Source organism: Asterias amurensis, chromosome 18, assembly GCF_032118995.1.
Source record: "Asterias amurensis chromosome 18, ASM3211899v1".
Classification (NCBI taxonomy): Eukaryota; Metazoa; Echinodermata; class Asteroidea; order Forcipulatida; family Asteriidae; genus Asterias; species Asterias amurensis.
The window spans coordinates 6558662-6764207 of NC_092665.1; the positions used below are offsets into that span (position 1 = coordinate 6558662).

The 205546-nt window shown below is 39.3% G+C and overlaps 11 protein-coding genes, 2 long non-coding RNA genes and 1 pseudogene across 13 annotated transcripts; 7 read left to right on the forward strand and 7 right to left on the reverse strand.

The window, feature by feature from the left end:
* The first annotated feature begins 22016 nt into the window (after positions 1 to 22016).
* LOC139951099 (uncharacterized) lies at positions 22017 to 22829 on the forward strand. The gene has a single exon (XM_071949926.1). It carries the CDS (start codon positions 22017 to 22019, stop codon positions 22827 to 22829), a length of 813 nt encoding a protein of 270 aa, XP_071806027.1.
* A 9011-nt stretch (positions 22830 to 31840) lies between these two features.
* On the reverse strand, positions 31841 to 70307 carry LOC139950971 (alkaline phosphatase-like). Its single transcript, XM_071949800.1, has 15 exons — positions 70272 to 70307; positions 68923 to 69097; positions 68194 to 68369; positions 67644 to 67755; positions 65251 to 65373; positions 60171 to 60464; positions 45758 to 45984; positions 44024 to 44198; positions 43286 to 43461; positions 42780 to 42891; positions 41358 to 41456; positions 40200 to 40340; positions 38885 to 39085; positions 32397 to 32519; positions 31841 to 32129 (listed from the first exon to the last, which is right to left on the reverse strand). The coding sequence occupies exons 1-15, from the start codon at positions 70305 to 70307 to the stop codon at positions 31882 to 31884; spliced, it is 2418 nt and encodes an 805-aa protein (XP_071805901.1). The 3' UTR covers positions 31841 to 31881.
* Positions 70308 to 77933: 7626 nt separating this feature from the next.
* On the forward strand, positions 77934 to 78932 carry LOC139950975 (uncharacterized; annotated as a pseudogene).
* A 5388-nt stretch (positions 78933 to 84320) lies between these two features.
* Positions 84321 to 98872, reverse strand: LOC139950976 (alkaline phosphatase, tissue-nonspecific isozyme-like). The gene is made up of 9 exons (XM_071949803.1): positions 98855 to 98872; positions 97901 to 98075; positions 97139 to 97314; positions 96632 to 96743; positions 88884 to 88982; positions 87699 to 87839; positions 86439 to 86639; positions 84844 to 84966; positions 84321 to 84568 (listed from the first exon to the last, which is right to left on the reverse strand). Exons 1-9 carry the CDS (start codon positions 98870 to 98872, stop codon positions 84321 to 84323), a joined length of 1293 nt encoding a protein of 430 aa, XP_071805904.1.
* LOC139950231 (putative nuclease HARBI1) lies at positions 89948 to 91951 on the forward strand. The gene is made up of 2 exons (XM_071948850.1): positions 89948 to 90600; positions 91103 to 91951. The coding sequence occupies exons 1-2, from the start codon at positions 89948 to 89950 to the stop codon at positions 91395 to 91397; spliced, it is 948 nt and encodes a 315-aa protein (XP_071804951.1). The 3' UTR covers positions 91398 to 91951.
* LOC139950232 (uncharacterized) lies at positions 92279 to 96290 on the reverse strand. Its single transcript, XM_071948851.1, has 6 exons — positions 96271 to 96290; positions 95282 to 95309; positions 94785 to 94910; positions 94429 to 94582; positions 93566 to 93693; positions 92279 to 93431 (listed from the first exon to the last, which is right to left on the reverse strand). The coding sequence occupies exons 2-6, from the start codon at positions 95282 to 95284 to the stop codon at positions 92961 to 92963; spliced, it is 882 nt and encodes a 293-aa protein (XP_071804952.1). The 5' UTR covers positions 95285 to 95309; positions 96271 to 96290; the 3' UTR covers positions 92279 to 92960.
* Positions 98873 to 103448: 4576 nt separating the features above from the next.
* LOC139950977 (uncharacterized) lies at positions 103449 to 104831 on the forward strand. Its single transcript, XM_071949804.1, has 2 exons — positions 103449 to 103802; positions 104190 to 104831. Exons 1-2 carry the CDS (start codon positions 103449 to 103451, stop codon positions 104829 to 104831), a joined length of 996 nt encoding a protein of 331 aa, XP_071805905.1.
* Positions 104832 to 111400: 6569 nt separating this feature from the next.
* Positions 111401 to 133453, reverse strand: LOC139950978 (alkaline phosphatase-like). Its single transcript, XM_071949806.1, has 10 exons — positions 133355 to 133453; positions 124638 to 124812; positions 123992 to 124077; positions 121803 to 121914; positions 120765 to 120863; positions 119207 to 119347; positions 117888 to 118088; positions 116321 to 116443; positions 115832 to 116058; positions 111401 to 111883 (listed from the first exon to the last, which is right to left on the reverse strand). Exons 1-10 carry the CDS (start codon positions 133451 to 133453, stop codon positions 111401 to 111403), a joined length of 1746 nt encoding a protein of 581 aa, XP_071805907.1.
* LOC139950239 (uncharacterized) lies at positions 128251 to 135317 on the forward strand. The gene is made up of 2 exons (XM_071948856.1): positions 128251 to 128308; positions 133815 to 135317. Exon 2 carries the CDS (start codon positions 133815 to 133817, stop codon positions 134610 to 134612), a length of 798 nt encoding a protein of 265 aa, XP_071804957.1. The 5' UTR covers positions 128251 to 128308; the 3' UTR covers positions 134613 to 135317.
* Positions 135318 to 147976: 12659 nt separating this feature from the next.
* Positions 147977 to 149603, forward strand: LOC139950979 (monocarboxylate transporter 12-like). Its single transcript, XM_071949807.1, has 3 exons — positions 147977 to 148262; positions 148458 to 148769; positions 149482 to 149603. Exons 1-3 carry the CDS (start codon positions 147977 to 147979, stop codon positions 149601 to 149603), a joined length of 720 nt encoding a protein of 239 aa, XP_071805908.1.
* Positions 149604 to 161316: 11713 nt separating this feature from the next.
* LOC139950229 (tripartite motif-containing protein 2-like) lies at positions 161317 to 165654 on the forward strand. The gene is made up of 2 exons (XM_071948847.1): positions 161317 to 161444; positions 163631 to 165654. The coding sequence occupies exon 2, from the start codon at positions 163794 to 163796 to the stop codon at positions 165120 to 165122; it is 1329 nt and encodes a 442-aa protein (XP_071804948.1). The 5' UTR covers positions 161317 to 161444; positions 163631 to 163793; the 3' UTR covers positions 165123 to 165654.
* A 2348-nt stretch (positions 165655 to 168002) lies between these two features.
* LOC139950241 (uncharacterized) lies at positions 168003 to 170819 on the reverse strand. Its single transcript, XR_011787627.1, has 3 exons — positions 170187 to 170819; positions 169665 to 169807; positions 168003 to 168744 (listed from the first exon to the last, which is right to left on the reverse strand). It is a non-coding gene; the product is annotated as an uncharacterized lncRNA (long non-coding RNA).
* Positions 170820 to 175882: 5063 nt separating this feature from the next.
* LOC139950242 (uncharacterized) lies at positions 175883 to 178699 on the reverse strand. The gene is made up of 3 exons (XR_011787628.1): positions 178067 to 178699; positions 177545 to 177687; positions 175883 to 176624 (listed from the first exon to the last, which is right to left on the reverse strand). It is a non-coding gene; the product is annotated as an uncharacterized lncRNA (long non-coding RNA).
* Positions 178700 to 189409: 10710 nt separating this feature from the next.
* Positions 189410 to 196190, reverse strand: LOC139950980 (intestinal-type alkaline phosphatase 1-like). Its single transcript, XM_071949808.1, has 3 exons — positions 196092 to 196190; positions 190128 to 190302; positions 189410 to 189567 (listed from the first exon to the last, which is right to left on the reverse strand). Exons 1-3 carry the CDS (start codon positions 196188 to 196190, stop codon positions 189410 to 189412), a joined length of 432 nt encoding a protein of 143 aa, XP_071805909.1.
* Between the last annotated feature and the right edge of the window lie 9356 nt (positions 196191 to 205546).

The window sequence follows — 205546 nt, forward strand, 5'->3', positions numbered from 1 at the left end:
TCAGATTCCTTGATACAGACTCAGACTTATAATTCACTGTGGCCTCCGATTGTGCCGGCAATTTTATTTCAAACATTTTAAATTGGTTGAAAAAGCTGTACCCTTTTAAGGCAACAAAATACAAATAATTCACCTAACAACTGGTACCAGTTGTCTTCTGCTGATATATTCGTTAATGTACAATACTTATGATATTAAACTAACGACAACTTGTGATCAAAAAGAACTTGCGTTGTAAAGTTACCAGAAAACATTTGATTTGTGTCGCTTTTTTGAACACGTTTCGATATGGAGAAATATTTAATTTTTCGTCGTGGTTTGAGCGTTTCTTTGTTTTCACATGAGAAAGCACTTTTGTTTAATGCAGATGAAACATTGGGTATTCGTTTTGAATCACTTTTGTAAAAAACGATTCATTAAACCGTCACATCGGTATGAAACCAATACACCAGCCTAGTGTGAATTTGGAAAATTAAAATTTCCTCACTTCGACCGTGACTTAATTATTCGGAATATTAGCTGCTTACACAATGTCGCATTTTACCTTACACAGAAAGGTTTCGTTGACAGTAATATTGTGACCCACTCTGTGATTTTTGTTAGAACTATATTTGCATGGTATAGCCTGTTGGGGGTAAAAAATATTCTTATAAAATAGCACTATATGTAAGCTTTAATATGATGCATAATGTTAACATGTTTCCAAGAAGTATAAATAACCTGAGCACATGCAAATTTATTAAAAATGGGGTCGAGTTTAAAGGGTTAAAGTAACCTGGAAATAGAATATATTTTTCTTCAAACATTAGAGTATATTTATGTTAATGAACAATAACATAATTTGTTGGGTTATTGTTTGTAACGATTTACATGTTTAAAAATTAGATAAAGTTGTTGGGGGTGACTCCGCCTACCCCTTTTGTGACGTCAATCGAGGCAGACTTTGCCTCGATCGTACATTGAACACACGTACGTGCAATTACATGCAAGTTCTAGTTTTTACGTTTCGAAAAAAGGTTTATTTCTTGCATTTTTTCGGCAATGTCGACCACGTGTGTTGCTGCTGGAGGCAGCAAAATAACAAAAAATTGGGTCAGTTTGCAAAGTGGTTCGGTCCGACGTCTTTTCCAGCACTGTGCAGCAAACACTTTGAGCCGTCCTGCTTCAAATATCGCGCCTCGATTGACGTCACGAACAGCGCCCTCTCGGGTCGGGCCTACTTTTAAATGTGTTAATTATGGAAACTAAATTTATAGAACCTTAGTTAAATGTTTATTCATATTCTACTCATCAAAACACATACTTTAGTGAGTGACCAAAGCTTTATTTTGACAAAATACCACTTCCAGGTGACTTTAAACACACTGGTATTTAGCAATAACGCTCTGAAAACAACAGTTTTGTGATCAAATTTTAGTCTTATTTGTATACTTTTGCGCGAAAACATCACTTTACTTGTAACTCGTTTTTAACAAAAAAGTATACACTGGCTTATTTCAAACGGGAGTAACTTAGCAACGCGATACACCCAAAGCTTGGACATTAAACCAAATAACTGCTGCTGGTGTGTTCTTTCTAGCCCCTGCATTTGAATCAAATCTTCAAATTGTCAACATCTGATTCATTTCACAATTAAACAATTATTACGTTAAAGGTCGTCAAAACACAGTGTTAATGTTTGCATTAACGCTAGAATACAAAGCATTAGTATATAACTAGATACTTGTATTTCTACAAAGAATGTTTTGTTAAATTTAACTATAATCCATTCAGTGTACTAGACGTTATGATATATTGCATAGTTTAAGAAATAGTGGTGTCTCTTGAATGTTTTAAATACATTGAAGGAATGAACATTAACGCCGTATCAATTGATTGTTTTGGTTTTTTGTGTTTTGCGTATTTAATTGATATTGAACTAAAATTATTGGTAAATACAATTTGCAAGCTGAACTAATTTTCCTAACACTGTTTTACTCATTTTTATCAAAACCTACAACACCTCAGAAAATAAAATTTAAGGGAAACTTTTTACCGTTTTACCTTCAAACAGTGCAAGTTTACCGTAAATCAGTGAACATTGATTTTGCGTCCTTCTACAAAAAGTACACAAACCCTAAAAACTTGTCAATGGGAAGTGAACAGGGAATGGGTTTAAATAACGTAGGAATGGGTAGCCCAAGCATTTTGGCCGGGATTGTAGCCCCCGTTGTCGGAGGAACAAAACTCGGCTTATTTGACTGGCGACAGAACATGTTGTTTTCTTTTTGCTTCCCAAAAACTGCAAACAAACGAAGTGACCTGGCCCCTCCTGTTAGCGAATAGCCGGAGTGCTATGGATTTTTCCTCGGAGTATCTGATATCAATACGGTCTAAAGCAGATGGAATCAAAACAGGGTGCTTTTAGAATTAAGAAACGACCATGGTCACCGCTCACTGTACAAGGATGAAACTATCTCCAAGGGACAGAAATCTCATGCCACTACAAGGGCCACGCGCAATTCTCCAGGACTAGGCGCCCGGATGGATTGCCGGTGTCTCAGTGAAATCAGTGCTGCCGGAGATTCTTTCCCCTGTTTGAGACACTAACGTGGGCTGAGTGAGGGTGATTTAACAGAGGGCGCTATCACAAGTAGTTTGTAACAAGTTTGCCGTATAAGGGGGAGGGAATTTTGGGAGAACATAATCTCCTGACACACCTGCCTATAATTGGGAAAGAATCTCCGGGGACAGACTTCCATTAAAAACACCGGCCCAAGGCGGAATCCTGCCTTACGTGTTAAACAATCAAGATGACCTCAATCTCATCCAAAAGTTGTAAATAGTAAATACATTTTGTTCGCAATGTGTTCATTTAATTTGTTTTGCTCCATTGAATATTCTTGTTTCCCAAAAGCATTTGTGCAGAAGTAGACTCTGAGAAAAAAAAGGATACAATTGAAAATCAGTTTAAAATTACCCTTTAAGGGCAAAGGCAGGACACATTAGGAAACTTTCAAGCACCAGTCACGTCTTTCCACTTGGTGTATCTCAACATATTCTTAAATTAACAAACCCGTGAACATTAATTTGAGCTCAATTGGCCGTCGAAGTTGCGAGAGAATAATTGGAAGACACCCCTTGTCGCACAAGTTGTGTGCTTTCAGATGCCTTGAATTTGAGACCTCAACAATTCGAGAAAGTACTTCTTCTCAAAAACTAGTTTTCTTCAGAGAGAGCCGTTACTCATAATTTGTTTTTATACTATTAACATCTCTCCATTGCTCATTACCTAGCCTTGCTCAAGGCAGTCGCATTATTCGCTCCGAAAAGACGCCGCTGTAAACCCACCCGTATACCCTGTTCGTGGTGTGAGCGATCACACCGCATGACCCACCCGTATACACACTGTCACATCGTACGAATACTGTTCACACAAGTCATCGCACCCGTACCACTAACCGCATGCGGAGGCTTTCAGGCCGACAGCCTTGCCGGGTCTGTATCTTCCGGGTTTAATGTGTTGTATTGAAACAATTCCATTAGTGGAAAAAATTGGGGGGGGGGGGCTCTCGGATATGCTAGTATGCAGCCATGAATATGTATATCTTTCGTCAGACCTATCAGACAACACAGGATGTGAGGCAAATGAATTATTCATTTTGACGTCCAATCACGCACTTCCCTTATCACGAATTGGACCCTATCATGCTCGTGTGTGATGTAAACATGTCTCGTCTTTCGCGGGCATTATGGTAATGAGCTGACCGTGGGAACTGTTCGCTTATTATAGTAATGAGGTCAGTGGCTTCAACACAAACCCTACAAGGCTGTCGGCCTGACGGCCTGTTCATGCGGATAGTGTACGGGGGCATCGTGTCGTGCGATGTTACGCACAGTGAATACGGGTTGGTTTTTATACAGCGGCGGTCTTTTTTCGGAGTGAATAGTTCGACTGCCTTGAGCAAGGCTACTCATTACCAAGTAAGGTTTTTATGCTTGTTTAGGTTCTTAGGTTTTTTATGAAGCATATCTGACCACGTGGGCAATGTAGTGCTGTTCATGGACCCCGTGAAAAAGATGCGACATTGGTCCATTGGCGTAAATAGTGACGTCTTCTGCACCATGAGTCTCTGAATCAATTGGGACAAGCACTTGATGGTGAAAATCGGCAGCCTCTGCACAAACAAATAATAAAACAATGTTTATCACAATACAAGTAAAATAATTGTTTACACAAGTTGATGATTAACTCTATGAAATGGCAAAGGGGCACTTTCCCTTGGCAAAATCGTGGTTGCAAAAACTTCCCTGTAACTTTGCCAAGTTATATGTTTAAGATTTAAACTATTTCAAAAAGTCTGCACATACTCGGATTTAATTTTACTGAGTGGTGTACCTGAGTGATACAAACCAATACTCAAAGTAATCAATTGAAGCTTTACCTGTGTTGGTATCCGTCAGATTCCGTCTCGAACCAGTACTTTTGAAGCTGCTTAACTCCTCAATTCCACCAGGGCCGTTTGCATATGAGAGTGTTGTAAATGGCAAACCGTCATTCATCAGACCTTGACATTAATATGCAAAACCATTTTGTTGTAATTAGAATTTAAATATGAAAGGTTTGACGATGAATCACCATTCACTTATAGAAAACTGAGAAGCTTGCACAACTTGTTAACATTACTTACAGGTCAGAATTCAGTCTGCATTCGGGTAACTTAACGGAGTTTACTTTTTGTTTCAAAACATAATAAAGCTGCAGTCTGTACAAACAGTTGGATTTATCGAGAGATATCGCCCTTTGAAAAAAGGGGAAGTAAATAAATAATAATAGTTAGAAACAGTCTCTCTTTAAATTCATTGTATACTATTTTGCATACAAATGATATTTTGAAAGATATAGCTTTTAATTGTTCAAAGACACTGGCACTATTGGTAATTGCCAAAGACATAAAAATATCAAACGTCGAAGTTGCGAGATAATAATGAAAGAAAAACACCCTTGTCACACGAAGTTGTGTGCTTTTAGATGCTTGGTTTATATACATCAAACTCTAAGTCTGAGGTCTAGAAATCAAATTCAGGAAAAATTATTTCTTTCTCGAAAACTACGTTACTTCAGAGGGAGCCGTTTCTCACAATGTTTTACACTAACAACAGCTCTCCATTACTGGCTACCAAGTAAGGTTTTATGCTATAATTATTTTGAGTAATTACCAATAACAATAGCATAACATAACAATTAATATTTATAAGGCGCTATTCCATCAAGATCATAGCGCACTAGAAAGAAACTAACTTGGAAAAAGGTGAGTCTTAAGGACTTTACGAAAAGCAGACAGAGTATTAGATTCCCTAATGGCAGTTGGGAGATTGTTCCAAATCATGGGCCCAGCCACACTGAAAGCCTTCTGACCTAAAACTTTGTTTGCTCGGGGAACATTCAAGCGATTGATCGAAGAAATCGTGGAGGAGTGTAATGTGACAGTTAAGTGATAATAATGAGGTGTAGTTTTGTTAAAGCATAAAAACGAGAAGAGCAATCTTAAAATGGATTCGTTCTGTAATTGGTAGCCAATGAAGTTCCCTAAGTGATGGGGTAATAATATGTTCTCTCAAGGGTGTGGAACATACTAAACGAGCTGCACTATTTTGTAGTCTTTCAACTCTGTCCAATTCATATGACGTTGCACCAAATAAAAGGAGATTGCCATAGTCAATACGAGAGAGGACTAAAGCTCTGACAACATGATGGAGAGTATCCTTATCCAGGTACCGTTTGATTCTCCTTAAGTTACGTAATTGAAAATTTATTGATTGGCAGAGGCTAGAAACTTACTTGCTCATTGTAATATTATGAGAATCAAATTTTATTTATAAGTTGCTGACAGAATCAGTAGGGTATGGTGGCCCTGAAGGGACATCGCACATCGCAAATATCTTTGCAAATATTTGCGATGTCGCAAATATCTTTGCAAATATCTTTGCAAATATTTGCGATGTCGCAAATATCTTTGCAAATGTCTTTGCAAATATTTGCGATGTCGCAAATATCATTGCAAATATCTTTGCAAATATTTGCGATGTCGCACATTTTATCGCATACCTTGTCGCATACCTTTGGATATTTGTGGCGAGAAATTTGTCAAGAGCCTAAAGGGCTTCATGACGTCAGATTTGTGATGATAAAACTTTTTCTTGCGGCAGCCATTAAAATCCTTGGTTACCGTTCTATAAAATTGACAAATCTGTCTCTTTTGAGGGCGTTTTACTATCAATAACAACAGTCTTTACCTGATATACCACCCATGAGAACGCGAACAATTTGCATCAATGATATTAAGGTAAGCTTTGATATAAAATGTAATTTTTTATGGTAATTTACTTCGCGTTAAAAATGACGGATACAAGTACGTGTGGCCGGTAACTTAGTGCTGCATCTAATTCGTGAAAATTGTCTTTTGGTTTTATTCTCAACATTTACTGATGAAGCCAAGCTACATTCGGGAATTTTTTGACAGGATAATATTTGTGAAAGTAGGGCTTGTCTTCTTAACTTGTTTATGGTTTTATTTTTCGTTGGCAGACATCAAATTCCTTGTCTGCTGATTAAAAACGAAAGTTGTTTATAAATATTTAAATATAATCCCCAGGCCGAGAACTGGATAGTGATACATGTATTAGTTATAAATATTGCGGTTTCGTTTAAGCTGAACCGATTTTTTTTAAATAAACATTACATTGAACCCTGTTGTTACTTATGAATAATATTTCACTTTGTTCCCTTTTTTCAAGAAATGTTTTGTTGTAATGTAGGTCTACTTTATAAATAATAATATTTCATATTGTTTACTTCTGACTGATGTACCAGGTATTTAGTAATTAATTTGAGTTTTCTGAAGGGAAACACATTTCTTGGCAACTTAAAAAAGGTTACATGATTAAATAAATTTGCATATTAGCCATGAATGAATGAATGATGATACATGCACACCTGCACCACCTTATCAAGCAGGGGCTATATGGGTTGGGTGTTGGGGTGGGGGGGGGGGGACTTTGCTAGATAGAAAAACACCCTTTGCTTGTGGAATAAGGATTCTAACATTTTTCTGTAGAAGAGGACTGGCATTCATCAACATTCTTACTTGTATCAACTTTCATTGTTTTATTTTATCATGTAGGCCTACAAGTACAATGTAGAGTTGGAAGAGTGACTTTGGTGTGAGGAAAACCACCAGGCCGAGGTTCAAGTCTAATACTAATAGGGGCAAAAGGATACTTGAACACCGCCCATATCTGTCAGGTACGTACGGTATGAATCACATAATAGGGTTTAATGCGTAACGCAGTAAACCGATTTAACACCAGGAAATATGCATAATTATAGTCAGGTTGCACAGTCGGGGCTATAAGCGATTGGGATTGTCAGGGCGCATTCAGACGTGGTTCCATTGTTCTTTTCAACCAACCAAAGCAATGCATTTGGGGAAAGGGTGCTTGTCTTTCTGGGAACCGTCATTGAATATTCTGCCACCGAGGAGTTAAGATAGATTGTATAGTTTCGCAAAATTCGGTACCTTCTTGGCAACTCGCTGGAAGTGGGAACCGCATTGAAGAAATCCAAGTGATACCTGATGAGGAGGGCGAAGATGGGCGGCTACAGAGAGTGGTGAAGCCGATGGCTTACTAGCCGGGCAAATCGGGTGAGTCGCTACATTTTCAGACCTAATGCTGGGGCAAGTACAGCCCCAACAGTAACGCTAGTAGGTAACACGAGTACCATGAATACGGAAAGGTTTCAAACATCTAGTATGTATAAAGGGCCAATAATTGCGAACATCCCACAGATTAATAGTCAGGATATTTCATGGCCTTTACACGTAACTCGGGGTATAACGGACCAACATTCTCAAAGCATGAGTACAGGTACACAAGGACAAGAAAGGGCGGACAATCATAATTTTTCTGGCAGCTTGCCGTTTAATATGAAAGTTAGTCAGAGCTTGTGTCAGTCAGGCCAATCAGGAATAAGTAAGCCTAGTAGTTTAGTGTACAACTTGGCAAACTCTAGTCAATATTCAGGGTATTCCATACATAACAGGGATGGGGCATGTAGTAGGTTAGGAGGGACATCATCTTCAATAGAACTGGGTGGTGCCCAACTTTCAAATGCAGGGTGCAAAATAAGTACAGTAGGGAGCAGTTGCATGTGGGGGTCCATTGATTGCACAGCGGGCTCTTGAAGCATACCGATGGCGGATAACATGCAGCATATGAATTAACCATCAACTCCCTTTAATCCATTGATATCGGTTTGTAGCGAATTGGGCGAGGGCCTACCGCTAACCTTAAAATTTTTAAGATTATTCATAGCGAGTTTGTGGATTTTGCTGTGATCTTACAAAGAAGAGTGACCCTATAGTAGTACAAATAGCCTACCGCTAACCTTAACATTTTTAAGATTATTCATAGCGAGTTTGTGGATTTCGCTGTGATCTTATAAAGCAGAGTGACCCTATATTAGTACAAATAGCGGTCAAGACACAATAATTCTTGCTGGCTGTAAACGAGGGGGGTTTTATAATATGGAAAGATAATAAACACAGGCGTCCAATTACTTCTATACATTACATGGACCTCTGCATTTTTGACTTATGTAGCAGTGTATTTGCGAGCTCATCTCCATAGAACACATAGAATTATTGAAATAGTGTCAGATCGTACGCACAGAGAGCAGCAGCTCGTCCAATAAGGGGGGATGGCGCACTTTAGAATGAGGCAGCAATTAACACCAGTTAGATCATGGGCATAATTGACAATGAATTATGGGCATTGCACGTCACAGCACCATGTGTTAATCAAGCTCTAGAACAAAGTGTACATAAAGAATAGAAGGGCAATACCAAGTTTCATTATGACCTTTCGGAATGATTTATCATTATTAGGCACTAAATGGCCAGCTTCCATAAATCAAGGGGTAGCCTATTGCATAATATTAAAATTAAAGACTTTTGCATCTTCTTCCATTTGTACATACGTATCTGGTATTTCATATGTTTAATGAATAGGGTGGTATAGATGGCCTTAGCTTTCGATCCAAACCGGACCTAGTTCAGAGGCATAAAACAAGTACAAACAAATACATATCCATTCATTGAAAAAGAGAGGGGAAATGGATTAAAGGAAGAAAGAAGCGGGAAAGAAAGAAGCGGGAAAATAACAGCCAATCAAAGTTTCTATTTCAGAAACAATTGGTGGCTATGAACCAATACGAGTAGAGTGGCGAGGACAAAGGAGGTTTCATATGGAAGGATGGATTACTGGACCGTAAAAGTGGTAAATGCATTGTTCGTTAACAATGCAGGGAAACATGAAAGGGTAGAATTAGAGAACAAGTTGCATCATGATGCAATTAACAATGGTCAATTAATAGAGAAAAGCAAGATCAAAAGTACGATGGTATTAAAAATAGGTATGAGGGACCTGTGGAAAAAAAAGGGGGGTTACTTACATGAGATAGTTATAGTAACAAATATATAGGAACAACTTTAAAAAATTAATTTATACTTGAGTTACAGAATATAAACAACATTATAGTTCTCAAGCAGAAGTGAAGTGGGGGTAACGGGAATTTATTTAACACCAGTGTTTATGTTTAGTCCAAAGGACTTGACTGTCTTGAGTTGGTGAATCCAGTGCGATTCTCTATGCTTGCAGTTATATTTCATATGTTCATAAATTGCACAAATGGGAGGATCCCAAGGGTAGTTTCATTGTTTCTAAGATGAAAGAGGATTGTAGACGCTTGGACCCTCGGCAAGATTCAAGATGTTCCATTACATTTCCAGTGCTGAGCAGTCTGGTTAGTTTTTACCGCCAGTCTGCAAAATATTGAATTATTCGGTTGGGTCCTGAGGCAAATTAGAATAAATCTGCTTTATACTTGTTAAGTATAAAGAGTTACACGGTTCAATGGTTTGGCGGGAACATTGAATAGGACTGGGTGCGGTACCCAGGGTAAGGTTTATCTGGCTATGCTATCAATATACACATTAAAGCTTTATTAATTGAGTCTTTTTTTAGTCGTTATATAGTTTAAGTATCATCGGTAACAGTAGCAGCTACCATAGCTTAGCAGGGAGGTCAGTACTAGCTTGAACCTGAAAGCGTTGATTTGCATAGATCAGGTGTACGTTTCCAATATCGGTTGGTTTTTCGTATCTGGCGGTCAACACAGCACTGATGTTCCATGGCAATGACACGTTGTGTCGTAAAAATGTCGGTACAAAATGTAACGAACAATGGAGGCGGGCTAAACCGTAAAGCTTACGTATTTGAACAACAAAGGCGCATGATTAAAAATTATCAGTTGATCCGGTTATTCAAGTTACAGGGTGTAATTATTGTCAGTGAAGACGAAAATTCGGTCGTTACAAAAAGTAACAAACATTATAATGTGGGACTAAACGTACAGAGTATGTACATGAGATGAGAAGACGCATGATTAAAAATGATCGAGTGATCCGGTTATTCAAGTTACAGGGTGTAATTATTGGCAGTGAAGATAACAATTCGTAAAGTGGTTACAAAAAGTAACCCATTATAATGTTTGATTAAAATGTAACAGAGCATACACATGAAATGACAAGATGCATGATTAAAAATAGGTTCAATTACAGGGTGTAATTTTTACAGTGAAGACAAAAATGTTCGATGCAAACGTAGAAGAGTGTGAAGATGAAAAGAGAAGATGAATGATTAAAATGGAATCAGTTGCTCCGGTTGCAGCATAGCTTGCAGACATCTTCATCCGGTTGCAGCATAGCTTGCAGACATACCATATTTGACTTATATGACCTTTATTAAAGTAGCATAGTTAATGTTTAAAGTATAATCAGCATATGAAGCTCTGCTGTTAAAAGCAGCATTCTTGGTTGCCCTTTTCGGTTATTCTGAGGGTGAGTGAGTTTACAACTCACGATGGCAAATTCCCGGGCGTTGCGTATTGGTGATATTTCCTTTAATCAGGAAGGGAATTTGCAAGTAGTTCTAAGATATTCAAAAACGGATCAAGTGGGTAAAGTTCAATCATTTCTATTGACAGGAATGCCAATACTTCACCGTTTGTACATTGAGGGGGGACCCTATGTCAGCCAGACAAGTTAATCACATCTTAAAGTAGGGATTAAGGCCTTCAGGTAAACCCCACACCCTTTTCATTTCATAGTTGCAGGATATGTTTGGGGTTCGGGAGGAACAAATCAAAAGTATGGGGAGATGGAAGTCTGGAGCACTTGAATCCTACATTAGGCCAGACTTAATGTTTTCAATTGTCTAAAAGGGGGTAGCTTGTAGCAAGGTCATAAATAAGCAGTGTAGACAACCGCTTCTTTAATTAGCATATTGCCGTTTAAGATAAGTAATCATTTACAAGATTGGTGAATGTTGAGTTGGTTGTTAACAAATTGTGTACAACATTTTCAACTACATACAAGACTTTGACAAGATAAAATATTGGTCAGAACAGATTACCCAGGCTGTTTTTCTTTGAATTTGTTTTTATACAGATGTTTATCGGGGACAGTATCATTCGCCACAGCAGCGGCACAGTGGTGGTACAGTGAAATGGAAAGGCGTGTCTGGGGCACGCCTGGACGGCTGGGACTAGGCTCAGGAGACTCCTGGCAAAAGGCGAGGTCCCGACGACAATAGTGTTACATATAAGGACCAAAGATATCGTGAAGGAAAATTCGGGACAGATAAGACATAGGGTAACAGGGAGCCTAAAGATGTTCATCAATCCGAAGCAAGAACGTGGATACCGGGACAGTATAATTTGCCACAGCAGCTACACAGTGGTGGTACAAGTGACATGGAAAGACGTGTCTGGGGCACGCCTGGACGGCTGGTACTAGGCTCAGGAGATACCTGGCAAAAGGCGAGGTCCCGACGACAATAGTGTTATATCAAAGGACCAAAGATATCTTGAAGGAAAGTTCGGGACAGAGTAGACATAGGGTAAAGAGAGCCTAAAGGTAATTAGGAACATCCTACCCAACACACGGTTAATTTGGTCAGACATTTTGTTAAGGGTGAAGTATCAAGGTAAAGTTAAAGGAGGGCAGAAAAACGCTGCACTTGGGATTTAAATATGTATGCAAAGAAGATACTTCGGGAGATGCAAAACGCACCTGTTATAAAACACCCCCATCTCATTAACCCTTCCCGGAATGTGCGTACTGGCAAGACATGATTCATTTGGTTCCATCAAAATTTATCAGACGGGTTGACACTCGGAGAAAGTTTTGTAAAATAAAAAAAAATAAAAATAAAAATAAAAAAAATAATAATAATAAAAAAAAAAAAGGGGGGGGGGGGGTGTTTGGGCAAATTTTTATATCAGAATTTGCTTTGGCGGTAAGTTTAGGTTGTTCCTATAAACAAGAAGCTAATAGGCATTGTAGCCTGTGAGGAAGTGGTAAATTCATTTATGTGAATTGATATGGATAAATATGGTGGTAATAAAATGATGTGATTGTATAAAAAGAAGTAGATTAATTTGGTACCTTCTTGGCAACTCGCGGGAAGTGGGAACCTCATTGACCCGGAGTTTTCTCCAGTCAATGAGTGCATTTATAATTATAATAATTGTAATTAGTCTGGTACCTTCTTTGGCAAATCGCCGAGAAGTGGGAACCTTTGCGGATTGGAAATTTACCGTTCGCAAAGTGAGGGATTGGGACCCTTTGCGAATTGGTCGCAAAGTGTATCATAATGGGAACTGGTATACTTCTTTATGAGTGTGGATATCACTGGATGGAATTAAATAAAGGGAAATCCCTTATATTATTATGAATGGGCGTTTTACCACCGAATTCAGAGTACGGAATAAATTAACTCTTGGCAGAGTTCACTACAACAACAAATCCTTGTGTCTGTGTATATTTATCAGGTGGTAATAGGGTTTAATGCGTAACGCAGTAAACCGATTTAACACCAGGAAATATGCATAATTATAGTCAGGTTGCACAGTCGGGGCTATAAGCGATTGGGATTGTCAGGGCGCATTCAGACGTGGTTCCATTGTTCTTTTCAACCAACCAAAGCAATGCATTTGGGGAAAGGGTGCTTGTCTTTCTGGGAACCGTCATTGAATATTCTGCCACCGAGGAGTTAAGATAGATTGTATAGTTTCGCAAAATTCCCTCCCTCCCTCCCTGGGGTTAATGGAAGGGTCAGGGTATTACGGAATACGTGGTACAGATTGATATGACTGATAATCTTACAACTTACACTTAAAGCGGTAAGTTTAGGTTGTTCCTATAAACAAGAAGCTAATAGGCATTGTAGCCTGTGAGGAAATGGTAAATTCATTTATGTGAATTGATATGGATAAATATGGTGGTAATAAAATGATGTGATTGTATATAAAGAAGTAGATTAATTTGGTACCTTCTTGGCAACTCGCGGGAAGTGGGAACCTCATTGACCCGGAGTTTTCTCCAGTCAATGAGTGCATTTATAATTATAATAATTGTAATTAGTCTGGTACCTTCTTTGGCAAATCGCCGAGAAGTGGGAACCTTTGCGGATTGGAAATTTACCGTTCACAAAGTGAGGGATTGGGACCCTTTGCGAATTGGTCGCAAAGTGTATCATAATGGGAACTGGTATACTTCTTTATGAGTGTGGATATCACTGGATGGAATTAAATAAAGGGAAATCCCTTATATTATTATGAATGGGCGTTTTACCACCGAATTCAGAGTACGGAATAAATTAACTCTTGGCAGAGTTCACTACAACAACAAATCCTTGTGTCTGTGTATATTTATCAGGTGGTAAACATAGTTTGGGCGATAAACATAGTTTTTCGATAAACAGTGTTTATCAGTTGATAAACAGAGTTTTTCGATAAACAGTGTTTATCACTTGATACACACTGTTTATCGAATTATTGGGCATCTGGCGTCGGCGTGAAACTATGTTTATCGCCCAAACTGTGTTTATCACTTGATAAACAAGGTTTATCACTTGATAAACACTGTTTATCGAATTGTTGGGCATCTGGCGTCGGCGTAAAACTGTGTTTATCAGTCGATAAACATAGTTTTTCGATAAACAGTGTTTATCAGTCGATAAACATAGTTTTTCGATAAACAGTGTTTATCACTTGATAAACAGTGTTTATCACTTGATAAACACTGTTTATCACTTGATAAACACTGTTTATCACTTGATAAACACTGTTTATCATTTGATAAACAGTGTTTATCACTTGATAAACACTGTTTATCACTTGATAAACACTGTTTATCACTTGATAAACACTGTTTATCACTTGATAAACACTGTTTATCACTTATTAAACACTGTTTATCACTTGATAAACACTGTTTATCGAATTATTGGGCATCTGGCGTCGGCGTAAAACTGTGCTTATCGGTCGATAAACATAGTTTTTCGATAAACAGTGTTTATCAGTCGATAAACATAGTTTTTCGATAAACACTGTTTATCAATTGATAAACACTGTTTATCACTTGATAAACACTGTTTATCGAATTATTGGGCATCTGGCGTCGGCGATAAACATAGTTTTTCGATAAACAGTGTTTATCAGTCGATAAACAGAGTTTTTCGATAAACAGTGTTTATCACTTGATAAACACTGTTTATCAAATTATTGGGCATCTGGCGTCGGCGTGAAACTATGTTTATCGCCCAAACTGTGTTTATCACTTGATAAACAAGGTTTATCACTTGATAAACAAGGTTTATCACTTGATAAACACTGTTTATCGAATTGTTGGGCATCTGGCGTCGGCGTAAAACTGTGTTTATCAGTCGATAAACATAGTTTTTCGATAAACAGTGTTTATCAGTCGATAAACATAGTTTTTCGATAAACAGTGTTTATCACTTGATAAACAGTGTTTATCACTTGATAAACACTGTTTATCACTTGATAAACATTGTTTATCACTTGATAAACACTGTTTATCGAATTATTGGGCATCTGGCGTCGGCGATAAACATAGTTTTTCGATAAACAGTGTTTATCAGTCGATAAACAGAGTTTTTCGATAAACAGTGTTTATCACTTGATAAACACTGTTTATCAAATTATTGGGCATCTGCCGTCGGCGTGAAACTGTGTTTATCAGTCGATAGACATAGTTTTTCGATAAACAGTGTTTATCACTTGATAAACACTGTTTATCGAATTATTGGGCATCTGGCGTCGGCGTAAAACTGTGTTTGTCAGTCGATAAACAGAGTTTTTCTCGATAAACAGTGTTTATCAACCGATAAACACTGTTTATGGATAAACAATGCTGATCACTTGATAAACAGTGTTTATCGAAAAACTCTGTTTATCACCTCAATAAACTATGTTTATCACCTCGAAAAACTGTGTTTATCGCTTGATAATAAGGTTTTTCGATAAACAGTGTTTATCATTTGATAAACGATGTTTATCTCGAAAAATAGTGTTTATCGGTCGAAAAACAGTGTTTATCGGTCGTAAAACAGTGTTTATCGGTCGACAAACAGTGTTTATCGGCGATAAACCTAGTTTATCGGTGATAAACCTAGTTTATCGGTGATAAACAGTGTTTATCGAATTATTGGGCATATGGCTTGCCATACACGTCTAATTGTGGCAAAGTGTGTGGCCAAAGGATGTCTGACATGTACAGTACATGTACCTTCATGTACACATGAACACAACCGAATGACAACGTGGTGTTGTGGCTGGGCTTCTTATCTTCGCAAAGACGTGTCAAATTACTCATAAGCTTAGATATTTAATGGTGGTCGACCACTGGTTGATTTTGACCAAGCTGTGTGAGTATTATACGGAAGTTTCGTATGTACATTGTGTTAGTTGTTTCTGCATAATAAATACTTTCAGGCACTTTGACCCTATAATTATTTGTACCTACAAAGTTACCCTTTGGACTAAGACTAAAGATGCCAGAAAATCCCATGTTCGTGTACATCGATCTACAAGCCCTACACACCAGTCTATAACATACGAGGAAGCCTGGCTGTTTCTTGTTGCGTTGCACCGAATACGTACAGATACCAGACTGTGGGAAATCATGCTGATACTGTTACGTCAGACTTATGCAGGCCTAGCGCAGCACGGCATGATTGGAATGTGCTCGGAATTTCCCGAGCGATCAGCAAACGGACCAAGACGTTTCTCCGGGGCGGTGAGTGGGGAGTCGGTGTGCGCGCGCTGTCGGTGAATTGGCCGCGGTGTGTGTGAAAGGGAAACGAGAAACGTCTTGCACCAAGACTAATCCAAAACGTTGGTTGTAAGTGTGCGCGCAAACACCATTTTTTTTGGAAACCAGGGGGATAAGAATTACAAAGCCCCTTTTGGCTTCTGTTTACTACAAACGCACAGTGTGCGGTGTTGTATCCGAGACTACAATCCCGGCCATATCTCTATTTTGTTGGTTCCGATTGCCGGTCCTCTGGGTTACATTCAACATTGAGATGGGGACGGACGAGGGCAGGGGAGACAATGTTTATTGTCGGTGGGAAGTGGACAGGGAATGGTTTTATATAACGTGGTAATGGGCATTTTGGGCGGGATTGTAGGCCCGTTGTCGGAGGAACAATACTCGTCTTATTTGACTGGCGACCGAGCATGTCGCTTCCGAAAAACTGTAAACAAAAGAAATAACCTGGCCCCTTCTGGGTTCCCCAGGCTGGTAGGGGCCGCGGTTAACGAAGAGTGCTATTGATTTGTCGTCGGAGATTCTGATATCAATACGGTCTGAAGCAGATTGAATCAAGAGAGTGTGCTTTCAGAATTAAGAAACGACCACGGTCACCGCTCACTGTGTAGAAGTAACTATCTCAAAGGGACAAAATCTCATGACACTCGCAATTCAAGGGCCGCGCACAGTTCTTCAGGAATTAGGCGCCCGGATGGGTTGCCGGTGTCGCATGCAATTATGATCTCTGTGCAAAATTATCCGCAGTAATGTCCGCCGGACGGTTTTGAAAATGCAATCGTGTCCGCCCGGACGCTGCTGCATATTGCAATTTTGTCCGGCTGGACACGTTTGCATATGCAGTTGTGTCCGCCCCCGCGCAAAACCGTCCTTGCAGTAAATTAAACGCCCTTGGTCGACGGAACATGTTCGCCATTGTTTTACAAGCTAAGTGCCTGTCATGAATGACATGGGAAATGTTTGGCCGTTTGGGTATTCGCTGCAATCATAAAATACGTGAATATTCATGCTGCATGTACGTAGGTTCAGTGCGTGCACGCTCGCTTACGCGCAAACATTCATGTTCATGTACAGTCATGTACATGTCCGCCGGACGGTTTTTGCATAGCCCCGGACACGAAAGCAAATGCAAAAGTGTCCGGAGCGGACAGTATAAGCCTTGTTGAGGCCCAAGGCGGAATCCTGCCTTACGTATTTTTTTAAAACAATCAACATGACTTCAATCTCATCCAAAAGTTGTTAATAGTAAATACGTTTTGTTCGCAATGTGTTCATTTGATTGTGTTCATTAGATTGTTTTTTTATTTTTGTGGTTTGTATTGAATGTTTTTTCTCCATCGAATATTCTTGTTTCCCTGAAGCATTTGTGCGTTTCGTTGGCAGTAGACTCTGATAAAACAAATAATACAATTGAAAATCAGTTTTAAAATACCCTTTAAGGGCAAAGGCAGGACACACTAGTAAGTCTGTCCATTTGGTGTATCTCAACATATTCTTAAATTAAAAAACCCGTTAACATTAATTTGAGTTTAACTGGTCGTCGAAATTGCGAGAGAATAATGGGAAAATCACCCCCGTCGCACAAGTTGTGTGCTTTCAGATGCCTTCAGTTTGAGACCTTTAACAACTCGAGAAAATACTTCTTTCTCAAAAACTAGGTTTCTTCAGAGAGAGCCGTTTCTAACAATGTTTTATACTATTAACATCTCTCCATTGCTCATTACCAAGTAAGTCTTTATGCTAGCAATTCTGTTGAGTAATTACCTATGGTGTCCAGTGCTTTTAATGTTGCTCTGTTGGTGGCGCACTCTACTATAAATACATTGTCATTGCATTTCGATTTCGGAAAAAAACACACTGAGTTAGTGTTAGTAAACATATACTTCAAAAGAGTGGAAGAACGAAAGAGATCCATCTGAACAGTATATATATATTGCGTGCGCAGTTCTTTCTTTGATAATAAACTTGCACTTTAACTCACAATCATCAGAGAAATACATCAATTGAGCGGAAATAGAAGGAAACTGGCCAGGAACTTCAGGAAGCAATCACACAGTGCAACCCAGTAGGGCGGATATACATGTAAAAATACCATACCATTGAAGCATGTACAAATTGAGCTCCATTGGTAACATACAGCCTCATCCAAACCAATGATAGAGTAAGTCACTGCTTTCAATCAGTGACTTTACCACATACACAATGTAGTGTAGAGTTTTACACCATTGGTATCCATTCAACATACAGTCTCATTCGAACCAATGATAGAGTAAGTTACTGCCATAAATCAGTGACTTTAACACGGTGTTCACCCACAATTGTAACATACAGCCTCGTCCAAACCAATGGTAGAGTAAGTCACTGCATTCAATCAGTGACTTTAACACGTATCTTTGATTGGCTACTCATCGATTGTCAATCAAACCCCGAAGTAGACTGATGAGCACTTCAATGAAAATACAGCAGTATTTAAACGCGCTCCCAGCAGCAGGGTTCATAACAACTTCGTATCTTATCGGAAGAGAGGAACTGAGAAAGCTTGTACTACAAGAACACATCGTCATCAAAGTAAGTTTTTCTCGTTAAACTGTCAGACCCGGACTTTGGCTTTTAGATGCATGCGGTGTGTTTTAGGGTACCCCAATGGAACGCGGTTGCAGGTTTTGGCCAAAAGGACCACCACTCGATACAGCTGATATTCTCTATGCAGTGGTTGTTATGTCCCTCTTCTCTCCTAAAGCACTGCTATCTTAGTGAACTGTGGTGGTACTGTGATTGTACACAGCCATATGAACCCAGTTGCATCTCCCTTTGAAACCTTGCCGTAAAGCATTGCCTCAAAGGGGTTTCCCCCTCACTACTTGCAGGTGGTTTTGGACGAGGCATTTTTATTTTACACTTATCAGTGCAATGTCTTGTTCAAAATTTGACTTCAAATTCTTTTCCACTGGATTGACATAAACCGCGCTTGACGTTCTGCTCGTTTAAAAACATATTGTAGAACGGTAACCAATATATGAGATTGCATCGTTTGACGTGACCATTGCATTATTTTATAAATAGTAGTTAAATAAAACATTTCAGATTGAACATTTTACAAGAAGTGTTACCTAAATAAAAATACTGATAGTCTTTAGGGAATCCGAGGGGGCAAAGGACAACCGAGGCAAGGCGAAGGTGTCGCTTGCGGCAAAGGTTCACAAATTCTTTAATCGCCACGATTCATGCGACAGTTGTTCTTTATTACCATAGTGATAGGTTACTCTTGTTTTGAGGCATTCTGTAGTCATATTGCAAGAATGTTACAACACTATATGCAAAATTTACACTCAGTTAAAACATTTAAAAAGATGTCAAAAATATAAACTAAAATGATGGTACGTTTTTAGCAGGACTGTTGTTGTGCGTTTTACACGAGTCATTTACATTTTAGGAAATGTGCTAAGTGTTTGTAACCATTTCGTTTTAAACGGTTTTGTAGTTGTGATTGAGTCGGTAGGCTAATACATCGCCAGAAGTTTGTTAGAAGCACCGTAATTGCCATGATTTAAGGGCAATTACATTAAATGCTCCATGCTTTCTGTGAGATTTCGGAGCTGCTTTTTGCATTAGTTCTTTACCTTGTTCAAAACTTAGAATTTGCTATACTTTGTTTTCGAAACCATTGTATTTTCGCTGGGTTTCGCATTCGTTTTCAATTGCGTGAAACGGCATTTCAAAAACATTAAAATTTTTGTTTTACTTTACGGGAGTTGTAAAATTGCTCACAAATGCCAATAATTTATTGCCTGCATAGCTGCGCTGAAACCACAACTTTTTAAAACGAGTTCAGCTCAAAATTAAAGTCTTGTCAACGAATTATTCATAAGTATTATCTCGACAACATTATTCCAGTTTGTTAGGGTCTAAACAATCATCGGCTTTGTGCTAACTGGCTCACACTATGACGAATATAATAGGAGTACGGCAAGCAACATTGAGCTGCGAATTGCAATTTTTGAACTTGCCGCCAATCGTCGTGTGTTGCCGTCACTTATTTCTGACGAACCCGCTAGCGACCGCAGACGGCCGAAATTATCAGACGCGACCGTCAGCAAATTTGTGACGGCAAAGAAATTCATTGTGATTTCGTTAATATTTCGTTGGAGAACGCAACCCTCATTTCCTTGACGAAGACGATCGCATTTATCAGTCGCATGACGTTTCCATGCCGCGCAATTCCGCGTCTAGTCGTTTTGAGTTTGTCACAATTTCGATCGTAGTCTGTCTGATGAGAGGATGACCAGAATATTGAACTTAGTGATCACGCCAAACTTGACTATTTATACGACCCACACACAGAGGTTTGATTTCGGCAAATGAGTCGGCTGGCTTACATAGTAGCGAGAGACGCGACTATTTTTTGCAGCCGTCTGCGGTCGCTAGCGAATTCGTCAGCGACAACTGACGGCAACACACGATGAATGGCGGCAAACTGAAAATTACGATTCGCACCTTTTTAGCTTGCGTACCCTTTTCGTTTTCCAGTTCAATTTTATTCTAAACATTTTTTTTTTTTTTTTTTTCTAAAAAAATATTTGAAAATTGCTGACAATAAGGTAAATCGCAAACATTATTGAATGGTAACTCACTTGGAGAGTGGCTAAAAATTAGGGGTCCCAGGTTCACATTCCACTTTTGACAACATGCTTTTGCTCAAATCAAATCACTGTATTTAAGAATAAGATTCGGAATATATTTAGTAGAAACTACGTTAAGTCGATCAACTCAATAAGTGACCACGTAGAGCTTTGAGTTGAGTCATTAGAGTATGAGTAATACTGACGTTGATGACCCCAATCGGCCGGAAACTCAAGAGTGCTGTTTTAGCTGCAGCCGCACATTTGTTTTTTTAAGTCAGTTCTGTTGTCTGAGTGGCTCCAAGTGACACCACATGATCGCCGGCAACGTTTTGTGTATCATTATGTGTGGGTCCAAACTGTGATGTCTCAAATTAGCCTTTCAATACTACAAACTTGTTATTCGTTTGTAAAGTCAACCTCCATGTTTTTTTTTTTCAGGCAGCAAAACCTAGCAAATAAAATGGTTTGTATTGCCAAATGTTGTGTGAAATGGCGAGCGCTTTTTAAACTATTCTTTTTAAAGTTTATCTTTAAGTAGAATAAGTATTAATCAACCAATTTCCAGGTCCTGAGATGGACTGTTTCACAAACGGACCATTTCGCTGCTCAAACTACAACATACCTGTTATCATTCGCACACATAGAGGAGCAATCCGATTATTGAGGTGATGAACTCTGAGAACCAATTATGAAGCACCTTATCAGGGTTTGCAAGGTGCTACGGCGCATACAGCAGCCACAGCCAATAACACCGGGGCGAACCCCTTCTCTGTTAGATAAGTGCACTGTGATCGTTAACATGCGTTACACAACATATGAGACCAACGGTTTTACGTTCTATCCGAAGAACGAAGCAAAAAGACCACAACAAATTGGACAACTACTCAAAGCTAAACTTCTTAAAAGTCTAATTATATTGGAAAAGGTGATTTCAAAATACAACTAACAACCACTTCAATAACCGATTTAGTTCAACAAACTTACAATGATTCAGTTAATCAATTAATGTACAGTTTGATCCAATCTGATACCTTACAGGCGAATACATAATAAAAAGGGAGGATCAACTGACAAATGATCAACCCTACCAGCTAAGAAAACAAAATTGCTATAAATGTTGTAATTGGTTGTTTTCCGTCTGTCTTTCAACTTACAGATGAAGATTACTATAGCAGTGGCCATTGTTTTGGCTTTTATGCAAGTTCAGTTCCTGGTGGCTACAGCAGCAGTTTCACCTGATCCGGGACTGACATGTAACTCCTGCTGCCAGGGCCCAGCCGGTATACCGGGAATCCCTGGATCTAATGGGAACCATGGTCAAGGGCTTGTAGGTCAGAGAGGTGATGCTGGCTCTCCTGGTGAGGTAGGTCAACCCGGGGTTAAAGGAGACAAGGGGTCAGATGGACTGGGTGGTGAGCCAGGCGCTAAAGGGGATTATGGACTGAAGGGAGATCAAGGACTCGGTCAACCAGGGAAACAAGGACCTCAAGGTCTGCATGGGATGGATGGTCTGAAGGGGGAGAGAGGTGAACCTGGACCAGCTGGACAGACTGGTGAAGCAGGTGAATGTAGTACGCGACGGTCCGCCTTCAATGCAGTGAGGAATACCAACTTCAACCCTCCATCCAACTATGATCCTCTGCCCTTTGAAGAGTTATTGTTTTCAGAGGAAGGGACTGATTTCAAGTTGAATAACGGCACGTTTACGTGTAATGTGCCTGGGGTATACGTATTGATGTTCTCAGTCCAGAAACCATCAAGTGGGTCTTACCTATGGGTCAAGCTGATGAAGAACGGTAACACCATTGTAATAGGGGGTGTAAACGATGCAGATTATCATCAAGTGAGCAACATTGCAGTGATTCCCCTGCACTTCGGAGATCAAGTTCACTTAGCTGTTTACGGTCAAGTATATAGTGACTCTGATCATTACACGTCTTTTACTGGATTCATGTTGTACGAAATCTAAATCAAACATAAAAACACACGGAAACGTTTTAATGTTTTAGACAACGATTTAAATAAACTAATATGCAACTATATAGTTTGTAAACATATATTAATAATAATAATGACTTAATTGTGGAAAATCGAACGTGTGTTTAGATGAATCGATTAAAATTACTTTATTATTAATTGTTGTTTTATTTGCAGGACAATAAGTATGGAAAAGGCGTTTCATTTGAACACTTGATTTTGCAAACGTGTATTGTGACAAAAACTTTCAACGTGTTTTTGTCACGTAAACAGTGCTATAAATATTCGTTCATCCCTTTTTTGAGTTTTTTGGGAAAGTTTGAAATTTCTGCAGCCTGTAATTCCGTCTGAGGGTGCAATGATGAGTCCTTGAAACGACTCTACAGCTTTCATTTTCCATAAAATACAAAATGAAACTACGCAACAAAAAGCTTACAGTTTATTAAACAGTACATAAAAACAACTGTAACTTCAGATTCCTTGATACAGACTTAGACCAATAATTCATTGTGGCTGCCGATTGTGCCGACAATTTTAATTCAAACATTTTAAATTGGTGGAAAAAGCTTTACCCTGTTGAAGCAATAAAGAACAAATAATTCACAAAACAACTGGTAACGATTATCTTCTGTTGATATCTTTGTTAATAACCAATACTTATTATGGAAAACTAATGATAACTTGTGATCGAAAGTACACAGCGTTGTAAAGTTACCGGAAGACGTTTCCTTTGTGTCTTCTTTTCCCGAACACGTCTCGATATGGTGAAATATATAACACTTCCTCGTAGTTTTGCGTTTGTTTGTTTTAACATGAGAGAGCACTTTCTGTTTAATGCAGATGAAATATTGGGTTTCATTTTGAACCACCTTTGTATAAAACATGTGATGATGTCACAATATTATGTCAAAGAGGGGATGTACATGTCGGTACAGTGATTGCTTTAACCGTCAAAATGAAAATGAAACCAATCTTGCTATTAAAAAGGTATACTAACAAAATACACCATCTTAGTGTGAACTTGGAAAATATAATTTTCCTCACTTTCGGAATACGAGCTAGTTACACAATATTGCATTTTATCTTGATCTCCCTTACTACCGAAAAGTGTCGTTGGCAGTAAAAGTTTAAGACAGTGGACACTCGGTAATTTTCAAAGACTAGTCTTCTCACTTGGTGAATCTCAACATAAATATGCATAAAATAACAAACCTGTGAAAATTTGAGCTCAATCGGTCGTCGAAGTGGCGAGATAATAATGAAAGAAAAAACACCCTTGTCACTCGAAGTTGTGTGCTTCCAGATGCTTGATTTCGAGGCCTCAGATTTTGAACTTGAGGTCTCGATATCAAATTCGTGGAAAATTACTTCTTTCTCGACAACTACGTCACTTCAGAGGGAGCCGTTTCTCACAATGTTTTATATAGGTTTTCTCGGTAAATTTCGGAAAATGAGCAGCCAATTTAACCACCAGCCTATTCTATTTCGCACGAAATCGAATGCTTCTAAAAAAGGGTCATTCGATTTCATTTTAAACTAGTCAAATCTACTTTTTACGGCATTCGATTTAACAAAACAATCATTCAATTTAACAATTCATCGAAGCTGCATTCAAATTCGCAGGAGTGTTTTTGAGGCGTGTGTTTAGTCATTCAATTTCATTTTGAGGCAGTCAATTCTGATATTTGTGCAGTCTTAAAAACGCTTGGTTAACTTGTTGTTTCCTTATACTAACGTTAAAGGCATGCGGTTAATTTGTTGGCACTTTTGGACATAATATGCCAAGATGTCTGGCACGCCAACAGATGGTTGGTGAATATTTACAAAAAACAACAACTGGAAAAATATTTAAGAAAAAAAAGAGAAAACAAAACATTCAAACACATTCAAATGACAGGTCTTGGACAGTTAACCATTGAAGGTCACCCGAAAAAATAAAGAAGAAAACAACCCTTATGGGGCCCAAGATAAAGTCTATACTGGAAACATAAAATAAAGAAAAGGTTCGCTCGATTTAAAAGTGAAGGTACGAAACGGTTTGCCTTATACAGTTTATCTGTTTATTTGTATTTCTTTAGTCGTACTTATTTTAATCCTCGGTGAGCGAAATTGATTGCCTTTTTACGAAATTGAAAATGATTAAATCAGCAAAATCTCTAGTCAAACCAGCTTTGCTAAATTGAATGATGATTGTGTGTCATGAAAAAGAATGGGCGTGCTAGGAACTTGAATGCCCCACAACGAAATTAAATGACCGGATTCTGAATTTGAAACGCATTAAAAACCGGAGAGGCAAAGTAGCTTTAATTCGAACGCATGAAAATTAAATTGGCTGCTCATTTGCTGAATATGACAGAGAAAACCTATACTATCGACCTTCCCCATTACTCGTTACGAATTGAGGTCTTATGCTAATAATTATTTGGAGTAATTACCAATAGTGTCCACTGCCTTTAAACATTAACGTAACACGTCGTCAATAAAACACATTATTGATGTTTGAATTAACATTAGAATACATAACTTATTAATTGATACATATATTTCTACAAAAATTGTTTTCCTAAATAAACTAGTATCCATTGTATAAGAAGTTAAGATCGATGTCATAGTTTTAGAAATAGTCAGGTACCACTTGAATGTTTTAATTACACTGAAAAAATGAAAATTTACGCCGTATCAGTCGATCGTTTTGGTTTTTGTGTTTGGAGTTTTTACTGGATATTCATAAAAACCTTTGACAGTTTCGCTACTCCTATTGGTGGAGAGCGCGTCACGTGGGTGTGTATAAACCTTTGTTTATGACCGGTAAAAAGTGTTAATTTATGGGCGTGACACGCGACCTTGCACTTGTTCTTATAACACAGTTTCTTCATTCCTATTGGTCGAGAGCAAAAGCTGAAAAGTTGTGCTACATCACGCGATACGCGCGATGCGCACAGCATTCCCATATAAGGAGTTGTTTACCCGAGGGCGGCGAAGGGCTTTACCATTTCATAGCTGGAGGGGTGTTGTGTTGAAAGAAATCATTTAACAATTATAATGTTGGCATTTATTTATTTTTTTTTATCAAAAAATGATGATGTTTTTGACCGAAAAGGTATTTATGAATGGGAACCAAAGTGTGTTGAATCGGTTTCTTTATAATTTACCTCTTCACAACACATTGATTCCCTTATAAAACTACAGTTATTGGTAAATACAATTTACTATCTGAAATAATTTTCCTGACACTGTTTTAACGCATTTTGTCGAAAGCTACAGCACCTCTGCAAGTAATAATTTTAGGGAAACTTTCTACCATTATTTCTTCAGACAGTGCAAATTTAATGTAAATCAGTGAACAGTGTGTTTGTGTCCTACAAAAAAAGTATCCGAACCCTTAAATTTGAAATCATCAGACTCAAGTTGTTATGTCAAATAGTTCAGAGCACGTTTTTTGAAATGGCACAATGGTATAATAATAATTGCTATACAACAGCTTGCCCCGCACAATTAAGCAATGTTAAGCATTATTTTCTTATAGTCATGAATGATATGGGTTGTACAAGTTCATCAGCCCTTCCCAGTGATGCTAGATGAGACCGGTTGGGTCGAGCAAATCGGTCCAAGTGCCTCATTCAAAAGCACATGGATTGACTGACTTTCGAATTGGACATAAATCCTGAACAATTAAACCCTTGTCACCTCTCCATGTACACAACCAACAATCTATAGGTGCGTTCGTTTGGCTTCCCTGGGTCGACCACGGTCTACCCCCGGTACGTTCGAATAGCTTTGACGCCATTCATTTGGATCACCCGGGTCAGCCCCCAGTGCCCTGCTTGTGGAGTGGGTCACTTGGGGGTGACCCGATTAGCATGACTTCACCACGAGAGGGCGAGTGTGCTCGTTCTATTAGCTCTCGTCAGGGGCTCACCCGAGTGAGCACCGCGGGTAGACCCAGGGCAGCTAATCGAACGTACCTTATGTAGCCTGAATACCTGCATCACACTTCGAGGCACGTGAACAACAACCATAGACCAGCCTCCAAACCGGCGTGTTTTTCACTTTTTAGCTAAAGGTACGCGGTCAAATTATACACCAACATTACATGCAAGTTCATGCACATTGTATGTATAGTATACATACACCACACACGTGGACACACAGCATGCGGGCGGCCGAAAGTAAGCTTTCCATATCTGTCTTTTGATTGGTCGACCGAGATTATCTCAGACAAATCAAAACAAGCCCGAAGATGGTTGCATCCAATTTAAGACGTCTCTCCTTGGTAGACACCCTGAAACGAGACACCGGCTTGGCCGGCGCCGAGGAACTACGCTAATGCATGTTGGATCGGAACATCTGGAGAGAAACCACTGGGCATGCTCGGGCATGCTCGAGCTTCCACATGGCGCTCGACTTGATGCTGATGTATCCAAAGGAATCACTGGATCTGAATAGCAGGTACCTGTCTTTAAAGACAGGATCCCAGTCTTCAATCTTAGGCTGCGTTTGTTTAGCTTCCCTGGGTCGACCCCGATCTGCCCCTGGTACGTTCGAACAGCTTTCATTCCAGGGGTTCATCCGGGTCAAGTTCAATTTGAACGGCGCGTTTACGTGTAATGTGCCTGCTTGGGGTATACGTATTGATGTTTTCAGTCTTAAAACACCAAGTGGGCCTTACCTATACCGTGTGTCTCAAAAAAATCTATACACTTTTGAAATGGCTGCCGAATGAAAAGTATATGATTCTTGGGGAAAAGGTTTAGGTGTATGGATAGCATATGGTCTCAACTTTCACATGACACCATAAATTCTGAAAATAATTCATGATTGTGTGAGCAATGCTCACGTTTGTGAAGGGTTGAAAATAAGGCTGCGCAGGAATTAGCCTTTCCTTTGTGAGAGAAGTCCTTTGTAGCTTACACAATTCAATCAAAGATTTCGGCTACTTCAGGTCAATGGGTAATCTGAAGAATGAGTAGCCAACATCTTTGACATTCCTGTTTTCAAAAAAACGTACCATTGAACAATCTTTGTACATAATCCCCATCTGATTATTAAGAAAAACCAATGAAATGTTCAACTCATCTTACAATAACTGAAATGCGGGATGAAGGTTTTTATTCAAAGTCACAGATGTTAAAAAAACAAACACAGTTTGTAACATGGAAATTGCTACATATACTATCACACCATCGCGACTCACATGAAGACACCACCGAGACTACCGGGGAAAGTTACAATGCCACAAGAACAAAAATGCATTTCCTGTTCACTTATGAACCCAATAAAAAATGGTTTAACAAACCATAAACTTCACTCAGCAAACCAAAACTGATCGTATTTGAGCATGAATTTATTACATCACCCTCAATTTTGTAAGCTCTCAAATTGGAAGGCTAATTCCCGCGCAGTCTTATTTTAAACACTTTACAAAAGTGAGCAGTGCTCACCCAGCCATGAATTATTTTAGGAACTTTTGGTGTCATATGAAAGTTGAGACCACAAGCTATCCATAAACAAAAGCCCTTTTTCCCCAGAATCGTTTATTTTTTTATTCGGCAGCCATTTCAAAAGTGTATAGTTTTTTTTTGAGACACCCGGTATGTCCTGCTTAAAGCCATTATACACTTTCGGTAAACAGTATTGTCCAAGTCCCACACTTCGTGTATCACAACTTATATATAAAATAACAATCCTGTGGAAATTTAGCCTCAATCGGACATCGGAGTCGGGAGAAAATAACGGGAAAACCCACTCCTGTTTTCGCGCGTTTCGCCGTGTCATGACATGTGTTTATAACAACTCCGTAATTCTCGTTAACGAGAATTTATATTGTTTTACCGTTTTCTCAAAAAGTAAAGCATTTCATGGACTAATATTTCCAGAGAAGTCTTTCACCATTACCTTCTGTAAACCCTGTAAATTATTTGTAAATCTGTGAACTTTTTTTTTTTTTTTTTGCTGTACCGAAAGGGTCCAATGGCTTTAAGAAGAACGGTAACATCATTGTTTCAAGGGGTATACAGGCTGCAGGTAATCATCAAGTGAGCAACAGTGCAGTGATTCCCCTGCACTATGGAGATCAAGTTCACTTAGCTGTAGACGGTCAAGTATATAGTAACTCTGACCATTACAGTCTTTTACAGGAGTCCTGTTGTACCAAATCTAAATCAAGCATAACTCGCACGGAAACGTTTTAATGTCTTAGACAACGTTTAATGTGTTTCAATATAGAATAACCAATAGTTAGTTGTGTTTAGATGGGGCAGTTTGTTTAGATGAATATAATAAATTAACAGTTATTATGCATGTATAATGACAATTAGTTTGATAGCAGACGTTATATTTTAAAGCGTGATTTTATAAACGTGTTTATTGTGACGAAAACTTGTTTAAAAACTGTAATGTTACGTTAGCAGTGCTGTAAGTATCAGTTTTCCTTCTTTTTGAGTTGATCACATTTTCGGGAAAATTTAATACGTCTTCCTTCCAAGGTTGATTTCCAAGGGCGCATTATTAAGTACTTGATGACGACTCTAAATCTTTTTGTTTTTCCCCCCAAAAAGTAAAAAAAAAATGAATTACAAGAAAAAATATCAGGACAGTTTAACAAAATACTAAAGAAAAACAACAGCAGGTCACCTTCCTTGATACAGACTGAGACTGCAAAGACATAATTCATGATGGCCGCCTGTTTCGCCGGCCATTTTGAATTCCCACAATGTTAAATTGGTGAACAGAGCTGTACCCTGTTTAAGCCACAAAAACAAAACAAAAACTGGTAACAGTATTCTTCTGTTGATATATTTGTGTATGAACAATGCTTATTATGTTAAACTTTTGATAACTTGTGATCAAAAGGATACAGCGTTGTCAAGTAACCGGAAGACATTTCTTTTGTGCCGTATTTTTCCCGAACACGTGTCGATATGGTGAAGTGTACAACTCTTCCTCGTAGTTTTGCGTTTGTTTGTTTTTACAGGAGAGAGCTTTTTTTTAATGCAGATGAAACATTGGGTATTCGTTTTGAACTATCTCTGTATAAAACATTTGATGATGTCACAATAACATGTCAAAGAGGGGAAGGTACATTTCTGTACAGCGATTGGTTTACCTGTCAAAACGGCATGAAACCAATCTTGCTGTAAGAAGGTTACCAACAAAAATACACCATTTTATTGTGAACTTGGACAATATAATGTTCCTCTTTGAATGTAACTTAATCTTTCGGAATACGAGCTGTTTAGTATACATACACCACACACGTGGACACATAGCATGCGGGTGGCCGAAAGTAAGCTTTCCATATCTGTGTTTTGATTGGTCGACTGAGGTTACCTCAGACAATTCAAAACAAACCCAGATACGGTAGCATTTGGTCACTGCATTTATCCAATGATACCATTGTATCCAATGCCGGTCTTCTGCGTTACTTTCAACATTGAGAGGGGTAGGGACGAGGGAGACAATGTTTATTGTCAGTGGGAAATGGACAGAGAATGATTTTATATAACTTAAGAATGGGTGGCCCGAGCATTTCGGCCGGGGTTGTAGGGCCCGTTGTCGGAGGAACACAACTCGCCTTATTTGACTGGCGACCGAACATATTGTTTTATTTTTGCTTCAAAAAAAACTGCAAACAAACGAAATGACCTGGCCCCTCTTGCCTTTCCCAGGCTGGTAATGGCCGCAGTTAACGAAGAGCCGGAGTGCTATTGGTTTTCCTCGGAGATTCTAATATCAATACGGTCTGAAGCAGATTGAATCAAGAGAGGGTGCTTTCAGAATTAAGAAACGACCATGGTCACCGCTCACTGTAAAAGGATGAAACTATCTCCAAGGGACAGAAATCTCATGCCACTACAAGGGCCACGCGCAATTCTCCAGGACTAGGCGCCCGGATGGGTTGCCGGTGTCTCAGTGAAATCAGTACTGCCGGAGATTCTTTCCCCTGTTTGAGACACTAACATGGGCTGAGAGAGGGTGATTTAACAGAGGGCGCTATCACAAGTAGTTTGTAACAAGTTTGCCGTGTAAGGCGGGCAGGGAATTTTGGGAGAACAGAATCTCCTGACACACTTGCCCAAAATGGGGACAGAATCACCGGAGACAGATTTCCATTAAAAACACCGGCCCAAGGCGGAATCCTGCCTTACGTGTTAAACAATCAAAATGACTTCAATCTCATCCAAAAGTTGTAAATAGTAAATACATTTTGTTCGCAATGTGTTCATTTGATTTTTTTTTTTTTTTTTTTTTTTGCTCCATTAACCATTCTTGTTTCCCAAAAAGCATTTGTGCGTTTCGGTGGTAGTAGACTCTGAGAATCAAAGGATACAATTGAAAATCAGTTTAAAATTACCCTTTAAGGGCAAAGGCAGGACACATTGGGATACTTTCAAGCACTAGTGAGTCTTTCCACTTTGTGTTTCTCAACATATTCTTAAATTAACAAACCCGTGAACATTAATTTGAGCTCAATTGGTCGTCGAAGTTGCGAGAGATTAATGGGAAGACACCCCTTGTCGCACAAGTTGTGTGCTTTCAGATGCCTTGAATTTGAGACCTCAACAATTCCAGAAAGTACTTCTTCTCAAAAACTAGTTTTCTTCAGAGAGAGCCGTTACTCACAATGTTTTATACTATTAACATCTCTCCATTGCTCATTACCAAGTAAGGTTTTTATGCTTTCAATTATTTGTTGAATTTTGAAAGGTATTAGAAAATGCTTCAAAACAACAGAATTTAGCCATTAACTTATGGTTTGGTGTAACGTACCCCAGAAAAGGTGTCTTCAAATTAAAATCCTCAGTTTGTTGAAAAAAAGTTGTTAAAGCTTGACTTGAGTAGTATAATAAAACGTTCGTGTAAAAAGCAATACACAACTGGCCTTGTGTTGTTTGATGTGCTTGCAAATTAGTCTGTTCTGACAAAAGCGGTTGTAAAAAAAAAGTTAAAAGATGTTTTGGGTTGTTTGTTTTACTGTTTGCAAACACTATAATCTTGGCTGTCTTTGCTACAACTGGACAAAATACATTCATTAAATTTCTTTTTCAATCTATAAACTTCCGTACGAAAGTAAACAACATTAAAGCTAAAATGGAATTTGGTCCAGAAGAGGGCGCCCCATTGTGGCAGTTTAACCCGGAAGCATATCTGACCACGTGGGCAATGTAGTGCTGTTCATGGACCCCGTGAAAAAGATGCGACATTGGTCCATTGGCGTAAATAGTGACGTCTTCTCCACCATGAGTCTCTGAGTCAATTGGGACAAGCGCTGGATGGTGAAAATCGGCAGCCTCTGCACAAACAAATAATAAAACAATGTTTATCACAATACAAGTAAAATAATTGTTTACACAAGTTAATGATTAACTCTATGAAATGGCAAAGGGGCACTTTCCCTTGGCAAAATCGTGGTTGCAAAAACTTCCCTGTAACTTTGCCAAGTTATATGTTTAAGATTTAAAATATTTCAAAAAGTCTGCATATACTCGGATTTAATTTTACTGAGTGGTGTACCTGAGTGGTATAAACCAATACTCAAAGTAATCAATTGAAGCTTTACCTGTGTTGGTATCCGTCAGATTCCGTCTCGAACCAGTACTTTTGAAGCTGTCTAACTCCTCAATTCCTCCAGGGCCGTTTGCATATGAGAGTGTTGTAAATGGCAAACCGTCATTCATCAGACCTTGACATTAATATGCAAAACCATTTTGTTGTAATTAGAATTTAAATATGAAAGGTTTGACGATGAATCACCATTCACTTATAGAAAACTGAGAAGCTTGCACAACTTGTTAACATTACTTACTGGTCAGAATTCAGTCTGCATTCGGGTAACTTAACGGAGTTTACTTTTTGTTTCAAAACATAATAAAGCTGCAGTCTGTACAAACAGTTGGATTTATCGAGAGATATCGCCCTTTGAAAAAAAGGGAAAGTAAATAAATAATAATAGTTAGAAACAGTCTCTCTTTAAATTCATTGTATACTATTTTGCATACAAATGATATTTTGAAAGATATAGCTTTTAATTGTTCAAAGACACTGGCACTATTGGTAATTGCCAAAGACATAAAAATATCAAACGTCGAAGTTGCGAGATAATAATGAAAGAAAAACACCCTTGTCACACGAAGTTGTGTGCTTTTAGATGCTTGGTTTATATACATCAAACTCTAAGTCTGAGGTCTAGAAATCAAATTCAGGAAAAATTATTTCTTTCTCGAAAACTACGTTACTTCAGAGGGAGCCGTTTCTCACAATGTTTTACACTATCAACAGCTCTCCATTACTGGCTACCAAGTAAGGTTTTATGCTAATAATTATTTTGAGTAATTACCAATAACAATAGCATAACATAACAATTAATATTTATAAAGCGCTATTCCATCAAGATCATAGCGCACTAGAAAGAAACTAACTTGGAAAAAGGTGAGTCTTAAGGACTTTACGAAAAGCAGACAGAGTATTAGATTCCCTAATGGCAGTTGGGAGATTGTTCCAAATCATGGGCCCAGCCACACTGAAAGCCTTCTGACCTAAAACTTTGTTTGCTCGGGGAACATTCAAGCGATTGATCGAAGAAATCGTGGAGGAGTGTAATGTGACAGTTAAGTGATAATAATGAGGTGTAGTTTTGTTAAAGCATAAAAACGAGAAGAGCAATCTTAAAATGGATTCGTTCTCTAATTGGTAGCCAATGAAGTTCCCTAAGTGATGGGGTAATAATATGTTCTCTCAAGGGTGTGGAACATACTAAACGAGCTGCACTAGTTTGTAGTCTTTGAACTCTGTCCAATTCATATGACGTTGCACCAAATAAAAGGAGATTGCCATAGTCAATACGAGAGAGGACTAAAGCTCTGACAACATGATGGAGAGTATCCTTATCCAGGTACCGTTTGATTCTCCTTAAGTTACTTAATTGAAAATTTATTGATTGGCAGAGGCTAGAAACTTACTTGCTCATTGTATTATTATGAGAATCAAATTTTATTTATAAGTTGCTGACAGAATCAGTAGGGTATGGTGGCCCTGAAGGGACATCGCACATCGCAAATATCTTTGCAAATATTTGCGATGTCGCAAATATCTTTGCAAATATCTTTGCAAATATTTGCGATGTCGCAAATATCTTTGCAAATATTTGCGATGTCGCAAATATCTTTGCAAATGTCTTTGCAAATATTTGCGATGTCGCAAATATCATTGCAAATATCTTTGCAAATATTTGCGATGTCGCACATTTTATCGCATACCTTGTCGCATACTTTGTCGCATAGTTTGGATATTTGTGGCGAGAAATTTGTCAAGAGCCTAAAGGGCTTCATGACGTCAGATTTGTGATGATAAAACTTTTTCTTGCGGCAGCCATTAAAATCCTTGGTTACCGTTCTATAAAATTGACAAATCTGTCTCTTTTGAGGGCGTTTTACTATCAATAACAACAGTCTTCACCTGATATACCACCCATGAGAACGCGAACAATTTGCATCAATGATATTAAGGTAAGCTTTGATATAAAATGTAATTTTTTATGGTAATTTACTTCGCGTTAAAAATGACGGATACAAGTACGTGTGGCCGGTAACTTAGTGCTGCATCTAATTCGTGAAAATTGTCTTTTGGTTTTATTCTCAACATTTACTGATGAAGCCAAGCTACATTCGGGAATTTTTTGACAGGATAATATTTGTGAAAGTATGGCTTGTCTTCTTAACTTGTTTATGGTTTTATTTTTCGTTGGCAGACATCAAATTCCTTGTCTGCTGATTAAAAACGAAAGTTTCTTTATAAATATTTAAATATAATCCCCAGGCCGAGAGCTGGATAGTGATACATGTATTAGTTATAAATATTGCGGTTTCGTTTAAGCTGAACCGATTTTTTTTAAATAAACATTACATTGAACCCTATTGTTACTTATGAATAATATTTCACTTTGTTCCCTTTTTTCAAGAAATGTTTTGTTGTAATGTAGGTCTACTTTATAAATAATAATATTTCATATTGTTTACTTCTGACTGATGTACCAGGTATTTAGTAATTAATTTGAGTTTTCTGAAGGGAAACACATTTCTTGGCAACTTAGGTTACATGATTACATAAATTTGCATATTAGCCATGAATGAATGAATGATGATACATGCACACCTGCACCAACTTATCAAGCAGGGGCTATATGGGTTGGGTGTTGGGGTGGGGGGGGGGGGACTTTGCTAGATAGAAGAACACCCTTTGCTTGTGGAATAAGGATTCTAACATTTTTCTGTAGAAGAGGACTGGCATTCATCAACATTCTTACTTGTATCAACTTTCATTGTTTTAATTTATCATGTAGGCCTACAAGTACAATGTAGAGTTGGAAGAGTGACTTTGGTGTGAGGAAAACCACCAGGCCGAGGTTCAAGTCTAATACTAATAGGGGCAAAAGGATACTTGAACACCGCCCATATCTGTCAGGTACGTACGGTATGAATCCCATAATTGGTTTTTACCCATATTATACACCGATGTGTGTTAAATAAGCACTGTAAACTCAGTACTTACCCGAGTTCTGTGAAAACAAAAATCACAGGCAAATTACTCGGGTGGGATTCAAATCCACAACCTTTGCAATTCTAGAGCAATTTCATGCTAAACTAGACCACCGAGTTTGCCCAGTAGCTGAGGCAGTTTGAATCCTAAATTTTAGCAGCTGGAACTGCAAATGATATTAAAATTGCACTGGGTTACGAATATTCAGTTTGGTTTTTACTCTGGTAAGTGTTGAGTATATAGTGCTAACACCACATCGGTGTATATGGGTAAAAACCAAAATGAATACTATAAATATCAAGGCTGTGGCATTATTTACTCCGAAAAAGACGACGGTCTAAACCCACCCGTATACACTGTGCGTAGTGTGTAATCACACCGCACGACCCACCCGTATACACCGTCACATTGCTGAACACTCGTCGTACGACTACTGTGCACAAGTCATCCGCACTCTTACCACTATTACCGCATGCAGAGGCCGTGTACGGGGGCGTCATGTCGTGCGATGTGGTTAAGTTTACGCAGTGTACAATGTATACGGGTGGGTTTTTACAGTGGCGTTTTTTCTGAGTGACAATTTGACTGCCGTAGCAAGGCATAGCAAGGCTAACCCAACATCCTTTTGAGATGTTCCCGATAATCAGTGGTGATCTGGAGTTCGAGAGACTTCCAAGTCAATCCCCCCTTGAGTGTTAACCTTTGTTTTTTATACATAGGGGGGGGGGGGGGTAAGAAAGAAAACTCTCTAAACCAACATTAAATCCCAAGAGCTAAAAAACAATTTTGTTTAAATACATTGTACAATGATCACCCGAATGGTTTGATTAATGCTATAATTTTGCAATTTAAAATGTTGAGGGCTGCATTGATTATTTGATCATACATGTACTCAAGCATTGATTCATTGATCATACTCGAGCATTGATTCATTGATCATACTCAAGCATTGATTCATTGATCATACTCAAGCATTGATTCATTGATCATACTCAAGCATTGATTATTTGATCATACTCAAGCATTGACTATTTGATCATACTCAAGCATTGATTATTTGATCATACTCAAGCATTGATTATTTGATCATACTCAAACATTGATTATTTGATCATACTCAAGTATTTATTATTTGATCCTACTCAAGCATTGACTATTTGATCATACTCATACGGTTGTATCTTCTTCTAAATTCAGTTACAAGGATCTGCAGAAAAGCGTCAATGTGAGAAGCGTAACATGTGCTAACCAGTTCCGCATCAAAGCGAAAGACCTGTTAGTTCATTTCAGAACAATATAAGATGTCATCAGTAGGCCTGCTGGGCAACAAGTGAAGTTTACTACTCATCAAAAACATTGTAGTCACGACTTTGAAACTCGTTGCGACTATTTTAAACTCCTAAGATACATTGCGGCAAGTTGTTTGCCGCAGGCCCAATCAAGTAAAATTAATGTGCTAAAAGGATTGAAGTTGTTGGGAATAGTCAAGAGCGACACAATTGGAGACTTCCCAACGCTAGGTGGCAGCAGACTTACCGGGCAAACTTCTATTGTTTATGTAGTTATGAGCTTGCGCATAATTCTGAGAACAATGGCTTTGCCCGATAAGTCTGCTGCCACCTATCGTCCTAGAAAGTCTCCTGTTGGTTCACCAAGCAGTAGTCGTGACTGTTTTTGTAGTAGTCATGGTAGCACGTCGACTATCTGAGTAGTTGAAAAATGGTATTTGTAACTCGACAAGGCAATCAATAGTCTCCACTTCGACACTTGTCACACTAGTCGCTTAGACTTAGTCATCGGTAGAGGAAATATCACCTGTGATTCAGCAGAAGAAACTTCACCAGTGTCGACAAAGATATAAAGCTCAATTCTAAATGTAAAGTAACATAAAGCAAACTGACCTGTCCTTATTTGCTAATTTTTGCTAGCAACTATTCTACAGCTGAAAAATACAGTAAGAAAAAGCTTGACAATTCCGAAATACTAACCTAACAGTTGACGAAATAATCATGTTTCTTTACTTTAAAGTGGAGATCATCATAGTTGCAATGAACTTCAAAATTGTTAAGTAACCTAACATTTTCCCAGCCTAATGGGAGAACACAAACAATTATTTATTAGCACCGTCTTTGTAATCTTAAAAAAAGTTATTTAAAAAATCAATTGCTGTAAATTGATACTTCTTTTGTTTAAAGGTAACTCAATTTATGATAAAATAAAGTTGTCATTGTAGTGCAGTATAGCTTGTATGCAGTTTTTACTTGATAGTCAGAGTATGTTGTTTTTATTCTAAAAAAATGTTCTAGTTTTTAACAACTTACCTTTCGAAATTTCCCTGCTTTCAGTTTCAATGCAATTTCAATTCCAGTTTCATAAAGCGACGTTTTCAGAACATTTTTGGTCCGTTTTGTTGTTGATGAAAACAACCATCATTTGTTGTCTTTCACTAAAATAAGTCATTTTTCAATCAAGTGAAGCTAAGAAGTGGGCTGCTTTAATTATTACAAGTTATTGAGGTACTGTTACAATAATTAAACCATCAGAAAGCGAATATGCGTTTGTTACAATACAAAAGGTATGATTATGTGTTTTGTGGTGGTGTTATTTTTTATTTTTTTATTTTACAATCAATAAATAAATGCCTCACACACAAAAAGCAGACGACGCACGTTTGTCCTCGTGCATTATTATTTCCCCCATGATCCACCACGCCTGAAAATCCCAAGCCTGAAGCGTCAAGCCTGAGCCTTCGATTCGTAAACGCTCTATGTACACAGCAAGTTGTACTATGGTAAAGGCGCTTCGCCGCTCGCGGTTATGTTCTTTTTTTCGAGTGTTAAATTTTTGGGGCTGTGCGTGCTATCCGGTGTGCCGCGTGCGCCTTGACTAAAGGCTAGTGCAAGTTGTAATGGCATAACAAAAAAAACATGCGCGGACTGTATCCGACTATCCACCCGTGTGTACATGTTAATGGAATGAAGGCTGGAACCCAAACAACCCTTTAGGCTCTTGAAAAATTTCTCGCCACAAATATGCAAACTATGCGACAAAGTATGCGACAAGGTATGCGATAAAATGTGCGACATCGCAAATATCTGCAAAGATATTTGCAATGATATTTGCGACATCGCAAATATCTGCAAAGATATTTACAATGATATTTGCGACATCGCAAATATTTGCAAAGATATTTGCAATGACATTTGCGACATCGCAAATATTCGCAAAGATATTTGCAAAGATATTTGCGACATCGCAATTATCTGCAAAGATATTTGCGACATCGCAAATATTTGCAAAGATATTTGCGACATCGCAAATATTTGCAAAGATATTTGCAAAGATATTTGCGACATCGCAAATATTTGCAAAGATATTTGCGATGTGCGATGTCCCTTCAGGGCCACCATAGTAGGGTCAATCGATGTATCAGTTTTATTTTCATTGAGCTTAAGCTTGTTAGAAGTCATAGTGTCCACTGCCTTTAAAGTTATATTTGTGGAAGAAACTTACCTCCTCTGCCGAGTATTGGACTACCACGATCAGCTGCTCCTCCTATAGAGAGTACATGGCTATGGTCGGCAGTTACAATAAATAAAGTCTCCATTTCATTGGTCATTGACATCGCCTTGGCTACAGCCTTATCCATTGCAATGGTATCATGCAGGGCGTGGTAGGCTAACCCGTCATGATGCGCATGGTCAATTCGGCCACCTTGGTGTATCAATTCAAGATAGTATGATTTATTTGTGTTTAAATTATTGACATTTTATGATAAATCTGGTAGTGTGTCTTGTTCGTGAAGAATGTTCACGCTGTCACCATCTTGGTCATGTTCCCTGTTTCCATAATAGTAATGAATGCTAACATTCATTGCGCAAACATGGCACCAGCCTCAGTTTGGTTACAATGGAGTATAAAGTCAAGATGGCCACACCGTGATAAAGGTTTATAATCACGCTGTCACCATCTCGGTCATGTTCCCTGTTTCCATAACAGTAATGAATGCTAACATTAATTGCGCAAACATGGCACCAGACTATTATTTTGTCCAGCCTCAGTTTTGTTACAATGAGTTTGAATGGAGTAAAATCAAGATGGCCACACCGTGATAAAGCAACATCATAGACGGAGTTTTTGTCAACCAAGATTCGAAAACTAGGAATACATAGATAACAAACGATGGCCCTAGTTTTTAAAAATGTTTGTTTACAACCAAATTACAAGTTTGCAGAAAAGTCTACTTTGGTGACAAAATCTAGTAGGTTGGTTGCATGTTATTTGGCCGTCCATGCCAACCTGCGTGGTCTTGTTATCAACAATGAAAATACATACAATCTGTGACTGGACAATGGCATCAAAGATGCCGGACAATGTAAATACTCCATATAACGAGGTTTCAGATTGTCAATGATTTTCTAAGCCTAAAAAAAAAGAGGTAGGGCCTATAACGATAACCTCTTGTGAAACAGCAGCAATGACACAAAGGGCTCATGTAGTCTTGTTCAAGGTCTTTTACGCAAGCACCGGCTCGCTACTATGAATTCAAGAACTGAATAGTTACTATACTGCACGGTATATAACATTACTTAATACCGTGGGGTCGAAGCATGGTTTTTCGAGGTTGTTGTACCTCATACAACGAGGCTGCAACTAGACTCGGTATCAAGTACTGTTATGCACCGTGCGGTATAGTATATATGCAGTTAGTGAATTCAGAGCGGGTCGGTGCTTGCGTATAGAGGCTTGGACAAGGCTAGGGCTCATGAAACCAATTAACCAACACTCTACAAAAACCAGAGACCTGTATGTTGTAATAATAACTTACCCTCAACCATAAGGAAGAACCCGTTTTTGTCCTTCTGAAGTATCTCGATGGCCTTTTCTACCATCTCAGACAATGAGGGCTCACCCCCTACGTCATTCATTCGGTTACCTTCAAATTGCATGTGACTGGGCTCAAACAAACCTGAAAGGTAAGCAAAGTTAATACCACTGTCAAATAAAAGTTTCTATATTAAATCGTCCTGGTTAGTTATAAAGTTCAAACTTAAGACGGACACGTAATATTATTGTGATATAATAATAATAAAAACTGAGTGCAAACAAAGTAATGTAATGCTGTACAACCAATAATTTTGGTTTGCTTGAATATAAAACGTGTTAAAGACACTGGGGACATTTGGTAACTGTCAAAGACCAGTCTTTACTTGGTATATCTCAACATATGCATAAAATATTACAAACCTGGAGCGCGTTTTGGCGACCCTAACCAGAAACATATTTGAGCTTTGGCTATTGGTCGAGCGTGTTCGGTTGAACCGCTGTTCCGACCAAACCGTAACCGACTTGTTGGCTCGATTAGGCTTGGTTTTAAGATGGCGGACTCTAAAAACTAACGGAAAACGTACTGAAATTCTTTTAAAAATGAAATACTTTGAAGCATAACAATTAAATAATGTTGATAAAATTACAAAGACTAAGTTCCATTCCTCGATAATAAAATGACGGCAATATATTTTGAGAGCATAAATTTTCAAGAGATGTACCTACGTCATGAACTTTTTCTGGTTACCGACCCGTTTTCGCGTAGCTCTCTGCATTTTTTTCTTCGGTCAGTGAATTTGACGTCAGCAACTTGTTTCTGGTCATGGTCGCCAAAACACTCCGCCCCTGTTAAAATTTGAGCTCATCAATTGGTCGTCGAACTTGCGAGATAATAATGAAAGAAAAAATACCCTTGTCACACGAAGTTGTGTGCTTGAATTCGAGATCAACGGCACCTAGCCTAAAGCCCAAGCCAAATAAGTGACACAACCTTCGATACCAAAATGAAACCCTCTACCAAACCAACATCCTAGACCTATTAACATGAACATTTAGCCCAAGATTTATGCGGCGCATAAAGGTTGTAGGCACAATCATGTTCCGAACGACAGACGATTTTTCGTACTTGTTCAAATTGGTACATAAAACAACAACTCACCTAAAAGGTTGTCAGTTTCAAGTGGATTGACGTCTTTAAATTGTTCCAAATTCCACACGTACTTGCTGTTTGTCTTGTCTTTACCTGCTTGCCATTCGTCTTAAACAAAACATAATATTGTAAAACAACTAGTGAAACAAATCCTTGCTTGATTGTTTCAATTCGTAGTATATAGCAAGAGCTTCATGTGACCGAAAGAAAATTAAATGCTGTGGAACTATAACAAACATCTATAAAGTCAAGGTTTGATCAAGTGAAACTGTTTTGATGAGAGATGCTTCTACAAAACACAACATTTTAAAAGAACATAAACATACAAGAATAATTATAAGATTAATAGATTCATTACCATTAAAGACACTGGACTATATTGGTAATTGTCAAAGACCAGTCTTCTCACTTGGTGTATATCAACATTATGCATTTATGCATAAAATAACAAACCTATGAAAATTTGAGCTCAATTGGTCGGCGAAGTTGCGAGATAATAATGACAGAAAAAAACTCCCTTGTCACACGAAATTGTGCGCTTTCAGATGCTTAATTTGGGGCCTTCAAAATCTAATTATGAGGTCTCGAAATCAAATTCGTGGAAAACTACTTCTTTCTCGAAAACTACGTTACTTCATAGGGAGCCGTTTCTCACAATGTTGTATACTATCAACCTCTCCCCATTACTCGTTACCAAGTAAGGTATGCTAATAATTATTTTGAGTAATAACCAATAGTGTCCACTGCATATAAATAAGTTCGTCTGGATTGTTGATGATCATGAAAAAAAAAGATTCGTTTTTACAAATCCAAAATTATGTATGATGTTACTATAATTGACAAAGCTCCTAGCTTAGGAGTAAAACGTAACTACTAGTACTAAATTATATGTAAAGTATACATCATACATAATTTTGGATTTGTAAAAACGAATCTTTTATTTCAGATTCATTACCACTTTATATTCAAGTACATTCCTCCTATCTTCTATAACTACGCACCATGCTGTCTTTATGGTAATGTCAGCGCCTTGCGGCTCATGGACAGTTATCGATTCACCATTATCGACTTACCAATATTGATTTACCATTGTCGTTTCAATATTATCTTTTCCCATTATCGATTCTCCATTACTGATTCACAGTTATCTTTTTACGACTATCGGTTCACCAATTATTGATCCACAAATATTATCGAATCACCATTATCGATTCACCAACATCGAATAGTGGTTATTGATTTACAAATATCGACTCACCAATATCGACTAATAATTATCGATCAACCAATTTTGATTCACCATTATCAATTCAGCATTATTGATTTCAGTAGCTCGGTTTCTATGGAATCTGGATGGGATCAGAAGCTGTTAAAGCAAAATGGTGCAATAGTCATCAATAATTGGGTTTAAGTTTGGTCGGGTTTACATACCGATGAGATTTCGTCCATCATTTCTAGATCCAGCTTTAGAAGAGTCTTCAGGATACTCTGGGTCGGCAGCTTCTCTCGGTAACATTTTCATCCTTCCCCCACCCATTATAACCTGGCATAGATTAATGAAGAATTAGTATAAAAATTACCGTACCATGAAGTTGGTGGTCGGCATGCAGCAATGACTAGCAGGTAGGGTATTCTAGGAAGCTGCTTCGGAAGTGCTGCTAGGAAGTTTGAAATAATGACATTTGCCAGCCTTTCATTATGTGAGCACGCTTTAAAAAAATGCTAAAAAATGATTAACTGTTTAAATTGATTAACTGTTTAAATTGATTAACTATCGAATGCTTCCAGCTACCTGTTTCATTGCCGGTCAGTTTGTGAGATACTCTGATTCAAAAACCAAAATAACCCATGATATTGGTAAAGGTATCGAATAATCAAAAGGTACATTCAGAATAGTGAACGCAAACACTGGTTTGTGTCAATGTTGCAGATTGTACCTGTGTATCCTGTCCGAGTGTTATGAGTTGCTGAGCGATGTCAATGCAACCAATGTCAGTTTCCATCTGCGGTATATCAGAGTCACACTCCCAGTCTCGATGGGGCGAATGTGCGTAAAGTGCGGCAGGGGTAGCGTGTGTCACACGGGCAGTGCTGACGAATCCCGTTGCCTTGCCTTTAGAAAGCACACAAAGCAACGAAAACCTAATTTATTAGCTATTATATTCGATCGATACAATTTCAAGAACACAAGATTAAAATTAATACAAAACACTTGACAACAAATCAATGAAGGTAAATCATACTTATTATACACACATTGACTGGCAATGAGGTAATTGTACGTCTACCCACGAGGGACTTTGAGTGACCAGAAGAGGGACCTATTTCCCGAGGCTGAAGGCCAAGGGAAATAGGTCCCTCTTCTGGTCACTAACAGGCCCGAGGGGGAATAGACGTACACTAGTTACCGACTTGTGTCGGTCTTAAAATGTGAAATAAGAACAACACGTGGAAAAGAAAGGAAGTTTTGTAGTTGCTGTTCACGGTTCAAGTCAAGAGAGGGCGCTGTAACAGGGCACTATTTTCAAAGAGCTAGTTCCCGCAAAACACATGCGCCCGATCACTAGACTAAGCTTATCCCACGAGACCGTGTTTCAGCCAACCAGAATACAGAAAAAGGCAAGAGGTGTGTTATAAAACATTATATGAATATGTTGACGTTCTTTTAAACTTACCAGACTTTTGAGCAGATATCATAACAGACTCCACATTAGCATTGAGACTAGATTTACAATCTCCTTTAATAGCAGAATCGTCTAGCCCTATCACTGCTGTCTTGGTTTTAACACCACTAAAATAAGCAGTAGCCGTACCAGCCGAGTCCGGTACTTGCCTGTCGGTATTGTACGTCTAGAGGATGAAAGAGTGCAGGAAATATTCTCAGACTAAATGCTCCGTATGCTTGACCACGTGGGGCGCACTCAATATAGTGGGTGCGTTCGTTTAGCTTCCCTGGGTCGACCCCGATCTGCCCCGGTACTTTAGAATAGCTTTGACGGGGCTCACCCGTGTCAGCGCCCCCCCCCCCCCCCTGCTTGTGGAGTGGGTCACTTGGGGTGACCTGAGGTGCATGCCATCACCACGAGAGGGCGAGTGTGTTCGTTCGATTAGCTCTTGTCAGGGGTTCACCCGAGTGAGCACCGCGGGATCGACCCAGGGAAGCTTATCGGGCACACCCACTATTTGTATCATATTTGGACACCGATTTCATTGGATAAACGTGCAGTGACGTAAGCATTCTGTTTCCGTGTTTTGATTGGTCCGAGGTGATTTTTGGCATTTGTACTAGCGGTCATCTGCATATGAATCTAGGTGAAAGGTGAAGATGGACAAGGATTGACCTACGCTAGAGGCCACTCTCTAGCGTTATCATTCACGAGCCTCGAAGTGTGACGTCAGATGTTCAGGCTATAGGGATATACTAGCCTGAACATCTGACGTCACACTTCGAGGCTCGTGAATAACGCAAAAGAGTAACCTCTCGCCTCTAAGGTCAATCCCCGTCACCAATCCCCGTCAATCCCGTCCCACGATTCGTCCACTTGTTGCGCCGTTAATGTTGCTTTAGAGACGGGTTGTAATGGCTCCTTTAAAGGTTTTATTGTCCTTGGTTTATATGATTGTAATGTGGTGGCTATGTTTTCCAGTCTTTAATAACTGTTTGGGGATGAATGAATAAACCCCGTGATACAAATATGTTTGATAGCGCCCTCATTCGGTCAAAAGTACGGCGCATTTCTGTTTGAATGTCCAAATCAAAGTACAGGGCTGCGTATTGGCGGTCGTACCAATAGATGTTTCAGTCATTGTCCAGTGATTATCCAATGTCCAATTCAACCGCCAAAAACTCACCCATGGCTGGCTTAAAGTCAGCGCGAAAATAATCTGCAGTAATTATGCAAAATGACATTCCCACAATAAACCTGCATTGGTGCAAAATAATTCTCTTAAAAACCCACAACCGGCAACTTTCCGCACAATAGTTAAACAATACTATTGTAATCATAAATAACATTTGTTATTACTTTACCGTGACATGACTTGGCTTGTTTCGATGCGGTACCATTATGAGAGTGTGGGCTTCGACGAGTGCAATTTGTTTGCATGATCACTGCACGATTACTAGTGAGTTACTCCTGCATTGCAGTTTAAAAAGTAGTAGTAAGGGCGTTTCATGTATATAAACCAGTGGGTGGATTAGTCTAGGACTAGTCTTATCTCGACTTAGGACGAGTTACTCGTCCTAACTTTGGACTACCCATACGTTTTTAATATCTCCTAGGACTAGTCCTAACTCTTTGTGAAATCGACCCCAGACCTGCTTTAAGTGGGGAGGTTTTTTAAACGGTGAAGATCTCCTGCAGTAGTTGTTTCAGTGTGTAGGTTCGAGACGTAATAATTATTGTTACCTTTGACAAAGCTACACTAGGGAACTTATCCCATTCGAGGTCTGTTTCTTCCCCGTGATCTCCTTCCAGCTGCCCCTTGAGAATCCTCGCAGCCGTCACGGTTGTTATACCCATCCCATCTCCGACGAAAAACACCACGTTCTTAGCTTTATTCGTGCTGAGTGTTTGCTCTCTGGTAATAGCTTTCTGCAAACTGTCACTAGCCAGGTCATTCCAGTACTTCGCACCTACAACGATTAATTTATACAAACACTACAAACACTACTCGAAGACAATCAGATAGTGTCGTCTGCTCAGAACTGAAAGATCATTGGTGGAATTTTATGGGTTTCGTGATTTAGCTTTTGCAGATGTTGAAGCTCCTTGTAAATAGGATAAATTGATCAAGAGTGCACCTTCCATGTGTTTTGCATACATGCAATGTGTTTTGCACATCGTCAACTTTTTTTTAAATCAAAGTTGGCCAAAAACAAGTTCACTTGAAGCCATTTTGTCAGTTGACTACATCTGAACGTCCAAATTGCAGCCCCATGGAAAGCAAGGGGGAAATTAGTGGCCATTGCAGAATTTGTTTCTCCAACCAGCACATCATCATCTGGACAGAAGTTCTCATCATCTGTCGAGTTAGGATCCCATTGGAACAAGCGCCGACAACTCTTGGCACCACCAAAAAAAAAACACTTTCATTTACGTAATAAAACATCCATTTGTTGATTATGGGGGTATTTATTTTCATTTAATTAATCACTATACAGATATCTAATTGGCATATAGTTCTTAACATTATTGTTATATTAATTGCAACACCGAAACACATATACCGGGTATTTTGTTACGAGATTATGGTGTGTTCTTTCTCGACCCTCATCTTCTGTGTTTTTCGATAAAAAAATAATCGGCTGTAATATTTGTTGTGTTCGTACGTCGTTAAACTATCAATAAAAGACAATGGAACAGGGCACATTGCGTCAAAAACTCGGGTTCTATTCACGTGATAACAACAAGCAAAACAACAGAGCTCTCGTACAACCAGATCTCGCATGAAACAATGGCATCATATTCTATAAATAGATCACTAAGTATGCATACACTACAATATTCAAATTTTATCTGTTGAAAAGTCAAATGGAGCTCTACTCTATGGTTCAAGCGAGAACCACTGGGCCTACTTACTTTGTGAAAGCACATTGCCTCCTGCAGTCAGCATACAGATCCAAATTAACCATCTTAAATCCAACATGTTGAAATCAAAGTAACAAAATCAGAGAGGGAAACAGTGTATACCGATCGTCACTGTTGTTACCAGACTGAGGTCATAGTCAGTTTGTATTACAGACTTCATAACTATAGATTAGCAATAACTTATCATGTCATTCATTCTTTGGCTTTTGAACCTTGGAAATAAATTATCGGTTCTTGAACTTTAATTTCATATTTCAAATGGCCATTATCTATATCGGTACTTGTACTATATCATCAACTTCACATCAGTATTTTTTAACACCAACTAATCTACTGTGAAGTTTTACAAAAAATGGGACTCTTTCAAAGTATTGTGCCGAGGTTAACTGTGCATTTTACTAAAGTGGTAAACTATGTCGGTAAATTTTACACTTTGTTTTGCTGTTACGGTTTTACACTTTGTTTTCTTGTTACGGTTTTATGAGGAGTTGTAATAAGATTTGTTAAAAAAAAAAAAATCACCTCGAAAAACTAATAGTTACGAAAGCCCTCCAGAAAAAAACAACGATGTTTAAATCTGTGATAACGGCTTGATTCGTCATAATGGATTCACCAACGCCTCCCCTCCCATCCCTACCCCCCGCTCTCCCCGCGTAAATAGCGGATGGCGTATCAGCGTTACAAATCCTTAACGATTGAATGTGCATACAATCTAATTACATACACGTTTTGATGATTCCGTAATGATGGACTGTAAATTGTGATAACCGAATCAAAATATCTCTCATTGACATGCATGGAGTATTTACTAAATTACTGGGCCCTCGACTTCTTCAATGCTATTTATTTATTCAACAATCTTCTCCTGCATTTACAGATATTTTTTTGTTCATAACAATAAGTAAAACAATGGAAAAGGGGAGTGGTACGAGGTCTTAAGCGTTTGTCTAAAATCAACAGTATCTTAGGCCCCGTTCCCACTGGACCCCGCGTTAATTTGCCCGTAAACAAAAGACTAAGCCGAAGGCGGGCCGGGTCCTTCATCTACGACCACGACCCCGCCAGTTTGAAACGAATGTTCAAGACTATGACTTAGCACAATTTATTCTTACTAATATAGCAAAGCCATTTTTGGTTTACATGAATAGGCCCAAAACAATTGGAATGGACTTGTAAGTTCAAACTTGTGTTAAATAAATCCTTATCAAAGTTTGTATAAATCTCTCATAATATGCATTTGCAACTTGTCTGTACTCTGAATGTAGCTGGGGGCAAATGTGTGTAAACACCTTTTGTAATATTGTCAATGACCAGTGTTCACTCTTGCTGTATCTCAACTATGCATAAAATAACAAACCTGTGAAAATTAGAGCTCAACAGGTCGTCGAAGTTGCGAGATAATAATGAAAGAAAAAACACCCTTCTCACACGAAGTTGTGTGCTTTCAGATGCTTGATTTCGAGACCTCAAAATCTAATTCTGAGGTCTCCAAATCAAATTCGTGGAAAATTACTTCTTTCTCGAAAACTACGTGTCTTCAGAGAAAGTCGTTTCTCACAGTCTTTCATACTGCCAACAGCTCCCCATTACTTGTTACCAAGTAAGGTTTTATGCTAATTTTGAGTAATTAACCGAAAGTGTACACTGCCTTTAAGCACATTTTTGACGATTTTGAGATTTTCAATATATGAACTAATCCTTTATGTCAAAGAAACTGCCCAAAATGGGGACAGAATCTCCGGGGACAGATTTCCATGAAACACCGGCCCAAGGCGGAATCCTGCCATAATTATTTTTTTTAAACAAATAAAATGAATTCAATCTCATCCAAAAGTTCATTTGATTGTTTTTGATTTTTGTGGTTTGTCTTGACTGTTTTTGCTCCATTGAATATTCTTGTTTCCCAAAAGCATTTGTGCGTTTCGGTGGCAGTATACTCTGAGAAAACAAAGAAAACATTTGAAAATCAGTTTAAAAATACCCTTTAAGGGCAAAGACACATTAATAGGTAACTTTCAACCACTAGTGAGTCTTTCCACTTGGTGTATAACAAACCCGTGAACATTAATTTGAGCTCAATTGGTCGTCGAAATTGCGAGAGAATAATGGGAAAATCACTCCCGTCGCACAAGTTGTGTGCTTTCAGATGCCTTCAGTTTGAGACCTTAACAACTCGAGAAAATACTTCTTTCTAAAAAAAATAGGTTTCTTCAGAGAGAGCCGTTTCTAACAATGTTTTATACAATTAACATCTCTCCATTGCGCATTACCAAGTAAGTCTTTATGCTAGCAATTCTGTTGAGTAATTACCAATGGTGTCCAGTGCCTTTAATGTTGCTCTGTTGGTGGCGCACTCTACTATAAGTACATTGTCATTGCATTTCGATTTCGGAAAAAAAAAACACTGAGTTAGTGTTAGTAAACATATACTTCAAAAGAGTGGAAGCACGAAAGAGATCCATCTGAACAGTATATATATTGCGAACACAGTTCTTTCTTTGATAATAAACTGGCACTTTAACTCACAATCATCAGGGAAATACATCAATTGAGCGGAAATAGAAGGAAAACGGCCAGGAACTTCAGGAAGCAATCACACAGTGCAACTCAGTAGGGCGGATATACATGTAAAAATATCATACCATTAAAGCGTGTACAAATTGATCTCCATTGGTAACATACAGCCTCATCCAAACCAGTGATAGAGTAAGTCACTGCTTTCAATCAGTGACTTTACCACATACACAATGTAGTGTAGAGTTTTACACCATTGGTATCCATTCAACATACAGTATCATTCAAACCAATGCTAGAGTGAGTCACTGCCATAAATCAGTGACTTTAACACGGTATTGACGCACAATTGTAACATAGAGCCTCATCCAAACCAATGATAGAGTAAGTCACTGCTTTCAATCAGCGACTTTACCACATACACAATGTAGTGTAGAGTTTTACACCATTGTTATCCATTCAACATACAGTATCATTCAAACCAATGGTAGAGTAAGTCACTGTCATAAATCAGTGACTTTAACACGGTATTGATCCACAATTGTAACATACAGCCTCGTCCAAACCAATGGTAGAGTAAGTCACTGCTTTCAATCAGTGACTTTAACACGTATCTATGATTGGCTGCTCATCGATTGTCAATCAAACCCGAAGTAGACTACTGGCCACTTCAATGGAAATACAGCAGTATTTAAACAAGCTGCACCAGCAGCATTGTTCATAACAACTTTGCATCTTATCAGAAGAGAGAAACTGAGAAAGTTTGTACTACAATAACACAACATCAAGGTAAGTGTTTCTCGTTATACTGTCGGACCCGGACTTAGGCTTCTAGATGCATGCAGTGTATTTTAGGGTAGCCTATTATTTCAAGAAGGTTGCAGTTTTGGTCCAAGAAGGGGCACCACTCTACCCAATAAAGCAGTACAATTTACGGTGCTTTACCTGGCAGCTGGTGCCAGGTAAAATGCAGTAAATTTCACAGTAGCAGTTTTGTAAATTGTGCCTTGAAGGGGTAGTTTGCTAAACTCCAATTTACTGCACTTTTAATACCTAGCACCCTGGCTGCCAGGTATACAAAGCACCGTAATTTTGACGGATTATTTTTAACAGCGTATTCAGCTGAAGTTCTCATGTAGTGTTTGGGTCACTTGCTCTCTGCCAACATTAGTGTACTGTGGTACTGTTTGGTGGTACAGATTGTTGTGCCGTTGCATTTCCCTTTGAAACCACGACATAATAGCGTTGTGTCGTTGGGGCCTTTATCACCATACTTGCAAGTGGTTTCCGTTTTGGAGCAGCAAGTTCCGCTGGTATTCTGTACATTGTCTTGTTCAAATAGTGGGCAATAAAAGTTTATCTAGACAGTTTCAGTTGAAAGTGCTTGATACTCTGCTCGTTTTAATGTGTGTGTACTCTTCATTCAAAAGCTGTCAACAAAATTAACAAGTACTGATGAAATGGCATTGTGTGACATGACCACTTTGTTTGTTTTATGTTGTGGGTAAAACAAAACAAGATTGAACATAATGCAACACTTTCACAATTATTATGGTGATCGGTGTTTTGTACAGCCGACGTGGGGAGGGGCAACCGAGGTGAAGCCGAGTTTGCCTGTTTGCCCCAAAAGTTTACACAAAACATGGACCCCGTCTCGGAGCATGCAACATTAATTGTTTTATTTTACCATGATAACCGATTCATCTTGTTTGGGGACAAATTGTTATCCTCCATTATTGTTACGACAATAATGGAGATACGCTGATATACACGACGACGTAAGGCGTGTGGCTCATAAAGGCACTGTCACACATTGACGTTTTAGTCAACGTATGCCGACGTATGCAAATTTCTCTAAAACGTTGGCATACGCTGAACTATCGATGGATTTTTCAATTTTGAGCGTATACGAAGCGTAATAATAAGGAGGTGGACGGATGCATACCGTAGAAGTAACTTACACAGAGCGTTTCAAACGAATGCTTAGCGTGTTGACTGCGTTCACAACTTATGTTCTACGACGGTCCAACTACTGCATAGAGCGCGGGGGCAGCGTATTGCCGACGATCACATATAGTAGCCTATAAAGAGGGTGCCTCTCGACGATTGAAATAATAACTGCACTTGACATCGTATTAATCCTCATGCGAACACAAATTTTATGTACCCATTCACATTGCTCTGTCAATGGTAGCTGTAAGTTTAGAAACAAGTTTAGTAAGTTCTGTGGTCATCCGGAACACGCCAAATACGTTCGACGTAAGTTCAAAGCACATTACTCATATAGGTTATAAGAAATACGTTTTTGGTACGCTAGACATTATATCGACGTATGTCGACTTCTGATAACCTTACAAGTAACGTGTGTGAACGTGCGTCATTGATTGTATAACGCACCTACAACTTATGCGGAACTTTTGAACCACACGCTGGCACACTTAGATTTTGTTGTGCATGCACACAATTTCTCGACGACCTCGCCTTACTACGACGTACACGGCGTGTTTCAGCGTGCTCATAACTTATACAAAACTTACCCATAACTTATTCGACGTACGCCAGCGTATTCGCCCCAATTTTGTATACGTCGGCATACGCTTGCTAAAACGTTTAGGTGTGACAGGGCCTTAACATTCAATAGTAGTAACGTGCTTTGAACCTACCTCGAACGTATTTGACGTGCTCCGGACGACCACATACCTTAATGAACGTGATTCTAACTTACAGCTACCGTATAATGGCGTATTGGCAGCGTTTATGTGAATCAGATACAAATTGGGTTCGCGGGAGGATACTACAATGTCAAGTGCAGTTATTATTTCAATCGTCGAGAGACACCCTCTTTGTAGGCAACTGGATGTGATCGCCGGCAATACGCTGCCGCGCGTTATGCAGTAGTTAGATTACCGTAGGACATAAGTTGTGAACGCTGAGCAGGCTAAGCATTCGTTATTGAAACGTTCTAAGTAAGTTACTAATACGGTCTGCATACGTCCAACTCGTTATGAACAGGCTTTGTATACGCTCAAAATTGAAAAGTTCATCGAAAGTTCAGCGGATGCCAACGTTTAAAGTCACCTGGAAATAGAATTGTTTTCTTTCAAACATAGGAGTATATGCTTACGAACAATAAAACAACTTTTTTAGTAATTGTTTGTCACGATTTATATGTTTAAAAAATATATAAAGTTGTTTGGGGCTGACTCCGCCTACCCCTTTCGTGAAGTCAATCGAGGCAAACTTTGCCTGCAATGCGTATAGTAAACACACGTGCAAAGTACATGTACGTCGAAGTCGTGAGTTGGTACATTTCAAAAAGTGTTTTTCTGCATTCAGCAGCAATACACCTGGTCGGCGTTGCCGGAAAATAACATTTTTATTTTTTGTTGAAACGTTCAAACTCACGACTTGGTCCGAACATGTACTTTGCAGTTGTGTTTACTCTACGCATTACAGGCAAAGTCTGCCTCGATTTACGTCACGAACAGCGCCCTCTCGGGTCGGGGTCTACTCTTAAATTTGGGTCATTCCATGTCAGACTAACGCACTTTTTTACCTCATGTCTTCCGATTTTGATAAAAATTGCTGTGCTTGTAGGTCCTAATGAGCAATGAATGCACACCTTCTTTCAGCCCTATCGGACTTTCCATGTGGTCAGGGCAGAAACCACTAAAATCTGACATTTTTAGGGTAAAATACCACCTTTTTGGTAAAAATATGTTATAACCATGTCAATTTTTATCACATATATGCAAATTTAGTATCAAATTGATGAGAATTGCATGCTCAAATCAATTCTTTCATCAAAAATAAATTTTCTGAACTGTAGGTCACTGTAATCTTTGATATGTTATTGTGACCTTTGACCCCGTTTTTGAAATAATGTATTATTCCAAAAATCAACGAAATAAAAATCATTTGATAGAGCATGTCTTCCTCTATCAGAATCCACTAAGAAACAGTTGGGCTCTTCAAAATTTACAAGTTTATGACTATTTTTGTACAAGTCACTATGATCTTTAATATGTTATCGTGACCTTTGACCCAATTTTTGAAATAACGCATCATTCCAAAAGTCAATGAAATGAAAATCACTTGATAGAGCATGTCATCCTCTATCAGAATCCACTAAGAAACAACTGGGCTCTTCAAAATTTACAACTTTAAGACTATTTTTGTACAGTTGGTAGGTTACAAATTAGTCAATTTATTTTACTTTACTTTATAAATAAATAAAAATAAAAAACTAAAATTGTTATTGGTTTGGGATTTTTTCATGTTGAGGGCTGATGTGGTCTAACCAGAATCATATTTTAAAATACCAGCAGTGACGCAGCCAGGATTTAATTTGGGTTGTGGGTGGAGGGGGGTGGGTGGGGGAGGGCATTTTTCCGAAACAAAATTCTTTCCAAGATGGTAAACAAAAAATGTCACCATGCTGCAACTCTGACTTCATCGGAAGGTTAGCATGCCTTTTCGTGTGCTATACGGTTAAATTGAAAACGCACAGTTAGCACAAAATCTGCTGCTGAGCAGCTCTATTAAAATGGGCACTGAAGTCAGAGTTGCAGCATGGTGAACAAATTGTTCTTGATGATTTCTCAGAAAGTTACTATGCATTAATTTGTTGTTCAAGATTCATCACAGGGGGTTAAAGTAAGACTGCATAAGTTTGTGATCTACTGAAGAAAGGCAGACAGCTTCTCCATCTCAACCTTGATGTAATCTCTAACTGGGATCACTAATAATTACAGTGGTGCACCCGAAAGGGGGGGGGGGGGTGGGGGACGATGGGTCTGGGTGATTGATCCCAGCCCCTCCAAGGTATTCAATTTGTTTGTTTGATTTGTTTTGATTTTTTGATATTGGGAAAATATAGCCCACCCCCCAAAAAGTTTAAATTCTGATTCTGGTTAAACCACATCAGCCCTCAACAAGAAACAAATCGCAAACTATGAACACTTTAAGTAACTTAAGAAACAGAAGAGTGAGGTTTGTTGGTGGATTTATTATGTAAAGTATATAAATTGACTAGTTTGTGACCTAACAACTGTACAAAAATGGTAATAAAATTAGATTTTGAAGAGCCCAGTTGTTTCTTGGTTGATTGTGATAGAGGAAAACATGTTCTATCAAGTGATTTTTATTTTGTGTTGATTTTTGGAATGATGCATTGTTTCACAAATTGGGTCAAAGGTCACGATAACATATTAAAGATCACGGTACTTGTACAAAAATAGTCATAAAGTTGTAAATTTTGAAGAGCCCAACTGTTGCTTAGTGGATTCTGACAGAGGAAGACATGCTCTATCAAGAGATTTTTATTTCATTGATTTTTGGAATGATACATTATTTCAAAAACTAGGTCAAAGGTCACGATAACATATTAAAGATTACAGTGACCTACATTTCAGAAAATTTATTTTTGAGAAAAGAACTGATTTGAGCATGCAATTCTCATCATTTTGATACCAAATTTGCATATGATGAGAATTAACATGGTTATGACATATTTTTACCAAAAAGGTGGTATTTTACCCTAAAAATGTCAGATTTTAGTGGTTTCTGCCCTGACCACATGGTAAGTCCGATCGGGCTAAAAATTACTGTGCATTCATTGCTCATAAGGACCTGCAATCACAGCAATTTTTATCAAAATCGGAAGACATGAGGTAAAAAAGTGCGTTGGTCTGACATGGAATGACCCATTTGTAAATAACATAAGAACTGATTTTTTAAAACCTTAGTTAACTGTTTATTCACATTCCACTCATCAAAACACATATATTAGTGACAAATTTTGAAAAACCACCACTTCCAGGTGACTTTAAGAGAAATTGTCATACGTCGGCATACGCCGACTAAAACGTTAAGGTGTGACAGGGCCGTAAGTTAAGATCACGCCTAAATACGCCGATATACGTTTTTGTATTATGCTTTGAACCTATGTCGAAATTATTTTACGTGTTTCGGACGACCACTTTTACTGAAATGGCGTAATGGCAGCGTATTGGGAAATCGGTATACATAATTAATTGGGTTCGCAGGAGAATACTGTGATGCCAAGTGCAGTTATTATTTCAAACGTCGAGGTACCCTGCAATACGCTGCCGCGCTATGCAGTAGTTAGACTATTCGTAGATATCGTGCATTTTTACACGAGGAGAAATCCTCACAATGTAGACAAGTTGACGAATCTTTCTTGGATTATAAAATGAGCGAAGTGATTCGGACAGGAGCTCAATGTATAGGGTGTTGGTTTTATCTCAAACAATCACTGTGTTGCACCATCTCTTGTTGATATAGAGGCATACGCGCCCCACCCTGTCTCTTCCCTGTAATTTTGTAATCTCTGTCAAGTCGAATCCGAGATTCAAAGCCGTCTGTATGGAGATCATTACTCTGGGTTGTATTGTCTAACCATGTCTCAGTGAAGGATACCAGAGTCTCTGTGTTTACGCATGTGATTAAACGAGCTCATCCATTTTGGGGCATAGGGAACGGCAATGGACAATACAATTGTTGGGAGAAAGATTCTACCGGTCTGATTAAACTTCTTTCTCCTCAACACCCATATTTCCTCTTTTTCTCCTTTTACAGTTGTTTATAATTGTCTGACAGTTGTTTGGGTGTCATTGGGGAGCATTTCAACACGATATTCAGTATGTTGAAGATCAAACGAGCCAACGGCACCCTGCAGTAAGCTAAGTAGGTACTCAAGTGTGTAGCGGTAGCCACTTTGTTGTGTGGAGCGATTATTTAGCTCAACACAAGGGAACACTTACGATCAATACGGCCAGGTACACACACATGCTAGAGAAGCGCCTGCTATGTTTTTATCGTTTGTTTTATGTATTCTATTAAATTACAGATGAAGATTACCATAGCAACAGTAACCTTTCTTCTTTGTAATTGGCAAGTTCCGTTCATGGTGGCTAAAACAGCAGTTTCACCTAATCCGGAGATAACGTGTAACTCCTGCTGCCGGGGCCCAGCCGGTATACCGGTATACCTGGAATTCCCGGGTCAAATGGGAACCATGGTCAAGGGCTTGTAGGGTCCCCTGGTGAGGTAGGTCAACCCGGGGCTAAAGGAGACATGGGGTCAGATGGACTAGTTGGTGAGCGAGGCGCTAAAGGGGATACTGGACTTAAGGGAGATCAAGGAGTCGGACAACCAGGGAAACAAGGACCTCAAGGTCTGCCTGGGATGAATGGTCTGAATGGGGAGAGAGGTGAACCTGGACCAGCTGGACAGACTGTTGAAGCAGGTGAGCCCGGGGGAAATGGAGACATCGGGTCAGATGGACTGGTTGGTGCGCCAGGCGCTAAAGGGGATCATGGACTGAAGGGAGAGCAAGGAGTCGGTCAACAGGGCAGAAGGGGACTTCGAGGTCTGTCTGGGATGAATGGTCTGAAGGGGGAGAGAGGTGAACCTGGACCAGCTGGACAGACTGGTGAAGCGGGTGAGCCCGGGGGAAATGGAGACATCGGGTCAGATGGACTAGTTGGTGAGCCAGGCGCTAAAGGGGATCATGGACTGAAGGGAGAGCAAGGAGTCGGTCAACAGGGCAGAAAGGGACTTCGAGGTCTGTCTGGGATGAATGGTCTGAAGGGGGAGAAAGGTGAACCTGGACCAGCTGGACAGACTGGTGAAGCAGGTGAACGTAGTTCGCGACGGTCCGCCTTCACTGCAGTGAGAAATACCGCCTTCAGCCCTCCGTTCTCCTTGGATCCTCTGCCCTTTGAAGAGTTATTGTTTTCAGAGGAAGGGACTGATTTCAACTTGAATAGCGGCACGTTTACGTGTAATGTGCCTGGGGTATACGTATTGATGTTCTCAGTCTTAAAAACATCAAGTGGGCCTGAACTATTTGTCCACCTTAGGAAGAACGGTAACACCATTGTTGCAGGGCATGTAAACGCTGCAGGTAGTCATCAAGTGAGCAGCAGTACAGTGATTCCCCTGCACTATGGAGATCAAGTTCACTTAGCTGTACACGGTCCAGTATATAGTAGCTCTAACCATTACGTGTCTTTCACTGGATTTCTGCTGTAAGAAATCTAAATCAAACATACAAACACACGGAAACGTTTTAATGTTTTAGACAACGCTTTAAAAAAGGGCGAATATATAGTGTTCCAAAATATAATAATCACTAGTTAATTGTCTTAAAATGGGGCAGTTTGTTTAGATAATGTTTTAAAGCATAGGACAATTAATTTGATAAAAGACGTTTATTTTAAAGCGTGATTTTGCAAACGTGTTTATTGTGACGAAAACATGTTTTGTTTTGTCACGTTAACAGTGCTTTAAATATTAGTGTATCCCTTTTTTTATAGAACTTTTGGGGAAATTGGTTATGTCTACTTTTCAATGTCAATTTCCAAGGGTGCTTTAATAAGTACTTGATGACGACTTTTAATTATTTGTTCCCGAAAAAAAAAAAAAAAGAAAATTGAAATTACTAAAAATAAAACACACAAAACTGGATAGTTTAGTAAGTAGTAAAGAAAAGCAAAGCAATTCACCTTCCTTGATACAGACCGAGACAGCAAAAAAACATAATTCATGATGGCCACCTGTTTCGCCGGTCATTTTGTATTTCCAAATATTAAACTGGTGACTACAGCTGCACCCTGTTGAAGCAACAACATAATAAAAACCGGTTACAGTTGTCTTCTGTTGATACATTTGTTAATACTTATGAATTTAAACTAATGATAACTTGTGATCAAAAGGATACCGCGTTGTCAAGTTACCGGAAGATATTTGTATTGTGCCGTATTTTCCCGAACACGTCTCGATATAGTGAAGTATATAACTCTTCCTCGTAGTGTTGCGTTTGTTTGTTTTTACATGAGAAAGCACTTGTTTTTTTTATAATGCAGATGAAATGTTTCGGTATTCGTTTTGACCAAACCAATCTTGCTATAAAAAGGTATACCAACAAAACACACCATCATTTTGATTGTAACTTAATCTTTCGGAATACGAGCTAGTTACACAAAATTGCATTTCATCTTGATCCCCCTTACTACAGAAAAGTGTCGCTGACAGTAAAATTAAAGACAGTGGACACTATTGGTAATTTTCAAAGACTAGTCTTCTTACTTGGTGAATCTCCACATATCTGCATAAAATAACAAACCTGTGAAAATTTGAGCTCAACCGGGCGTCGAAGTTGCGAGATAATAACAGAAAAGACACCCTTTTCACTCGAGGTTGTGTACTTTCACATGCTTGATTTCGAAACCTGAAATTCTAGACTTGAGGTCTCGAAATCTAATTCGTGGAAAATTGCTTCTTTCTCGACAACTACGTCACTTCAGAGGGAGCCGTTTCTCACAATGTTTTATACTATCGACCTCTCCCCATTACTCGTTACCAATTGAGGTTTTATGCTGATAATTATTTTGAGTAATTACCAATAGTGTCCACTGCCTTAAACATTAACGTTACAGGCCGTCAAAAACACAATATTGATTTTTGAATTAACATTAGCATACATAACATATTAATTGATACATATATTCATACAAAGGATTGTTATCTAAATAAACTAGTATCCATTGTACCAAAAGTTAAGATCTATGTCATAGTTTTAGAAACGGTCAGATGTCACTTGAATGTTTTAAAAACATTGAAGGAATGAACATTGACGCCGTATCAGTTGATTGTTATGGTTTTTGTGTTTTGATTATTTTAATGGATATTAAACTACAATTATTGGTTAATACAATTTACAATCTGATTTTTTTTCCTGACACTGTTTTACTCTTTTTGTCAAAAGCTACAGCACCTCTGCAAGTAATAAAGTAAGGGAAACTTCACGTTATATCTTCAACTAGTGCAAGTTTAATGAAAAACAGTGAACATTGTGTTTGTGTCATTCTACAAAAAATATCCGAACCCTTAAGTTTGAAACCATCAGACTTAAGTTGCTATGTCAAATAGTTCAGAGCACGTTTTTTTAAATGGCACAATAGTATAAACAACCGTTTGCCCCGCACAATTAAGTAAAGTTCAGCATAATTTTCTTATTGTCTAATAATCTCGAATTCAACTTGCTCTCTTTTTATAGACCAGTAGTGACCCTCATGAATGATATAAGTTGTACAAGCTCATCAGCCCTTCCCAGTGATGCTAGATGACCATAATAGACCCTTCCCATGAAATATGTAAATTGCACATAGCGCGTGCGCACTAACGTTTTGGTTGGCAAAATGAGGGAACATCGCGCTATTTTGTACACGGCTAATGGGTGCGTGACGCAGACGCGATTGCGCGTCTGCTTAGTGCACAATGTTATGGCGCTTGCCAACCAACAGGGTCTGTACGCATGCGTGAAAGTAATTAGCATATTTCATGGGAAGGGTACATTGTCGTGTTGGGGTCGACACAATATACCCTTCCCATGGAATATGTAAATTGCACATAGCGCGTACGCACTAACGTTTTGGTTGGCAACAATTAATGAGGGAACATCGCGCTGTTTTGGTACACGGCTGATGGGTGCGTGACGCAGACGCGATTGCGCGTCTGCTTAGTGCACAACTGTATGGTGTTTGCCAACGAACAGGGCCTGGACGCATGCGTGAATGTAATTAGAATATTTCATGACAATGGTCCATTTCGTTGGTAGTCATTGTCTGATGAGTAGATGACCAGATTATTGCGAAGAGTGGGAACGCCAAACTCGACTATTTTATACTACCCGTACGCAGAGGTCTTGATTTCGGCAAATGAGTCACGTCATCGTCGCCGCAACCTACCGTCAGCCACCGTTCCTTGCTGCATCCCAATCCGCTACCAGCCGCCTGACCTCTTTCCTGTTGTCGCTGAAGGTCGTTCCCAACCGTCAGCCAATTTTGGTAATCCCCTTTTGCCGCCAACGTCTTGGGATTTTCACGTTCGTCACTTTCCGTTTGGTCTTTGCCGCTACTATATGAGCCAGCCAAAGAAGGACTTGAAGCCAGACTTAAAGCCAGACTTAAAGCCAGACTTAAAACTTACAGAAAACAAAACAAAGGCTCACAGATTTACAAATAACTTACAAGGTTTACAGAAAGTAATGATGAAAGACTTTTCTTGAAATATTATGTCACGAAATGCTTTACTTTTTGAGAAAACATTTAACCAATATCAATTATCGATATAAGAATTACGGATGCATTTTAAAAACATTTCATGACACGGCGAAACGTGCGGAAACAAGGGTGGGTTTTCCCGTTATTTTCTCCCGACTCCGATGACCGATTGGACCTAAATTTTCACATGTTTGTTATTTTATATAGCAGTTGTGATTCACGAAGTGTGGGCTTTGGACAATACTGTTTACCGAAAGTGTCCAATGGCTTTAAACACCTTCGCATTGCACCTAAACCCTGATCAAATAAACCCCAGTCACCAACAATCTATGGATGCGTTCGATTAGTTTCCCTGGGTCGACCCCGGTTTGCTCATCTAAGATTCGTATTTTTTGTCCTGGACGAACGTTGGCAGATAATTACCCTACGTTCGTCCTGGAAAAGCGGGACACTTGGGGCTGACCCGATATGCACTGACGTCAGGGTGACGTGATGATGCGTATTTATTTTCGAGGACGAACGTGTGGTAAGTATCTGCCCACGTTCGTCCTGGAAAAAAATACGCCACCTGGATGAGCACATCGGGGTCGACCCGGGGAAGCTAGTTGAACGCACCCACGGTAGCCTGAACATCTGACGTCATTCTTCGAGGCTCGTGAATAACGCCAGAGACCGGTACCAAAAACCGGCGTGTAGTTTCACCTTTGACCTCCCTCATTTCACATAGAGCTACTTGAAGACAGGCGGCAGTGTTGCATGTACTGTAGGGGCATGGAAAGCTCATGTCACTGCACGTATCCATTGATTGTATCCAATTGAATCGCAAGATCGAGCGGCCGGGACCTGTCTTTATCCTTGCGGATAACAGACAGGGGCCCAGTCTAATCCCTATGTAGACGGCAAACTGTAAGAAAATATACGTAGAGGGCGCTGTGGCTCTGTGGTGTTGTTTAATAGACCTTATCGCAAATACCAATGCGCAAGCGCAGACTGTTGAATGAGGTGCATTGTGGGATATATATGAATCAAATTTGTAATCAGCTAGACCACAATGCACCTAATTCCAAGCTTTACGCGCGCGCCCCAGTATTTGCGAAAAGGTCTATTGGGAATACATTTACAAAGCGCCCTCTATTGTACAAACTTATCAAATTGTACAAAGTGAGGTGTATGTACAAAGTGAGGTGTGTACAGATCCGAACGTTGGTTGTGTGTGTGCTCGCGAACACCGTTTTCTTGGAAACCAGGGGACGAGAATTACAAAGCGCCCTCTTTTGCTTTATTTACTACAAACGTACAGTGTGCGGTGTTGATACCCAGACTACAATCCCGGCCATATCTCTTTGGAGATAGCAGGGGCAGGGGAGAAAATGTTTATTGTCAGTGGGAAGTGGACAGGGAAAAGTTTTATTTAAAGGAACACGTTGCCTTGGATCGGTCGAGTTGGTCTTTGAAAAGCGTTTGTAACCGTTTTTTATAAAATGCATATGGGTAGAAAGATGTTGTAAAAGTAGAATACAATGATTCACACAAACATGCCTCGAAATTGCGTGGTTTTCCATTTACCTCGTCGACTAGCACGTCGGCCATTTATGGGGGTCAAAATTTTGACCCCCATAAATGACCGACCGTGTTAGTTCGCACAGTAGAAGGAAAACCACGCAATTTCGAAGCAAACTTGTGTGGATCATTGTATTCTACTTTTAAAACATCTTTCCAACCATATGCATTATATAAAAAACGGTTACAAACGCTTTTGTTTTGACCAACTCGTCCGATCCAAGGCAACGTGTTCCTTTAAAGTAAGAATGGGTGGCCCAAGCATTTCGGCCGGGATTGTAGGCCCCGTTGACGGAGGAACACAACTCGTCTTATTTGACTGGCGACCGAACATGTTGTTTTATTTTTGCTTCCGAAAAACTGCAAACAAACGAAGTGACCTGGCAACGCGCAATTCTCCAGTACTAGACGCCCGGATGGGTTGCCGGTGTCTCAGTGAAATCAGTGCTGCCGGAGATTATTTCCCCTGTTTGGGAAACTAACATGGGCTGAGTGAGTGTGATTCAACAAAGGGCGCTATCACAAGTAGTTTGTAACAAGTTTGCCGTATAAGGGGAGGGAATTTTGGGAGAACAGAATCTCCTGACACACCTGCCAGAATCTCAGGGAACAGATTTCCATGAAACACCGGCCCAAGGCGGAATCCTGCCTTACGTGTTAAACAATCAAAATGACTTCAATCTCATCCAAAAGTTGTAAATAGTAAATACATTTTGTTCGCAATGTGTTCATTTAATTTGTTTTGATCCATTGAATATTCTTGTTTCCCAAAAGCATTTGTGCGGAAGTAGACTCTGAGAAAACAAAGGATACAATTGAAAATCAGTTTAAAATTACCCTTTAAGGGCAAAGGCAGGACACATTAGGAAACTTTCAAGCACTAGTCACGTCTTTCCACTTGGTGTATCTCAACATATTCTTAAATTAACAAACCCGTGAACATTAATTTGAGCTCAATTGGCCGTCGAAGTTGCGGGAGAATAATGGGAAGACACCCCTTGTCGCACAAGTTGTGTGCTTTCAGATGCCTTGAAATTGAGACCTCAACAATTCGAGAAAGTACTTCTTCTCAAAAACTAGTTTTCTTCAGAGAGAGCCGTTACTTACAATGTTTTATACTATTAACATCTCTCCATTGCTCATTACCAAGTAAGGTTTTTATGCTTACAATTATTTGTTGAATTTTGAAAGGTATTAGAAAATGTTTCAAAACAACAAAATTTATCCATTAACTTATGGTTTGGTGTAACGTACCCCAGAAAAGGTGTCTTCAAATTAAATTCCTCAGTTTGTTGAAGAAAAGTTGTTAAAGCTTGACTTGAGTAGTAAAACGTTCGTGTAAAAAGCAATACACAACTGGACTTATGTTGCTGTATATGTGCTTGCAAATTAGTCTGTTCTGACAAAATACATTAATATTGACAATGCATTTTCTTTTTATTTGACTTCGTTTGAGGTAACAATTTAATTTAAAATTTAATCATAGTCTGTTCAATGATTAAAAGCGAAACTGCCGTGGGAGTTTGGGTCCAAGGGGGCAATGATGTGTCATAGAAGCAATTAGGTGATTTTTTTGCTCGAATAAGATGAAAATTGTATGCTTATTTAAACAAAACTAACTTCGGTGTGCTAGTGTAGTCAACACATTTACTTTGCTTACCAATCGGGCACTTCGAGCCGGATGGTGGCGCATTACTTATCCCTTTTAATTTGTTTAAGTTTACAGATTTTAGTGATTGGTAACTGTAAATGTAATCATTCGATAAATATGTTTTGGGGATTGATAAAAAGTGATCAGACAGAAACAAAATCACACTACAATTGCACGCACGGTAATCTCCCCCAGCTGATGGCTCTGTGGTGCCCGGAAGCTCAGTGGTGACCTTATCATCGTGAGACTTACACGGTCTTTTGGAGGGAAATGGTTGATCACCCTGGGGAGCCCCATGTGATCTTGACGTCACATTTGAAATAATATTTACAAACTGGGGGGGGGGGGTCGAACAGACACACTAAGCCCACAATAACATCCGAGTATTATAAATAACGCCCTCTGTTGGTATAACAATTGTGCAGCCTTAGTTTTAACCATGGCTTTAATTTCCTCTAATATTAGGAAAGGCGAGGGTGAAAGGTTTCCGATTATACCATAATGTACGTAGGGGTGTACCGAACGACAAAACAGCGAGGAATACAAATCAGCGATACTTCGCGCTATGTAGAAATAAAAAGGGACACAAATGACGTTTAAAAAGTACGTTTACTTAACAAAATCATGGTTTTGTATAGCTTCATGACTAAAATTAAGTTATCTGAATATTGACCATGAAAATATAGATCCTGAAGAAGTAGAACAAAAAAAAATTGTTACAAAAAAGGGATTTGTTTTCATCAAACATTAAACTAAAATGTATCCAGTCAGTTTCTCATTTAGGCCTGGCGTTCTTTTCTTTTTTTGTATGATTCAAAAGTGATATTACTGGAAAAAGTCGGTCCGATTTAAGCGGCTGTAAAAAAGGTTAACAGATGCCATGTTTGTGGTTGTTTGTTTTACTGTTTGCAAACACGATTAAACTATAATATTGGCTGTCTTTGCTATAAACTGGACAAAATACATTCATTGAATTTCTTTTTCAATCTATAAACTTCCGTACGAAAGAAAACAACAGTAAAGCCAAAATGGAATTTGGTCCAGTAGAGGGCGCCCCATTGTGACAGTTTAACCCGGAAGCATATCTGATCACGTGGGCAATGTAGTGCTGTTCATGTACCCCGTGAAAAAGATGCGACATTGGTCCATTGGCGTAAATAGTGACGTCTTCTCCACCATGAGTCTTTGAATCAATTGGGACAAGCGCTGGATGGTGAAATTCGGCAGCCTCTGCACAAAAAAATAATAAAACAATGTTTATCACAATACAACTAAAATAATTGTTTACACAAGTTAATGAATAACTTTATGAAATGGCAAAGGGGCACTTTACCTTGGCAATATCGTGTTTGCAAAAACTTCCCTGTAACTTTGCCAAGTTATATGTTCAATATTTAAAATATTTCAAAAATCTGCATATACTCGGATTTAATTTTACTGAGTGGTGTACTTGAGTGGTACAAACCAATACTCAAAGTAATCAATTGAAGCTTTACCTGTGTTGGTATCCGTCAGATTCCGTCTCGAACCAGTACTTTTGAAGCTGTCTAACTCCTCAATTCCTCCAGGGCCGTTTGCATATGAGAGTGTTGTAAATGGCAAACCGTCATTCATCAGACCTTGACGTTTATGCAAAACCATTTTGTTGTAATTAGAATTTAAATATGAATGGTTTGACGATGAATCACCATTCACTTATAGAAAACTGAGAAGCTTGCACAACTTGTTAACATGCATTACTTACTGGTCAGAATTCAGTCTGCATTCGGGTAACTTAACGGAGTTTACTTTTTGTTTCAAAACATAATCAAGCTGCAGTCTACAAACAATTGGATTTATCGAGAGATATCGCCCTTTTAAAAAAAAGGAAGTAAATAAATAATAATAGTTAGAAACAGTCTCTCTTTAAACACATCGTATACTATTTTGCATACAAATGATATTTTGAAAGATATAGCTTTTAATTGTTCAAAGACACTGGCACTATTGGTAATTGTCAAAGACAATAAAATATCAAACGTCGAACTTGCGAGATAATAATAAAAGAAAAAACACCCTTGTCACACGAAGTTGTGTGCTTTTAGATGCTTGATTTCGATACATCAAACTCTAAGTCTGAGGTCTCGAAATCAAATTCGTGAAAAATTATTTCTTTCTCGAAAACTACGTTACTTCAGAGGGAGCCGTTTCTCACAATGTTTTACACTACCAACAGCTCTCCATTACTCGTTACCAAGTAAGGTTTTACGCTAATAATTATTTTGAGTAATTACCAATAACAATAACATAACATAACAATTAATATTTATAAGGAGCTATTCCATCAAGATCATAGCGCACTAGAAAGAAATTAACTTGGAAAAATGTGAGTCTTTACGAAAAGCAGACAGAGTATTAGATTCCCTAATGGCAGTTGGGAGATTGTTCCAAATCATGGGCCCAGCCACACTGAAAGCCTTCTGCCCTAGAACTTTGTTTGCTCGGGGAACATTCAAGCGATTGATCGAAGAAAACGTGGAGGAGTGTAATGTGACAGTTAAAGCGGTTGTAATGAGGTGTAGTTTTGTTAAAGCATAAAAACGAGAAGAGCAATCTTAAAATGGATTCGTTCTCTAATTGGTAGCCAATGAAGTTCCCTATAAGTGATGGGGTAATAATATGTTCTCTCAATGGTGTGGAACATACTAAACGAGCTGCACTATTTTGTAGTCTTTCAACTCTGTCCAATTCATATGACGTTGCACCAAATAAAAGGAGATTGCCATAGTCAATACGAGAGAGGACTAAAGCTCTGACAACATGATGGAGAGTATCGTTATCCAGGTACCGTTTGATTCTCCTTAAGTTACGTTTTTGAAAATGTATTGATTGGCAGAGGCTGGAAACTTGCTTGATCATTGTCATATTATGAGAATCAAATTGTATTCCTAAGTTGCTGACAGAATCAGTAGGGTCAATCGATGTATCACCCATATGCAAAGATATCTTCGGCAGTTTCTTTCAGATGCTTAATTTGGGGCCTTCAAAATCTAATTATGAGGTCTCAAAATCAAATTCGTGGAAAACTACTTCTTTCTCGAAAACTACGTTACTTCAGAGGGAGCCGTTTCTCACAATGTTGTAAACTATCAACCCCTCCCCATTACTCGTTACCAAGTAAGGTATGCTAATAATAATTTTTTTTACCAATAGTGTCCACTGCATATGAATAAGTTCGTCTGGATTGTTGATGATCATGAAATAAAAGATTCGTTTTTACAAATCCAAAATTATGTATGATGTTACTAAACATATAATTGACAAAGCTCCTAGCTTAGGAGTAAATTGTAACTACTAGTACTAAATTATATGTAAAGTATACATCATACATAATTTTGCATTTGTAAAAACGAATTTTTTATTTCAGATTCATTACCACTTTATATTCAAGTACATTCCTCCTATCTTCTATAACTACGCACCATGCTGTCTCTATGGTAATGTCAGCGCCTTGCGGCTCATGGACAGTTATCGATTCACCATTATCGAGTTACCAATATTGATTTACCATTGTCGTTTCAATATTATCTTTTCCCATTATCGATTCTCCATTACTGATTCACAGTTATCTTTTTACGACTATCGGTTCACCATTATTGATTCACAAATATTATCGAATCACCATTATCGATTCACCAACATCGAATAGTGGTTATTGATTTACAATATCGACTCACCAATATCGAATAATAATTATCGATCAACCAATTTTGGTTCACCATTATCAATTCAGCATTATTGATTTCAGTAACTCGGTTTCTATGGAATCTGGATGGGATCAGAAGCTGTTAAAGCAAAATGGTGCAATAGTCATCAATAATTGGGTTTAAGTTTCATCAGGTTTACATACCAATGAGATTTCGTCCATCTTTTCTAGATCCAGCTTTAGAAGAGTCTTTAGGATACTCTGGGTCGGCAGCTTCTCTCGGTAACATTTTCATCCTTCCCCCACCCATTATAACCTGGCATAGATTAATGAAGAATTAGTATAAAAATGACCGTACCATGAAGTTGGTGGTCGGCATGCAGCAATGACTAGCAGGAAAGGTATTCTAGGAATCTGCTTCTTAAATAGAATAACACCATGCATAAAGTGATACTGACAAGTTTGAAATAATGACATTAATTTGATACCCTTTCATTATGTGAGCACGCTTTAAAAAAATGCAAAAAAAATGATTAACTGTTTAAATTGAGTAACTGTTTAAATTGATTAACTGTTTAAAATGATTAACTATCGAATGCTTCCAGCTACCTGTTTCATTGCCGGTCAGTTTGTGAGATAATATGACTCAAAAACCAAAATAACCCATGATATTGATGAGGGTGGCGAATAATCAAACGGTACATTCAGAACAGTGAACGCAAACACTGGTTTGTGTCAATGTTGCAGATTGTACCTGTGTATCCTGTCCGAGTGTTATGAGTTGCTGAGCGATGTCAATGCAACCGATGTCAGTTTCCTTCTGCGGTATATCAGAGTCACACTCCCAGTCTCGATGGGGCGAATGTGCGTAAAGTGCGGCAGGGGTAGCGTGTGTCACACGGGCAGTGCTGACGAATCCCGTTGCCTTGGCTTTAGAAAGCACACAAAGCAACGAAAACCTAAGTAAATAACTAGCATTTATTAGCTATATATTCGATCGATACAATTTCAAGAACACAAGACTAAAATTATTACAAAACACTTTACAACAAATCAATGATAGTAAATCATATTTATTATACACACATTGACTGGCAATGAGGTAATTGTACGTTTACCCCCGAGGGACTTTGAGTGACCAGAAGAGGGAGCTATTTCCCGAGGCTGAAAGCCAAGGGAATAGACGTACACTAGTTACCGAATTGTGCCAGTCAATATTGTGTATTATTATACAGCTCGGTCTTAAATGTGAAATAAGAACAACACGTGGAAAAGAAAGGAAGTTTTGTAGTTGCTGTTCACGGTTCAAGTCAAGAGAGGGCGCTGTAACCGGGCACTATTTTCAAAGAGCTAGTTCCCGCAAGCACATGCGCCCGATCACTAGACTGAGCTCACCCCACGAGACCGTGTTCAGCCAACCAGAAAAGGCAAGAGGTGTGTTATAAAACATTATATGAATATGTTGACATTCTTTTAAACTTACCAGACTTTTGAGCAGATATCATAACAGACTCCACATTAGCATTGAGACTAGATTTACAATCTCCTTTAATAGCAGAATCGTCTAGCCCTATCACTGCTGTCTTGGTTTTAACACCACTAAAATAAGCAGTGGCCGTACCAGCCGAGTCCGGTACTTGCCTATCGGTATTGTAGGTCTAGAGGATGAAAGAGTGCAGGAAATATTCTCAGACTAAATGCTCCGTATGTTTGACCACGTGGGGCGCACTCAATATAGTGGGTGCGTTCGTTTAGCTTCCCTGGGTCGACCCCGATCTGCCCCGGTACGTTCGAATAGCTTTGACGGGGCTCACCCGTGTCAGCCCCCCCCCCCCCTGCTTATGGAGTGGGTCACTTGGGGTGACCTGAGGTGCATGCCATCACCACGAGAGTGCGAGTGTGTTCGTTCGATTAGCTCTTGTCATGGGTTCACCCGAGTGAGCACCACGGGGTCGACCCAGGGAAGCTTATCGGGCACACCCACTATTTGTATCATATCTGGACACTGATTTCATTGGATAAACGTGCAGTGACGTAAGCATTCTGTTTCCGTGTTTTGATTGGTCCGAGGTGATTTTTGGCATTTGTACTAGCGGTCATCTGCATATGAATCTAGGTGAAAGGTGAAGATGGACAAGGATTGACCTACGCTAGAGGCCACTCTCTGGCGTTATCATTCACGAGCCTCGAAGTGTGACGTCAGATGTTCAGGCTATAGGGATATACTAGCCTGAACATCTGACGTCACACTTCGAGGCTCGTGAATAACGTCAAAGAGTAACATCTCGCCTCTAGGTCAATCCCCGTCACCAGTCCCCGTCAATCCCGTCCCACGATTCGTCCACTTGTTGCGCCGTTAATGTTGCTTTAGAGACGGGTTGTAATGGCTCCTTTAAAGGTTTTATTGTCCTTGGTTTATATGATTGTAATGTGGTGGCTATGTTTTCCAGTCTTTAATAACTGTTTGGGGATGAATGAACAAACCCCGTGATACAAATATGTTTGATAGCGCCCTCATTCGGTCAAAAGTACGGCGCATTTCTGTTTGAATGTCCAAATCAAAGTACAGGGCTGCGTATTGGCTTTTGTACCAATAGATGTTTCAGTCATTGTCCAGTGATTATCCAATGTCCAATTCAACCGCCAAAAACTCACCCATGGCTGGCTTAAAGTCAGCGCGAAAATAAGCTGCAGTAATTATGCAAAATGACACTCCCACAATACCTGCATTGGTGCAAAATAATTCTCTTAAAAGCGCCACAACCGGCAACTTTCCGCACAATAGTTAAACAATATTATTGTAATCATAAATAACATTTGTTATTACTTTACCGTGACATGACTTGGCTTGTTTCGATGCGGTACCATTATGAGAGTGTGGGCTTTGACGAGTGCAATTTGTTTGCATGAACATTGCACGATTACTAGTGAGTTACTCCTGCATTGCAGTTTAAAAAGTAGTAGTAAGGGCGTTTCATGTATATAAACCAGTGGGTGGATTTCACAAGAGCTAGGATTAGTCTTCTCTCGACTTGATCAAGAGTGCACTTAAAAAATAATTATTGAAAAAAAAAAAAAAACACTTTCATTTACTAAATAAAACATCCATTTATTGATTTTTGGGGTATTCATTTTCATTTAATTAATCACTATACAGATATCTAATTGGCATATAGTTCTAAACATTATTGTTATATTGATTGCAACACCGAAAGACATATACCGGGTGTTTTGTTACGAGATTAAGGTGTGTTCTTTCTCGACCACAATCTTCTGTGTTTTTCGAAAAAAAAAAGAATCGTCTGTAATACTTGTTGTGTTTGTACGTCGTTAAACTATGAATAAAAGACAATGGAACATGACACATTGCACCAAAAACTCGGGTTCTACTCACGTGATAACAACAAGCAAAACAACAGAGCTCTCGTACAACCAGATCTCGCATGAAACAATGGCATCATATTCTATAAATAGATCACTAAGTCTGCATACACTACAATATTCAAATTTTATCTGTTGAAAAGTCAAATGGAGCTCTACTCTATGGTTCAAGCGAGAACCACTGGGCCTACTTACTTTGTGATAGCACATTGCCTCCTGCAGTCAGCATACAGATCCAAATTAACCATCTTAAATCCAACATGTTGAAATCAAAGTAACAAAATCAGAGAGGGAAACAGTGTATACCGATCGTCACTGTTGTTACCAGACTGAAGCCATAGTCAGTTTGTATTACAGACTTCATAACTATAGAACAGCAATAACTTATCATTTCATTCATTCTTTGGCTTTTGAACCTTGGAAATAAATTATCGGTTCTTGAACTTTAATTTCATATTTCAAATGGCCATTATTTATATCGGTACTTGTACTATATCATCAACTTCACATCTGTATTTTTTTAATACCAATTAATCTACTGTGAAGTTTTACAAAAAATGGGACTCCTTCAAAGTATTGTGCCGAGGTTAACTCTGCATTTTACTAAAGTGGTAAACTATGTCGGTCAATTTTATACTTTGTGTTACTGTAACGGTTTTTCAGCATAATTGTATGAGGAGTTGTAATAAGATTTGTAAAAAACAAAAATCCCCTCGAAAAACTAATAGTTACAAAAGCCCTCCGGAAAAAAACGATGTTTAAATCTGGGATAAAGGCTTGATTCGTCATAATGGATTCACCAACGCCTCCCCTCCCATCCCTACCCCCACCCCTCCCCGCGTAAATAGCGGATGGCGTATCAGCGATACAAATCCTTAACGATTGAATGTGCATACAATCTAATTACATACACGTTTTGATGATTCCGTAATGATGGACTGTAAATTGTGATAACCGAATCAAAATATCTTGGCGTTTTTTGTTTAGCACTATTCGAAATAGTTGATCCTCAATGTACACGTTCTTAATAAATTGTAGGCCTCTCATTGACATGCATGGAGTATTTATTAAATTACTGGGCCCTCGACTTCTTCAATGCTATTTATTTATTCAACAATCTTCTCCTGCGTTTACAGATATTTGTTTGTTCATAACAATAAGTAAAACAATGGAAAAGGGGAGTGGTACGAGGTCTTAAGCGTTTGTCTAAAATCAACAGTATCTTAGGCCCCGTTCCCACTGGACCCCGCGTTAATTTGGCCGTAAACAAAAGACTAAGCCGAAGGCGCAGGCCGGGTCCTTCATCTACGACCACAACCCCGCCGGTTTAAAACAAATGTTCAAGACTATGACTTAGCACAATTTATTCTTACTAATATAGCAAAGCCATTTTCGGTTTACATGAATAGGCCCAAAACAATTGGAATGGACTTGTAAGTTCAAACTTGTGTTAAATAAATCCTAATCAAAGTTTGTATAAATCTCTCATAATATGCATTTGCAACTTGTCTGTACTCTGAATGTAGCTGGGGGCAAATGTGTGTAAACACCTTTTGTAATATTGTCAAAGACCAGTGTTCACTCTTGCTGTATCTCAACTATGCATAAAACAACAAACCTGTGAAAATTAGAGCTCAATTGGTCGACGAAGTTGCGAGATACTAATGACAGAAAAACACCCTTGTCACACGAAGTTGTGTGCTTTCAGATGCTTGATTTCGAGACTTCAAAATCTAATTCTGAGGTCTCGAAATCAAATTCGTGGAAAATTACTTCTTTCTCGAAAACTACGTCTCTTCAGAGGGAGTCGTTTCTCACAGATTTCCATGAAACACCGGCCCAAGGCGGAATCCTGCCATAAGTGTTTTTTTAAAACAATCAAAATTACTTCAATCTCATCCAAAAGTTCATTTGATTGTTTTTGATTTTTGTTGTTTGTATTGATTGTTTTTGCTCCATTGAATATTCTTGTTTCCCAAAAGCATTTGTGCGTTTCGGTGGTAGTAGACTCTGAGAAAGCAAAGAATACCATTGACAATCAGTTTAAAAAATACCCTTTAAGGGCAAAGGCAGGACACATTAATAGATAACTTTCAACCACTAGTGAGTCTTTCCACTTGGTGTATTCAACATATTCTTAAATTAACAAACCCGTGAACATTAATTTGAGCTCAATTGGTCGACGAAATTGCGAGAGAATAATGGGAAAATCACCCCCGTCGCACAAGTTGTGTGCTTTCAGATGCCTTCAGTTTGAGACCTTAACAACTCGAGAAAATACTTCATTCTCAAAAACTAGGTTTCTTCAGAGAGAGCCGTTTCTAACAATGTTTTGTACTATTAACATCTCTCCATTGCTCATTACCAAGTAAGTCTTTATGCTAGCAATTCTGTTGAGTAATTACCTATGGTGTCCAGTGCCTTTAATGTTGCTCTGTTGGTGGCGCACTCTACTATAAATACATTGTCATTGCATTTCGATTTCGGCAAAAAACACACTGAGTTAGTGTTAGTAAACATATACTTCAAAAGAGTGGAAGAACGAAAGAGATCCATCTGAACAGTATATATATTGCGTACGCAGTTCTTTCTTTGACAATAAACTTGCACTTTAACTCACAATCATCAGGGAAATACATCAATTGAGCGGAAATAGAAGGAAACTGGCCAGGAACTTCAGGAAGCAATCACACAGTGCAACCCAGTAGGGTGGATATACATGTAAAAACACCATACCATTAAAGCGTGTACAAATTGATCTCCATTGGTAACATCAGCCTCATCCAAACCAGTGATAGAGTAAGTCACTGCTTTCAATCAGTGACTTTACCACATACACAATGTAGTGTAGAGTTTTACACCATTGGTATCCATTCAACATACAGTATCATTCAAACCAATGATAGAGTAAGTCACTGTCATAAATCAGTGACTTTAACACGGTATTGACGCACAATTGTAACATACAGCCTCATCCAAACCAATGATAGAGTAAGTCACTGCTTCAATCAGTGACTTTACCACATACACAATGTAGTGTAGAGTTTTACACCATTGTTATTCATTCAACATACAGTATCATTCAAACCAATGATAGAGTAAGTCACTGTCATAAATCAGTGACTTTAACACGGTATTGATCCACAATTGTAACATACAGCCTCGTCCAAGCCAATGGTATAGTAAGTCACTGCATTCAATCAGTGACTTTAACACGTATCTATGATTGGCTGCTCATCGAATGTCAATCAAACATCAAAGTAGACTGATGAGCACTTCAATGAAAATACAGCAGTATTTAAACGCGCTGCACCAGCAACAGTGCTCATAACAACTTTGCATCTTATCGGAAGAGAGAAACTGAGAAAGCTTGCACTACAATAACACAACATCAAGGTAAGTGTTTCTCGTTATACTGTCGGACCCGGACTTTGGCTTCTAGATGCATGCAGTGTATTTTAGGGTAGCCTATTATTTCAAGAAGATTGCAGTTTTGGTCCAAGAAGGGGCACCACTCTACCCAATAAAGCAGTAACATTTACGGTGCTTTACCTGGCAGCTGGTGCCAGGTAAAATGCAGTAAATTTCACAGTAGCAGTTTTGTAAATTGTGCCTTGAGTTTGCTAAACTCCACTTTGAAATTTACTGCACTTTTAATACCTAGCACCCTGGCTGCCAGGTATACAAAGCACCGTAATTTTGACGGATTATTTTTAACAGCGTATTCAGCTGAAGTTCTCATGTGGTGTTTGGGTCACTTGCTCTCTGCCAACATTAGTGTACTGTGGTACTGTTTGGTGGTACAGACTGTAATGCCGTTGCATTTCCTTTTGAAACCACGATATATTGCGTTGTGTCGTTGGGGCTTTTATCACAATACTTGCAAGTGGTTTCCGTTTTGGAGCAGCAAGTTCCGCTGGTATTCTGTACATTGTCTTGTTCAAATAGTGGGCAATAAAAGTTTACCTAGACAGTTTCAGTTGAATGTGCTTGATATTCTGCTCGTTTTAATGTGTGTGTACTCTTCATCCAAAAGCTGTCAACAAAATTAACAACAAGTACTGATGAAATGGCATTGTGTGACATGACCACTTTGTTATTTTCTTTTATGTTGTGGGTAAAACAAAACAAGATTGAACATAATGCAACACTTTCACAATTATTATGGTGATCGGTGTTTTCTACAGCCGACGTGGAGAAGGGGCAACCGAGGTGAAGCCGAGTTTGCCTGTTTCCCCCAAAAGTTTATACAAAACCTGGACCCCGTCACGGCGGAGCATGCAACATTAATTGTTTTATTTTACCATGATAATCGATTCCTCTTGTTTGGGGACAAATTGTTACCATCCTCCATTATTGTTACGACAATAATAACACAGTTTAATACTATGACAGCATATTTTGTAAGCCAAAACATGGTGGCACACTGTCTTAAGGTGCTGTCACTTGACGTTTTAGCCAGCGTATGTCAACGTATGAAAATTTTAGCGAGTACGCTGGCGTACGTCGAATAATTATGGGTAAAGGCCCCGTCACACCTTGACGTTTAAGCCAGCTTATAGCGACGTATGACAATATTGGCGACTACGCTGGTCTACGTCAAATAAGTTATGGATAACTTTGTATAAGTGAGAGCACGATGAAACACGCTGATATACACGTCGATGTAAGGCGTGTGGCTCATAAAGGCCCTGTCACACCTTGACGTTTTAGTCAGCGTATGCCGACGTTTGCAAATTTCTCTAAAACGTTGGCATACGCTGAACTATCGATGGATTTTTCAATTTTGAGCGTATACGAAGCATATTCATAAGGAGGTGGACGGATGCATACCGTAGAAGTAACTTACACAGAGCGTTTCCATAACGAATGCTTAGTGTGTTGACGGCGTTCACAACTTATGTTCTACGACGGTCCAACTACTGCATAGAGCGCGGGGGCAGCGTATTGCCGACGATCACATACAGTAGCCTATAAAGAGGGTGCCTCTCGACGATTGAAATAATAACTGCACTTGACATCGTATTAATCCTCATGCGAACCCAAATTGTATATACCGATTCACATAACTCTGCCAATACACCATTACATGGTAGCTGTAAGTTTAGAAACAAGTTTAGTAAGTTATGTGGTCATCCGGAACACGTCAAATACGTTCGACGTAAGTTCAAAGCACATTACTCATATAGGTTATAAGAAATACGTTTTTGGTTCTCTAGACATTATATCGACGTATGTCGACTTCTGAAAACCTTACAAGTAACGTGTGTGAACGTGTGTCATCAATCGTATAACGCACCTACAACTTATGCGGAACTTTTGAACCACACGCTGGCACACTTAGATTTTGTTGTGCATGCACACAATTTCTCGACGACCTCGCCTTACTTACTACGTGTTTCAGCGTGCTCATAACTTATACAAAACTTACCCATTAGTTATTCGACGTACGCCAGCGTATTCGCCCCAATTTTGTATACGTCGGCATACGCTTGCTAAAACGTCTAGGTGTGGCAGGGCCTTAAAGGAACACGTTGCCTTGGATCGGACGAGTTGGTCAAAACAAAAGCGTTTGTAACCGTTTTTTATAAAATGCATATGGTTGGAAAGATGTTTTAAAAGTAGAATACAATGATCCACACAAGTTTGCCTCGAAATTGCGTGGTTTTCCTTCTACTGTGCGAACTAACATGGTCGGCCATTTATGGGAGTCAAAATTCTGACCCCCATAAATGGCCGACGTGTTAAACGACAAGGTTAAAGGAAAACCACGCAATTTCGAGGCATGTTTGTGTGGATCATTGTATTCTACTTTTACAACATCTTTCTACCCATATGCATTTTATAAAAAACGGTTACAAACGCTTTTCAAAGACCAACTCGACCGATCCAAGGCAACGTGTTCCTTTAACATTCAATAGTAGTAACGTGCTTTGAACGTATTTGACGTGCTCCGGACGACCACAGAACTTAATGAACGTGATTATAACTTACAGCTACCGTATAATGGCGTATTGGCAGCGTTTATGTGAATCGAATACAAATTGGGTTCGCGGGAGGATACTACAATGTCAAGTGCAGTTATTATTTCAATCGTCGAGAGGCACCCTCTTTGAAGGCAACTGCATGTGATCGCCGGCAATACGCTGCCACGCGTTATGCAGTAGTTAGATTACCGTAGGACATAAGCTGTGAACGCTGTTAACAGGCTAAGCATTCGTTATTGAAACGTTCTAAGTAAGTTACTAATACGGTCTGCATACGTCCAACTCGTTATGAATAGGTTTTGTATACGCTCAAAATTGAAAAGTCCATCGAAAGTTCAGCGGATGCCAACGTTTAAGAGAAATTGTCATACGTCGGCATACGCTGACTAAAACGTCAGGATTATGCTTTGAACCTATGTCGAAATTATTTGACGTGTTCCGGACGACCACTTTTGATGAAATTAAGTAGTGGCAGCGTATTGGGAAATCGGTATACACTAATTGGGTTCGAAGGAGAATACTGTGATGCCAAGTGCAGTTATTATTTCAAACGTCGAGGTACCATGCAATACGCTGCTGCGCGCTATGCAGTAGTTAGACTATTCGTAGATATCGTATCTTTTTACACGAGGAGAAATCCTCACAATGTAGACAAGTTGAGGAATCTTTCTTGGATTTCAAAATGAGCGAAGTGATACGGACAGGAGCTCAATGTATAGGGTGTTCGTTTTACCTCAAACAATCACTGTGTTGCACCTGCCGTAAATTAAGTAGATACTCAAGTGTGTAGCGGTAGCCACTTTGTTGTGTGGAGCGATTATTTAGCTCAACACAACATAACACTTACGATCAATTCGGCCAGGTACATAATTTAACTACCACTTGCTCGTTCCCTTATGATCACTACGGCCAGGTACATAATTTAACTACCACATGCTCATTCCAGCGAAACACAAATTGACTAAAACGTGGTTAATGTGGAAAGTAGCGATAAAGAACTTCCACAAACACATGGATAACGTGAATAAATTGGAGCTGACAAAAAACTGGTGGTCACCGCTAGAGCAGCGCTCCCTGTGGCTGCATGATTTTTATCGTTTGTTTTATGTATCCTATTAAATTACAGATGAAGATTACCATAGCAACAGTGACCCTTCTTCTTGGTATTTTGCGAGTTCCGTTCATGGTGGCTAAAACAGCAGTTTCACCTGATCCGGAGACGACGTGTAACTCCTGTTGCCAGGGCCCAGCCGGTATACCGGGAATTCCCGGGTCAAATGGGAACCATGGTCAAGGGCTTGTAGGGTCCCCTGGTGAGGTAGGTCAACCCGGGGCTAAAGGAGACAAGGGGTCAGATGGACTAGTTGGTGAGCCAGGCGCTAAAGGGGATACTGGACTTAAGGGAGATCAAGGAGTCGGTCAACCAGGGAAACAAGGACCTCTAGGTCTGCCTGGGATGAATGGTCTGAATGGGGAGAGAGGTGAACCTGGACCAGCTGGACAAACCGGCGAAGCAGGTTAGCCCGGGGGTAAAGGAGACATCGGGTCAGATGGACTGGTTGGTGCGCCAGGCGCTAAAGGGGATCATGGTATGAAGGGAGAGCAAGGAGTCGGTCAACAGGGCAGAAAGGGACTTCGAGGTCTGTCTGGGATGAATGGTCTGAAGGGAGAGAGAGGTGAACCTGGACCAGCTGGACAGACTGGTGAAGCAGGTGAATGTAGTACGCGACGGTCCGCCTTCACTGCAGTGAGGAATACCTACTTCAACCCTCCATCCCCCTATGATCCTCTGCCCTTTGACGAGTTATTGTTTTCAGAGGAAGGGACTGATTTCAAATTGAATAACGGCACGTTTACGTGTAATGTGCCTGGGGTATACGTATTGATGTTCTCAGTCCGGAAATCAAATAGTGAGCATTACCTATATGTCCAGCTTAGGAAGAACCGCGGTAACATCATTGTTACAGGGGGTGTAAGTGCCGCTCCAGGTTTTCATCTTGTGAGCAGCAGTGCAGTGATTCCCCTGCTCTATGGAGATCAAGTTAACTTAGCTGTACACGGTAGAGTATATAGTGACGGTAAACGTTACGCGTCTTTTACTGGATTCCTGCTGTACGAAATCTAAATCAAACATAAAAACACACGGAAACGTTTGAATGTTTTAAACAACGCTTTATAAAAAGGACGATTGAATAGTGTTCCAAAATATAATAATCACTAGTTAATTGTGTTAAAATGGGACAGTTTGTTTAGATGATGTTTTAATGCATATAGGTCAATTAATTTGATAAAAGATGTTATGTTTTAAAGCGTGATTTTGCAAAGCGTGATTGTGACGAAAACTTTTTTTACGTTTAATAACAGTGCTCTAAATATCAGTTTACCCTTCTTTTTTTCTTTTCTTTTTATAGTTATAACACTTTTGGGAAAATTGGTTATGTTCAATGTCAATTTCCAAGGGTGCTTTAATAAGTACTTGATGACAACTTTTAATCATTTATGTTCCCGAAAAAGAAGTACAAAATTGAAATTATTAAAAATAAAACACAAAAAACTGGATAGTTTAGTAAGTAGTAAAGAAAAGCAAAGCAATTCACCTTCCTTGATACAGACCGAGACAGCCAAAAAAACAAAATTCATGATGAACATAAGTTATTTTGGTTTTCGAAATATTAAATTGGTGACTACAGCTGCACCCTGTTGAAGCAACAACATAGACATTTTTTACATAAAAACCGGTTACAGTTGTCTTCTGTTGATACATTTGTGAATACTTATGAATTTAAACTAATGATAACTTGTGATCAAAAGGATACAGCGTTGTCAAGTTACCGGAAGATATTTGTATTGTGCCGTATTTTCCCGAACACGTCTCGATATAGTGAAGTATATAACTCGTCCTCGTAGTGTTGCGTTTGTTTGTTTTTACATGAGAGAGCACTTGTTTTTTTATAATGCAGATGAAATGTTTCGGTATTCGTTTTGACCAAACCAATCTTGCTATAAAAAGGTGTACTAACAAAACACACCATCATTTTGATCGTAACTTAATCTTTCGGAATACGAGCTAGTTACACAATATTGCATTTCATCTTGATCCCCCTTACTACAGAAAAGTGTCGCTGACAGTAAAATTAAAGACAGTGGACACTATTGGTAAATTTCAAAGACTAGTCTTCTTACTTGGTGAATCTCCACATTATTATCTGCATAAAATAACAAACCTGTGAAAATTTGAGCTCAACCGGGTGTCGAAGTTGCGAGATAATAAAAAAAAAAAAAAAAAAAAAAAACCTTTTCACTCGAGGTTGTGTACTTTCACATGCTTGATTTCGAGACCTCAAATTCTAGACTTGAGGTCTCGAAATCTAATTCGTGGAAAACTGCTTCTTTCTCGACAACTACGTCACTTCAGAGGAAGCCGTTTCTCACAATGTTTTATACTATCGACCTCTCCCCATTACTCGTTACCAATTGAGGTTTTATGCTGATAATTATTTTGAGTAATTACCAATAGTGTCCACTGCCTTTAAACATTAACGTTACAGGCCGTCAAAAACACATTATTGATGTGTGAATTAACATTAGAACACATAACATAATAATTGATACATATATTTAAATAAATAAACTAATCTAAATACACTAGTATCCATTGTACCAGAAGTTAAGATCTATGTCATAGTTTTAGAAATAGTCAGATGTCACTTGAATGTTTTAAAAACATTGAAGGAATGAACATTGACGCCGTATCAGTTGATTGTTTTGGTTTTTGTGTTTTAAGCATTGAATGGATATTAAACTACAATTATTGGTTAATACATTTTTTTTCCTGACACTGTTTTACTCTTTTTGTAAAAAGCTACAGCACCTCTGCAAGTAATAATTTAAGGGAAACTTAACGTTATATCTTCAACCAGTGCAAGTTTAATGAAAAACAGTGAACATTGTGTTTGTGTCATTCTACAAAAAATATCCGAACCCTTAAGTTTGAAACCATCAGACTCAAGTTGCTATGTCAAATAGTTCAGAGCACGTTTTTTTAAATGGCACAATGGTATAAACAACCGTTTGCCCCGCACAATTAAGTAAAGTTCAGCATAATGTTATTATAGTCTAATAATCTCGAATTCAACTTGCTCTCTTTTTATAGACCAGTAGTGACCCTCATGAATGATATAAGTTGTACAAGCTCATCAGCCCTTCCCAGTGATGCTAGTGAGACCGGTGGGGTCGAGCGAATCGGTCCAAAAGCCTCATTCAAAAGCACATGGAATGACTGACCTACGGGCATGCTCATTGGGCCTAAACCTTGAACAAATAAACCCCGGTCACCTCTCCCTGTACACCAAGTGGCGTATTTTTTATTTTATTTTTCCAGGACGACGAACGTGGGTAGATAATTACCTCACGTTCGTCCTGGAAAAGTGGGACACTTGGGGCTGACCCGAAGTGCACTGACGTCACCACGAGAAGGGTCACTTGATGATGCGTATTTTCTTCCAGGTGGAACGTGGGTAAGAATCTCCACACGTTCGTCCTGGGAAAAAAATAATATAAAATAGGCGACTTTTCCAGGACGAACGTTGGGGTTATTATCTGCCCACGTTCGTCCTGGAAAAAAATACGCCAGCCGGATGAGCTCACCGGGGTCGACCCGGGGAAGCTAATCGAACGCACGCACCCACAGTAGCCTGAACATCTGACGTCACACTTCGAGGCTCGTGAATAACACCAGAGACCGGCCTCCAAACCTGCGTGTATTTTCACCCTTGACCTACACTCATTTTACATACAGATATGCGGTCAAACTTACCTTAGGTTACCTTAGACAAATTAAAACAAACCCAGGTAAATTTGGTCACTGCATTTATCGAATGATACCATTGTATCCAATGGAGTCTCTGGATCTGGATAAAGACAGTAACACAGTCAGCAATTGTAGACGGCAAACTGTAAGAAAATATACGTAGAGGGCGCTGTGGTGTTGTGTTATTTTCCCTAAGGACATCCTAATTAGGAATATATTTAACAAACGCCCTCTATGTATAAATTTATCAAAAATATACAATGTGAGGTGTGTACAGATCCGAACGGTGGTGTTCTGGCAAACACCATTCTCTTGGAAACAAGGGGATGGGAATTAAAAAGCGCCCTCTTCTGCTTATATTATTTCCTACAAACGTACAGTGTGCGGTGTTGATACCCAGACTACAATCCCGGCCATATCTCTTTGGGGCCTCCTGCCCCCTTTCATTGATGGTTCCGGCTGCCGGTCTCCTGCGTTACATTCAACATTGAGAGGGGTGGGGACGGGGAGACAATGTTTATTGTCAGTGGGAAGTGGACAGGGAATGATTTTATATAACGTAGGAATGGGTGACCCAAGCATTTTGGCCGGGATTGTAGGCCACGTTACCGGAGGAACACAACTCGTCTTATTTGACTGGCGACCAACAATGCTATTTTCTTTTTGCTTCCGAAAAACTGCAAACAAACGAAATGACCTGGCCCGTCTTGCCTTCCCCTGGCTGGTAGGGGCCGCAGTTAACGAATTAAGAATTAAGAAACGACCATGGTCACCGCTCTCTGTAAAAAGAGGAAACTATCTCCAAAGGACAAAATATCCTGCCACTCGCAATTCAAAGGCCGCGCGCAGTTCTCCAGGACTAGGCGCCCGGATGGGTTGCCGGCGTCTCAGTGGAATCAGTGCTGCCGAAGATTCTTTCCCCTGTTTGAAAAACTAACATGGGCTGAGTGAGGGTGATTTAACAGATTGCCATTAAAAACACCGGCCCAAGGCGGAATCCTGCCTTACGTGTTAAACAATCAAAATGACTTCAATCTCATCCAAAAGTTGTAAAATAGTAAATACATTTTGTTCGCAATGTGTTCATTTGATTTGTTTTTTGCTCCATTGAACATTGTTGTTTTCCAAAAAGCATTTGGGCGTTTCTGAGAATCAAGGGATACAATTGAAAATCAGTTTAAAAAAACCTTTTAAGGGCAAAGGCAGGACACATTAGGACACTTTCAAGCACTAGTGAATCTTTCCACTTGGTGTTTCTCAACATATTCTTAAATTAACAAACCCGTGAACATTAATTTGAGCTCAATTGACCGTCGAAGTTGCAAGAGAATAATGGGAAGACACCCCTTGTCGCACAAGTTGTGTGCTTTCAGATGCCTTGAATTTGAGACCTCAACAATTCGAGAAAGTACTTCTTCTCAAAAACTAGTTTTCTTCTGAGAGAGTCGTTACTCACAATTTTGTTTATACTATAAACATCTCTCCATTGCTAATTACCAAGTAAGGTTTTTTTGCTTACAATTATTTGTTGAATTTTGAAAGGCATTAGAAAATGCTTCAAAACAACAGAATTTAGCCATTAACTTATGGTTTGGTGTAACGTACCCCAGAAAAGGTGTCTTCAAATTAAAATTCTCAGTTTGTTGAAAAAAAGCTTGACTTGAGTAGTAAAACGTTCGTGTAATGTAGACCTAAGCAATACACAACTGGCCTTATGTTGCTGTATGTGCTTGCAAATTAGCCGTAGAGTAAACCCAATTGCAAACGGACCAAGTCGTGAGTTTGTACGTTTCAAAAAAAGAAAAAAAAAGTTTTTTTCCGTCAATGCCGACCAGGTGTATTGCTGCTGAATGCAGAAAAACACTTTTTGAAATGTACCAACTCACGACTTGGACGTACATGTACTTTGCACGTGTGTTTACTATACGCATTGCAGGCAAAGTCTGCCTAGATTGACGTCACAAAAGGGGTATGCGGAGTCAGCCCCCAAACAACTTTATATATTTTTTATACATATAAATCGTGACAAACAATTACTAAACAAAATGTTTTATTGTACGTAAGCATTATACTCTTATGTTTGAAAAAAATATATATATTTCCAGGTGACTTTAACAAAATCATGATTTTTATAGCTTCATGACTAAAATTAAGTTATCTGAATATTGACAATGAAAATGTAGATCCTAAAGAACTAGAACAAAAAATTATTGTTACAAAAAAGAATCTCTCCACAACGACCCTTTCTACATCCCATGTAACCGTCCATTGCACGCTTAAGCATTGCGCGAAATTTTACTCATTTTCACAGAGCGGGTCACTGGTCTCTGGCTACCACGGCGAACAAGTATATTGACAAGGCAAGGAAACACCAGGGCAACGTTAATATAAAGATCACAGGTTCATAAATGTCCAAGTAAATTGTTTTTGTGATTTGTTTTCATCAAACATTAATCTAAAATGTATCCAGTCAGTTTCACATTAAGGCCGGGCGTTTTTTTTTTTTTTTTGAAAATTGAAAACTGTATGATTCAAAAGTGATATTACTGGAAAAAAAGTCGGTATGATTTAAGCGGTTGTAAAAAAAAGTTAACAGACGTCATGGTTTGGGTTGTTTGTTTAACTGTTTGCAAACACTATTAAACTATAATATTGGCTGTCTTTGCTATAAACTGGACAAAATACATTCATTGAATTTCTTTTTCAATCTATAAACTTCCGTACGAAAGAAAACAACAGTAAAGCCCAAATGGAATTTGGTCCAGTAGAGGGCGCCCCATTGTGGCAGTTTAACCCGGAAGCATATCTGACCACGTGGGCAGTGTAGTGCTGTTCATGGACCCCGTGAAAAAGATGCGACATTGGTCCATTGGCGTAAATAGTGACGTCCTCTCCACCATGAGTCTCTGAATCAATTGGGACAAGCGCTGGATGGTGAAAATCGGCAGCCTCTGCACAAACAAAATAATAAAACAATGTTTATCACAATACAAGTAAAATAATTGTTTACACAAGTTAATGATTAACTCTATGAAATTGCAAAGGGGCACTTTCCCTTGGCAAAATCGTGGTTGCAAAAACTTCCCTGTATTACACTTTGCCAAGTTATCATATGTTTAAGATTTAAAATATTTCAAAAAGTCTGCATATACTCGGATTTAATTTTACTGAGTGGTGTACCTGAGTGGTATAAACCAATACTCAAAGTAATCAATTGAAGCTTTACCTGTGTTGGTATCCGTCAGATTCCGTCTCGAACCAGTACTTTTGAAGCTGTCTAACTCCTCAATTCCTCCAGGGCCGTTTGCATATGAGAGTGTTGTAAATGGCAAACCGTCATTCATCAGACCTTGACGTTTATGCAAAACCATTTTGTTGTAATTAGAATTTAAATATAAATGGTTTGACGATGAATCACCATTTACTTATAGAAAACTGAGAAGCTTGCACAACTTGTCAATTCGGGTAACTTAACGGAGTTTACTTTTTGTTTCAAAACATAATCCAGCTGCAGTCTACAAACAATTGGATTTATCGAAAGATATCGCCCTTTGAAAAAAAGGAAGTAAATAAATAATAATAGTTAGAAACAGTCTCTCTTTAAATTCATCGTATACTATTTTGCATACAAATGATATTTGGAAAGATATAGCTTTTAATAATTCAAAGACACTAGCACTATCGGTAATTGTCAAAGACAATCAAATATCAAACTTCGAAGTTGCGAGATAATAATAAAAGAAAAAACGCCCTTGTCACACGAAGTTGTGTGCTCTTAGATGCTTGATTTCGATACATCAAACTCTAAGTCTCAGGTCTCGAAATCAAATTCGTGAAAAATTACTTCTCGAAAACTACGTTACTTCAGAGTGAGCCGTTTCTCACAATGTTTTACCCTATCAACAGCTCTCCATTACTCGTTACCAAGTAAGGTTTTATGCTAATAATTAATTTGAGTAATTACCAATAACAATAACATAACATAACCATTAATATTTATAAGGCGCTATTCCATCAAGATCATAGTGCACTAGAAAGAAATTAACTTGGAAAAAGGTGAGTCTTAAGGACATTATGAAAAGCAGACAGAGTATTAGATTCCCTAATGGCAGTTGGGAGATTGTTCCAAATCATGGGCCCAGCCACACTGAAAGCCTTCTGACCTAAAACTTTGTTTGCTCGGGGAACATTCAAGCGAGTGATGTCAAGTGTGGACCGAAGAAATCGTGGAGGAGTGTAATGTGACAGTTAAGTGGTAATAATGAGGTGTAGTTTTGTTAAAGCATAAAAACGAGAAGAGCAATCTTAAAATGGATTCGTTCTCTAACTGGTAGCCAATGAAGTTCCCTAAGTGATGGGGTAATAATATGTTCTCTCAAGGGTGTGGAACATATTAAACAACCTGCACTATTTTGTAGTCTTTGAACTCTGTCCAATTCATATGACGTTGCACCAAATAAAAGGAGATTGCCATAGTCAATACGAGAGAGGACTAAAGCTCTGACAACATGATGGAGAGTATCCTTATCCAGGTACCGTTTGATTCTCCTTAAGTTACGTAATTGAAAATTTATTGATTGGCAGAGGCTAGAAACTTGCTTGCTCATTGTCATATGAGAATCAAATGTTATTCCTAAGTTGCTGACAGAATCAGTAGGGTCAATCGATGTATCGCCCATATGCAAAGATATCTTCGGCAGTTACTTAAGGTTTTGGGGAGTACCAAGCACAATGAACTCAGTTTTATTTTCATTGAGCTTAAGCATGTTAGAAGTCATAGTGTCCACTGCCTTTAAAGTTATAATTGTGGATGAAACTTACCTCCTCTGCCGAGTATTGGACTACCACGAACAGCTGCTCCTCCTGTAGAGAGTACATGGCTATGGTCGGCAGTTACAATAAATAAAGTCTCCATTTCATTGGTCATTGACATCGCCTTGGCTACAGCCTTATCCATTGCAATGGTATCATGCAGGGCGTGGTAGGCTAACCCGTCATGATGCGCATGGTCAATTCGGCCACCTTCGTGTATAAAACCAAGATAGTATGATTTATTTGTGTTTGAATTATTGAAATTTGATGAAAAATCTGGTAGTGTGTGTCTTGTTCGTGAAGATTGTTGTATACCTTTATCACGCTGTCACCACCTTGGTCATGTTCCCTGTTTCCATAATTACAGTAATGAATGCTAATATTCATTGCGCAAACATGGCACGAGGCTATTATTTCGTCCAGCCTCAGTTTGGTTACAATGAGTTTGAATGGAGTAAAATCGGGATGGCCACACCGTGACAAAGCAACATCATAGACGGAGTTTTTGTCAACCAAGATTTTAAAACTAGGAAAATACATGAATACAAAGATAACAAACGTTGGCCCTAGTTTTTAAGAATGTTCGTTTGCAACCAATTGGGATGTATTCATTTTTAATTACAAGTTTGCAGCAATGTCTACTTTGGTGTCAAAATCTAGTAGGTCGGTTGATGTTTTGCTATTATTCGGCCGTCCATGCCAACCTGCGTGGTCTTGTTAGCAACAATGAAAATACATACAATCTGTGACTGAACAATGCCATCAAAGAGACAATGCAACTACTCCATAAAACGAGGTTTCAGATTGTCAATGATTTTCTTAGCCACATAAGTAAGAGGTAGGGCCTAACGACAATCTCTTGCGAAACAGCAGCAATGACACAAATAGCTCATGTAACCTTGTACAAGGCTCTTTACGCAAGCACCGACCCGCTCTGAATTCACGAACTGCATAGATACTATACTGCACGGTATATAACAGTACTTAATACCGCGGGGTCGAAGCATGGTTTTTCGAGGTTGTTGTACCTCATACAACGAGGCTGCAACTAGACTCGTTGTAACCTCGTTGATACATCGAAAAGCCATGCTTCGACCCCACGGTATCAGGTATTGTTATGTATACCGTGCGGTATAGTATCTATGCAGTTCGTGAATTCAGAGCGGGTTGGTGCTAACGATAGAGCCTTGGACAAGGCTAGGGCTCATGAAACCAATTAACCAACACTCTACAAAAACCAGAAACCTGTATGTTGTAATAATAACTTACCCTCAACCATAAGGAAGAACCCGTCTTTGTCCTTCTGAAGTATCTCAATGGCCTTTTCTACCATCTCAGACAATGAGGGCTCACCCCCTACGTCATTCATTCGGTTACCTTCAAATTGCATATGACTGGGCTCAAACAAACCTGAAAGGTAAGCAAAGTTAATACAACTGTCAAATATAAGTTTCTATATTAAATCGTCCTGGTTAGTTATAAAGTTGAAACTTACGCATTTTTACTTGTTCCGTTTATATAAATTAGATAGTCAAAGGTTTCTTCCGTGGTTGACAGCTCCCTATTAGAGAGGTTCCGCAGAGTCACACATACTCTTACGTAAACGGATACGTCATAATACGTCATCACTTTTTGAGGTCCATGGGGATGTGACGTATAACCGTTGTACACAAGTTAGAATAGTCGCTCAAAACGGGAATCTGTCGCCATACACTTAAGTAAGAACGATTATATTTTGTTTATGTTTTTGGAGCGGATTGTTTTTTTTAAATGCACCAGGTTTTCACCATGTCTTTTAGAGGTATCATACATGGATGTAGTTGGACATTGTTCCACCATGCTTCAGAAAAAGAGAAATGGACTAAAAAGTTAGGCGACGGATGTCAGTTTAGCCTGTGGAGTTTTTTATGTACTGTACATTTGGTTAATAGCGCCCTCTTGAGCCTCACGTAGAGGGTATTCGTTAGAATTTTGCACAACAAAACTACACAGCTCACTTGACGCGAACGCGTACGGTTCGATATCTGTATGCGTATTCGTATCCGCGACTCTGCGAAACCTCTCTAATAAGACGGACACAGATTGTACGTAATATTGTGATACAAAAAATAAAAATAAAATAAAGTGTAAACAAACAAAGTAATGTAATGGGGTAAAACCAAATCAGGTTTGCTGGAATATAAAACTTAACTCTCATTATACGGCAATTATGGTTACCTACGTCTATGTCACCGCAGTTTGTAATGACGACGTGGGGCATCTAGCCTAAAGCCCGTGCCAATAAGTGAAACAACCCCACATCATGTACGTACATGTACATTTAACTCAGTATAGATGTGGCGCAAGGGTTGTAGGCAAAATCATGTTCCAAACGACATACCTTGGTAACATTGGCTGTGCCATACAGACGATAGATTGTACTTGTTCAAATTGGTACATGAAGCAACAACTCACCTAAAAGATTGTCAGTTTCAAGTGGATTGACGTCTTTAAATTGTTTAAAATTCCACACGTACTTGCTGTTTGTCTTGTCTTTACCTGCTTGCCATTCGTCTTAAACAAAACATAATATTGTAAAACATTTAGTGAAATAAATCCTTTACTTGATTGTTAAGAGCTTCATGTGACCGAAAGAAAACTAAATGCTGTGGAACTTTAACTATCTTGAAAACATCTATAAAGTCAAGGTTTGATCAAGTGCAACTATTTCGATGAGAGATACTTCTACAAGAAAACAAACTTATCTATCTTCTATAACTACGCACCATGCTGTCTCTGTGGTAATGTCAGCGTCTTGTGGCTCATGGACAGTTATCGATTCACCATTATCGACTTACCAATATTGATTTACCATTGCCGTTTCAACATTATCTTTTCCCAGTATCGATTCTCCATTTCTGATTCACAGTTATCTTTTTACGACTATCGGTTCACCGTTATTGATTCACAAATATTATCGAATCACCATTATCGATTCACCAACATCGATAAGTCGTTATTGGTTTACAAATATCGACTCACCAATATCGACTAATTATTATCGATCAAATTATTGTTTCACCATTATCAATTCAGCATTATTGATTTCAGTAGCTCGGTTTCTATGGAATCTGGGGGGTGTTTCATAAAGCTTAACAATTAATCTTATCTCCCAATAATCAATCTTATCTCCCAACAATTAATCTTAAACTACTCAAATTTACAATCAATCTTATCTCCGTTTTATAAAGAAAGTTAAGATCAATATCAAACTTAACTTCACTCTGAATCAATCTTGGCCTCACACATGGTCCTAGATCAATTGTAGGAGTAAGACAATTAACCTTAAGTGATATGTGACAATTTGGCGGGAAAATAAACACAGAGAGTTGCAATATTGGTGCTGCCTTTTACATCATTCATTTGCTAAATACATCATGGCGCTTCAACTCCTCTTGATGAACAATCGTCGCGCTTTGCGTAGGGAGAGAGTGTTTAGAGATAGAAAGAACCCTCTTGATGTATATGATGATGTTGAAATGTACAAGAAGTATAGATTCACTCGGTTTGGATGCATCCATATTATCGACATGATAGAGGACCGCCTGCAACATCCCACAAGGAGAAATCATGCATTGCCAGCCAGTTTGCAAGTCTTCATTGCCCTGCGTTTTTATGCAACTGGTTGCTTGTTCGATTGTGCAAGTGAAATGCACGGGTGTAGTATTGCCACTTGTTCTCGAGTATTAAGGAGAGTGACCCCTGAATTATGTCGTCTTCGAAATGACATTGTCAAATTCCCGACAACACCAGCAGCAGTGCAAGGGACGCAGAGGGATTTTTTTGCCAAAGCAGGCTTCCCCCAAATAGTAGGGGCCGTTGATGGAACACATGTATGTCTACATGGATGCAATCTTGGAGAAAATGAGCACATATTTGTCAATAGGAAGGGCAAACATAGCATCAACATCCAGCTCATATGTGATGTGAAATTCATGATAACAAATGTAGTCGCGAGGTGGCCTGGCAGCACACACGACAGCCGGATATTGCAGGAAAGCCGCATCGGGCAATTATTTGAACGTGGCCAGTTACAAGGCATCCTCCTTGGTGATTCAGGGTACCCAGTTCGACCATGGTTGATGACCCCATTGGCGAATCCTGCTACCAATGGAGAAAGAGCTTACAACAGGTAAATATTATAAACAAGCCCCCAAACAAAGGTGGCTGTCATCAGAGCTACAGGCCCTAGTAGAGGCATTGCTGGGTCATGTGGGGTGTGGGGCACTCGGCAAAATGCACCGCTTCAAATTTGATGGTTGAGGGGCATACAAAGTTTTAAGCCGTACTGTAACACCAAAAATAATAAAAAGTAATTGATCAATGAAAAATCAAGGCAATAAGCTATGCAATCAGTGACACTTGCTTGGTTTCTCCCGAACGTTTTTTGCTGCTGAATCATTACATTTTTCATTTTTTTAAATTATTATTATTATTATTTATTTATTTATTGAAAAACTACCTTACTTCAGAGGGTGCAGTTTCTCACAATGTTTTATACTATCAAGGCTCTCCATTACATGTTTTCAAGTAAGGTTTTATAATAATAATTATTTTGAGTAATTACCGATAGTGTCAACTGCCTTTAAAATGCTTGTTTTATTTTTAGTTTTGTTTTTATTTATGTCATGCAGATCTCAAACTACCACAAGAGCAGTAATAGAGCAAGTTAACGGGCAGCTGAAAAACAAATTCCGGTGTCTGCTTGGCCATGGCATGCAAATTATACCCGAGAGAGCATGTGATGTTATTGTTGCCTGCTGTGTGCTCTTTAACATTAGCAAGGAATTGAGAGAACCTCATCTTGATCCTGAAAATGATCAGGAAGACGGCGCCGAAGACAATGAAGACAATGAAGATAATGACAATGCTGCTGCGGTAACAGGGGCTGCTGCCAGGGAAGAAATCATCAACAATTTCTTTGGCTAAATATGAAGCTTTGTTCCATTAAAGGCAGTGGACACTATTGGTAATTACTCAAAATATTTATTAGCATCAAACCTTTCTTGGTAACTAGTAATGGGGAGAGGTTGATAGTGTAAAACATTGTGAGAAACAGCTCCCTCTGAAGTAATGTAGTTTTCGAGAAAGAAGTAATTTTTCCTGAATTTGATTTCGAGACCTCAGGTTTAGAATTTGAGGTCTCGAAATCAACCATCTAGAAGCACACAACTACGTGTGACAAAGGTGTTTTTTTCTTTCATTAATATTTCGCAATTTCGACGACCGATTGAGCTCAAATTTTCACAGGTTTGTTATTTTATGTATATGTTGAGATACACCAACTGAGAAGACTAGTCTTCGACAATTACCAATAGTGTCCACTGTCTTTAAGAACCTTAACTATCCTTCGAAAACCAGTGTACATTAGGTGCATCGCCTGTATTTTACAAGCAATTTCCAGAATTTATTTCTCATTTGAACTTTGTAAAATTATCAGTCTTGTTTAGTCCCAATTCATTTAGTGATAATAAGGTTGTTAATTTTTGGTTTGTCAAACTTTGCCTTTAATGCCTTCATAATATGAGTCAAAAGGGAGGAAAGACTATTATTGCAAGGGGATAGAACACCCACACACTTGCTCAATTTCACCACCGACATCACCGTTGCGTAATTTATTCATGCGCTATTCATGGACATTTCAAAGGTCATTTACCTCTTAACAGTTAAATCAGTTTACCAACCCTTGTAAGCACATGACATTGGTGGTGGAATCGAGCAAATTGCCTGTTTTTATGAGCTTCTCTAAAAAACAAAAAACAAACCAATAACACAAATAATATAGTAGGCTGTAAGATGTTTCATATTTAATATTAACAAGCTTTAAAGTAAAACAATTGAGAACATCACACATCCTTTAAATTTTAAATATATTGCTGGCATCTTGGAGTAAACAGTTAAACCCACATATGTACATCTTTAAATTAATTTGAATTAGTTGTCATTCTAATTTATAAAGCTATTGACAATAGCACCTGAGATAGAGCAAAAAACTTAATAAAATGGGAACTTGTGAAATTGCTTAACTTTTGGCCTCAACCTCAGCACTAAAGGCTACATCCAAACCTACCTTTTTCAAATGTTCGTTTTTATATTTGAAGATGTTTTATTTTTATCGTGAGGCGGTTTTTACCTGTGTCAAATCTGAGACAAATACAACAATATTTCCTGTGGTACTCAATTTTCTTTATTATTAAAATCTGTTATAAAAGCACTGAGCTTTATACTGTGTAATTTTCTGTATTATTTGTGGTTTATAATAAGACGTATTGGATCGGGTTGTAACAAATTTTATTTGCACAAATCTATCAGGATACTGAAACTTCCTGAAAGTACAAGTGAAAAGCACAGTTGGCTGCCTAAAAGCTTTAGAGCAAGGCCTGAATACAACTATTATAACAAATGTATCTGTGCACAAGTAAAACGAGTGTTTAAAAACTTGTGATTAAAACTCAACAATCTTTGGAAAAACCAGAAACACTTAGTTTTAAATTAGGCCTCCTGCATGGAATGAAACATTGTTGATGATGTCAAACACTGAAGGCATTCCAACATGCCTTTCTGCACCTCCAGATTTTGTCTCATAACATCTAATTTCAAATGCTCGACTCTCAACAGCTCTTCGTGAATTTCATGGTCTCGTACATGTACTGCTGATTTTGTTTTAACTACATGTATGTTGTTGCTGCTGCTCTTGGTGTTACTGTTGCTGCTGCTCTTGGTGTTACTGTTGCTGCTGCTCTTGGTGTTACTGTTGCTGCTGCTCTTGGTGTTACTGTTGCTGCTGCTCTTGGTGTTACTGTTGTTGGAACTCGTAGTGTTACTGTTGTTGCTGCTCATGGTGTTACCGTTGTTGCTGCTCATGGTGTTACCGTTGTTGCTGCTCATGGTGTTACCGTTGTTGCTACTAATGTTGCTGGTGCTGTTCTCTTGAGAAGACCCGTCCTCCGTTGATTCTGAACACTGAAGTAAACAGACAATACAGTTATGTATACAATAGGACACAAACAAGCAAGCAAGCAAACAAGCAAGCGAGCAAGACAAAGCTTAAATAGTATAACATCCAGTACCATCCTTTCTTAGGTTGCCAAACTTACCTCACTGTCAACTGGTGGTATTGGATCAGTCTCAGTGTCCTGCCCATGGATCCCCATTTTGGATTGTTCAGCCAAGGCATCCAATACATGTTCATATGTGTCATTCCTGGCTGGCATTGATCCACCTCCTGAAAATTTTGATAAGTTCATGCCTATTAATTATTTAAATGCCACTATTTAAATGAATGTTTGTTAATTTACTTTATATGAGTCCAATTTGAATGACTATAATAATAATAATAATAATAATAATAATAACAATAACAATAACAATAACAATAACAATAGCAATAACAATAACAATAACAATAACAATAACAATAACAATAACAATAACAATAACAATAACAATAATAATAATAATAACAACAATAATTATCTTCAAGTACATGTACGAGCTAATCCTCCAATCAGATTCGCAGAATGGAGTGGTGATAAAAACCTATAATTTTTATTCATGGCTAATATCACTACCTGCGTATTGTGTGTTCTATGTTCTGCGCTAAGTTTGCTTGAAGATAAATACGATATTTCATGCGCGCTCATGGAAATACAGAAAATATAGCGCTTCTGCATCAAATATCCAACTCGGCCTTCGGCCTCGTTGGATATGGGACGCAGAAGCGCTATATTTTTCCGTATTCCACTCGGGCTTGTGCGATAACTTGTTATTATTAATACTTGGTACATGTACATGTAAGTCTATTTGCTGTTAAAAACAAAGCAAATAAAACAGTGCATAGTAAATCCAATTAATTAACAAAATGAGTCAAGTTAGGACAATTTTTAATACACAATTTGTCATTCATAATGTAGTTGTAAAACTCACTTATATCCTGGCTTAATTTGAGGTTTTAACTTACCGGTAATATTCTTCTCATTGTTGTATTTGAGTGCATGTACTTTTAACTCATTCCACTTCTTTCTCACATCTACCCATTCCCTCTGCTGAGGTCCCCCAGCCATCCTTAAGGTGTCGGCAGCCATTCTCCAACACTTCTGTCTCCTAGCTTCGACCTGAATTTTAATAAAAAACATTATACACCTAGTAGTTTTTAAAAATGTGACCCGTGAATCACAAGTCCACAGTGGCAAGTCCATGTCATGATTGTAGAGTAAAAAAACTCTCAAGTCCCACAATTTTACTCCTCCATGCATGTATAGTAGCCAAATAGTTCCTAGCAATCCTTACCTGCAAGAATGCATGCTTAAAGCTTACCTTTTGGGAGCAATGGCCTGCCTTCCCATACAGCTCAGCTGTGTTTGCTTTTACAAACCCTGAAAGTACTCGCATCTCTGTGGTAGTGAAGTTTTTGTTTCTGGGCTTTGTGCCCTTTTTTTTGCCCTGAAAAAAAAACAAAAACAAAAACGTATGTTTTGTTCAAAAGGTTTACCTTTGTTTTTTTCAGTTCCTCACATATACGGCTGTATATGTTGCAAAAATGTTGTTGTCATAAAATGTGCTTATTATCTTTCCTGCTAGGAAAGATAAATAAGATCATGTTAAAACCAAGTTGCTCAATAACAGCATCTTGCAATATTGTTTGCACCAACTTTGCTCTGGAGTGAGCTGTCAGATTAAAAGCAAAAATAAAATTCATCTTTATATAATCTTATGATAATCTCTTTTTATTAAGTAATTATTGGAAAGTGCATGTAAATGTATTTATCTTAAGCAAGATCAATTTATTTATTTATTGATTTCTTTTTGTTTACCATTTTTTCTGTGTTTCTGTCTTGGAATCTGAAACAAAAACATGGCAACAGATATTATTAACCCAAATCAATCAGTAAGAACTACAGTGAGGATACTGCAAATACATGGCAGTGTACTTAATTATGTGCAACTCAATAATTTGGAGTACGTCAAAGTAACATACATTTAAAAAAACATACGGTACACAATTATTTATTAAAACAAATTTATGTTAGTGGTCATGATAAAACATGAACACTCAATACTTTTTCCATTATTGAATGACATTTTAGTATTTTACCTTAAAATATATTGATAAGAGTAGGCCTACAAATCAGACTTTTAACCAGACTAACTAATGTGACTATGGATCAAATTAAATAAACCATGACTACTGAATTTATAAAGTATAAAAGTACAACTAAGTGATAAAAATATCAACCACATGAGGTAAAATTTGAATGCTATGCATATGACAGCATACCAATTCAAAACCATAGAGTAGACAATTTTGAAGAAATATTTTTGTCAATAGACCACTTGATTGAATGGTATTACCATTCAATCAAGTGATCCATTGACAAAAATATTTCTTCAAAATTGTCTACTCTATGGTTTTGAATTGGTATAAATCAGTTGTAATCACGTAAGTACATCAACATTGAACCCAATTTATGTACTAAACTGCCTGAAAATTAATATAATGAAGTCAAACCAACTTAACAAATTTCATAGCTAATAAAACTATAGCCACACCCCCTCCAGTGTGCACCGTAATTAGCAGTGTGTTTTGATGGGTCACTATGCACCGCTAGCCCCCACGCCGTCACTGGCGATTCACGCTGAAAAACAGCAGTTTTTAAGTCGGTAAAAACCACACATGTGCTTGGTTTATTTTCATTCAAGAACACTTAAGTGAGCCCTGTGAACATAAACTATAAAATAGCAAACTATCAACGTTCTAATCCAACAACAAATCATAAAAGAATCGAATTTATTTTCTACTTACCACGGTTCCACCACTCACGATGAAAACAAGATGGCCGACTTCAAAAAGTTTTGAGAGCCCAAAAGTGTGTTTTGGGTCAAAGGTCGCGCTTTAGGCTCTGTCAATAAAATTGAAGTCTTAAGATACAATTGATATCAATCTTTTCGTACGGTCGATTGATCTTACGCTAAGATTGATTTTATGAAACAGATTTTTACAATTAATTGTAGACTAAGATTGATTCAGACTTAAGATTGATAGTTAAGATTAATTGTATTATGTTCTTTATGAAACACCCCCCTGGATGGGATCAGAAGCTGTTCAAGCAAAATGGTGCAATAGTCATCAATAATTGGGTTTAAGTTTGATCAGGTTTACATACCGATGAGATTTCGTCCATCATTTCTAGATCCAGCTTTAGAACAGTCTTCAGGATACTCTGGGTCGGCAGCTTCTCTCGGTAACATTTTCATCCTTCCCCCACCCATTATAACCTGGCATAGATTAATGAAGAATTAGTATAAAAATGACCGCATCATGAAGTTGGTGGTCGGCATGCAGCAATGACTAGCAGGAAGGGTATTCTAGGAAGCTGCTTCTTAAATAGACACCATGCATGAAGTGATACTGACAAGTTTAAAACAGTGACATTTGCCAGCCTTTCATTATATGAGCACGCTTCAAAAAAATTCTAAAAAATTATTAACTGTTTAAATTGATTAACTATCGAATGCTTCCAGCTACCTGTTTCATTGCCGGTCAGTTTGTGAGATACTTTGATTCAAAAACCAAAATAACCCATGATATTGATGAGGGTGGCGAATAATCAAACGGTACATTCAGAATAGTGAACGCAAACACTGGTTCGTGTCAATGTTGCAGATTGTACCTGTGTATCCTGTCCGAGTGTTATGAGTTGCTGAGCGATGTCAATGCAACCGATGTCAGATTCCTTCTGCGGTATATCAGAGTCACACTCCCAGTCTCGATGGGGCGAATGTGCGTAAAGTGCGGCAGGGGTAGCGTGTGTCACACGGGCAGTGCTGACGAGTCCCGTTGCCTTGCCTTTAGAAAGCACACAAAGCAACGAAAACCTAATTTATTAGCTATATTATAATCGATCGATACAATTTCAAGAACACAATATTAAAATTATTACAAAACACTTGACAACAAATCAATGAAAGTAAATCATATTTATTATACACACATTGACTGGCAATGAGGTAATTGTACGTCTACCCCCGAGGGACTTTGAGTGACCAGAAGAGGGACCTATTTCCCGAGGCTGAAGGCCAAGGGAAATAGGCACCTCTTATGGTCACTAACAGGCCCGAGGGGGGAATAGACGTACACTAGTACCGAATTGTGCCAGTCAATATTGTGTATTATTATACAGCTCGGTCTTAAATGTGAAATAAGAACAACACGTGGAAAAGAAAGGAAGTTTTGTAGTTGCTGTTCACGGTTCAAGTCAAGAGAGGACGCTGTAACCGGGCACTATTTTCAAAGAACTAGTTCCCGCAAGACACATGCGCCCGATCACTAGACTAAGCTCATCCCACGAGACCGTGTTTCAGCCAACCAGAATACAGAAAGGGCAAGAGGTGTGTTATAAAACATGAATATGTTGACGTTCTTTTAAACTTACCAGACTTTTGAGCAGATATCATAACAGACTCCACATTAGCATTGAGACTAGATTTACAATCTCCGTTAATAGCAGAATCGTCTAGCCCTATCACTGCTGTCTTGGTTTTAACACCACTAAAATAAGCAGTAGCCGTACCAGCCGAGTCCGGTACTTGCCTATCGGTATTGTAGGTCTAGGGGATGAAAGAGTGCAGGAAATATTCTCAGACTAAATGCTCCGTATGTTTGACCACGTGGGGCGCACTCAATATAGTGCCGGAAATAGTCAAAGACTGATTTTTTGCGCCGTATTTTTGACCACGTGGGCGCACTCAATACAGTGGGTGCGTTCGTTTAGCTTCCCTAGGTCGACCCCGATCTGCCCGGTACGTTCGAATAGCTTTGACGGGGCTCATCCGGGTCAGTCCCCATCCCCCCCCCCAATGCCCTGCTTGTGGAGTGGGTCACTTGGGGTGACCTGAGGTACATGCCATCACCACGAGAGGGCGAGTGTGTTCGTTCGATTAGCTGTTGTCAGGGGTTCACCCGAGCGAGCACGACGGGGTCGACCCAGGGAAGCTTATCAGGCACACTAGCCTTGCTCAAGGCAGTCGCGTTATTCGCTCCGAAAAGACGCCGCTGTAAACCCACCCGTATACCCAGTGCGTGGTGCGTGCGATTACACCGCATGACTCACCCGTATACACACTGTCACATCGTACGACTACTGTGCACATAAGTCATCCGCACTCGTACCACTAACCGCAAGCAGAGGCCGTCAGGCCGACAGCCTTGTATGTCGGTATACTTTGTTTTGCTGTTACGGTTTTTCAGCATAATTGTATGAGGAGTTGTAATAAGATTTGTTTAAAAAAAAATCACCTCGTAAAACTAATAGTAACGAAAGCCCTCCAGAAAAAAACAACGATGTTTAAATCTGTGACAACGGCTTGATTCGTCAAAATGGATTCACCAACGCCTCCCCTCCCATCCCTACCCCCACCCCTCCCCGCGTAAATAGCGGATGGCGTATCAGCGTTACAAATCCTTAACGATTGAATGTGCATACAATCTAATTACATACAAGTTTTGATGATTCCGTAATGACGAACTGTAAATTGTGATAACCGAATCAAAATATCTTGGCGGTTTTTTTTTTCGAGGGCAGCAGACCTACCAGGTAAGGGTGCACAACTCCTAAAGCAAACAATGGTAAATGCTAAAAATTCAAAAATACTCAAAAAATATTTAGAAGTCTCTCAGCCTCTTGAAAATTAAATCAGATACATTGTCATACAACTAAACTTCAGATTTCTTCTCAATTTTTGGTAGGTCAGCATTTCGGAATTTTTGCTAATTACCCTAGAAGAAACACCCCCAAAAACTCACCCACACCGCTTGTTATCCTTGGGGAACTCGTGTCCAGTACGTCCTGTTCCAGAACAGTTTGGTTTTTGCTGGCAATGTGTTATGAATAACAAAATACAGTTTGGCTAAATCTAAAATACAAAATCAAAAACACGCAAAACACAAGGTATTTGCTGTCAGTGACCGTCACTCGTGCTTCTCCTATTCCTAAGTTGTTGACATTACAGCGCCCTCTCTTGGTGATTGACAGATAGTCTAAAGTTTCCCATTGAAAATCAGTTTAAAAATACCCTTTAAGGGCAAAGGCAGGACACTTTAATAGGTAACTCTCAACCACTAGTGAGTCTTTCCACTTGGTGTATCTCAACATATTCTTAAATTAACAAACCCGTGAACATTAATTTGAGCTCAATTGGTTGTCGAAATTGCGAGAGAATAATGGGAAAATCACCCCCGTCGCACAAGTTTTGTGCTTTCAGATGCCTTCAGTTTGAGACCTTAACAACTCGAGAAAATACTTCTTTCTCAAAAACTAGGTTTCTTCAGAGAGAGCCGTTTTATTACAATGTTTTATACTATTAACATCTCTCCATTGCTCATTACCAAGTAAGTCTTTATGCTAGCAATTCTGTTGAGTAATTACCTATGGTGTCCAGTGCCTTTAATGTTGCTCTGTTGGTGGCGCACTCTACTATAAATACATTGTCATTGCATTTCCATTTCGGAAAAAAACATACTGAGTTAGTGTTAGTAAACATATACTTCAAAAGAGTGGAAGCACGAAAGAGATCCATCTGAACAGTATATATATTGCGTACACAGTTCTTTCTTTGATAATAAACTTGCACTTTAACTCACAATCATCAGGGAAATACATCAATTGAGCGGAAATAGAAGGAAAACGGCCAGGAACTTCAGGAAGCAATCACACAGTGCAACCCAGTAGGGCGGATATACATGTAAAAATACCATACCATTAAAGCATGTATAAATTGAGCTCCATTGGTAACATACAGCCTCATCCAAACCAGTGATAGAGTAAGTCACTGCTTTCAATCAGTGACTTTAACACATACATAATGTAGTGTAGAGTTTTACACCATTGGTATCCTTTCAACATACAGTATCATTCAAACCAATGACAGAGTAAGTCACTGTCATAAATCAGTGACTTTAACACGGTATTGATCCACAATTGCAACATACAGTCTCATCCAAACCAATGGTAGAGTAAGTCACTGCATTCAATCAGTGACTTTAACACGTATCTATGATTGGCTGCTCATCGATTGTCAATCAAACATCGAAGTAGACTGATGAGCACTTCAATGAAAATACAGCAGTATTTAAACGCGCTGCACCAGCAGCAGTGCTCATAACAACTTCGTATCTTATCGGAAGAGAGACACTGAGAAAGTTTGGACTACAAGAACACATCATCAAGGTAAGTGTTTCTTGTTATACTGTCGGACCCGGACTTTGGCTTCTAGATGCATGCCGTGTATTTTAGGGTAGCCTATTATTTCAAGAAGGTTGCAGTACTGTTTGGTGGTACAGACTGTAATGCCGTTGCATTTCCCTTTGAAACCACGATACATAGCGTTGTGTCGTTGGAGCTTTTATCACCATACTTGCAAGTGGTTTCCGTTTTGGAGCAGCAAGTTCCGCTGGTATTCTGTACATTGTCTTGTTCAAATAGTGGGCAATAAAAGTTTACCTAGACAGTTTCAGTTGAATGTGTTTGATATTCTGCTCGTTTTAATGTGTGTGTACTATGCATCCAAAAGCTGTCAACAAAATTAACAACAAGTACTGATGAAATGGCATTGTGTGACATGACCACTTTGTTATTTTCTTTTATGTTGTGGGTAAAACAACACAAGATTGAACATAATGCAACACTTTCACAATTATTATGGTGATCGGTGTGTTGTACAGCCGACGTGGGGAGGGGCAACCGAGGTAAAGCCGAGTTTGGCTGTTTGCCCCAAAAGTTTATTCAAAACCTGGACCCCGTCACGGAGCATGCAACATTAATTGTTTTATTTTACCATGATAATCGATTCCTCTTGTTTGGGGACAAATTGTTACCATCCTCCATTATTGTTACGACAATAATGACACAGTTTAAAACTAAGACAGCATATTTTGTAAGCCAAAACATGGTGGCACACTGTTTAAGGTGTTGTCACTTGACGTTTTAGCCATCGTATGTCAACGTATGAAAATTTTAGCGAGTACGCTGGCGTACGTCGATTAATTATGGGTGAAGGCCCCGTCACACCTTGACGTTTAAGCCAGCGTATAGCGACGTATGACAATGTTGGCGACTACCCTGGTGTACGTCAAATAAGTTATGGATAACTTTGTATAAGTTAAGAGCACGATGAAACACGCTGATATACACGTCGATGTAAGTCGTGTGGCTCATGAAGGCCCTGTCACACCTTGACGTTTTAGTCAGCGTATGCCGACGTTTGCAAATTTCTCTAAAACGTTGGCATACGCTGAACTATCGATGGATTTTTCAATTTTGAGCGTATACGAAGCGTATTCATAAGGAGGTGGACGGATGCATACCGTAGAAGTAACTTACACAGAGCGTTTTCATAACGAATGCTTAGCGTGTTGACGGCGTTAACAACTTATGTTCTACGATGGTCCAACTACTGCATAGAGCGCGGGGGCAGCGTTTTGCCGACGATCACATACAGTAGCCTATAAAGAGGGTGCCTCTCAACGATTGAAATAATAACTGCACTTGACATCGTATTAATCCTCATGCGAATCCAAATTGTATATACCGATTCACATAACTCTGCCAATACACCATTACATGGTAGCTGTAAGTTTAGAAACAAGTTTAGTAACTAGTTATGTGGTCATCCGGAACACGTCAAATACGTTCGACGTAAGTTACTAATACGGTCTGGATACGTCCAACTCGTTATCAATAGGCTTTGTATACGCTCAAACTTGAAAAGTCCATCGAAAGTTCAGCGGATGCCAACGTTTAAGAGAAATTGTCATACGTCGGCATACGCTGACTAAAACGTCAAGGTGTGACAGGGCCGTAAGTTAAGATCACGCCTAAATACGCCGATATACGTCTTTGTATTATGCTTTGAACCTATGTTTCAAATTATTTGACGTGTTCCGGACGACCACTTTTGATGAAATTAAGTAGTGGCAGCGTATTGGGAAATCGGTATACACTAATTGGGTTCGAAGGAGAATACAGTGATGCCAAGTGCAGTTATTATTTCAAACGTCGAGGTACCATGCAATACGCTGCTGCGCGCTATGCAGTAGTTAGACTATTCGTAGATATCGTATCTTTTTACACGAGGAGAAATCCTCACAATGTAGACAAGTTGAGGAATCTTTCTTGGATTATAAAATGAGCGAAGTGATACGGACAGGAGCTCAATGTATAGGGTGTTGGTTTTATCTCAAACAATCACTGTGTTGCACCATCTCTTGTTGATATAGAGGCATACGCGCCCCACCCTGTATCTTCCCTGTAATTTTGTAATCTCTGTCAAGTCGAATCCGAGATCCAAAGCCGTCTATATGGAGATCATTACTCTGGGTTGTATTGTCTAACAATGTCTCGGTGAAGGATACCAGAGTCTCTGTGTTTACGAATGTGATTAAACGAGCTCATCCATTTTGGGGCATAGGGAACGGCAATGGACAATACCATTGTTGTGAGAAAGATTATACCGGTCTGATTAAATTTCTTTCTCCTCACCACCCATATTTCCTCTTTTTCTCCTTTTAAAGTTGTTTATAATTGTCTGACAGTTGTTCGGGTGTCATTGGGGAGCATTTCAACACGATATTCAGTATGTTAAAGATCAAACGAGCCAACGGCACCCTGCCGTAAGCTAAGTAGGTACTCAAGTGTGTCGCGGTAGCCACTTTGTTGTGTGGAGCGATTATTTAGCTCAACACAACAGAACACTTACGATCAATACGGCCAGGTACATAATTTAACACACACATGCTCATTCCAGCGAAACACAAATTGACTAAAACGTGGTTAATGTGGAAACTAGCGATAAAGAACTTCCACAAACACATGGATAACGTGAATAAATTGGAGCTGACAAAAAACTGGTGGTCACCGCTAGAGCAGCGCCCCCTGTGGCTGCATGATTTTTATCGTTTGTTTTATGTATCCTATTAAATTACAGATGAAGATTACCATAGCAACAGTGACCCTTCTTCTTGGTATTTTGCAAGTTCCGTTCATGGTGGCTAAAACAGCCGTTTCACCTGATCCGGAGATAACGTGTAACTCCTGCTGCCGTGGCCCGGCCGGTATACCGGGAATTCCCGGGTCAAATGGGAACCATGGTCAAGGGCTTGTAGGGTCCCCTGGTGAGGTAGGTCAACCCGGGGCTAAAGGAGACATGGGGTCAGATGGACTAGTTGGTGAGCCAGGCGCTAAAGGGGATACTGGACTTAAGGGTGATCAAGGAGTCGGTCAACCAGGGAAACAAGGACCTCTAGGTCTGCCTGGGATGAATGGTCTGAATGGGGAGAGAGTTAAACCTGGACCAGCTGGACAGACCGGCGAAGCAGGTGAGCCCGGGGGAAATGGAGACATCGGGTCAGATGGACTGGTTGGGGCGCCAGGCGCTAAAGGGGATCATGGACTGAAGGGAGAGCAAGGAGTCGGTCAACAGGGCAGAAAGGGACTTCGAGGTCTGTCTGGGATGAATGGTCTGAAGGGGGAGAGAGGTGAACCTGGACCAGCTGGACAGACCGGCGAAGCAGGTGAGCCCGGGGGAAATGGAGACATCGGGTCAGATGGACTGGTTGGTGCGCCAGGCGCTAAAGGGGATCATGGACTGAAGGGAGAGCAAGGAGTCGGTCAACAGGGCAGAAAGGGACTTCGAGGTCTGTCTGGGATGAATGGTCTGAAGGGGGAGAGAGGTGAACCTGGACCAGCTGGACAGACCGGCGAAGCAGGTGAGCCCGGGGGAAATGGAGACATCGGGTCAGATGGACTGGTTGGTGCGCCAGGCGCTAAAGGGGATCATGGACTGAAGGGAGAGCAAGGAGTCGGTCAACAGGGCAGAAAGGGACTTCGAGGTCTGTCTGGGATGAATGGTCTAAAGGGAGAGAGAGGTGAACCTGGACCAGCTGGACAGACTGGTGAAGCAGGTGAATGTAGTACGCGACGGTCCGCCTTCACTGCAGTGAGGAATACCGCCTTCAACCCTCTATCCGACTATGATCCTCTGCCCTTTGAAGAGTTACTGTTTTCAGAGGAAGGGACTGATTTCAACTTGAATAACGGCGCGTTTACGTGTAATGTGCCTGGGGTATACGTATTTATGTTCTCAGTCCGGAAACCACCAATTGGGTCTTACCTATATGTCATGCTGAGGAAGAACGATAACACCATTGTCATAGGGTATGTAAACGATACAGATTATCATCAAGTGAGCAGCAGTGCAGTAATTCCCCTGCACTATGGAGATCAAGTTCACTTAGCTGTACGCGGTTCAGTACATAGTAACTCTGACCATCACACGTCTTTTACTGGGTTCCTGCTGTACGAAATCTAAATCAAACATAAAAACACATGGAAACGTTTTACTGTTTTATATAACGCTTTATGTGTTTCGAAATACAATAATCACCTAGTTAATTGTGTTTAGATGGGGCAGTTTGTTTAGATGAATATAATAAATTAACAGTTGTCTTAATGCATGTAGGCAATTAGTTTGATTAAAAACGTTATGTTTTAGAGCGTGGTATTGCAAATGTGTTTATTGTGACGAAAACATTAAAATGTGTTGTTTTTTCTGTCACGTTAATAGTGCGATAAATATCAGTTCATTTTTTTTGTTTTTTTTTTTTATCACATCTTCGGGAAAATTTTATATTTCTACTGTAATTCCGAGGGTGCAATGATGAGTCCTTGAAACGACTCTACTACATTCATTTTCCAAAATTAATATGCAAAATGAAACTACGCAATAAAAAACCGACAGTTTAGTTAATAGTAGACAAAAACAACTGTAACTTTATACTCCTTGATGGAATTCATTATGGCCGCCGGTTATGCCGGCAATTTTTATTCAAACATTTTAAATTGGTGGAAAAGGCTGTACCCTGTTGAAGCAACAAAATACAAATAATTCACCTAACAACTGGTAACAGTTGTCTTATGTTGATATCTTATGATATTAAACAAAATAATGATAACTTCTGATCAAAAGGGCATAGCGTTTTAAAGTTCCTGGAAAACATTTCTTTTGTGTCTTCTTTTCCCGAACACGTCTCGATATTGTGAAATATATAACTCTTCCTCGTAGTTTTGGGTGAGTTTGTTTTTAAAAGAGAGAGCACTTTTTTAATGCAGATGAAACATAGGGTATTCGTTTTGAACCACCTCTGTATAAAACGTTTGATGATGTCACAATAACTTGTTATCATTTTGATCGTGACTTAATCTTTCGGAATACGAGGTAGTTACACAATATTTATCTTGATCTCCCTTACTACAGAAAAGTGCCTTTGACAGTCAAATTAAAGACAGTGGACACTATTGGTAATTTTCAAAGACTAGTCTTTTCACTTGGTGATTCTCCACATATCTGCATAAAACAACAAACCTGTGAAAATTTGAGCTAAATCGGTCGTCGAAGTTGCGAGATAATAATAAAAAGAAAAAAACACCCTTTTCACTCGAAGTTGTGTGCTTTCAGATGCTTGATTTCGAGACCTCCAATTCTAAACTTGAGGTCTCGAAATCAAATCCGTGGAAAATTACTTCTTTCTCGACAACTACGCCACTTCAGAGGGAGCCGTTTCTCACAATGGTTTATACTATCGATGTCACTTAAATGTTTTAAAATCTTTGAAGGAATGAACATTGACGCCATATTAGTTGATTGTTTTGGTTTTTGTGTTTTGAGTATTTATTGGATATTAAACTACAATTATTGGTCAATACAATTTACAATCTGATTTTTTTTCCTGACACTGTTTTACTCTTTTTGTCAAAAGCTACAGCACCTCTGCAAGTAATAATTTAAAGGAAAATTAACGTTATATCTTCAACCAGTGCAAGTTTAATGAAAAACAGTGAACATTGTGTTTGTGTCATTCTACAAAAAATATCCGAACCCTTAAGTTTGAAACCATCAGACTCAAGTTGCTATGTCAAATAGTTCAGAGCACGCTTTTTTAAATGGCACAATGGTATAAACAGCCGTTTGCCCCGCACAATTAAGTAAAGTTTAGCCTTGCTCAAGGCAGTCGCATTATTCGCTCCGAAAAGACGCCGCTGTAAACCTACCCGTATACCCTGGGCGCGTGGTGCGTGCGATCACACCGCATGACCCACCCGTATACACACTGTCACATCGTACGAATACTGTTCACACAAGTCATCGCACCCGTACCACTAACCGCATGCGGATGCCGTCAGGCCGACAGCCTTGTCGGGTCTGTATCTTCCGGGTTTAATGTGTTGTATTGAACAAATTCCACTAGTGGAAAAAATTGGGGGCTCTCGGATATGCTAGTATGCAGCCCATGAATATGTATATCTTTCGTCAGACCTATCAGACAACACAGGATGTGAGGCAAATGAATTATTCATTTTGACGTCCAATCACGCACTTCCCTTATCACGACCTTTGGACCCTATCATGCTCGTGTGTGATGTAAACATGTCTCGTCTTTCGCGGGCATTATGGTAATGAGCTGACCGTGGGAACTGTTTGCTTATTATAGTAATGAGGTAAGTGGCTTCAACACAGACCCTACAAGGCTGTCGGCCTTACGGCCTCCGCATGCGGATAGTGTACGGGGGCATCGTGTCGTGCGATGTTACGCACAGTGAATACGGGTGGGTTTTACGCACAGTGAATACGGGTGGGTTTTTATACAGCGGCGGTCTTTTTTCGGAGTGACTAATTCGACTGCCTTGAGCAAGGCTAAGTAAAGTTCAGCATAATTTCCTTATAGTCTAATAATCTCGAATTCAACTTGCTCTCTTTTTATAGACCAGTAGTGACCCTCATGAATGATATAAGTTGTACAAGCTCATCAGCCCTTCCCAGTGATGCTAGATGAGACCGGTGGGGTCGAGCAGTGTCGGTCCCAGTGCCTCATTCAAAAGCACATGGATTGACAGACCTATGCGCATGCTCATTGGACCTAAACCCTGAACAAATAAACCCCGGTCACCTCTCTCTGTACACAACCAACAATCTATGGATGCGTTCGATTAGCTTCCCTGTAATGGGTCGACCCCGGTGTGCTCATCCAAGTGGCGTATATTTTATTTTATTCTTCCAGGACGACGAACGTGAGTAGATAATTACCTCACCACGAGAAGGGTCATTTGATGATGCGTATTTTCTTCCAGGTTGAACGTGGGTAAGAATCTCCACACGTTCGTCCCGGGAAAAAAAAATAGGCGATTTTTCCAGGACGAACGTGGGGGTTATTATCTGCCCACGTTCGTCCTGGAAAAAAAAAATAATCGAACGCACCCACAGTAGCCTGAACATCTGACGTCACACTTCGAGGCTCGTGAATAACACCAGAGACCGGCCTCCAAACCTGCGTGTATTTTCACCCTTGACCTACACTCATTTTACATAAAGATATGCGGTCAAACTCTACACCAACACTACATGCAAGTTCATGCGCATTGTATGTTTAGTATACATACACCACACACGTGGACACATAGCATGCGGGTTGCCGAAAGTAAGCTTTCCATATCTGTGTTTTGATTGGTCGACTGAGGTTACCTCAGACAAATCAAAACAAACCCAGATACGGTAGCATTCGGTCACTGCATTTATCGAATGATACTATTGTATCCAATAAAATCTCTGGGTCTGGATAAAGACAAGAAACCCAGTCTGCAATCTATGTAGACGGCAAACTGTAAGGAAATATACGTAGAGGGCGCTGTGGCTCTGTGGTGTTATTTTCCCTAAGGACATCCTAATTAGGAATATATTTAAAACACGCCCTCTATGTATATATTTATCAAAAATATGCAATGTGAGGTGTGTACATATCCAAACGTTGGTTTTCTCGCAAACACCATCGTCTTTGAAACAAGGGGATGAGAATTAAAAAGCGCCCTCTTTTGCTTATATTATTTCATACAAACGTACAGTGTGCGGTGTTGATACCCAGACTACGATCCCGGCCATATCTCTTTGGGCCCCTGCCCCCTTTCAATGTTGGTTCCGACTGCCGGCCTTCTGCGTTACATTCAACATTGAGAGGGGTGGGGGACGAAGGCAGGGAATACCATGTTTATTGTCAGTGGGAAGTGGACAGGGAATGATTTTATATAACGTAGGAATGGGTGGCCCGAGCGTTTCGGCCGGGATTGTAGGCCCCGTTGTCGGAGGAACACAACTCGTCTTATTTGACTGGCGACCAACAATGTTGTTTTCTTTTTGCTTCCGAAAAACTGCAAACAAACGAAAAGACCTGGCCCCTCTTGCCTTCCCCAGGCTGGTAGGGGCCGCAGTTAGCGAAGAGCCGGAGTGCTATTGAGTGTTCCTCGGATATTCTGATACCAATACGGTCTAAAGCAGATTGAATCAAAAGAGGGTGCTTTCAGAATTAAGAAACGACCATGGTCACCGTTTACTGTAAAAGGAGGAAACTATCTCTAAGGGACAGAAATATATATATATATATTTTTTTTTTTTTTTTTTTTTTTTTTTTTTTCCCTGGAGGGGGAAATTTATTCAAGTTTCTTCAATGTACAAAGCTACACAAACTACTGGTAAAACCAACTACTTATAGAACGATACTAAGAGAGAAATGGCAAATGGCAAAAACAGGAAGTTTGATGATTATGCAAGGCATTTAGTTGGTACATAGCAAAACAAAAGGCTCCCATTTGGTATTGAACTTATCTAAGTTGTTATTCTTAACAAAGATCATTTTTTCCATTACAAAATAGTGATTTATTTCCTTTTTGATAAGAACAAATGAAGGCTTTCTGTCGTTCATCTTCATCCGATAAATATGAAAACGGCAAAGAATGAGAATTAAATTGAGAGCAGACCATTTTCTATTAAGGACACCAAACAGCTTAGTCGTGTTGTCAAAATTAATGTCAATGTTCAGTGTATTAGTCAACCAGTGTTTTATCTGACGCCAAAAATACAGAGACACCTTGCAATTACAAAACAAGTGGACTAGTGTCTCTTCTTCCCTTTTACAAAAAGTACACAGATTAAAATTCTTCCGACCAATTTTAGAAAGAAAGGAATTTACACCCAGAATTCTATGCACCAATCTAAACTGGAACCAACGTAACTTGGTGTCACATGTACAGTTAAAGGGTAAACCACAGAAAATGTGGAATCGGAAAAATCACGCCAATTTTTTCTTCCCATTTAACAATAAACTTGTACACAACTTTTTTGCTGGAGGTGAAAACACTGTACAGACGGGTGGAGCCCTTTATATCCATCAACAAAGTCTCAAAATTAAATGGTAAAAAAGGGCGAGCAATTTCTGTGGTTTCTCCATTCAGTACATTACGGAAGGAATGTTTGATTGCATTGACCACGCCCCCGTACTCTAAAAAAAATTTTCTGACCCTGAATTTCCTTTGAAATGCCACAAGAGAAAGAGCCACACCTTGCGTGTCAAAAATGTCACACACGAAGTTCACACCCTTTTTGGCCCAGTGTTTATAGTTAATGTTTTTGTTACCGACCATAATATTCTGATTATGCCACAACACATTTTTCAAAGCGTCAATTTGACTGGCAGGTACATGACACTTAACAAAGCTGCATCAAGCATTAAGAACATCAATCCAAAAATGGTTTTGATTTGCGGCCCCTTTTAAATAGATCAGCAATGCCTGGTGGCCTCCCTCGAGTGCTAGAGGATCATGAATGTTCGAAATCTTCAAAAAAAGAGTGACCCAACCCAAGTTATTTGAACTTAGAAATCTGCGGATCCAGGTGACCTTAAGGCCTTTTATATACGAATGCATGTCAATCATTTTAACTCCTCCATGACTATAGCCTTGAATCATCTGGTTCCTGGACACACGGTCATTCCCTTTCCATATAAAGTTATAGAACATACAGTCTAATTCTTTGATAACATTGCTAGGCGGGTTGGGAAGAGTTAAAATAAGAAAAGTAAGCTTAGATAAAAGGAGCGACTTTGTTACAGTAACTCTCCCCAGCACCGTTAGGTTACGTTTAGACCACTGCTCGATTAAACTTTTAATAGCAGAAATGACCTTGGTGTAGTTCAAATTCACCATACTAGCAAGATTAGTGTTAAAGTCTATACCAAGGGCTCTGAAAGAGTTTTCAGCCAAAACCCAGTTGACTTTGATGTGCTCACAAATCCCTTTCTTACGCCCTTTGTTGCTACCAATCCAAACCGCATTAGTTTTGTCAATGTTGACTTTTAAGCCAGACATTCTAGCAAAGGCCGCAAGTATTTCAAAGGACTTTTCAAAGGAGCCTTCTGAGCCGTCTAAAAAAAGAACTGTATCATCAGCATACTGGGAAAGTCTGAATTCACAACCGCTAGCCATTATGCCTTTAAGCACTTTGTCTTTTCGGATCAACATTCCGAACACTTCTGCACATAAAAGGAATAGGTAGGGGCTCAAACCGTCACCCTGTCTACAACCTCTTTCAATCTTAAAAGATTCGGAAAGAAAACCATTCACAAAAACGGAAGCTTTCGCCCCGCTATAAAAAACACTGAACCATTTCTGAATGGAAGGGCCAAAATTAAATTGTTCAAGAACCTTCAAAATGAAACTGTGTGAAACTGAATCATAGGTTTTTTCAAAATCAATTAACAAAAACATACCGGGAATATTATTGTTTTCTGTAAAATTAAGCAGGTCGTACATCAGCCTAATGTTTTTCTCCAATATACCGGCCACTAAGAAAACCCTTTTGTTCTTCATGAATAATGAAAGGAAGAGCTTTTTTAAGTCTATCAGAAATGCAAGAAGAGGCTAGTTTATATGAGGTATTCAAAAGTGAAATAGGTCTCCAATTTTTAAGAAATTGGCGTGGCTTGTCCCCCTTAGGCAACATCGTAACAATACCATACTGTTGCGTAATTGAAAGACTCCCTGAGGAGTATGCATAATTTAAAGAACGCAACAGGTACCAGAGAAGAAAAACTTATAAAACTCGAAGCTGAAACCATCAGAACCTGGAGATTTGTCATTTTTGCTCCCCTTTAGAGCATTTAGGAGTTCATGGTATGACAAAGGACCTTCCAGACTCTCCCGCAGTTTATCCGAGAGAACTGGAACTCCAGTAAAAACAGAGCTCAAATTGCTGTCGTTCAAGTTTTCAGCCTCGGAATAAAGTTTTTTATAGAAAAGCCTAGACTCATTTAGGATTTCACAGGAGGACCTAGCATAAGTGTTGTCATCTCTGACAACAGAACTGATAGTTTTATTAATCATCTTGCGTTTTTCCATGTTCAAAAAATACCGTGATGGTTTTTCACCCTCTTCTATCCAGCGGGTCTTAGATCGAATAAGAACACCCTCCATTTTCTTTTTACGCAGATCAATAAGCTCAGTTTGTTTTGACTTAAGCTCTTCAGTGACTGTTAAGTCCCCCTGAGAAATTTAATAAGGAAGATTTTGAATCGCTGTCTCAATGTGGGACTCTCTCTTATTATTGCTTGTCTTTTTCCACGAAGCGTAAGAGATTGTTTTTGATCTAATCTCCAACAATAGCATTTCGAAAAAGAGCTGATCATTAACAGTAAAATGGATGTCATTTGGATGGATGTGAACCAAGTTGGAATGCAGATAGGGAAAGGCTGCATAAGTTTCTACAACCTTTTTAATAGCATTTTTAATTTGATCAACGTACACCGTATCAGAAAGAAGGGAATTGTTAAATTTCCAGTAACCTGGCCCTCTATCCATTTGATTGAAGTCAAACTGAATGTCTATTAAGGAGTGATCTGTACGATACCCTGGCTTAATATCGCAACCGGTGACTTTAGAGTTCATTTCTGAAGAAATGAGAAAAAAGTCTAATCTAGACTGCTTCACTGAATCATGCCGCCTCCAAGTGTAACTAGCAGTAGTAGGATTCTGAATACGCCAGGGGTCAGTAAGATCGTGCTCACCACAAAGACTGAGAACTCTTTTCTTTGCTAACGGGTTATTGATATTTACGTAGTTAATACAATCAATACTATCGTTCAAAACCAAGTTCCAGTCCCCACAAATAACCGTGTGGGGGTTATCAAAAGTATTAATAGTATTGCTAATAACATCGTAGAAAAAAGGCTCATCCTTATTTGGACCATAAATATTAATCAAGGTGATGTTCATCTCTACTCTCAATATTTTTGTCCCAATGGACGTCCTGCAAACAATAAATGGAATGTTTCTTGGATTTCAAAAAATGCAGAACATCCCTCCTTTTTGTGTGATCAGCCAAACCACGGCAATTCATAGAGGCTATGGATAGGAGCTGTCGTTGCTTTATATAAGTACTTTGACCGTTAATCATCTACAATCCTTTGAAACAGTAGAGGCAACTCAATAATAGAAAGAAAGCTGACATTCCATGTAACCAACACAATAGCCTTAACATTCTCTACATATCGTATACACGAAAGCTTTGACTGTACAGAAAAAAAAGGTTTTACTAGTACTGAATATTTCCTCCTCCAGGGTTTTTACATTACCAAACCCCCCCCCCCCCAAACCAGCAAAAAAAGGGCCACTGGCAGAAAAAAACAAAAACAAGGTTGGACAAAAAACCCTCCCCCCAAACCACTAACCCAAACCCAACCCCACCCCCCATGGACCAAAAAGGACCCGTGACGTAACTGATGAACCCGTCCAAAAACCAAAGCTAGATGGAATTTAGCCATAGAAAAGACCCCTGGGAACTCCGCAAATAAAAAAAATAATAACAAAGGGTAGCAATACGGACTGAAACCCACGTTTAACGCAAACCAGGCAGATAGGTAGAAAAACGAGGGAAAACAAACTACCCTAACCAGATTATAAGAAAAACCAAAGCAAAAAGAGATTATATTATAAACCAAACGTGAACGTCAAATGAATATATAACTTGTAACTTAGGGACAGAAATATCCTGCCACTCGCAATTCAAAGGCCGCGCGCAGTTCTCCAGGACTAGGCGCCCGGATGGGTTGCCGGTGTCTCAGAGAAATCAGTGCTGCCGGAGATTCTTTCCCCTGTTTGAGAAACTAACATGGGCTGAGTGAGGGTGATTTAACAGAGGGCGCGATCACAAGTAGTTTGTCACAAGTTTGCCGTATAAGGCGGGCAGGGAACTTTGGGAGAACAGAATCTCCTGACACACCTGCCCAAAATGGGTACAGAATCACCGGGGACAGATTTCCATTAAAAACACCGGGCCAAGGCGGAATCCTGCGTTACGTGTTAAACAATCAAAATGACTTCAATCTCATCCAAAAGTTGTAATAATAGTAAATACATTATGTTCGCAATGTGTTCATTTAATTTTTTTTTTTTGCTCCATTGAACATTCTTGTTTCCAAAAAAGCAGTGGTAGTAGACTCTGAGAAAACAAAGGATACAAATGAAAATCAGTTTAAAATAACACTTTCAAGCACTAGTGAGTCTTTCCACTTGGTGTATCTCAACATATTCTGAAATTAACAAACCCGTGAACATTAATTTGAGCTCAATTGGTCGTCGAAGTTGCGAGAGAATAATGGGAAGACACCCCTTGTCGCACAAGTTGTGTGCTTTCAGATGCCTTGAATTTGAGACCTCAACAATTCCAGAAAGTACTTCTTCTCAAAAACTAGTTTTCTTCAGAGAGAGCCGTTACTCACAATGTTTTATATTATTAACATCTCTCCATTGCTCATTACCAAGTAAGATTTTTATGCTTACAATTATTTGTAGAATTTTGAAAGGTATTAGAAAATGCTTTAAAACAACAGAATTTAGCCATTAACTTATGGTTTGGTGTAACGTACCCCAGAAAAGGTGTCTTCAAATCAAAATCCTCAGTTTGTTGAAAAAAAAGTTGTTAAAGCTTGACTTGAGTAGTAAAGTAAAACGTTCGTGTAAAAAGCAATACACAACTGGCCTTATGTCGCTTTATGTGCTTGCAAATTAGTCTGTTCTGACGAAATACATTAATATTGACAATGTATTTTCTTGTTGTTTGACCTCGTTTGAGGTAACAATTTAATTTAAAATTTAATCAATGTCTGTTTAATGATAAAAAGCGAAACTACCGTTGGAGTTTCGAGCCAAGGGGGCAATGATGTGTCATAGAAACAATTAGGTGAATATTTTTGCTCGAATAAGATGAAAATGTTATGTTTATTTAAACAAAACTAACTTCGATGTGCTAGTGTAGTCAACACATTCACTTTGTTAACCAATCGGGCACTTCGAGCCGGATGGTGGCGCAATACTTCTTCCTTTTAATTTGTTTAAGTTTACAGATTTTAGTGATGGTAATTGTTAATGTAATCATGTGATCAATATGTTTTTTGGATTGACAAAAAGTGATCAGACAGAAACAAAATCACACTACAATTGCACGCACGTTAATCTCCCCAGCTGATGGCTCTGTGGTGCCCGGAAGCTCAGTGGTGACCTTATCATCATGAGACTTACACGGTCTATTGTAGGGAAATGGTTGATCACTCTGGGGAGACCCATGTGATATTGACGTCACATTTGAAATAATATTTACAAACTGGGGGGGGGGGGGGGGGTCGAACACACACACTAAGCCCACAATAACATCCGAGTATTATAAGAAACGCCCTCTGTTGGTCTAACAATTTTGCAGCCTTAGTTTTAACCATAGCTTTAATCTCCTATAATTAGGAAAGGCGAGAGTCAAAGGTTTCCGATGATACCATAATGTACGTAGGGGTGTACCGAACGACAAAACTGCGAGGAATACAAATCAGCGATACTTCGCGCTATGTAGAAATAAAAGGGGCACAAATGAAACAAAAGTACGTTTACTTAACAAAATCATGTTTTGTTTATAGCTTCATGACTAAAATTAAGTTATCTGAATATTGACCATGAAAATATAGATCCTAAAGAAGTAGAACAAAAAACATTGTTACAAAAAAAATCTATCCACAACGACCCCTTCCACATGTAACCGTCCCTTGCACGCTAATGCATTGCGCGAAACTTTACTCATTTTCACATAGCGGGTTACCTCTGGCTACCACGGCGAACAAGTATATGGACAAGGCAAGGAAACACCAGGGCTACGTTAATATAAAGATCGCAGGTTCCTAATTGTCCAAGTAATTTGTTACAGTGATTTGTTTCATCAAACATTAAACTAAAATGTATCCAGTCAGTTTCTCGTTTAGGCCTGGCGTTGTTGTTTTCTTTTTTTTTATTTTTTTTTTATCTGTATTTTTTATCTGTACAGATGTCATGTTTTGGGTTGTTTGTTTTACTGTTTGCAAACACGATTAAACTATAATCTTGGCTGACTTTGCTACAAACTCGACAAAATACATTCATTGAATTTCTTTTTCAATCTATAAACTTCCGTACGAAAGAAAACAACAGTAAAGCCAAAATGGAATTTGGTCCATTAGAGGGCGCCCCATTGTGGCAGTTTAACCCGGAAGCATATCTGACCACGTGGGCAATGTAGTGCTGTTCATGTACCCCGTGAAAAAGATTCGACATTGGTCCATTGGCGTAAATAGTGACGTCCTCTCCACCATGAGTCTCTGAATCAATTGGGACAAGCGCTGGATGGTGAAAATCGGCAGCCTCTGCACAAACAAAATAATAAAACAATGTTTATCACAATAAAATGATTGTTTACACAAGTTAATGATTAACTTCATGAAATGGCAAAGGGGCACTTTCCCTTGGCAAAATCGTGTTTGCAAAAACTTCCCTGTAACTTTGCCAAGTTATATGTTTAACATTTAAAATATTTCAAAAAGTCTGCATATACTCGGATTTAATTTTACTGAGTGGTGTACCTGAGTGGTATAAACCAATACTCAAAGTAATCAATTGAAGCTTTACCTGTGTTGGTATCCGTCAGATTCCGTCTCGAACCAGTACTTTTGAAGCTGTTTAACTCCTCAATTCCTCCAGGGCCGTTTGCATATGAGAGTGTTGTAAATGGCAAACCGTCATTCATCAGACCTTGACGTTTATGCAAAACCATTTTGTTGTAGTTAGAATTTAAATATGAATGGTTTGACGATGAATCACCATTCACTTATAGAAAACTGAGAAGCTTGCACAACTTGTTAACATTACTTACTGGTCAGAATTCAGTCTGAATTCGGGTAACTTAACGGAGTTTACTTTTTGTTTCAAAACATAATCAAGCTGCAGTCTACAAACAATTGGATTTATCGAGAAATATCGCCCTTTGAAAAAAGGGGAAGTAAATAAATTATAATAGTTAGAAACAGTCTCTCTTTAAATTCATTGTATACTATTTTGCATACAAATGATATTTTGAAAGATAAAGCTTTTAATTGTTCAAAGACACTGGCACTATTGGTAATTGTCAAAGACAATAAAATATCAAACGTCGAAGTTGCGAGATAATAATGAAAGAAAAACACCCTTGTCACACGAAAGTTGTGTGCTTTTAGATGCTTGGTTTATATACATCAAACTCTAAGTCAGAGGTCTAGAAATCAAATTCGTGAAAAATTATTTCTTTCTCGAAAACTACGTTACTTCAGAGGGAGCCGTTTCTCACAATGTTTTACACTATCAACAGCTCTCCATTACTCGTTACCAAGTAAGGTTTTATGCTAATAATTATTTTGAGTAATTATCAATAACAATAACATAACATAACAATTAATATTTATAAGGCGCTATTCCATCAAGATCATAGCGCACTAGAAAGAAATTAACTTGGAAAAAGGTGAGTCTTAAGGACTTTACGAAAAGCAGAAAGAGTATTAGATTCCCTAATGGCAGTTGGGAGATTGTTCCAAATCATGGGCCCAGCCACACTGAAAGCCTTCTGACCTAAAACTTTGTTTGCTCGGGGAACATTCAAGCGAGTGATGTCAATTGTGGACCGGAGAAATCGTGGAGGAGTGTAATGTTACAGTTAAGTGGTAATAATGAGGTGTAGTTTTGTTAAAGCATTAAAACGAGAAGAGCAATCTTAAAATGGATTCGTTCTCTAATTGGTAGCCAATGAAGTTCCCTAAGTGATGGGGTAATAATATGTTCTCTCAAGGGTGTGGAACATATTAAACGACCTGCACTATTTTGTAGTCTTTGAACTCTGTCCAATTCATATGACGTTGCACCAAATAAAAGGAGATTGCCATAGTCAATACGAGAGCGGACTAAAGCTCTGACAACATGATGGAGAGTATCCTTATCCAGGTACCGTTTGATTCTCCTTAAGTTACGTAATTGAAAATTTGTTGATTGGCAGAGGCTGGAAACTTGCTTGCTCATTGTCATATTATGAGAATCAAATTTTATTTATAAGTTGCTGACAGAACCAGTAGGGTCAATCGATGTATCAGTTTTATTTTCATTGAGCTTAAGCTTGTTAGAAGTTATAGTGTCCACTGCCTTTAAAGTTATATTTGTGGATGAAACTTACCTCCTCTGCCGAGTATTGGACTACCACGATCAGCTGCTCCTCCTATAGATAGTACATGGCTATGGTCGGCAGTTACAATAAATAAAGTCTCCATTTCATTGGTCATTGACATCGCCTTGGCTGCAGCCTTATCCATTGCAATGGTATCATGCAGGGCGTGGTAGGCTAACCCGTCATGATGCGCATGGTCAATTCGGCCACCTTGGTGTATCAATTCAAGATAGTATGATTTATTTGTGTTTGAATTATTGAAATTTGATGAAAAATCTGGTAGTGTGTCTTGTTCGTGAAGAATGTTCACGCTGTCACCATCTTGGTCATGTTCCCTGTTTTCATAATAGTCATGAATGCTAACATTCATTGCGCAAACATGGCACCAGCCTCAGTTTGGTTACAATGGAGTATAAAGTCAAGATGGCCACACCGTGATAAAGGTTTATAATCACGCTGTCACCATCTCGGTCATGTTCCCTGTTTCCATAACAGTAATGAATGCTAACATTCATTGCGCAAACATGGCACCAGACTATTATTTTGTCCAGCCTCAGTTTTGTTACAATGAGTTTGAATGGAGTAAAATCAAGATGGCCACACCGTGATAAAGCAACATCATAGACGGAGTTTTTGTCAACCAAGATTCGAAAACTAGGAATACATAGATAACAAACGATAGCCCTAGTTTTTAAAAATGTTTGTTTACAACCAAATTACAAGTTTGCAGAAAAGTCTACTTTGGTGACAAAATCTAGTAGGTCGGTTGCATGTTTGCTATATTATTTGGCCGTCCATGCCAACCTGCGTGGTCTTGTTATCAACAATGAACATACATACAATCTGTGACTGGACAATGGCATCAAAGAGACAATGTAAATACTCCATATAACGAGGTTTCAGATTGTCAATGATTTCCTAAGCCTCAAATATAAGAGGTAGGGCCTATAACGATAACCTCTTGTGAAACAGCAGCAATGACACAATAGGCTCCTGTAGTCTTGTCCAAGGTCTTTTACGCAAGCACCGGCTCGCTACTATGAATTCAAGAACTGCATAGCTACTATACTGCACGGTATATAACAGTACTTAATACCGTGGGGTCGAAGCATGGTTTTTCGAGGTTGTTGTACCTCATACAACGAGGCTGCAACTAGACTCGGTATCTTGTACTGTTATGTACCGTGCGGTATAGTATCTATGCAGTTCGTGAATTCAGAGCGGGTCGGTGCTAACGTATAGAGCCTTGGACAAGGCTAGGGCGCATGAAACCAATTAACCAACACTCTACAAAAACCAGAAACCTGTATGTTGTAATAATAACTTACCCTCAACCATAAGGAAGAACCCGTCTTTGTCCTTCTGAAGTATCTCAATGGCCTTTTTTACCATCTCAGACAATGAGGGCTCACCCCCTACGTCATTCATTCGGTTGCCTTCAAATTGCATATGACTGGGCTCAAACAAACCTAAAAGGTAAGCAAAGTTAATACAACTGTCAAATAAAAGTTTCTATATTAAATCGTCCTGGTTAGTTATAAAGTTCAAACTTATGCCTTTTCACTTGTTCTGTGTATATAAATAAATTAGATAGTCAAAAGTTTCTTCCGTGGTTGACAGCTCCCTATTAGAGAGGTTCCGCAGAGTCACCGATACTCTTTACGTGAACGGATACGTCATAATACGTCATCACTTTTTGAGGTCCATGGGGATGTGACGTATAACCGTTGTACACAAGTTAGAATAGTCGCTCAAAACGGAAACCTGTCGCCATACACTTAAAGGAACACGTTGCCTTGGATCGGTCGAGTTGGTCTTTGAAAAGCGTTTGTAACCGTTTTTTATAAAATGCATATGGGTAGAAAGATGTTGTAAAAGTAGAATACAATGATCCACACAAACATGCCTCGAAGTTGCGTGGTTTTCCTTTTATCTTGTCGACTAACACGGGGGGTCAAAATTTTGACTCCCATAAATGGCCGACCATGTTAATTCGCACAGTAGAAGGAAAACCACGCAATTTCGAGGCAAACTTGTGTGGATCATATTCTACTTTTAAAACATCTTTCCAATCATATGCATTTTATAAAAAACGGTTACAAACGCTTTTGTTTTGACCAACTCTTCCGATCCAAGGCAACGTGTTCCTTTAAGTAAGAACGATTATATTTTGTTCATGTTTTTGGAGCGGATTGTTATTTTTTAATGCACCAGGTTTTCACCATGTCTTTTAGAGGTATCATACATGGATGTAATTGGACATTGTTCCACCATGCTTCAAAAAAATAACAATGGACTAAAAAGTTAAGCGACGTATCTCACTTTAGCCTGTGGAGTTTTTATGTACTGTACATTTGGTTAATAGCGCCCTCTTGAGCCTCAAGTTGAGGGTATTCGTTAGAATTTTGCAAAACAAAACTACACAGCTCACTTGACGCGAACGCGTACGATTCGATATCTGTATGCGTATTCGTATCCGCGACTCTGCGAAACCTCTCTAATAAGACGGACACAGATTGTACGTAATATTGTGATATACAAAATAAAAAAATAAAAAAGTGCTAACAAAAGTTATGTAATGGGGTAAAACCGAATTAGGTTTGCTGGAATATAAAACTTAACTCTCATTATACGGCAATTATGGTAGCCTACGTCTATGTCACCGCAGTTTGTAAATGACGACGTGTGGCATCTAACCTAAAGCCCGTGCCAATAAGTGACACAACCCCACATCATGTACGTACATGTACATTTAGCTCAGTATAGATGCGGCGCAAGGGTTGTAGGCAAAATCATGTTCCAAACGACATACCTTGGTTACATTGGCTGTGCCATACAGACGATAGATTGTACTTGTTCAAATTGGTACATAAAGCAACAACTCACCTAAAAGATTGTCAGTTTCAAGTGGATTGACGTCTTTAAATTGTTCCAAATTCCACACGTACTTGCTGTTTGTCTTGTCTTTACCTGCTTGCCATTCGTCTTAAACAAAACATAATATTGTAATACATTTATTGAAATAAATCCTTTACTTGATTGTTATTAAGAGCTTCATGTGACCGAAAGAAAACTAAATGCTGTGGAACTATAACTATCTTGAAAACATCTATAAAGTCAAGGTTTGATCAAGTGCAACTATTTCGATGAGAGATACTTCTACAAGAAAACAAACTTTAAACAGAACAAAAAATTAAAAAAAAAATAAATAAAAAAATAAGACGAATAGATTCATTACCATTAAATAAGTTCATCTGGATTGCGGAAGTATATTAAATTAAAGATTCCTTTTTACAAATCCAAAATTATGTATGATGTTACTTACATATAATTTACAAAGGCTCCTAGCTTAGGAGTGAAACGTAACTAATAGTACTAAATTATATGTAAAGTATACATCATACATAATTTTGGATTTGTAAAAACGAATCTTTTATTTCAGATTCATTACCACTTTATATTCAAGTACATTCCTCCTATCTTCTATAACTACGCACCATGCTGTCTCTATGGTAATGTCAGCGTCTTGTGGCTCATGGACAGTTATCGATTCACCATTATCGACTTACCAATATTGATTTACCATGGTCGTTTCAACATTATCTTTTCCCATTATCGATTCTCCATTTCTGATACACAGTTATATTTTTACGACTATCGGTTCACCGTTATTGATTCACAAATATTATCGAATCACCATTCTCGATTCACCAACATCGAGTAGTCGTTATTGGTTTACAAATATCGACTCACCAATATCGACTAATTATTATCGATCAAATTATTGATTCACCATTATCAATTCAGCATTTTTGATTTCAGTAGCTCGGTTTCTATGGAATCCGGATGGGATCAGAAGCTGTTAAAGCAAAATGGTGCAATAGTCATCAATAATTGGGTTTAAGTTTTATCAGGTATACAAACCAATGAGATTTCGTCCATCATTTCTAGATCCAGCTTTAGAAGAGTCTTTAGGATACTCTGGGTCGGCAGCTTCTCTCGGTAACATTTCCATCCTTCCCCCACCCATTATAACCTGGCATAGATTAATGAAGAATTAGTATAAAAATGACCGTACCATGAAGTTGGTGGTCGGCATGCAGCAATGACTAGCAGGAAGGGTATTCTAAGAATCTGCTTCTTAAATAGACGGACACCTAGCCTTGACTCAAGGCTGTTGGCGTAGTGTGCCCCGGCCCGGCGCGATTCGGCAGTCTGCACGCTGTGCATACACGAACAATGTACATGTATACAGTACATTGTATGTACAGTACATTGTACAGTGAGAACTGTATAGCGAAGTCGTGAGTACGGTCGTGTCTTTCTACTTTCAACCTCGCACACGTGGCTCAAACAACAGCCTTGATGGGTCTGTAACAGCTTTATCGGAATTCCGATAAAAGGGCGTGCATGATCTGGGCATGTCATTCTAAACATTGGCCAATCACAAGCGCGATTGAGAATGACGTATTACTGCTAGCAATCATGCCACGTCCATGTGTGTATGTTTGTGTGTGTAACGCTGTACGCTAGCTAGCTGTATGGACATGAGCGTGGTGTCACTATGGTGTATAATGGGTCTGAATGCGCTGCCGGACGGTACTCGGGCTACCGATGTGAGCCGGACAAGCCTCGCTCGGTCGGTACGGTGTCAAAAAACTTCAAAGTGAGGAGGGGTTCCTTGGCCCCGTTGTCTTGTGTTTCATTATAACACGAGGACTAGCATCAGTACAATGTAGCTGGTAGATTTGTCCCTGAATGGGAAGCTGCTTTACTATAAGTGTAACGTTGTTGTAGTAGTATGGCAAGAGTTAGTTTATGAAATTGATCTTTACTTGTAGTTGTTGTTCAGCCACACGCCATCTTCTACCGTCTGGTATGTTTTTGACCAACACATAATTTATTTTCGATCCCCAACTTTGATTTACTGCGAGAAACGTAACGCATAGTATGTGTAGACAAAATAAACAGCTGGGTTTCTTATCTAATCTGGTCTGAAATGGGGAAAACAGAATCTTATTAAATGTTAGTGCTTCAAGGGGATGGGGTATGCCCAACATAATTCTAACCAAGTAGCCATTGCCGGAAACCCATGACACCTTGATACTTTTTGAACTTTTCTCAAACACACTTCACACACTGTATGGTCCCATTTTCTTCCTTCGTATTTTTAAATCCATGATTGGTGCATTAAACTTGGTTGTTTTATCTTGTTGAAAGCTTCTGCAGTTGTGCCACGATGTAGGCTACTGTTGCAAATTATACACCATTGATTTACACAACTTTGTTTTAGGGTAGGGATTTCTTCCTCTCGCCCGCCGCCATTGCATTTTTTTGCACAGCAGCCACGGCTTGTTGTTTACGTCGGAGCACGTGCGTGTGCTTGCAGAACGTTGTGATTGACATCGCAGCAAGAGTTTATAGGTCAACCAACAACCAATGAGAACGGGTTGTTAGTAAATATTACCATAATGAGCTCCGCCCTAAATTTTGGCAGTTACAAAACCATCAAGGCGCTACTTAGAAAGTACTCATGATGTACCTTACGTGTACCATACAGATGGTACATGTAATGTACATACATACAGTAGGTATGTGTGTGTACATACGCTGTACACGTATTATATGCACTGTGTTATGTATGGGGTGCGCTGGCGGAACTCAGTGACGGGGACTGGGATTTTGCAGGTCGCGGCTGGCTGTAGCGCCTTGATCAAGGCTAACGGACACCATGCATAAGGTGATACTGACAAGTTTGAAATAATGGCTTTCGCCAACCTTTCATTATGTAGCACGCTTGAAAAATTCTATAAATTGATTAACTGTTCTATATCGTTCTAATTTAACATCTATTATGTTCTATATCGAGTGCTTCCAGCTACCTGTTTCAGTGCCGGTCAGTTTGTGAGATACTTTGATTCAAAAACCATAACACCCATGACAGAGGGTGGCGAATAATCAAACGGTACATTCAGAATAGTGAACGCAAACACTGGTTTGTGTCAATGTTGCAGATTGTACCTGTGTATCCTGTCCGAGTGTTATGAGTTGCTGTGAGCGATGTCAATGCAACCGATGTCAGTTTCCTTCTGCGGTATATCAGAGTCACACACCCAGTCTCGATGGGGCGAATGTGCGTAAAGTGCGGCAGGGGTAGCGTGTGTCACATGGGCAGTGCTGACGAATCCCGTTGCCTTGCCTTTAGAAAGCACACAAAGCAACGAAAACCTAATTTATTAGCTATATTATATTCGATCGATACAATTTCAAGAACACAAGATTAAAATTATTACAAAACACTTGACAACAAATCAATGAAAGTAAATCATAATTATTATACACATATTGACTGGCAATGAGGTAATTGTACGTCTACCCCCGAGGGACTTTGAGTGACCAGAAGAGGGACCTATTTCCCGAGGCTGAAGGCCAAGGGAAATAGGCACCTCTTCTGGTCACTAACATGCCCGAGGGGGGAATAGACGTACACTAGTACCGAATTGTGTCGGTCTTAAATGTGAAATAAGAACAACACGTGGAAAAGAAAGGATGTTTTGTAGTTGCTGTTCACGGTTCAAGTCAAGAGAGGGCGCTGTAACCGGGCACTATTTTCAAAGAGCTAGTTCCCGCAAAACACATGCGCCGATCACTAGACTAAGCTCATCCCACGAGACCGTGTTCAGCCAACCAGAATACAGAAAAGGCAAGAGGTGTGTTATAAAACATTATATGAATATGTTGACGTTCTTTTAAACTTACCAGACTTTTGAGCAGATATCATAACAGACTCCACATTAGCATTGAGACTAGATTTACAATCTCCTTTAATAGCAGAATCGTCTAGCCCTATCACTGCTGTCTTGGTTTTAACACCACTAAAATAAGCAGTAGCCGTACCAGCCGAGTCCGGTACTTGCCTATCGGTATTGTACGTCTAGAGGATGAAAGAGTGCAGGAAATATTCTCAGACTAAATGCTCCGTATGTTTGACCACGTGGGGCGCACTCAATATAGTGGGTGCGTTCGTTTAGCTTCCCTGGGTCGACCCCGATCTGCCCGGTACGTTCGAATAGCTTTGACGGGGCTCATCCGGGTCAGCCCCCATCCCCCCCCCCCATGCCCTGCTTGTGGAGTGGGTCACTTGGGGTGACCTGAGGTACATGCCATCACCACGAGAGGGTGAGTGTGTTCGTTCGATTAGCTCTTGTCAGGGGTTCACCCGAGTGAGCACCACGGGGTCGACCCAGGGAAGCTTATCAGGCACACTAGCCTTGCTAAAGGCAGTCGCGTTATTCGCTCCGAAAAGACGCCGCTGTAAGCCCACCCGTATACCCTGTGCGTGGTGCGTGCGATTAGACCGCATGACCCACCCGTATACACACTGTCACATCGTACGACTACTGTGCACATAAGTCATCCGCACTCATACCACTAACCGCATGCGGAGGCCGTCAGGCCGACAGCCTTGTATGTCGGTATACTTTGTTTTGCTGTTACGGTTTTTCAGCATAATTGTATGAGGAGTTGTAATAAGATTTGTTTAAAAAAAATCTCCTCGAAAACCTAATAGTTACGAAAGCCCTCCAGAAAAAACAACGATGTTTAAATCTGTGATAACGGCTTGATTCGTCATAATGGATTCACCAACGCCTCCCCTCCCATCCCTACCCCCACCCCTCCCCGCGTAAATAGCGGATGGCGTATCAGCGTTACAAATCCTTAACGATTGAATGTGCATACAATCTAATTACATACACGTTTTGATGATTCCGTAATGATGGACTGTAAATTGTGATAACCAAATCAAAATATCTTGGCGTTTTTTTTTAGCACTATTCGAAATAGTTGATCCTCAATGTACACGTTCTTAATAAATTGTAGGCCTCTCATTGACATGCTTGGAGTATTTATCAAATTACTGGGCCCTCAACTTCTTCAATGCTATTTATTTATTCAACAATCTTCTCCTGCATTTACAGATATTTGTTTGTTCATAACAATAAGTAAAACAATGAAAAAGGGGAGTGGTACGAGGTCTTAAGCGTTTGTCTAAAATCAACAGTATCTTAGGCCCCGTTCCCACTGGACCCCGCGTTAATTTGGCCGTAAACAAAAGACTAAGCCGAAGGCGGGCCGGGTCCTTTATCTACGACCACGACCCCGCCAGTTTGAAACGAATGTTCAAGACTATGACTTAGCACAATTTATTCTTACTAATATAGCAAAGCCATTTTTGGTTTACATGAATAGGCCCAAAACAATTGGAATGGACTTGTAAGTTCAAACTTGTGTTAAATAAATCCTGATCAAAGTTTGTATAAATCTCTCATAATATGCATTTGCAACTTGTCTGTAATCTGAATGTAGCTGGGGGCAAATGTGTGTAAACACCGTTTGTAATGTTGTCAAAGACCAGTGTTCACTCTTGCCGTATCTCAACTATGCATAAAATAACAAACCGGTGAAAATTAGAGCTCAATTGGTCGTCGAAGTTGCGAGATAATAATGAAAGAAAAAACACCCTTGTAACACGAAGTTGTGTGCTTTCAGATGCTTGATTTCGAGACCCTCAAAATCTAATTCTGAGGTCTCGAAACCAAATTCGTTGAAAACTACTTCTTTTTCGAAAACTACGTCTCTTCAGAGAAAGTCGTTTCTCACAGTCTTTCATAACTGCCAACAGCTCCCCATTATTCGTTACCAAGTAAGGTTTTATGCTAATTTGAGTAATTAACCAATAGTGTACACTGCCTTTAAGCACATGTTGACGATTTTGAGATTTTCAAAATATGAACGAGTCCTTTATGTCAAAGAAGTTGCCCAAGATGGGGACAGAATCTCCGGGGACAGATTTCCATGAGACACCGGCCCAAGGCGGAATCCTGCCTTACGTGATTTTTAAAACAATCAAAATGACTTCAATCTCATCCAAAAGTTCATTTGATTGTTTTTGATTTTTGTGCTTTGTATTGATTGTTTTTGCTCCATTGAATATTCTTGTTTTCCAAAAGCATTTTTGCGTTTCGGTGGTAGTAGACCCTGAGAAAACAAAGAATACAATTGAAAATCAGTTTAAAAATACCCTTTAAGGGCAAAGGCAGGACACATTAATAGGTAACTTTCAACCACTAGTGAGTCTTTCCACTTGGTGTATCTCAACATATTCTTAAATTAACAAACCCGTGAACATTAATTTGAGCTCAATTGGTCGTCGAAATTGCGAGAGAATAATGAGAAAATCACCCCGTCGCACAAGTTGTGTGCTTTCAGATGCCTTCAGTTTGAGACCTTAACAACTCGAGAAAATACTTCTTTCTCAAAAACTATGTTTCTTCAGAGAGAGCCGTTTCTAACAATGTTTTATACTATTAACATCTCTCCATTGCTCATTACCAAGTAAGTCTTTATGCTAGCAATTCTGTTGAGTAATTACCTATGGTGTCCAGTGCCTTTAATGTTGCTCTGTTGGTGGCGCACTGTACTATAAATACATTGTCATTGCATTTCGATTTCGGAAAAAAAAACCACTGAGTTAGTGTAAGTAAACATATACTTCAAAAGAGTGGAAGCACGAAAGAGATCCATCTGAACAGTATATATATTGCGTACACAGTTCTTTCTTTGATAATAAACTTGCACTTTAACTCACAATCATCAGGGAAATACATCAATTGAGCGGAAATAGAAGGAAAACGGCCAGGAACTTCAGGAAGCAATCACACAGTGCAACCCAGTAGGGCGGATATACATGTAAAAACACCATACCATTAAAGCATGTACAAATTGATCTCCATTGGTAACATACAGCCTCATCCAAACCAGTGATAGAGTAAGTCACTGCTTTCAATCAGTGACTTTACCACATACACAATGTAGTGTAGAGTTTTACACCATTAGTATCCATTCAATATACAGTATCATTCAAACCAATGATAGAGTAAGTCACTGTCATAAATCAGTGACTTTAACACGGTATTGACGCACAATTGTAACATACAGCCTCATCCAAACCAATGATAGAGTAAGTCACTGCTTTCAATCAGTGACTTTACCACATACACAATGTAGTGTAAAGTTTTACACCATCGGTATCCATTCAACATACAGTATCATTCAAACCAATGGTAGAGTAAGTCACTGTCATAAATCAGTGACTTTAACACGGTATTGATCCACAATTGTAACATACAGCCTCGTCCAAACCAATGGTAGAGTAAGTCACTGCATTCAATCAGTGACTTTAACACGTATCTATGATTGGCTGCTCATCGATTGTCAATCAAACATCGAAGTAGACTGATGGGCACTTCAATGAAAATACAACAGTATTTAAACGCGCTGCACCAGCAGCAGTGTTCATAACAACTTTGCATCTTCTCGGAAAAGAGAAACTGAGAAAGTTTGGACTACAAGAACACAACATCATCAAGGTAAGTGTTCTCGTTATACTGTCGGACCCGGACTTTGGCTTCTAGATGCATGCAGTGTATTTTAGGGTAGCCTCTTATTTCAAGAATGTTGCAGTTTTGGTCAAGAAGGGGCACCACTCTACCCAATAAAGCAGTAACATTAAGGTGCTTTACCTGGCAGCTGGTGCCAGGTAAAATGCAGTAAATTTCACAGTAGCAGTTTTGTAAATTGTGCCTTGAAAGGGTAGTTTGCTAAACTCCACTTTGAAATTTACTGCACTTTTAATACCTAGCACCCTGGCTGCCAGGTATACAAAGCACCGTAATTTTGACGGATTATTTTGTATAGCGTATTCAGCTGAAGTTCTCATGTAGTGTTTGGGTCACTTGCTCTCTGCCAACATTAGTGTACTGTGGTACTGTTTGGTGGTACAGATTGTAATGCCGTTGCATTTCCCTTTGAAACCACGATACATAGTGTTGTGTCGTTGGGGCTTTTATCACCATACTTGCAAGTGGTTTCCGTTTTGGAGCAGCAAGTTCCGCTGGTATTCTGTACATTGTCTTGTTCAAATAGTGGGCAATAAAAGTTTACCTAGACAGTTTCAGTTGAATGTGCTTGATATTCTGCTCGTTTTAATGTGTGTGTACTCTTCATCCAAAAGCTGTCAACAAAATTAACAACAAGTACTGATTAAATGGCATTGTGTGACATGACCACTTTGTTATTTTCTTTTATGTTGTGGGTAAAACAAAACGAGATTGAACATAATGCAACACTTTCACAATTATTATGGTGATCGGTGTTTTGTACAGCCGACGTGGGGAGGGGCAACCGAGGTAAAGCCGAGTTTGGCTGTTTTCCCCAAAAGTTTATTCAAAACCTGGACCCCGTCACGGAGCATGCAACATTAATTGTTTTATTTTACCATGATAATCGATTCCTCTTGTTTGGGGACAAATTGTTACCATCCTCCATTATTGTTACGACAATAATGACACAGTTTAAAACTAAGACAGCATATTTTGTAAGCCAAAACATGGTGGCACACTGTCTTAAGGTGCTGTCACTTGACGTTTTAGCCACCGTATGTCAACGTATGAAAATTTTAGCGAGTACGCTGGCGTACGTCGAATAATTATGAGTAAAGGCCCCGTCACACCTTTAAGCCAGCGTATGCCGACGTTTGCAAATTTCTCTAAAACGTTGGCATACGCTGAACTATCGATGGATTTTTCAATTTCTAGCGTATACGAAGCGTATTCATAACGAGGTGGACGGATGCATACCGTAGAAGTAACTTACACAGAGCGTTTCCATAACGAATGCTTAGCGTGCTGACGGCGTTCACAACTTATGTTCTACGATGGTCCAACTACTGCATAGAGCGTGGGGGCAGCGTATTGCCGACGATCACATGCAGTAGCCTATAAAGAGGGTGCCTCTCGACGATTGAAATAATAACTGCACTTGACATCGTATTAATCCTTATGCGAACCCAAATTGTATATACCGATTCACATAACTCTGCCAATACACCATTACATGGTAGCTGTAAGTTTAGAAACAAGTTTAGTAAGTTATGTGGTCATCCGGAACACGTCAAATACGTTCGACGTAAGTTCAAAGCACATTACTCATATAGGTTATAAGAAATACGTTTTTGGTACGCTAGACATTATATCGACGTATGTCGACTTCTGATAACCTTACAAGTAACGTGTGTGAACGTGCGTCATCGATTGTATAACGCACCTACAACTTATGCGGAACTTATGAACCACACGCTGGCACACTTAAGCCCTTTTCACACTACAGGTATTTCCCGGGAAACTCCCGGGAAATGTTAGTCGATCTGTTCAAACTACAAAAAAAAAAATCCCGGGAAATAACATTTTCCCGGGAAATAATTTACCCAGTTAAGGGGTAGGGTTAAAGGAGTTAACCCCGGGGAAAAACGTTTTTCCCGGGAAAAGCAGCTAGTGAGAACGAAAGCGGGTCTAACTTACCCCACATTTTTCTTCCAATGTGTTGAGACGTCATTAATCTCGAAAGGTCACAGACGTCAAAAATAGCGCGCCAATCAATTCGCGTGGTAACAATAACCCTTTTTTGTTTTTTCCTTCTGAAAGTGTTTACGTTCAGGTACGAAAATAAAAGTGAATAACATCTGTAATTTACAAATAAATATATGAATTAAAAAAATTGACCACGTGAATGGAATAGGAATAGAATAAATAGTTGGCGTGAACAAGCTTCCTTCTAGTACACACGCCATGTGTGTATGGTAGTTCGTATTTTTACATGTACTTGGCCGTTGGTGGACTTGTGTTGTCCAGAGTCAGATTTGAGTTCATCGATCGACATTGCTGTCTACAACCTGACAGTAAATATTTTAAGTCAATTTGTTGCTCAATTTCTTACGATGGGTAGAAGTGACCGATGGAGTGATGATGAAATTTTGAAACTAGTTGCATTTTGGGCCAACGATGCAGTCCAAAAACAGCTAGATGGGCATAGGCCTACAAGACACGGGAAAGTTTTCTCAAAATTTGCTGACTGCCTGCGTGGTGCTGGGTATGAACGGACCCCTGCCCATTGCAAAAAAAACCGAAAACCTTGGGTAAAAAAGACTTTAGGTCGGTAGGATACTAGTTTTGTTTTTCAAGGCCTAAATATTTTCTATTGCATAAGTGTTCTATTGCAAACATTTCTTTTTAGAAGAAATATACATTTAAAAGTCGTTATGAAGCCATGAAAAAGCCTATTCAGTGTTCTTTCCTTGCACGATGGGAAAACAGCACTGTTGATGTTGGAAGGGAAGAATGCTTCTTTTGCTTTCTAATTCTATTGTCAGATTGCGCAAAATCGACCGTGCGGTATTTTTTTTCTATAAAATCTTTAATTATCTTGGCCCTTACATCATGGACATTATTATGCAATCCTTCGAAAAATGCCATTCAGAGAATTTCTAGGCCTTACCTCAGGGTTGATTCCCTTAACCCTGCCCCTGAGCAGGGTGAATTATTTCCTGGGAAAACATCATTTCCCGGGAAATTCCCGGGAGTATTTTTGTAGTGTGAACAGATCAACCAAAAGTTCCCGGGAATTTCCCGGGAAATAACTATAGTGTGAACAGGCAAAAATTGAGATGAACGCCAACACAAAACCTCGGGGTAAAACACGGACACAAAAGTCCATTCAATTACAGTTCTCAAAAGAAAGAAAAAAACTGTCGCAGAGTAGAAAGCTCCCTTTCGCTTTTTCTAATAGCAACTTGCTCCCACCACCAGTGGCCGCTCTTCATGGTAGACCAGATTGACCTTTGACCAATACTTCAGCAAGTGCCATGAAACCCGTCAATCGCACGACAAATTCCATACGATTGTTATACCGCATGTCTTTAAAACACTGTCACAGCAATCGTCTTCTCCTGACAAGACGCCAGCGACGTCTTCCCCGAACTGCAAGACTTCTTCTCCGCCGTAATCACACAATATATTGGTATAACAACACGCAAATACACAATTTATGTGCAGCCATTTTGGGTCGCATGTGGTAAGGATTTTGCAGCCGGCCGCGTGGCATTATGGGAACGGACTTCCGTCCACAAAACATTGTAACTTCCGCATGGGCTGACCTGTTTACCACATTTCCTGGGGTTTGATCGTAAGTGTGAAACGACCTTGCATATTCCTGGGAAATAGTACTCCCGGGAGTTACCAAATTGGGATAGTGAGAACGGTTGCTGGGGTGGCGGTGGGGTTAAAAACTCCCGGGATTTTCCCGGGACTTTATTTCCCGGGAAATGGCTCTGTAGTGTGAAAAGGGCTTTAGATTTTGTTGTGCATGCACACAATTTCTCGACGACCTCGCCTTACTACGACGTACACGGCGTGTTTCAGCGTGCTCATAACTTATACAAAACTTACCCATAACTTATTCGACGTACGCCAGCGTATTCGCCCCAATTTTGTATACGTCGGCATACGCTTGCTAAAATTGCTAAAACGTCTAGGTGTGACAGGGCCTTAACATTCAATAGTAGTAACGTGCTTTGAACCTACCTCGAACGTATTTGACGTGCTCCGGACGACCAAAGAACTTAATGAACGTGATTCTAACTTGCATCTACCGTATAATGGCGTAATGGCAGCGTTTATGTGAATCGGATACAAATTGGGTTCGCGGGAGGATACTACATTGTCAAGTGCAGTTATTATTTCAATCGTCGAGAGGCACCCTCTTTGTAGGCAACTGCATGTGATCGCAGGCAATACGCTGCCGCGCGTTATGCAGTAGTTAGATTACCGTAGGACATAAGCTGTGAATGCTGTGAACAGGCTAAGCATTCGTTATTGAAACGTTCTAAGTAAGTTACTAATACGGTCTGCATACGTCCAACTCGTTATGAATAGGCTTTGTATACGCTCAAAATTGAAAAGTCCATCGAAAGTTCAGCGGATGCCAACGTTTAAGAGAAATTGCCATACGTCGGCATACGCTGACTAAAACGTCAAGGTGTGACAGTGCCGTAAGTTAAGATCACGGCTAAATACGCCGATATACGTCTTTGGATTATGCTTTGAACCTATGTCGAAATTATTTGACGTGTTCCGGACGACCACTTTTGATGAAATTAAGTAGTGGCAGCGTATTGGGAAATCGGTATACACTAATTGGGTTCGAAGGAGAATACAGTGACGCCAAGTGCAGTTATTATTTCAAACGTCGAGGTACCATGCAATACGCTGCCGCGCGCTATGCAGTAGTTAGACTATTTGTAGATATCGTGTCTTTTTACACGAGGAGAAATCCTCACAATGTAGACAAGTTGAGGAATCTTTCTTGGATTAAAAATGAGCGAAGTGATACGGACAGGAGCTCAATGTATAGGGTGTTGGTTTTATCTCAAACAATCACTGTGTTGCACCATCTCTTGTTGATATAGAGGCATACGCGCCCCACCCTGTCTCTTCACTGTAATTTTTTAATCTCTGTCAAGTCGAATCCGAGATCCAAAGCCGTCTATATGGAGATCGTTACTATGGGTTGTATTGTCTAACAATGTCTCGGTGAAGGATACCAGAGTCTCTGTGTTTACGCATGTGATTAAACGAGCTCATCCTTTTGGGGGCATAGGGAACGGCAATGGACAGTACCATTGTTGGGAGAAAGATTCTACCGGTCTGATTAAATTTCTTTCTCCTCAACACCCATATTTCCTCGTTTTCTCCTTTTAAAGTTGTTTATTATTGTCTGACAGTTGTTTGGGTGTCATTGGGGAGCATTTCAACACGATATTCAATATGTTAAAGATCAAACGAGCCAACGGCACCCTGCCGTAAGCTAAGTAGGTACTCAAGTGTGTAGCGGTAGCCACTTTGTTGTGTGGAGCGATTATTTAGCTCAACACAAGGGAACACTTACGATCAATACGGCCAGGTACATAATTTAACACACACATGCTAGAGAAGCGCCTTCTATGTTTTTATCGTTTGTTTTATGTATTCTATTAAATTACAGATGAAGATTACCATAGCAACAGTGACCTTTCTTCTTTGTATTTTGCAAGTTCCGTTCATGGTGGCTAAAACAACAGTTTCACCTGACCCGGAGACGACGTGTAACTCCTGCTGCCAGGGCCCAGCCGGTATACCTGGAATTCCCGGGTCAAATGGGAACCATGGTCAAGGGCTTGTAGGGTCCCCTGGTGAGGTAGGTCAACCCGGGGCTAAAGGAGACATGGGGTCAGATGGATTAGTTGGTGAGCCAGGCGCTAAAGGGGATATTGGACTTACGGGAGAGCAAGGAGTCGGTCAACCAGGGAAACAAGGACCTCGAGGTCTGCCCGGGATGAATGGTTTGAAGGGGGAGAGAGGTGAACCTGGACCAGCTGGACAGACTGGTGAAGCAGGTGAATATAGTACGCGACGGTCCGCCTTCACTGCAGTGAGGAATACCACCTTCAGTCCTCCATCCATATGGGATCATCTGCCCTTTGAAGAGTTATTGTTTTCAGAGGAAGGGACTGATTTCAACTTGAATAATGGCACGTTTACGTGTAACGTGCCTGGGGTATACGTATTTATGTTCTCAGTCAATGAACTATCAAGTGGGCGTTTACTATGGGTCAAGCTGATGAAGAACGGTAACGCCATTGTTGCAGGGGGTGTACACGATGCAGATCATCATCAAGTGAGCAGCAGTGCAGTGATTCCCCTGCACCGTGGAGATCAAGTTCACTTAGCTGTATACGGTCACGTACATAGTACCTCTAACCATCACACGTCTTTTACTGGATTCCTGTTGTACGAAATCTAAATCAAACATAAAAACACACGGAAACGTTTTAATGTTTTAGACAACGATTTAAATAAACTAATATGCAACTATATAGTTTTTAAAAATGGGGTCAGTTTGCAAAGTGGTTCGGTCCGACGTCTTTTTCAGCGCTGTGCAGCAAACACTTTGAGCCGTCCTGCTTCAAATAAAGCGCCTTGATTGATGTCACGAACAGCGCCCTCTCGGGTCGGGCCTACTTTTAAATTTGTTAAATTTTGAAACTAAATTTGTACCTTAGATAAATGTTTATTCATATTTTACTCATCAAAACACATATTTTAGTGACAAAAGCTTTATTTTGACAAAATACCTATTCCAGGTGACTTTAAACACACTGGTATTTAGCAATAACGCTCTGAAACCAACAGTTTTGTGATCAAATTTTAGTCCTATTTGTATCCTTTTGCCCGAAAACATCACTTTACTTGTAATTCGTTTTTAACAAAAATGTATACACTGGCTTAAATCAAACGGAAGTAACTTAGCAACGCGATACACCCAAAGCTTGGACATTAAACCAAATAACTGCTGCTGGTGTGTTCTTTCCAGCCCCTGCATTTGAATCAAATCTTCAAATTGTCAACATCTGATTCATTTCACAATTAAACAGTTATTACGTTAAAGGTCGTCAAAAACACAGTGTTAATGTTTGCATTAACGCTAGAATACAAAGCATTAGTATATAACTAGATACTTGTATTTCTACAAAGCATGTTTTTGTTAATTTTAACTATAATCCATTTAGTGTACTAGACGTTAAGATATATTGCATAGTTTTAGAAATAGTCAGGTGTCACTTGAATGTTTTAAATACATTGAAGGAATGAACATTAAAGCCGATATCAATTGATTGTTTTGGTTTTTGTGTTTTGCGTATTTAATTGATATTGAACTAAAATTATTGGTAAATACAATTTGCAAGCTGAACTAATTTTCCTAACACTGTTTTACACATTTTTGTCAAAACCTACAACACCTCAGAAAATAAAATGTAACGGAAACTTTTTACCGTTTTACCTTCAAACAGTGCAAGTTTACCGTAAATCAGTGAACATTGATTTTGCGTCCTTCTACAAAAAGTACACAAACCCTAAAAACTTGTCAGTGGGAAGTGAACAGGGAATGGGTTTAAATAACGTAGGAATGGGTGGCCCAAGAATTTTGGCCGGGATTGTAGCCCCCGTTGTCGGAGGAACAAAACTCGGCTTATTTGACTGGCGACCGAACATGTTGTTTTATTTTTGATTCCAAAAAACTGCAAACAAACGAAATGACCTGGCCCCTCCTAGGTTTCCCAGGCTGGTAGGGGCCGCAGTTAACGAAGACCCGGAGTGCTATTGATTTTTCCTCGGAGATTCTGATATCAAACGGTCTGAAGCAGATTGAACCAAAAGAGGGTACTTGGTGCGTGGTAGATTTTCCTCCTGAAGCTTCCGCTGGGGAACTTAACAAGGGTGCTTTCAGAAGAAACGACAAGAGGAGGAAACTATCTCCAAGGGACGAAATCTCCTGCCACTACAATTGCCACGCGCAACTCTCCAGGACTAGACGCCCGGATGGGTTGCCGGTGTCTCAGTGAAATCAGTGCTGCCGGAGATTATTTCCCCTGTTTGGGAAACTAACATGGGCTGAGTGAGTGTGATTCAACAGAGGACGCTATCACAAGTAGTTTGTAACAAGTTTGCAGTACAAGGGGAGAGAATTTTGGGAGAACAGAATCTCCTGACACACCTGCCCAAAATGGGGACAGAATCTCAGGGAACAGATTTCCATGAAACACCGGCTCAAGGCGGAATCCTGCCTTACGTGTTAAACAATCAAAATGACTTCAATCTCATCCAAAAGTTGTAAATAGTAAATACATTTTGTTCGCAATGTGTTCATTTAATTTGTTTTGCTCCATTGAATATTCTTGTTTCCCAAAAGCATTTGTGCGGAAGTAGACTCTGAGAAAACAAAGGATACAATTGAAAATCACTTTAAAATTACCCTTTAAGGGCAAAGGCAGGACACATTAGGAAACTTTCAAGCACTAGTCACGTCTTTCCACTTAGTGTATCTCAACATATTCTTAAATTAACAAACCCGTGAACATTAATTTGAGCTCAATTGGTCGTCGAAGTTGCGAGAGAATAATGGGAAGACACCCCTTGTCGCACAAATTGTGTGCTTTCAGATGCCTTGAATTTGAGACCTCAACCATTCGAGAAAGTACTTCTTCTCAAAAACTAGTTTTCTTCAGAGAGAGCCGTTACTCACAATGTTTTATACTATTATGATCTCTCCATTGCTCATTACCAAGTAAGGTTTTTATGCTTACAATTATTTGTTGAATTTTGAAAGGTATTAGAAAATGCTTCAAAACAACATAATTTAGCCATTAATTTATGGTTTGGTGTAACGTACCCCAGAAAAGGTGTCTTCAAATCAAAATCCTCAGTTTGTTGAAAAAAAAAAGTTGTTAAAGCTTGACTTGAGTAGTATAGTAAAACGTTCGTGTAAAAAGCAATACACAGCTGGCCTTATGTTGCTTTATGTGCTTGCAAATTAGTCTGTTCTGACAAAATACATTAATATTGACAATGAATTTTCTTTTTATTTGACCTCGTTTGAGGTAACAATTTAATTTAAAATTTAATCAATGTCTGTTCAATGATAAAAAGCGAAACTACTGTTGGAGTTTCGAGCCAAGGGGGCAATGATGTGTTTTAGAAACATATAGGTGAATATTTTTGCTCGAATAAGATGAAAATGTTATGTTTATTTAAACAAAACTAACTTCGGTGTGCTAGTGTAGTCAACACATTCACTTTGCTTCAATCGGGCACTTCGAGCCGGATGGTGGCGCATTACTTCTTCCTTTTAATTTGTTTAAGTTTACAGATTTTAGTGATTGGTAAATGTATCATTCGATAAATATGTTTTTTTTGGATTGACAAAAAGTGATCAGACAGAAACAAAATCACACTACAATTGCACGCACGTTAATCTCCCCAGCTGATGGCTCTGTGGTGCCCGGAAGCTCAGTGGTGACCTTATCATCGTGAGACTTACACGGTCTATTGGAGGGAAATGGTTGATCACCCTGGGGAGCCCCATGTGATCTTGTGGTCACATTTGAAATAATATTTACACACTGGGGGGGGGGGGGGGGTCGAACACACACACTAAGCCCACAATAACATCCGAGTATTATAAATAACGCCCTATGTTGGTCTAACAATTGTGCAGCCTTAGTTTTAACCATGGCTTTAATCTCCTCTAATATTAGGAAAGGCGAGGGTCAAAGGTTTCCGATGATACCATAATGTACGTAGGGATGTACCGAACGACAGAACTGCGAGGAATACAAATCAGCGATACTTTGCGCTATGTAGAGAAATAAAAGGGACACAAATTAAACAAAAGAACGTTTACTTAACAAAATCATGTTTTTTATAGCTTCATGACTAAAATTAAGTTATCTGAATATTGACCATGAAAATATAGATCCTGAAGAAGTAGAACAAAAAAATTGTTACAAAAAAAGAATCTCTCCACAACGACCCCTTCCAAATGTAACCGTCCATTGCGCGCTAAAGCATTGCGCGAAATTTTACTCATTTTCACAGAGCGGGTAACTGGTCTCTGGCTACTACGGCGAACAAGTATATGGACAAGGCAAGGAAACACCAGGGCTACGTTAATATAAAGATCACAGATCAAATGTCAAAGTAATTTGATTTTTGGGATTTGTTTTCATCAAACATTAAACTAAAATGTATCCAGTCAGTTTCTCATTTAGGCCTGGCGTTCTTTTCTTGTTTTGTATCTGTATGATTCAAAAGTGATATTACTGGAAAAAAAGTCGGTCTGATTTAAAGGGGGGGTACAGAATTGGTAAGAAAAAACCTCGTTAAAAATTCCTAAGATCACAGATTTACATAACACTTACACGGTTTAATGATGATGATAGTAGGAAACATCCCTTGAAATATTTCCGTCCAAAATTCCATATTTGATGAGAAAGAAAGAAAAGTAATTTAACGATCGGACTTTATCGCTCCGGTAGCGTTTTATTCATTTTTTTGAATCAATTTCGTAGATACTGCCCTCACACGACAAATAAAAGCTATTTTTTCACTCAATTGGGCACACGTAAATAATTCGCGAACGGTCGGTTTCTATGGTTCGCAGCAATCGTCGTTCTGAATGATGATCGATCTCGCCGCTCCCATAACACTTTAAAAACTTTTTCGAGCGCGCCAAGTTAACCCACCGTTGCATACGAGGTTGTGTTGTGTACATACACGTAGTCTGGCTCCCACACCCCAAATCTCTGACCTATGTTTACATTAAAAGAGGTCAAGGAATATGTGGTCAGCAACTAGACTAACTTAAACTCGTGCACCCCATCCAGTACACACACGCACGGCCCATTGAATACTTTTGGTGCACACTCCATCCACACTCGGCGCGCCGCCGCCGGGGGACTACCGATGCAATCAACCAATATTTGTCAGCAACAATGGATGATCATACCAAAAACGGGCCGTCCGACACTCGCAGAGAGTGCAAAAAAAAAAAAGATCTAAAGCAAAATATAACAAGGACCATAAAAAGACGCTATCTCTGCTAAACACATCGACGAAGCTTCCAGTTTCCGTTATGCAGAGATGGCGTTGAACATCAGTAGAAATGAAAATGTCGTGTGCTAGTACTTAGTAGGTTGGCCACGTTTTTACTGGATAAATACGTCGTCGGCCAACAACATGCACCATCGAGGAGAAGAAGCAGCACCTCCAGTTCCAGCCCTATGAAGTGAGTATTTTGTATTTTAGAATCCAACAAACCCTTCACATCATCCACATCATATCGAGAAAAAAAGAAAAGATTCATTAAGAAAATCTTCACCGTCAAAACTCACTAGCACTCTGAAATCCCTGTGAATTCATGATTTTATTTTTATTTCACCTTTTGGATCCCACCTTTTTATTTATTATAATGTTATAATTTAAGGGAACCTTGAAAAACAAAATCTAGACAATTAGACTGGCCTCTGTATCGAATGTGTTCAGTCACTCACTGACAATATTAATTAAAGCTTTCTTATTTATTTCCACATCTAGAGGCCTACCAATGGCTGTTTCAAGTTCAACACCTGTGGAGACAAAATCACTAGAGACTATCATGACAGTGACTCTATTTCCTCTGGATTGTAAGTTAATTTTACTTCTATGTTTTTGCATTGCTAATAATAAACTTAATCTTTTCAAACCTCCTTGCAAGACACTGGACACTGGTAATTGTCAAATACCAGTCTTCTCATTTGGTGTTTCTCAACATACAACAAACCTGTAAAAAGTTTAGCTCAATTTGTCGTCGAAATTGCAAGATAATAATGATGAAAAAAAAAAACCCTTGTCAGACAAAGTTGTGTGCATTCGGATGTCGGATGCTTGATTTCGAGACCTCTAAATCAAATTCTTAGGTTTCTAAATCAAATTCGTGGAAAATTACTACTTTCTGGAAAACTACGTCACTTTAGAGTACGTTTCATGACATTTTTGTGTTCTTATTTTTTTCAAATTTAGCATCAGTGTCAACTACAAGGTTGAGGGCCAGTTTATTTACCCCCAGGAATTTGAGGGTGATATAACCCTACAAGATGACGATTTGTGGAAGCCAGTGATGTCATGTAAAATAGGGTAAGTTTTTTGTCTTGTTTCTTAAACTAAAGTACCGGTATGCAATTACTTTTATTGTACATACGCAACTGGCATTATTCTATACACAGCTGACATTATTCCATGTATTTTTTAGAAAAAGCTGTGAAGGACTTCAAGTGGTTGCACATGCTGAACAAGTCCACGGAATAGCCGACGAGGATGAGGAAGAAGCTGCACAACTTGAAGATGAGGTTGCCTTCACATGGTCGGGTCTACACTGGATCTTTTTAGATCTCACAATGTTTTATACTATGAACCTCTCCCCATTACTCGTTACCAAGTAAGGTGTTATGCTAATAAATATTTTGAGTAACTACCAATAGTGTCCACTGCCTTTAAAGTGCAGTATTGATTGAAAGTTGCTAAATGTACATACTGGATGTAAAGAAAGGCAATGCCCATGTGTATTTCTGCAACAAATACATTCCTCATCTGTTGGCATTGGTCAGCAATGTGTACAAGTACGTACACCACTCTAGATCTTGAGCAGGCCGAGGTTGGGCTGGCTGCTCTGGTTGCTCGTGCAAAATGTCGAAGATGAGACCTGGGCTTCTCTCTGCAGCTTGCAGCAGCAACTGCCGAAATCCTTCGATTGACATATTTGCAATGCCCTCCTGCGTAATTAGAAATTGGCAATGTTTAATTATTTTGATTCCCTATCTTTATTATCAGACTAACCTTACATTGATGACAGTATACTACAAAAAAATATGTTCTGGGTTTGTAGCTACTGAAATTGTGCAGGTTTATGAGCTGTATACATGCAGTTCGTGCTGTAGGGTTGTCACTACCTACAGCATCCATCTATGTACACCTGTGTACATGAATCCCAGTATGTTGAATAAACACTTGGATGTGGGTGGTTTGCAAGTAAAAGGGGTCCAAGTAGTCTGCAAGTCTACAAAATCATAAGTTTCAATAGAAATATACAATGTACATGTGGGTTTGTTTTACCTTCAAAATAAACTTGTGCATTCCAACTATCTGCGCTAGTTGTGTACCCACATTTCTTGCTAGCAGTCATGGCTGATGTGTTTTAACATTGGTATTTAATTATTTATTTGACAGATTTGACAATTGAATTGATTGTAATCAAGTCCAACAAGAGCTTTGGATTTTGTTGTTCTTAGGTGTGAACATTATTTAATGTAACTCTACAGTTTGATTGTCGAGGGATTTATCAACCATGGTAGAGCCAGAACGAAAGTTATGATTGGGGGGGGGGGGTGAATCCCAGAATTCTAGTGGTAAATTTGTTCTATTTACATGTTTTTTTTTTTTTTATCATAGGCCTTTCTGTGTAGTAAATAATTGATGAGGAATTTAAAATGTCAATAAAAAGTTAGAATATTTTTGCCCAACTTATGTACCACTACTAGTGAATTAATTTTAAATTGATGTTTACCCTTAATCTTTGCTGCCTCTGTTCACGAAGAACAGTCACAGCCTGGGCTTGTGGCAGAGGTTGCAGTGCCACAACCCTTCTGCCTCTAGTGCCCCTGGCTGCCCTTCCTCTCCCCCCTCTTGATGATGCCTCTCACCTTGTGCTGCCTTGTCCCCTTACTGTGCCTAAGCTTGTCCCCTTGCTCGTCTGCCTTGCCCACTTCTGCCCTCCCTTCCTCTGGTTGTAGTATGTAGGTTAAAGACATGATCTTTTTAATTTAATGATTAAAAAGAAAATAATTCAGTTCAGTCTGAAAGCTTACTGTCTGTTTATAAATAATTTCATAAAAGTATGTATCATCTACAGTATCATCAGAGAAATAGTTTTGCGTATAAATAGCTTGAGATGATGTGAAGGCTTACCAAGATGCGACTGCAACAATTACAATATGTTTACAAAGCTGGACCTCGAACATAAATTTTTCGATTTCTTTTTGGTTGAGAGGTTTATTGGATCAGTGTAGAAAAGCAGAAGATTAAAATGAATAATGGTCACTTCAAACATGCACACACGCACGCACTTCACAAATAACGCGCACACATGAGCCCATCATGACTAGTGATAGTACAACTTATTTTTGGCAAATTATTTTGTCTTCTGAAATCTGAGTTTTTTTCTAGCCAAACTACACTCTATAGGGCCATTGTATCCTTGGATTTTTCATATTCATGGTGCTTGAGTAAGCATGGATAGATGTGTACGAATTGCATCTCGTTCTTCCTAAAGTCGGAAACTTAGATTTCACATAAACACAACACTGGGTTGGGGGAGAGGGCTATTTATGTCATCGATTCCTTACCTGACTTTGTCCTTCCAATTCAGGTGAGCACACTTCTTCATCGGCACGAACCACTTGTGAAGAATTCGAACTCATTTTAGTTTTGTACAATAATATACAATGTAAATACTACAACATTCATTCACAGGCGCGTGTACTGTGATGTGTAGCTGCGTTTGTTGCTAACTAAAAAAAAATTCTTCTGTAAACTAATGCTATATAATTACTATCCTCCATTCTTTATTCGAGGAAATTTATATTACAATGGAACTAACCCCCTGTTATGCACTTACTACTAGAAACACACATTCTACCTCTACTCAAGACTCATGGTTGAGAAAGCCGATATGGATTTATAAAAATAAGTGTGTAAATACAAAAAATTACAAAAAAATAAATGAATCACGTGAGCCTACACGATAAGGATAAAACTGCCATTGCCACTGTCAAAAGACATTGTTGAGGCAATCTATAGGCTATGTACAGTATACCGAGTTAAAGAACCACTTGTCGTAACCCCCCTTTCAACCTTGATTTTGGCCCAAAGTTTTTTCCCTGTTTTTGTTGCTCGAAACAGAACAATTAGTCAAGAAAAAGAGACAGATTTTTTAGAATCGCAATAGTTTCCGTGTGGAGGGATGCGTCCGGGCTCGCCGGCTGCCGCATGGCCGCTAGCCTTGATCAAGGCTGTTGACGTACTGTTCCCCGGCCCGGTTCGCGGCACACGCATGCAGTACATTCACAAATGTACATTACCATACATTGTACAGCGAGAACAGTATAGCGTAGTCGTGAGAACGGTCGTGTCTTTGTATTTTCAACCTCATACACGTGGCTCAAACAACTACTTGGGAAGACCCATGTACCGTAAGTGTACCGTATACTGATGGTACATGTACATAGTACGCATGTGTACGTACGCTGTACACACGTATATGCACTGGGTTATGTATGGGGGTGCGCTGGCGGAATTCAGTGATGGGGACTGGGATTTTGCAGATCGCGGCTGGCTGTAGCGCCTTGATCAAGGCTACATGGCCGCCCGACGGCTGTGTGTAGTCGCGGGTCGCCCGGGTTGCTTTGCGCCCGTCATGTGTGATGATCCCAGTATATTTTGTTGTCGTTGTTTACGTTTTCACATAATCCATGTACTTTACCTTATAAAATACAATCTAAGTGAGGAGCTCATACATAGAGCTCATGAGTGATGGCAATTCTAGGTCCATAACTCCCTCCGACGAGAGGGTAGTTTTGGGCCAGTTACAGAAAATAAAGCAGCTATAGGTCTATTATATCATGGATCGGTACCTCTATGATTATTTGGTCAATCGTGGAGGAAGATTCTAAAATGGTAAGGTTTACTCCTTGCTCATATTGAGCTATAGGCCTGACTGACTGGTTGCTCCTTTTTTTTTTAATTTGTTTTTTTATTATCTAACTGTGAATGATTCCTCTTGTTTTATCTTATTAGACACGACACAAATGTATGAAAATAAACTTCATAATTATCATGTTGTTATAAATTATCTAACAGGTAGCGCTCCATGTTCATCGACAGTACTTTTTCATTTACGTTACAAGGATAATATTAATACAATTGTTTATGAGCCTGGCGTATTTTCCACGGTTGATGGAGTGTCGGCGCCATCAACTTGGCAGGTGAGTTGATACACTGTATATTGTTAAAGGCACTGACACTGTGGTAACTACTCAGAATAATTATTAGCATATAAATATAAAACTCTGCTTTGTAAGAGGCTGTCAATAAGTATAACAAGTGAGAAGTACCCTCAGTCTGAAAAACGTAGCTTGTGAAAAAGAGGTAATATTACTCACTAAAATAATAAAAGACTTCTGCCCAGACATGACAGAAGCCTTTTTAATTGTTCCTATCTGAAAGCACTTTTTTGTACAACAAAGGGTTTTTTTCTCCATCATTTTCTTTCAACTTCAATGACCAATTGAGTAAAAAAATCCACAGGTTTATTCATGTTGGGATACACCAAGTGAGAATACTGGTCTTTGACAATACCAATGTTCCAGTGCCTACACAAGCTAGTTTCCATTCTATATTTCTCTGTTCAGATCTATAACCCAAAACAGGTTTAAATTTCCTTTGCGAAGATTTCTAGTGCTATTTTCGGTACTCATGCTACTCCCGTGGGTCGCAACCACCTAAAACCACCACATGATTTTGAAAAAAAAAAAAAAAAAAAATGGTATGACTATCGTAGGCCTATCATGATTTTCGGAGATTCTTTCATCCAAGGAAAATCGTAGTTTTGTTGTACACTGATAAGGCAGGAAATAAACGTGTTTACCCGTTTGTAATTCAAGCATCCCAGATATACACGCTTTTTGTTGTTGTAGGAATACCTATCCAAACTTTAAAAAGTGCTCTAGAAAAAAAAAACACGGCATAGTTTGTTAATGGCTGGCATCCATGCTACATGTATGGATCATGGGCTCGGGAAGACGATTAGGGTGGATGCCCAGCTTGATTTTGAATTTTAAGGTCATTTGGGGGTAAAAAGGTCAAAAAAGGTCAAAAATCAATATTTTCAAAATTTGTGTCCAATTTATTCACATTTGATAGATCTATCCATAAAATGTATTTTTAACTTTATGTTGATACTACAAACCTATGTAATTAACGTATAAACTTTGACCTTGTGCACAAATGTATAGCAAAACGAAGTGTAAAAGTGTGATTATCTTGAAAAGGGTACATTTTGAGTACACCAATTGGTTTTGCACTCCCCATCCTCATTGGTGCATATGTTGGTTTCAAACAACTTTTTTTGAAAGGTAAATATACCCAGGCAGTTTTTGAGAAGAAAAAAAATAATTCAAATACCACTTTCAATACTGGCTCCATTGTACGATTGAGAAACATAATGGAGAAATTGAGTGGCCCACCTTATCTGGTTTTACCTGCTACATCAGACAGTCCAAGGTCGGTCTATGGAATGTTCATCCACAGAGTCATAGTGTGGTATTAAGGTAGTATAGTGTCAAAGGTCCACCGGGATTTCATCCAATGGTGTACCCAATGGAACCGCTGGATCTGAATAGCTGGCCGGGCATTTGGGGCTGAGCCGGTGTACCGGATGAGCTCCTGGAATGACGTTAAAGCTATTTGAACCTACCGGGGGTAGACCGGGGTCGACCCATGGCAGGGAAACGAATCGAGTGCATCCATTTACTTGTGTGGTGGGGTGGAGGGGAGGGGGGCGCTTTTGTTGGAGTTTTTTTTTTAACTGAATGCGTTCCCACTGGATCCACTTCGGAGTTCCGATTGCGCATGCCTGACCTCTGACCTTCGCGACTGTAGATGGAAGATAAACAAAGGCAGACCTCGCTCGCCATTTTCCCCCAGCATGCGTTGCTCGATCATAACCCCAGGGGTTATAGACCAGAGCATTTTGGTTAAAGGAACGAGGTACCAATATTTGAGTATAGGAACATTTAGTGGATAACCTGCTGCTGCCGGGAACCCCCCGCTGTGTGTGGCGCATGGACCCCTCAAAGAGGCAAAATAATGGGCTGAATCAAACATTGTAGGTACCACATGAAACCATGGAGCTATGAAACCAAGTGGAAATCATCATTAACATGATACTAAGTAAAACATATCAACCGCCTGCCAGACACACCCTCCACCAATGTGTAGTGTATAAACCTATGGGTTGAAATTGACCAGTGTCAAATCAGCTCAGATTTACGTGAAACTTTGTCTGACTATTCCACTATGGCTAAAATGAACACACACCAAAAAATAAGTCCATACTCCATATCGTTTCAGAGATACAGCCTCTTAAAATATGCTATCCCCATTTTTTGTTGGAGCTCGGCCCCCCCCCCCCCCCGGCCCGCCCCGCGCGTCGTCGTTGTATTTTTGTCAATCTTTAAAGTCACCTGGAAATATAGAGTATAAAATAACAAACCTGTGAACATTTGAGCTCAGTTGGTCGTCGAAGTTGCGAGATAATAATGGAAGAAAAAACACCATTGTCACACGAAGCTGTGTACTTTCAGATGCTTGATTTCGAGACCTCAAAATATAATTCTGAGATCTCAAAATCAAATTCGTAGAAATTACTTCTTTCTCAAAAACTACGTTACTTCAGAGGGAGCCGTTTCTCACAAGGTGTTTATCTAATATCAACAGCTCCCAATTACTCGTTACCAAGTAAGGTTTTATGCTAACAACTATTTTGAGTTATTACCAATAGTGTCCACTGCCTTTAAATGCAAGTAAAGTCTTCATATAACTGTTTTTAATACTTATAGGAATATTTGCTGCACCGTTGAGTTCCAGAATTGGCATGAGGGCTACTGTTATGATGAGTGGTATTATGGTTGGCGGTTCCATGATTGCATCGTCCTTTGCTTCGAGTATGATTCAAATTACACTGCTGTTGGCATTTGGATTTGGTAAGATTTTTGCTGCTTTCCCTGTCCCGTGTAGCCTTTAATCAAGACGCATGCGGCAGCGGCACCCCAAGATGTCACGCACGAAATAAAGACTAGCGCCTCGATCGCCGCTCGAGCCGGTCTTTTTTGAGTGCGTGATATCTGGCGTTGGTTACAGGCTATGTACCGTGCCGAAAAAAAGGTTATTACTATTTAATGACGGGTAATTAGTGTTGAAAGCGAGTCAATGCATATAACATTATTAATTATTGTTCCTCACATGTAAACGGGATTGATTTTCGCCAATAAACCCTGCAGCGAAACGCCCTTATTGAAGTTTGTTTAAATTCTTAGTTAGACCTATTGGCCCGAAGAATTTTCGTCGTTGTTTAGTCGTTATTGTCATTCGGCAGGGAAACATATCAAACTCGACTTATTGATGTAAGGCTCATTATTGAAATGTGTAATTGTCGACTAAAAAATCGGGCCGGAATCGCAAGGTTTTGAAAAACTAAAAACACTTCTGCATGCCGTTGACGGCACGCATCAAAATGACAATGCTTTGACGTCATGTCTATAGGAGTTTGCTTTGACGAAATACCTCCAATACAAATTGGAGCTCCCAACTCATGACGTATTAAAAACATGAGTGATTACGTAACGGAGCTTTTCGCGAATCTTTCAGAAAAACGCTGGACAAGGGTATTTTTATACACAATTAAAACATGGTATAGTCATGAGACTCGATTTCCTTATTGATTGAAAACATTTTAAATTAAATTCAGCAAAGTTCACGACTTTACATTTTCGTTCAAGCAGGTATTTAACTTACAATTGCCAAGTAAAGCTTGCAATTGATCAAGGTCCCCAAGCCATTTGTCTGCAGTATAAACCTGTTTGGTCGTGTCTTAAACAAATTAAAAATAATCTTATTATTACATTTGTTTTATTTAAAGGGGTAGGTGTAAGTATTTCCAGCATTCTCACACGGGTTCAGATGGCAGAGAGTTTTCAGAGCAACTATGCAACAGCGAATGGTATTGCACAAGCCGGCTCCCCTCTTGGACTAATCGTAGTTGCTCCTCTGATGCAGTTGTTTCTTGATACATATGGATGGCGAGCAGTGTTCCTGTTGATGGGAGGGATTAGCTTACATCTTGTCGTACTCGGCGCCCTCTTACGACAACCATCACTTAAAAACAAGGAACATGCAGATTCGTATCACTCTGTCTCGTCACGCGAGCAAGGAATTGATGACGAACTTGATGAAAAGTCACAACAGAGTACAACTGTGAACAAAACATCAACGTCTGCAAACGGCTGGATAGGTTTTTCTGTTTGTTTCCAGTTGTCGTTTTGGCTACCAACAACGATCTATGTTTGTTTAAACTTGACCGACACTTTTTGGTGTATATACTTCGTAGATCACGTTGCGATGAAAGGTTTCACATTAACTGACGCTGTTGTATTTTCAACAGTTGCAGGTGTAGCGAAACTTGTGTCTAAGATCACCTTAGGGTTTCTCGTGGATAGAGATTTTGTGAAGTTGCGACCTGCATTGCTCATACTTTCGATAGGTTGTGCTATTTGCTTAGTCACTGATATGTGGTTGAAATCGTACTGGTTGGTTCTTGTAATTACCGCTATCTATGTGAGCTTCAATGGTTCCATTAGTTCATTGGTTGACGTCTACACCAGAGAGTTAATTGGAACCGAGTGTCTTGCATCTGCATTCAGCTGGATGGAATTGATGAATGGGATTCTAACCTTCTCCGGCGGATTCGTTCCAGGTATTTAGAAATAAATAACTGTTTTGATTTGACTTGATTTTGATTTGATTTATTGTTAATGACACTGGACACTATTGGTAGTTGTCAAAGACCAGTCTTCTCGCTTGGTGTATACCAACATATGCATAAAATAGCAAACCAGCTGTGTGAAAATTTGAGCTCAATTTGTCGTCGAAGTTGCGAGATAATAACGAAAGAAAAAACACCCTTGTCACACGATGTTTGCTTTCAGACTCTTGATTTCGAGACCTCAAATTCTAAACCTGAGGTCTCGAAAACAAATTCGCGGAAAATTACTTCTTTCTCGAAAACTACGTCACTTCAGAGGGAGCCGTTTCTCACAATGTTTTATGCTATCAACCTCTCCCCATTACTCGTTAGCATGTAAAGTTTTATGCTTATAATTATTTTTAGTTATTACCTGCCTTTACACGGTTTATTCTGTACTTCGGTTCGACCATTTTGACACAATTTACCAACAAACAGAAGAAATACCGAGAGCAGAAACACCACACTGAATAGTATAGACTATACTGGCAGTGCAGTGTAGTCTAGATTTCAAGCCGTCCAGTAAACTAAATTACACTGTGGCGGACGCGCTTTGGCGATTTACAACTGCGGGTAGTTACACTATCCAATATCAAGCACCATAGTCTTGGGCCAAGACTACATCATATCTGAAAACCAATCTCTTTGTCATTTCTTTCACTAGGTCTGATTTACGATATGACTGGAAACTATGACATGGCGTTTATCATCATGGGATGTCTTTATGTGCCACCATTGGCGGCGCTCTTAGTAGAGCGCATTCGACGTACTAAAAGAGATGCATGAGATGCATGTTGTTGGGTCAAGTTTTTAGTAATGAATATTGATCTCAATGTTGGCCTTATATAAACTGCGCACAAAAAGTTAGGAAACTTTTTTCAATCATATATTTATCATTTATTACTCTGTTTGTATTATGTAATGAATAGGGTAGATGGCCTTAGCTTTCGATCCAATCCGGACCTTCTTCAGAGGCATAAAACAAGTACAAACAAATACGTATACATCCATTTATAGAAAAAGAGAGGGGGAAAGGGATTACGGAAATGATCCAGAATGAAGCGGGAAAATAACAGCCAATGAAAGTTTCTATTTCAGAGACAAATAAGTGGCTATGGACCAATAGTAGTGAAGTGGCGAGGACAAAGGATTTTTAGAATAAAAGGATGGGTTACTGGACCATAAAAGTGTGAAAGTATGTGTTCGACAACAATGCAGGGAGACATGAAAGGGTAGGATTAGAGAGCAAATTTATTACTCTGTTTGTATTACGTTATATATCAACATAAAGCTGATGTGTTCTTCTTTAAATGACACCACATTTGCAATGATGACATAATTATTGCTTACATTGGCTACATAATGATAATGATAAAGTCACAAATCAAATGTGCCAAAATTACCGTTATCTGTACTATAAACAGTCGATAGGTAGATCAATAATCATACCGGTCACGCTTCAGAACCATGAATGGTTTACACATAGATGTGCACCAGTGAGAACACCCCACACCTTTACCCCCCCCCCCCCCATCTCTTGAAACAACTTGTTTTGGTATTCGCAAGACTCATTACTGAACTCTTGTCTCAATATAAAGTGGATTAAGATCAGTAAGTTGCCTCGCTTGCTTGAACTACAAAAAAGTGTAAATCTTTGGATAGTTTTGGCACATTTGATTCTGTTTCTTTCTCACTCATGTGGCCATGTCCAGCAGCATGCCATCACTGCAAATGTGATATAATTTTAAAGAGGAACACTTCAGCTTTGCATTGATATATAATTTAATACAAATAGAGAAATAATGTATAAAAATACACTTGATTGAAAACAAGTTTTCTAACTTCTTGTGAGCAGTTTACTTATAGCATGAGGGTTGTCCCCATAATGTGTACAAGAGCTTCCCCTCCCCCGAGGGCAAGCCCCATGTGAGTAGAATCTGCAATAGCCAGTGTGTATCTCAAATCCCTATAGCTACTTCGTGTTTATAACCCAGTAGAGATGTTTTTGCAATTACAATGCAGACCTTTTGTAGGACTCAAAACACAATGTTCACTGATTTGTTCTTCTTCTTCTCGTGTCTATATGCTGCTTATATGGCTATCCCTCCAGTTATAGTTGGCACACTGAAGGGCAGTGTCGGTGGCCTCAGCCAGGTCTTGTTATTAAACTTACATGGTTTGAAGATAATGATAGTAGAAAGCTTCCCTTAAAGTTGTACCTACTGTGATGATGTATAGTTTTTGAGAAACGAGTAAAACAATGTCACGAAAATGTTTATTTTATCTTGTACGACGTAATTACCAGTTATGGTACCGGAACTGTTACGTTGTACAGACTAACATTATTTTCGTGCATTGTTTTATTAATGTCTCACAAAAACAACAGCACCATAAGCAAATCATTTTTCTAGTGAAGCTTTGTACTGTCATTGTTCTCAAACCGTGTATAACAATGAATAAAAATCTATATAGACATTGTGTTTCGAGTCCTACATAAAGTACCCAAACCTTTAAACTGTTCTACTATGACTTCAGAATCTCATGGCGGAAATACTTTCTTTCTATTTATCACACGATATGATCTGCAATGTTAGCATCTTTAAATCATGGTTTGAATTGAGCTATATACACATTAAATGCACTCGTCACACTGGTAATATTACTCAAAATAATTGTACGCATGAAACTTACAAACAATGGAGAGCTGTTGATAGTATAAAACAAAAAACCATCTCTGCCCTCACAGGTCCCCACTTGCCCGTTGGTGGAGAGAAGCAATAATAGTTAAGTGTCTTGCTCAGGGACACAAGTGTCACGACTGGGAATCGAATACACACTCTGCTGAACACAAAATCAGCAGAGCTTGAGTTCGGTGCTCTTAACCGCTCGGCCACGACACCCCCACAAACCAGCAACCAAACACTAGTGAAATGACATGCTGGGCGACAAAGTGCACATTATCAATGTAGCTCAGGCTCAAATGTGATAACAGTTTATTTAATAATTGTAACATTATTTTCAAGGTGAATTTGTTTTATGTAACTTTGATTGTGATGTCAGACTGTAGGTTTGGATTTTAGCAGTAGTCGGCCTATATGGGTCAAATAACTGTAATTGCTTTGTTCTTCACATGAAATACATTGACGGGTTCCATCAGTTTGGCATCATGGTGTTTTTTGTATGGTTTAATTAACATGTACTGATTAACCCTAGCTATCACTTGGTCCCAGCAGCCAGGCTATCCAGGAACATGGTCAGATTCTTGTCAAGGAAGTACGTCATGCGTGCAGTGTATTTCTATGTTGCAGTGTGAGTGTGATGCATGGTGGGACTAAGCATTTTCGGGGTAGACCAATGAGCGTGCTTGATACGTTTGGCCACCCCAGCCCCTTTGGTTAAAGACAGTGGACACTATTGGTAATCACTCAAAATAATTATTAGCATAAAACATACTTGGTAACCAGTAATGCGGAGCTGTTGGTAGTATAAAACATTGAGAGAAACGGCTCCCTCTCTGAAGTAACGTAGTTTTCGAGAAAGAAGTATTTTTCCACGAGACCTCAGACTTAGAATTTGAGGTATCGAAATCAAGCATCCGAAAGCACACAGCTAATTCGTGCAACAAGGGTTTATTTTTCTTTCATTATTGTCTCGCAACCGCTACGACCAATTTAGCTCAAATTTCCAAAGGTTTGTTATTTTATGCATAATATGTTGAGATACACCAAAAATGCGAAGACTGGTCTTTTACAATTACCACCAGTGACTTCAGGGTCTTTAAAGGCAAGCGCTGGGGACGAGTGAATGCCCTATTATGTTGATAACGATCAGGACCAATGGACTCTGCCTGGTTCGCTCGTCCCCAGCGCCTTGCTTTAACCAAAGGCGCTGTGGGATGGGCAAACGTATCATCACTGTCATTGGTTTAATAATGCGCAGTCCCATCATGCATCACACTCACGCTGCACCATATTTCTATGCACTGTACGCATGACGTACTTCCTGAACAAGATTCTGTGCAAGCGATTAGCCCATCCCAGCAGTCCTGGATAGACTGGCCGCTGGGGCCGAGTGAATCTACCTGGTAGGGCAAACTTCGTCAGCCCTATTACAAAACAATGTTTTGCCCGGAGGTAACAACCCGCATACAACCGACCACGAGATCAATGTAAACGTACATATCATTTGCCACTGGGAACGATGTTGTATTTAAGCTGACGTGTTCGAGGTCACGGATTGCTGATGTGCACAACATGATAGGGATTTTCCATTACATGTACTGTTGAACGCAAAAACGGTGAAGGCGCTCATTTTCGTTACATTGCTCGGTGTGTTAATTTTGATAGCACAATCTACGTAATTGCTCGCGTAATGTGCAAATTGCAGCCTGGGGTTGCGCATTGCTGTCGGAATAGATCACGAAGGGCTAACACAAAATTGGGTATGTAAGTTCAATGGTTCAAAGTGGATGTTTGTACCTCCATGTATGAAATAGGGTTCGGCTGGATCTTAACAAAACAAAACTATTTCTGACGTGATATTGCTAAAAACCTGTAGTTGAAAGTTTTTTAGTCATGAATCATCCCTGATAAATTGAAGACTGGGTTGTCAATAACAACTCACTTGGCAGGTGTTATACTTATATGTATCTTTTTTATACTTATGCGCAAAATAATAAACCTGTGAACACTTGAACTCAATTGGTCGTCGAAGTTGCGAGATAAAAATGGAAAAAAACACTTGTCACACTGAGTTGTGTGCTTTCAGATGCTTGATTTCGGGACCTCAAAATCTAATTATGAGGTCTAGATATCAAATTCGAATGTTTGTGGAAATGTGCTTAGTTTCTCGAAAACTACTGTAGAGATGGCAAAACTGATACACCTTCCAAGTGTAGAGAGGTGTGTGGATTATCAGTGTTAATTGCCCCCCCCCCCCCCCCCCCCCTTTTCATTTTGTAATAGAACTTTGACCCTACCTTTAGAATTAATGGATCAGTCCAAGATTGCCACATCAGCAGAGATACTCTAGACAGGATGTTGGTCTGGGCATTCTGATACCAGTGATGACCAGTAACAGACATTAAAGGAGTTTCTTCAAGATATATATCGTGACAGTGGTTTTTCATTATTTTTTACAGGTATGTTGATTTTATTTTCTTTATTAATTCCATTGTGCTTTTTAATAGAACTATCTAGATTATTGAACTTCATTATTTGATTTGTGTTATGAACTTGATCAAGACAATGTCACTTGAAGACAGTTGGGAGTTTTCACTCCAAGGTTACAAGATCAAGAAAGGATTTGTTTCAGACTTGGAAGACAGTTGAAATGTATTTTAGAGTTTCCGTTGTTAAGTCATAATGGACAGTGATAATGATTTGATTTAGATGAAGTGAAATTGCTTTCTTTAAATACTGCTTGGACTTTATTTAGTAGTTAAAGGTCACTTTTATTTGCTAAGGTATCACTTTTCTAAGTTTGCTTTCAAGTGTTAAAGTGTACTTTATTTGTAATATAGACATTCATTACTAGTTTCTGTTTGAAGTATTTGTTGGAAAGAACTGTAATGTTCTTTCAGATATATTTTAGTTTGGAAGTATTGTTAACCAGTACTTTGACCGAACTCCATGTATAGAGAATATTGGTAGCCAAAGACCATTGGTTATTGGAGGTTCAAGATCTTCCTATACTAGACCACACAGTGTGAGCCCAGTGGCTCTGAAGTTGTTTATTGGGTGGTGTTGCAGTAGGGCAGGAAGTGAGATCAGTAGGCAAGAACACCTACTTTTCTTGTGCATACTTAAGTAGCTGTAGGCAAGAACACCTATTTTTCTTGTGCATACTTAAGTAGCTGTAGGCAAGAACACCTATTTTTCTTGTGAATATTTAATTAGCTATGCCTTGATCATTTACTGCAGGGACAAGATTGTAATGATTGTAGGTTGAACACCTGTTGAAAGGAGTTATTGTGTATGCATTTAAAGGTGTTTGTTTTATGAAGTTTATTCTTTGAACCATTTTGAACCAGATTTAGAGATCAGTATATTTAATTTAGTTATTTGTTAGAAGTAAGTTTGAGTTTATTGCATTACATCTTCAGCAAAGTAAGTAAGTACATAGTTTAAAGATTGACAAGTACTTAATGTTTTGATAATGGTTGATGTAACGTGATTCTGATACCAGTGATGACCAGTAACAGACATTAAAGGAGTTTCTTCAAGATATATATCGTGACAGTGGTTTTTCATTGTTCTTTACAGTGGTCATCAACCCGATTTTAATGTGCTCCGTTTAGATTGCCAGTTTGGGTAATTTGGCGGGTGCAACACTACGTCACTTCAGAGGGAGCCGTTTCTCACAATGTTTTATACTATCAACAGCTCTCCATTGCTAGCTTGTTACCAATACCAAGTACATTTGTATGCTTACAATTATTTTGAGTAATTACCAATGGTGCCCAATGCCTTAACCCGTGCTTTGAGTGGTCTGTATACCCTGCAAGATATGTTAACAAAAATTTTACCACACAGGCGAAGTTGGATTCTACTCTACTGATTGACCTCTGTGCTTTCTGCTCTACTCCATATAGTACTGTACAAAAACCATGGTTGTACAAAACCAATGATTGCTAAAACCAACGATTGCTAAAACCAACGGAGGGCTAGATAGGGCGCCCTCTGCCTTGTTAATCATGGATCATTGTAGAATAGCATGAGTTTTTATGACGAAAGTGTCAGAGAATGCTACTCAATGCTAAAGCATAGGGACAGAATCCTACACAATGTTAAAGCAATAGGGCCAGAATCTACACAGTGCTAAAGCATAGGGGAAGAATCCTAGTTCCTACACAATGCTGAAACATAGGGGAAGAATCCTACACAGTGCTGAAGCATAGGGCCAGAATCCTACTCAAAATTTTGACTCCCATAAATGGCCGACCGTGTTAGTTCTCACAGTAGAAGGAAAACCACGCAATTTCAAGGCAAACTTGTGTGGATCATTGTATTCTACTTTTAAAACATCTTTTCAACTATATGCATTATATACAAAACGGTTACAAACGCTTTTGTTTTGACCAACTCGTCCGATCCAAGGCAACGTGTTCCTTTAAGCATAGGGACGGAATCCTACACAGTGCGAAAACATAGGGCCAGAATCCTACTCAATGCTTAAGCATAGGGCCAGAATCCTACTCAATGCTAAAGCATAGGGCCAGAATCCTACACAGTGCTTAAGCATAGGGCCAGAATCCTACACAATGCTTAAGCATAGGGCCAGAATCCTACTCAATGCTAAAGCATAGGGCCAGAATCCTACTCAATGCTAAAGCATAGGGCCAGAATCTTACACAGTGCTAAAGCATAGGGACAGAATCCTACACAGTGCTGAAGCATAGGGCCAGAATAAAGCATTAAAGAGGAAGAACCTTAATCAATGCAATGCAAATTAAAGTCGACAAAATTAATTCAATTTAATATAAAACAGGTTTATTGAAAAAATCCATCGCAATTACAAAACTGAGTTCCACATATTAATGTCAAATAATCACATAAAAAACAAATTTAAAGGTTGCGTTTAACCATAGAGCTATACATATTGAATAATAATATTAATAATAATAATAATCTAAATTTATATAGCGCTAACTTGCTCTGTGTTTTGAAGCCACCCTGGGCACAGACATGTCTGATGTGTTGCATGACTATGACACGATTTTAATTCACATTGACGCTTTTTTTTTTTTTTTTGGCGTGTGCGCTTTCGTACGCAACTGCCCATTAGTGTCTGTCTGCGCTACGAAAACTTAAAATAGTATACATGCCTTTTAAACATTACGCAAATGACGCTCGCAGTTTGGACGCTCATCAGCAGATTGTGCGTTTACTTTTGCTGCATCTTATGGTTCGATGACACATAGAAAATAACAAATGCACTATCATGCAAATAGCCGTACAATTGCCGTACAAAATATCAAGCTTTTTTGTATTCGTTTGTACATGAACATTTGATGCGCCCACATGGCTTCAAAACTTAACTGCATGTATAATGGGGTGTTAGCGCTCTAGTCACATCAATATATATAGCTCTATGCATTTAACAGAAATCTGTCATAATAATAGAAAGTGCTTCCAACTTTGAAATTGTTTTGAACTTGAACCTTTTTCTTGTGAGAAAATTGTCTGACCAAGGTCCTATTATGGGTGAGCATTCATTGCTCACTCAAAGTTATGTATCCCAAAAACCGTTTTTGTGTGAAAATGTATTGAACATTTTAAACAACAGTTTGTGAGAAGTAATTTGTTTGCCAAGCAAGTGTGTTTACCAACATTTTGTTGCAATTCCATGGTAGCTAAAGATTGACAGCCACTGTTGAACAATGGCAAAAGACCATCACTTGCTACAAACTTAAATCTCCTGCCATGTTTAATTCACATGTTCACCGCAGGGTTACAGGGCACATCTCTTGAATGTCACATAATGCAGGTTTCTGTCACTAATTACTTTCTACTAGAGAGGCATAACAAGATTTTGAGATGTTAATAACACAATGATACTATGAAAAGCATTGTATGGAAAAGAGATTTAAAAAGCATTCATAAATACCTCAGACAGTTTCTCTACTCCTATTGGTGGAGAGCGCGTCACATGGGGGTGTTTAAATGGTTGATAATGACCAGTGTTTATAACTGGCTGGCCTCTGCACAAGATTATCACGCAAAATGCAATTCATAGCTATTAGAAACAGTGCGTAATCTACTTCTAAGTGCGCGCACGTAATCTATTTCTAAGCTTGCGCGCGTAAACACAACCCACGCACAACAGACTCTCCACAAAGGTTTTGAAAAAAATATTTAAAAACTCAAATTTTAAACGGTCAAAGAGTCTGTAATTGTATTTTTGTAATGTTTTCTAACAAAAGGGCATTTATGATTCGGAATAAAAAAGTAGTGACTCTTTCTTAAATGTCCGTTTAAACCTTGCAGGGTCATTGCCATGCGCTCAAGACCCTCGCCCGAGCCGATCACACGTAACAACCTGTCGCTACCCTTTTATTCCCTTATTAAAGGCACTGAACACTATTGGTAATTAACTTGGTAACAGGTAACGCTGAGCTGTTGATAGTATAAAACATTGTGAGAAATGGCTCCCTCTGAAATAACGTACTTTGTGAGACGAACAAAAATTTCTCACTCAAATATTTATTGAATTCAAGCAACTTCAACAACCGATTGAGTTCAAATTTTCACAGGTTTGTTTTTGTGTGCATTATGTTGACATACACCAAGTGAGAAGACTGGTTACCAAAGGTGTCCAGTGCCTTTAAAAGTTACATTGAATGTTTTTGCATGCTTTATTATTATTATTTTCAACCATGACATTTGATCATTGATATCAACATCCAAATAATATAAAAATGGTCTAGTAAGTAGCTAGGAAACTGTTTCATGTAACATACATTATAGTATAATGGACTATCATTATTTAAAGGCAGTGGAGACTATTGGTAATTGTCAAAGACTAGCCTTCACAGTTGGTGTATCTCAACATATGCATAAAATAACAAACCTTTTTTTCTCAAAAACTAAGGCACATCAGAGGAAGCCATTTCTCACAATGTTTTATACTATCAACCTCTCCCCATTACTCGCCACCAAGAAAGGTTTTATGCTAATAATTGTTTTGAGTAATTATCCAATAGTGTCCACTGCCTTTAAATAATAATAATAATAGTAATAATAAGACTTAAAATGCGCACATATCCACCCTGCTGGGTGTTCAAGGCGCATAAAATGATTGAGTTTTTTAAACGCGTTTTACATAAGTACAAAATAAACATTTTTTAACATTAACTGCAACTTGAACATACTGTATTTTGTAGTAGTCATGTCAAAAGTAACATTTTGACATGGGTATGTGATTTTTGTTTATACTTTTGCTGTTTTCCCCAAATATGAAATGAGGTTTCTGTCCCACAATATTTAAAAGCTGTAGAGACTATGCAGTATGCATGAGAACTTTTACTGACAACTGGTCTGATACTCTTGTGTACCACCAGGGGGACTGTAGCCTTCATTGCTTCATAGATCCGCATTCAAAATGACTGGAAGGTTTGACCAGCCTGCAAATATCCCCTTCCAGGCGCTTCGAATCACGGCTCTACCAAACTAGTGTCTAAGCCACGAAGGCCTTGACAAAAGGCTAGTGGGGCGGAGGAGTAGTTGCATTATTTCATGGTAGTCCAGTACTGCTTGAAGGTTGATTTCTACATTTATACCTGCAGTTGGATATAATAAAGGAAAAATATGGGTGAATGAATGAATGAGTGGATAGATAGACGGATGAGTGCATGTAACTCAGAAATAAAATATCAATATTTTTGTTATTTATTAATTTAACTATTTATTTGCTTATCTAATTTCTGGTTTATTGATTATTTGTTTATCAATTGTTTGGTTGTTTTGATTGCTTTATTCATATTTAATCATCCTTTTATTGATGTAAAGGTATTTATGTTAGAAAAGGAGTTAGTTTGATTAACTTTTCGTTGCTTGCGTTGTTATTTTATCAATTTGTTGACCTATTTTTTGTTTATCCATCCATATTTTGATTTATTTGTTGCTATATTTCTTGTTACATGTACCTTTCCAACTATTTATTCATTTACTTATTGTTACTTTTTGTTTACATTTTTAAATTAACAATTTGGTTATTTATTTATTTATTTGCTTGTCTAATTTCTGGTGTTTGTTATTGGTTTTGTTGTTTCAAGTTGTGCTTTAGTGTATACAGATTATTTATATTTACTTTTAATTGTTTTTATTTTTCCAAAGAGAGTATATAATATAGTGAGTTTGCCTCCCTATGTGAGTGGATTAACAGGAGTTCGAGCTACAGAGTGTTTAATTATACTTTTGTTGATCCTGCCCCCAATTTCCTGAAGCGTTTATAAACCATGATTTCTGAGTACACACTTTTATGGTTTGTAAACCATGATTTCTGAGTGCACATTTTTTATGGTTTGTAAACCAAGATTTGTGAGTACACGTTTTTATGGTTTATAAACCATGATTTGTGAGTGCCAAATTTATGGTTTTTAACCATGATTTGCGAGTGCGCATTTTTTAAGGTTTATAAACCATTGTTTGTGAGTGCACACTTTCATGGTTTGTAAACCATGATTTCTGAGTGCACATTTTTTATGGTTTGTAAACCATGATTTGTGAGTGCACGTTTTTATGGTTTATAAACCATGATTTGTGAGTGCACACTTTTATGGTTTGTAAACCATGATTTGTGAGTGCAAATTTTTTATGGTTTGTAAACCATGATTTGTAAGTGCAAATTTTTTTTATGGTTTACAAACAACGTTTTTGAGATGTTTTTTAAGAAATCTCGATTTTCATGGTTTATAAACCATGTTTTTTAAGAAGTCTCGATTTTAATGGTTTACAAACCATGATCACAAACCATGATTTTATGGTTCATTTGTTATGGTTTATAAACCATGATTTGTAAACCAAGATTTTTATTCTTCAATTTTCATGGTTAATAAACCATATTTTTTAGATGTCTCAATTTTCATGGTTTATAAACCATGATCACAAACCATGATTTTATGGTTCATTTGTTATGGTTTATAAACCATGATTTGTAAACCAAGATTTTTATTCTTCAATTTTCATGGTTTATAAACCATATTTTTTAGATGTCTCAATTTTCATGGTTTATAAACCATGGTTTGTAAACCATGAATTTGATGCTTCATTTTTTATGGTTTTTAAACCATGTTTTTAAGATGCGTAAATTTTCTTGGTTTATGAACCACGATTTGTAAATGTTTTGTGTATGTTCATGGTTTGTAAATCACAAACTTATACACAACAAACACTTTACTGGTATGTAAACCATAACAGGATTTGGCAACAGTTTCTATGGTTTACATCTAATTGCTGTAAACCATGGTAAAAACATGTCTTAAAAGTGTCAAACAATTAATGGACAAACGGCGCCCCATAACTAACACGGTCGGCCATTTTTGGGAGTCAAATTTTTAGTGTTAGTTCGCACAGTAAAAGGAAAATCACGCAAATTCGAAGCAAACTTGTGTGGATCATTGTATTCTACTTTTAAAACATCTTTCCAACCATATGCATTTTATAAAAAACGGTTACAAACGCTTTTAATAGACCAACTCGTCCGATCCAAGGCAACGTGTTCCTTTAAGTAAGTTAAGTATCTGATATAAAATAATTGACGTTGATCATTTAACAATTTGAGAGTGACCAGTTAAGACCACCGTGCACAAAATCAACTTCTTACCGAGAAAAGATGTCCATCAATGTTTCGGATCGGCATCATAAATCACCAAATCCGCGTCAAAACTAGCTGTAGACGACGCTTGCTTGCGACGACGGCGGACGAGAGCATGCAGTGTACATCATGTTCATGTACACTGCATGCGTGTATGTGTATGGTAAGGTGTATGTTGGTACTCAGTTATTTTTGCATTGGCTTAACACAGCGACGTGCAGAGTACCAGTTATATAGTGAGTAGAGTAGAGTAGAATCCTACTCGTACATGTACCATAGGAAATCTGTTCACATATCTTGCACCAATTGGTGGTCTGTGGTAGTCTTGGTTCCAAGACCATTGGTGTTGCGCTGTCACACACAACCAACGTTCCGATTATGCACGGCAAAAACTGTCCACGCTTGTAATGAACGAACGCTAGCGGGCGCTGTTTCTCTGATTTACGGATCTCACCATGTCCTGTGCTCACCATGGTCTTGGATATTTGCAAATTGAAGGCGTGGCCAGACTATGTAAATTACTTTTAATGTATGCAATATTCATATCACGTGACGAATTGAAGATGACTATTCAAACTAGATCGAGTCAAAGGTCAATATGATCGGCGGTCTATTTTTAATAATCTTTGCTCAAAGAGTGATTCCGTGGTCATTATAGGCCGATTAAAAGGAAAACAGTGAAATTTTAAGTATAGGTACCTATTCAGATTATGGATACGTGACGATTTGAAATCGTAAATAATGGTCAAAAATCGAACGTAAAATTAGCATTCAGAGAGTCCGTGTATCGGACGCTGTATAGCCCCACGGCGTGGAGCAATCGGAACGTGAAATAAGCCTTGTGGAATATCACGTACCGCCCATGCCGTGTCTCGTGGGGGTTGGAGGTGTTAAATCCCAGGCGCTATGAACTCCCAGCTTGCGGGTGTCGAATCCGTTAAGTTCTTATGATCGCAACGTTCCAATATGCTCCATTTTAATTCATGGCCCCTAATTTCTTTTTGTTATGAGTTTTCAGGTAATTTTGATGATGTCAAAACGTAGGAATATCGCATATTGTTATATTGACAGTGTTATTGTGTGAGTAGCTTAAAAAAATTATGAGAATTTTTTATAAAAGGTTTAAATAAAAATAATGCTAAAACAAAATTCCCTCAAAGCATAATTTTGTCAAAGTATTATTTTTTTAATTCTGTGAATGAAGAGTTATTTTTGAGGTAATGATTAAACTGGGCAACTAGTGGAATTTAATGACCCGACTATTCGCCTCAAATAACTGGGAGTTGAATAGCAGTAGTCGCTGCTGGACAAGCAATCAAAACTCGAAATTTCTCATGAGTTATTCCAAAAGATATTGTTACCACTACATTCCAAAAAAATGTTATATGGTTACGTTCCAAGCTACGCAGCTACTCGGCTACGTTTACGTTCCAAGATACGCTTAGGTCTACGTTCCTTCAAGTTACGCTATAATATCAGAAGGTACGCTTTCAATCCCATGTCAAGTTACGCTTACGTTCCAAGATACGCAGCTACGAATTACGTTCCAAGATATGCTTACGCTCCACCAAAAGATACTGTTACGTTCCAAGCTACGCAGCTACTCAGCTATGCTTATAAACTCCAAGATACTAATAGGTTACGCTACAATATCAAAAAGTACGCTTTCAATCCCGAGTCAAGCTACGCTTACGTTCCAAGATATGCAGCTACGGTTACGTTTCAAAATACGTTCTCACAAAGACGCTTTTGAATCCCTCAAGATTTCCTTCCCCCAAGATTAAAAAACTTTCACTGTGAATAACACTACAGGGCCCACCAGTTAATATCTGTTTGGTAGAAAATACTGTACAAAATTTCTTTACTATCCAAAAATTTACTTGGGCACTACATTTCAAATTTAAGCAATACTATTTTGTGTTAACTATAAGCAAATTGTTTAGCCAATACAGGCTTCATCAGTGTGGGCCCTGGCACGTCGGGAGCATAACGCCACGATCGCATTTCAAGCTGCATATCATGGCAATGCAGTAGTCTGGATCTGGACATTATACATATAAATGTTTGTGCTGGTACCACAAACCTTTCTTTATCGTATTTCCACCCTGTGTCAAAGTTTCAAATCCTACTGATCTGGACATTATTATACTCCGATAAAAACATATATACCCACACACAGAGTAAAGCAAAAGTCATGCAACGGAATTACTGCATGCATTGTACACTACATGCACAACACTGATGAATTATTCATGAGCCAACCGCAACGCAGCCTCTGATTGGCTCCACCGGAAAGTCGGGGGAGATTTGCCGAAAAACAATAAAAAAGTTAAGACCCGTCGCTGCAACTATTCAAGATCATGGTGAGATCTAAATCAGAGAAACAGAGCGCCCGCTAGCGTTCGTTCATTACAAGCGTGGACAGTTTTTGCCGGGCATAATCGGAACGTTGGTTGTGTGTGACCGCGCAACACCAATGGTCTTGGGACCAAGACTAGGTCTGTGGCAATACACTGCGCAAATTAAATTCGATAGCGCAAACTTGAACTTGTAAGAAATCAACATTGCGCGCCAATTTTATAAGCGCGTTTTTAACAAAATTCAAACACTGTAATACAATCTTACAATATTCGTGCAACAGCAAGTGGTACAACATCGAACATGTCGTCCGTAGAATTTGCTCTTTCTTCCCACTTTGCCAGTCAACTGGAATGTGTAATTTGTATGGGAAAGTTGGTTGTGCCTAAACTTCTCACATGTGGGCATACATTTTGTCTGGGATGTCTGGACGAAAACCTGGACGACAACGAACCTAGAATCGTCTGTCCCTTGTGTCGTGATGTGACCATTGTTCCATCAGAAGGAGTAGATGGGCTGACTACGAATTTTGCTCTGCAGAGCCTTCTGGAGTCACTCAACCTGAATGCCGATGAAGTGGATGAACCAGAAGACGAGGAGAATGAGAGCACTCCGAAATCGGGCGAAGTAGAGGATGGTGAGTTGACAATGTGTGAGTTGCACAAGGAAAAAATGAAGTTTTACTGCTCCACTTGTGAGCTTCTGATATGCCGTGACTGCACTGTGGTCGACCACCCAAGACCAGACCACAAGTGTACCAATCTTGACGAGGCATACACTTGGAGGCAGCAGATCAATCAGAAGGAGTTACAGCTCGCCAAGGGGCTGATCAAGCTCACCAAGAAGTCGAGAGGGGTCCTTCTTGCCACAGTGGAGAATCTAAATCAACGCTGCGACCAGGTGATTAACGAGATAGAGGTGTGTCGCCAGGAGGGAATGAAGATGCTCAACAACAAAGATGCCCTCATCAAGGAGTATCAGTGCAGTCTTGAAGAGCACACTCAAGACCTACTTGACCTGACCCAACATGCTAAAGGTACCACCAAGATCGACGTTCTGGATCAATCCAAAAGTCTCGTGGAAACATTGTCATCTTATAGAGACAAACGACATGTGATGCTCGACACCCCGAGCAAGGTGCAGTACCCTATGTTTGTCGGGGCTGAGGAGGAAGTTCAAGGCTGGCCAAGACCGAGTGGTCCCAGAAAAGGTAATGCTAAGCCCAAAAATAAGAAAAAATGTAGTCAAGAAAAAACAAGTGAAGCAGAAACTGACAGTACAAAAGGCCCAAATCTCGCTTCGGGAGGTGGTATGAAAGGCGGGAACGTACCCCAAGCCACATACCCCCCTCTACCGCTGATGTATATGCAACAAACATCGGTGCCTGGTGGAGTATCTGGTGAGCCACATAGAGGAGGAGGAGGAGGAGGAGGAGGAGGAAGAGGAGGAAAGAGTCACAGAGGAGGTCAAGGTCACAGAGGTGGGAATCAAGGTCAGGGAGGTCAAGGACAAAAGAGAGGAGGAGGTAGAGGTGGTCGTGGGGGTCAAGGTGGTGAAAATCATAGAGGGCGGGGAGGTCAAGCTGGGAATAAAGGTCGTGGCATTGGACACCAAAAGAATAAAATATTTTGAAAGTGAAAATGCCAAATGTACATAATGCATCGCAGATAGTTTATTGATTAAAGTCACCTGGAAGTGGTATTTTTTCAAAATAAAGCTTTTGTCACTAATATGTGTTTTGATGAGTGGAATGTGAATAAACAGTTAACTAAGGTTTAAAAAAAATCAGTTCTTATGTTATTTACAAATTTAAGAGTAGACCCCGACCCGAGAGGGTGCTGTTCGTGACGTCAATCGAGGCAGACTTTGCCTGTAATGCGTAGAGTAAACACAATTGCAAAGTACATGTACGGACCAAGTCGTGAGTTTGTACGTTTCAATGCCGACCAGGTGTATTGCTGCTTAATGCAGAAAAACACTTTTTTAAATGTACCAACTCGCGACTTGGACGTACATGTATTTTGCACGTGTGTTTACTATACGCATTGCAGGCAAAGTCTGCCTCGATTGAGGTCACAAAAGGGGTAGGCGGAGTCAGCCCCCCGAACAACTTTATATATTTTTTAAACATATAAATTGTGAGAAACAATTACTAAAAAAATTGTTTTATTGTTCGTAAGCATTTACTCTTGTGTTTAAAAGGAAAAAAAAAAAAATTCCAGGTGAGTTAAAAAAAAAATTTCATGTCGAGAATTAACGTTTAAGAAATTAGTTTTGTTGCGCATTTAATTTAAATTGCCAATTCCAATTAGTTTCGGAATTAAGGTGCTCAAAAGTGGCGTGAATATTTTTATGTTTTGTTAAAAGTTTTAATTTACAGCATGTACATTGTGTTTGCGAAGAATGCACATGTCATGAACATATCTTTTAAATATCTTCTTAGAAATAATTAACATTATTCATTATTGGACGTTTCATGCCGAGCTGTCAATCACCCTAGACTCAAGCTTCAGATTGTCTGGGGTATTTATAAATTGATATTTGTTTCTTTGGTTAATATTATTAAACAAGCAAAGTTGTCTTTGATTTTAAAAACATTTTTGGCACATATTTGCTGAAATTGTTTGATGCAGCTTTATTTTGTTCAGTATAAATAAGAATTTTAAGTTTGATATATAGTATAACTCTTTCCTTGCTATCTCTGTCCAACATGTAAGTTTAAGTTTGAAAAATAGTATAATAGATATTAAATTTGCATCGGTGATAAAGAATATTAATTTTGTGTTTTTACCCATATACACTGATGTGGGTTACCCGAGTTCTGTGAAAAAATCACAGGCATATGATAAAAGCAGTGTCATGGCAACTAGTTGGTATGACACTGCTTTAGAATTGCAATGGTCGTGGGTTCGAATCCCACCTGAGTAATATTTTTTTCACAGAACTCGGGTAAATACTGGGTATGCAGTGCTAAAACACACATCGGGGTATATGGGTTCCCCACCCCCCCCCCCCAAAAAAAAAAATAAATAAATACCCCCCCCCCCCCCAAAAAAAAAAAAAAAAGTATATATATATATATAAAAAAAACAATATATATGTACAAATAATATTAATAGTAATAATAATAATAATAATATTAATAATAATAATACTCCCCAGGGAGCTGAGAAACATTAAAAAGGGACTGTTATTGGTCCTATGACCAGGGCACTCAGTAAGCGCATTGATACGGTTATTGTGAAATGCGCTATATAAGAATTTGTTATTATTATTATTATTATAAAAGAGTAAAAATAAAATAAAATAAAATAACAAGATAAACTATTATATTCGTCCCATAAGTTTGAGTTACGAGTGTTACTGTATATACCAGCCAAATCAGTAAAATATTGCGTTAGTTAATGCATGTATTAAAGAAGCCTTCTAAAAAGTGTTATTGTATTAAAGAAGCCTTCAAAAAAAGTGTTATTAAATGAGTGTTGCAAGAAGAGTTCTTTTTAAAGCAAAATATATCGTCGCTCTTTACGAACCAACAAAACAGCCACTTCAGATGAAATATGGGTTACGAGAAAATCAGGTTTTACGAAATGGGAGTATTGAAACGCTAAATTTTAGAGGTTTATACTCACAATTTCTTGCAAAAATTTCCAGGATGGTTGCAAAGGGTTTACTTTTAACAGAACACGTGAATATTTTATCGGTACTTTAGTTTGAATTGAGATAATTAAAAGTAATTAACTCTTTCGGTTCGTAAAAGCATTTTTTTACTGTGCACGCAATCTATTAGATTGAATTGTCAATCTTTCACAGATTGCCGTTGGGGTACAATCTGTCCGGATTGAAAATCAATCTTTATTTAGAGTGAAAATTTTCAATCTAAAAACGATTGGAATTTCAAACTATTAGATTGAATATTTCAATAAATTTTCAATCGAATTTGGATTGAAAAAAATTCAATCTTGACTGAGATTGAACTATTTCAATGTAATAGTTTGAAATGTTCAATCATTAAAAGATTGAAAATAGTTCGAAATTTTCAATCATTATAAAATAGATTGAAAATTCTCAGTCCAATTCAGTATTGGAAGTCAACATACACAAGTTGTACAATTTAACAAAAATTCCATGTCCACAGAACAGTACTCTTAATCCAATGCATTGTTGCTTTAATTCAATTCAATTCGATTCAGTACATTAAACTCAATAAATACATTCAATTCAAGTAACACAGTAAATTACAATTAAGTTTAGGCAGTCCCCAGCTATTAATTGCTTGAAATGGGTTAATGATCTTGATTAATTACTTAGGCCCAATTTCATAAAGCTGCTTAGACAACGAATTGCTTAACAGTTTTCTGCGTAGCAAAATTGTACAGGGTACCAGTAAAAAATGGTACATGTGAGATGGTTTCTTTGCTGGAAACCACGATTTTGCTGTGCTAAGCTACTTTTCACTGACTTCACCGACTTCACTTAATTCAATTTCAGTAAAAAAAACTCCCCTCAGTTTTGAACTGTTTTTTAAGTCCAATACTTTTATATTACCAACTAAATATTTCTCATGTTAAGCTCCAAAAAGATCATTTCGACAAACTCTTTTTGAGGAATAGTTTAAACAGGGAGCAGGGGATGAACAAAACAATTAAAAGCTCCCATGTTGATGCTCGCTCTGTACACAAATTGTAGTGAGCATTTTGTTGCAATAATTTAAACAAACAATAGATCAAAACAAAATGTTCATCGTTTACCTTTTTGAACCAACCTATGCCCCAAACCATTTTACTTTTATTCTCAATCCCATTGGCCACAACACAATAGTAAAATAATATTATTAAAAAGTTCAAAATTCTAAAAATTGAAGATTATTTTTCCAAAAAAAATCATGTTTTAATTATACACTCTCAGCAGTTCCAACAAACGTTAATGAGTCAATAATGCAGGGTTTTAACTTGTTTTATTGAGGTCTTGAGTACTTTAAGGAGGCTTATCACTACACCAAACATCATGGTAACACAGATGGAGATAACCTGGCCATATCTATGTCAATAGTTTTTTTCCTAACTGAATTAAAGACTGTCTGACAAAGTTCATATGCAGACAAACAGCAAGTACCTACTGGTTTGTTAAGAATGAGGTGCCACAAGGCACTCGATCTGCTGCTACTGCTGCACGATCCATATTTGGACTGGTTCTTGTTTACTGATCTATGCAGCAAGTATACCAGGGAACCGAGTCCACACAGATAGATCCTCTGGGAAATAAAAGAAACAAAGTGTACACACTATTAAAGGTTGCACAGAATGGTGACAAAAAATTAGCAGGTTTTGTGTGAAATCAATCTTTTTTGTTACTCAAAAAAGCGTTCTTATAAGCTGTAGGCAAATTGTACAGCTTAGTTATCACACAAGCCGGAGCGGAATACGGAAAATATAGCGCTTCTGCGTGAGTTGATATGGGACGCAGAAGCGCTATATTTTCCGTATTTCCACGAGCGCGCGTGTGATACTGATTTATCTTCAAGCAAACTTGGCGCATGACATCGAACACACAATACGCAGGTAGTGATATTAGCCGTGCAATATAGGTTTTTATCACCACTCCATTCTGCGAATCTGATTGGAGGATTAGTGCGTACTTGAAGATAAAAGAACTTAATGTACATTCAAAAGTGGTGCTTTTGCATCAAATGCTGATCATCGTATGCATTGCTTGAAGTTTGCTTGAAAATAAATTTGATATCACAAGCGCGCTCATGGAATACAGAAAAAATATAGCGCTTCTGCGTCCTATCCAACTCGGCCTTCAGCCTCGTTGGATAAGGGACGCAGAAGCGCTATATTTTTCCATTTTCCACGAGTGCACAAGTGATAACTTAAAATGCATCAACTATACCCAAATCTAAATTTGATTAAGCCCCATTTCATACTTCCTGCGAATTCGACACAAATGTCGACGTCACAAATGCACAACAAATAATTTGCACCAGTTGAAATGTGTTCAACTCTTGCAAAACATTTCCAGCGAAAACAGGGATGTGCCGTCAAAATTCACTCCACATTCCCAATCGCAGGTTACGTCTTGTGTTGAAGTCGTAACTATTTGAGGCGCGACTAGTCAAATAGTAAAATTCACTAGTTGCCCGCAGGCTAATTACGCCGCTACGTTACTTACTGTTTCCATCCTCGAAAGATGCTCTTGCACTACTTGATATTCATTCTTCCCAATTTCAATTAGTGCATCTCAAACACCACTCCACTTAATAGTAATAAAATTGTCTTGCTCTTCTTTAACAGGAGTCCAGGTTCTAAGTTGATCTGTAGGACAAAATGTAACGCACTTGCAACTTTAAATTAAGATGAAAAGAGAGTATAAAGATTATGTTATTTTTACTTCCAGAATAGTGTAATTAAGAAACAGATGCAACCTACAACTAACACAGAAATGCATTGCATTTTAAAATAAATATGAAGGTACAAATAAGATTAACAGAAAAGTCACTACAGAAACTTGATCAAAACCGAAACAACACTTTATATGAAACCTTATTTGGTGATTTAAATAACTGCTGGGTGTGGTAATAACATCCGGTGAGGGGCTTGGTCTTTCAATTTCCTAGCCTGAGCCATTACTGATGACCACCCCCTCCCCATTCTATCATCTTGAAAACTATGTCAACACAAATGATTATCTTACCAACTCAGCTCTGGATAGTCTTGGAAACCTGTAATCTCTGAAAAATAAATTCAAATAATAAGTTTTTAATAAGTAATAATTATGCTCAGCCTGAGTACTGTTTGAGATTCATCATGGATGAATCACATTGACTCTTTAGTCTTATATTATTATATATAGAGGTAAGGAGATAACAAGGTGGAAGGAAGTTTTTGAACAACATGTTGAGAGTTGACAAAGTATGCCCTACATGGTAACCATGGGCGCCGCCATCTTGAACTATTGTTTACTTTTTTCCGCTTTCGGCATCTGATCTGTCATGTTTGTACATTTTTGTTGTTTTAAAATAAATTCATTATTATTATTTTGTGACTGACCTTGAACGAAATAAAACCATGCTAAATAAAACCAAGTAAGAAAAGGACAGCACATAATAAATAATGCCTACGATTTTTGAAAGGAAAACTAGGATAGGAGAAGCTCAACTTGACTAGCCCCATAAATCGGTCCAATCCACTCCGTATCCTTGATAGTGGATTGGACCGATTTATGGGGCTAAACTTGACATGACTTGACTTACGTGTGTACACTGCATCAACAACAAGGAACACACAGCTGTCGTAACGTACGTACTCAACACTAAACATTTTATAATACTACCACAGGGAAAGTCGTGTATTGTCGACAGCGGTGTTTATTACTGAGCTACTCTGTAGTGGTTTTTCTGCCAAAAGCGTTATTTCTACCTCCATGGTTAAACTTAGAACAAAAAGTAACATTCGTAGGCCTGTACATGGTGGCAATATTTACAAAATCAAAATGTATAGGTTTACCTACACAAACAGTACTCACATTCCAAAACACGGTTTTGCCTCGTCGTCGAATCATGGTCGAACTCCAAACGTGACTGTATCTTGCTCACGGCGTACATCAACGGGTCTTTTACTTCAGTAAATCCGCCATCGTCAAGCATTCCCACATCGCTGACCACCGAGTGAACTGGGATGCTGCTGAAATCATCGCTCCCATCCAGGCGTGGCACCCTAGACGCATTAGAGAGGCCATCGAGATCCACAAGCATGACACGTCCCCGTACCCCAAGACATCGGCTTCCACATCAGCGACATCTGGCTCCCCCTTCTCCCGACCAATGGATCTTCTATATCCACAGTCACCCCCTAGGCCCCAACCATTAGACTGCTTTGGGTCATCTATACCCTCAGTCACCTAGGCCCCACACCCTCACCATCCCCTGTGCTTGTTCCTACCAAAGATTATAGAGCGCCGCAAGGCGCAAGATGCGGAACTGAAGCTTTATCTATTGTTGGAACGTGAAATACGCATGGGCGCCATTTCAGCAAGTGAATGTTTTGTTTCCCATTGATAGGAATGGTCATTGTCTGCACTGAACTGCACTGATCTTTTGTTGTATCAAAAGAGTTACTTGCCGAAATGGTATCCAGTGGGATTTCACATTTCAGCCCGAGTTCCGCATCTTGCGCCTTGCGGCGCTCTATAATCTTTGGTTCCTACTGACACGGTTCAGTGAGCACACACCCCCCACACAACCCCCAAGGCTCCACAACAGGTTTCACCACGCATCATCGAGTTCACTTCCCGCCTACATTTCCCGCCTTCGTGCATCACCGCTGATCCACCACCTAGTACTTAAGCAGCATGCAGCAACGGTTCTTTTCAGAACCACCCCAACTCATTTAGAGATTGTTATTACATGGTGTTACCGCAAACTCTTCTATATCTTTTCTCCACCATGCAAAGTTTCAAATCCTACTTACTTCAGTTAGTTACGCGGTAACGAAGCAGAAGCACTGCCATCTTTCTCCGTCCCCGGCCCTAGAATTCCGCGGAGATCAAGCCATTTTTACTGGTATTTGCTGCACATTAATGTGCGAATTCACTCACACACACACACACAAACACAAATGGCGGCAGTTAAAAAAGAAATTGTGACCGAAATTCTTCGTCACGTGATTAGTGGTTTTGTTTTTTATTGGTCCGATTTCTCAATTTATTTGTTAATGCAGCCTTTTGATTGGTTCAAGTTTTCAATCGCATTATAGATTGACACAAAATTGAGACGGCTTTCAATCTTTTTCACGATTGGGACTTGGATTTTGCGCAAGACGGGAATTTCAAGCGTTTTCAATTGTTTTCAGTCTAAATTCAATCTATAAGACTCAATCGCTTCAAAGATTGGAATTTTCAATCGTTAGAATTAAGAGAGTGTACTGCGTGAAGGTTTTACGAACTGTGGTGCGCGTACTATTTTGTCACTTCGTAAAACTAGTGTAAAGAAAAATATCATTCACATGGTAATGTTTCACGAACTGACGAAGCGGTAGTTTCGCCCCAATCTTTTATGAATCAGTTGAACTTTATTTGCAGCTCTGCTTTGTTGACGTCCCCAAATATCACAACGATGATTTAAAAAACCTATTAACCTAAACAACAAAATGAAAGTAGTTTGAAATGCGTACCGAATAATATGGACTTAGTAACATTATTGGAGAAAATGTTGTTTCAAAATCAATGTTTAGTTTTAGGGTTTTGTGTCTCTTCATCATAAGAGGGTTGCGCGCCTGTTGATGGAGTTGTCGCTATCTATGGTGCTAGTTCTTGTGGTTGATCAATGTCAGGGGTAACACCTGTATCAGAATCCAAAATCTGGTCGATATGTCTGCGCCAAATCATATCTGGCCCTACGCGCACTTCATACGACAGGGGACCGTTTCGAGAGTGCACAACACCAAGAATTCACTTTTCTCTGCCTCGATAATCGCGAACTGAGACTGTCTGTCCAACCTGAAGCTCTCGTGTTGTACTAGCGGAACTATGTGCAGCTGTCTGGTCCGTTTGTTTGTCACTAACACGGCGGTGAATATCCGGTTTCAAAATATCCAAGCGAGATCTAAGCTGTCGCTTCATGAATAGCACAGCAGGCGATTGTCCTGTTGTACTGTGAGGTGCACTTCTGTAAGCAAGAAGAAAGTTAGCGAGTTTTGCTGATGTTGATCCTTTCTCCCCCGCCATAGATTTTAGAGCTTGCTTAAAAGTCTGTACAAATCGTTCAGCCAGCCCATTGGTTGCTGGATGGTACGGAGCAGATCGGATGTGTTTGATACCATTGCTCTTGAGGAAAATTTGGAATTCCTCAGACGTGAACTGGGGCCCATTATCGCTAACAAGCTGTTCGGGAACTCCATTGCGTGAGAAAATGTCACGAAGAAAATCAATGGTCTGAGTTGTGTTCGATGATTTGGTACACACAACCTCTGGCCATTTTGAGTGTGCATCAACGACCACTAGGTACATTTGTCCAAGGAACGGTCCGGCATAATCAATATGGATGCGTTGCCATGGGGTCGTTGGCCATTCCCATGTATGGAGTGGTGCTGAAGTTGGATTACGCTGAACTCTTTGGCATCCAGAGCATCCTTTGGCAATTTGTTCAATATCATGATCAATCCCAGGCCACCAAGCATAGCCTCGTGCGAGTGTTTTCATTTTCACAACACCGAGGTGCCCTGAATGTAACTCATCAAGGACTTTCTTGCGTAGCTTGGACGGAATTACGACGCGTAGTCCCCACATAAGGCATCCCTCATGTACAGAGAGTTCATTTCTGCGTGTATGAAATGGTGCAAGGACGGAGTCGTGAGTGTGAGGCCACCCTTTCATGGTATACTCACGAGCCTGGGCGACTGTCAAATCATATGCTGTCTCCCGAGCTACTTGTGAAGATATCACTGGCAAAATTTCGAGTTGTGAGACATAGAGAAGATTATCTGGGTCACTGTACTCATGAGTGACCTCTGGCAATGGCAATCTCGACAGTCCATCGGCATTACAATGCTTCGCTGTATTTTTGTATTCAATGTCATAGTCATGACTCCCAAGAAATATCGCGTATATCACCAATCGTGACGCGGAAGTCGCAGGAATGCTCTTTGCAGGGTTGAATATGGATGTGAGCGGTTGATGGTCTGTAACCAGCGTGAATTTCCCTCCATAGAGATAGTTATGGAATTTTTAACACCCCATATCAGTGCTAAGGCTTCCTTATCAATCTGTGAATAGTTACGTTCTGCCGAAGATAGTGTGCGTGATGCGTATGCGATTGGCCGCTCAGATCCATCTTGCATAACGTGAGACATCACAGCACCCAACCCATATGGTGAGGCATCACCACCCCCCCCCCCAAAAAAAAAAATAAATAAATACCCCCCCCCCCCCCAAAAAAAAAAAAAAAAGTATATATATATATATAAAAAAAACAATATATATGTACAAATAATATTAATAGTAATAATAATAATAATAATATTAATAATAATAATACTCCCCAGGGAGCTGAGAAACATTAAAAAGGGACTGTTATTGGTCCTATGACCAGGGCACTCAGTAAGCGCATTGATACGGTTATTGTGAAATGCGCTATATAAGAATTTGTTATTATTATTATTATTATAAAAGAGTAAAAATAAAATAAAATAAAATAACAAGATAAACTATTATATTCGTCCCATAAGTTTGAGTTACGAGTGTTACTGTATATACCAGCCAAATCAGTAAAATATTGCGTTAGTTAATGCATGTATTAAAGAAGCCTTCTAAAAAGTGTTATTGTATTAAAGAAGCCTTCAAAAAAAGTGTTATTAAATGAGTGTTGCAAGAAGAGTTCTTTTTAAAGCAAAATATATCGTCGCTCTTTACGAACCAACAAAACAGCCACTTCAGATGAAATATGGGTTACGAGAAAATCAGGTTTTACGAAATGGGAGTATTGAAACGCTAAATTTTAGAGGTTTATACTCACAATTTCTTGCAAAAATTTCCAGGATGGTTGCAAAGGGTTTACTTTTAACAGAACACGTGAATATTTTATCGGTACTTTAGTTTGAATTGAGATAATTAAAAGTAATTAACTCTTTCGGTTCGTAAAAGCATTTTTTTACTGTGCACGCAATCTATTAGATTGAATTGTCAATCTTTCACAGATTGCCGTTGGGGTACAATCTGTCCGGATTGAAAATCAATCTTTATTTAGAGTGAAAATTTTCAATCTAAAAACGATTGGAATTTCAAACTATTAGATTGAATATTTCAATAAATTTTCAATCGAATTTGGATTGAAAAAAATTCAATCTTGACTGAGATTGAACTATTTCAATGTAATAGTTTGAAATGTTCAATCATTAAAAGATTGAAAATAGTTCGAAATTTTCAATCATTATAAAATAGATTGAAAATTCTCAGTCCAATTCAGTATTGGAAGTCAACATACACAAGTTGTACAATTTAACAAAAATTCCATGTCCACAGAACAGTACTCTTAATCCAATGCATTGTTGCTTTAATTCAATTCAATTCGATTCAGTACATTAAACTCAATAAATACATTCAATTCAAGTAACACAGTAAATTACAATTAAGTTTAGGCAGTCCCCAGCTATTAATTGCTTGAAATGGGTTAATGATCTTGATTAATTACTTAGGCCCAATTTCATAAAGCTGCTTAGACAACGAATTGCTTAACAGTTTTCTGCGTAGCAAAATTGTACAGGGTACCAGTAAAAAATGGTACATGTGAGATGGTTTCTTTGCTGGAAACCACGATTTTGCTGTGCTAAGCTACTTTTCACTGACTTCACCGACTTCACTTAATTCAATTTCAGTAAAAAAAACTCCCCTCAGTTTTGAACTGTTTTTTAAGTCCAATACTTTTATATTACCAACTAAATATTTCTCATGTTAAGCTCCAAAAAGATCATTTCGACAAACTCTTTTTGAGGAATAGTTTAAACAGGGAGCAGGGGATGAACAAAACAATTAAAAGCTCCCATGTTGATGCTCGCTCTGTACACAAATTGTAGTGAGCATTTTGTTGCAATAATTTAAACAAACAATAGATCAAAACAAAATGTTCATCGTTTACCTTTTTGAACCAACCTATGCCCCAAACCATTTTACTTTTATTCTCAATCCCATTGGCCACAACACAATAGTAAAATAATATTATTAAAAAGTTCAAAATTCTAAAAATTGAAGATTATTTTTCCAAAAAAAATCATGTTTTAATTATACACTCTCAGCAGTTCCAACAAACGTTAATGAGTCAATAATGCAGGGTTTTAACTTGTTTTATTGAGGTCTTGAGTACTTTAAGGAGGCTTATCACTACACCAAACATCATGGTAACACAGATGGAGATAACCTGGCCATATCTATGTCAATAGTTTTTTTCCTAACTGAATTAAAGACTGTCTGACAAAGTTCATATGCAGACAAACAGCAAGTACCTACTGGTTTGTTAAGAATGAGGTGCCACAAGGCACTCGATCTGCTGCTACTGCTGCACGATCCATATTTGGACTGGTTCTTGTTTACTGATCTATGCAGCAAGTATACCAGGGAACCGAGTCCACACAGATAGATCCTCTGGGAAATAAAAGAAACAAAGTGTACACACTATTAAAGGTTGCACAGAATGGTGACAAAAAATTAGCAGGTTTTGTGTGAAATCAATCTTTTTTGTTACTCAAAAAAGCGTTCTTATAAGCTGTAGGCAAATTGTACAGCTTAGTTATCACACAAGCCGGAGCGGAATACGGAAAATATAGCGCTTCTGCGTGAGTTGATATGGGACGCAGAAGCGCTATATTTTCCGTATTTCCACGAGCGCGCGTGTGATACTGATTTATCTTCAAGCAAACTTGGCGCATGACATCGAACACACAATACGCAGGTAGTGATATTAGCCGTGCAATATAGGTTTTTATCACCACTCCATTCTGCGAATCTGATTGGAGGATTAGTGCGTACTTGAAGATAAAAGAACTTAATGTACATTCAAAAGTGGTGCTTTTGCATCAAATGCTGATCATCGTATGCATTGCTTGAAGTTTGCTTGAAAATAAATTTGATATCACAAGCGCGCTCATGGAATACAGAAAAAATATAGCGCTTCTGCGTCCTATCCAACTCGGCCTTCAGCCTCGTTGGATAAGGGACGCAGAAGCGCTATATTTTTCCATTTTCCACGAGTGCACAAGTGATAACTTAAAATGCATCAACTATACCCAAATCTAAATTTGATTAAGCCCCATTTCATACTTCCTGCGAATTCGACACAAATGTCGACGTCACAAATGCACAACAAATAATTTGCACCAGTTGAAATGTGTTCAACTCTTGCAAAACATTTCCAGCGAAAACAGGGATGTGCCGTCAAAATTCACTCCACATTCCCAATCGCAGGTTACGTCTTGTGTTGAAGTCGTAACTATTTGAGGCGCGACTAGTCAAATAGTAAAATTCACTAGTTGCCCGCAGGCTAATTACGCCGCTACGTTACTTACTGTTTCCATCCTCGAAAGATGCTCTTGCACTACTTGATATTCATTCTTCCCAATTTCAATTAGTGCATCTCAAACACCACTCCACTTAATAGTAATAAAATTGTCTTGCTCTTCTTTAACAGGAGTCCAGGTTCTAAGTTGATCTGTAGGACAAAATGTAACGCACTTGCAACTTTAAATTAAGATGAAAAGAGAGTATAAAGATTATGTTATTTTTACTTCCAGAATAGTGTAATTAAGAAACAGATGCAACCTACAACTAACACAGAAATGCATTGCATTTTAAAATAAATATGAAGGTACAAATAAGATTAACAGAAAAGTCACTACAGAAACTTGATCAAAACCGAAACAACACTTTATATGAAACCTTATTTGGTGATTTAAATAACTGCTGGGTGTGGTAATAACATCCGGTGAGGGGCTTGGTCTTTCAATTTCCTAGCCTGAGCCATTACTGATGACCACCCCCTCCCCATTCTATCATCTTGAAAACTATGTCAACACAAATGATTATCTTACCAACTCAGCTCTGGATAGTCTTGGAAACCTGTAATCTCTGAAAAATAAATTCAAATAATAAGTTTTTAATAAGTAATAATTATGCTCAGCCTGAGTACTGTTTGAGATTCATCATGGATGAATCACATTGACTCTTTAGTCTTATATTATTATATATAGAGGTAAGGAGATAACAAGGTGGAAGGAAGTTTTTGAACAACATGTTGAGAGTTGACAAAGTATGCCCTACATGGTAACCATGGGCGCCGCCATCTTGAACTATTGTTTACTTTTTTCCGCTTTCGGCATCTGATCTGTCATGTTTGTACATTTTTGTTGTTTTAAAATAAATTCATTATTATTATTTTGTGACTGACCTTGAACGAAATAAAACCATGCTAAATAAAACCAAGTAAGAAAAGGACAGCACATAATAAATAATGCCTACGATTTTTGAAAGGAAAACTAGGATAGGAGAAGCTCAACTTGACTAGCCCCATAAATCGGTCCAATCCACTCCGTATCCTTGATAGTGGATTGGACCGATTTATGGGGCTAAACTTGACATGACTTGACTTACGTGTGTACACTGCATCAACAACAAGGAACACACAGCTGTCGTAACGTACGTACTCAACACTAAACATTTTATAATACTACCACAGGGAAAGTCGTGTATTGTCGACAGCGGTGTTTATTACTGAGCTACTCTGTAGTGGTTTTTCTGCCAAAAGCGTTATTTCTACCTCCATGGTTAAACTTAGAACAAAAAGTAACATTCGTAGGCCTGTACATGGTGGCAATATTTACAAAATCAAAATGTATAGGTTTACCTACACAAACAGTACTCACATTCCAAAACACGGTTTTGCCTCGTCGTCGAATCATGGTCGAACTCCAAACGTGACTGTATCTTGCTCACGGCGTACATCAACGGGTCTTTTACTTCAGTAAATCCGCCATCGTCAAGCATTCCCACATCGCTGACCACCGAGTGAACTGGGATGCTGCTGAAATCATCGCTCCCATCCAGGCGTGGCACCCTAGACGCATTAGAGAGGCCATCGAGATCCACAAGCATGACACGTCCCCGTACCCCAAGACATCGGCTTCCACATCAGCGACATCTGGCTCCCCCTTCTCCCGACCAATGGATCTTCTATATCCACAGTCACCCCCTAGGCCCCAACCATTAGACTGCTTTGGGTCATCTATACCCTCAGTCACCTAGGCCCCACACCCTCACCATCCCCTGTGCTTGTTCCTACCAAAGATTATAGAGCGCCGCAAGGCGCAAGATGCGGAACTGAAGCTTTATCTATTGTTGGAACGTGAAATACGCATGGGCGCCATTTCAGCAAGTGAATGTTTTGTTTCCCATTGATAGGAATGGTCATTGTCTGCACTGAACTGCACTGATCTTTTGTTGTATCAAAAGAGTTACTTGCCGAAATGGTATCCAGTGGGATTTCACATTTCAGCCCGAGTTCCGCATCTTGCGCCTTGCGGCGCTCTATAATCTTTGGTTCCTACTGACACGGTTCAGTGAGCACACACCCCCCACACAACCCCCAAGGCTCCACAACAGGTTTCACCACGCATCATCGAGTTCACTTCCCGCCTACATTTCCCGCCTTCGTGCATCACCGCTGATCCACCACCTAGTACTTAAGCAGCATGCAGCAACGGTTCTTTTCAGAACCACCCCAACTCATTTAGAGATTGTTATTACATGGTGTTACCGCAAACTCTTCTATATCTTTTCTCCACCATGCAAAGTTTCAAATCCTACTTACTTCAGTTAGTTACGCGGTAACGAAGCAGAAGCACTGCCATCTTTCTCCGTCCCCGGCCCTAGAATTCCGCGGAGATCAAGCCATTTTTACTGGTATTTGCTGCACATTAATGTGCGAATTCACTCACACACACACACACAAACACAAATGGCGGCAGTTAAAAAAGAAATTGTGACCGAAATTCTTCGTCACGTGATTAGTGGTTTTGTTTTTTATTGGTCCGATTTCTCAATTTATTTGTTAATGCAGCCTTTTGATTGGTTCAAGTTTTCAATCGCATTATAGATTGACACAAAATTGAGACGGCTTTCAATCTTTTTCACGATTGGGACTTGGATTTTGCGCAAGACGGGAATTTCAAGCGTTTTCAATTGTTTTCAGTCTAAATTCAATCTATAAGACTCAATCGCTTCAAAGATTGGAATTTTCAATCGTTAGAATTAAGAGAGTGTACTGCGTGAAGGTTTTACGAACTGTGGTGCGCGTACTATTTTGTCACTTCGTAAAACTAGTGTAAAGAAAAATATCATTCACATGGTAATGTTTCACGAACTGACGAAGCGGTAGTTTCGCCCCAATCTTTTATGAATCAGTTGAACTTTATTTGCAGCTCTGCTTTGTTGACGTCCCCAAATATCACAACGATGATTTAAAAAACCTATTAACCTAAACAACAAAATGAAAGTAGTTTGAAATGCGTACCGAATAATATGGACTTAGTAACATTATTGGAGAAAATGTTGTTTCAAAATCAATGTTTAGTTTTAGGGTTTTGTGTCTCTTCATCATAAGAGGGTTGCGCGCCTGTTGATGGAGTTGTCGCTATCTATGGTGCTAGTTCTTGTGGTTGATCAATGTCAGGGGTAACACCTGTATCAGAATCCAAAATCTGGTCGATATGTCTGCGCCAAATCATATCTGGCCCTACGCGCACTTCATACGACAGGGGACCGTTTCGAGAGTGCACAACACCAAGAATTCACTTTTCTCTGCCTCGATAATCGCGAACTGAGACTGTCTGTCCAACCTGAAGCTCTCGTGTTGTACTAGCGGAACTATGTGCAGCTGTCTGGTCCGTTTGTTTGTCACTAACACGGCGGTGAATATCCGGTTTCAAAATATCCAAGCGAGATCTAAGCTGTCGCTTCATGAATAGCACAGCAGGCGATTGTCCTGTTGTACTGTGAGGTGCACTTCTGTAAGCAAGAAGAAAGTTAGCGAGTTTTGCTGATGTTGATCCTTTCTCCCCCGCCATAGATTTTAGAGCTTGCTTAAAAGTCTGTACAAATCGTTCAGCCAGCCCATTGGTTGCTGGATGGTACGGAGCAGATCGGATGTGTTTGATACCATTGCTCTTGAGGAAAATTTGGAATTCCTCAGACGTGAACTGGGGCCCATTATCGCTAACAAGCTGTTCGGGAACTCCATTGCGTGAGAAAATGTCACGAAGAAAATCAATGGTCTGAGTTGTGTTCGATGATTTGGTACACACAACCTCTGGCCATTTTGAGTGTGCATCAACGACCACTAGGTACATTTGTCCAAGGAACGGTCCGGCATAATCAATATGGATGCGTTGCCATGGGGTCGTTGGCCATTCCCATGTATGGAGTGGTGCTGAAGTTGGATTACGCTGAACTCTTTGGCATCCAGAGCATCCTTTGGCAATTTGTTCAATATCATGATCAATCCCAGGCCACCAAGCATAGCCTCGTGCGAGTGTTTTCATTTTCACAACACCGAGGTGCCCTGAATGTAACTCATCAAGGACTTTCTTGCGTAGCTTGGACGGAATTACGACGCGTAGTCCCCACATAAGGCATCCCTCATGTACAGAGAGTTCATTTCTGCGTGTATGAAATGGTGCAAGGACGGAGTCGTGAGTGTGAGGCCACCCTTTCATGGTATACTCACGAGCCTGGGCGACTGTCAAATCATATGCTGTCTCCCGAGCTACTTGTGAAGATATCACTGGCAAAATTTCGAGTTGTGAGACATAGAGAAGATTATCTGGGTCACTGTACTCATGAGTGACCTCTGGCAATGGCAATCTCGACAGTCCATCGGCATTACAATGCTTCGCTGTATTTTTGTATTCAATGTCATAGTCATGACTCCCAAGAAATATCGCGTATATCACCAATCGTGACGCGGAAGTCGCAGGAATGCTCTTTGCAGGGTTGAATATGGATGTGAGCGGTTGATGGTCTGTAACCAGCGTGAATTTCCCTCCATAGAGATAGTTATGGAATTTTTAACACCCCATATCAGTGCTAAGGCTTCCTTATCAATCTGTGAATAGTTACGTTCTGCCGAAGATAGTGTGCGTGATGCGTATGCGATTGGCCGCTCAGATCCATCTTGCATAACGTGAGACATCACAGCACCCAACCCATATGGTGAGGCATCACAAGCTAACTTCACCTGTAGATCTGGGTTGTAATGTGTCAAAACTTCCTTAGAAGTGATCAGAGTTTTGGCCTTGTTGAATGCATTTTCACAGTCTGCAGTCCAAACCCATGGTTTATTCTTCTCAAGCAGTCTGTTGAGTGGGTGCAGTATAGTGGCCAAATTCGGTAGAAAGCGGTGGTAGTAATTGATGAGCCCAAGGAATGAGCGCATTTGGCTGACATTGGTTGGTTGTGGGGCATTGTTCACTGCGTTGACTTTGTCCTGAGTCTTATGTAGTCCCTCAGCATCAATCTCATGCCCACAGAAGACAACGCGTTTCTTGAAGAACTCACACTTTGACTTGTTGAGTTTTAATCCGCGGTCATCAAGAACATCGAGGACTCGCTCGAGGTTGTGAAGATGCTCTCTATCATCACGACCTGTCACAATCATGTCGTCAAGTATGCACTGCACACCTGGAATTCCTTGGAGGATTTGCTCCATAGTACGCTGCCATATGGCTGGGGCGGATGCTACTCCAAATGCAAGGCGATGCATCTGAAAAAGTCCCTTGTGTGTGTTGAGAGTCAACAATTTACTTGACTCATCCTCCATAACCATGTGTAGATATGCTTGAGTCAAATCAAGCTTGCTAAATCTTTGTCCACCTGCGAGTGTTGCAAATACATCTTCAATTTTAGGCAAGGGGTAATAGTCAATCTTTAAGTTCGCATTGACTGTAACCTTGAAATCACCGCAAATTCGAACTCCGCCGTTTTTCTTTGGAACTGGTACGATAGGCGTTGCCCATTGACTTGTGGCAACTGGAGTTATTATATGTTCACGTTCCAGTCTTTCTAGTTCCATCTCAACTTTAGGTCGCAGTGCATATGGCACTTGTCTTGCTTTGAGAAATACGGGGGACGAATTGTCTTTGAGCGTTAGTTTCCCTTTAATGCCTTGTAACTCACCAACTTTATCACTGAATAGCTGCTCATGTTTCTTGAGCAGCGAGTTGAGGTGAGTGTCTCTCATATCCATGGAGGAGGTTCTCATGGCTAAAATACTTGGCCAGTCCAATTTTACTGTAGCGAGCCAATCACGACCGAAGAGGGGAGGACCACCTCCTTCGACAACGTACAGTTTCTGTGTACAACTCTGTTCTTTGTACTGGACATGTACTGTCAGCAATCCTGCAGGGGAAACTCTTTCTCCTGTATATGTTTGCAACTTTACTTTTGATGGTTGCAGAGTTACTGTCGGTAAGAGTTTTCGATAGTCAGCCATTGAAATGATCGAAATGGCAGATCCTGTATCAACTTCCATGGTGATCGGGATATTGTTGACTTTCGGTGTGACCCATATCGCTGTGCTCATGTCACACCGAGAATTTACATTGTTGATATTGACTCTTCCGATAAAAATTTCATCATCCTCCTGTTCATCATTTGGAATGTTCTCCATGACTTTTGTTGACTGCGCCTTCCCCTGGTAAGTATGCTTACGTCTGTTTGGATTAGGTTTGAACGTTTTGTTCGAAGGGGTCTGTGGTGGCTTTGAACGACATGCAGGCGCAATGTGGCCTGGTTTCCCACAGGAATGGCAAGTTGCGTCTTTAAATCGACACTGATCTGGGCTGTGATTTGACCTTCCACAGCGGTAGCATGAAGTTGAAGATTGGGAGCGTGATTTCACATTAAATTTGTGAACAGTAGAATCAGGTTTTAACTGCTGACGAAGCTCAACTGCATCCTTAGCAGCTGTTTCCATTGCAGTGGCCATTTCCAAGGCTTTGTTTAGTGTTAGTTTTGCCTCAGCGAGCAGTCGCTTCTGGATACTTCCTGCCCGTAACCCACACACAAATCGGTCACGGAGGGCATCATTCAAATAGTCACCAAAATTGCAATGTTCAGCAAACCGTCGGAGTTGAGCGAGGTAAGTACTGACACTCTCACCCTCAAGTTGTTCTCGCTTGTGGAAACGAAAACGTTCAGCGATGACAAGCGGCTTGGGTGACAAGTGTTGTGATAAAATTTCAACTAACTCCTTGTATGTCTTTGTGGATGGCTTGTTTGGCGTAGTTAAATTTTTCAAGAGCCCATACGTCTTTGGTCCAATAAGGCTGATAAGTGCAGGCACTTTCTTGGCTGCTGGGATTGAGTTCACATCAAAATATTGTTCAAGCCTTTCAATATATGTAGGCCAGTCTTCCTCTGTCCCATCAAAGGGATCAATTTTGCCAATCATTGATGAAGCCATGATCTAGAATGGTAGCTCAAGTTCACAGAATTACATGTAACAGCAATCGGCAATGCGTACGCCACACGAGTAGAGATGAACTGTCAGATTCAGTCTATGTGTATATGTACATACCCTCACTGGTGTTGTAAAACGGATCAATATTCACTCCAAATTTCCACATTTTATGCAGCTACCCTGGCGAATTTGTACATTAAATTTGTACTCTTAATATCACAATACTTAGATCTTTAACATAGCAGGCTAATAATCCCATCCTCGTCGCCAGTTGTGGTGTATTTACGTGGAGAAATACTTAAGTGTCAGAGTAGTCTAGCACAGAATAGCTGCCATTTTGAGAAGTGGTTTATTCACATAACCTTTGACCTGGTATACATACATGGACTGTGCACTATATATATATTCATGAGCCGATCATAAAGTAGTGCCACAGTGATACATTACAGCTGTAACACGGCGGAAATACCCCGAATAAAACATGTACCTTTTCGGGGTTATACCCTTAGCCACTTTACTACATGAATAATTGTATACATCACCCGAAATCCCTTCAGAATATTGCGCTCAATAAGGCCTCTATGGTTTCTGATCCTCCAACCGGAGACGAGCCAGTTCACGTCCAGCTGCGGGCACGCCAGAAACGCGAATGATTTGAATCATGCGCCCTCTTTGTTCACAGTGGTGCAAATAGGCTGTGGAGTTTTTATGTACTGTACATTTGGTTAATAGCGCCCTCTTGAGCCTCAAGTTGAGGGTATTCGTTAGAATTTTGCAAAACAAAACTACACAGCTCACTTGACTCGAACGCGTACGGTTCGATATCTGTATGCGTATTCGTATCCGCGACTCTGCGAAACCTCTCTAATAAGACGGACACAGATTGTACGAAATATTGTGATATAAAAAATATAAAAAATAAAAAAAAGTGAAAAAAAAGTAATGTAATGGGGTAAAACCGAATTAGGTTTGCTGGAATATAAAACTTAAAGTCACCTGGAAATAGAATTGTTTTTCTTTCAAACATAAGAGTATATGCTTACGAACAATAAAACATTGCTTTTAGTAATTGTTTGTCACGATTTATATGTTTAAAAAATATATAAAGTTGTTTGGGGGGCTGACTCCGCCTACCCCTTTTGTGACGTCATTCAAGGCAGACTTTGCCTGCAAAGCGTATAGTAAACACACGTGCAAAGTACATGTACGTCCAAGTCATGAGTTGGTACATTTCAAAAAGTTTTTTTTCTGCATTCAGCAGCAATCACCTGGTCGGCATTGCCGGAAAAAAACATTTTTTTTTTTTTTTTTAACGTAAAAACTCACGACTTGGTCCGTACATGTACTTTGCAATTGTGTTTACTCTACGCATTACAGGCAAAGTCTGCCTCGAGTGACGTCACGAACAGCGCCCTCTCGGGTCGGGGTCTACTCTTAAATTTGTAAATAACATAAGAACTGATTTTTTAAAACCTTAGTTAACTGTTTATTCACATTCAACTCATCAAAACACATATATTAGTGACAAAAGCTTTATTTTGAAAAAATACCACTTCCAGGTGACTTTAACTCTCAATATACGGCAACTATGGTAGCCTACGTCTAAACGTCTAATGTCACCACAGTTTGTAAGTGACGACGTGCGGCATCTAGCCTAAAGCCCGTGCCAATAAGTGACACAACCCCACATCATGTACGTACATGTACATTTAGCTCAGTATAGATGAGGCGCAAGGGTTGTAGGCAAAATCATGTTCCAAACGACATACCTTGGTTGGCTGTGCCATACAGACGATTGATTGTACTTGTTCAAATTGGTACATGAAACAACAACTCACCTAAAAGGTTGTCAGTTTCAAGTGGATTGACGTCTTTAAATTGTTCCAAATTCCACACGTACTTGCTGTTTGTCTTGTCTTTACCTGCTTGCCATTCGTCTTAAACAAAACATTATTGTAAAACATTGAGTGAAATAAATCCTTTACTTGATTGTTAAGAGCTTCATGTGACCGAAAGAAAACTAAATGCTGTGGAACTATAACTATCTTGAAAACATCTATAAAGTCAAGGTTTGATCAAGTGCAACTATTTCGATGAGAGATACTTCTACAAGAAAACAAACTTTAAACAGAACAAAAAAATAAAAAAAAAAAATAAAAAAAATAAGACGAATAGATTCATTACCATTAAATAAGTTCATCTGGATTGCGGAAGTATATTAAATTAAAGATTCGTTGTTACAAATCCAAAATTATGTATGATGTTACTTACATATAATTTACAAAGCTCCTGGCTTAGGAGTGAAACGTAACTAATAGTACTAAATTACATGTAAAGTATACATCATACATAATTTTTGATTTGTAAAAACGCACCATGCTGTCTCTGTGGTAATGTCAGCGCCTTGTGGCTCATGGACAGTTATCGATTCACCATTATCGACTTACCAATATTGATTTACCATGGTCGTTTCAACATTATCTTTTCCCATTATCGACTCTCCATTTCTGATACACAGTTATATTTTTACGACTATCGGTTCACCGTTATTGATTCACAAATATTATCGAATCACCATTCTCGATTCACCAACATCGAGTAGTCGTTATTGGTTTACAAATATCGACTCACCAATATCGACTAATTATTATCGATCAAATTATTGATTCACCATTATCAATTCAGCATTTTTGATTTCAGTAGCTCGGTTTCTATGGAATCTGGATGGGATCAGAAGCTGTTAAAGCAAAATGGTGCAATAGTCATCAATAATTGGGTTTAAGTTTTATCAGGTTTACAAACCAATGAGATTTCGTCCATCATTTCTAAATCCAGCTTTAGAAGAGTCTTTAGGATACTCTGGGTCGGCAGCTTCTCTCGGTAACATTTCCATCCTTCCCCCACCCATTATAACCTGGCATAGATTCATGAAGAATTAGTATAAAAATGATCGTACCATGAAGTTGGTGGTCGGCATGCAGCAATGACTAGCAGGAAGGGTATTCTAAGAATCTGCTTCTTAAATAGACGGACACCTAGCCTTGACTCAAGGCTGTTGGCGTAGTGTGCCCCGGCCCGGCGCGATTCGGCAGTCTGCACGCTGTGCATACACGAACAATGTACATGTATACAGTACATTGTATGTACAGTACATTGTACAGTGAGAACTGTATAGCGAAGTCGTGAGTACGGTCGTGTCTTTCTACTTTCAACCTCGCACACGTGGCTCAAACAACAGCCTTGATGGGTCTGTAACAGCTTTATCGGAATTCCGATAAAAGGGCGTGCATGATCTGGGCATGTCATTCTAAACATTGGCCAATCACAAGCGCGATTGAGAATGACGTATTACTGCTAGCAATCATGCCACGTCCATGTGTGTATGTTTGTGTGTGTAACGCTGTACGCTAGCTAGCTGTATGGACATGAGCGTGGTGTCACTATGGTGTATAATGGGTCTGAATGCGCTGCCGGACGGTACTCGGGCTACCGATGTGAGCCGGACAAGCCTCGCTCGGTCGGTACGGTGTCAAAAAACTTCAAAGTGAGGAGGGGTTCATTGGCCCCGTTGTCTTGTGTTTCATTATAACACGAGGACTAGCATCAGTACAATGTAGCTGGTAGATTTGTCCCTGAATGGGAAGCTGCTTTACTATAAGTGTAACGTTGTAGTGTAGTAGTATGGCAAGAGTTAGTTTATGAAATTGATCTTTACTTGTAGTTGTTGTTCAGCCACACGCCATCTTCTACCGTCTGGTATGTTTTTGACCAACACATAATTTATTTTCGATCCCCAACTTTGATTTACTGCGAGAAACGTAACGCATAGTATGTGTAGACAAAATAAACAGCTGGGTTTCTTATCTCATCTGGTCTGAAATGGGGAAAACAGAATCTTATTAAATGTTAGTGCTTCAAGGGGATGGGGTATGCCCAACATAATTCTAACCAAGTAGCCATTGCCGGAAACCCATGACACCTTGATACTTTTTGAACTTTTCTCAAACACACTTCACACACTGTATGGTCCCATTTTCTTCCTTCGTATTTTTAAATCCATGATTGGTGCATTAAACTTGGTTGTTTTATCTTGTTGAAAGCTTCTGCAGTTGTGCCACGATGTAGGCTACTGTTGCAAATTATACACCATTGATTTACACAACTTTGTTTTAGGGTAGGGATTTCTTCCTCTCGCCCGCCGCCATTGCATTTTTTTGCACAGCAGCCACGGCTTGTTGTTTACGTCGGAGCACGTGCGTGTGCTTGCAGAACGTTGTGATTGACATCACAGCAAGAGTTTATAGGTCAACCAACAACCAATGAGAACGGGTTGTTAGTAAATATTACCATAATGAGCTCCGCCCTAAATTTTGGCAGTTACAAAACCATCAAGGCGCTACTTAGAAAGTACTCATGATGTACCATACGTGTACCATACAGATGGTACATGTAATGTACAAACATACAGTAGGTATGTGTGTGTACATACGCTGTACACGTATTATATGCACTGTGTTATGTATGGGGTGCGCTGGCGGAACTCAGCGACGGGGACTGGGATTTTGCAGGTCGCGGCTGGCTGTAGCGCCTTGATCAAGGCTAACGGACACCATGCATAAGGTGATACTGACAAGTTTGAAATAATGGCTTTCGCCAACCTTTCATTATGTAGCACGCTTGAAAAATTCTATAAATTGATTAACTGTTCTATATCGTTCTAATTTAACATCTATTATGTTCTATATCGAGTGCTTCCAGCTACCTGTTTCAGTGCCGGTCAGTTTGTGAGATACTTTGATTCAAAAACCATAACACCCATGACAGAGGGTGGCGAATAATCAAACGGTACATTCAGAATAGTGAACGCAAACACTGGTTTGTGTCAATGTTGCAGATTGTACCTGTGTATCCTGTCCGAGTGTTATGAGTTGCTGTGAGCGATGTCAATGCAACCGATGTCAGTTTCCTTCTGCGGTATATCAGAGTCACACACCCAGTCTCGATGGGGCGAATGTGCGTGAAGTGCGGCAGGGGTAGCGTGTGTCACACGGGCAGTGCTGACGAATCCCGTTGCCTTGCCTTTAGAAAGCACACAAAGCAACGAAAACCTAATTTATTAGCTATATTATATTCGATCGATACAATTTCAAGAACACAAGATTAAAATTATTACAAAACACTTGACAACAAATCAATGAAAGTAAATCATAATTATTATACACATATTGACTGGCAATGAGGTAATTGTACGTCTACCCCCGAGGGACTTTGAGTGACCAGAAGAGGGACCTATTTCCCGAGGCTGAAGGCCAAGGGAAATAGGCACCTCTTCTGGTCACTAACATGCCCGAGGGGGGAATAGACGTACACTAGTACCGAATTGTGTCGGTCTTAAATGTGAAATAAGAACAACACGTGGAAAAGAAAGGATGTTTTGTAGTTGCTGTTCACGGTTCAAGTCAAGAGAGGGCGCTGTAACCGGGCACTATTTTCAAAGAGCTAGTTCCCGCAAAACACATGCGCCGATCACTAGACTAAGCTCATCCCACGAGACCGTGTTCAGCCAACCAGAATACAGAAAAGGCAAGAGGTGTGTTATAAAACATTATATGAATATGTTGACGTTCTTTTAAACTTACCAGACTTTTGAGCAGATATCATAACAGACTCCACATTAGCATTGAGACTAGATTTACAATCTCCTTTAATAGCAGAATCGTCTTGGCCTATCACTGCTGTCTTGGTTTTAACACCACTAAAATAAGCAGTAGCCGTACCAGCCGAGTCCGGTACTTGCCTATCGGTATTGTAGGTCTAGAGGATGAAAGAGTGCAGGAAATATTCTCAGACTAAATGCTCCGCACTCAATATAGTGGGTGCGTTCGTTTAGCTTCCCTGGGTCGACCCCGATCTGCCCGGTACGTTCGAATAGCTTTGACGGGGCTCATCCGGGTCAGCCCCCATCCCCCCCCCCCCCAATGCCCTGCTTGTGGAGTGGGTCACTTGGGGTGACCTGAGGTACATGCCATCACCACGAGAGGGTGAGTGTGTTCGTTCGATTAGCTCTTGTCAGGGGTTCACCCGAGTGAGCACCACGGGGTCGACCCAGGGAAGCTTATCAGGCACACTAGCCTTGCTAAAGGCAGTCGCGTTATTCGCTCCGAAAAGACGCCGCTGTAAACCCACCCGTATACCCTGTGCGTGGTGCGTGCGATTAGACCGCATGACCCACCCGTATACACACTGTCACATCGTACGACTACTGTGCACATAAGTCATCCGCACTCATACCACTAACCGCATGCGGAGGCCGTCAGGCCGACAGCCTTGTATGTCGGTATACTTTGTTTTGCTGTTATGGTTTTTCAGCATAATTGTATGAGGAGTTGTAATAAGATTTGTTTAAAAAAAATCTCCTCGAAAACCTAATAGTTACGAAAGCCCTCCAGAAAAAAACAACGATGTTTAAATCTGTGATAACGGCTTGATTCGTCATAATGGATTCACCAACGCCTCCCCTCCCATCCCTACCCCCACCCCTCCCCGCGTAAATAGCGGATGGCGTATCAGCGTTACAAATCCTTAACGATTGAATGTGCATACAATCTAATTACATACACGTTTTGATGATTCCGTAATGATGGACTGTAAATTGTGATAACCAAATCAAAATATCTTGGCGTTTTTTTTAGCACTATTCGAAATAGTTGATCCTCAATGTACACGTTCTTAATAAATTGTAGGCCTCTCATTGACATGCTTGGAGTATTTATCAAATTACTGGGCCCTCGACTTCTTCAATGCTATTTATTTATTCAACAATCTTCTCCTGCATTTACAGATATTTGTTTGTTCATAACAATAAGTAAAACAATGAAAAAGGGGAGTGGTACGAGGTCTTAAGCGTTTGTCTAAAATCAACAGTATCTTAGGCCCCGTTCCCACTGGACCCCGCGTTAATTTGGCCGTAAACAAAAGACTAAGCCGAAGGCAGGCCGGGTCCTTCATCTACGACCACGACCCCGCCAGTTTGAAACGAATGTTCAAGACTATGACTTAGCACAATTTATTCTTACTAATATAGCAAAGCCATTTTTGGTTTACATGAATAGGCCCAAAACAATTGGAATGGACTTGTAAGTTCAAACTTGTGTTAAATAAATCCTGATCAAAGTTTGTATAAATCTCTCATAATATGCATTTGCAACTTGTCTGTACTCTGAATGTAGCTGGGGGCAAATGTGTGTAAACACCGTTTGTAATGTTGTCAAAGACCAGTGTTCACTCTTGCCGTATCTCAACTATGCATAAAATAACAAACCGGTAAAAATTAGAGCTCAATTGGTCGTCGAAGTTGCGAGATAATAATGAAAGAAAAAATACCCTTGTAACACGAAGTTGTGTGCTTTCAGATGCTTGATTTCGAGACCCTCAAAATCTACTTCTGAGGTCTCGAAACCAAATTCGTTGAAAATTACTTCTTTTTCGAAAACTACGTCTCTTCAGAGAAAGTCGTTTCTCACAGTCTTTCATACTGCCAACAGCTCCCCTTTACTCGTTACCAAGTAAGGTTTTATGCTAATTTGAGTAATTAACCAATAGTGTACACTGCCTTTAAGCACATTTTGACGATTTTGAGATTTTCAATATATGAACGAGTCCTTTATGTCAAAGAAGTTGCCCAAGATGGGGACAGAATCTCCGGGGACAGATTTCCATGAGACACCGGCCCAAGGCGGAATCCTGCCATACGTGTTTTTTAAAACAATCAAAATTACTTCAATCTCATCCAAAAGTTCATTTGATTGTTTTTGATTTTTGTGGTTTGTATTGATTGTTTTTGCTCCATTGAATATTCTTGTTTACCAAAAGCATTTGTGCGTTTCGGTGGTAGTATACTCTGAGAAAACAAAGAATACAATTGAAAATCAGTTTTAAAATACCCTTTAAGGGCAAAGGCAGGACACATTAATAGGTAACTCTCAACCACTAGTGAGTCTTTCCACTTGGTGTATCTCAACATATTCTTAAATTAACAAACCCTTGAACATTAATTTGAGCTCAATTGGTCGTCGAAATTGCGAGAGAATAATGGGAAAATCACCCCCGTCGCACAAGTTGTGTGCTTTCAGATGCCTTCAGTTTGAGACCTTAACAACTCGAGACCTTAAATACTTTTCTCAAAAACTAGGTTTCTTCAGAGAGAGCAGTTTCTAACAATGTTTTATACTATTAACATCTCTCCATTGCTCATTACCAAGTAAGTCTTTATGCTAGCAATTATGTTGAGTAATTACCTATGGTGTCCAGTGCCTTTAATGTTGCTCTGTTGGTGGCGCACTCTACTATAAATAAATTGTCATTGCATTTCGATTTCGGGAAAAAGAACCCACTGAGTTAGTTAGTGTTAGTAAACATATACTTCAAAAGAGTGGAAGCACGAAAGAGATCCATCTGAACAGTATAAATATTGCGTACACAGTTCTTTCTTTGATAATAAACTTGCACTTTAACTCACAATCATTAGGGAAATACATCAATTGAGCGGAAATAGAAGGAAAACGGCCAGGAACTTCAGGAAGCAATCACACAGTGCAACCCAGTAGGGCGGATATACATGTAAAAACACCATACCATTAAAGCGTGTACAAATTGATCTCCGTTGGTAACATACAGCCTCAACCAAACCAGTGATAGAGTAAGTCACTGCTTTCAATCAGTGACTTTACCACATACACCATGTAGTGTAGAGTTTTACACCATTGGTATCCATTCAACATACAGCCTCATCCAAACCAGTGATAGAGTAAGTCACTGCTTTCAATCAGTGACTTTAAACACATACATGTAGTGTAGAGTTTTACACCATTGGTATCCATTCAACATACAGTATCATTCAAACCAATGGTAGAGTAAGTCACTGCCATAAATCAGTGACTTTAACACGGTATTGATCCACAATTGTAACATACAGCCTCGTCCAAACCAATGGTAGAGTTAGTCACTGCTTTCAGTCAGTGACTTTTACACGTATCTATGATTGGCTGCTCATCGATTGTCAATCAAATATCAAAGTAGACTGATGAGCTCTTCAATGAAAATACAGCAGTATTTAAACGCGCTGCACCAGCAGCAGTGCTCATAACAACTTTGCATCTTATCGGAAGAGAGAAACTGAGAAAGTTTGTACTACAATAACACAACATCAAGGTAAGTGTTTCTCGTTATACTGTCGGACCCGGACTTTGGCTTCTAGATGCATGCGGTGTATTTTAGGGTAGCCTATTATTTCAAGAAGATTGCAGTTTTGGTCAAAGAAGGGGCACCACTCTACCCAATAAAGCAGTAACATTTACGGTGCTTTACCTGGCAGCTGGTGCCAGGTAAAATGCAGTAAATTTCACAGTAGCATTTTTGTAAATTGTGCCTTGAGGGGGTAGTTTGCTAAACTTCACTTTGAAATTTACTGCACTTTTAATACCTAGCACCCTGGCTGCCAGGTATACAAAGCACCGTAATTTTGACGGATTATTTTTAACAGCGTATTCAGCTGAAGTTCTCATGTAGTGTTTGTGTCACTTGCTCTCTGCCAACATTAGTGTACTGTGGTACTGTTTGGTGGTACAGACTGTAATGCCGTTGCATTTCCCGTTTTGGAGCAGCATGTTCCGCTGGTATTCTGTACATTGTCTTGTTCAAATAGTGGGCAATAAAAGTTTACCTAGACAGTTTCAGTTGAATGTGCATGATATTCTGCTCGTTTTAATGTGTGTGTACTCTTCATTCAAAAGCTGTCAAAAAAAAAAAAAAAACAAGTACTGATGAAATGGCATTGTGTGACATGAACACTTTGTTATTTTGTTTTACAAAAACAAAACAAGATTGAACATAATGCAACACTTTCACAATTATTATGGTGATCGGTGTTTTGTACAGCCGACGTGGGGAAGGGCAACCGAGGTGAAGCCGAGTTTGGCTGTTTTCCCCAAAAGTTTACCCAAAACCTGGACCCCGTCACGGCGGAGCATGCAACATTAATTGTTTTATTTTACCATGATATCGATTCCTCTTGTTTGGGGACAAATTGTTACGATCCTCCATTATTGATACGACAATAGTGACACAGTTTAAAACTATGACAGCATATTTTGTAAGCCAAAACATGGTGGCACACTGTTTAAGGTGTTGTCACTTGACGTTTTAGCCATCGTATGTCAACGTATGAAAATTTTAGCGAGTACGCTGGCGTACGTCGATTAATTATGGGTGAAGGCCCCGTCACACCTTGACGTTTAAGCCAGCGTATAGCGACGTATGACAATGTTGGCGACTACCCTGGTGTACGTCAAATAAGTTATGGATAACTTTGTATAAGTTAAGAGCACGATGAAACACGCTGATATACACGTCGATGTAAGTCGTGTGGCTCATGAAGGCCCTGTCACACCTTGACGTTTTAGTCAGCGTATGCCGACGTTTGCAAATTTCTCTAAAACGTTGGCATACGCTGAACTATCGATGGATTTTTCAATTTTGAGCGTATACGAAGCGTATTCATAAGGAGGTGGACGGATGCATACCGTAGAAGTAACTTACACAGAGCGTTTTCATAACGAATGCTTAGCGTGTTGACGGCGTTAACAACTTATGTTCTACGATGGTCCAACTATTGCATAGAGCGCGGGGGCAGCGTTTTGCCGACGATCACATACAGTAGCCTATAAAGAGGGTGCCTCTCAACGATTGAAATAATAACTGCACTTGACATCGTATTAATCCTCATGCGAATCCAAATTGTATATACCGATTCACATAACTCTGCCAATACACCATTACATGGTAGCTGTAAGTTTAGAAGTAAGTTTAGTAAGTTATGTGGTCATCCGGAACACGTCAAATACGTTCGACGTAAGTTACTAATACGGTCTGCATACGTCCAACTCGTTATCAATAGGCTTTGTATACGCTCAAACTTGAAAAGTCCATCAAAAGTTCAGCGGATGCCAACGTTTAAGAGAAATTGTCATACGTCGGCATACGCTGACTAAAACGTCAAGGTGTGACAGGGCCGTAAGTTAAGATCACGCCTAAATACGCCGATAAACGTCTTTGTATTATGCTTTGGACCTATGTCGAAATTATTTGACGTGTTCCGCACTACCACTTTTGATGAAATTAAGTAGTGGCAGCGTATTGGGAAATCGGTATACACTAATTGGGTTCGAAGGAGAATACAGTGATGCCAAGTGCAGTTATTATTTCAAACGTCGAGGTACCATGCAATACGCTGCTGCGCGCTATGCAGTAGTTAGACTATTCGTAGATATCGTATCTGTTTACACGAGGAGAAATCCTCACAATGTAGACAAGTTGAGGAATCTTTCTTGGATTATAAAATGAGCGAAGTGATACGGACATGAGCTCAATGTATAGGGTGTTGGTTTTATCTCAAACAATCACTGTGTTGCACCATCTCTTGTTGATATAGAGGCATACGCGCCCCACCCTGTATCTTCCCTGTAATTTTGGAATCTCTGTCAAGTCGAATCCGAGATCCAAAGCCGTCTATATGGAGATCATTACTCTGGGTTGTATTGTCTAACAATGTCTCGGTGAAGGATACCAGAGTCTCTGTGTTTACGCATGTGATTAAACGAGCTCATCCATTTGGGGGCATAGGGAACGGCAATGGACAATACCATTGTTGGGAGAAAGATTCTACCGGTCTGATTAAATTTCTTTCCCCTCACCACCCATATTTCCTCTTTTTCTCCTTTTAAAGTTGTTTATAATTGTCTGACAGTTGTTTGGGTGTCATTGGTTGAAGATCAAACGAGCCAACGGCACCCTGCCGTAAGCTAAGTAGGTGCTCAAGTGTGTAGCGGTAGCCACTTTGTTTTGTGGAGCGATTATTTAGCTCAACACAACATAACACTTACGATCAATACGGCCAGGTACATAATTTAACACACGCATACTCATTCCAGCGAAACACAAATTGACTAAAACGTGGTTAATGTGGAAAGTAGCGATAAACAACTTCCACAAACACATGGATAACGTGAATAAATAGGAGCTGACAAAAAACTGGTGGTCACCGCTAGAGTAGCGCCTGCTATGGCTGCATGTTTTTTAACGTTTGTTTTATGTATCCTATTAAATTACAGATGAAGATTACCATAGCAACAGTGACCCTTTTTCTTGGTATTTTGCAAGTTCCGTTCATGGTGGCTAAAACAGCAGTTTCACCTGATCCGGAGACGACGTGTAATTCCTGCTGCCGGGGCCCAGCCGGTATACCGGGAATTCCCGGGTCAAATGGGAACCATGGTCAAGGGCTTGTAGGGTCCCCTGGTGAGGTAGGTCAACCCGGGGCTAAAGGAGACATGGGGTCAGATGGACTAGTTGGTGAGCCAGGCGCTAAAGGGGATACTGGACTTAAGGGAGATCAAGGAGTCGGTCAACCAGGGAAACAAGGACCTCTAGGTCTGTCTGGGATGAATGGTCTGAATGGGGAGAGAGGTGAACCTGGACCAGCTGGACAGACCGGCGAAGCAGGTGAGCCCGGGGGAAATGGAGACATCGGGTCAGATGGACTGGTTGGTGCGCCAGGCGCTAAAGGGGATCATGGACTGAAGGGAGAGCAAGGAGTCGGTCAACAGGGCAGAAAGGGACCTCGAGGTCTGTCTGGGATGAATGGTCTGAAGGGGGAGAGAGGTGAACCTGGACCAGCTGGACAGACCGGCGAAGCAGGTGAGCCCGGGGGAAATGGAGACATCGGGTCAGATGGACTGGTTGGTGCGCCAGGCGCTAAAGGGGATCATGGACTGAAGGGAGAGCAAGGAGTCGGTCAACAGGGCAGAAAGGGACTTCGAGGTCTGTCTGGGATGAATGGTCTGAAGGGGGAGAGAGGTGAACCTGGACCAGCTGGACAGACTGGTGAAGCAGGTGAATGTAGTTCGCGACGGTCCGCCTTCACTGCAGTGAAGAATACCGCCTTCATCTCTCCATCCTTATTGGATACTCTGCCCTTTGAAGAGTTACTGTTTTCAGAGGAAGGGACTGATTTTAACTTGATAAGCGGCACGTTTACGTGTAATGTGCCTGGGGTATACGTATTGATGTTCTCAGTCTTAAAATTTTCAAGTAGGTCTGACCTATTTGTCAATCTGATGAAGAACGGTAACCTGATTGTTGCAGGGGGTGTACACGCTGCAGGTTTATACCATCATGTGAGCAACAGTGCAGTGATTCCCCTGCACCGTGGAGATCAAGTTCACTTAGCTGTAAACGGTCCAGTATATGGTGACTCTCCTTTCACGTCTTTTACTGGATTCCTGCTGTACGAAATCTAAATCTAACATACAAACACACGGAAACGTTTAAATGTTTTAGACAACGATTTAAATAAACTAATATGCAACTATATAGTTTTTACAAATATAATAATAATGAGTTAATCGTGGAAGATCGAACATGTGTTTAGATGAATCGAATAAAATTACTTTATTATTAATTGTTTTATTATTTGCAGGACAATAATTATGGAAAAGACGTTTTATTTGAACACTTGATTTTGCAAACGTGTATTGTGACAAGAACTTTCAACGTGTTTTTGTCACGTAAACAGTGCTATAAATATCAGTTCATCCCTTTTTTGAGTTTATTACATTTTCTGTAAAGTTTGAAATTTCTGCAGCCTGTAATTCCGTCCGAGGGTGCAATGATGAGTCCTTGAAACCATGATGAGTCCATAAAATGCAAAATGAAACTACGCAAGAAAAACTGACAGTTTATTAAACAGTAAATACAAAACTTCAGATTCCTTGATACAGACTAAGACTTATAATTCATTATGGCCTCCGATTGTGCCGGCAATTTTATTTCAAACATTTTAAATTGGTTGAAAAAGCTGTACCCTGTTAAGGCAACAAAATACAAATAATTCACCTAACAACTGGTAACAGTTGTCTTCGGTTGATATGTTCGTTAATGTACAATAATTATGATATTAAACTAACGACAACTTGTGATCAAAAAGAACTTGCGTTGTAAAGTTACCAGAAAACATTTATTTTGTGTCGTTTTTTGAACACGTTTCGATATGGAGAAATATTTAATTTTTCGTCGTGGTTTGAGCGTTTCTTTGTTTTCACATGAGAAAGCACTTTTGTTTAATGCAGATGAAACATTGGGTATTCGTTTTGAATTACTTTCGTATAAAACGTTTGATAACATGTCAAAGAGGGGAAAATATATTACACTTACAGCGATTCGTTAAACCGTCACATCGGCATGAAACCAATACACCATCTTAGTGTGAATTTGGAAAATAAAAATTTCCTCACTTCGACCGTGACTTAATTATTCGGAATATTAGCTGATTACACAATGTCGTATTTTACCTTACACAGAAAGGTTTCGTTGACAGTAATATTGTGACCCACTCTGTGATTTTTGTTAGAACTATATTTGCATGGTATAGCCTGTTGGGGGTAAAAAATATTCTTATAAAATAGCACTATATGTAAGCTTTAATATGATGCATAATGTTAACATGTTTCCAAGAAGTAAACCAGACATTTTAATAAATAACCTGAGCACATGCAAATCTATTAAAAGTGGGGTCGAGTTTAAAGGGTTAAAGTCACCTGGAAATAGAATTTATTTTTCTTCAAACATTAGAGTATATGTTAATGAACAATAACATAATTTGTTGAGTTATTGTTTGTAACGATTTACATGTTTAAAAAATAGATAAAGTTGTTTGGGGTGACTCCGCCTACCCCTTTTGTGACGTCAATCGAGGCAGACTTTGCCTCGATCGTACATTGAACACACGTACGTGCAAGTACATGCAAGTTCTAGTTTTTACGTTTCGAAAAAAGGTTTATTTCTTGAATTTTTTCGGCAATGTCGACCACGTGTATTGCTGCTGGAGGCAGCAAAATACCTAAAAATGGGGTCAGTTTGCAAAGTGGTTCGGTCCGACGTCTTTTCCAGCGCTGTGCAGCAAACACTTTGAGCCGTCCTGCTTCAAATATCGCGCCTCGATTGACGTCACGAACAGCGCCCTCTCGGGTCGGGCCTACTTTTAAATTTGTTAATTATGGAAACTAAATTTGTAGAACCTTAGTTAAATGTTTATTCGTATTCTACTCATCAAACACACATATTTTAGTGAGTGACAAAAGCTTTATTTTGACAAAATACCACTTCCAGGTGACTTTAAACACACTGGTATTTTAGCAATAACGCTCTGAAAACAACAGTTTTGTGATCAAATTTTAGTCTTATTTGTATCCTTTTGCGCGAAAACATCACTTTACTTGTAATTCGTTTTTAACAAAAATGTATACACTGACTTATTTCAAACGGGAGTAACTAAGCAACGCGATACACCCAAAGCTTGGACATTAAACCAAATAACTGCTGCTGGTGTGTTCTTTCTAGCCCCTGCATTTGAATCAAATCTTCAAATTGTCAACATCTGATTCATTTCACAATTAAACAATTATTACGTTAAAGGTCGTCAAAAACACAGTGTTAATGTTTGCATTAACGCTAGAATACAAAGCATTAGTATATTACTAGATACTTGTATTTCTACAAAGCATGTTTTTGTTAAATTTAACTATAATCCAATTAGTGTACTAGACGTTAAGATATATTGCATAGTTTTAGAAATAGTCAGGTGTCACTTGAATGTTTTAAATACATTGAAGGAATGAACATTAACGCCGTATCAATTGATTGTTTTGGTTTTTGTGTTTTGCGTATTTAGTTGATATTGAACTAAAATTAGTGGTAAATACAATTTGCAAGCTGAACTAATTTTCCTCACACTGTTTTACTCATTTTTGCCAAAACCTACAACACCTCAGCAAATAAAATTTAAGGGAAACTTTTTACCGTTTTACCTTCAAACAGTGCAAGTTTACCGTAAATCAGTGAACATTGATTTTGCGTCCTTCTACAAAAAGTACACAAACCCTAAAAACTTGTCAGTGGGAAGTGAACAGGGAATGGGTTTAAATAACGTAGGAATGGGTGGCCCAAGCATTTTGGCCGGGATTGTAGCCCCCGTTGTCGGAGGAACAACACTCGGCTTATTTGACTGGCGACAGAACATGTTGTTTTCTGTTTGCTTCCGAAAAACTGCAAACAAACGAAGTGACCTGGCCCCTCCTGTCTTCCCCAGACTGGTATGGGCCGCGGTTAACGAATAGCCAGAGTGCTATGGATTTACTCACAATGTTTTATCATCTCTCCATTGCTCATTACCAAGTAAGGTGTTTATGCTTACAATTATTTGTTGAATTTTAAAAGGTATTAGAAAATGCTTCAAAACAACATAATTTAGCCATTAACTTAAGGTTTGGTGTAACGTACCCCAGAAAAGGTGTCTTCAAATTAAAATCCTCAGTTTGTTGAAAAAAAAAATTGTTAAAGCTTGACTTGAGTAGTATAGTAAAACGTTCGTGTTAAAAGCAATACACAACTGGCCTTATGTTGCTTTATGTGCTTGCAAATATTAGTCTGTTCTGACAAAATACATTAAAATTGACAATGTATTATTTTTTTCTGACCTTGTTTGAGGTAACAATTTAATTTAAAATTTAATAAATGTATGTTCAATGATAAAAAGCGAAACTACCATTGGAGTTTTGAGCCAAGGGGGCAATGATGTGTCATAGAAACAATTAGGTGATTTTTTTTGCTCGAATAAGATGAAAATTTTATGTTTATTTAAACAAAACTAACTTCGGTGTGCTAGTGTAGTCAACACATTCACTTTGCTTACCAATCGGGCACTTCGAGTCGGAAGGTGGCGCATTACTTCTTCCTTTTAGTTTGTTTAAGTTTACAGATTTTAGTGATTGGTAACTGTAAATGTAATCATTCGATAAATATGTTATGGGGATTGATAAAAAGTGATCAGACAGAAACAAAATCACACTACAATTGCACGCACGTTAATCTCCCCCAGCTGATGGCTCTGTTGTGCCCGGAAGCTCAGTGGTGACCTTATCATCGTGAGACTTAGGCCGTGTCCGAATGTTTCGGCTGTGGCCGCTGGCTGCGACCGCGGCTTTGGCAGCGTCTAGCGGCCGTGGCATGACGCGGCCAACAAAAACATTCGGACGCGGCTGTGACTTCGTGTGCGCGCCCTCAAGCGGTGAAATGAGTGTTTGCATACGTCGTACGTGTGTTGTTTCGTCTGCTAATGCAAACAAACAACATGCACGATTGGACTGAGTGATGTGAACGGCGTGAATTTTGAAGTTGGGGGGGAGGGGCTCAATATTTCTCTATTTCTACCTCTCAAGTAGAATTTTAGTTTAAATCTATTTGTTGAAGTATAGTGTCATGTTTTATTTAGGGATTTCAACATTGAAAAGTGAACAATTAACACATTTCTTTTATAAACACCAAAATAAAACAACCTTTTTAAAATAAAATTATTTTGGTTGACCCAACCATGCCCAACTGGTGTGTAATGATAATCAAGCACTGTTATACTAGATGCTTTCTGAGTCCTGCAGGAAAGAATTCACAGGCTTACTACTCGGGTGAGTTTAACCCAAGACCTCCCGCATAATTATTAGAGCAGATCTACACCAGATGTCAAGAGACCAGTTCGATAATAATGTTTATTGACAATGGGTACAGCAAACAATTTAAAATAAATGTAATCCTACCTCAGTAATTACTTAGCCTGTGGATTTCCCCCCCTGCAGAACTAAGAAACCCCTGACAGTGCTTTCATCAGTGTTCTAATAATATTCTTGCAAAACCTAGTATTACATCTATTTTAATTAAACAATATTGTAGGTCCAATGGGTGGGTGGGGCGATTGGGTGGGAATTGATGTGGATTACTGTGGAGCACACCCCTGTCCCAGACTACTAATAATCACACAATCAACAGTTAATTAAGACACAGGAGATGTGAGGTATATTTTCACCAGCTCTGCCTTTTATAGGCCAACATAATACAAGTTTATAGAGCATTGCCCATAGTTTAACCAATTAGGAGATAACAGTGCGAGGACACGCTCTTCACTGCGCATAATGACCGGGTTGGTGGCTGGTGCTGTTAACGGTCTTCGCACTGTTATTTCCATTAGTAAATACCTTTTTAACGAAATAAACAGCTTAAGTGTCAATACGTCACGCTATGCATACGATCAGTCAGTTCAAAAATTACATTGAAAACTTCGCGTGTGCAAAACCAAAAACAAAAACATTTCACCTAACCTTATTGACTTAAATTCGATATCACAATCGCGAGAGTGCAATACAGAAAAATATAGTGCATCTGCGTCCCATCAGCCTGGTTGGATATGGAACGCATATAAGGAAGTGGTATATTTATCTGTATTCTACTCACGCTTTTTTGATAACTTGAAACTATCATCCGTTAATACATCCCCTTGTGATCAGATTTTGACCAATCAGTACCTGGAAACTGTCCGAGGTATTTATTAATCAAACTAAAAGGCCAACTTAAAGACACTGGACACCATTGGTAATTGGTGTATTTCAACATTTGATAAAATAACAAATCTGTGAAAATTTGAGCTTAATTGGTCTTCGAAGTTGCGAGATAACTATGAAAGAAAAAACACCCTTGTCACACAAAATTGTGTGCTTTCAGATGCTTGATTTTGAGACCTCAAAATTTAGTTCTAAGGTCTCGAAATCACATTCGTGAAAAAGTTACATCTTTCTCAAAAACTGAGAGAGCTGTTTCTCACAATGTTTTATACTATCACTAGCCTTGCTCAAGGCAGTCGCATCATTCACTCCGAAAAAGACGCCGTTGTAAACCCACCCGTATACACTGTGCGTGGTGCGTTTAATCACACCACACGACCCACCCGTATACAGTATCACCCTCTCCTCATTACTCGTTACCAAGTAAGGTTTTGTGCTAATAATTATTTTGAGCAATAACCAATAGTGTCCACTGCCTTCAAGCCGGTTTAAAGTCGCTGGAAATTTTGACATCGGAAATGTTGACGCATGATTCTAAAAAACACGGTTTATAGACATCATCACTATGGCATATAAACTGTGTTTTTACAATCGCTGCGTCAAGATATTCATTGGGCGACCATCGCAAAACCGACTTCAAGGCCCTCATAACAATTCCTTTGCATCATTTTAGAGAGATTAGTAAAACAATGTCACAAAATTTATTAGCATGTACAACTAGTTTGTTACTCTGAGTGAAACTGTGCCCTAGTCATAGCTGGTTTCTGAGTAGTCGAAAACCTGACTTACAGTAGAACTTAAGAATGAACTTTCCAAATTCTGTATCTGAAGACGTAAGGACGCATCTAACCCATCCTAGGACGAGTAAGAGATGGCATAATCGTACTGCTTTGTGAAATCGGCTACTGGAGTTGTTCTGCTCCATCCATCATCATGTCATATAATACAGATGCTTATTTTTTGTTTGGGGGGTGGCTGTTCCTCCTGGTCTTACCATAAAGATCTTACCGGTCATCCTCGTACTCCTCCAAACACCAAAGATGACAGTACACCGGGCATGGAGAGGTCATGTCTTCATAAAAGGGCCATGATATAGGCCTACGGCTGCACGTTTCATCTTCCATCCTTCCCTAGTTGAGGGGTGTTTTAATTCCTGAAGTTAAAGTATGAAAGTAATTTTCAGTTACCACCATGACAATTGTGTTTTATTTTTACCATAACAAATATTACCAGTGAAACTGGAAAGCCCAACCAGCCCTTCAATCTCAGCTCACCCATGGGAGGTAAAAATAGACCTACATAGCTCACCCATCATGACCCAGTCCCATGGTCCTACAGTTAACTAAAATATTCTAAGAGTAAGACCACTAACCACAAGCCTCCCCCACCAAAAAATAAAATAAAATCGTTATGTCACGACTGTCTGTTCGTGATTGCAATAAACAGATGACAGGAATCCCAGGATGATGATAATTTCGTACAAAACGAAACGAGCAACGCTAGGGTAGGTTTGGGTTGTGAGTTATTGTCAAAAACAAAAAACATAAACAAAAACATTAAATTAAATGCAGGATAAAAACACACCCGAAATAGCAATACAACACAAAAAGTGTGACATAATTACCACAGGTCGTCTTTTTCTTTATCTAAACATCACTTACACTTGAAGGTTTCACCTGTAGCAGCTTTAGCAGAAGTATGTAGTCACAGTTTCTAGTCCCATCGTAAATAATGTAGCACTAGCACGTAGCAGCAGACGACACACCGTCCCGGCCACAAGCAAGTCACCTCCGCTTGTGGCTTGAAATCTGTGACGTCGCGGCCGCAGCCACGGCCGCAGCCAAAAGAAAAAAAAACATTTGGACACGACTTCAAAATGGCGCGCACTGCCAGCGGCCGCAGCCGCAGCCGAAGTCGAAACATTCGGACACGGCCTTACACGGTCTATTGGAGGGAAATGGTTGATCAGCCTGGGGAGCCCCATGTGACCTTGACGTCATATTTGAAATAATATTTACAAACTGGGGGGGTCGAACACACACACTAAGCCCACAATAAAATCCGAGTATTATAAATAACGCCCTCTGTTGGTCTAACAATAGTGCAGCCTTAGTTTTAACCATGGCTTTAATCTCCTCTAATATTCGGAAAGGCGAGTGTCAAAGGTTTCCGATGATACCATGATGAACGACAGAACTGCGAGGAATACAAATCAGCGATACTTGGCGCTATGTAGAAATAAAAGGGACACAAATGACGTTTAAAAGTACGTTTACTTAACAAAATCATGTTTTTTTGTATAGCTTCATGACTAAAATTAAGTTATCTGAATATCGACCATGAAAATATAGATCCTAAAGAAGTAGAACAAAAAACATTGTTACTAAATAAAAACCTCTCCACAACGACCCCTTCCACATGTAACCGTCCATTGCACGCTAAAGCATTGCGCGAAATTTTACTCATTTTCACAGAGCGGGTCACTGGTCTCTGGCTACCACGGCGAACAAGTATATGGACAAGGCAAGAAAACACCAGGGCTACGTTAATATAAAGAT

Bases quoted from the DNA above. Each gene is read 5' to 3' on its own strand.
- LOC139951099 (XM_071949926.1), top strand. From the start codon at position 22,017: ATGAAGATTACTATAGCAGTGGCCATTGTTTTGGCTTTTATGCAAGTT.
- LOC139950971 (XM_071949800.1), bottom strand. From the start codon at position 70,307: ATGGTACCGCATCGAAACAAGCCAAGTCATGTCACG. The intron at 60,465-65,250 runs GTAAAGCTTCAA...GTTTTCTGTAAG, and splicing joins TCTGACGGATACCAACACAG to TTTTAAGTCTGGCTTTAAGT. The intron at 39,086-40,199 runs GTAAGTTATTAT...TGATACACCAAG, and splicing joins GTTCTTCCTTATGGTTGAGG to GTGGCCGAATTGACCATGCG.
- LOC139950231 (XM_071948850.1), top strand. From the start codon at position 89,948: ATGTACAAGAAGTATAGATTCACTCGGTTTGGATGCATCCATATTATC. The intron at 90,601-91,102 runs GTAAATATTATA...TATGTCATGCAG, and splicing joins GGAGAAAGAGCTTACAACAG to ATCTCAAACTACCACAAGAG.
- LOC139950232 (XM_071948851.1), bottom strand. The intron at 94,583-94,784 runs GTAAGCTTTAAG...ATTAAAATTCAG, and splicing joins CAGGCCATTGCTCCCAAAAG to GTCGAAGCTAGGAGACAGAA. The intron at 93,432-93,565 runs GTAAGTTTGGCA...TGTTTACTTCAG, and splicing joins TACCACCAGTTGACAGTGAG to TGTTCAGAATCAACGGAGGA.
- LOC139950976 (XM_071949803.1), bottom strand. The intron at 96,744-97,138 runs GTACAATCTGCA...AATCTATGCCAG, and splicing joins CACTCGGACAGGATACACAG to GTTATAATGGGTGGGGGAAG. The intron at 84,967-86,438 runs GTAAGTTTCATC...ATAAACGTCAAG, and splicing joins TCCAATACTCGGCAGAGGAG to GTCTGATGAATGACGGTTTG.
- LOC139950977 (XM_071949804.1), top strand. From the start codon at position 103,449: ATGAAGATTACCATAGCAACAGTGACCCTTCTTCTTGGTATTTTGCAA. The intron at 103,803-104,189 runs GTTAAACCTGGA...CTGAAGGGGGAG, and splicing joins ATGGTCTGAATGGGGAGAGA to AGAGGTGAACCTGGACCAGC.
- LOC139950978 (XM_071949806.1), bottom strand. From the start codon at position 133,453: ATGGTACTGTCCATTGCCGTTCCCTATGCCCCCAAAAGGATGAGCTCG. The intron at 124,078-124,637 runs GTAAGTTTAAAA...TGCTTTCTAAAG, and splicing joins GATATCTGCTCAAAAGTCTG to GCAAGGCAACGGGATTCGTC. The intron at 119,348-120,764 runs GTGAGTTGTTGC...CTTACCTTTTAG, and splicing joins TGAAACTGACAATCTTTTAG to GTTTGTTTGAGCCCAGTCAT.
- LOC139950239 (XM_071948856.1), top strand. From the start codon at position 133,815: ATGAAGATTACCATAGCAACAGTGACCTTTCTTCTTTGTATTTTGCAA.
- LOC139950979 (XM_071949807.1), top strand. From the start codon at position 147,977: ATGGCAGAGAGTTTTCAGAGCAACTATGCAACAGCGAATGGTATTGCA. The intron at 148,263-148,457 runs GTACAACTGTGA...TATTTTCAACAG, and splicing joins TGATGAAAAGTCACAACAGA to TTGCAGGTGTAGCGAAACTT. The intron at 148,770-149,481 runs GTATTTAGAAAT...TTCTTTCACTAG, and splicing joins CTCCGGCGGATTCGTTCCAG to GTCTGATTTACGATATGACT.
- LOC139950229 (XM_071948847.1), top strand. From the start codon at position 163,794: ATGTCGTCCGTAGAATTTGCTCTTTCTTCCCACTTTGCCAGTCAACTG.
- LOC139950980 (XM_071949808.1), bottom strand. From the start codon at position 196,190: ATGGTATTGTCCATTGCCGTTCCCTATGCCCCCAAATGGATGAGCTCG. The intron at 190,303-196,091 runs GTTAGACAATAC...TTCATCCTCTAG, and splicing joins GTATCCTTCACCGAGACATT to ACCTACAATACCGATAGGCA. The intron at 189,568-190,127 runs GTAAGTTTAAAA...TGCTTTCTAAAG, and splicing joins GATATCTGCTCAAAAGTCTG to GCAAGGCAACGGGATTCGTC.